This window comes from Solanum lycopersicum, chromosome 12 (genome assembly GCF_036512215.1).
Source record: "Solanum lycopersicum chromosome 12, SLM_r2.1".
NCBI classification, from domain to species: domain Eukaryota; kingdom Viridiplantae; phylum Streptophyta; class Magnoliopsida; order Solanales; family Solanaceae; genus Solanum; species Solanum lycopersicum.
In genome coordinates, this window is record NC_090811.1 from 4,128,358 (window position 1) to 4,414,149 (window position 285,792).

At 31.9% G+C, this 285,792-nt stretch overlaps 33 protein-coding genes, 7 long non-coding RNA genes and 2 other non-coding genes across 68 annotated transcripts; 18 read left to right on the forward strand and 24 right to left on the reverse strand.

Moving 5' to 3' along the window:
- Positions 1–8,296: 8,296 nt before the first annotated feature.
- On the reverse strand, positions 8,297–10,740 carry LOC101251756 (uncharacterized). The gene is made up of 2 exons (XM_010315554.4): positions 9,037–10,740; positions 8,297–8,710 (listed from the first exon to the last, which is right to left on the reverse strand). Exons 1-2 carry the CDS (start codon positions 10,064–10,066, stop codon positions 8,697–8,699), a joined length of 1,044 nt encoding a protein of 347 aa, XP_010313856.1. The 5' UTR covers positions 10,067–10,740; the 3' UTR covers positions 8,297–8,696.
- A 31,339-nt stretch (positions 10,741–42,079) lies between these two features.
- On the reverse strand, positions 42,080–44,054 carry LOC101252059 (seed biotin-containing protein SBP65-like). 2 transcript variants are annotated; one of them, XM_010315555.4, is made up of 4 exons: positions 43,819–44,054; positions 43,419–43,745; positions 42,585–43,304; positions 42,080–42,475 (listed from the first exon to the last, which is right to left on the reverse strand). In XM_010315555.4, exons 1-4 carry the CDS (start codon positions 43,997–43,999, stop codon positions 42,450–42,452), a joined length of 1,254 nt encoding a protein of 417 aa, XP_010313857.1. In that variant the 5' UTR covers positions 44,000–44,054; the 3' UTR covers positions 42,080–42,449. The 2 variants fall into 2 exon arrangements, with proteins under 2 accessions (XP_010313857.1, XP_004252091.1); XM_004252043.5 differs by having other exon boundaries at positions 42,574–43,304.
- Positions 44,055–44,406: 352 nt separating this feature from the next.
- On the reverse strand, positions 44,407–49,902 carry LOC101256948 (uncharacterized). Of its 15 annotated transcripts, none has more exons than XM_010315561.4 (8): positions 49,592–49,776; positions 48,546–48,614; positions 47,697–47,851; positions 46,502–46,748; positions 46,034–46,429; positions 45,781–45,948; positions 44,941–45,110; positions 44,407–44,783 (listed from the first exon to the last, which is right to left on the reverse strand). In XM_010315561.4, exons 3-8 carry the CDS (start codon positions 47,781–47,783, stop codon positions 44,586–44,588), a joined length of 1,266 nt encoding a protein of 421 aa, XP_010313863.1. In that variant the 5' UTR covers positions 47,784–47,851; positions 48,546–48,614; positions 49,592–49,776; the 3' UTR covers positions 44,407–44,585. The 15 variants fall into 15 exon arrangements, with proteins under 15 accessions (XP_010313863.1, XP_069148025.1, XP_069148020.1 ...); XM_069291924.1 differs by having other exon boundaries at positions 45,781–45,945; positions 49,592–49,763; XM_069291919.1 differs by having other exon boundaries at positions 47,697–47,894; positions 49,592–49,761.
- Positions 49,903–51,760: 1,858 nt separating this feature from the next.
- LOC101257242 (ketol-acid reductoisomerase, chloroplastic-like) lies at positions 51,761–57,746 on the forward strand. Its single transcript, XM_004251752.5, has 10 exons — positions 51,761–52,307; positions 53,400–53,492; positions 54,157–54,222; positions 54,335–54,475; positions 55,057–55,284; positions 55,381–55,498; positions 55,573–55,712; positions 55,819–55,986; positions 56,473–56,628; positions 57,143–57,746. The coding sequence occupies exons 1-10, from the start codon at positions 52,011–52,013 to the stop codon at positions 57,509–57,511; spliced, it is 1,776 nt and encodes a 591-aa protein (XP_004251800.1). The 5' UTR covers positions 51,761–52,010; the 3' UTR covers positions 57,512–57,746.
- A 365-nt stretch (positions 57,747–58,111) lies between these two features.
- Positions 58,112–60,806, forward strand: LOC101257540 (uncharacterized). 2 transcript variants are annotated; one of them, XM_010315567.4, is made up of 4 exons: positions 58,112–58,457; positions 59,515–59,556; positions 59,636–59,902; positions 60,219–60,806. In XM_010315567.4, the coding sequence occupies exons 1-4, from the start codon at positions 58,335–58,337 to the stop codon at positions 60,243–60,245; spliced, it is 459 nt and encodes a 152-aa protein (XP_010313869.1). In that variant the 5' UTR covers positions 58,112–58,334; the 3' UTR covers positions 60,246–60,806. The 2 variants fall into 2 exon arrangements, with proteins under 2 accessions (XP_010313869.1, XP_004251801.1); XM_004251753.5 differs by lacking the exon at positions 60,219–60,806 and having other exon boundaries at positions 59,636–60,143.
- Positions 60,292–63,338, reverse strand: tft8 (14-3-3 protein 8). 2 transcript variants are annotated; one of them, NM_001247338.2, is made up of 7 exons: positions 63,056–63,221; positions 62,224–62,530; positions 62,022–62,109; positions 61,549–61,658; positions 61,321–61,469; positions 60,596–60,651; positions 60,292–60,505 (listed from the first exon to the last, which is right to left on the reverse strand). In NM_001247338.2, the coding sequence occupies exons 1-7, from the start codon at positions 63,126–63,128 to the stop codon at positions 60,503–60,505; spliced, it is 786 nt and encodes a 261-aa protein (NP_001234267.1). In that variant the 5' UTR covers positions 63,129–63,221; the 3' UTR covers positions 60,292–60,502. The 2 variants fall into 2 exon arrangements, with proteins under 2 accessions (NP_001234267.1, XP_025884254.1); XM_026028469.2 differs by having other exon boundaries at positions 60,311–60,505; positions 60,596–60,648; positions 63,056–63,338.
- Positions 63,339–64,516: 1,178 nt separating this feature from the next.
- LOC101257837 (ATP synthase I-like protein) lies at positions 64,517–69,335 on the forward strand. Its single transcript, NM_001328625.1, has 9 exons — positions 64,517–64,852; positions 65,973–66,022; positions 66,106–66,181; positions 66,268–66,363; positions 66,503–66,583; positions 66,689–66,780; positions 67,315–67,410; positions 68,139–68,207; positions 69,008–69,335. The coding sequence occupies exons 1-9, from the start codon at positions 64,523–64,525 to the stop codon at positions 69,144–69,146; spliced, it is 1,029 nt and encodes a 342-aa protein (NP_001315554.1). The 5' UTR covers positions 64,517–64,522; the 3' UTR covers positions 69,147–69,335.
- A 523-nt stretch (positions 69,336–69,858) lies between these two features.
- TRNAT-AGU (transfer RNA threonine (anticodon AGU)) lies at positions 69,859–69,934 on the forward strand. The gene has a single exon. It is a non-coding gene; the product is annotated as a tRNA-Thr (tRNA).
- Positions 69,935–70,065: 131 nt separating this feature from the next.
- Positions 70,066–70,674, reverse strand: LOC112940462 (E3 ubiquitin ligase BIG BROTHER-related-like). Its single transcript, XM_026028675.1, has one exon. The coding sequence runs from the start codon at positions 70,672–70,674 to the stop codon at positions 70,066–70,068; it is 609 nt and encodes a 202-aa protein (XP_025884460.1).
- On the reverse strand, positions 70,539–75,134 carry LOC101055599 (trihelix transcription factor ENAP2). Of its 3 annotated transcripts, XR_738712.4 has the most exons (3): positions 74,035–75,134; positions 73,385–73,463; positions 71,477–71,707 (listed from the first exon to the last, which is right to left on the reverse strand). XR_738712.4 is itself a non-coding variant. In XM_004251755.5 (2 exons), exons 1-2 carry the CDS (start codon positions 74,978–74,980, stop codon positions 70,692–70,694), a joined length of 1,023 nt encoding a protein of 340 aa, XP_004251803.1. In that variant the 5' UTR covers positions 74,981–75,134; the 3' UTR covers positions 70,539–70,691. The 3 variants fall into 3 exon arrangements, 2 of the variants coding, with proteins under 2 accessions (XP_004251803.1, XP_004251804.1); XM_004251755.5 differs by lacking the exons at positions 71,477–71,707; positions 73,385–73,463 and adding an exon at positions 70,539–70,768; XM_004251756.5 differs by lacking the exon at positions 73,385–73,463 and having other exon boundaries at positions 71,378–71,707.
- An 11,338-nt stretch (positions 75,135–86,472) lies between these two features.
- LOC101258825 (F-box/LRR-repeat MAX2 homolog A-like) lies at positions 86,473–88,868 on the forward strand. The gene has a single exon (XM_004251758.4). It carries the CDS (start codon positions 86,473–86,475, stop codon positions 88,639–88,641), a length of 2,169 nt encoding a protein of 722 aa, XP_004251806.1. The 3' UTR covers positions 88,642–88,868.
- Positions 88,869–90,582: 1,714 nt separating this feature from the next.
- Positions 90,583–92,551, reverse strand: LOC101259122 (phospholipase A1-IIdelta). Its single transcript, XM_004251759.5, has 2 exons — positions 91,398–92,551; positions 90,583–91,064 (listed from the first exon to the last, which is right to left on the reverse strand). The coding sequence occupies exons 1-2, from the start codon at positions 92,320–92,322 to the stop codon at positions 90,757–90,759; spliced, it is 1,233 nt and encodes a 410-aa protein (XP_004251807.1). The 5' UTR covers positions 92,323–92,551; the 3' UTR covers positions 90,583–90,756.
- A 2,047-nt stretch (positions 92,552–94,598) lies between these two features.
- LOC101259407 (oleosin H1-like) lies at positions 94,599–95,878 on the forward strand. The gene is made up of 2 exons (XM_004251760.4): positions 94,599–95,072; positions 95,492–95,878. The coding sequence occupies exons 1-2, from the start codon at positions 94,778–94,780 to the stop codon at positions 95,713–95,715; spliced, it is 519 nt and encodes a 172-aa protein (XP_004251808.1). The 5' UTR covers positions 94,599–94,777; the 3' UTR covers positions 95,716–95,878.
- A 1,545-nt stretch (positions 95,879–97,423) lies between these two features.
- On the forward strand, positions 97,424–99,277 carry LOC101259713 (large ribosomal subunit protein uL5z). Its single transcript, XM_004251761.4, has 5 exons — positions 97,424–97,482; positions 97,586–97,693; positions 97,822–97,864; positions 98,413–98,608; positions 98,893–99,277. The coding sequence occupies exons 1-5, from the start codon at positions 97,480–97,482 to the stop codon at positions 99,086–99,088; spliced, it is 546 nt and encodes a 181-aa protein (XP_004251809.1). The 5' UTR covers positions 97,424–97,479; the 3' UTR covers positions 99,089–99,277.
- Positions 99,278–106,579: 7,302 nt separating this feature from the next.
- LOC101260017 (2-alkenal reductase (NADP(+)-dependent)-like) lies at positions 106,580–109,839 on the reverse strand. Its single transcript, XM_004251762.5, has 5 exons — positions 109,489–109,839; positions 108,110–108,290; positions 107,630–107,796; positions 107,433–107,515; positions 106,580–107,172 (listed from the first exon to the last, which is right to left on the reverse strand). Exons 1-5 carry the CDS (start codon positions 109,717–109,719, stop codon positions 106,794–106,796), a joined length of 1,041 nt encoding a protein of 346 aa, XP_004251810.1. The 5' UTR covers positions 109,720–109,839; the 3' UTR covers positions 106,580–106,793.
- A 1,249-nt stretch (positions 109,840–111,088) lies between these two features.
- LOC101260309 (2-alkenal reductase (NADP(+)-dependent)-like) lies at positions 111,089–117,364 on the reverse strand. Its single transcript, XM_004251763.5, has 7 exons — positions 117,315–117,364; positions 116,950–117,206; positions 114,706–116,844; positions 113,785–113,968; positions 112,676–112,842; positions 112,473–112,555; positions 111,089–111,587 (listed from the first exon to the last, which is right to left on the reverse strand). Exons 3-7 carry the CDS (start codon positions 114,934–114,936, stop codon positions 111,209–111,211), a joined length of 1,044 nt encoding a protein of 347 aa, XP_004251811.1. The 5' UTR covers positions 114,937–116,844; positions 116,950–117,206; positions 117,315–117,364; the 3' UTR covers positions 111,089–111,208.
- Positions 117,365–121,124: 3,760 nt separating this feature from the next.
- On the reverse strand, positions 121,125–124,431 carry LOC101260610 (stemmadenine O-acetyltransferase). The gene has a single exon (XM_004251764.5). The coding sequence runs from the start codon at positions 122,674–122,676 to the stop codon at positions 121,339–121,341; it is 1,338 nt and encodes a 445-aa protein (XP_004251812.1). The 5' UTR covers positions 122,677–124,431; the 3' UTR covers positions 121,125–121,338.
- Positions 124,432–128,091: 3,660 nt separating this feature from the next.
- LOC101252665 (probable sugar phosphate/phosphate translocator At1g06470) lies at positions 128,092–133,638 on the reverse strand. Its single transcript, XM_004252045.5, has 11 exons — positions 132,837–133,638; positions 132,238–132,407; positions 131,626–131,711; positions 131,253–131,302; positions 130,893–130,960; positions 130,413–130,513; positions 130,255–130,267; positions 129,879–130,063; positions 129,630–129,716; positions 129,343–129,437; positions 128,092–129,060 (listed from the first exon to the last, which is right to left on the reverse strand). The coding sequence occupies exons 1-11, from the start codon at positions 133,403–133,405 to the stop codon at positions 128,940–128,942; spliced, it is 1,545 nt and encodes a 514-aa protein (XP_004252093.1). The 5' UTR covers positions 133,406–133,638; the 3' UTR covers positions 128,092–128,939.
- A 1,644-nt stretch (positions 133,639–135,282) lies between these two features.
- LOC104644912 (putative F-box protein At1g32420) lies at positions 135,283–136,694 on the reverse strand. Its single transcript, XM_010315774.4, has one exon. The coding sequence runs from the start codon at positions 136,692–136,694 to the stop codon at positions 135,624–135,626; it is 1,071 nt and encodes a 356-aa protein (XP_010314076.1). The 3' UTR covers positions 135,283–135,623.
- Positions 136,695–136,726: 32 nt separating this feature from the next.
- Positions 136,727–144,545, reverse strand: LOC101260902 (citrate synthase, glyoxysomal). The gene is made up of 13 exons (XM_004251765.3): positions 143,661–144,545; positions 142,688–142,868; positions 142,216–142,301; positions 141,317–141,421; positions 140,071–140,133; positions 139,853–139,962; positions 139,497–139,616; positions 139,351–139,426; positions 139,145–139,218; positions 138,933–139,053; positions 137,493–137,590; positions 137,290–137,413; positions 136,727–137,126 (listed from the first exon to the last, which is right to left on the reverse strand). The coding sequence occupies exons 1-13, from the start codon at positions 143,913–143,915 to the stop codon at positions 136,995–136,997; spliced, it is 1,545 nt and encodes a 514-aa protein (XP_004251813.1). The 5' UTR covers positions 143,916–144,545; the 3' UTR covers positions 136,727–136,994.
- Positions 144,546–149,419: 4,874 nt separating this feature from the next.
- On the reverse strand, positions 149,420–151,164 carry LOC101261198 (protodermal factor 1). Its single transcript, XM_004251766.5, has 3 exons — positions 150,862–151,164; positions 149,958–150,714; positions 149,420–149,871 (listed from the first exon to the last, which is right to left on the reverse strand). The coding sequence occupies exons 1-3, from the start codon at positions 151,007–151,009 to the stop codon at positions 149,553–149,555; spliced, it is 1,224 nt and encodes a 407-aa protein (XP_004251814.1). The 5' UTR covers positions 151,010–151,164; the 3' UTR covers positions 149,420–149,552.
- Positions 151,165–159,799: 8,635 nt separating this feature from the next.
- On the reverse strand, positions 159,800–163,294 carry LOC101261489 (phosphatidylglycerophosphate phosphatase 1, chloroplastic/mitochondrial-like). Its single transcript, XM_004251767.5, has 5 exons — positions 162,424–163,294; positions 162,223–162,300; positions 161,444–161,517; positions 161,264–161,371; positions 159,800–160,024 (listed from the first exon to the last, which is right to left on the reverse strand). Exons 1-5 carry the CDS (start codon positions 162,986–162,988, stop codon positions 159,911–159,913), a joined length of 939 nt encoding a protein of 312 aa, XP_004251815.1. The 5' UTR covers positions 162,989–163,294; the 3' UTR covers positions 159,800–159,910.
- Positions 160,732–160,836, forward strand: LOC112939954 (U6 spliceosomal RNA). Its single transcript, XR_003244883.1, has one exon. It is a non-coding gene; the product is annotated as a U6 spliceosomal RNA (small nuclear RNA).
- Positions 163,295–165,466: 2,172 nt separating the features above from the next.
- Positions 165,467–166,727, reverse strand: LOC543916 (xyloglucan endotransglucosylase-hydrolase XTH9-like; the record flags this gene model as incomplete). The annotated part of the gene is given in 3 exon segments (NM_001247549.1): positions 165,467–166,000; positions 166,139–166,332; positions 166,427–166,727. Coding segments are annotated over 3 exon segments (873 nt in total).
- A 101-nt stretch (positions 166,728–166,828) lies between these two features.
- LOC112940963 (protein FAR1-RELATED SEQUENCE 5-like) lies at positions 166,829–170,811 on the forward strand. Its single transcript, XM_069292622.1, has 6 exons — positions 166,829–166,840; positions 168,135–168,276; positions 168,347–170,366; positions 170,447–170,513; positions 170,621–170,692; positions 170,767–170,811. Exons 1-6 carry the CDS (start codon positions 166,829–166,831, stop codon positions 170,809–170,811), a joined length of 2,358 nt encoding a protein of 785 aa, XP_069148723.1.
- Positions 170,812–174,976: 4,165 nt separating this feature from the next.
- Positions 174,977–176,251, forward strand: XTH9 (xyloglucan endotransglucosylase-hydrolase 9). The gene is made up of 3 exons (NM_001310059.1): positions 174,977–175,304; positions 175,399–175,592; positions 175,731–176,251. Exons 1-3 carry the CDS (start codon positions 175,029–175,031, stop codon positions 176,131–176,133), a joined length of 873 nt encoding a protein of 290 aa, NP_001296988.1. The 5' UTR covers positions 174,977–175,028; the 3' UTR covers positions 176,134–176,251.
- Positions 176,252–176,442: 191 nt separating this feature from the next.
- Positions 176,443–186,818, reverse strand: LOC101262081 (linoleate 13S-lipoxygenase 2-1, chloroplastic). Its single transcript, XM_004251768.5, has 10 exons — positions 186,361–186,818; positions 184,667–184,911; positions 182,435–182,678; positions 181,969–182,292; positions 181,472–181,557; positions 180,270–180,380; positions 179,527–179,831; positions 178,748–179,014; positions 177,554–177,894; positions 176,443–176,908 (listed from the first exon to the last, which is right to left on the reverse strand). The coding sequence occupies exons 1-10, from the start codon at positions 186,695–186,697 to the stop codon at positions 176,490–176,492; spliced, it is 2,679 nt and encodes an 892-aa protein (XP_004251816.1). The 5' UTR covers positions 186,698–186,818; the 3' UTR covers positions 176,443–176,489.
- An 8,149-nt stretch (positions 186,819–194,967) lies between these two features.
- Positions 194,968–209,806, forward strand: LOC101262385 (flowering time control protein FPA). Of its 2 annotated transcripts, none has more exons than XM_004251769.5 (4): positions 194,968–195,279; positions 195,964–196,272; positions 206,059–207,290; positions 208,314–209,806. In XM_004251769.5, exons 1-4 carry the CDS (start codon positions 195,274–195,276, stop codon positions 209,494–209,496), a joined length of 2,730 nt encoding a protein of 909 aa, XP_004251817.1. In that variant the 5' UTR covers positions 194,968–195,273; the 3' UTR covers positions 209,497–209,806. The 2 variants fall into 2 exon arrangements, with proteins under 2 accessions (XP_004251817.1, XP_069148459.1); XM_069292358.1 differs by having other exon boundaries at positions 208,440–209,806.
- Positions 209,807–212,156: 2,350 nt separating this feature from the next.
- LOC101253260 (vacuolar cation/proton exchanger 5-like) lies at positions 212,157–222,407 on the reverse strand. Of its 6 annotated transcripts, none has more exons than XM_069292360.1 (13): positions 222,192–222,407; positions 222,012–222,070; positions 220,261–220,524; positions 220,113–220,167; positions 219,718–219,746; positions 219,206–219,402; positions 218,865–219,077; positions 218,215–218,349; positions 217,621–217,737; positions 217,490–217,543; positions 216,764–216,880; positions 216,466–216,562; positions 212,157–212,674 (listed from the first exon to the last, which is right to left on the reverse strand). In XM_069292360.1, the coding sequence occupies exons 6-13, from the start codon at positions 219,347–219,349 to the stop codon at positions 212,646–212,648; spliced, it is 906 nt and encodes a 301-aa protein (XP_069148461.1). In that variant the 5' UTR covers positions 219,350–219,402; positions 219,718–219,746; positions 220,113–220,167; positions 220,261–220,524; positions 222,012–222,070; positions 222,192–222,407; the 3' UTR covers positions 212,157–212,645. The 6 variants fall into 6 exon arrangements, with proteins under 6 accessions (XP_069148461.1, XP_025884506.1, XP_025884507.1 ...); XM_026028721.2 differs by having other exon boundaries at positions 220,103–220,167; XM_026028722.2 differs by lacking the exon at positions 219,718–219,746 and having other exon boundaries at positions 220,103–220,167.
- Positions 213,632–215,438, forward strand: LOC101252960 (uncharacterized). 2 transcript variants are annotated; one of them, XM_069292361.1, is made up of 4 exons: positions 213,632–213,946; positions 214,317–214,666; positions 215,041–215,111; positions 215,214–215,438. In XM_069292361.1, the coding sequence occupies exons 2-4, from the start codon at positions 214,332–214,334 to the stop codon at positions 215,243–215,245; spliced, it is 438 nt and encodes a 145-aa protein (XP_069148462.1). In that variant the 5' UTR covers positions 213,632–213,946; positions 214,317–214,331; the 3' UTR covers positions 215,246–215,438. The 2 variants fall into 2 exon arrangements, with proteins under 2 accessions (XP_069148462.1, XP_010314042.3); XM_010315740.4 differs by lacking the exon at positions 213,632–213,946 and having other exon boundaries at positions 214,272–214,666.
- A 2,489-nt stretch (positions 222,408–224,896) lies between the features above and the next one.
- Positions 224,897–233,559, reverse strand: LOC138340553 (uncharacterized). The gene is made up of 2 exons (XR_011213121.1): positions 233,202–233,559; positions 224,897–225,133 (listed from the first exon to the last, which is right to left on the reverse strand). It is a non-coding gene; the product is annotated as an uncharacterized lncRNA (long non-coding RNA).
- LOC138340672 (uncharacterized) lies at positions 227,745–229,289 on the forward strand. The gene is made up of 2 exons (XM_069292597.1): positions 227,745–228,703; positions 229,018–229,289. Exons 1-2 carry the CDS (start codon positions 227,785–227,787, stop codon positions 229,050–229,052), a joined length of 954 nt encoding a protein of 317 aa, XP_069148698.1. The 5' UTR covers positions 227,745–227,784; the 3' UTR covers positions 229,053–229,289.
- Positions 233,560–235,285: 1,726 nt separating the features above from the next.
- LOC101262691 (uncharacterized) lies at positions 235,286–235,973 on the forward strand. Its single transcript, XR_183311.5, has 2 exons — positions 235,286–235,580; positions 235,695–235,973. It is a non-coding gene; the product is annotated as an uncharacterized lncRNA (long non-coding RNA).
- Positions 235,974–237,203: 1,230 nt separating this feature from the next.
- Positions 237,204–237,892, forward strand: LOC112940448 (uncharacterized). Its single transcript, XR_003244643.2, has 2 exons — positions 237,204–237,534; positions 237,735–237,892. It is a non-coding gene; the product is annotated as an uncharacterized lncRNA (long non-coding RNA).
- Positions 237,893–239,289: 1,397 nt separating this feature from the next.
- Positions 239,290–239,992, forward strand: LOC112940457 (uncharacterized). The gene is made up of 2 exons (XR_003244655.2): positions 239,290–239,498; positions 239,661–239,992. It is a non-coding gene; the product is annotated as an uncharacterized lncRNA (long non-coding RNA).
- A 3,734-nt stretch (positions 239,993–243,726) lies between these two features.
- Positions 243,727–244,332, forward strand: LOC101262994 (uncharacterized). Its single transcript, XR_183312.5, has 2 exons — positions 243,727–243,866; positions 244,118–244,332. It is a non-coding gene; the product is annotated as an uncharacterized lncRNA (long non-coding RNA).
- Positions 244,115–245,940, reverse strand: LOC112940495 (uncharacterized). The gene is made up of 2 exons (XR_003244793.2): positions 245,671–245,940; positions 244,115–245,577 (listed from the first exon to the last, which is right to left on the reverse strand). It is a non-coding gene; the product is annotated as an uncharacterized lncRNA (long non-coding RNA).
- Positions 245,941–248,863: 2,923 nt separating this feature from the next.
- LOC101253868 (glucose-1-phosphate adenylyltransferase small subunit, chloroplastic/amyloplastic-like) lies at positions 248,864–252,718 on the reverse strand. The gene is made up of 9 exons (XM_004252048.5): positions 252,153–252,718; positions 251,359–251,655; positions 250,727–250,996; positions 250,432–250,611; positions 249,939–250,042; positions 249,729–249,840; positions 249,510–249,608; positions 249,270–249,389; positions 248,864–249,117 (listed from the first exon to the last, which is right to left on the reverse strand). The coding sequence occupies exons 1-9, from the start codon at positions 252,411–252,413 to the stop codon at positions 249,001–249,003; spliced, it is 1,560 nt and encodes a 519-aa protein (XP_004252096.1). The 5' UTR covers positions 252,414–252,718; the 3' UTR covers positions 248,864–249,000.
- A 610-nt stretch (positions 252,719–253,328) lies between these two features.
- On the reverse strand, positions 253,329–256,766 carry LOC101263286 (ras-related protein RABB1c). The gene is made up of 6 exons (XM_004251770.5): positions 256,439–256,766; positions 255,308–255,447; positions 254,968–255,050; positions 254,089–254,293; positions 253,939–254,007; positions 253,329–253,746 (listed from the first exon to the last, which is right to left on the reverse strand). Exons 1-6 carry the CDS (start codon positions 256,482–256,484, stop codon positions 253,654–253,656), a joined length of 636 nt encoding a protein of 211 aa, XP_004251818.1. The 5' UTR covers positions 256,485–256,766; the 3' UTR covers positions 253,329–253,653.
- Positions 256,767–258,214: 1,448 nt separating this feature from the next.
- LOC101263581 (subtilisin-like protease SBT5.3) lies at positions 258,215–264,253 on the reverse strand. Its single transcript, XM_004251771.5, has 11 exons — positions 263,966–264,253; positions 263,735–263,844; positions 263,563–263,660; positions 262,827–262,991; positions 260,902–261,010; positions 260,173–260,713; positions 259,815–259,912; positions 259,489–259,734; positions 259,257–259,371; positions 258,954–259,167; positions 258,215–258,848 (listed from the first exon to the last, which is right to left on the reverse strand). The coding sequence occupies exons 1-11, from the start codon at positions 264,038–264,040 to the stop codon at positions 258,301–258,303; spliced, it is 2,319 nt and encodes a 772-aa protein (XP_004251819.1). The 5' UTR covers positions 264,041–264,253; the 3' UTR covers positions 258,215–258,300.
- Positions 264,254–267,610: 3,357 nt separating this feature from the next.
- On the forward strand, positions 267,611–271,388 carry LOC138340660 (uncharacterized). Its single transcript, XR_011213380.1, has 2 exons — positions 267,611–267,731; positions 271,053–271,388. It is a non-coding gene; the product is annotated as an uncharacterized lncRNA (long non-coding RNA).
- Positions 271,389–271,802: 414 nt separating this feature from the next.
- Positions 271,803–273,649, reverse strand: LOC101254173 (heavy metal-associated isoprenylated plant protein 41-like). The gene is made up of 3 exons (XM_004252049.4): positions 273,501–273,649; positions 273,097–273,181; positions 271,803–272,342 (listed from the first exon to the last, which is right to left on the reverse strand). Exons 1-3 carry the CDS (start codon positions 273,507–273,509, stop codon positions 272,065–272,067), a joined length of 372 nt encoding a protein of 123 aa, XP_004252097.2. The 5' UTR covers positions 273,510–273,649; the 3' UTR covers positions 271,803–272,064.
- Between the last annotated feature and the right edge of the window lie 12,143 nt (positions 273,650–285,792).

Below are 285,792 nucleotides of genomic sequence, written 5' to 3' on the forward strand. Positions count from 1 at the left end.
TACGTATTTTATCACTAAATAAGAGTTTACTATGTTCTTAGATATATGTATTTTTACTACCAAACATACAAAAATAGGAAGATAGGCTAGTGAAATTTGGGAGGGAGGCGAACGAAATTCGTAGTACCCTAGGTATAATATGTGAATTACACTAGATAGACACTAGAGACTTGCATGTGTATGTTCGTATCTGTAGTGATTCACATGTATCTGAGATACTAGATATATGGGAGAGTGGTGAGCAAGATTTGTCATGTATTTCAGATACACTATATCAAAATTGATCTTTTGCGGCCATTAATTAGCAATTGCCGCTAAATATATATTTTTAGCGACAAATAGCTAGCACTCTTTGTAAATATCCTCAAAGGTTTTAGTGACACTGGACATAATGACACTTAACTAATATTGGTAAATATTTTAGCTCTCTTTATTAACGTGTCTATTCATTACCGCTAAAAGTTATTTGTATTGTAATAATACATGCAAATCCACTTGAATACAATGTATCTGAAACAAATTACACCTAATTGAATTCAACGTCATATATTCGAGATAAATGTATCTGAACATATTTAAAAACATCCAAAATAATAATATACATAATATTACAAACTAGAATATATATCTACGCAATCAACTCCTAGACTAGAGCTAGATTTAACAAAGTTCCCTATAAATTTTCATTCGGTTGACAGGTCTCATGCAAATGACAACTTCTAACTAGAAATCTTTTTTTATAAAATAATTTACTAATTAATATAATTAACCAAGATTAGTCTGCAAATTTTAAAATAATTAACTTGTATCGTGCACTTACTATTCATGTGATTTACCTATATACAACCCTATATATCAACCTATTGTCCTTTTTATTCTAATTCTTTAATTATGGCCATCTTTTCGTGCTCTTGACTATAGCTACATTTTCTTCTTGCACCTTACAATAATTTACGTATATAAGTACTCTTTAATTCCCTTTTGTATTACTTTTCCAGCCAACAAAAATTAAACCATAGTACCTATTTTATTTTAATTTTTGTTATAACTACTCTCTTTCTGATTCGCGCTATATATAAAAAAAAAATATGCAAAAACCTAACGGATTAGCTGCATGCGCATCGTGCAAGCATCAAAGAAAGAAATGCACGGACAAGTGTGTACTAGCTCCTTATTTCCCCGCGGAGAAAATTCGCGAATTCAAAGCAGTACATAAGGTGTTTGGGGTTAGTAATATCACGAAAATTGTGAAAAATCTAAAAGAAGATGATCGAAGAAGGGCGATTGAATCACTTATATGGGAAGCGTTTTGTAGGCAAAGAGATCCAGTTTTAGGCCCATATGGAGAGTACAAAAGGGTTTATGAGGAACTAAAGTTGTATAAAAGTCAATATCAACAAATATTACAAGCAGGGAGTAATAATAACAATACTGATAGTAACGTTAACGGAATGATATATGATGCAACAACACAAGGGTTGATTAATGGATGGAATATAAATACTAAGAGGAATGATATTAATTATATAAATCATGATAATTCAACTGTGGAATCATGGTCATCTTATAATAATAAGATTATAAATCCTTTACATCATGTCCAAAATATTGAAAAATTAAGAACAGAAAATAGTAATGGCTCTATAGTTATTGTGCCTCAACAACAAGTCTATAATGATTTCAACCAGCAATATTTTCTAACAGGTAGAATATATCCCTAGCAACATATATATTTTTTTTCTAAAAAAAATTAGATAAACTTTATCGATTTATATATATCGTTAAAGATTTTATACTACCATTATAACTCATTTTTACATGCATATATAGGTATGTATAGCCACTCACTAAAATAATAATTAAAATATTAGTAATACTTTTTGCATATGATGATATACATAGAATATACATAATTAATATATACTTAGCAAGTATTGTAATTATTTTAATCGAGCAGACAAATATGTTAAAATATCTTTATTTTATGTCATGTTTGATTGGTCACGTCTATGTATAGTGCTTTTTAAGAAAAGATTTGTATAGCTTATAGTGTAAACATGTCATGATATTTATATACGATTATAATTAAGGGTAAGTCTGAATATTTATTTTTTATTTTTTTGGTATATATACAGGTCAATATAATCCAATTAATTCAAAGCCAAGGGAAAGCATGTTGTGGGAAGACAACTCTTGAAAATCCTCAAAGTTTTTTCCATTTATTTTGTTTTTGTTTTTTGTTTTTATAATGTTTTGTTGTTTTCTCTAGCCATTTGATTTGTGCATATATACAAAATATTATTGCACAATATCATATGTTCTACGGTCTCTTCAATGAGAAGTTAAATGTTATTTTGTGAAACATTTAAGCTCTGTTTCGAGGGTAGTTATATATTAATTTATGATAATATAGTATTATATTTTATTATATATTGTATTATTCATTTCATTTCATTTCATTTTTATTTATATGTCATTAATTTAGATTTTGCGTCTCTTAAGAAACTATGTAAGTTTATCATTATACTCTATTCACTGCATAAAAATTGAGCTTTAGCAATTGCTGCTAAATATGTATTTTTAGCGGCAATTAACACTCTTTGTATATGTCTATAAAGGCTTTAACGACATTGGGTCTAGACACTTAACTAATAAAGACTTTAACACTCTTTATTAATGTATCTATTTATTGCCGCTAGAAGTTATTTTTGTGGTAGTGATCTAGTATTCTCTTGAAGTCAATTTTTTAATAAATAAATATATTAATTTATTTATTTTGATTAATTAATTGACTAATTAACGTGAATTAATCATTCAATTTTTTTACAGGGTGCACTATTTGGATTAAATTGAAAAATCAAACAAAATCGAACCGAATTCTAATTTGGATTATTTTTTTGATTTGATTTTGGATTATTAATTTACTTTGATTATGTTTCTAATTATTGACATAATCGAAAACAAAAAAAATCAAATCGAAAAGAGAAAATCCAAACCAAACCAAATTTATTCTTGTTTGGATTAGGTTACACTTCTCCAAAACCAAAAATCAAAAAAATTAAACTGAAAAATCAAATGCACAAACATAAATTTTTCTATGTTGGTCAAATTCATACGTCCAAGGCTAACTACTCTCAATGATAAATAGGAAGGATGATATTTATGCATATAATCACACCAATTTGGCCGATACACAAATGAGACTTTTCATTGTTATCTAATTATAAGTTTAATGATACATTAAAATAAAATTTAAATAATATTCAAAATAAAATATTTAAACTAATAATACAATACAATAGTTTGACTAGTTTGACGACCATCCAAACAAGCCGTAGTTAGTATAGTTGTATATAAGGATGAAGGACGATAAACATGTGTATAAACTCATCTTTATGATTTATTAACTTATCATATCGTTTATGCAAACGAACTAAAGCCTATATATATATACATATCCAAAATAGTGGTAGTTTAATAGAATTATTTTTTTTTTTACTTTTTTAAGTTTATGAAACACAATTTTTGACTATACAAAAACACTTTTCTTTCTTATAAATTTGGCCAAACATCTTAATTTTCTAATTAACTTTTAAATTAATTCTTTTTTAATTATGCATTGACTTACAAATTAAAATCCTCATCAGGAGGAGTCTGATTTTATTCTGCCTAAATAATAAATCAAGCATTAAGTCATTTTCCCACCTAACAAATTTATTACAACGTTAAAAATAACAAGTTTCATGCAAGATGAAGTATTTTTTGTGGTACAACGTCAAAAGTGACAAGTTTAGAATATATAATAATAATTTCCAAAACTATTTTTTTATTGACTTAATAATTTTAGTGGGAATGTTAGTTATTAGTTTAGGAGATGAATTGATGGGTTATAAGAATAGGTGAGAATCCTTCACAATTTAGGCGGACAGATTAATCTCTAATGACTTGTTATATCATTAAAAATTTGACTTATTGTTAACTGTAGAAGGTATTTGTGATCTCTCGAATTAATTGTGATGATATTTTTTATTCTAAAATATAACAGAGAGTTAAATAATCTATTTCGTATAGTTTAAAAATATTTTTGATTCTTTTTCGTAAAAATAATCTTGTATAACTAAAGTAAAAATGACTTCTTCCTTATATCCGCGCATTGTGGACTATAATTAGGAATGAAAAATATCTTTTTTCCCTCAATTTTTGTGACTTTTTTTCTCATTTATGCTTTATATTGGAAAAATTCAGAAGACACAATTAACATATTTTTTTGGTAAGTAAACATTTTATTTACCAACGTGAATATTATTATGTAACTGTAAAAAAAAAAAAACATACTTGGACATTCTTGCTCAAAGTCTACTGCCTATCCTTTTATGGTGAGATCCTCTTTCATGTATTTTTTTAATGATGTGTCTAATCATGAATTTTTCATTTCGTGCTAATAGATAATCAAATATAAATATTTGTTGAGTAATTATTTTTATATAAATCAATATTTATGGGGGAAAAAAAAGAAAGAATCAATCCAAATTTATGTAATGTATAAAAGTTCTTCTTTTTTTTTTCTTACACAAAAAGATAATGGAACTAAGTTCATTATTTAGCTTATTAATCTCTTTGTAAATTCATAAATGACTTCTACGATGGATAATTTTATCAGTATATCTAATATTTGTTATATTTCATTCTTCTTTGTAGTTTCACTGCGCGCATTATTGCAATTTTTATAAATTTTTAATGAAAAACGTTTAGGCTCTTAGATTAGGAAAATTAAAACAAATCAGATTTTGAATTATTGAATTTTTCATAGTGACTAACGAGATTCTTAATGTCTACAATGCAGTTCATATTTTATTAAAAATGATATTCATCGTACCGTTAATTACTCTACTTGTTTGGTTAAATATTATTTCTGAATCCGTCACTGCGAGTATTGGAGTAAGGCAAGAAGCAGATGCGATAGTTGCACAAGATTAATGGGCGCAATCTCAGCAGCTTCAAATCATAGTTTAAAACCTTATTCTATAAAAATTAAAAAAGGAATTTACCTTGAATATATTCGAATTAAAAAATGGAAACCCAATATTGTTCTTCTTGGTGAGGGGATGGACAAGCTTTGGTGGTGGCATCAAGACATACGACATCGCGTAAATTTATATTATTTAATTACTTTGAATTCAAAATACATACATATATAATAAATTTTTTCACTATTAAGGTGTCAATGGGAACGCCTTAGACATCCAAAAGGATAGATTAAGTTTACTAATAAACCCCTAATTCGCCCATTTTATTTGGAGTACAACAATAGAGGAGCAGGTGCAGATACTACTAGACGGGTGAAGTGGGCAAATGTCACTAGGGATCCAAAGGCTGCATCAGAGTTCACGGTTAGGAACTTATATTCATAAGAGGTGGTAGCTGGATTCCTTCCATTGTTCCATATTATTTGGATCTAGTTAGCTAGTTCAATAAAAATAGTCCTTCACATTTCTTAGTGCAATAGTTGTATATTTAGTTCTAATATGATATGAATGAATTATGAAATAGAAAGTTTAATGATTGAGAGAAGAAAGAAGAGAGAAAGAGAAGAGTAATTTTAAGGTAGTTTCTGTTACTGATATTTCATCTATCTCAAAATGATTTACAGATACAACTATATATAGTAAAACTAACACCTAATTAATCTTGATAATTTGTTACACATTGTTACACAAGTACCACTTCAAGAAGTTAGTTACACAACTAACTTCTTGTAACCTATTTAATTAAGTAACTTCACTAGTATCTTTAACACTCCCCCTCAAGTTAGGTACCCTAAATATGTTTTTGAATACCTAACTTGAAACTCAAAACTTCATGTTGAACTCTAGGCAAACACTTGGTCAACACATCTGCTGGTTGCTCATTAGTACGAATGTAGTTAGTAGAAACCAATCCTTGCATAACCTTTTCTCTAATTAAATGGCAATCTATCTCAACGAGTTTTGTTCTTTCATGATAGACTGGGTTTGCAGCTATTTGTATAGCAGCCTTACTATCACTATAAATCTTACTTGGAAGTTTAACATCCACACCAAACTCTTTTATCAATCCAATTATCCATATTAGTTTTGCCACTGTGGATGCCATGCTCCTATATTCAGCCTCTGTTGAACTCTTAGAAACTGTTGTTTGCTTCTTAGATTTCCACATGATAGGAGAGTCACCAATCTTCACTATATATCCAGTTACAGACTTCCTAGAGTTAAGACATGCAATCCAGTCAACATCACAATAGGCTGATATATCCATGTTGTTATTGCTAGATAGTAGAACTCCTTGCCCTGGCTCTTTCTTTAGATATATAACTATCTGGACTGCTGCCTCCATATGAAACTGCTTAGGAGCTTGTAAAAATTGACTCAATGTTTGAACACAAAATGAGACATCAGGTCTGGTCATTGTAATATATAAAACTTTTCCTATTAGTTTCTGATAAATTCCTTGATCAGCCATAGGTTTCGCTTATTTTTGAGTACATGCTCATCATATTCCTTTCATGTTAATTTTACATTTGCATCCATAGGAGTCATAGCAGGTTTTGCAGCTCCTAAACCTGTTTCAGAAATCAGTTCTAGAGCATATTTTCTTTGATGCATAAGAATCCCCTTTTTTGACCTTGCAAACTCAATGCCAAAAAAATATTTTAGCTCTCCGAAGTCCTTTTTCTTGAATGCTTCCTGTAAATACCTTTTAGCCTCATTGATCAAACTTATACTTTCACCTGTGATAAGCATGTCATCTACATATATCAGAATGATTGTGATGCCTTTGGTGCTCCTTTTAATGAATACTGAATGATCATACTGACTCTGCATAAACTTAAACTTAAGAAGTGCCTCAGTTAACTTAGCATTCCATTGCCTAGGAGCTTGTTTAAGACCATACAAGGATTTTTTTTAACCTGCACACTCCCTTTGTTGTCTCCCCCTGACTTAGAAATCCTTGAGGCAACTCCATGTAAATCTCATCAAACAAGTCACCCTGTAAGAAGGCATTGAATACATCCATTTGATGTATATGCCACTGCTTTGCTGCTGCAATAGCTAGAGCAGACCTCACAGTCTTCATTTTGACTACTGGAGAAAGAGTTTATTGATTATTTATTCCTTCCCTTTGACTATAACCCTTGGCTACTAGCCTAGCCTTAAACCTTTCTACTTCACCAGTAAACTTGTATTTGATCTTGTAAATCCATTTACATCCAATAGGTTGTTTTCCTTCAAGCAGAGATACTACTTCCCAAGTTTTATTTTGTTGTAAAGCTCTAATTTCTTCTTTCATTGCTTCCACCCACCTAGGATCTTTGATGGCTTCATAGTAACTACTAGGCTTAGTATAAGCAGCAACAAAGCTTGATACTTAGGTGCCAAATGATCATAAGCAATATACTTGGATATTGTATAAAGAATTGTTTCATTCACACTTAGAGACACAAAGTCTTTTAACCATAAATGAGGATTTCTGTCTCTCTCTGGCCTTCTTTTTGCTTCTAACTGGTGTCACAGGAACTGCACTTTCTTCTGCTTGTGAACTTTAAACTAGACTTTGTGATGTTGTGCCTCCATTAAGAACACTTCTTTCAATGTCATCTCTATCACTATATCCAACTTCACATAGAACATACAGCTTGTTAGAAGACACATCAATATTTGTTTTGAAGGGAAAAACATCTTCCTTAAAAGCTACATCTCTACTAACCAACACCTTCTTTGTGTCTAAGTCATAGAAAACATACCCTTTTTGAGTCATTGAATACCCCATGTGAACTGTCATTTTTGATCTAGGATTTAAGTTATCCAACTCATATACTACTTTTGCATAACAGAGACATCCAATAACTCTTAAATATGCGAATATCAGGTTTCTTCCTATATAGTACCTCATATGAAGACTTGTTTTGTAACACTGAACTAGGCAACCTATTAATTATGTGTACAACAGCTAACACACATAAACCCCCATAGCTTAATAGCTATCTGAGCTTGGAACCTTAAGGCTCTTGTGACTTCTAGCAAGTGCCTATGCTTTCTCTCAACTACTCCATTTTGCTGAGGAGTATATGCACAACTTTTCTGATGAATTATACCAAAGTTGTTGAATAATTCTTTACATACTGAATTGACAAACTCAGTACCATTATCTGATCTGATAACCTTAACAAACCTACCAAACTGAGTTTTAACATACACAATAAACTGTTTAATAACTACACAAGCATCAAACTTCAATTTTAACAAATAAACCCAAGTCATCCTAGAAAAATCATCACCCATAGTGAGGAAAAATCTATTACCATCAAAAGTAGGCACTTTGTAAGCCCCCCATACATCCATATGTACAAGTTCAAAGCAAGCTGAAGTTTGAATACTACTTGTAGGAAAGGAATTTCTAACTTATTTTGCACATGGACAAACACTACAATTATGCAATGTCTTTGCTATATATTCAGCTTTGATTGACAGAACCTTATTTAAAGACTTTGTAGATGCATGCCAAGCCTCTTGTGCCATAGATCCACATCTTCAGACTTCTTGAGAGTATGACTTCCTTTCAGAGAACACAAAAAATCACTGCTAGAAGATTGTTGTAACTTGGACTTTCCAGATAACACATACAGTCCATTCTCCTCTCTACCAATCTCCCCCACCATTTCATTGGAGAAATCCTGAAATAGGCAAAAATCAGGGAAAAAACTTACTGAACGTCCTAACTCTTTTGTGAGTCTTGACACAGACAACAAATTGAACTTGAATTGAGGCAAATACAACACATTGGTTAAAGAAGTCCTTGTAGACACATTACTAGTTCCTGTATGAGTAACTTTTGCAATGTTTCCATTTGGTAAATATACTTCTCTAGACAACATAGTAGGTTTATTTAACAATCTTACATCAGCTACCATATGATTAGTGGCTCTAGTATCCACTATCCACTCATTAATATTGTTAACTACACAATCACTTGCCTGATTTACATTGTCTTGACTCATACCTGCTAAGCTTGCCGAGGAAACTAAATTTACAGCAACTCTGTTGTCCTCAACATTCTTCAAAAGATGCACAATCTGATTATATTGATCTTTGGTAAATGGATACAACCCCATCTCAGATGTTCCGTTTTGTGGAGAAGAATCCACTTTTTTTCCTTTGTAATCTGACATATTTTCTTCTGCTATACTCTTATTTGTGACACATTGTTCTGACCCTTGAAACTGATTATCAGTGATTGCATTATGAGCCCTTGCATTTGAATTATATCCATTACTATTCGTCTGCACTCCTTTTTTCCTAAACTTGTTATAATCTGATGGATATCCTACCAACTTGTAACACACTTCTTTGGTATGACCCTTCATTTTACAAAACTCACATTGTTCATTATAATTCCTCTTGTATCTATTAGTACCATTTCTTGTAAACATAGCCATGTCAATATTACTTCCACTTGCTGCATGATTTGGATTCAAGATTTCTGTGTTTGCAGCTATAGACCTTTGTCCTTCATCACTCATGATCATTCCATATGCATGATTAACAGATGGCATAGGACTCATTAGCAAGATTTGACTTCTTGCTTGATTATAGGAGTCATTTAAATCCATAAGAAACTGAAACAACTTTAACTTCTGAAGATGTACCACAAAATCTTTGGGTTTCTCACAGTTACAACCAGGATTTGGAATAAGATCTTCAAACTCTTCCCATAAGTTTTTCAATCTAGAAAAATATGCAGAAACTGTAGATGTACTTCGACTCAGTGTTTCAATCTCTTTATGTAAATTGTAAGTTTTTGAACCATCAATTTTGTTGAACCTTTCGAAAAGTTCCTCCCATACTTCTTGAGCATTAGAGGCATACATTGTGCCTCCTAATAATCCTTTTTCCACTAAATTCATCAACCATGACAGAACTACAACATTCGCTCTCTCCCAGTGATTTTCCATCCCATTTGGAAACACTTCTTTCTTGCACAATCCATCCACTAATCCAAATTTGTTCCTTTCAAGCAAAGCTACCCTCATTGACCTATACCAAATTGAGTAATTCTCTACTCCTGCTAATTGAAACGATATAATTTGGGTTCCACTTACATCAGACTAAGACAGAAACAATGGATGATTATAATCAATACCAATCTTTTGACTTGATTGACCAGATTGAGTAGAATTTAATGCTTCCCCTGTCATTGAAAGCCGTAAAGAAAATACTGCAACAAAAATTTAGAGAGATTGATTCTTCAATCTAGAATGATTATTGATACTATGAATCAGAATATCTAGTTACTACTCTTATACCATGATCTGATAGGAAAAATTATGAAATAGAAAGTTTAACGATGGAGAGAAGAAAGAAGAGAGAAAGAGAAGAAGTAATTTGAAGCTAGTTTGTGTTATTGATATTTCATCTATCTCAAAATGATTTACAGATACAACTATATATAGTAAAACTATACCTAACTAATCTTGATAATTTGTTACACAAATACCACTTCAAGAAGTTAGTTACACAACTAACTTTTTGTAACCTATTTAATTAATTAATTAATTTCTAGAAATTTCTCTTTGTTACTGATCTCAAAATACATTATTTTTTTTATTTCGTCTCGTACTTTTTTTTATCAATCATTTTTCTTCTTTTTAACTTTTCTTTTCTCTAGCGCATTTGAATTTCGAAAACAGTAATAAATTTCTAGAAATTTTTTTTATTGTTTTTTCTGCCATTTACATTATATATTGGATTTTCATTAAATCATGTTAGTGTAGGCCATTTTAATATGGAAAAATTACATAAATTAATACATTTTAAAAAATAATTACTGATTTTAGCTATACTTTTTGTTTATTACCATTTATAGCAATACTTTGTTAAATCTCTAATATGAATTAAAAGTGAATTATGTATGCAATATATATGAATTATAATTGTTTTTTGAAATATATCATGTTTGTTTGGTAAAAAATTGTCACATTGTATTATAAATGTATTAAAATGTGTGATAAATGTATTATTCATCATTAAAATTTGTATTATATGTGAATAATAAATTATTCTTTGTAATATGTATTAAACTTGTATTATAAATGAATTAAAAGTGATCAAGTGAGATAAAAATATTATTGCTATAAATGGTAAATATTTTTTTATTATAGTATATTTATGTAAGTTTCCCTTTTAATATTATAAAAAAAATGTTGCATTGCCACATTGACCATGGTTGCATTAGGATATATATTTTATTGGCTTTCATTTGTGGGGAGTAATGGGTGTTGACCGTTTATGGCACTAAGTGCTACTTTACTCCATTGGAGTTACTTTATTGGCAGCATTGGTAACATCCTTAGCAGTTGGTGGTTGTGAGCCTTTCATCCCATTTACTTCCTACTCTTTATTCCTCCATTATACCTTGTAACATATGTAATTCCTAGGGCCATTTATCTTCACTATTTACTACACCATTATCTTTCTATTCATTGCTAGGAAGACTTCTTGTTGTATAAATAGTGGTGGTCTTCATGTGGTTTGTACACACAAAACACAAGAGAAAACAAAGAGTGAAAGAGTTAGTCTAAAAGAGAGTTCTTATTAGTTGAAAGGAGACGTTCTTTTTTGTAGAGATTCGGACTCAACTCTTGTCCAGAGTTGTTGAGTTATACTTTGTGAAGGTTGTTGTATCATGGAGGGGACAAGTCAAAGAGGACTACTGCTGAACCGAAGAAAACATTCGCTGCAGTGGCCTTGAATCTCCTTAAAGAGAGTGAGATATCCGCGCCTCAGCCTGAAAAGATTTATTTCTTCATTTTATTTTCAATTGTAATCTTGCAATTTTATCATCTTGTAAGTTTTTTCACTAACATTTTAAGGAGATTCAAAGATGACTACAATTGAATAAACCGTGGATGTCAAGATGGGAGACCTCAACAAGACATTTCGGTTCAATGGTAATCATTTTAAGAGATGGGAGTAAAGTACTTTTCTACTTAAGTCTATTCAATGTTTCTTATGTATTAACCGAGAAGAATCCAAATAAAGAAAATATCACCTCTATGAATGATGATGAAACTATTTCTCATCTCCAGAAAGTGGAAAAGTACGATGGTGATTCCTATAAGTATCGGTATTATCTACTTAATTGTCTATCTGATAATTTTTATGATTATTATGATAGAACTTACTCTAGTGCAAAGAAAATTTGAAAGGCATTGCAGAGTAAGTATGATATTGAAGAGGCTGGAGCGAAAAAATATGCAACTAGTATTTTTTTTCATTTCCAAATGGTGGACAACGAATCAGTGGTAGATCAAGCTCAAGACTTTATCATGATTGTTGGAGATCTTAGATCCGAAGAGGTTAAAATTGGAGATAACCTTATTGTTTGTGACATAGTAGATAAACTTCCATCTTCTTGGAAGGAATCTCGACAAACTATACGCCACAAACAAAAGGAAACTTCTCTTGGAACCTTGATAGTAAAAATCCGCATGGAAGAAGAAAAAAGGGGCCAAGATGCACTTTTACAAACAGAAGAGAACAATATCACAACAAAGGTAAATTTAATTACTTCGATTAATGCTACTCCTGAAACTCATAAAAATACTTCTTTGAAGCCTAAGAATAAAAAATTCAAGAAAAATAATGGTAGACCTCACAAGAAAAATAATGGAGAAAATCACCAAGTTCAAGAAAAGCAATCATGCTTTGTTTGTGTTAAGAGTGGGCATATTGCTCGATTTTGCAGATTCTGAAAACGTGGTTCTAACCCTCAGGCAAACGTTATCGAAGAACTTTTTGTGGCGGTGATTATCGACATAAACATGGTTGAGAATGTTGATGGATGGTGGGCTGATTCTGGTGAAAAATTATCATGTCTGTTATGACAAAGAATGGTTCAAAAAATATACTCATTTTGAGGATCCATGCTTGGTGATGCTCACACTACTCAAGTGCTTGGAAAGGGAGATGTTGAATTGTGTTTTACTTCTGCAAGAGTATTAACTTTAAAAGATGTACTTTATACTCCTTCCATGAGAAAAATATGATGTCTAGTTTTCTTCTTAACAAAACAGGCTTTAAACAGATTATTGAATCTGATCAATATGTAATAGTGAAGAAGGGTACTTTTGTGAGTAAGGGGTATGCATGTGATGAGATGTTTAAGTTGAATATTGAGATGAATAAAACTTTTACTTCTGTTTATATGCTTTCCTGTACTAATTTTTGGCATGCTCGTTTGTGTCATATTAATGATCGTTATGTTGGAATCATGAGTAGTTTAGGATTAATACCAATGGTTAAAAAGAATTTTGAAAAGTGTGAGGCTTGTAGTAAAGCTAAGATAACTAAAAGGCCTCATTTTCAAGTTGAAAGAAAAACTAATTTGTTAGATTTAGTTCATACTGATATTTGTGAACTTGGTGGAATTCTAACTCGTGGAGGTAATAGATATTTTATCACTTTCATTGATGATATTTCTAAGTTTACATATGTTTACTTGATGAAAAATAAAAGTGATGCTTTTGAAAATTTCAAAACTTATCTCAATGGGGTTGAAAATCAGTTTGGAAGAAAAATAAAAAGAATTAGAAGTGATAGAGACCGTGAATATGAATGAAATGAGTTTAATTCTTTTGTTAGATCATTGGAATAATTCATGAAACTACTCCTCCTTACTCTCCTTCATCTAATGGAGTAGCAAAAAGGAAAAACAGAACTTTGGTTGAATTGACTAATGTCATGTTTATTGGGTCACATGCACCTTTGAATTTTTTGGGTGAAGCTATTTTAACTGCTTGTTATGTATTGAATCGTGTGCCTCAAAAAAAATCAAAACTAACACCTTTTGAATTGTGGAAGGTTACAAGCCAAGTTTTGAATATCTAAGAGTTTGGGGTTGTCTAGTCTTTGTGAGGCTAATGGATCCCAAGATTACAAAGTTGGGTAAGAAAGTTACCACTTGTGCTTTTCTTGGTTATGTTTCATATAGTACAACATATAGATTTTTTTTAATCTTGAAGATAATATTGTAATAGAATATGGTGATGCCATTTTTCATGAAAATAAATTTCCTTTTGATACTAAAAATAGTGGGGGTCAAAGGATTGAACAAAATATATTGTCACTACCTAGTTCTTCTACTTCAACTTTGAAAAATAAAAAAGTTGGTGATTTTGAGTTAAGAAAAAATAAGAGCTAGAGTAGAAAAAGATTTTAGTCCTGATTTTTATGTGTTTAATGTTGAAACTGACCATATAACTTTGAAAGAAACATTATCTTCACATGATTCTATTTTTTGAAAAGAAATGTAAATGATGAAATGAAATCTCTAATTTCTAATAAAACTTGAAAGTTAGTTGATTTGCCACCAGGTTGTAAAATAATTGGTTGCAAATGAGTCTTAAGGAAAAATTGAAACTGGATGGTTCTATTGATAAATACAAGGCTAAGCTATTTGCAAAAGGTTTTAAGCAACTAGAAGACCTAGAATTTTTTATACTTTTTCTCCGGTAACAAGAATTACATCCATTAGACTTTTAGTTGCTATGGCTGCAATTTTTGATTTGCAAATGGATATAAAAACTGTTTTTCTAAATGGAGACCTAAATGAAGAAATTTATATGGACCAATCCGAGTGTTTTGTTGAAGCAGACCAAGAAAGCAAAGTATGTAAACTTACTAAATCTGTATATGGCTTGATACAGGCACCAAAAGCAATGGCATGAAAAGTTTGATTCCTGCATGATTGAAAATGATTTTAAAACAAATGAGTGTGATAAGTGCATATATCATAAATCTTGGAATAATTCACATGTGATGATTTGTCTATATGTTGATGATTTGTTGATCTTTGGCTCTAACATGAATGTTATTGATGAAGCTAAAAATGTTTTTAGAAGCCATTTTGATATAAAAGATTTTGGTGAGACAAATTTAATTCTTGGAATAAAAATAACAAGATCTTGTGAGGGAATTTTCCTTGACCAGTCACATTATGTTGAGAAAATTTTGAAAAAATATAACTTTCATGATTGCAAGCATGTTGCTACTCCTTTTGATTTAAGTGTTCACTTATTTCCTGTTAAAAGTGAAAAGGATGTAATAAATCAAAAGTAATATGATAGTATAATCGGAAGTTTGAGATATGTGACTGATTGCACTAGGCCTAATATTGCATATGCAGTAGGAGTACTTGGAAGGTTTGCAAGCAAGCCAGGTAATGAACATTGGCATGCTATAACAAGAGTTATGAGATATTTAATTGGAACGAAAAATTGTGGTTTGTTCTATAAAAAATATCCTGTTATACTTGAAAGATTTTGTGATGCAGATTGGAACACTTTGTCAGGTGATTCATGTTTAACCACTGATTATGTCTTTACTTTAGGTGGTGGTGCTGTTTGTTGGAGATCAAAAAAGCAAACTATAATTGCTAACTCTACCATGGAGGCTGAACTAATTACTTTAGCTTCAGCTAGTGAGGAAGCGAATTGGTTAAGAGATTTATTGTTTCAAATTCCTTATTTTGAAAAATCAATTCCTCCTATTTAAATTCATTGTGATAACACTGTTGCAATTGGTAGAGTTCAAAAACATTATTACAACGACAAATCCAGACCTATAAGAAGGAAACACAGTAATGTAAGATTATATCTGACAAATGGTACCAATAATATTGATCATGTCAAATCTTGTGGTAATCTTGCAGATCCTCTTACTAAGGCCTTAATAAGAAAAAAGGTCTGGAGCACATCGAGGGGGATGTGATTGAACCATATAAATCCTTGAGTCATATATGAGAAAACCCAACCTGGGGACTAGAGATCCTATAACCAGGTTCAAAGGGAAAAACTAATCATATGATGACTTGTTGTGAAAAATGCACTATCTTTTTATTCTCTCCCTATGATGTGAGTGCATTGTTTCATGTAGTTTGTGACAGGTTGAGTTGATAAAACTATTAATGAATGTATGTAGCCCATATGGGTGGAGTGTTAAGCTTACAGGAGCACTCTTGACAGATTTCACATGTGTGATGTGTGGAATAGGTCGTTTCTTATGAGAATGAGGCTTATTCTCAAATGCACTCATGAAATCAGGATAGCACGTGGCCATAATGTGCTGGTTGTTAAAGCTCATGTCAACACCTTGATTATTATGTGTGAGCAGTGATATTTTATTTCCCTTAAGCAGTTATAGTTCAAGTTAGAGACCACTATGACTCTGGAATAAAAGTTATTATTTTACTAAGTAGAGATTCAATGCAGAGTACACTTTCATTTCGCATAATAGTCTTCCTTCAGCTGATGGACTCTCTTATCTAATATTAATATGAGTGGGGGATTGTTAGTGTAGGCCATTTTAATATTATAAAAAAATGTTTCATTGCCACATTGACCATGGTTGCATTAGGATATATATTTTATTGGCTTTCATTTGTGGGGAGTAATGGATGTTGACCGTTTATGGCACTAAGTGCTACTTTACTCCATTGGAGTTACTTTATTGGCAGCATTGGTAACATCCTTAGCCGTTGGTGGATGTGAGCCTTTCATTCCATTTACTTCGTACTCTTTATTCCTCCATTATACCTTGTAATATATGTAATTCCTAAGGCCATTTATTTTCACTATTTACTACATCATTATCTTCCTATTCATTGCTAGGAAGACTTCTTGTTGTATAAATAGTGGTGGTCTTCATTTGGTTTGTACACACAAAACACAAGAGAAAACAAAGAGTGGAACAGTTAGTCTAAAAGAGAGTTCTTATTAGTTGAAGGGAGACGTTCTTTTTTGTATAGCTTTGGACTGAACTCTTGTCCAGAATTGTTGAGTTATACTTTGTGAAGGTTGTTGTATCATGGAGGGGACAAGTCAAAGAGGACTACTGCTAGACCGATGAAAACATTTGTTGCTGTGGGTTTGAATCTCCTTAAAGAGAGCGAGATATATGTGCCTTAGCCTGAAGAGATTTATTTCTTCATTTTATTTTCAATTGTAATCTTGCAATTTTATTATCTTGTAAGTTTTTCACTAACAAATAATAATTTATTTTATTTAACTTGGGCTGCTCTATCAAGTACTGGTTAAGTTGGGATATACTATATATCCAATTCATCATCTTACTAGAAGAAAAAATAACAGTGTATAACTAAGAAATAAGATTAGTAGTCTTCATATGGCTTAAGTAACCGATGGTCTCTTTAAAATTGTATGTGTGATTCATTTAGATACTTCAACTAAAATTAGTAATTATTGCACACTTTTAGTTATTCAAATATTATTTATATTAGATATCTTTTTAAGATAGCCAAAAAAAATTTGAAGAGTGTGTTATACACCTACTGGCATGGCAACCTGACTAGTTAGAAAATAACACATGGCACTGGACCCTCAAAGTAATAGGAAAACTATTTTATTTTGTTTGAAATTATTTCAAACAAATTTTATATTTATTTTAAATAAATATGAAAATATCAATATATTCTACCCAACCCCCTCCAAGCCCTCTTTCATCTTCATCTTCTTTTCTAAACACATATTATTTAAAAATCATATAATTTAATTTCTTTTTAAATAACTTGAAGATTAATTAAAAAAACATATTTTCATGTGAGATACGTCATGGAGAAAGATTGGTATAAGAGTAAAGAAGAAAGGGAGTTGACCGGCGGTTACTCATTTTTAGATTGATGACAAAAAGAAATTTATAGCTCAAAAGTTAATTCTATTAAATGTTTGGATATCGTTTTGACGAAGTTTGTATATTTACATTTTAATTTGAATAGTAATATTTTTTCAAAATAGTGATAGACAAACATCGACTAACGTTTTTTCCTCTGATGCATAAAAATCATTTATCTTCTTTCTTTCTTTCGTTATATATTCAATTAGTTGATTCATATTTGAAAGAAAAAATATATAACAAAGAAATAAAAATAAAACAATGCTTGTTGGAGCTAAAATGGAGAAAACTTTGGAAATTAATTAAGATGAAGAAGATGGTTGGTGGGGTTGGGGTGATTTTTCTTTTTTTTTTCTTCCTTTTTTTTTTAAAAAAAAAGTGTCAATGGAAGATTAAAAAAAATTAAATTAGTTATAATGTCAAGTGTCAATAAAAAAAATGTATATTTTTTCTTCAGGCGCTCCAAAAGAGTGCAAAATATGATTTTTGTCATATTAGCATTTTGTATTAAATATATATATTAAAACAATTTAGATGTTCAATAGATACAAATTCTAAATAAAATGTCTAAATAAATTATTTGAACAACTTCAAAAGATTATCGATGACTTAAGCTTTTTTTTTACTACCAAGACATACTGATCATAATAAGTATATTACAAAATTGAACCAAGTTAAAAGGGTAAGTAGCCCTTTTAATTCATGATACCCTTGATGTGACATGCTTTAACAACGGATGAAGTGCCTATATATCCGTGGAGACTTTATTCCGCCCTGCATCGCTCTGCATTGACTAATTTATTATTTTCAATTTTACTTTGGCCCGTTTGGATAGGCTTAATAAAAGCAGTTTTAAAAAAGTACTTTTAAAAGTGCTGAAACTTATTTTTAAAATAAGCAGTTATGCGTTTGGATAAAAGTGCTGAAGTTAAAAAAAAAAGTTATTGATGTGTTTGGCAAATAAGTGCTGATAAACAGTTTTTTAAATCAAAATGTCTGAAATACCCTTAAAAGTTGTTAACATAATAAAAGTTAATTAATTTATATTTTACAGCCATAAATAATTATATTTTGCTATCATTCACATATTTCATTCTCATCACAAATTATTATAAGAGGAATATAAACTTATTATAGATTTCTAAGATATATAATTTGGATAGATTAAAGAACGATTTAAGATTTTATTTTAGTTTCATCCGCGACTATGGCCGGCATAAGCTCACCAATTAGAATGCGTGACTGACGCATCTTTTTTTTTTCAAATGATCTGGGCATTTTCCTTTGGGCTGGGAGGTAGATAATAATAATTGTCTATCATTCACATATTTCTTTATTATCACAAATTATTTATAAGAGGAATATAAATTTTTATTTAAGTTATATGTGCAATTTATTTTACATTTTATTAATATATAATTTGAATAGATCACTTGAAATATTTAAGATTTATTTTATTTTCATTCATTAGTAATAGTAATTGTCTATCATCCACACGTGAAAAGGAAAAAATAGAAGAAAGAGATGTTAGGGTTATGTGGGTAATTTGAAGATTGTATAAAAATATTAAGGGCAAAAAGATATAAATGTGGTCAACTTAAAACAGCTTATAAGCTAGGAAAAAAAAAGCACCCCTACCCCAGCTTTTAACTTTTGACTTAAAATAAGTTTTTTTTAAAACTTAAAATAAGTTATTTTGAGTATTGTCAAACAGATAAATAAGTCAAAAACCAGCTTTTAAGTCAGTTTGACCAGTTTTTAAGCTAAGCCAAACAGGCTCTTTGTCCCGTTTTATATTGACTTATCATGTTATAAATTTGCCCTCATAAATTTTTTATTTTTTTGGCAACTTTCACATATAGGAAATAAAAAATTCATATTTGTATGCTAAAACAAAGTTTGCATAATTGCGCTCCATAACAAACATAGAAACTGTATAATTCGCTATACATATACAGTTGAAACAAATTGTATAAAACGAAGTGTATAAAACAAGAAAGAGAAAGACACTTGGGCAGAGAACTGTATAAAAACAAAGTGTATAAAACGAATTGTATTATTATAAGTGTATAGAACGATTATATACAATTTCAATTTGTATAAAATGAGAAAGAGAGAAAGATAAAAGAGACTTGACAAGGAATATACAATTGAATCGAATTGTATAAAACGAGAAAGAGAGAAATTAGATACAATTTGAAAATTGTATAAAACGAGAAAGAGAGAAAGGCAAAAGAAAATGGGCAGGTGACTATCTTTATTGTATAATTATAAGTGTATAGGACGAAAATATTTGTATTTGCATGTGTATATACAATTTTCTCACGCTTTATACAAACAGAAACACAATTTATACATTTCGCTTATGTTTGTATAAGTAAGAAAGGCGAGGGTGGCGAGCGAGATTTGAGAGAGTGGCGAGCGAGATCTGGAAGAGGGGAGAGAGGGGAACAAAAATATATTTATTTATACAATTTTCTCTGCTTTATACAATTAGAAACAATTTTTATACACTTGTGTTTGTATAAAAAATGAGGAAGCGAGCGAGAGATTGGAGGAAGTGGCGAGCGAGATATTTGGGAGAGAGAGACGCTTGACAATTTTTTGCAAACGTTTTCTATGGAGCACACTTAAATCAAACCCTAGCTACTCCATTTATTTTAGGTTATTAGTTTGCTATTATATATAATTTTTCCTTTTTTTCACTTTGTTAATTAGTTTTAACATTTGACTATAATTCTTTTCGAATATTCAATATATAAATTTTAATTATGAATACAATAAAAATGTTATCATAAGTTGATGCTTAGATTCAAACTAGTAATAGGCGTCACTGCTAGGACAGATCTTAATATTTTAATATTTTTTTATTTTAATTTATGTGATATAGATAAAATTTAAAAAGTTGATTAAATTTTGATATGATTTTTTGATAGAGGTTCATTAAGTAAAATTATACACTAATTAAATTATAATAGAACAAAAAAATAATTTTTTTATTCTTTCTCGAAACACGTTGAACAATGCACATCTTCTTTAATTTATAACTAAAATGAATTTCATAATTTAGAAAAAAATATACATTAATTAAATTAAAGTAGAACATAAGAAATAATTTTTTTTAATTATTTTAAAAAACATGTTGAAGCAGGCAAAAGTTAAAAAATATAAATTGAAAAAACATCAACAGTGACACAGTAAAGTAAAAGCTTAGAGCTTACCATTAGGCTCTAGCATCAACAGTTGCATTTTAAACCCGCCCCGCCCCACTAAGAATTGGAAAAAATCTATTTTAACCCGCCTCACATCCATCCCATACATAATCATGTCACACGCTCTATCCCGCATAGGCTTAAATCTGCTATGCTCTACATTTATCCCGTCCCATTGTTATCCCTTAAAATAGTCATTTAACTAATGTTTATTTATGTTTTCTTTTACAAATTTATCCGCTTTTGTCAAGAAGTGGAGAAGTTGAGGCCAACAATAATATTGAATTGGAAAATTGTTATGTGGAATATGTATAGGGGTAGTAATTAGAAACTATGATAGATCATTCTTACTATACCTCCCAAATCCTACCTAAAACCCTTGTCAATTAGACTAGGGACAAATCTCTAACATTAGCCTTAGGTGTAACAAAGAAATATTCATTCATTCAATACAAAGTTAAGTAGAAAATTTGGTAATTTCTTTTTATTTAATTTATAAGTAACCCATCCCAAAGATGGAATACCATTGGTACCTTACATAACTTTTATAGTTATTTCCCTAAACGAAGGGGTTTACAAAGTTTTAAATTGATTTAAGAAACTTAAAGTCAATGAAGAAAAATGAGTAAAATCAGTTGTTTTTTGTTTCAGTGGAGACTTGTGAACAGGTGATTCAGTAAATGTCTCATCGCAGGTGTCAGCATCACTCAAGGTATCACTTGCGCTGCCTATCGCTTCAAAAAAGTTATTTGAATCCAAATAGACAAGTGAATTTGAATAATGAAAAACCGCCATATCATAGTTCTCCCAATAAATATCAAGACATTGCTTTAGAACAGGTTCTTTTGTTTGTTTCTGCAACACTTCAATTTGACTTAAAATGTTGCTTGCTTTAGCTTGAGCCAATAGAATCATAATTCGTGCCAAGCCCTTTTTATCAGCAGAAGCACTTTTCGGATCTGCTTTGAGAGATTTGACACATAAGTTATTGTCATTAGTCTTTTGACAAAGATCATCTATCAGATCTCCATATAAAATATGAGTCACAAAGCATAGACAAGTAAAAATAATCACTACTATTATTTTTATGAAATTCTTTTTTTTAGATTTTTTTCCCCAAGTTATGAGTTGTATATATAACATACAATTCAACTTTCATTTTCAAACATTGATGGAGGAGATTATGTTAGTATTTATTATTACAAGACTATGGTATTCATAATTTACTAAAGAAATTTAAATTCTTGGATTTACTTAAAGTAAAATTAAATTATTTTTCCATTAAATGACTTGTGAAATTATAGGTAAAACAATGTGGTATAGGAAGTAATGGAATTTATTGCCAAAGATGACATAAAATTTAATTTAGTTGAAAATTTTCTTTGACAAAAGTTGAATATATTTAAATCCGTAAGAAGGAAAATTTTCAAAAATATACAATAACTAATATAATTATTCGTACTTCACTGTCACGATCCAAATCGGGTAGCGACTGACACCCACACTTACCCTCCTATGTGAGAAAACCAACAAATCTAAACCTTAACATTTCAATATAATATCAACAGAAAATAATGCGAAAGACTTAAACTCATTAATAAAAATCAATTCAATAACTTCTAAAAACTCAACAACTATTATTATCCCCAAAATATGGAAGTCATCATCACAAGAACATCTACTTCAATTACTAAATCTAAGAGTATCTAAGAAGCTAAAATACATAAACAGTTAGTCCATGCCGGAACTTCAAGGCATCAAGACATGAAGAGGAGGATCCAGTCCAAGCTAGAAGCATTAGCTCACCCTGATATCCGGAGTAATGAAGATTGGCTAGAGTTGCGGTTGAGTTGAAGACGACGGTACGTTTGCTGCACTCCACAATTAATAAAGAAAACAAAACATAAAAGTAGGGGGTCAGTACAAACACAAGTACTGAGTAGGTATCATCGGCCAACTCCAAATAGAAAACAGTATATATCAAGTAATATCATAAATCAACTAATATCCTTAGCATGCAGCATTTACAATTACCATAACCCTTGGTCACAACACCAAGCACATCAATGAGGACTCACGCCTCCTCATCATACTCATTTGGGAATTAGATTCATTAGATTGAGTATATTAACATCTTTCAAGATTTCATTATCTTTATTTCTCTCATGTCGGTACGTGACACTCCGCACCTCATATTCTATCCTGGTGTCGGAACGTGACACTCCAATCCTCATTCTATCCTGGTGTCGGAACGTGACACCCGATCCATATTCTATCCTGGTACCGGAACTTGGCACCCGATCCATATACTATCCTGGTGTCGGAACGTGACACTCCGATCCTCATATACTATCCTGGTACCGGAACGTGGCACCCGATCCATATACTATCCTGGTGTCGGAACGTGACACTCCGATCCTCATATACTATCCTGGTACCGGAACGTGGCACCCGATCCATATACTATCCTTGTGTTGGAACGTGACACTCCGATCCTCATATACTATCCTGGTACCGGAACGTGGCACCCGATCCCCTAATCTCACTACTTTCGTTCATCAAGCCTTCTTTTATACCAAGGCATCATCATTAACAAAGTAGATTAGGGTTTCTTTTCAAGATTTAGGATTCAATAGCTTCATCATGCTTATTATATCACAATTACATAATCACATTCATGCAAGCATACAATTAAGCATATAGAAGGGTTTACAATACTACCAATACATATCATTCTCTATTAAGAGTTTACTACGAATAGCATAAAAACTATAACCTACCTCCACCGAAGATTAGTGATCAAGCAAGCAAATTCTCAAAGCTTTGTTCTTCTTCTCTCCCTGTTCGTTCGTTTTCTCCCTCTCTTGTCCTTTCAAATTTTCTTCTTCAAACCCTCTTTCTTTTACCCTAATTAGCATATAATTAAGAATAAAAGGTGGCAATAATAACCCACTAATTAACTTAAGGTTACCTCTTTTAACCCCCAAGTAATTAGACTTATTAACATTAACCCACTAACTTTATAATTAAAGCAGGAATAGTCAAAAACGTCCCTAATCTTTAAAGAAATCCGACCCCGCCTGGGATTATGCAGCTTGTGACAGGCCGTCGCGCCTGTGACGGGCCGTCGTGCCTGCGACGGTCCGTCCTGTTGCTCCGTCACAGAGTTCAGAGACTCAATTTCTCTGAAAAGTCTGTGACGGTCCATCACACCTGTGACGGTCCGTCCTGCCATTCCGTTACGAAGTTCAGAGAGTCGATTTCAGTGCCTATTTTTCAGAATTCTAAGTATTTTGGAACGAGACCCCCACGACGGTCCGTCGTGCCTATGACGGTTCGTCGTGCGTTCCGTCGTCTCAGCCTATTTTTCCAGAAATAAAATCTGTTGCTCAAAACGACTAAATAGGTCGTTACAATAGATACCAATTTACCCATCGTTCGTCCCCGAACGATCACAAGAAGAAAAACAAGGGCGAAAAGGACTACCTGAATTTGTAAACAGGTGTGGGTATCTGTCTTGCATGTCAGCCTCTTTCTCCCAAGTGGCTTCTTCAACGGGTCGATTCTTCCATTGAACTTTAATAGATGCAATCTCCCTTGACCTCAACTTGCGAACTTCTCTATCTAAAATAGCAACAGGCTCCTCCTCATAAGACAAATTTTCATCAAGCAGAACTGAATCCCAACGAATGTTCCATCCCCATGGTATCTTTTCAACATAGACACATAAAATACCGGATGCACTCCGGACAGCCCTGGAGGCAAGGCTAACTCATAAGCCACCTCCCTACTCGCTTAAGTACTTCAAAGGGACCAATATACCTTGGGCTTAATTTGCGCCTTTTACCAAAACGTATCACCCCTTTCATGGGTGAAACCTTCAGCAAGACTTGTTCACCCTCCATGAACTCCAAGTCTCTAACCTTTCGATCTGCATATTCCTTTTGCCTACATTGCGCCGCTAACAGCTTTTTTTGAATAGATTTCACTTTATCTAACGATTCTCTCAGAAGGTCAGTACCCCAAGGTCTAACCTCAAATGCATCAAACCACCCAATGGGAGACCTACATCTTCTCCCATATAGTGCCTCAAATGGGGCCATATCAATGCTTGAGTGATAGCTATTGTTGTAGGACAACTCTGCTAAGGGTAAGAAGTTATCCCAATGACCACCAAATTCTATCTCACACGCACGAAGCATATCCTCCAACACTTGAATCGTTCTCTCAGATTGACCATCGGTCTGAGGATGGAACACAGTACTAAGGTCCAACCTAGTACCCAATTCCGCATGCAATGTTTTCCAAAACTTAGCAGTGAATTGCGTACCTCTATCTGATATGATGGAGAGTGGAACCCCATGCAATCGCACCACTTCCGAGATGTAAAGTTTGGCTAACTTCTCTGCATTGTAAGTCACCTTGACCGGAATGAAGTGAGCAGACTTAGTTAACCTATCAACAATTACCCAAATGGAGTCATACTTACCCATTGTCTTGGGAAGACCAACCACGAAGTCCATTGCAATCCTTTCCCACTTCCATTCAGGAATGGGCATTCTCTGAAGTGTTCCTCCGGGCCTCTAGTGTTCATACTTTACTTGTTGACAGTTTGGACATTTGGCAATAAAATCAACAATATCACGCTTCATTCTACTCCACCAAAAGTGTTACTTTAGGTCACGGTACATCTTGGTTGCACCAGGATGTATAGAATACCTTGAACTATAAGCCTCTGTCAGAATAGTGTTGATCAAATCATCTACTCGGGGTACACATACCCTCCCCTTGATTCTCAAAACACCTTCCTCATCAATTTGTGCTTCCTTAGCCTCTCCTCGCAATACCTTATCTTGGATTCTGCTTAGTTTCTCATCATCAAACTGTTTTCCCTTAATCTTGTCAAGAAAAGAAGATCTTGCTTCCACACAAGCCAACAATCCTCCCTTCTCATTTACTTCTAATCTCATCAAGTCGTTAGCCAGAGTCTGAACCTCTCTAGCCAATGGACGTCTAGAAACTTGCAAGTGAGCTAGACTTCCCATGCTCCCTGCCTTTCTACTTAAGGCGTCTGCCACAACATTAGCCTTTCCCGGATGATACAAGATAGTGATATCGTAGTCCTTCAGTAGTTCCATCCATCTCCTCTGTCTCAAGTTCAAATCCTTCTGAGTAAAAACATATTGTAGGCTACGATGATCCGTGTATACTTCGCACTTAACCCCATATAGATAGTGTCTCCATTGCTTTAAGGCAAATACTACCGCAGCCAATTCCAAATCATGGGTCGGATAGTTACGTTCATGCACCTTTAATTGCCTCGAAGCGTAAGCAATTACATTCTTATCTTGCATTAGCACTGCACCAAAACCCGAATAAGATACATCACAATAGACAATGAAATTCTTACCTTCCACGGGCAAGGTGAGAATTGGTGCAGTAGTCAACAAAGTCTTGAGTTTCTGAAAGCTTTCCTCACACTCGTCCGACCATACAAATAGAACATTTTGCTTAGTCAAGTTTGTCAATTGGGAAGCAATGGAAGAGAATCCCTTGACAAATCGACGGTAATAGCTAGCTAAACCAACAAAGCTCCTTATTTCTGACACATTAGTAGGTCTTACCCAATTCTTCACTGTCTCAATCTTAGAAGGATCTACCATCACTCCATCCTTAGACACCACGTGCCCCAAGAAGGACACTGAATCTAGCCAAAAATCACACTTGGAGAATTTGACATAAAGCTTTTTCTCCCTCAACATTTCCAATACCATTCTCAAATGCTTCTCATGTTCTTTCTTGATCTTTGAGTATATCAGTATATCATCAATAAATACGATCACAAAGAGATCCAAATATGGCTTAAAAATTCCGTTCATCAAGCTCATGAAAGCAGCAGGGGCATTCGTAAGACCAAAAGACATCACTACAAATTCGTAATGCCCATACCTGGTCCGAAAAGCAGTCTTTGGCACATCGGTTGCTCGTATTTTCAATTGATGATAACCGGATCTCAAGTCAATCTTAGAGAAGACACAAGCACCTTGTAACTGATCGAACAAGTCATCAATGCGAGGAATGGGATACTTGTTCTTAATAGTTACCTTGTTCAACTGTCTGTAGTCTATGCACATCCGAAAACTCCCATTCTTCTTCTTCACAAATAACACCGGAGCACCCCAAGGAGATGCACTTGGTCTAATGAAGCCTTTGCTAAACAACTCTTGAAGTTAGGCCTTTAACTCTCTTAACTCCGCGGGAACCATTCTATAAGGGGGTATAGAAATGGGGCGAGTGCCCGGTTCAAGATCAATGCAGAAGTCAATATCCCTATCTGGTGGCATACCAGGAAGATCTGCAGGAAACACATCTAAAAACTCACGAACTATAGGAACTGACTCAATTGGAGGTACTTGGGTAGTATCATCCCTGAGATGTGCCAAGAAAGCCAAACACCCTTTACTAACCATTTTCTTAGCACGAAGAAAGGAGACGATACGAACCGGATTGGAAGTGTAGTCGCCCTTCCACACTAACGGATCTGTCCCAGGCTTGGCTAACGTCACAGTTTTAGCATTACAATCCAAGATCGCAAAATTCGGAGAAAGCCAAGTCATACCAAGAATTACATCAAAATCAACCATTTCTAAGATAACCAAGTCTACATAAGTATTGCTCCCCACAAAAGTCACCAGACCAGACCTATATACTTTTTCAACTATCACAGACTCACCCACCGGAGTAGAAACACGAATAGGCATGTCAAGCAATTCACAATGTAAATTAAGACCATTAGCAAATGAAGAAGATATATAAGAAAACGTGGATCCAAGATCAAACAATACAGAAGCCATGCAATCACAAACCGAAAGATTACCTGTGATGACAGCATCAAATGTCTCCGCTTTCGACCGCCCAGGGAAAGCGTAACAATGGGCCCCATTACTTGTCTGTCCGTTGCCCCTACCATGTTGTGCTGTAGTGGCACTAGTTTGCCCATCACCCCGGCCGTTTTGATGACCACCATTACCTCGGCCACCACGTTCTCCAGAATAGCGGCCTCTTCCATGACCACCTCTACCTCTAACCATTGGAGGTCTGTAACTCTGTTTTGGACAATACCTCTTAATGTGTCCAGTCTCCCCACATCTATAACATTCTCTGGATTCAAGCATAGGCCTCAGAGAAGTGTTGACCGGTCTGAGGTGGACCCCCAACTACAGTCTGTAGTGAAGACTGAATTGGTCGGACTGAGTAAACTCCTGAACCCTGTCCTCTAGAGTAATAACCATTAAACTCACCTCCCTTTCGAAACCTTTTTGATGTAGTTGCCATGGTGAAGTCATCTGGCTTCACTCCCTCTACCTCTATCACGAAGTCCACCACTTCTTGAAAGGATTTCACTGTAGCCGCTATCTGTAAGGCTGAAATTCGCAACTCTGATCTCAACCCCTTCACAAAACGGCGAATCCGCTCTTGTGGACTGAAACAAAGTTGGGTGGCATACTTGGATAATGCACGAAACTTAGCCTCATATGCCGTAACCGACATCCTACCTTGCTCTAGGCTCAAGAATTTATCTCTTTTCCTATCCCTCAAAGTCCGGGGGATATACTTTTCCATAAACAAGCTAGAGAATGATGCCCAATTCATAGGTGGTGCCTCTGCTGGTTGACACTCAACATGCGACCGCCACCACATTTTGGCGTTCCCTTGAAACTGATAAGTCACAAACTCAACACGAAACCGTTCTACTATACCCATCTTGTGTAGTAGCTCATGACAGTCAACCAGAAAATCGTAGGCATCCTCAGATTCAGCACCCTTGAAGACTGGAGGTTTCAATTTCAAGAACTTACTGAAAAGTCCATGCTGATCATTTGTCATTATAGGCCCTGTAGTCAAACGAGGAAATGTGTCTATTTCCAATGAGGCATCCATGCGGAGAGCCATAGTAGCTGCATGTTGTACCTCCGGAACCGGAGGTGTTGGTGCAGAAAATACTGGAGGTGTCTGGCCTTGATCAGATAACCCGCTAAGATAAGCAAGAACCTAATTGATCATCTCTGGGGTAGGTTGGGGTGGCAATTCCTCATTCTGCACCTGTTCATTCTCCCCATCCTCCCCTTCTCTTACTACTTCCTCAGTCGGTGGAGGAGTCACCGCCCTAGTACCAGATGGGCTAGGTGTTTGTCCTCTTCCTCTAGAGGACGTCCTCCCACGACCTCTTCCACGGCCTCTTGCCACTACTCCTCTTCGAGCTACAGCCCAATGGCTGGCTCAGATGCATCTTGTCTTGCTGATGTTGATGTTGGCGCGGTTGTTGCTCTAGTTCTAACCATCTGCGAAATAGAGTGAAGATGGTCAGGTACCAATTTGTATCACCTAGATACCAATTGGACCCAATTAATAGCACGAAAGAAAGAATGAAAGAATGGAATTTTCCTAAAGTCTTATAGACTCTCAAAGAAAAGTAAAGGCGTCCCCCTACCGTTCCTTAAGACTCTACTAGACTCGTTCTTGTGTGATGAGACCAACGAACCCCTGGCTCTGGTACCAAGTTTGTCATGACCCAAATCGGGTCGCGACTGGCACCCACAATTACCCTCCTATATGAGCGAACCAACCAATCTAAACCTTAACATTTCAATATAATATCAACAGAAAGTAATGCGGAAGACTTAAACTCATTAATAAAAATCAATCCAATAACTTCTAAAAACTCAACAACTATTATTATCCCCAAAATCTGGAAGTCATCATCACAAGAACATCTACTTCAATTACTAAATCTAAGAGTATCTAAGAAGCTAAAATACATAAACAGCTAGTCCATGCCGGAACTTCAAGGCATCAAGACATGAAGAGGAGGATCCAGTCCAAGCTAGAAGCATTAGCTCACCCTGATATCCGGAGTAATGAAGACTGGCTAGAGTTGCGGTTGAGTTGAAGACGACGGTACGTTTGCTGCACTCCACAATTAACAAAGAAAACAAAACATAAAAGTAGGGGGTCAGTACAAACACAAGTACTGAGTAGGTATCATCGGCCAACTCCAAATAGAAAACAGTATATATCAAGTAATATCATAAATCAACTAATATCCTTAGCATGCAGCATTTACAATTACCATAACCCTTGGTCACAACACCAAGCACATCAATGAGGACTCACGCCTCCTCATCATACTCATTTGGAAATTAGATTCATTAGATTGAGTATATTAACATCTTTCAAGATTTCATTATCTTTATTTCTCTCGTGTCGGTACGTGACACTCCGCTCCTCATATTCTATCCTGGTGTCGGAACGTGACACTCCGATCCTCATTCTATCCTGGTGTCGGAACGTGACACCCGATCCATATTCTATTCTGGTACCGGAACGTGGCACCCGATCCATATACTATCCTGGTGTCGGAACGTGACACTCCGATCCTCATATACTATCCTGGTACCGGAACATGGCACCCGATCCATATACTATCCTGGTGTCGGAACGTGACACTCCGATCCTCATATACTATCCTGGTACCGGAACGTGGCACCCGATCCCCTAATCTCACTACTTTCGTTCATCAAGCCTTCTTTTATACCAAGGCATCATCATTAACAAAGTAGATTAGGGTTTCTTTTCAAGATTTAGGATTCAATAGCTTCATCATGCTTATTATATCACAATTACATAATCACATTCATGCAAGCATACAATTAAGCATATAGAAGGGTTTACAATACTACCAATACATATCATTCGGTATTAAGAGTTTACTACGAATAGCATAAAAACCATAACCTACCTCCACCGAAGACTAGTGATCAAGCAAACAAATTCCCAAAGCTTTGTTCTTCTTCTCTCCCTGTTCGTTCGTTTTCTCCCTCTCTTGTCCTTTCAAATTTTCTTCTTCAAACTCTCTTTCTTTTACCCTAATTAGCATATAATTAAGAATAAAAGGTGGCAATAATAACCCACTAATTAACTTAAGGTTACCTCTTTTAACCCCCAAGTAATTAGACTTATCAACATTAACCCACTAACTTTTGAATCAAAGCAGGAATAGTCAAAAACGTCCCTTAAATCATTAAAGAAATCCGACCCCACCTGAGATTACGCAGCCTGTGACGGGCCGTCGCGCCTGTGACGGGCCGTCGCGCCTGCGACGGTCCGTCCTGCTACTCCGTCACAGAGTTCAGAGACTCAATTTCTCTGAAAAGTCTGTGACGGTCCGTCACACCTGTGACGGTCCGTCACACCTGTGACGGTCCGTCGTGCCATTCCGTTACGAAGTTCAGAGAGTCGATTTCAATGCCTATTTTTCAGAATTCTAAGTATTTTGGAACGAGAACCCCACGACGGTCCGTCGTGCCTATGACGGTTCGTCGTGGGTTCCATCGTCTCAGCCTGTTTTTCCAGAAATAAAATCTGTTGATCAAAACGACTAAACAGGTCGTTACATTCACGCAACTATAAAAGTTATTAATAATTTTTTAAAAATATTTTATAAATTTAGAAGATGAAGAATATATAATTCTCATATAAACGCATATAAGTTTTAATTTATGAATTGAATAAACTACTCATACACCTATTTTTTTGTTTTATATATAATTAAAGTTTCCCAACAATATCTCCATTTGATATTCAAGCTGCCAAAACAAGTAAATTCAATTAGCATGCACTCCAAAGACCAAAAAAATAAGATCAAACTCTCAAAAATATCCGGTCAAGTATAATTAGGTCAAATATTGTTTAATGACCTTATAAATTTATGTCATATGTATTATATAATAATTTATGGTTGAGATCCATTTAAATTATATATTCATTAATTATAATTTATAAATTTATAATTATAAAAACAACAAAGTTGTCAATTTTTTTATTATTTAAAACTATCAAATAAAGCAATTATGTGTATTTTCAAGGAAAAAAAATTAAGATTTACGGGATGCAAATTTTTTGACTTTTTACCTAACAAACTTGTTCAGGAGTAGCTTCACACATGCTTTCTCCAAATTTTGAAGTAATCTCCAAGAATAGCACAAATTTAAAAATATAACTGAGTTCTTAATTGGAGGTTTTTAAATAATTATAAAAATATATTTATTCAAAATTTTCAAAAATATCGAATTCTTTGAAATTACTATGATATAAAAAATTCAATACAAGTACGAGGTTTGGCAGGTAAAAAAATCGGAAAATCCACATACTTAATTGTTTTATTTGATAGTATTAAAAAAATTACACTTTGTTGTTTTTATTTTTAAGATGAATATATCTCAACCCTAAATTATTATATAATACACATGGCGTGAATTTATAAGGTCATTGAACATTACTTGACCTAATTATACTTGACTGGATATTTATTCAACTCTCTAATATACTTCCTCTGTTTTATATGCTTTAATAATGGAGGATATGCCTAAATATTTGTTGTTGATATATATGCATCGTATTATTAAAATAAAATATTAAATGTATTTGTTAGTGGTATAAGTTGTGGTAGAAAATGACTTTTGGTTCTTATAACTTATATGACCATTAGTTCTTGTAATTAATTTTCATGATCATTAGTTTAGATTCTTGTAACTTATGTAATATTTATCATAACTTATCTACCCACATTACTATCTATTGATTATAGAGAAAATTTCTTCACCTATAAATAGTAGTGTTTCTTTCTTTCTGAAGGGTACAAAAAAGATAAAATAGTATTATATTATATATATTGAGTTAGTGTAGTAAAAGAGATAGTTGAGACAAAAAAACATTTTAAATCTTCAACTATATTCACCATATATAAAAGAATTATTTTATATATATGTTAAAGGAAGATATTCTTTTATGGAGCTTTAGAATCTTCAACTATATTTGGAGTTACTTGAATCGTACAATCCAGAGGCAAAACATGTATTGGTAATTTTCTTTTTATTTATTTTATAAGTAACCCATCCCAAAGATGGAATACCATACTAGTTATTTCCCTAAAAGAACTGGTTAACAAACTTCTTAATTGATTTAAGAAACTTAAAGTCAAAAAAAGAAAAATGAATAAAATTAGTCGTTCTTTGTTTTAGTGGAGACTTGCGAACAGATAGTTCAGTAAATGTTTCACGTGTAAGCATCATCCAAGGTACTACCTGCACTGTCTGCCGCTTTAAAAAAATTATTTGAATCTAAATAGTCAAGTGAATCTGAATAGTGAGAAACTGCCAAATCATAGTTAACCTAACAAATGTCAAGACATTGCTATAGAATAGGTTCTTTTGTTTGCTTTTGCAACACTTCGATTTGTCTTAAAATGTTGCTTGCTTTAGCTTGAGCTAATAGAGTCATAATTCGTGACAAGCCTTTTTTATCAGCAGAAGCACTTTTAGAATCTGCTTTGAGAAATTTGACACATAAATTTATGTCATTAGTCTTTTGACAAAGATCATCTATCAGATCTCCATAAAAAATATGAGCCACAAATCATAGAGAGGTAAAGATAATCACTACTACTTATTGCCAAAGATGACATAAAAATTAATGTTTAGTTGAAAATTTTCTTTCACTGAGTTGAATACATTTAAATTCTTCAGAAGAAAGTCTTTTAGAAATAAAAAAAATAGCAAATTAGTCACAATCTCTAACTTAATTAATAAAAACATCCATATTTTAAAATAATTATTGAAAATATCAAAATGTCAATATTTTAGAAAGTGATTTGTATTCAAATTTTATTTCTCAAAACAGTTCAACTTTGAGTTTTTCATCCACTATTCACCTACACTTCTTCATATGTTTTAGTACCATTAAATTTAGGCTTAAGTCATGTGTGGCCTCTTAAAGTTGTTCGTATAATTTATTTAGACACTTTAACAAACATTCTTTCCTATTAGACACTCCAACCTTAACAAATAAATACCTATTGAACATTTTTCTGACACTTAATCAAAAGAGAAAGTGTGTGTAATACACATGCATATGATGTGGCAAAATAGCAAATCAAATAAAAACACGTGGCAATTTAGTTTAAAATAATTATAAAAATAAATTTTAAACATTAATAAGTCAAAATCTTTAAGAAAAGACTTTAAATTTTTCAAAAAATAAAACTAAAAAAAGGAAAGAAATTATACACACCCCCCCTCTTCACCCACCCCCCACTCCACCCCACACAAGTCTTTCCCTTTCTTTTCTTTCTATAACAGCTCCACCTTCCACCATTGTTAATTCTCCATTTAGAAAAAATAGATATTTAACATTTTTAGGTATAAATTTATTATTATTTTAATTTCTTTTATGTCTTCTTTTTTATTTTCATTTGAATTGATGGTGTTTTCTTAAAAGATTCATTCTTCCTTTGTTTATTTTGATTTCAAATTTGTTTTTTTTTTGTTTTTCTGTTACTACTTAGATTTTGGGAGGAAGAAGGGGTGTAGATCAAGGTGGTTTGTGGCGGGAGAGGTGAAGAGGGAGAGAGAAGATATTTTATTAATGATCTTCATTTTTTTCGGCAAAGAAGCTGTAGATGATTTCCATTTTTTTCGATAAATAAGGCATCTTCATTTTTATGTTTAAAAAAATGTGAATGGTGATCTCCATACGGAAGTTGACAATTATTAGAATATTAAAAGAAGAAGAAGAAGAAGAAGACGACGAAGAAAACAGGAAATTTGTAAAAGTAAATGTAAAATAAAAAATGACCACGGATTTGTAAAGCCAAGTGGTTTCAGATGGTGAAAGAGAAGAACATAAAAAAAATTGCACATGTTAAAAAAAATAATGAGAAAATTAAAAAGGAAAGATTGAAAAGGAAAAGGGAAAATATTAAAATATTAACTTCACGCGTTCACCTAGATGTGAATTACACTTTTTGCGCCACCTCAGCAAAAGTGTCTAAATGAATCAAATTCAAGTGAGTAGAGGTGTTTAATAGGTACTAGTCCTAGTTGGGGTATCTAAGTGAATTATGTGGACAACTTTAAGCGGCTGCAGATGACTTAGGCCTTAAATTTATTTTTCATCTTTCAATTTTCATTTTTTCTCTTTCATCACCTTTTCAGTTTTCACCATCCCTATCATTCACTTTTCTCTTCTTTTTTTTCTTTCATCAAAATTTCACTATTGAAAAAGAACTAATAATTCAAGTTCGTAACAATTTGTTCAAATCTATCAATTAATAAAAAAAAATCTCAATTGATAAAGGTATTTTTGAATTCATCATTAATGTTGTGAGATTTTGTTTTCAAAATCACACATTATGTTGAATTTTTGGATTGTATGTATTGAGGATTTTTCGTCTTTTTCTTTTTAAATTTTTATGTGAATTTGTTAACATACTTATCAAATATTTATATTTCAGATTTTTAGTATTTAAAATAATTTTTGTCGATCTTTTTTTATTATTTATTTTTATATTTCAAATTTAGTAGAATCTACATTAGAATTTAGGTATTGAGTTGTTTCGCAAAAGTATTTGGAAGTATTTCGAATGTTCTGTAGTTTGTAGTCAAATTTGTTTTTACAAAGTGATAATCTAAATACAAACCTGTATTTTGATTATTTAAAATTGTGAATGAATACGAAATCAAAGATAAACTAGTTAGTATAAACATATAATGAGCAGAATAAAATATAAAACTATTTGACTAATGCAATTAGGACAAATACAGAATCAAATCTAAATACAAACTTTATGGTATACATTAGGACGAATACATAATCAAATCTAAATACAAACTATTTGGTATACAAAGTGATATTGGAAATAAGCAAAATAAAATACATGTGCAAGATGAATTAATACATATACCATGTATACATGAGTATTGTATTTTGAATACTGCAAAATTTCTTAAAAGGAGATACATAAACTTCATGACCTTAGCATGATAGCCAAATAACTTTATAAAATTTCAGACATTTTTAAAGATAAGTTATAATTTCATAACGTCAAAATGATGCCTTAGTAGAATAAACTGCTTCAAATATGATAATGTATGGTAAATAAACGTGTTCAGAAACAAAAAAAATAGAAAATTGAATATTAATTTTTTAGAACAATGGTGATAGGCGTGTTTTTTAGAATATGGTAAAGAAGAAGAAAGAGATGAAAGTGGTTGTATTTTGAAAAATTGTCAATTAGTTCTTTGTTTTTAAATTTTTGTAATTGATAAGATTTTTAAGCAATTGTTTGTTTCTAATATTTCTCTCTCCCCTTAATTTCTCCTTTCTGTTTTTAACAATTGTTTTTTTTTTAAATTTTTTACTAAATGTTAAAAATATTGACAATGAGTCCTATTAAATATCAAAATATTGACATTTTGAAAATTTTTTCAAAAAAATATAAAATTATTCATACTTTGCGCAATTATAAAAATTATTAATAATCTTTTAAAAATATTTTATAAATATAGAAGATAAAGAATATATAGTTCTCATATATACTCATATAAATTTTAATTTTGTAAATTGAGTAAACTACCCATACTCCTGTTTTTTTGGTTTGTAAATTTAAATTCTTAGATCTACTCTAAATTTAAATTAATTTATTTTCCTTTAAATGACTAGTGAAATCTTAAAAAAAAAAAAGGAATTTATTACCAACGATATGTTGAGTTGAAATTACGACGTTTTTAGTTATTGGCCATTTTTAATAACAAAGTTTCTTTTTTCATGTGAACTATCTATTATGTGAGAAATTTAACTCAATACTATTTAGTTAATTCGCTCATCAATGTAAGTTAAACTGATATATAATTGATGAGAAATCTTATAAAAATATTTTCATAAAAATATTATTTTTATTTGATATGTTATGTATATAAGCTATAATCATAATAAAGGAATAAATTTTTAGATATTTAAAAGTTACGAAATTAAATTTAGTAAAAATATACAAAAAAATAAAATAAAATAAATCATTGTTGTAGGTTAAATTAAAAATTGATATAGAACACATAAATTTTGAATATAAATCTTTATTTAATCGCTAGGCACAACTGACTCTCTACGTAACGGACAAAACTTTTTTCGTCAATAACCACTTGTTAATGCAGCCCACATGAAACTCATGTTCACATTGAAGCTTCCCAATAATAACTCCATTTTGATATTCAAGCTGCCAAAACAAGTAAAACTCAATTAGCACAAAAAAATAATAGTATCGAACTTTCTTTATACTTTCTCCGTTTCATATTAATTAGCTTCCATTGAACACACCCTTAAATTGGTCTATTTTTTTATATAGGAACTAATCAACGTCTTATTAATTTTTATTTTTTAAAAAAAAATAAAATTATGAAATAATTTGCTTTTGTTACATACTATGCATATTGCACATGTTTCTGTCTCATGATTATCAGCAACATAATGCATTCTCTTCATTAGGTACATCGAAATTTTCTCTAATTCGAAACAATTATCATCATTAAGCAGTAATAATAATTTTGCTTCAAAATCCATACGTTAATTACGTTCGATACGTATCGTCGTGGTGTATTCGTATGATTATTTGGTTGAAGTAAAAACACAGCAGTTTGAAGTTATACAAGAATATGTAAATGTTTGAAACTACTTGGACATGAAATTCATTAGAATAAATAAATAAATTTTGTGAGTAAAAATAACTTTTAGCAATTTTGGGATCTTAAAAACAAAAATGTTTGAGCCTAAAGCAAGTAAATACTTGCTTGCTTTATGTTTAAGGTTACATTGGTTGGATGATTAAGATTTATAACAAAGTTTTTTGAATTAAGTTTGTTTTGATATAAAGACATAAAATAACACAAACGTAAAAGTTGCTTTCCTTGTGTCTCATACACAATCTTGTCAAGTTGATCGAGGAGACATTATAAAGGCTTTCTATATTTTTTAAATTTTGTGTTAAATTAAGTTATATTATCTAAATCTAAATCGAACGAAGGAAATAGAAAGGAAGATAATAGAGTTTGACTTTTTGTGGGATTTGGATGTTTCATTTCAACCAAAATTTGTCCCACATCGTGATGAACCAATTTTGCAGTATGGATTTTCTTTTATTAAAATTGAAACTTAATATTTCAAATAATTAACTCGTATTGTTGGGGGTGCATAGGCGATTCACTAATGATCGTATAGAGACCGGTGAATCGTGCCAACACCCACGAAACGAACACACTTTACTAAGGCGAGCGAGTTTGCCCTACTTTGGTGGACTCGCCCGCCAATTTTTGGAAGCCCACAAAATTTCTTGTGGGCTCACAAATCAATTCCTAAATCATAAAAATGAATAAATTCTAAGTGGCCCACATGTTTAGTTTTTTACTTGTCCTAAAGCATTGACATGACGAAAATTTTGGCTCAGTAATGTGGCTATAATTTGATTTTGGCGATCAGTTACTAATGACGTAATGTGGCTATAACTTGATTTTGGCTCTGTCACTAATGACGTAAGTGGCTATAACTTCAATATAATTTCATGAATTAAATTTTTAAGCACGTGATGTGACGTACCAATACAATCCCACAAATGGAACGTGAAAGAGTGGTATGTACATAACTTTATCCTACCTTATGAGAAGATAGATGCTAGTTTTCGATAGATTATTGACTCAGTTAAAATACATCGACATCAAGTATTGAAAAAAGTACATTAATGAAGTAATGAAGAGATAGATATTATTTTGATATATCATTGACTCAAATAAAATATATTAACATTAAGTATTGAAAAAAAAAATAGCGAATTAAGCTAAGCATACCAAAAATAAGGAGAAGAGAACAATGGCAACAACGAAAACATAGTAATAATTATTGTGCTTGGAAGGTCAAATGAAGATGGTGACCCTTCGATGCCTCGCAAGGGATTGTGTAACAAGTTGTTAATTAAGAAGGCCAAAAGCTTGACTAGACACTCACTAATTAATATTATAGTACACATTTGAATCTTAAAAAATCTAAGAATCTTTACATGTTCAAAAGTGTACTAGGTTGAATGTATAGATTTTAATTTCCTCCCAAGATCACAAAAATACGAATAGCTCATCAGAGACGGATTTAGAAGTTAAATTTTTAATACTAAACTTATTAATTTAATATTTATTAAAATTTTAATAAAATTTTAAGTACGTAAGAGCTTTTGCATAAACCCTATATATATATATATATATATATATATATCAGTACTATAAATATACTCTACGATCGAAAGTTATGAATTCAAATCACATGATATTAAAAGTTACATATCCGCTCATAAAGCTCATATGGGGTAACAATATTTGCTGTAAGTCATTATCTTAAGATATACATCTAAATTAATGTACTACGTAAGCAAATTAATTTATTTACTACGAAATAATGACATATGCTACTTGTGCACTTCCAATTTTGTATGAAAAACTATCTATAGCCTTATGTCCATAAATAGCTACACTCTCTTTAGTGTAAATCAAAGCATATATACAACTTATAGTCTATGAAAATGTCTCAAGGAAAATTGTACATTTGTGTAATTATGGTGCTCATAATTATGGTGCAACGTACAGAAGCTCGGATTTTAAGGCCAAAAAAAGTTATATTGTACGAACTCTTCAAAAATGTCACAAGGGGTGTGTTTTATCCTCTAGAAATAATGCATTTTCAGAAGATTCATTACGAATACAACAACACTTTTAAAGAGTCTGAACAACGTAAGAAAAAAGGGCTAAGTAAACCATTTCGAGTTCTTTTCGAGCGTATAAAAGTTGACAAGAGCCAAGAAAGAAAGTACAAGCTCATGAGGATTAGTCCCGGAGGACCGGACCCTAAACATCATTAATTCCAAGAACTTCTAGTTAATTAATTAATTAGTACTCTTAATCTTATTGTTATATCTTGGATTAGTAGTTGTAATGAAAAAATGTCATTTGAAATACACCTCACGAGTAGTATGAAAAATATCTACTTTCTCATCTTTATCTTATGTTATATTATTTTTTCTTACTCTCTTTCAAAATGGATGATGTTTATATTTTTTTGATATTTAGAGATGATGTAACTTCAAGCCTTTTTATTTCACCGTGCTTTTATAATAAAATAATATTATTTAAGATTATAAGTTTCAAAATGAAAATCTTAAAGTTTGTACTGATTAATCAAATACCATTATATAAATTGAAACAGTATGAGTACTAGTAGAATTCGAACCTCGATATAGCAGGTGTTTTTTCAGGCTTACGAAGGCACTCCATGCTTAATTATATCTTACTTAATTATAATTTTTTCTGACCTGCACCGGCACCAAATCATGTGGGTCCGCCTATGCGCATGAAGTTAGCATAAATATAAAGATTGAAAGATAAAATTAAGTCAAAATATAAGTAAGGTTTTTACATTATATATCGATAATACAATATTTTTTATCGAGAAAATGATACAATTTCAATCATCCCTCCATATCTAATGTTGCCATAGTATAACTTTTAACTGCCTCCATAATATTTCTTAAATCTTCATATTCACATTTTTTATTTTTATCAGCATAAAGAATATATTGAATTTCATTTGCTAAGTCTGAAACTTCATGATATTTTTTTTCTTTTTCACAATTTAGTGTAATTTCAAGCTTGTCGTATACATTTGATAATTCGTCCATACAATTATTATCTCCCGCACTTTTATGGATTATTTTTGTTGAAGAAAGTACCATTGCTCCAGTTATATAATCTTCTGTTGTAAAAGCCATAGAATATTGAGAATTATTGAAAAATAAAATAATTGTCAGAGAAAGAACAATGAAATTGGTGCTAGATAAAGAAGCCATTAATTATATATATATTTTTGGTAGTATTTTTTTCTCTTCCTTATGTGAAATATGTTATATTGTGTAATTTATATATATATATATATAGTTGATTGTGGTATATAATAAAGTGAAACGTTTATGGTTATATTAATTTATACAATTTAAGGCATTATTTATTTTGGTGCATGTACTAACAAATGAGGTGTATTTGTCCTTTTTGTTAACAAACTTAATTTAAATAAATAAATTAATGTTTTATTTTCAAAAACAGCATGTGTTTAAACAATTACTTAATCTATTTTTTCATTAATTCAAATCCAACTAAACTAAAAAAAAAGTAAAAAAAATCAATCTTAAATGAATCAGTAGCAACGAATTAATGAATGTTACAATAGACACTTGCACTAATAAGGCAAAAAATAAAATAGAAAGTCTACCTTAAACGAATCAGTAACAATGAACTAATGAAATGATGACTAATGTATAAATTCAAAATTTCATATATATTAACCCTATTTATATTGAATTTACGAAAAAAAAGAAAAATCATCATAAATTTATACTAGCAAAATACAAAGACAGAATTTTGAAAAAATATCAAAATATAGTCATAGAACTTTATGATAAGTATAAAACTCAACAAAACTATAGTCATTAACTATAGAACGCTATATCAAAACGCAACAAGACTATAGTTATAACTATAAAACGCTATATCAAAACTATATTTATAGACTATAGTTTCCTATTTTTAAAAGAACTTAAAATCTATAGGATTAATGTCAAGCTTTATTGAGGTAAGAGGTGTTAAAATGTCTCTTTTCCTATCAAAATTCACATACCGATTTGCAAGATTTTCCAATGTTAAAAAGAGAACTCTCAGTATAACATACTCCTTTGTTTAAAAAAAAATAAATTAAAATTAACCTAGTTTGACTTAAAACGAAATTTAAAAAAAATACTTTTTAATCTTATATTCTTAAAAATTTTGACCAAACTAAGCCATTACATAAAGTCATTCACCAAAATAATATTTTTTCTAAAATTTTTATAAAACTAGTATAAACGTATTCTACAGTAACGTTTTAAGATATATTTTATTTTTTAAAAGTTGATGACATCAGATTGATATACGTTACTCACAGTAACGTACTGAAAATAATATTTTAAAAGTAAAATGTTACTTACAGTAACGTATATCAACCCAATGCTGTTAGTTTTTAAAAAATAAAATATATCCTAAAACGTTATTGTAAAATACGTTTATACTAATTTTGTAAAAAATTTTAAAAAATGTATTACTTTGATAAATTGTTTTTTGTGTGAAAAGTTAAAAAAAGTGAAAGTTTAAACAGTGAAAGTTTACCCAAAAAAAAAGAAGAAAGGAACCGTTTTAAAATATGATCACTAAAAATGAAATATGATCATTCTCTAGGAGAGTATTTTGCATTTAGCAAACAACAAAATGCATACACAAATTTCTCTTAGTTTTCAAGATAATTCTTGTTTAGCAGGGGCACAAAAATACAAACATACATGTACCTGCTTTTCACAGTCACATTATTATGTAATATATGTAAACAAACTTCAGAATGGGAGGCACTTGTTTATTTACTCCCTTTCTCACTTCCCTGTTGATAACCAGTTTGAGATTGCTTATTCCCACCTCCAACAAACTGTGTTGTTGTCTTCCCTATTCCAACCAGACTGCCTCCCTCCTGCTGCTGCAACGCCTCGCTCTATCCGCCCTCCTTTTCTCTGCTAGAAACTCCGCCTCCGCTTTCTCGCTGTAATACATACATTTAACATAGAACTCAGTATAATGGTCATAAACATGAATCCACCTCAATGTACAAAACAAATGAGATAGTAACCTAATGTTTACCTTGGAATTACCTTCTATTTGTCTCTCAGTTTCTGACTTCTTCTTACCTGCATAATCAGCTGCACCTTCTTCCGCTGAAACTACGTAATCTTTAGCAGCAGCCAATTTGTCCCCTGCATACTCCGCCACGCTCTTTCCAGCACCAGCGACCGCGTCCCTTGCAGCCACTGCCTTCTCTCCTGCATACCCTGCAACACTAGAAACAACATCAGCCGTGGCTTTTGTAGCTGCGGCTGCTCCTTTTGCTGTATAATGTGCAGCACCAAAAGCTCCCGCTTCAGCCATATCCTTCGCGGTTTTAGCTGCTTCCCCTGCATACCCTACCGCGCTTTTTCCTGTTTCCACAGTGGCGTCTTTTGCATACACTGCTGCATCCCTGCTCTTTTCAGCAACGGTTTTAGCTGCTTCCCCTGCATACCCTACCGCGCTTTTTCCTGTTTCCACAGTAGCATCTTTTGCGTCAACGCCTTTCTGCTTAATGTATCCTGCTGCATTCTTGCTCTTTTCAGCAGCATAATCTTTCATCTCCCCTGCTTTTTGCAGGGTGCCGTCTTTAGCCTGCTGTGCTGATTGCATCGTAGTTTGTCCTGCCCTCGATAGGGTATCTACAGTTTCACCACAAACTTGCTGGCCTTTCTCGAGAATTGTGTCCTTTGCAACTCTAGACTTGTCCGCAACATACTCGGATCCAATCTGAGGGCCATGAATTACAGCATCTTTGGCTTGTGCACCTGCACTTGAAAGGTAGATTTCTACAAATTTTTCGCTTTTTTCACCTCATAAATAGTGTTTGGTCATACATTATAATCAAATTAGTATGTTCCCGCGTTGAAAATAAAACTGACCTTTTTCAATGGCAGTGTCTTTAGCAGCTGCAGCCTTATCAGCAACATACTGAGATCCACTTCTAACATCTTGTGCTGTTTGACTGTAAGTTGCAGCATCATGCCCGTGACTAGCCGATTCTTTCTCATTTGCATTATGTAACGCTGACGCCCCAAAATCCTTCGCCTTTTCGTCGGAATTTTCAGCTAGTACAGCAGCTGGTGCTAGTGCAGGTGCTTTCCTCTCTGATTTCTTCTTATTACCAGTTTCTTGAGGATGAATCCCTCCATGAACTCTTCCTTCTTCGCCTTCTTTCCTATGTGATTCAATTTTGAAACCTCCTAGTCCTAGACAAATTCAACACTCAATGAAGATATTTATTGAAAAATAATATAAGTTTTTTTAGTATAGTGTAAGTACCTTGATGTGAAGAATGTTTGTCACTTTCTGTGTCAGTATCCTTTTGCTGTTGCTGCATTCCACTAGAGAACTCCAGTCCTCCAACTTTAACAGCAGGCTGATGTTCAGCAGGAGCAGTAGTAACACTTTTTATATGAATAGCAGGATGAACATCTTCTCTTTTTGCTTTATCTGAATCCATTTTTATTTTTTTTTGTTTTGTTACTAACTAAACTATGCTCTAATTTTATTTCTTTTTCACTTCCCAGGATTCGATTTGAAAGAAATTATAAACCAAACTGGATGAAGCAGCAATATTTTATTTATTATCTTATGAAACGTGGCAAGGAAAACATAAGCCACACTGCATGAGTCAGCTGTACTGAATGCTAACGTGTCTTCATGCCTTGCAACTATGCATATATCTGTCAATCTCTCATCAAAAGAAGCAAATATCAGATAATTTTGACACTTTTGAGTATTTTTATAAACATAATAATCAAGATACACATAGTGACTTGGCTTGTTTGAGACTAACATAGTTATTATGGTATAAAGAAATTTTAAAGAAGAGATGAAACAGGCCTTCTATTTCACCATAGTTCCATATAAATAAAAGGTAACTGGCTTATTATAAAACAGCAGGTGCTTCTTCTTTCAATTTTAGTTTTATGTACAAAGCCATCTATTGATTGGCAAAAGCAACATTACAATTTTAATAGCATCATATCTTAGCTCAGACTCCACGGGTGGAATTACATTGGTTATGTTGTTGTAATGCGTCATATCTAGAGAAGTTCCCACTCAGATTCAGAATGATCATCAGCTGATGACAATTTTTTCGGGTTTGAGTTTTTGGAGAGAACCTGCATCTGCTTTTCTTCAGGCTGTAGGTTCGGCTGTTGATCTCCATATAATGCTCCAAGCTGCTCATACTCTGTTCTCGTCGACTTCTTTTTCATAGAAAACACTTGCCTGAGCTTCTTCTGATAAAACAACTGAACTGTCAACATCTAAAGGCACACATTCTTCGATGAAACAACCCCTCCCTCGTCCCCCCACGACTAAACTAATGATAAATATATTGATGAAAAGAAAAACATACGAAAATACAACGCGAGAGGAAGGAGAGGGAGATGGGACCTTGTATGATTTCCGTTTGACTGATCCTTGTGGAACATGAAGTTTCTCCGCTTCAACCAGGACACATGTTTCCTCTAACTTTGGTTCATCATAGCGCTCAACAATTTCCACATCGGACTCGATCAAGTCATACTTGTCAGGTGGAGGAGAACAAGATTTATCTGATCTTGCTGTAATAGAAGACGACAAACACAATGAAAAGATTAAGAGTCTTAAAAAAGATTGGCCGGAAAATCTGAACAGCAGGAGAAAGTTGCTCAGTTGCACAAGTATTCCTTCGTTTTATTAGTTTGGATGTTGAGAAAACACAAGGGCCCTTTGCTCTTCGATTATCACAATATTTTGCTTTAATACTGTACTTTCTTCTAGATGTTGTGCACTCACTGTTCTATATTTCATATTACATCTTTGTTGTTACTATTCTCGTTTCTGTATTTCATTTTCAAACTGTTTAGAAATGTTTATCTCTACAAGATAGGGTCAAAGGTCTATGACTACGCTTACAGTCTACCCCCAACTCCTCCCCACCATAGTTGTAGGATTACATGGGTATGTTGTTGAAAAATATTCCTAATCACAGATTTAAGTCGGTCAATTATACTAGTTCGGTTCAATTTAACAGTTCATCCAATAGAACTGTTAACTCAATCCATAGTTTGCGATATCTTTTACATAATATTGTCCAACACAGGCAGAATAATAACCCCATTTTATAAATCAGCAATTGATATGAAAGATACTCTCCAAGATAATATCAGAGTTGTGAGTCGATCAAAACAGAAGCAAAAAAAAAAAAAAGAGAAGGAGAAGATCTTTTTTACAGGTGGCTATTGCAAGTACCTTTGCAGGACTCTTTGATCTCCTCACCGGCAATATTATTGTCATCGGTATTACTGCTAATCTTTGCAATATTATTGACCTCCTTGCTGGCAATATTATTGTCACCAGTATTACTGCTAATCTTTAGTCCAGTATCACCAGCCAACTCCTTGCGTGTACCCCTATCTACTGCAAGAGGAGTTAACATAAAAGAAAAAAAGAGAGAAAAATTAAAGAGAATAAAAATAAGTGGAATACTGCTAGACATTTATACCATGAGAGTCTGATTGCAAGTCACCAACAGAGAAAGTGTTCCTGAGATCTGCTTGGTTCTGCCCAACACAGTCAACTGATAAGCTCGTGTCAGACGCTGCAATATTAATTGATATACCTGCTGCAGGCACCTCTGTTTTTATAATATGGTTGGAAACCTCCTTTCCTGTCTCGGTAGACTTAAGTCCTTTAACTGAGGCCAAGGGCGAAGTCATGGTCATGTGGTCGGATGCCACTTCAAAACCTCCCCTAACCTTAGAATCTGAGGACAATTTAATTGTATTCCCTGATACGAGACAGAGAGCGTCCGACTTCTTAGATGGTGGATGATTATCTCTAACAATTTCTTTCATCCCAACACTTTGACGTCTATAAACTCCTCCACTTTTGCTTTTCCCTGTCACATAATAAAATACTCTATTAGAAGCTATGACTGGAGTAAAAGATGATAGATGATCACTATCCTTACCCTTAATCACTTGAGTATCATCAATTAATTCCTTATTAATTACCCTAGGGTGGCCTCCTTTAAGTTGTGCTTTCAGCTTCTTGCTGATTTCAGTGTGCGCATAAGGATTAAGAGACAAGTCAGCAGCTGCAACTTTCACGGGATCTATGTTAAATTGAGGATGCAGATCTAGCACCACATCTGAATAGAACCTCTTGACACTTGCACCAACAGTCTGCACTTGATTCTCAACATATCTAGCGGTATCCTGTACCATGAGACCAGTTACAGTGGTTGCATACTTAATTGGCCAAAGTGGTGCAAGATGAATAAGAAGGTACTACATATTGAAGTTATGAACATTTTCAAAGAAGCAATTGATTAGAAACGATTAAGAAATTGATGAATAAACAACCATGAATGTCATATGTACTCCTTTGATATATTAACATGATATGCACACCATCCTTCCAAATGCAACATAATTACCTACTCAGGAGTTCGGATAGTGGCAAAAATAAATCTGATATGCACTGGAAAAATGAAATAAATGCATGATTTTGTTAAGAAGAGTGTAGTCTCCAAATAAAAGTCAGGACAGCAACAAGAGTACTACAAGAACTATTACTACTATGACTCAATTCCAAGCTAGTTGGGTTCAGCTATATGGATCCTCATTAACCAAGTCTTATTATTGATAAATATAGGAATTCAATGTTGCTACGCAGAACTCGATGTACAAAGCTATCACCTTTCTGCGAGATTAGAATATAGGTTTTTTGCCATTTAGTTGAAGTATCAAATATGTAAGCAAGGGCAATGAATGAGGGACAAGTTTGGATAATTTTTCTCTAGCCTTTCCTCCAAGTAAAATAATTGTCTTTCTCTAGTAACAAAGAGATGCGAGCACCTATCATTGGGTACCAAAAGTTACTGGTGATTTATTAGGTATCTCGGAGAAAAATAAGCCCCATGGCAGTCAATGTAGCGACAGCTGCAATTTATAGTCAGTGCTCAATCTCCTTTCTTTTGAGTTGATTGGATATGATCAAAGTTCAATTCATTCAAATGTTCCTAGTGCTCTAGGGTCAAACAACCAGTTGGTAAGAAATAGCCCTGCTGACTGCTGAGGGAAGCTCCACTATGACCTTGCTAATCAAACCCGAAAAAAGGGACTAACCAAGTCAACTAGTAAGAGACATGTGGTAAATTTTACCTGGTACATAGCATCTTCCATCTCCAAACACATCGCTTCAAATTTCTGGTATATATCTCCAACCCATGCTATACCTTTCAAATCCATCGCATAACACTTTGACAACTTTCCAAGGATTCAACGAATATAGTGCTGCAATATGATATAGCTTTCAACTGCAGAATTTATAAGATGCTTCCCTATTAGAACTTGTATGAGCTGCATAAATTACAAAATTCTGTTGAGCAGGATCATTCACCAACTACAATCAATCAAAACAATGCATGTCACCCTCTGTAAATCACCCCGCTAATGTATAATTAATGCCTCAACATAAACGAGATACAAATCAATATCATTACCCATAACAAAGTTTTCACCTTGCACTCATAGATGATAGAGCAAACTATCAGCAAAATTAATTCCCGGTGTGAGCTTGCTCACATTGGTGGTCCTAAGCCCAGATATAGGAGGAACTCTAAGATAGGTCAATAGCCACCGCAGAACTAATCAACTTTTGTTCAATCCTCAAAATATAGAATATTGAGCTTAAATGGACAACGAGGATCCATATAGCCAGCCCTAACTTGCTTGGGTAGTTGTTCTATTTCTAGCCAATTACATTTACCATCTACTTGAATTTTAACAGCACAAAAGAAATTCTTTCAAACCAAAACCTGAAACTAAATCAAATGCTTTAAATTAGCGTACAAATAGCACAAGCTTCATCTACTTGTAACATTTCTTTTATTTCTGTGGTGATGGAGATAGGATAAGCGTTCTTATAGTAGGATAATCCCAACTACTACCATCTTTATAGACATCGAACTAATCAAACAGAAGTACATAAATAAGGCTGAAATCTTCTACCTTTAACAAAAAGAAGTCATTTTTATATGCTCACCAGTTACCCCTCCCCAGTTTCCAACAGTCAGAATCCTTCAGCCATCATTTCACAAGTCCGTTAGAAAAATAGATTATTTAGACAATTGCATAGAAGACAAGGATGGAACTTTTTATATGAGATCATGATAGCAGAAAAGTGCATCCTAGGGGTTCCTTAATAGAGTACCTTTCTAATGACTTCGCCTTACAAAACTCAGAACTTCTTAAAAGACTTGGATAGGTATAACTTTTTTGTAACATCTATTTCATGTATTTTAGATGAATTTTTGGTCTACAAATGGACACGATGGAATATCAGAAGCTATAAAGATTCCAAAGCCCTTTTGGACAGCAAAAATCAAACAAAGGGTTTTAAGAGCTTCCTTATTACCCAAACTAAAACTCATACCAAATTTCCAACAAAAGCATTCCAAAACCATGAAATAATTCATCAAAGAAAGCAAGCTACTTTACCTTCATACTAAATCCCTATAATTTCACATACAGAAGATATCTCTATACATTCTATTAAAAAAATAAAGCACAAAATATTAAAAGTATAAAACCCAACACCCAAGGGTGTAGCCTAGTCAATGAATCCTTCAAGTCCCAGAAAAAACATACAAGGAGCTTTCTTACCATATTGTTTAGCCTTGGTGGGGTATTCAGTGAAATTAGTCTAGTTGAGGCACACACAAGCTAACCCAGACACCACGATTATCAAACAAAAAGTATAAAACCCACCACTAAAACTCTTATGTACACAATAAACACATGAATTATTCAAAAAACAAGTAAAAATCATCAGCATCATGATCAAGAAGCAAACCCCACAAAAGTAAACAGCAGCTATTTAGGGAAAAAAACTTATCTTTTGCCCTAGGTAAACGTTAGAAAATCATAACCACCATGATCAAGAAACAATACCCACAAAGGAAAATAACAATTATACCTCAATCATACTATAAAACTACCAATCAATTACAATATTCAATTTTTTTTACTACTAGAGTTAAAACAGAACAACTTACAGAACAAAAAAAGAATACCCAGAAGCAAAAATTGCAAGTCACGGGTAAATTTTTATCAGCAGAATTCCAAAATTACAACTTTTAATGCAAATAAAAAGCACAGCATAAAGTAAGATAAAGAGAAAAGTAAGAGTTTTGGTGAATTTTGTTTGAGTTGGAAAACGAAAAACGTAAAGAGAGAGTTCACCTGTTTTTTTTTGGGTATGTGGGTCTTCGACACGTGTCCAGAAAACTCTGCATTATTCATTCCTTCGTGTAATATATATTTGCAAGAAATGAAAGTAAAATATTTTCTATTTTAATGATGAAAGATTATAAAACAAGAAAAAAAACTAATCAAGTTTGAGATTAGATTTTGCTAATTAAGAAAAAAAAGTAATATCATTGTATGGCTATTTAATAAAATTGAAATTGGTCAATATTGAAATGGGTCAATATCACTAGTAATTTTTCCTTTATTGCATATATACTAACTAAATAGTTGAATTTTTTTTTATTAAAAGTGTAGTATGGATTTTCGAATCCTTTTACATATATTATATATTTGTTTATTTTTATTGATGTTTTACCATTTGTAAGAGATAAATTATATTATTTTTAAATTTATATCATGAATATGATTACACAGGAAATAATAAAAATTTTAATTTAAATTATGTTATTAAATATTTTTTAATATTTGTTTATTGTTCTTATATATTTAATTAATATGTAATTAAAAAAATTATAATACTATAATAATATTCGATGAATATTTAATCACTTCTCTGATATTCTTACAAAAAATTATATAAATATAAAATTGTAAGTCTTATTTTTTATAAATACTATGCTACTATTGACATTTCAAATTCTTTTTTTTAAAGTACTCTTAGCTAGCGTTTGGCCATAGATATTCAAATATTTTTGGCAAATATTATTTGGATGAAAATTTGGGTGAAATTTTGCCATGTGTTTGGCCATAGAATTTGAGAAACATATTTCATTTTTTTAAGAAATATGATTTATACCCATAAGTTTTTAAAACTATCAAACTAACCATAAATTTGTATTACATAGCACAATAGAAATCTCACGTAACAAGACTTATGACTTCCACAACAAATCAACAAGAATCATTACAGTAAATATTCGTATAGTGAGAAGGTCTTGGTACAATCATGATAATGAAAATACAACTAATATAAATTCGGGGGAAAAAGGAGAGGAAAACAAAAGAAAATAAATATTGCAATCACTGAAGAACATATGTTTTCTCATCTAAAAGAGTTCAACCTATTCTTTAATATAATCTTCCCACATTTTATGAACAATCTCTTCTCGATGAGCTTACATTTTCGAATCAGACGATCGAGAAGATGAAGCCCTGTTGTTACCCTGAGCCAGTAGTTCGTCACTTTCATCAACAACCATATCATCATTTTCATTGAATATTCCATCACTACTTTGGTGTTCACATAAAAAATTATGCAATACAGCGCAAGCAATTACTATTTTCACTTGCATGTCACATTCATAGTTGTTCATGCCTTGTCTTAGTATTCTTAATCTACTTTTCCATGCACCAAAAGTTCTTTCAATTACATTGCGCAGAGAAGTATGTTTATAGTTAAATAACTCTTTTCCATTCTTAGACTCTCTTTCACTTCCTCGGCAGTCCTGCAAATGATAGCGCATTCCAATGAATGGAGCTAAAAATCCTCTTGTGTTCCGTAGACCAGCATCAACAACGTAATATTTATGTACCAAAATAAAATAAATGTAATTCATGTTTTATTTAGTAGCTAGTTCATTAAGACTAACTGTAATAAAGGAATGTATGAAATCAAAAGAATGCATGTAGAAGGGAGCTAATTGAATTGGTTGGTGTCAATAAATATATTATTTTTGTAAAATAAAAAGTTAAGAGTAAAAATTGAATTTCTAAAACTTTCCAAATAATGAAATTTGGCCGAAATACTAGTTTTTTCTAGTATTTGGGAATTTGGAAAATTTACCAAAAAATAAAAAAGTATATGGACAAATAAAATTTGCCAAATTTTTTTCCAAGTTTTAGTTACAAAATTTATGGCCAAACGGGCCCATAGGAACAAATCTAATTGAAACAGGGTGAGGCTCGTAGTTCAAAATGGTATTGATATGTCTCGTTGCAATCATTCCGATTAATTTGTTTTGTAAATCATTATAATTTGTGATTAATTTTTATATTTAAAAAATATATAGTATGTTAAACAACTAAACGACCCCTAAAATGTGAGGGGCATTAAGAATCACAGTTTCATGTCGCCACTTCTCAATTCGGATATGCTGCATATCGTTACCCTAGCAATACTGATCCAAACATAAAAACGTGACCCTCATTTCCACTTTCTCTCTCTACACTTTTCACAGTCATCGGCGGCACCTCAACAGAGCAACAATGGCGACACCGGCGACTACTTCTTTCGCCATTTCCACCTCCTCTTCCTCGGCCGTTTCTTCCTCAAGCAAATCATTGAAGCGTGCTCTTTCCAGTAACTTAGGGTTCCTTTCTACTTCTTCTCTGTCGCTTAAGGCTCTCAGAGCTAAATCTTACTCCTACAATGTGTCTAGCTCCGGCGGACCACTTAGTGTTCGTATGGTTGCTGCTCCTGCTGCTGTGAAGGCACCGATGTCTCTCGATTTTGAAACGTCTGTTTTTAAGAAGGAGAAAGTTACCCTTTCTGGACACGACGAGGTGAATCTCTTCCCTTCTTACGTTTATTTCACTTATTAACTCGGTTTTAGAAAGAATGATGTAGTTAGAGTATGGTGACATCTAATTTTCGGTGTAAGATTAGATGTAATATTTATATACTTGAAAACTGGTTAAGTGTGACAGTTATTCTAGCTTCATATATACACTTATAATCATCATAGTTGACTAACATAAATTTACCAATTCATATTGATATGCAAAAAATTGCAATTTATAGTACTTATAGTATAGTTCTTGTCTAAAATATTAAATTAATGTTATTTAAATTAACTTTGAAAATTAGTCTGACTTTCGAAAAGTCCAACGGGACAAATAGAAGTAGACGGAGGGAGTACTTGATAACTATTAGTTATGCGAGTTTCCTATCAGTACTATCACCAACCGTAAATCTAAACACACCTCAACTATCAAATTATTGTTCCATTTTCTAAGCTCAAATATCAACATAGGCGAAGGGAAAAATGATAATTGAGGGGTTTTTTGATATATAGTTGGTGGGAAACTAGCATGCCTAATAATAGTTCAGGCATGAAATTTGGAAAATCGAAATACTTTAGGTGTGTTTTTGATACTTCGCTCTTTCTTTTTATATAACTTAAGAAAGAGTGTAATTTTTTTTCCATTTGATTTTGAGTAGCTGGATGTCTGTTTCTAAATGTAGATCACTTCTTATTGTTTTGTGGAATAATATGTAAGGAGGTTTGAACAAGTTGTCCTTTTTCCCCAAAAATCTTTAAGAATAAGGAATAATCTGTCCAAAAAGGAAATGTGTTTTTGGATAGTCAGAGTTGTTCATTAAAAAGATTTCTGAGTTTTTAGTGTGAAGTTACTTCTCAAAAAGATACTGTGGTTTTTTTCTCAAAAAAGAATCAGCAAAAATTTCAAACAAACACCTTTAAGCATTAGACATTTTAGAAAACTCAGTAGAAGTACCATAAAACACAATCTTTTGACGGAGAGAGTAATGGTATTGTCTTTCTTGTTGGTGTATCAATGGTGAAAATGTTTATTTCTATATGTGAAAGTTCTCGGCTTTGATGTGTAATGTATATTGTTGGAATTGTGGTGTAGTACATTGTGAAAGGAGGGAGAGATTTGTTCAAGTTGTTGCCGGATGCATTCAAGGGAATCAAGCAGATTGGAGTCATTGGCTGGGGTTCTCAGGTGAAGTTTCTTTGGTTTTGGTTTTGGTTTTATTCAGTTAATTCAATTTTGATATCTGTATAATGTTCCATTCTGAGAGTTATTGGAAAATGAAGTTAATGCAAAGAGGAAGTTTGTTGTGTAGCTCAATGAAGAGGGAATATTTCCATCTGAAACTTAGAGTTTAGTTAATCAAAATTTTGGAGAAGATATATCTTTTTTTGAAATTGAAAGGAGAAGAGAAGAAGGTATCTTTTTTAGATTCTATAACATAGAAGTCCTCTGTTTTACTATTTTTGCTGGAAAGCTACATCTTTTTGGATGTACCTGATGAAAGCAGCTTCAAACTACTCTTTTCGTTGACTTCTCTAAAACCATATATGTTCTCACCAAGTATTTTCTCTTCATACTAATTCTAGCATAGTTGCTGATGAAGTTTCTCTAGTGTAGTTTTCTCGAGAAGATATATCTTCCTCCATTCAAAGTTTGTTTTTTTCCCATACTCTACTTCTGTTAATAATTGGTTATGTTGTTATTTTTCATCATTAACACAGAAGGTATTATCAAAATATATCTTAATACTGTTTTAAAGTGATCTCATGCAAATATAGTAATAATCAACATTGAATTATTTTGGTTAAAAATTGCACAACTTTCTGTAAAAGTAACCCTTCTTTTTTGGTAGGGACCAGCTCAAGCCCAGAACTTGAGGGATTCTCTTGCAGAAGCAAATTCTGATATAGTCGTTAAGGTAATATTTCATTTCTTCTTTATTAGAGATTGAAGCTGAAGTTTATCTTGTTTGCATACAAGATTAAATTCTTAGTCTTGCAACTTATGAGGTATGAATTTTGGTCATGTAGATTGGTTTGAGAAAGGGTTCTCGCTCCTTTGCTGAGGCTCGTGCAGCTGGGTTTACTGAAGAAAATGGTACCTTGGGAGACTTGTATGAAACTATCTCCGGAAGCGATCTAGTGCTGCTTTTGATTTCTGATGCAGCTCAGGTAGGCACATTGTGTTAGCCTCATGTTCTTTTCACGAAAACTTGGTAATACATTTTAGTGAAGGCTGCCCTTGACCTCATAGTTCAATGTTTTTCCTGGAATGCTAGATATCTTGTTTCTTGCCTCTACTCTTCCCAAGAATGACAAACTTAGTTTTGCTTAGTCATAAGATATAGCTTTGTGCTTTCTGCTCCCACCAGTGGTGATTAGATGTGATTTTGTTTGTTTAATTTGTGACTATGGAAAGCACACTAGGTATATTTCCACTAAACTTTAGGGTTTCTCTGGTGAGGTTTTGAACATCCTAAATCCAACTCATTTTATTTTGGTTAGTGGAAACATAGATTATTACCAGAATCACGTCTTCGACATTATTCATTGGAGTATTTAACTTGGCAACATGTATGACCTGAAATTTTACAAAAATTTACCCAAGGATGAAATATCAAACCAAGCCACACACTCACATTATACCTGAAGAAAATGGTAATATTGATAGCTTGTCAGACAGTGTATTCCTTCACCGAGTGTGCAGGTAGTGCCCGTTGCTGCACCACTTGAATTTCCTGATGTATTTGCAGGCTGACAACTATGAAGAAGTGTTTTCTCACATGAAACCAAATAGCATACTTGGTCTTTCGCATGGATTCCTTCTCGGCCATTTGCAGTCATTGGACCTTGACTTTCCCAAGAACATCAGTGTGATTGCTGTATGTCCCAAGGGAATGGGCCCGTCTGTCCGGAGATTATATGTACAAGGAAAAGAAATCAATGGTGCTGGAATCAATGCAAGTTTTGCGGTTCACCAGGTCTCCTGCAGTCTTTTATAATTCATCCTCATCTATTTTCTTTCAAACTCTTTGTTTTTATGTTCTATGAGATGTGACACTATTCGCTACATACAGGATATAGATGGAAGAGCCACTGATGTTGCTCTTGGGTGGTCAGTTGCCCTTGGTTCCCCCTTTACATTTGCAACCACCCTGGAACAGGAATACAGAAGCGATATATTTGGCGAGCGAGGTTAGCGTGTTTCCAAAGTCTGTTTTTTCACTTACTAAATTAGTACGGTTGAGGTCCATTGGTCTTCTTATTAGGTATATTACTTGGTGCTGTCCATGGCATTGTCGAGTCTTTGTTCAGAAGGTACACGGAAAATGGAATGAGTGAAGAGCTTGCATACAAGAATACTGTTGAGTGCATAACCGGAAACATTTCGAGGACAATATCAACAAAGGTCAGAATTGAATTCCCAGTCTTCTGATTTGGTCTATTATTATGTTCAGCAAGATACTTTTATAACTTCTCAAATTGTTCTTGAAACTATTCTACATGTTTATTAGGGTATGTTAGCTCTATACAATTCATTGGATGCGGAAGGCAAGAAGGTGTTCGCGACTGCATATAGTGCTTCATATTACCCTTGCATGGAGATCTTGTATGAGTGCTATGAGGATGTTGCAACAGGTAGTGAGATCAGGAGTGTTGTCTTGGCAGGTCGCCGCTTTTCTGTGAGTTGATTCTTTATCATTAAGTTTCCTAACAATTGGTTTCTCTTTTCCTCTCTTTCTCTCTTGCACCCCCTTCATTGGAGGCACATTAATTTTTTACTTCCATGATGGAAACTAGATAATGCCGCCTGTATAATTTTGGCTTCTTCCCCAAAATGAAATCCATAATTTCCTTTTCTGTGTGATTTCTTTTTTGTTGACTTTGATGTCATTTTCTGGACTGGTCACCTCTGGACCTGGCCCATTGTTTTTTGTATATGCGGATTTTTTACCATTTATAAAATGGGTCCTAAGCCTAGTTTTAATTTTATTTTATTTAAAAAAAAAAAAGAGATTATATCGCCTATACTACTTAGCTTGTGGTGCTTTTCCCCTATAACTACTTTGATCACTTGAAGAAATTGTGTATCCCTTCTTCAGCATTATGGAAAAGTGTAATACCTATTATCAGATGAAGATATTAACCTTATTTTTTTGTACATACAGGAGAAAGAGGGGTTACCAGCTTTCCCAATGGGCAAAATAGACCAGACAAGGATGTGGAAAGTTGGTGAGCGTGTTCGTGCAACACGGCCATCTGGTGATCTGGGTCCTCTCTATCCTTTCACTGCTGGTGTCTATGTCGCATTGATGATGGCTCAGGTCTTTTTTTTATTCAATCTGTGTGGTTGGTTTTATTATAATGTTTGAATCGTAAAAGGAGGGCATGGCAGCGCGTATCTTGAGCTGCTGTCAACTTAGATCTCTTCAAAATCCTTCTCTTCTTATAAGCTCTTTCTCTTCCTAGCTACAAGCACTTTTTACCTATCTCCCCACTACTTGACAAGGTTTAGATCAGCTTGATGAACAACACCCCCTCCCCCCTCAGCTCTCTTTTGCTTATTTTCATTATTGTTTTTTCTTTAAAAGAAGTAAGCACGCAAAGAAGCCTAGAGGATTCAACATCTACGGTATACACGTCAAAGAATAATTTTAATCTCAGATATACAATGTAATTTTTAGCCGAATCCCCTTGTCCTGGTGATTTCTTTTTTGCTTCTGTACCTGAATTTGATGGTATTATGGATGCTCAAAACCTGTGGTGTTAGATTAGTAGTGTGAGAGCATCTAGATCTTGCTTGTTTATAACACTCTGTTCTTTGGTAAATGTTAACAGATTGAGGTTCTGAGGAAGAAAGGCCACTCTTACTCAGAGATCATAAACGAAAGTGTCATTGAGTCTGTTGATTCCCTGAATCCTTTCATGCATGCACGTGGAGTGTCTTTCATGGTTGACAATTGCTCTACAACAGCGCGTTTGGGATCTAGAAAGTGGGCTCCTCGATTTGATTACAATCTCACCCAGCAAGCACTGGTGGCAGTCGACAATAACCTGCCAATCAATATGGCCCTTATGACTGATTTCGTATGTGATCCTGTCCATGAAGCTATTGAAGTTTGTGCCCGATTGAGACCTACTGTCGACATTTCAGTTCCTGCAGATGCTGACTTTGTCCGTCCCGAGCTCAGACAAACTGTCAACTAAGGTTCTTTGTCTGTCATTTCTATTGAGAATGAGTATGGCATTAGGCAGTGCCATGTTTAGTCTGATCGAGCATTTTCAAAGGTAGAGATCGTTTCTGTATGCTGTGCTTTTTGGGGTGTAAGGAGATCTACTTATATTTCTGTTGGTAAAAAAAAAAACAACCTTTTTCTGTACTATGGAATTTTATGTACTTTTGCAGATTAACTGAATAAAAACTCAGTTTGGAGTCTCTTTAGCCATGGTATTAATATGTTTTCTCAATCAAAAGGTTTAAATTAACTGTATGAACAGTGTTGAGAACGTTAATTTAATTCAGAGCCTGTTTGGCCAACCAGTTGGGAGGTCAAAAACATTCTCTTCTTTATGGAAAAAGTTTTTAGTTTTAGAAAATTCAAAGTGTTTGAGATGACCTATATTGAAATTATGATTGAGTAAAGCCCCGCAGCAGCAACGGAATCGGAGATCAATAAAATATAATATAAAGTTTATTTCAAATTTAATTCTAAGATATTTCACATTATCTCATCAAACTTGAATTATTTTATCCCACCTTCTCAGCCAGAAGTTATATAACATATGTACTTAGAGTATTTTGTGAACATGTATTTTTTTCTGGAGTGTAATATTTTCTTTTTTTGCGTAATTTTCATTGAATTTTAACGTGTTTTTGCTTCCACTACAATGGCGGGAAATTGGATACTAAAATGCTTTTAACGTGTTTAACGTTCCTAGTCAGTATAAATATCCCCGATGAGCTCAATATTTCAAAATTTTCACCACTGAAAAACACAGTCGAGATCACTAAGAGAAACAGAGAGAGAAGATGCAAATGGTGGAAAGTAGACTCAGAATGAAAAAGAAATCACAGAAGATGACCGTAGAGAAGTACGTCGATTTCATTGACAGCAAAAAGCAATTCGATCTCACTATCCCTAATCTCAATGAGGTATCTCTGCTTCTCTCTGAATCTGCGAACTGTACATGTAGATATTAATCTACTGTAATTTGTTTAGTGTGGTTTCAGATCGTAATTCACGGATAATAACCATGGAGATCTGCTTGTTTTGGTGTATATCAGTACTTTTTGATGTTTATCCGTATTTTTTTCTTACTTGGAGGTGTTTTATAGGATGAAATCGGAGATCAATGATGTGACCGTTTTAAATTAGAGATTCTTATCATTTGTAATCATTTTGATGTTTTAATTGTATGCTTAGCTCGATTTTTACCAAATCAAGTTCATGAGATGTGTTCACAGCAGAATTGGAACAAAATTTCTGTTTTATATGCCGTGAGAATTATCCTTTCTCGATGTAATTAACTCGCAATTCGATTTCACTGTTGCTGATCTCAGTGAGGTATCTCTCCTTCTCTATGAGTGGCTGGAGATCTGCTGGTTTTGATTTATTTCAGTACTACTTCGATGATTATCCATATTTCTTACTCGGAGGTGTTTTTTCCGGTACGAATAGGAGATTAATGATGTGACTCTGTGAAATTAGAGATTGTTATTGTTAATGTTCATTTGGATGTTTGTATAGTCAATTTCCTGATATGTGTTGCTCGAATTTTTAACCATATCAAGTTGAAGAGATGAGTTCGGAACAGAATTGGAATTCAATCTCTGTTTCAGAGTAGCTACATGATTTGAATTTGTAACTTAAATCTAGTAACCTTAGAGAATAACCTCAATATAGTAACATGCAGCTCGATTTCACTAGTGCTTGTCTTAATGAGTTACCTCTCGTTCTCTCTGAAACTTTGATTATGTAGAGATTACTCCCCAGTATTCAATAATCATTATCGCATTGGTGTTTATCCGTATTGCTTACTCGGATAGTCGGATGTGTTTCTCCTAATTGTTTTTCCGGCTTGAAAACGAAGACTAATGATTCAACTGAGTGAAATTATTCAAAAGATGAGTTCGGAACAGAATAGGAATTCGATTATGTGTTATGTGCCGTGAGAATAATCCTCTCTTTATGTGTCAATGCTTTTTGCAGATCATCAGCATTCACGGATTCAAGAAAAGCAAGCGTCAAAAGGTCATATCAAATTCATACTACGCAATTTTTCAATCTTGTTGATCAAATATTGATTTCTTCAACCTCCTAAAATATACAGAAAGTCCTGGCCGATGCTGTGAACACAATGGAGTTAATAGACCTGCGACGCTCCACATTACAAGAGGAGATCTCATCAGAAGCTTTCGTTACTCTCGATGAAGCAATCAAAGACCTGACTAATCTCAATTGGCAAGAGTGTTGTGTCACCTCTCTGCAAACCATTTGTTTCTCTACTGGAGTCAATGGCTCAGATCACTGCCAGGCAAAGACTAATGCTACAGCTTCTTCAATCCCAAATATCCCACCACCAACGAAGAAACCAAAGGTTCGATCAGTTAACTCTTGTTACTTGGAATGAGAAAACAAAATTAAGAAGAATATGCATCTGGCTTTCTTCATGGTTTAGGATTACCAGTATTGAAAATGAAATAAGTCCAAATAGAACAAAATGGTAATAACTGAACTTGACTAGCTTGTTTTGATGCATAGTTTGATTGATAATCTGTCATGGTTGATCCAAATTGTAGTACAATCTATGCGCAAAAAATATTAATTTCGAGCCTGAAGTGAACCTTTTCCTTGATTATTTCATAGTAATGTTTAAAATTATGGTTTGATTGCATTCATGTTCTTTTCTTTAGGTGTGTAGTCGTCTGACATATACCTAGAGCAAGCAAACCAATCATTTCAATACTGAAAGACTAGCTATACGCTGAGAAAAGAACAATGGGGATGCAAATCAAATGATATGCATTCATCAATTAATGTGAAAACAATCTTCAGCAAGACGGATCCAATAAACAAGTATCTATTCATTTGTTGGTGTGCCTTACAATTATCTATTAGCACTTGACAAACAATCCACCAGATGTTTCACCGGCCTCTTTAATCAAATACGCATGGTACATTCTACTCGTTTGGATCATCACTGCAAGAGCACACCAAAAAGATGTGGTTTAGAATGAATAGGGAAGCTTTATTATACCAAAACAGAGACAAAGATGAATGAAGAACCCACCTCCGCATCCTCGCCTGCACCCACTTTGTTTGCAGCATCTCCCTTTGGAGCCTCTTCTATTAGGACCGGAAAAAAAAGATTCAACATGAATAATATGTAAAGTTGAAGTTTTCTCTTAATAGTGAAATAGGACAATATTACATTCAATACAGTTGAATTATTGTAGTGTCATGGAGGATGAGGATCTTTGTTATAGCCTTGTCAACTCAAACTATATGTGCTTCATATTAATCATAAAACCTTTCTAAAGGCAACAATTCCTAACTGCAAATGCACATTCAAATGAAGTGCGTGTGAAACTACCAGTGTCAATTAAGGTCGCCTCAATTACAAGTAGAGGAGCAGCCGTCGGAATTATTCTGATGCCTAAAGAATATAACCTTAGTAAACATCCAATGTCTAATAAAACACTGTATGAACAAGGAAAGAAGTCCTACAAAATATTAATATCTCCTAAGCCTGATTCCTTCCTTCTCCGATCAAACAAAAAGGGATGCCTAAAACTTATATTTTTGCTGCCTGGTGTTCTAATTCCCGAAAATAATAGAGTAACAGTACAGTGCATTCCACACTGAATGTCATCTAAAAGATTGCAGATGAACTAGTTCTTCTAAAGATCTCTCTCATCCAATTACGAGGAGAAAAGAGCAGGTAGAAAGTTAATGAACCAGCTATGAGGATTATGTAAGCACCAAAGCAACCTTGAGATCAAGACAGGCACATACCTCCATCCTCTGGAATGTCAGACGTCCACAAGGTGAGATTGTCCCTAAGAAGCTGCAGAATTAAGGTACCATCTTTGTAGTTGTCCTCATTGAGGCTATCCAGCTCAGATATTGCTTCATCAAAAACCTGCTTAGCCAATTGGCAAGCCCTGAAGAAAACAGAGTATAATCAACTGAGATTGAAGAATGTGTGTGGATAAACTACGATAAACACAAAACCGCACAAACCTTTCAGGAGAGTTCATTATCTCATAGTAGAAAACAGAGAAATTTAAAGCCAAACCCAACCGGATGGGATGGGTAATTGGTAATTCAGCTTCTGCAGTAGTTGTAGCCGTCTGTACACAGTTTAGAATGACCAGTAAGTGGAAGTAGATAGAAATACGATATGCATGTTAAGAAAACAAATACAAACACTATACTTAAAACGTGAAAGATACGGGAACGGGAGAAAGGGACAGGTAAAGAGGCTCTACATAATATTTAAAGTGTTATGAAGTTAAGATCTTGAAAATGCCACCAAATTCCATTTGGAAAAGCCCTTAATTCCAACAGCAATGTAAAGGCTGCTTAGCAGAACTATGCTAGCGTTCACTTTAGAAACAATCAAACATACGACTGACAATATGTATCAGTGTCTTCTTGTTTAGCAGAAAACGAGATGATTATTGTCTTCTTACAGGTTTATAGCAATTGCATACCTGATATGCTTTTAAAGACAGATCAGAAACTTCTTTCTTGTCATCACCTGTTTTGAACTCTGCAAGATATCGATAATAATCTCCTTTCCTGCACCCAAAGATAAAGCAAACTGACTAAAATGAACAACCGATGAAGTTCTTAATTTCCAGAAAAACAAACTCAATGTTTTCGACTCAAAACAAACAATACACCAAGCCTCACATTTTGTAGTAAAACACAGTTGATTCACCAGCAGTACATGACGGAATCAGATGCTCATCAATCACAGTCATGATATTATTGCAAATGTCGGTGAGCTCTGACTCTACTTTTTGGCGGTACCCCTGGATCCGCTTCACATTCTGCTCATTTCCTCTAGCATCTTCCTTCTGCTCGATGGAAGACAAGATCCTCCATGACGCTCTCCTAGATCCAACCACATTCTTATAACCAACAGATAACAAATTCCTCTCCTCCACTGTCAGTTCAACATCCAGATTCGCAACATTCTTCATTGCATCAACCATCTCTGTAACATACGAAAAACTTAAGCAAAGGTAATCAACAGTGAATCTGTTATGAACACCCAACAGCAACAAGAAACCCACTGTAATCCCACAAGTGGAGTCTAGTATTGGGGAGGGTAGAATGTACGTAAACCTTATCTTACCCCTATCTTAAGAAGGTAGAGACGTTGTTTCCAATAGACCGACTTCCTTCTAAACAAGAATAAAACTACTACTCTATTGCCCGATTTCATTCAAACCTTCTACGCTAATTATCAACCTCCAGACCATAAGGATCTATGGTAAGCAAAATCATTTCTGCTCAAAACAACTTTACCAGTTAAACTAAGGCACCTTAGCAACTAACTAAAACTTAAAATTTCGAAGCAATGAAGTTTGCTATTTTGATTATCAACTCTTTTGCTAAAATTATTCTAGTTAAGCAAGTAGACTAAAGATACATATACATTAAACTTAGATCTATGCATATAATAAGATTAAAAAAATCATCTATTTGATTTACATGAAGAAGAAAACAAAACCCTAACCATCGTAGCGTTCAGCTTGCTCAGCAAGCCTGGCGATGTATACCAAGCTTTCACGTTCTTTGGATGAAGCCATTTTCCGATCTTCTCTTTGAGTTGAAAAAAAAAAATGGAGATTTTTATCTTCTTTCTTCTTTTGTTTCACCCTTTTTTGATGTGTAGCAGCTACAAAATGTTCTTTTTACTTGAAAATGATTTTTCAGCAGTCGCACAACAAGAGTGAAAATATATCAAAAGAAGGGCTTGTAGATAGAGTAAAATGTGCTTTTCCTATCTTCAACTCTTTGTTTTCTATAATTTATTCCCAATTCTTTTATAGTCATTCATATTAATATTCACTCGGTTTAACAATATTTATCGATTATACTATTTTGAAATTTCTAATAATATTCGTTCATTTTATGAAATGAATGGATAATTTTATACTTAGTTCATAATTTTCTATCAATTTCTAATTCTGATCTTCCTTCCCAATCTGATATTATGGTGTCGACTGGAGCAGGCTACCATGAGACAAAAAATCTTCCTTATAAAGAGATTCGATTCGGAACTCTTATATGTCCAGATTCATCGTAGGGCCATCATATCTGTTTCCTTCTCCGAGCTCTGGTATGGAACAAATATACCAAAATAGAGATGGTATAATTTACTGGTCAATCGAAAAAAGTTTCTTTACTTTAACTAAATAAGAATAAGGTTATGTATATAATACTCTCTACGGACCTTACTTATAAGAGGACATTTATATGTTGTTGTTTATTGTCATATAAAAATTGAAACATGTGAACTCATGGTCTCTCTTGAAAGATTAGATTGATTGAAAATAAATTATTTACTTAATCGACTAAGGATTAATTTCCTCAAAATCTTTCACACTTGAGTCAATTAGTAGTAATTTTTCTGGCGACCTATGGAAATTTGTTTCATATAGCCTGACAAGATCTATAATAATTTTTGACATGACTAAAAATAATTTATTTTTGAAATAATGTACAAGTACGCTTTAACTTATGCTCGAAATTTCAAAGATATACTTATACAACTAAAATTCTTTTACTCGCTAATTTTATTTTATTAATAACTTTTTACCCCTTTTCGGCTTACGTGACACTATCTTGTGGATCCAACATTGGTTGACTTTTTTTTAAAGCTAGTGCCACGTAGATCGAAAAATGATAGAAAATTACTTATAAAATAAGTTCAGGAATAATAAGATCTTAATATAATATAAGTGTGTGTCTGAGATTTCGAATATAAATTGAGGGGTACTTGTGCATTTTCCTTTATTTTTTAAAAATATATATTTATTTATTTATTTATTGTAATATTTTGAATCATTGTTCTTAAATGGTCCATGTAAGCAGATTTTCCCCTTCCACTAATTTTTTCCAAACCAAAAAAAAAAAAAAACACACACACACATTTTGATCATTTAACACATATTTTCCCATCCTAAAAAAAAACAAAGAAATGGCTGTTCTAAATTGCTACTACCTCTCAGTGACTTCTACAGCCACACCAAAATCTCAAGAATCTGCAAGCAATTCATCCCCAACACAGAAACTACCAACCAAAGTGATTCTTCCCAAAAAAAAGCCTATGAAATGGTCTACTGGAGATGCACCAGGTGAATATGGAGGACCACCAACTACAACTAAGCTAAGGAAGTATTGGGGTGAGGATAAAGATCCTCTTACCTCTGATGATTTTATTTGGAATAAAGAATTTATGGGTCGTATGAAGAAGTATGTTCAGGACCCTCAAGAAAAGGATACTGTCTCTCGCTTTTCTCCTGCAAAGGTACAATCTTTATGTTACTTATATTGATCTTTTTTGCTTTTGTTGTTTCAATGTTTAGTATTTTCTTGAATTTTGTCATATTCCATGGTGTTTTGATAATATGAAAAATTTAGGAGCAAGGAGCTTATCAAGTTTTTTAAGGCAATTGAGCTGTCTTAACTTAGTTGTTGTATGCACTTAGGGTGTGTTCCGTAGGAAAGAAAATGTTTTCTATGGAAAAGATTTTGCAGGAAAATAAGTGAGTTTTTATACTTATTTTCTTGTTTTCAACGTGTAAACAATAAATATTGTCCTAAGATCATTTTTGTATGTAAGCTAGATAGATTTATGGGAGGTCGTACCGGGGTTGGAGTGTGGGGGTGAAGATGAGGTGTGTTGGAGGGTGAAAAGGACACAATCAATGTGGAATGCTACTTGTTGAATTTGTTTTCCCTACTTCTATTAGTGAAGTTATATTTAAGGAACTTGTTTTCCTAGATTAAATATTTTCCAAAAATTTTAACTAACCGAACAAGAGAAAATTGGAAAGCATTTCCTAGAAAATGGTTTCCTCCAAACGGAACAAACCTTAGTTAGGTCTGGTTTTCTTGGGGAGATTCTTTGTTTGGTTCAAGGTAAGTGTGCAATTTAGATGACCTGGTAGTTGTATTATATCCTTGATTAGTCTTGAAGGATGAATCATTTAGTATTGGAATAAAATAGGCCCGAATAGAATGTACTGGTTACTGAAAATTCAAACAATTGAGTATGAGTAGTTTGGAGTTCAGTGAATTTTATTTGGACTACATTAAGGATTCTCTGTTGTGCTGCCTGCAGTCAATTGTTTTGTCTTTTGAGGAATCTTTCCTTGATAGTCCCTAGCTTTCCACCAATGTTGGTCATCAAATGATTTTCTTCCCTTTCTTTTAGTTCTTTTTCTTTATTAAAATTAAATTGCATGAAACTACGATTTGTTTGTGTACTGTGTTAGTCTGAAGAAGCTCTATACTACTATAGAGGGTAAAATTCGGCATTTTGCTTAATACCATTTCTGTTAAAATGGTTGTTTGATTTGTTTGTGACTATGTCATTTTGATCTTTGTTTGATTTGTTTGTCACTATGTCATTTTGATCTTAACAGGAAGAGTCATCTGGATTTCTTAGCTTAAACAGAGTTATGAGTCTTGACAGGTGGGATTCATCTTTAACCTTTCTTTTGAATAGATATATATCAGTTCATTCTTCCTCTAATGTGATTGCATTGGAGGATGCAGTATGGAAATTGACCTAACCAAGAAGCTTATAACCCCTTCAAAACCTACGCTAGATGCTGAAGTCGAGGAAAATAAAGTAATACAATTTTCAGACACTTAGCTTTAGCTATTTGGCATTATTTTCTTTTTACAGACTTTGTTCAAGCTGAAATTAGTTTTCAGGCTAGTGTAAGTGCATCTCAAAAATGGAGACCAGCACCAACACGACGCGAGCAGGAGAAGTGGGTTAGGGCTGCAAAGGCTGCAACTGGAGGCAGTGTATGTTTCTAGAATTGCCTAAAGAATTCGTTTCTTGAAATTTGGTACTTCTTTTTTTTTTTTTTGCTCAAAATGTCTCCCTCCTGAGATATAAAAGTATGCTGCTTGACCTTATAATGCTGAGTTATCCATCCCTCAGGAAGTGTTACTCCGAGAAACAAGACGTTCACAAGAGGACCCAAATATTTTGGCTGCTCAGTCAGAGGAGCAGTATCTTAAGGTACATGTTTATTATTTTCTCCACATGAATCATACTCTTGACTGAGATCTGTTGACTTTGTACAAGTTCACACATCTAAAATACTTGTGTTTCTTTCCTCTGCAGTTGAAGGACAAATTACAGTTACTCACCCTTAGGATTGGTGGTGTTGGCATAGTTTCAGCCTATGTCTCTTATTCTCCTGAAATTGCAGCAAGGTAAATTAGTTATCTTTCTAGAAGTTCTAATTATTTTCAATCTCTTCTGGATGAATGTATGGTCTGATCAAGTGATGTTGTAGTTTAACGTAACCCCTTATCGATTAAACTAGCTTTCCTTTGATTAGTATATTGATCCGTGTTGTTTCTAATGTTAATAATATTTGTGAATGAAGCAACTCTTCACTTGCTTCTTTTATCCTTCAAAAGGTGATAGTGTTACTGAACAAATAGCCATTTTATACAATGAAATGACCAAATGATCTTCTAGTATACTTTGTATATCTTTTATCAAGTCGTGACTGTTTTATTTCTGTTTTGCTTATCGAATTTTTTCAAACTTGTTATAAGGATTGAACAGTCTTTTGGATTAAGTTGGTGGGTGATCTGCGCATCTTCCATGAAGCTATTAAAATTGATGTTGATAAGATATTATGTGTTTCTGTGACCATTGACGATGCTTGGCCACTTGGTTCTATCATGTGCATGCATATGTTTGGTGTTAATAAAATGTTACGTTTTCCATTTGTCCAGTTATGGTGCTGGGCTACTTGGATCGTTGATGTACATGCGTATGTTGGGGAACAGTGTGGATTCTCTAAGGACAGATGGACCCAAAGCGCTTATCAAGTATGCTTTTAATCTTTAGCTGATGGCTCTTTCTGTGCATGTTTATCTCCAATATTTTGATGACCTTTTACTGTCCACTATAAAGAAGTACCCCAGAGATGAGGGTTTTTTGAGTTAATACAAGTATAAGTAAGACAAAATGTGTACACTGCAATTTTGCCCCACATAGAAGAGTGAAGTTGAAATGGCATTAGACAGAGCTTGTTTTAGGTAATTAAAATTATAAATGAATTTGTAACACATGTAATTTGAATTGGATGTCTGAAATGGAGGAGTGTAACAAGAGGGCTATGCTATAGTAATTTATAAAATGATTACAAGACCAGTAATGAGTAATGTTATATCAGAGGTAATTTGGCATAAACATGTTCAAATGAAATAAATAGATGTTTACGATTCATATAGCCAACCGAACTATTTTGCGACTGAGGAAATGAGCAGATTCATCATTGTTAATTGTGGATTCTTAGACCTAAACCCTTGACAGTCATATCAAAGAAAGGGTTTAAATTAGAAGTGTACATGATCAGCTATACTATAGTTGTTTCAATGTGGATAATTTCTTGATTCCAGGATTTTAAGCTATTAAGCAACAACGGGTAGGTAAATAGAAATCTACAACATGAATCATTCTTGAATCCCTAACTGACATAGGAACCGTAGTCATATGCCATAAGGCACTAGTTTGATCTCTGATTAATTAACTTACGAGAAAGCTTTACTTGCAGGGGAGCGGTTGGGCAGCCAAGGCTACTGGTTCCTGTTGTTTTGGTCATGATCTATAACCGGTGGAATGGGTAAGGATCTTCCACTATCACTGTATTTCGTTAAAACATGTGCGGATAGAATAATTATCGCAAGGAAACTTCTCTTATAATGTTACTGCGCGGATGAAGAAATTGAAGATGGTTAGAAGGAGCTTCAGTTTCTCCTATTCACCATTTACTTTCAAGATTCAGTTACATCTTTTGGTCTACCAAAGTTAGAAGTTAACCACTTAAGACGAAGAACAAAAACGAAACTTAGCAAGCTGAGGAACATTATTGACACTTGAATTTCAATTTAATGTACTAAAACAACAACATACTCAGTGTAACCCAACAAGCAGGGTACGGGGAGGGTGGTGTGTGCACAACCATTCCCGTAGCTCTTCTGATTTGTGAAGGTAGAGGGTTGTTTCCAATCGACTCTCAGCTCAAGTAAAATGTATCAAAAAAACAAGTATGCATAGCAAATATAGTAGGGATGAGCCATACTGGAAAACAATGGAGAAGAGAACAATAGCGTCAAATAAAATTATGAATGTGTTTGTTTCTAGTTTGAGATGTCCCAAGGATACCAAAAATCGAAGTGAATTTCTGATTCAGTACCAAGTAATTAGTCACCTTCATTCATGAAGAGTTGAAATACCACAAGAACGGGTGTTATCAACCATTCTATAGTAGCTTGAATTCGTTAGTTACTAAATGAACCTAAGAATCATTTATAGACTCTATTCTTCGACTGTTCTGGAGCACACACTGATGCTTTTACAGTGGATAAAAGCTTTAGTTGTGGTTGTTTGCTTACAACTTGTATGGATTTGGTATGTTTTCAGTATCCTTTCGGTGGAGTATGGACTCATGCACCTCGAGTTGATACCCATGCTAGTGGGGTTCTTCACTTACAAGATTGCAACTTTTGCACAAGCAATTGAAGAGGCAGTGACAATTGTAGGGAAGAAGACAGAAACATAATTATAATAGGTATAGTTACAAAGTCTCATGTAGGATTGATGAGCTTTTGTATCTCAATATTTTGTTTACTAAAAGGTATATACATATTTACTACAACATTTTCTTGTTTTAGAACAAGGTGCATAGTAAAAGCAACAATGAAGTTTCATGTTGAGTTCATATCCTTTTAGACACAAAACTTATCAAGGAGTACAAGAAAATATCGTTTGTCCCTATTTTGAGTTTACTCTCACCTAGTAACTCATTTCGTCGAATTAGTCGAGGTGCGAATAAGCTGGTTTGGACTCCACAATCATTAAAAAAATTGATTTTCTTGCGTATTTTCTTGTGTTTAGTAAGTAAGAAGATAGTGCATTTAACAATAATTTGGGAAAATACTATGACATCGGACTTTAAATACTATAATTGAGAGTCCAGTCTTGGACCTTACAAGTAGTTCTTTCCCTGTCAATGGTGTGTACATACTATTGTTTACCTGAAAAAATATCCCAATTCAAAAAGAAAAGAAACCGTCATTAGTCACGTGGTGGAATTCTTAGTACTCCTTCAGAAATCTCGAGTTTGAGATTTCTTGTACACACTAATGCCCATACCATACACCTGTGACAGAAAATGTTTTATGTAAAGTTTATTCTTCCATTATTCTTCATCAAAATAAGTGTAGGACAATGAGAAACTTTAAATAATATATATATCTACATTCAGATATCAAGCTCTCGTAGCTCAGTTGGTTAGAGCACCCGTTTAGTAAGCGGGAGGTCTCTTGAGTTCGACTCTCAACGAGAGCAATCAATTCTTTCTATGTCCATTTATTTTTTTACGTTAATGGTACTATATCATAATTATGCATCTATGAATAGAAAGCAATTTAAGCAGGCCAAAAACTATAATAAAGAATGAAGTAAAAGACTAAAAATCATTACAGAATAATGTCAGACAGTGATGTGTTTGTGGGCAATACTGAAGCTCTACAAAAAGGACATGATTTTTTCCTGTGCAACCATTTGTTGATGCATTCAGCATGAAATTCATGGCCACATTGAAGTGTGCCAATGTTATCTTCATCTTTATATTCAAGTAAGCAGATAGCACATGCATCTTGTTCCTCATCATCTTCGTTGGTGTCTATGTCCATAACACAAGTAACATAACATGTACTTTTTCCAAAATACTCAGACATATCTTCTTCCTCAACCACCTCTTCTTCTTCTTCTTCAATTTCATCAGTATAGGTGTCATCAAGAATGGATTGAGGCACTTGAATATTGTATCGAATGTAGTTAGTATTCACTTGCATTCGAGCTGTTCTAGTCCTTCTTCCACTTGTTTGTTGATTGCCTTGATCAAGCACATGTATATCATACTCCATTCCTATTTCTAACTCATTCATGATTTCTTCTTCTTCCTCGTCTTCTTCCATACTATCTTCATCCAACAACTCTTCTTCTTCAATTTCATCAACAATTTCACCAATATCTGAATGTTCTAACTTAATATGAGACATGAAACTATAATCAACAGGAGGCATGAGGTGTTGTAGTCGATTCAAGAGAGCGGCGTCAGGTGGTAATGTACGACTACAACAACAAGGAACTTGATCATGTTGAGACATTGTTTCTTCCCTGTGTTTTGTATTAGATTACCAGAAAGTTTAGAATGGGATCTACTTGTTAATGTAAACCTATATATAGGAAAAATATATTTGATTGGGAAAGGAAAATATTTATGGTAACAATTTGATTGGAAAAAATATTTTCCTAAAATATTTATTTCCGTTCTTTTCTTGCTTCCCCCACAAGTCTCTATAAAAAAAATTATCACACGTTATTATTTTTAATAATTCCGATGTGTCCATCACAAAGTTTGATAAAAAAGAGAATTACAAAATCATATCAAAGTTTAGAATTTTTCTGTTGAACCAGTAACAAAAAAAAAAATTATTTCTACATATGTTTTAGGTCTAGAAGAAAAATCCCATTTAATTAATTTACTAACAAAACCCAATATGTCCTTCACAAAGTTTGATATAAAACTGAAAAATTCTTCCTCTAAAGGCAATGGTTTCAAAAACAAATGTAGAAAAATAGGGGAAATGCAGTCTAACCAAACCAAAAGTATCAATCAAAATCCTCCTCCAAGTTGATACTAAAAGCTACAAAACAGAAACTAACGTTGAAGAAGAAATGAGAACGCGTTTTAACTTTGGTGGGAGATGTATATAACCAAGAGAGTGGAAACAGGAACTTCATGATTCGATTCACACGAGATCAATCAAGAAAGAAAGAAAGAAAGAAAGCAAGCTTAAAGTCGGAATGTAACAAAGACTGGGATGAGGGTCTGGCTTAGGCAAATCACTTTACACAGAAATAAGTTACAAACTCTTTTTCAAGTCTCAAAGAAAAAGTACATTAAAAATCAAGCCTAAAACTAGTATCTACCGCTCATCTTCAATAAAACTAGTATACTCTTGGCAAGGTTTAACCAAAATATATGTATCACCTCCGAAAGATTCGTGGAAAAAATGCACTCTTCTACTCAACATTCCTTGTACAAGTAACCATCTGCTCATAAAAATAGCAACTCATGAACTTCTTATCAAAGGAATTTCAAGCTAACATCCAGAGAGTAGCAATTAGTACATGATAATGGCACATTACAGGCTTTATGTAATATTTAGAAGGTACGAAAAGGCAACAAAAATGAAAGGATTCTCTACTTCTCGAGAAACTTTCAAGTATTTAGGAGCTAGAGTGCACCAGCAGAGCTTCTCAATAACCTTCCCTTTACCAAAGTGGAGCAAAAGTTAAGAAACACTTTACCACTAACCCTATCGACTGCTAATTCCATAATTAGAGCTCAACAGTCATAATTTCCTCGACGGAAGTAAAGAAGGAGCAAATGGTAATTTAAAATAATAGAGTAATGAAGCTTTCTTCACACAACTGAACTATTATAGTTTCTATAAGCGTCATGGTCCACGGAGATGCACATTTATGACAGAGCAAATATATTTGTTTAATGCAACAAAAAGTTCTGCACATAGACACAAGCATTGCATCTTTACTGTTCTTATTAGCCATCCTGTGAAGCTTAAACTAAGTGTTATTCTAAGGATATAGATCATAGACCAATCGCAGATCTCTAGTGGCATCATAAGATTTTCTTGCAGTAACTAGATCAACAATTCTTCAGGAATGTAAATAGATAGTCTCAAGATCATAACAATGATGTTCCGGAATACATCAGTAAGTGACTATTTTCATTTTAAATTCAATCTGTTCAAGAGATGTCAACACAAAATGTTTCAGTAACAATATTCTTCAAAAAAGTCCAATGGCAATTTTAAGAGAGAGTAACAAAAATGCAACATGCATACTTCAACATGAATTGAATAGAACAAATTAAATTTAGTTCAATTTAAGTATAAAGTACTTCTTGGGAAAATACAACTTCGTTCGAACTTACTATCCCAGATAGATACTGGGGGGTTGTTTGGAGGATGCATTACGTAGCTAGTAAGTAGTAAGAGTTATGGGAATGAAAAAAAAACTTAACAGAAAACAATAATACTATGCTTGCCAAAAGAGAAGATAATCTCAAGAGTAGCCAACAGTTGGTCAAAGAATCTTCTAAGCCTCAGGATGAAAAGAAACTCAAGTGATAATTTGGTTTATGGATCATTTTATTTCATTATTGGCTAATAAGATAAGAATTTTACATAACGAATGATTAAAAAAGTGAGAGACGCATACTTGGTTCAAAAGGCTGTCATCTAAACAGTTTACTTAAATAACTAACTGATGTAGAATAAGACCTACTGCCTGAACTTGTATAAGCACTCAGAAGCTGATTCCCAACACATGATACACCCAACTATCCAAGAAAGATTTTGTTCAGCAGCTTTGAGATTGGCAAGTCGAAGTCAAACAATAAAGATGGTGTTGCACAACTGAGCCTATGTAAGCACGAGTAATTTCATAGAGCATGGGCTTTTGCCACACTAGTACTTACGTGGATTTGATGGAAGGAGAGGAGTTAGATAGCTTTTGATGAGTGTAAAGTCCGAATTTGAAGAGTAATAGCCTCTATTTCTAGTATATTGCAGTCTGCATAGAAGATCCGGTGTACTTTGTGGAGAACCACATTTGTTTTGAAAGACTCTCTACTTTCTCGAATACTTCTTGTATAAGGAAACTTCGCCATCAATTAATAATATATGTGATTGCAACATATGTTACCTTATATATATCTTCAGATCAGTTAACCTTCTTGATAACTAACTCATATCCGAAAATTTATGCATCAACTCCTAGACGGCTAGATCAGACCAACAAAACAAAGAGGGTTAATTTTTTTTACATTAACTCTATCAGTAAGAAGAGATTCCATAAATAACTCAGCAGAAATACAACACACCGCCAATTCACATCCAATGAGAAGCACCTATTCTCCATTCTTAGTCACTGAATGATCCTTATGATTGTCGACTTCATCAAGTGTTTCTTTGCACAAATACAGATCAAAGAAAAGGGACATTACATCACTAGTTCCTACAAGCAACTGACAACACCAGTCTCAATCCGTCTTTACTCAGGAAGAACCCCAGATTGAAGCAAAGGAGCAATCAAGAAACAAACCCAATGATATACAATCATTATGATCGATCGGGAACTACCCAAACATTAAATGTCAACTAACAACTTGAATAAGGAACATCTTCAATCTTCATATATCTTTGTATCTAACATTCAAATTGAAAGGTTCTTTTAAGATACATACATAAGTAGGTACATACATACATACACAACCGTCAATTGGATTGCTATCTAAAAATCAAACACAATGAAAGAAACAGCAAATTCTCCACTAGGAATACATAGTCACTCACCAGCTTGTGAACTGTTCTTCGCGCGTTTAAGCTTTTCAAGCTGAACTTGTGACTCCATAATAAGTTTCATTCTTTGAATCTCCAAATCCTTTGCAAACTGCATTCTTTGCTTCTCTAATTCCACCATTTGCCTCTGCTTAGCATCTTCAACTCGTTCGTATATCTCGGCAAACCTTCCTATTGCTTCAGCTAACCTGCTACAACCCTCTGCCAATGCCCCACTCTCCTTCCTCCTACTTGGAGCACTGGCAGTAAATGTCGCCGGACTTGAAGTTTCCGATTCCTCCTCTTCGTCTGAATCCTCGGAGGCAGCAGCAGCTGCAGCTGCAGCCATAGCAGAGAAATTTCTCCGGGAAACGACGTCCTCCATGACTGCCGCCGGCCTCTTTGACCGTGGACCAACCGGAACGGCGGAAGTTGGAGGAGGAAGCAACGGAGGTGTCTTCCGTCGAGGAGCGACCGTCACCGGCAACGGCGATGGTTTGAAATTATCGCCGATCAGGACGTCGAGGCTGTTGAAAAATGGCCACTGCGGGACATACCGACTGTGCGATTGAGAAACCCTAGCTTTCTCGATCTTGTACTTCTTCTTCAATGTATCAATGCGGTTTTTGCACTGTATATCGGTGCGAAATTGCTTCTTCGTGTTGCCGTGAAGTTTGTTAACGGCGTTAGCCACCTCCTGCCAGTGCTTCTGCCGGAGATTACCGCGCTTCAGCTCCACATAGAGAGAACCCCACGCTTCGATCAGAGTATGAGTCGCCGCCTCCGACCAACAGTCCTCGCGAGCCGGAAATGCAGCCGGACGAGTCGACGCCGGCGGGATCATCGGTGGCGGAGGAAGAGTTGCTAGTTCATTCTTTACAGAAGACGGTGGAGGCGATGGAGACGGCGACGGAGAATTGTTATTCGAGGATGGACTGGCGACGAGATCGTCGTCGGACATCGGAGAAGACGGTGAGGAGGCGGCGATGGCGTAATTGGATTGTTGAACGGTGGTGGAGGAATTAGGGTTAGAAGATGAATAGAGGGTGAGAAGTAATCAGTGTGATTAGGTCGACGGTACATCGACAAAAATGTGCCGACGAAGTTTCGGTTTGGGTGGGTGGGTGGGGAAGAGGGGGTACGGGGTGGGGAATGTTTGAATATTGGGCCGGTTAAGCCCAAACTCCCGTTTTGAGAATCAAAGATGTTTTTGGGCCTTTCAGCAACATTTGGACCGAGGCGAGCGAGATTTAGAAAAGAAATAATAAATATGCATTAACGAGTATAGTCTGACACATATCGTATTCCATTAATACATGTTGTATCACTTGTATTTATTTGTTCTTGTATTGATTCAACATGTAGCATTGCAAGTTGTATTTGATATATACATGTTGATATAGTTGTATCACTTTTGTGTTGTGTATCTTCATTCGCAAAACATAAATACAAAAATACAGATTGTATTATATACATACAGGCTGATACAAGTTGTATCACTTGTAATACTTTGTTCTTATTTTGTTTGTTGTGGTACAAAACTACATGACTATACAAATTGTTTTTAATACATAGGGTCTTATACGTTCTATATCTCTTGTATTATCCGCTCTTATATCGCTTGTATTTATTTGTGATACAAAAATACAAGCTAACATAGACTCGCACATACAGATTGATAAAAGATAATATGTCGATGCAATCATTAGAATGATACACGTTATTTTTTGATGTATTCGATCCTTGTATTACATAATACAATTAATATAATTGGATGACTTGTGTGCTTTTAATATAAATCGTGAAATACGAAATATGAAATACAAAGAGAGAAGAGGAAAAGAATTTATAGTTACCCGTAGTAGAAAGGTTTTGTTGTTGTTGTTGTGGCCCGGCACATGTCTAACTATGTGCGAAAGTGATCTATATCCAGGATTTTAAGACTTCAGGTATACCAAATGATATCTATAACTTTACGTTCACCAAATATCATACCTAAACTAACTTTAAAATAAAAATAATGAAGATGAGTTCCCCTATGATTCTCACAATATTCTAAAGTAGTAATTAAGCAATATCATAGTTCTTTATTTTAATTATCATCGATCTACATATTTATAAACTTTTATTATTCATCTATCAACAATGCTAATTAAGAAATTCGACTAGTCATTTTGCCTAAAACTTTTTAGCAAGCCTCCAACATCAAGTAGTTGACATGTTTAGATATATACAATCAAGCACTCCCATCTTAAAACTCATAAAACTAAACCCCACTAATAAATTTCAAAGTATTTTACAAGTACGCTCGATTTAGCACGAGTACCAAATATATACAAGTCAAATAAGGGTGGCTCTTTTGCTCAATAAATTCTAGAAGGATGTGTGAGTATAGACAGGTGGTAGTACTAGAATGGCACATCCAACTTGGACACAACTAATGTTAAGTGTCTTAATTTAATAGACATTATCCAATCAAAAAAAAAAAAAAACGTTATTTTCTAGGAAGAATGACAATTCTTATAAAGGGACCCAAAAACTATACCAACAAATCTAATCCACGAAGAAATACTTTAGGATAAGATTTGAAATGTCACAACTCGACATGGTAGGTTACGTGAACTTTATTACTCCTTACCGATTTCGAATTCAAGTTATAGATATGAAATTTTTTTTTGTGAAAGTCTCATTTTAAAATAGATTATAACGCGAAATTCGAATTCAATTGAGTTTTTAATATAAACTCGAAATACTGAATGACAAATAAAAAAAAAAAAGCTTAGCTTCATTACTCCCTCATAATTTAAAATAAGTGAGTTTTATAAAGCTTAACATAGTTACTGATCTTTTAAAATATTCATTCTTGTTTTGATAAGATTATTAATTACTTTCTATTTTTTTTAAAAACAATTTTTAAAAAAAAAGTTTTTAGTTCATGTTTTTAAATATTCTTTTAAGGAGCATGTTATATCCTTCCAATTCACTAAATAAAAGAGGAAGTGTTTTTATTGTTAACTCTTACATTTAGATTTAGCGGTAAAAGAAGAAGATTACAAGTAGAACAAACATGTAAATTGGATTAATTTATACGTAAAATTTTCTAATTTATAAACACTTCTAATGTTTAAAGTTTATCAAACACGTAAATAAGTTTTAAAATAGATAAATTATTTAAAGATTTTTCTTTAAGTTTGACGTATTTTTCCAAATACACTTTGAATTATCAATAGTCTTGGTTACTTTTTAAACTTGATTATTTAATAGTTTAGGATAAAAGCATGTCAAAACTAAAAGTCTTTAATAGAGATCGAAAAATAACATATTTAATTTAGAATAGTCTTTACATATTCTCGTTGAGAATAACTTATAAATTGATTTGATTGTCTTAGCCAGACACCTCTTTTTATCTAATTTCACCAAATGATTTTTTTTTCTCTGTCCTATTTACATACAATTCATTTTTTTAAAAAAAAAAAAAACATTTAGGATAAGATAAACTAATTTAAAAACTTTTCTTATTGCTTTTAAAAGAATGAAGAAAAAAGCAGCAGATTGAATAGTTGGTAACATCTCAAAATCTTGGTTTGCCTTATCAACTTATCCATTAAAAGAAGTGACACTTTCTTTTGGTATATCTTTTTTTAAAAAAACTTTCTATAAGTTATTTGATATTTGTGTTAAAATTTGATTAACGTGTTATGTAAAGTCTATTCAGGAGAAAGTATTCCTTATAGACAACTATTTTTGTATCAAAAATTTGAGAATCATTAAATTTTTAAAAATAATTAATATTTATCTTATTCATCACGTCGATAATACTGATATATATTATTTTCATAGAGGCTCTAGAGCTTTACTTTTTGTAGTGTTGGAATATGAATTCCAAGCACTCATAATTGTGAAGCACCACTATGCATGCTACTTTACTTCTTCTTTTGTGTGAATAAATTACACTAAACATTCATATAATTGAACATTTATAATTTATATATTAAGGGTGTTAAATGTATAGTTTTGAAAAATATTAAGTATAATCATAAGTAGTTCATAACTAACTATATTACAATACAATTATTCACTAAAAGAGAAATCAGAACCTATAATAAGCAAAACTTAAATATATGAAATTTAATATTATAAATACTTTTGTTGAAGTTTATTGCTTACACCTATAATTAAAAAGGAGAATTTAGTTATTAGTAATAATTCGAACTTTAGTAGAGTGTATTAGAAAATATAATATATGTATTAGGTGTGTATATTCACAGTATTTTATTTAGTATATTTTCATGTCATGTATACTCTATTGAGTATTAAGTTGTGTATTATCAATACCAAGAAATTTTAGGTATTAATAATACACAACATTTTAACACTTGCATTAGATTAAATAATTGCAAAACTACCTTTAAACCCTCTTCATTTTCTTTGTTGTCATAAGCTTTTGATTTTCTTTTTGGTGTCTTTTAATTTTTTGGTGTCTTAATAGATTTTATGACATTTTAAGTATTTCTTTTTTTAGAAAAAATAAAATAAATCTAAATTCAATATAAAAAATTTACTAGTGTAATGATGACTTTGATAAAAAAAAATTATTTTTCAACTTTTGATAAAAATATCTTGACGCAATAGTACAACTATTTAATATTATTTTTGAAAAAAAAAAGAAGAAGATTAATGATATTTAGCAAAAGAACTTTGTTGTAAAGAAAGTGTACAAATAAATAAAGTGTGAAGGACATATTTATAAAAATATATTTTTTAATAAAATTATGTCAGATTTGTAATTTCTAATATATCAAACCAAACAATATATAAGAAATAATGCTCGCATAATTGATAAAAATATTATTACTAATATAACTTATTTTACATTATTCTTATACACTCTGGCAAATTATATAGTTTTAGTTTTCTTCTTTAAGTTATCTTAGTTTACATTATTAAAAATATATTTTTTATATGCTGCAAGTGAATTCTTTTTCTTTTTTATATCGTGAACAAATAAAAATTAAATAACGTAAATATAATTTAAATGTGTATGGATATAGAGGTGCCACGTGGATCATTGTTTCTTGAGAGGACGTCGACCGTCCGCGGCGAATGGCATTCGTAATTCCACCAACTCAACCTATGTTGAATGAAAGCCCATTTTAATTTTCTATTTTGGCTTTTTTCTTCTCTTTTTTTTCAATATACAAAGTTCTTTACCTTTTAAAATAGTCCGCAATTTTTTTTAGAGAAAATTATATAAGATAGCAAACTAATAACCTAAATTAAATAGAATAGCTAGAGTTTGATTTAATTGTGCTCCATAGCAAATATTATCTAAAATTTGCCAGCGTCTCTCTCCCAGGAATCTCGCTCGCCACTCTCCATTCTCGCTCGCCTCTCTCGCTTTATACACAGAAGTGTATAATTCTGTTTCCGTTTTGTATAAAGCGAGAGAAAATTGTATATACACATGCAAAAATGTATATCTTTGTGTTATACACTTAATTATATAATTTACAAACATTTTACTTCAAAAATTGCAGAGAAAAAGGCCAACGAATTATACAATTGCGAATTATACAATTGCAGTGAATTACAATTTTCTCTAGCTTTATACAACAGAAGTGTATATATTGTGTTTCTGTTTTTGTATAAAGCGAGAAAAACATATATTTTTTTGCTATAAACTTATAAATTATGCAATATAGAATACATTTTAATTCGATTCAACTATATACAAAACAAATTATACAATTGCAGCGAAATAGGCCAGCGAATTATACAATTTAGGCCAGCGAATTATACACTCGTATATGTATAACGAATTATACAGTTTTTATGTTTGCTATGGAGTGCAATTATGCAAAGTTTGCTATATTATACAAATATGAATTTTTTGTTTGCTATATGTGAAAGTTGCCCTTTTTTTAATCGTTGATATTATAGATATTGAAATTTTATGGGTAATTGTATTTTTTGACAAATTCGGTGAAATTAAATTAGTCATTTATTTTTTTTCTCTCTCATAATATTTAAGTTCACAAATAGTTGAAAGAATGAGAATTTCGAGTCTGGCTTTGAAGTTTCAACAAGTATACACAATTCGATCGCAAGTCTGGAAGCACGGTGTATATAGAGATTGCAATTGTGTGAAACTCAAAACCATGTGTTCAATTTAAGATATAAGTGTCAAAAATACATCCAAACTGTACCTTTTTTTTTTAATTTCATAGCTAAACTATTGAAAATTTGAGTTTAATACCTAAACTATTACTTTTTAGTTTGAGAAACACACCTTTCTCTTTTATATTATTGTCGTCATGGTATGTTTAATATACTCTCTCTATTTTATTTTAAATAATTCCCACATCACACTTCACATGGACAAAATATTCAAACTTGACAAAAAATAATTAAATTAATAGTATTAGCTAAAATTAAAAATTAAAAAACTATTATAAAAAAATAATATTTTCTTTATAAAATAAAATTTAAAATATTTTCTTACCCCACACCAATTTTTAAATTTTTTTTTTATTTTGCTTAAATTTCCTTTATAAAAGTATTTCATTTTTTACTTCATCTCCTCTCCCTCATCAAATACTAATTTAGATATTATTTAATTTTCTTAAAAATATAATTCTACCAATCCCGCTTAACCCTCTGCTTTCAATTTTTTTTCCCAGTGTTTTGATATACATATCGAAAATATTTTTTACTTGCCGCCACAAGACTTTTTATATTTTTTAGTTGCTTATGTTATATTTGGCACACTAGTAGAATTTTTTAACTAAAAATATATGTATGTGCATATCTAAACCAAAATAAGAAAAACGTAAAAAAATAAAAATTAGGAGCAAAAAATCAAATAAGATGAGGTGGATTTTTTAAAATAAAATAATATCAATTTCTATCAGTGGAGGGGAGGAGGAGGGCGAGGGGAGGATGAAATATGAAATTTTTACAAATATTTTATAAATTATAATTTTTTAAAAAAAGATGGCGTTGTCGCGGGGAAGAGGATACATGGAGGAGGTTGTGGAATGAGATAAGAAAAATAATTTAATTTTTTATATGGATAATATTATTTAATTTTTATCTAGATAAAATATTTTATCTATATGAAATGTCACGTGTCAAAGTTTTTTTATATAAAAGAGAGAGTGCACTATAAACACTACTGAGGTGTGTTTCTCAAACTAAAAAGTGATAGTTTAGGTATGAAACTCACACTTTCAATAGTTTAGATATAAAACTCAAAAAAAAAGTGAATAGTTTAGGTGTGTTTTTGACACTTATCTCTCAATTTAAATCAAATTCTTGGAACTATTCAATACTAAATCTTAATTCACCCACATATATATAAAGGTTACTCTATTTTCTTGAAAAGACATTTCAAATATTTCACATATTCATGAAATATTCATAGTAAATCCAATTCAAATTATCCTAGTTTGAGAAATACACCACAATGACCTTTGGATCATGGATAAATCTTATGAGAGAAGAATCAAATGAGGAACAAATTTATACACACAATCCTGATGAATAAAATTATGTTTCATCATATTTTTTTCATCATATTTTAATTATAATTATAATTTATTTTTCGATTACTTTAAAATTGTTACGAATAGATTTAGCGTGTATGTGCAACTTGGTATGGTTGGACGAATGAGATATTTGTAACCATAATCAGATTTTGGTTTAAATTATAAAAATGAAAAGTTCCTGTTATACATGAAAACTTAGGAATTTTCTTTTCATGAATCCTATGCAATATAGAACTAGAGATAAAAATTGCTTATATTATATTATTCATGTACTCATTTTGGTGAAATTATATGATTTTTATATATATGTGTGTTAATTTATGTAATTTAAAGTTTCATTTTATTTTTGTGAAGATTAAAATGTTTGAAATTTAAATACATATTTAAATATTAAGATGTGTGTTAAATATAAAGATATGAAATCAAAAACATATTTAATAAAAAGTACTAAGATTTCAAGTTTAGAACCTTCAATTTACAACAATAAGAGATTGATCATGTGGGTCGAATTCATCGCACAAAGTTGACTTAGGCAAGGTATTGACAAGAATGAGATTTATACGCAGAACAACGATTATAAATTTTTTTATCATAAACTAAAAAACACCTAATAAAATATGATAAAATAAATTGATTGATGTGATAATTAGTATAAAATTTCACATCATTTTAACGAGTTCGGAGCCTAAAGAGTATAAAATGTTAAAAAAATTTAAAACGGTATATGAAATTTTATATTAACCAAAACGACAAAATCACTGGAATAGCAGCGATTTTCTCCATCGGAAAAATCAAAATCGCTGCTATAGGAGAGATTTGCAAAATGTGATTTTCTTTTTTTAAAAAAAAATTCTGCCTAGGCAGCGATTTTGTTGCTAATTTTTTTTTTAATTATTTTTTGAATGGCAACGATTTTAAATGCTTTTTTAGTAAAACGTTTCAGTTAGAACGATTTACTCTTTTTATAATTTTTTTCTTTTAAATTTAGTTAAATTTCCAATATCATTATCTTTTTTTAATTAAATTAAATCGCTGCACATGCAGCGATTTTACCCTTTTTTTAATGAAATTGCTGCATCCAATTTTATTTTTTTAAAAAAAAGTTTAATTAAATCGCTGCAATGCAGCGATTTCCATAATTTTTGTTCTTTTTTTAATTTTTATTTTTAAAATTGCTCATAAAAATAATCCTTCTAAATATTTTGTAGTAAAATTTTTGCAATTTTTTTTTCCTGATTTTCTCCAAAAAAATTTAATCTAATTACTTTTTTTAATGGTAGCAAATCCTGCCTACTTTAATTCTTTTAAATGGTGGTAAATCGCTGCTTTTGTAGCGATTTTACTTAAATTATTATATTTTTTTAAATATTACATCGCGTCTGCTATAGCAATTTTAGTTCTTTTTTTTAAAAATATTTTTAAATATTGCTTTTCACGTGGCGATATTTAAAAATATTAAAAAAAGAACTAAAATCGCTATAGTAGCAACGATTTAATTTTTTTTAAAAATATAATAATTTAAGTAAAATCGCTACAAAGACACCGATTTACTATCATTAAAAAGAATTAAAGTAGGCAGGATTTACTACCATTAAAGAAATTAAATAGATTAAAAAAATTGGAGAATATCAAAAAAAAATTACAAAAATTTTACCACACAAAAATAAGCAGGATTATTTTTATGAGCGATTTTACAAATAAAAATTAAAAAAATAAAAAAATTATGAAAATCGCTTCCAATGCAGCGATTCAATTAATTTATTTTTTAAAAAAAATAAAAAAATCACTGCTAGTGCAACGATTTTATTAAATTTTTAAAAAAGTGTAAAATCCCCATCATACCATCATCTATTATAATTCGATAGTGAACCGCCACTATATCAATCACTCCACTTAATTAGAGCAAGCAACATCATAAATATCATTAAAAGTTACTAACTACCATATTAAAATTCATATATAACATGTGTATGCAAAGAATAGTCACTGTCTTTATCTCAACATCGACAATTAGTTCATTAGTTGGCACCGCTCGTAATGATAAAATTTTTTATACGTTTCTTAAAAAATTATAAAAAAAAAAACAAACTGTTAGAGTAAAATAAATTCAATATAGAAATTAGAAAGCATAGGCACATGCCTAAAGGTTCAATCATACGTAATAAATTTAATATTTTAAAAGAAAAATAAGTATCCTCAATTTATCCCAAAATTTCAAGACATAGTTCTATATATTTATGTCTTATTACTCCTTGATTTTATTTTATAAATAATTCTTTATCCATTTTCGGCCTACGTTGCATTATCTTGTGGGTTCAGTGAGTGTTGATATTTTTTTTCAAGCTAGTATCACGTTGGCCGAAAAGAGGTAGAAAATTTCTTTAAAAAAAGTTCAGAGGGTAATAAGACCTTAGTATAGTATAAATCTGTCTCTGGAATTTTGGGCATAGGTTATAGAATACTTATGCATTTTCTCTATTTTAAAAGATATATTAAAAGGTGGTTATCAACGATAACAAAAATAATTTAAGAAATAAGAGATAATTTTTTATTTTTGAAATTAGACAAATAAAATGAATGTTTATAATTAATATTATCAATAAGTAAAAGTGGACGAGGAAATACTCGTAAAGAGGTTATTTGGCTAAAATAGAAGTGTTTGACCATAAATTCAAATATTTTTATTTTATTTTAAATTTATAAGATTAGAGTCGAACATATTAATATTTTCTAAATATAAAATATTTAAATAATATTTATATTTGTACTTATATAAGTTCTCCACTTCGTAATTCAAAATTGTTATATAAAGTTTTTGAATTTAATTGATATATATTAGTACTCCTTTAGTCTATCTATTAACTATATATTTATAAAGACTTTTTTATGATTCAAAATAAGTAGAATAATCTCTTTTTTTAAAATTAAATTTTTTCTTCATAAGTATTCCTTTTTATTAAATGAGGTGCGTAACTGTTTTATATTTTTTAAAAGAATAATTTAAATTTTTTTTTATAGAAACAATACGATATCATCATATCATTATAAATTTTATATTTTTGGATTTTTTTTATAGAAACAATACGATATCATCATATCATTATAAATTTTATATTTTTGATGTATAGCTAAAAAATGATACTCATTCATGAACCTTTTTCTAGAAAATAATTCACCACCACGAGTTCCAAGTCTGTCATATAAACTAAAAATAAGTCATGTTTTCCAAATTTTAATTTATAATATTCTAATTTAATGTAACAAATTTAATCAAACTAAGCTTTGGTAGAAAAAAATTACAAAATAAAAAATATATTTAATTAATATCATACAAATCAAAATACCTTTTTATCTAATATTTGATCATAGATTTTTAAATATTCTTGGCAAATATTATTTGACTGAAATTTCACCATGTGTTTGGTCATAACATTTGAGAAATATATTTCACTTTTTTAGAAAAATATGATTTATACCCATAAGTTTTAAAAATATCAAAACTAACCATAAGTTTGTATTATAAGTCAATTGGATCTTTGTTACAACGATAACAAATAGTATCCATGACACTAGAGCAATGTGATAATTTTGAGTGATTGCGACAATCATCATTTCATATATTGTGAAGTAGACAAAACACGTGACTTTGTTATCTTGAGCCGATTATTCATCAATTTCATCAATAATCATATTATCATTTCATATATACCGAATATTTCATCACTATTTTGGAATTAATGTAAAAATTATGTAATACAACATAAGCAACAACTATTGAGGGTGTTTTTATAAAAAAAAAATTTAAATAAACTTTCAATTTTTAAAAAAACTCAAATATTGAGATTTGATCTAAATTCTAGAAAAAACTAGTGTTTGAGAATTTGAGATATTTGCCAAAATTATTTACTAAATAATAACAATGTGTATAGATAAACACTATTTGCTACGTTTTTTCTCAAATATTATTTGGGAAATTACGACCAAACAGACCCTTAATTTACAAGTTGACATTTATTGCACATGACGCTCACGTGGATCCTTCTCTGTTCCGACACTTCGTGTCCCCACTCCCAGCAACTCAGTAGTTTGTTAGAATGGTTATTATCCGTTTAAATATAATAATATAATGTTTATATTGTTAAATAAAAATTATGTTTATTTTATTTTATATAATGATAAATTTAATTCGATTATATTATTACTCTTGAACCCATTGTTTGTTCTAGGTTTGTATATGAAATAAAAAAGAAGTATTGAAAATATTTTTAAATTTAGTATAAATTATTAATTTTATTTTTGAATTATTGATATTTTTAAAAATATTCACATATTTGATTAACTAAACATAAATATATTTTTGATTTTATAACATGAGTAAAATATACTCTTAAATTCTTTTTAAACTTAGAAATATTTTTAATATTTCTCTCACTTTTTATTAAGAGTTTGAAATCACGAAATATGTTATGTGATAGTTCGAGATGTATTTTACTTTCATTACTTAAGAAGATGATTATTTTAAAGATTGTCAATAGTTTAAAAGCATGAAATAAATAATTTACGTAGATTCGAGATATTTTCAATACACCAGACAAAGTAAGGTATGATCAAATGGTTCATCCCACTTCTCTTCAATGAAAAATTGCACTGTTTATATCATACATATTAACCTCCGTTTAATTCATTACTTTCTTCGTTCATGTTTGCTGTTTCACACTCGAAATTTGAAAAATGTCACGTAAATTGAGATACGAAGAGTCGGAATAGTAATATGTAACCAGCATCCAAACAGAGTGTAGACACAGCTCACTCACCCAGAAATTCTGCAATTTTGTCACTGAGAAAAACACCAAAATCGTCCATCTCTCATTCACTCATCAACAAGCTTTTTTCTTCTTCTTCTTCAATGGCTACTTTAGCTAGACCCACCATCATCAATGACCTTCCTGATGTGATCCTTTCTAACATTATCGCCGCCGTCTCCGACGTTCGCAGCCGGAACACCGCCGCACTTGTCTGCCGGAAATGGCTCGTCCTTGAACGAGCCACGAGAACTTCCCTCACTCTCCGTGGTAACATCCGTGACCTTTTCATGTTACCCACTTGCTTCCGATCTGTTACCCATCTCGACCTCTCACTCGTTTCTCCTTGGGGACATCCCCTCCTATCTCCACGCGCCACCGCCTCCAGCGACGATGCTGATTCCGTCCTCATCGCACACCTCCTCCGCCACGCTTTTCCTATAGTTACTTCGCTCATTGTCTACGCACGTAACCCACATACCCTCCAGTTTTTGCCAGTTCAGTGGCCTCAACTTAAGTATATTAAGCTTGTTCGTTGGCATCAGAGGCCTCAATTAGCTAGTGGGGATGAATTCAACTTGCTGTTTCAAGGATGCCCGCAATTGGGTTCGCTTGATTTATCTACTTTTTACTGTTGGACTGATGATATTCCTCCCGCTCTTGAATTGAATCCTCTTGTAGCTGGTAATCTAACAGTGTTCAATCTGATGAATGCTTCGTTTTCGGAAGGTTTTAAGACGGATGAGATAAGAGTAATAACGAAATGTTGTCCTAATTTGAAAGAGTTGAAAATTGCTTGTATGTTTGATCCTATGTACATTGGGTTTGTTGGGGATGAAGCTTTGGTTTGTATATCTATCAATTGCCCCAAATTAACAGTGCTTCATTTAGCGGATACGTCTACTTTGTCTAATTGCAGGGCTGATCCAGATGATGAGGGGTTTACGACTGACGATGCGAAATTTACTGTTTCAACTTTGATTGAGGTATTTTCGGGTCTTTCCTTACTTGAAGAGCTTGTATTAGATGTTTGTAATAATGTTAGAGATAGTGGTCCTGCTCTGGAAATACTGAACACAAAATGTCCCAAGTTGAGATCTTTGAAGTTGGGGCAATTTCATGGCGTTTCTATGCCAATCGGGTCGAAGTTGGATGGAGTTGCGCTTTGTCAGGGGCTTAAATCGTTGTCGATTAGAAATGTAGGTGATTTGGATGATATGGGGTTGATAGCAATTGGTAGAGGGTGTTCAAGATTAACAAAGTTTGAGATTCAAAGTTGTAAGAAGATCACGATGAGAGGAATGAGGACGCTAGCTTCTTTGCTTTGGAAAAGTCTGGTTGATGTCAGGATATCTTGCTGCAAGAATCTTGGAGCCTCTTCTTCGTTGAAAGCATTGGAACCAATACAAGAACGTATCCAGAGGCTTCATATTGATTGTGTGTGGGATAGTGTTGAAGAAATTGAAAATCTTAATGGTGTTGAATACGGATTTGATCTCAATAAGACCAATGGAGGCGAGGCATCAACTCATCCTAATGGATCTGGGGACACATTTGGATCCATGGATGATGATATCGTGTTTAACAGGAATAAACGATGCAAGTATGGTTATGATCTTAATAGTGTTTGCATGGAAGACAATGGCCATGGGAATGGTTTTGGTGGACGGACATGGGACCGGCTGCAATACCTCTCACTTTGGATTGGTGTCGGTGATCTTTTAACTCCTTTAGCAGCTGCAGGTCTTGAACATTGTCCTAACTTGGAGGAGATCAAGATTAGAGTGGAAGGAGATTGCAGGCTATGGTCAAAACCTTCAGAGAGGGCATTTGGATTGAGCACCCTTTTGCGGTACCATAAACTTGTGAAGATGCATTTGGATTGTGGAGATATCATAGGTTACGCACACACTGCCCCGTCGGGGCAGATGGATTTGAGCTTATGGGAACGGTTTTATCTCTTTGGTATTGGAACTTTGAATCTCAGGGAGCTTGATTACTGGCCACCACAAGATAGAGATGTTAATCAAAGGAGTCTATCCCTCCCAGCAGCTGGGCTGCTCCAAGAATGCATCACACTCAGAAAGTTGTTCATCCATGGAACGGCACATGAACATTTCATGATGTTCCTGCTTAGAATCCCAAACCTACGAGATGTACAGCTGAGAGAAGATTACTATCCGGCACCAGAGAATGACATGAGTACTGAAATGAGGTCAGACTCCTTGAGCCGCTTTGAAGCGGCTCTAAACAGACGACAAATTTGTGATTGATGCAAGGAACATATTACATTGTTCAATTTCCATTGTCTAAGGTTTTATTCCTGATTCATTCAAGGAACAGGTACTGTTATGCAACTTCCCTATATGCCCCTGTTGTCATAGATTATATTCCTGCAATAGTATTGTTGTCATATTTAATATCCAGATCTTCTGTATAGTTTTACACATCAGTTAAATTACGCATTTTGAATAAAAAATATGATCAACTTTGGGTGTAATTTGAGTGAAAATGGATGTCTGAACTCTACTTTTGATCCGCAAAGGATGAGCATTTTTGTATTATGCTTCTAATACTGTGTGTCTCTGAAATGAAAGAGATTTCACCAGTAGAGTGAGTGTTCAGTCTTGCTGTCGTGTGAACGTCTTTCATTCAGCTTGGTTCAGCAGTCTGCATAAAAAAAGATAACGACGGAACACAGGAGGTCTACATAGGCCTCTGGTATCAACATCTACAATTGATTTGCCAAAGGTCCTTCAGGTACGTCTTATCTTGATATCTCATCGAAAACGGTATGTACAAGCTAACTTGTAGCCATCCATTTCGGAGTTCCAACTGATGTAGAGTCTCACTCAAGTGCATCTATCATTATTCTCGAGACCCCAAAAAAATTACATATTTTGACAGTGCAATAGTTCTTATTCATGAGGAAGTAGAAGGATTATCATATTTTCCAAAAAAACAGAAGAATAGGAATTCTCAAAATTCATATCACACATGCCAAAATGACACAGTGAAGGCCTCCTACGGGCTACGCGTGTTTGAAATGTACTAAGCTTACTTGAGGTGTTTAAGTGAAAAGTTGTGCCAACATTAGTTATCTGTCGATGTTGATACCTTCTGCTTTCTTTTAAGGGCAACTTTCACATATAGCAAACAAAAAATTCATATTTGTATGTTATAGCAAAGTTTGCATAATTGCGCTCCATAGCAAACATAAAACTGTATAATTCGCTATACAGATATCATTGTATAATTCGCTGGCCTAAATTGTATAATTTGCTGGCCTAAATTGTATAATTCGCTGGCCTATTTCGCTGCAATTGTATAATTCGCTATCCTATTTCACTGCGATTGTATAATGCACAATTGTATAATTCGCTGCCTATTTCGCTGCAATATTTTTATAAAATTTGCTTTGCATGTAGTTGAATCGAATTAAAATGTATATATATTGCATAATTATAAGTGTATAGCAAGAAGATATATGTTTTTCTCTCGCTTTATACACAAACAGAAACACAATATATACACTTCTGTTGTATAAAGCTAGAGAAAATTGTATTTCACTGCAATTGTATAATTCACAATTGTATAATTCGTTGGTCTTTTTCTCTGCAATATTTGAAGTAAAATGTTTGTAAATTGTATAATTAAGTGTATAACACGAAGATATATATTTTTGCATGTGTATATACAATTTTCTCTCGCTTTATACAAAACAGAAACAAAATTATACATTTCTGTGTATAAAGCGAGAGAGGCGAGCGAGAATGGAGAGTGGCGAGTGAGATTTTTGGGAGAGAGACGCTGACAAATTTTAGCTAACGTTTGCTATGGAGCACAATTAAATTAAACCCTAGCTATTCCATTTATTTTAGGTTATTAGTTTGCTATTATATACAATTTTCCCTACTTTTAATTATTTCATCAAATAACAAGGAACATCTATGGTTGTCTCAATATGTTAGTGGTTGTACCTTTTTTTTTCCAATGACAAAAGACTTGCATTTCTTTTGTATTGTGTTCATATCCTAGTTAGTTTCACCCTCATCCAATGACATTTGTAACCAGCCTGCTCGGTTTTCGGGTTTTAGACTAGATTAATTTGAGAGTAATTTAGAGATGAAATCGATAGACATAGATTAAGGTGTAATGTTGACAAATCTATCCTAATATAAACATTAATGACTGTTCAAACCATGACCAATAGATCACATAAACCACAACTTTATTATTTTATCTCTACAAGAATCAATCTTGTAGTGCTTCCAACACTAGCACAATACTAGATTGGTGAAAATTAGACATTTACATTTGACAAGACCAAAGCAATATCAATAAACAAAAATAATTGCAAAGTGAACAAACTCTCCATTCCCATAAATTCAATACTCAGGGACTGGAAGGTCCTCATCTGAAGGCGGTGCCAAAATCCACTCTCCATTTTTATCAAAAACCATTCCTCTATTCTTCTCAATCCACCACGACCCTGGAATCAAGTAGTCATCTTTCAAAAATGACGATGACTTGTTCACCAAAGCTACACTCCTCTTCACTTTCAACTCAAACTTCTTATCTTCCCCGTTCCATCCCGCCACAACATGTAACATCCCCTGCAAGTTGTGCCAATCGCCCATGTCTTTTGAATCCTTTAAACTCGGAGACTTTCTGCTATCGATGACTAGCTCTATACCTGTTGAAGAATCATTAAAGTTGTAGGAAATCTTATTTATGTAGGATTTATTTTATTCATGTCTACATAAGATTGTAGTCAAATTTAACTAGTAATACTTTTATGATTCTAATTGAACAGACAGTATAAACATATGGACCTTAACCTATTCTCTTATAGCATAAAGTTAGTAGAGTGTTGATTTCTCATATGGTCACTCAACTACTATTATTTCCAAAAGTTGATTCAAATTTTTTCAACAAAGAAAGTGACTTTCTCATATAATAACTGTTAGTTGAGTGTGACGATATGAGAAATCTAGCTCAAAATTGTAATGATCTTTTCCTTCAATACCTGAATTCACATACCCAAACAGAGCACTTGGGTAAAGGGTAATGAGATCAATCTTGTTCTTAACATGTAAGATATTCAAGTTTGAGAATTTCTTGATTCTTTCATTGAATGCCTTATTCCCAACTTGTGGACTACCAAATACAATTGCAGATACTGGAATATCAACTGGCACACCATTTTCAACCACATCAAATGAAGCTAAAACAGCTAAGCTAGCACCAAGACTATGCCCTGTAAAAGTTATGCTCAAATTCTCATCTTTATACTCATTTCTTAACTTTTCAATCTTTGCTTGAAGTTGTTCTCTTGCACTTAGTCTCGTGAAAGACGACTTCGGGTTACTTGAGACGTAAATCTTAAGCCACCCATCCATTACTTTGATCTCATCCTCGTCCTCGTCCTCATCCTCATCGTTCTTGTTGTTAATGCCTTTTTGGAGAGATTTAGGATGAAGAAGAGAGTCAGCTGAATCAGGACGAGCACCTAAAACGTTGACCCATTCGTAATTCCTACTCGTGCCACGAAACACAACGTACACTTCCCTACGTCCTAGTTTACGACTGACTTCATCAGTCGTAACGGCTATATAGCCGATCCAATTAGACTCTCTGTCCCACGATTCGCGAGACAGAGAGTGGAGGAAAATGGCTTCCAGTGCACCTATTTTAGCAGTAGCATAGAGGAAGCAATATATTTTATAATCGGTAGAGGATTCTAACATGACTTTGTCGAAAAATGAACTTTTACCATAACGACTGGTGCCACAATACTTGGAATTTTGGTCATTGTTGAAAGCATCGTAAGTAGCTTGACAAAAGTCACCGCACCGGAGAATTAGACGCCGGAGAGGGAGATTTAGAGGTTGAAGGAGGCCATCCCAATCTTTGCTCCCTAAAAGTTCATGCCATGTTGCTTCTTTTTCCATTTTTGATGATAAACTAGTTAGTTGTTTGGTATAGAAGAAGAAGATAATGTAACAAGCAAGGATTTAAGAAGAAATTTGTTCTATTTTCCTCCACATGTTGTGAGATAAGAGTACATGTGAGTTTTGTTAGATGGCGGGACTGCTAGACGGAAACAGATTAAGATTTCAAGTTTATGAATTTTTATTAATAATTTAGAGATTATATAATAATAATAATAATTGAATTTGCGATCAATTTTTTTTAGTTATTTAGTAATTGTTGTGAACGTCGTAATATCTACTGAGCCATAATGCAAACGAAAACAAATTTCCCACATAATGTGTGCGTTTTGAAGGAAAAAAATGGATAAGTTGTGTGGATATGCTTACTAAATGTGAAACATGTGCCATACTATACATTAGGCTGTATATATTGAATATATACATATATTATATAAGAGTTGATGATCGATATATATATATATATAATTATACAAACAAGAGTTTGGTGATTAAAAGCACATTTAATACATTTCAATTTTTCATGTTTCATCCCTAGAACGATTCAGATGAGATCTTATCTGAATTATCATCAATTATTTTATTGAAATATCAAACAATCAATTTTTCTCTTAGGTTTATTGTGATGCACTTATATGTTTTTGACGTAATTTTTAAATTTAAGTAAGATATTTCATGTATTTTAATTTGTTTAATTCATTTTTAACTTGACACAATGTGCAAAATATATATTTAATCTTAATTTTAAATATATCATGTGATAAATTAAAATTAAAAAAATTATGAAAAAAGTCATTTTTCTAAATACGAACCAAAACAAATGTTTTCATGAAAGTAAAAGAGATAATCACAATGATCAAATTGCATCGGTTACTTTTTATTTTTCTTCTTTCCATTTTCCCAAGTTTAAGGCCTGTTTGGTCATAAATTTTTCAAATTATATTTAGGGAAAAATTTGGCAAATAGCATTTGTTCATACACTTTGTCATTTTTGACAAATATTTTTGGCAAATATCTAAAATTTTCAAATACTAATTTTTTTTCTAGTATTTGGGTCAAATCTCATTATTTAGGATTTTTTAAAAATTGAAATTTTACCTCAAAGTTTTATCATTTACAAAAACATCCTCTATAGTTGTTGCTTGCGTTGTATTACATAATTTTTTACGTTAACACCAAAGTAATGATGAAATATTCAGTGAATGTTAAATGATGATATGACTATTGATGATAATGATGAACAATCGGCTCAGGATAACAAAGTCATTTGCTTTGTATATTCTACAGAATGATGTTTGTTGCACTCACTTCAAATTATCACATTGCTCTAATGTCATGGACATTATTTATTATTGTTGTAACGAAGATTAAATTGACTTGTAATACAAACTTATGGTTAGTTTTGATAGTTTTTAAAATATATGTATATAAACCATATTTTTCTAAAAAAGTAAAATATATTTCCCAAATACTATGATCAAACAGATTGGCGGAATGCTCTCGAAACCAATTCACTTGAGTGAGACAGAGGAGAGTGGAATTTCGTGTGTAGGGGTGAAATCCCGAGATCTACGAAGGAACGCCAAAAGCGAAGGCAGCTCTCTGGTCCCTACCGACACTGAGGTGCGAAAGCATGTGGAGCGAACAGGATTAGATACCCTGGTAGTCCATGTCGTAAACGATGAATGTTCGCCCTTGGTCTATGCGGATCAGGGGCCCAGCTAACGGTGAAATTTCACTCAAATAATATTTGTTAAGAATGTTTGAAAATCTATGACAAACGCTAGCTTAACTTAGATTGGAGACACATGCCATAGTTTAAAATTAATAGTTGAGATTTAATTGATCAAAATAAAGTCCTAACCATATTTATTTATTTCTATACAATTTACCCCCAACCCTAAAAGAAAATAATTAATAAACTTAAAAATATTATAATATAAACATTACTTTTCATGAATATTACTTTCAAATAGTTAAATATAATATGATAATTTTAAAATATATGACAAAATCATAAAGATCAATGATAATTAAAGAAAGTAAAAATTCGATATATATTATGGAAAAATGGAAAAAAAGATTATAAATATATATATATATTTTGGAAAAAACTAATAAAACAAATGAGGTAGCAAATTAGCTTTTAAAATCTACCAAACTTTAAAGTGTCGCCAGCTAGCAACACTTTTGTATTTTTTAATAATCACTTTTCTCTCATCTTATTATATAAAAAAATATATATATATATTTATGTATACTTACAAGTTACAACTATAGTGCAACATGTTATTCATGCAAGCCTATTACTCTAACATTGTAACACGTACCCTTTTCTCCGCTCCTTTAAAACTAACGCCTCATCAATCGTCTCCATTACTACAATACTTTCTCTACACAACAAACACAAAAATTCTCTTAATTCTTATCATATCTTCATCTGTGTTATTTAACTATGGGTGATCGAGATCGTACTCAGTATCCCCATCAAGTTCAAGTTCATCCTTCAAGTCGTTATGAAGGTGGTATAAGTACACTTCTCCCTCAAAAGGGTCCTTCAACTAGCCAAGTTTTAGCTGTTGTTACGCTTGTTCCAGTCGGCGGTATTCTTCTTGGCCTTGCAGGACTTACTCTGCTCGGAACTATTATTGGACTTGCTGTTGCTACCCCTGTTTTTCTTCTATTTAGCCCTGTACTCGTACCTGCTGCTGTTACCGTTGCACTCGCAGTCACTGGTTTCTTAACTTCAGGTTTATTTATACTCTCTCTTTCCGAACTCTTACATCGGTGATTATCGTTGGTTAATGAAATGACTTTTGACGGTTTGATCAATCTTCTTCACTTCTGTTCAAAATCTTGAGCAAATTTTTTGGGTAATTTAACACGGTATAGTCTCATCCTATGTTAAAGATATAATTTAACATGGTATCAGAGTAGAGTCCGTCTCACCTGAGGCCTTGGGAAATGCTACCCACGGGAGGTGGGTGTTAAAAAATGACAAAAATTTCGATGGTTAATGAGAAAGAGTGGACTTTTTATAAGGATTGAACAATCCTTCTCTCTTCAAGCTCCAAGATGTGAATTAGGTCTAAAATCTAATTTTGATAGATATGTTTTGTTTTCAATTGATACGAGTATGACTCTGATTGGGTGTTGTTGTCTAATGTAGGTGCATTTGGATTGACGGGTTTATCATCGCTGTCATGGATTGTGAATTACTTCAAACAGGGAAGGACAACGATGGAGCAATTGGATTATACGAAAAGGCGAATTCAGGAGCGAGCAGCAGAAGCAGCGGCGCAAGTGGGACAGAAGACTAAGGAGACTGGACAAGCAATACAGAGCAAAGCACAAGAAACGAAAGAAAGTGCTAGGAGTGATGTTAGAGCTTAAGTAGTTTGGGGTTTCTATGTGGTGAAATATGCACTTGTATTTTATTTTTGCTTTTTGCAAGCGTTTTCTGTGTGCAGTGTTTGTTGTTAGTTTTCTTTTTTTGTAATGCGCTGTTGTTTTTTGTTATTTGTAATTTAATAATACTTAGCATTTTCTATGCTCATATTGTCCTTGGGAGTTCCTTACTTTATCAAGGTCTAAAGCATTACTCCTTTCTTTCCTTCGGTATTATTTGTTATAATTTTTATTTTTAGAAACATTTCTTAATTTCTAAAATTTTTGTTTTTCATTATTAATATATATATTGTAATTTATAATGTTTTTCTTTGAAAATATTGAATTAATGTAATTTAATTTACTTTTAAATATTAATTAAATCAATTTTTGATAAGAGTAAGATAGACACAACAATTTCCGTCATTTTGGGACGGACGGAGTATATGGAAGTAACAATATTAATGTTTATCTTACCATAAATTCAGGGTTACTGAGCCATGCGTACAATATCCACTTACTCTGTTTTTATCATTCTATTGTATGGACTAATTTTATTATTGTATCGTTATTATATCTATTAGTTTCTATCATTCTATTGTATGGACTAATTTTGTTATTGTATCGTTATTATATCTATTAGTTTTTATCATTCTATCATTCTATTGTATCGGTATTGTATCTTTACTATGTCTATGTCTACGATGTTTGTCTATGTTTTGATTGTATTCCATTGTTATGTGGCAAAGGAAATTCCGATTATATGGAAATGGTGTGTTTCCATTTTTAGTTTCTTTTTTTAAAATGTTTCAAAACATTAATTTATGTTTTACCTTATATTATTTTATAATTTTAATAAATTTATAAATTATATTTCAAAATATATTAATTTACACTTTACCTTGTATTATTGTATAATTCAATAAATTTATAAATTATAATATATTAACAAACACAGTCAAATCAAACAATTAAAATTTTATTGAGCAGCAAATAATAATACAGTTTACACAGAGTATTAAATTTTAAAAATATTCTGTGAATAAATTTAGTTATTTAGTATATTTTTTCTATAGTATAGAATTAAAATTGGAGTTCTGTCTGGCTTTTTTTTTTTTTTTTGCAAAAAATATATTTATATTTGAATGTACTTTTGAAAAATGTCGTTTGTACTTCCAAATTTATAAAAACTGGAAAAATCACCTAAAACAGACGACCAGATTTATTTTGAAAAATAAATAGATAATTTAAGATAATATCAGTTACTATACGGTATTACAAACTTCTTTCATTTTATTTGAAAATTTTGAAGTTAAAAAGACTTGAAAAATGAAATTAAAGTTGTGTTTTGGTAGGTTTTTCAAACTATTTCTTAAAAATTATGAAATATAATTTAAATAAGATCACTTTGAAATAAATAAATAAAATTATGATGAAAATGAAAGCAAAAATATACAATACATTTAAATTCCAAAGCCAATCGAAAATTTGTATACTCAAATTTTTAATCTTTCGAAAATAAATAAATATACTCATTTGTATTTAATCTTTGGTACCCATAAAAAGTAGAGGAAAATGTTCATGTAATAAAACAAAGAGTACAACACAAAATAGCATAAACTTAAAGCTCATTCCGAAAATACCCCTACGTTCAGAATTAAGCAACACAGCGCATACACAACACATATATATACAGTTAAATCAAATTAGGGTTTCTCTCACTCTTCTCTTCTTCCTCTCTCTGTGTGTGAACCCTAAACTCCTGCCGCCATGGTAGCTCTCTATGCCTTCCATTTTCGATGAATTTTGTTGCTTTTTTACATATGAATATTTGAAATCTAATGTAATCTCTGTGTATTTTTTTTTTTGTGATTAGGCTTCAGAGAAGAAATTGAGCAATCCAATGAGGGATATCAAAGTCCAGAAGCTCGTACTCAATATCTCCGTTGGTGAAAGTGGAGATCGTCTCACCAGAGCTGCAAAGGTGTGAATCCCTAATTTGCTGCAAAAGATGAATTAGTATTAGAATGAAATGAATCTGAGTAAGATTTGGATTAGTTTTAGAATTGAAGTGTAGATAGCTAATTGAATGTGTGATTTATTGTATTTTAGGTATTGGAGCAACTCAGTGGCCAAAGTCCTGTTTTCTCCAAAGGTATGCTTTTGAATTGCATTCTTTATTTATTTTGTATGTTATGACTGGTTTCAGTTCCTTATGCACATTTTATCGAACATGATTTTCGGTTCTTCGAGCTTTATTTGTGTCAAAGATTGAATATTTGCTTATATATGGAGTCTCACTATTGGTGTTTGAGCTGTTTGATTTTGGTGATTTGTTGAAGTTTGGATTTAATTTGTTTTTGTAGGAATATAGATAACGAGCTGAAGGTGTTACTCAACTAGGGAAAAAAGAGAGTTTCTAAGTAATGTGGATTTAGTACGAACTTATGAGTGCTCTTAATTTGTCAATTTTGTGTAACAATTTGAAATAATTGGAACTTGCTTAACTTGGTGCTACAAGTTATGCATATAATTCCTCATTTGTATTACATTGATATGGGGTACTTTGTACTTATGTTTAATGCAATTATTCATGAAATGTATGGTTTGGTGTTGTTTGTCTTTTAACTTGTTACACATTATCTTATTTTGCATTGGTTGCTGTTTCATGTTTTCATGTGCTTTCTTTATTCCCATTGACAGCTAGGTATACTGTCCGTTCCTTTGGAATCAGACGTAATGAAAAGATCGCCTGTTACGTCACTGTCAGAGGGGAAAAAGCTATGCAGCTCCTTGAGAGTGGATTGAAGGTCAAGGAGTATGAGTTGTTGAGAAGGAACTTCAGTGAAACTGGATGCTTTGGATTTGGTATTCAGGAGCACATTGATCTTGGAATCAAGTAAGCATGTTACTGAGATCTTGCTTTGATTCGTTATTCGGACTACTTCTTAATCCTACATATTTATCTTAGGAGGTGCTGCTAGCTTTTATTATGCCAAAACAATTACTCATGCGCGTTCACATATTTACCGGTTGATCATCTTCTAGAAGTGTAGTTGCTTCTTCCATGAGTTTACATGGAATAGATGTTACTATATGAGGTTATATCAGCTGGTCATGATAGTATCTTCGGATTGTTGTGCTCTTATAAATCATTTGACATACTATTCCTTTGTGTTAAAGGTATGATCCTTCAACTGGTATCTATGGTATGGATTTCTATGTTGTCCTGGAACGCCCAGGATACCGCGTTGCTAGACGTCGTAGGTGCAAGTCTCGGGTTGGGATCCAACACAGGGTCACAAAGGAGGACTCAATGAAGTGGTTTCAGGTCAAATATGAAGGTGTTATCCTTAACAAGTCCTCAAACATCCAGTAAGTCGAGAGCCGACTGCTGGATCAGTTTATCTGACAGCAAGTTTTTTGTTTATGCATTTTGTAGACCGAAGTCTAGTTACTTCTAGAATTGAATAGTTTTCAAGAGTTGCTGTTATTTGGCACAGTATGCTTGTTTTCATTTTTGGTTTATGAGACCAATTCAATCTTTAATATAATCCTTTTTGTGTTAGTTTGTTGTGCAATTCTATAAGAAGCAGAAAACATCAGTTTTTCTCAAGTCTGAACTAATCAAACTAATAAAAATATTATAGTTGTATTTTTTTCCCATTTATTTTATGGTATATATTGCTACATTGACTTTACTAAACATACTATATGAGATATTTTCTCTAGTCAAAGTGTATAATTGGCTACCCACCTCTTATCTTAGAGATTTGCTTAGTTAATTATCAAATTTGAATTGGACTAGTTGGAATATTGTGATTATCAACTAATAAAAAATTACTTTTCTAGTGCCCTGGTTGTTGAGGCAGCAAATAATTTACATTTTTATATACTCAAATGGTAATTTAATTTGCTTATAATAACGTCACCAAATCTTTTTCTTAGTGGTATTCCTTGTAAGTTGCTCGTTTATCCCTTTCACATTTTTGGATTATTGGGGGGTTGCTTCAATTATAATAATATGTGAGCTTCAAACCAAAATCTTGCAAAGTGCTTGTTGACCATCTATAAAAGTTTCAATATTTGAAGAGTAATAAATTAAGAGTGATGACTTGGACATAATCAGTTAAATTATATTAATGATATATACTCCAGTATCAATGTATTTATCTTAATTTTATACAGGACAGAAGTTGATATTTTACCGTCGTTCAATTGTTGATATGAATAATTCATTTATGTCCTAATATAATACATCAATTTCAAGAAATTCAAGAATCATCAAACCTTAATGATGTTTGTGTGTGTAAATAAAGTCTCGTATGAAAATAGAAAACAAAAAGAAACACTCCATGAGGTCTTTCGAAGAAATTGTATGAGTGAACGTAGTTCAAAGCTGGCAATATCATTAATCATACTATGTTAAGAGTATTGTTGAGCCACTTTGACCGAACAACTCGTATCAGGACTAAAACAAATAGTAGGCCAAAAGTAGTCGATTGAACAATGATGGGACAATATATGTAGTTCAAGAGGGAGATTTTATGAACAAAGTTCTACGTGAGAAATAGATTTAAAACAAATAATATTTCATCAGGTTAAGAGTATTTTTAAAATTTGAAATGTCCGAATAACAACGGTCATTCAACTTTGAACTTTGAGGTATTTTCACAAGTAATCATCAAGATACAAGACATCAGAAACACCTGAGGGTAAGTCCGATCAGTGAAGTAGGCAGAGAACCACAATTCATCATGTTCAAATTCCAACAAAGACATAAAATATAATACATAAACATGACTCTTAACTTGGTTTTAGCGAACAACCTCCTACTCTGAATATATACACAGGTAGACACTTAAAACTTATATAAAATTGAACAAGTAGACACAAGTGTCTTACATGACACAATATACGTAGAACGCCATGTAGGACACGAAATTGCCACGTAGGGTATTATGTAGGACGAATGTGTTCATTTTCTCAATTTTATACAAGTTTTAGTGTCTAATTGTGCACATCTAAAGTTTAAGATCATAGTTGCCGAATCGCATCAAATTAAGAGTCATATTTATGCATATGCCAAGACAAAAATACTAAGTGATTTCTTTCTACTTCTCCTAGCCTTGTTGGACAGAACTAACGATTGTTGATGAGAGGTGAATAATATCCTCAAGGTGCACGAAAGCTAACCACAGACACCACGGTTACTAAAAGAAAAAGAAAAATGCAAGACATGAGTAGTCTGTAGAATCTTTGCACAAGAAGAATTAAGCTATATTTTTACAGTTGCAACAAGCCCAATTAGGCCACAAAATGTGTACCAAACTACAAACAAACAAAGAAGCAAATGATGAAATCATAGAAAAGAAGCACAAACAATGTTTATGTTTTTTTTTTCATTTGAAAGTTGATGCAACAGTTTGAGCCCAAAATCTAAGATTATGTTTCATATTCATATCATTTTTCATAGCTGGAAATCTCCATTTCAACAATTTTTTACTCATTTTTCTTTTTTCAAGAATCTCCCATGCTTCAGAAAGATAAGGCCTTTTATGAACAATATCTTTTTTTTTAACATTTTCATCAACAATTCCCCATTTCTCCAATCCAGGAACAATTCTAACCAAACTTGAATTCTTATCTTCTTCACTAAACTCAAATCCTAAATCCATAAACCCCTTTAATTCCTCAAGTTCAAGCTCTGATGAGCTTCTTCGAATTCGCATAATTCCCTTGACTCCATTTCTAGCCTTTACTTTTACTTCTTGTGCAACTCTGTTATGTGTGATAATAACAGAAGTTGGAGAGTTCCCAAGTTGACTAAAACTCGGACTTGTATTCGATCCTTCAAAAATATTCTGCTTTTGAATGATCTGACATACATCTGACGATATTTTTAAAGAACAATCACTTTGTGATCGACCTAAGAGATTTGATGATTCTTGAATTTCATGAGGATTTTCTTGAAATAATTTCTTGAATTTATGTGTGTTGGAAAATAATATTTCTTGTTCAAACCAATAAGTATCAAAGAGCTTGAGGAGTAGTACTTCTTCAGCAGCCATATATTAATTGTGCATTAGAAAACAGAAATTTTGTTGTTTTTTTTTTCTAAGCAAATCTTGGAAGTTATATATATGGTATGGTATATATATAATATTTTTATTGAATATTGAGGATGTTATTGGAATATAATCATGTATTATTCGAATCTTATTATTAAAAAAAAAAAGGGTCCACATTAATTCTCCTCTAGAAGACTCTTAATATTTTCTTTTTATGTGCTAAGCACCATTGGCTCTTCAAATTATTGTTGTGTTAGTTGGAAAATCAAGTCAACTCCAATGGCCTAACATTTTTCTTTTTAAGTGTTACTGGTAAAAGATATATTTAAACTATCACTTTTTACGAGTTTTATATGTTAATTATCAATTTTTTCTTTACCTACCTGAATTTTTACTTCTTTTGTATAAAAATTTAAAACATACTTCAATGTTGGTCAAATGTTAGTTTCACTTGGTAATATGTATGTATAAGTCAACTCATCATTTTATTGGTGCCTTAATGTGGGGTTGAATGATAGATTATGCAGTCTGATTAGATAATATGCATTTGCTTAAACTAAATTATGTGAATCATTAATATCTTGGTCTTACTATTATAAGATTTATATAGTCTTGAAAAGAAGCTAGCATAATGTAGCATATTCCAAATTGAATAGTTTAAGGCATACAACTTGCACAGACGAACGTTCACTTCTCTAAATCATTAATTTTAGAGATAGCGATTAAAAATATATTTAAACTATTATTTTTTTTTAATGATTTTTATATTTTAATTATCAGTAGTTTTCTTTTTTTTATTTGAATCATCATTATATATACATTAAAAAACACCTAACTGAGTAGATGATGATAATTCAAGTAGAAAAAAGAAATAATTATTAGTTGAGCTAATGTGTTTGACATAGCTGATAATAGTTCTTAAAATGTGGAATTCATGAACATTATTGATAAACTTTTCAATTTTATTGGAACTTTTTTTTTTAAACAATAATCTTACCTCTTCATTTTTCTAATTTTGTAATTCTAAGGTTATATATTTTATAAGAATTTTACTAGTTGTGAAATATAAAACACGTTTAGATGTGAAATATAAAACACTTTTAGATAATTGATTGATGTTTGAAAAAAAATAAAATAGTGTTGAAGTTACGTACAAATAGGGTATTTGAAAAGTGAATTTGTATTTTGAATGAAAACACAATTCAAAAAACTTGAAAATTTCTAAGAAAATGTTAGACTAATTTGATAAACAAACTCGTTTGAGTATAAATTATGAACTTGAAATTTAAAAATTTGAGTTTCTGAAATTATATTTTGAAATTTGAAATTATATTTTGACATATACTTCACTTAAAAAAAACAATAAAAATTTTATAAGTGAAAAACTCAAAAATCCAAAAACTGTTTATGGATTAGTTTTTGGGAACTTTCAATATCTAGTGTCACATACTTTCTTATTTAATATCCAATATTATTTCAAATTTTGGAAATGTTCACTATAGCAAATATTTTTTTTCGCAGTAATAATATAATTGCTATTATATTATATAATCATCAATAAACACTCTATATAAATGTTATTAAGCATTTTAGTAACATCAAATATAATAATATTAATTAATTAACTCAATTACTGCTAAAATATTCTTTAGACATAAAAAGAAAATCTATTACAATTAAAGTATCTTGTAGTAAGGATGTATGGACAAACTTTGCTTTAGTTATTGATGATAAGTACATTTTTTTGTTAATTTGGTTGGTAGTGACACTAAATAATCAATTTTTAAAAATGAGATAGAGGTGAATACAATGGATTTGACAAATAAGTAGGACATGCATTTTTGGATATTTATGTGATTTTATTATCACTTGATGTGGATGTCATTAGGAAATTAATGTGTATTTTCCTAGCAAATTCATGTTCTTTTCCATCTTAATGTCAAATCAATCTTCTTTAATCACTTTTAAAAAATGTTAGGCAGAGAGGCAAAAGGAGAAGCTCAAATACAATTTCGATCCAATAAATTTATCAATTTGCACATATTGATTCTTAAATTTATCGTTTTAAAATTCAAAATTTTAATTTCACTTTCGGTGTTAGAATAAAAATTTTAGCTAAAGTGATTCAAAATATATTAAAAAAATAAATAAACACCATTTTTTTTAAACATTTAGTGTATATACATAATAAATAATTTTTCTACGAAAGAAATTTGAATGAACCCCTTGCGCTCCTAGCTCTGCTCTAATTAAATACGTTTATTTCACACACGTACTTTGCTTTAACAAATTCAATGGTTTCGGCAGTGTATACATACTCTCTTTTTTTCTTTTCAGTTTTTTGTTCAGTTATCGATATCTGTATTGAGATCGGACTAAATTCGAATTGCACAAGACTCATTTTGGAAGCAACAAAAACAATATGATTTTTTCCATTCTTAAATTTCCAATTCAAAACTTTTAATTAAGGTCGAAGAAACTTCAATCATTCTCCCGCAACCGAGTGTATACAGATTCTAATAAGACCAACAAAATCTTTAGGCTCTCTCATTTGCACGTTTCATGTTACTCCATATACATAGTATCTCAAAGCAATCTTTAATTCAAGGAATTTCTTTCTTGCACACAAACCAAAATGCATTAACTCAAACTCATAAAATTACCTTTTCAAATTCAGTTCAACTCGCTCATTTAACACCCTTATCTGTATGTTTGTCTTCGTCAACGGGAGACTCAAGAATGTTGGTTTCAATCTTTGGCCCAAATTGAAGCTCATGAAGTTGATCTCCTTAGAAGGAGTTCCAAATTTGTAGACTTTAGCCCAATCATAATTCATAAACCAATGTGAATGCCATGAATCCATATAGCCGGGTTGTGCACAATTAATTCTGGTAAAATTCGTAATACTGCAAACTAGCGTATGTCTAAGAAATTAGCTCCTAAGCTAATGAGATTTTATCAGTTATCCTTTGATATTTCTAATACTATGCACAACATTCTTTTCAATAATATGATTCTCTTTAGATGTCCAACATTCAATTCCATGAAATAATATAGCATTGTTCTCATAATATATAATTGATTTACCAAACTCAACTTTTTCATGTTTTAGATACAATATCACAAAACACATATGTCTCTTAGTACAAGTAAAAACTTAAGAGGAAATTGAAAAGAGTTCGAATCCATTCATTCACATGAAACCATAACAACTTATTTTCCAACATTGGGAGCGTTTTCGAGACCTTCAATTATGTCTTCCACATACACAATGTTACCGCCTTCCATACGAATTCGTTTGGCAATAATTAAGGTATTTTAAAGAATTTTTATGTCTATATATTAATTTTGAACTTCCTAATGTAAGATTAGAGGTTGACTTAAATGGTTGAGGTTCCAAGACCAAACATCAGGCACCACTCTTTATTTTTCCAAACCCCTTAATGAAAATCTTAGATTCGCCACTGGAGGCAGGGTTAAAATTTTTTGAGGAAGTATAAATAAGATTTTTATTAAGAGGGTGACAGTAACTAATTCATGTATTAATAATACATCCATAAATCTAGCCAGCTACCAAACGACTACTTAATGTTATAGAACTACTAACCTCTTCAAAGCTCCAACAAGTTGACCAACTGTAATCCCAGGCATTCCCACAAAATAATTGCGTAAAGCAGATCATCAATCCATTCCCCAACAAGCCAATGTGGACTCTAACACCGTAATATAACATCTAGGTCCAACTGGAACGTGCATGGATTGAGATGAACGTAACGTAGTTCAAATACCATAGAAAACAACATTAAGAAGCTAATAAGCAAACCATCAATCTATTCTCCAATCAATATTTGAAAATAATCGTTATATATATATATATACTAAGAAGGAAAAAAAAAGTAGGAAGACCGGATTTTTTTCTTCATCCATATCAAATAATTTGGAACATAGAGAATAAATATATATATTATGTACAAATCAGGTAAAATGTAATATAAATCATAATAAATGACAGTTTAAATATCAAAATATCATATAAGAGATTTCATTTGTATTACATAAATTAAGACAATTAGAGTGATAAATAATTTAAAAATTACGTAAGAAGTACTTACTATATGCAACAACAACTAACAACTTAAAATATCTAAACAAATTTAGCTGATCTCAAAATTCATCTTAGCTACATAAATTAAAACAAAAAATACGGTTAATTGTAAAAAAGGTAGGTAAAACTATAACTCATAATAGTAAACAAATTAAAATATATAAAAAATTGACTGACTTCAAATTTTATCAGTATCATATAAATTGATCATATATGGAACTCATACTAACATAAAGTTTATATTTAGTATATATAGATTCGATATCACCTATGAAATTGCTAAAATGTTATATTCCTGGATACCAACCGGTATAATTATTAAAAAATTGCTAGGTAGCACTGTAAATTCCATCAATATTAAACCTTCCTCAACTATATTCTTAGAATGATTGAATCACAATTACTTAATAAAATACATCTTATAATAAATAATTTCAAAATCACAACTTCAAAATTCAACTTCCGTTGACAGAGTTTAAACTTAAAAAAATGGTGGGAGACGGTGACTTGAGAAATGGAGAAGAACAAGAGAAAAATAAAAGAAAAATGGCTTAATGCAAGCCTTCGCGCCATTGATGAGCGTATCACAGTCGCTTTGTCATGTCAGCAAAAAGTGTCAAAATGACACATCAGAGCTTTACATGAGATATCAATCTAAAATGAACAAAGTCTAATTGAGATGTGTAAGTGATAGTTGACGCCAACTTTAGCTGATCATTGATGGGTTCAACCATTAAATATAACATTGGTCTCATCATAATTGCTTCACAAAACTCAGGTTTTCATGATTTAGATACAACATAGCAAAATATTCATGTAGATCTCAAACATTATTTTTTAACCATGTAACACATGTCTCCTACCACAACTAAGAACTTGATCAGGAAATGGAAAGGAGTCGAATCCATTCATTCACGTGAAACCATAACAAGTTGCTTTCCAACATTGCGACCATAGAAGAGACCAACTAGAGCCTTGGGAGCGTTTTCGAGACCTTCAGCTATGTCTTCCACATACACAACGTTACCGGCCTTTATCTGTGGAATGATCATTTCCAAGTACTTGGGGTAGAGATGATAGTGATCAGAAACAAGAAAACCCTCCATCCGGATTCGTTTTGTGATGAGGCAGAACAAGTTGTGAACTCCTTCCGTCTTCTCAAGGTTGTACTGTGAGATCATCCCACACACAGCAATCCGACCATGAAGTTTCATATTCATAAGAACTGCATCAAGCATCTTCCCTCCAACATTCTCAAAGTATATGTCAATTCCGTTAGGAAAGTACCTAGTAGAAATACAAATAAGGGTCATAACGTTACCTGACTCCGCCCCTGAGTTCATATAAACGCCTATGTTATAGTACTATTTGTCTATATATGCTCGTAACGTTACAAAAATGGTTCATAGTTGTCCTTCCCCCGCTAGTATACCATCCGTTTTAACCAAAATGGGATGTCAACTCTCCAAACAATAACACTATCCTAAACGGCTTCTCTACACGGGGCCTATTAGTATTTTGTAGTGAGAAGTTATAAGATTACTGACCTCTTCAAATCTGCAACTAAATCCTTCTCCTCTTTGTAGTTAAAAGCTTCATCAAAACCCAACTTGTTCTTCAACAGATCAACCTTTAATAAGAGAGACGGATTCAACAATGTTGATTACGATAAGCAATACAGCTTTTGCCACTATTTAGATTCAACAATGGAAATATAAACATCGCAAAGGTACTAGTACTTAACCTTTTCTTTGGTTCCAGCACTACCAACAACATAACAACCTAACGTCTTCGCAAATTGGCCAACAAGCTGACCAACTGCTCCAGAAGCAGCAGAAACATACACGGTTTCTCCCTTCTTCGGAGAGCAAATCTCATAAAAACCAACATAAGCTGTCATCCCAGGCATTCCTGCAAAACAATAATTGTCCGAGTCCATATAAGCAAATCACCCGTCCATTCTCCATTCAACCAATGTGGAACTCTAACATTCCAAAACAGGAACGTACGAGGTCCACATATCATGTAAAGTTACGAGACTTGTGTCTAACTCAACCCAAAAATTAGTCCAGATAAGCAAACCCCAACCAACGTGGGATGCTAACTCATTCTAACACATAATTCTTTGATGAAATAGAAAGCGACATCAATGGATTATAAAAATATAAGCAGACCATCAGTCCATTCCTCAAACAGTCGTTATATTGAGAAGAGAACAACTCACCAAGGATTCCTGTATAGTAAGAAAGAGGTACATTCTTGTCATGAATTTTAAACAGAGCACTCTGAGTAGCATTTACAATACTATACTCCTCCCATCCAATCATTCCCCAAACTAAATCACCTTCTTGAAAATTTGAATCACCAGACTTCAAAACTTTAGCCACTCCACATCCTGTGATAGGCTATAACATAACACAAAAGATAAGTACTTATGAGAAACATTATCATCATAGGAGAAATTGTTAATCCATTCATATCATGATAAATAAGGAATAAACATTCAGTTGGGAGAATGAAGTTCACTTTATCCTCAATGTTTCTAACATCTAAGAGTTCTTGAACAAGAAATGAAAAATGAAATAGGATACGCGGAGAAAACATTTTTCTCTCCCAGGGATCCCTCGTCCGAGATCTCTGGGGAAGAGGATCAAGTTGGCCCTTGCGAGAAGTTTGATGCACTATCTCCCTTCAACCCTTTTGAGTGAAATGCGGCTAAAGAAAAGGAAGGAAAATGGATGGATTGATCCCATCATCTCCACCCCGTAGGAACTATGAGGTTCACCTCAAGGATGGCTTTGACATCCGAGGGTCACAAACTGACCATAGAACCCTGTTCAATAAGTGGAACACTTTAGCTGTCTGCTCTCAGGTTAGGTAGTTAGGGTCGGAGAAGGGCAATGACTCATTCTTAAAACCAATGTCCTTAAGACCAAAGAGTCGGGCGGAAAGGGGGAGGGGGGAGGAAGCCCTCCGTTCCTGGTTCTCCTGTAGTTGGATCCTCCGGAACCACAAAAATCCTTAGTTAGAATTGGATTCCAACTCAGCACCTTTTGAGTGGGATTTTGAGAACTCAGATACAAAGGTATCAGACGGGCTATATCAAACTCGCATGCCCAGTAATTTTTTCATGTTCTATCGTAAAAGTTATCTTTAGAGTAGGAAAATAAGTTTCACAGCACTTCAATTATGTCCTCCCCACTCTCTAACACACTTTATCTACACCCTCATCCCCACTAGGAAACAATATATATCCCACCCACCTACCTATCTCAATATTTATCTAGATTATACATAAATATTTTTCACTTAAGCGTATTAAATATTAGAAAATAAATATGAAACTCATTATTTTCCTAAGAAAATATACTCATCATTACACCAAACACCCCTACATAATATTAAATAAAAAAACACCCTAGGTCTACACAATTACATGGAAAATTTGAACTCACTTGTAATTTGTTTCGAAAATAACAAGAAATGCTTGTATGTTAAATTTATAAAAAATCCACAATCATAACATGGTGAAAAATTCTAGATCGATAAATCCATAAATCATTATTTACAAGAGCGACTCAATAAAATAAGTGAACGACTTACGGAGCCAGGAGTGAAGGACTGAACATAGCTACCCTCAAGTTTACTCATACGTGAACGCATGTAAGGGTCACAAGACAAGTAAAGATTCTTCAAAACAACAACATTAGAACCTTCTGGAACATTCAATTTAATGTTGTTATTCTTAAATTCCAAATCAGATTCCTTAGGGTAACCTTCCACATAATGTTTTAGAATGATTTGTTTGTTGTTCATGATCATTTCTTCAGCCATTTCACACTTCAATTTATGTGAATCAAGAGTTGTTCATATGGATCCGGCTCCTCTTTATTTTTTTCCCCAAAACTTAATGACTAAGATTTAGTTAATTATTTTTTTTTCTTTTTTATGATTTAAATGATTAATACTATATCAAATGTTTAATTTTATAAATTATTATTAATCTCGTAATCTTAAATCTTTCCGATCTTTTATTTTTCCTATGTAGAATATCTACCCATCAAATTTTATAAAAGCTTTGGCTTTCTCTTTTTCATATAAACACCTCCTACAATTTTGTAATACACTATATTTACTCTAATGATTATTACTATTCACCGTGTAGTTTCTTCTTGTTTATTTATTTTATTAAAAATACTGTTATTTGCCTAAATAGGTTCAAGGGCAAATAATAAGAAATTTTTCAGTTTAGAGTTTAATTAATTATGAGCCTCTTTGAAATTATTGTTTGTGTCAGATTTCAGATCCCAAACACATGTATGTGACACATCTAAATATATGTAATTAAAATAGAAAAATTACGCGATTAAAAGTAAATTTATACTATTTAATTACTCATCATAATTATAGTTTGTTATAATTACCACGCGCGACTAACATTATACATTAATTACGTGGAATGACTTCGAACTTGTATAATTAGTCACGTTTGTATATGTATAATTCGTCAGAATATACAAATACATATGTATAATATACAATTTTTAAATATATATATATATAAAAATATATACACACAATTTACATCTCTCCCACTCTCTACCCTCTCTCCTGCTCTCCCAATCTCTCTTGCCATATATACAAATACATATGTATAATATACAATTATCTAATCGATATACATATACAATTCACCTTTCTCCCACTTTTTCCCCCCCCCCTCTCTCTCAGTCTCGCTCACCTCTCTCCTCTATATAACATGTAACTACGAATTATAATTATCAAACTATATCTACGGAGAGTAATTAGGTTATTTTAAGTGGCAATATATTTCTGATATACTGTACTTAAGCATAATTCATACGTATCTGGAAACACGAACTCTCTCACTCATATCTCTTGTCTTGTTCGCTTCTCTCTCTGTCATCCATCTCTCTCCTTATGGTTCTGTATTTCAGAATTTTTATTAAATATATCTAATATCTCAGATATATGTAATTAGTATAATTTGCATATATCTGGAATACACAATTACTCTTTTGGTTGTCTCTCGCCTTTTTCATCTCCCCTTCTCCTCTCTCACTACCTCTCTTCTTATGTATATGCATTTCAGAATGTATCTAGTAGCAAAAATACACGTAGCAGGTATATTTGCCTTGAAATTTAGTATTAAATTATCCATTAATAAGTAATTACTTCAAACTATAGATAAATCATAAAATTTATTAAACATATGACAAAAATGTCTATGTATTTAACCATGACACAATATCTTTCTTTTCAAGTAAAAACTTAAGAGAAATTGGTAAGGATCCAAATCCATTCATTCCTCTGAAATCATCACAACTTGCTTTCCAACATTGAGACCTGAGAAGAGACCAACTAGAGCACCAGGAGCACTTTCAAAACCTTCAGCTATGTCTTCCACATACACAATATTACCAGCCTTTATTTGTGGAATGATCATTTCCAAATATTTAGGATAAAGATGATAGTAATCAAAAACAAGAAATCCTTCCATACGAATTCGTTTCGCGATGAGGCAAAACAAGTTGTGCACTCCTTCAGTCTTGTCAAGGTTGTATTGTGAAATCATCCCACACACAGCAATACGACCATGAAGTTTCATATTCATAAGAACTGCATCAAGCATCTTACCTCCAACATTCTCAAAGTATATGTCAATTCCATCAGGAAAGTACCTAATAGATTAAATCAATACGAGAAAAAGGTCATATTGCTTTTCTGTTATATTATCAGTTCATATATATCTTTGTCGTTATAGTAACTATCTTTTCATATATGTCTTTAATGTTACAAAAGTGGTTCATATCTTCATTAATCATTAATCTCATTCACTTTAACCAAAATAAAATGTCAATCCACCACACACAATTCTTCTGAGGTGAAGAGACTATTTCTACTATATAAATGACAATTTCAGTATAAGGAGAAGATACGATAAATGTAATTTTTTTTATTAGTTGAATCAATGTATTTTGCATATAGTATGAATGTCTATGTCATTTTAGTCTTTTTACAAACGGTAATAGTTTATCCTAGTTGTTTTCAATCAAAAGTTAGGTTCATGTCCTTTTTACTTTAGTAACTTTTTGGATGTTATCAACATGGTAGGGATCAAGCCTAACCCCACGCCATTAAAGTGACCATTACTTCGTGTTTTCTTGTGGGATTTTATAGGCATAATACATAAATATACCTTTTAACTTGGCTTCAAATCAATATTTATGTCTTTCAATTTTGAATGTGCACAAGTAGACACTTAAATTTGTATAAAATTGAATAAATAGACACATATGACCTACATGTCATCTTTTGTCCTACGTGATGACTTACTGTATTGTGCCATGTAGGACTCATGTATGTATCTATTTAAAAGTTGGATAGTTAAAGTGTCTGTTTGTGCATTATGAAAGTAATTAGAGGTCAAAATTAAAATTTGAAGCTAAATTTAAAATTAAATATATGTATTATGCCTAATTTATAAGGGGTCAGGCCTAACCCCACACCATTAAAGTGAGAATTACTTAGTGTTTTCTTGTGGGAATTTATAAGATTACTCTCACCTTTTCAAAGTTGCATCTAAATCATGCTCCTCTTTATAGTTAAAAGCTTCATCAAAACCAAACTTGCTCTTCAACATATCAACCTTTTAATAATAATAATAATGAATAAATGAGATAGATAGATTATTTAACAATGATTAAGATAAATAAGATAACTTGTAACCCACTAACAAATTTCAAGAATGAAATGTTTTAGTACTTACCTTTTGTTTATTTCCAGCACTACCAACAACATAACAACCTAACATCTTTGCAAATTGTCCAACAAGTTGACCAACTGCTCCAGAAGCAGATGAAACAAACACACTTTCACCCTTCTTAGGACAACAAACCTCATAAAAACCAACATAAGCTGTAATCCCAGGCATCCCTACAAAATAATTTGAGTAAAATAAATATTTATTGTATTCTTTACCACCTATGCTATCACTTGCTTTGTAAAACTCATGTTAATGCTGAGTTGGTCAAATATTGTTCTCGATCAATAACAAGCATGTGTAGGATAACTCAACATCAAACTTCAAAGACATGTTTTGATACGAAGAGAGCGGTGATTGAGGTATGAAACTTACGAGAAGGTGATTGTTTAGGTAGGTTAAATTAAATAATGAATATATAGTTAAGGTATGAAACTCATAAAAATACGATGGTTTAGATCTGTTTTATACCATTAACTTTTTATTTTATTTGAATTTGAAATTGATTGAAAAGCAAAGATATGAACTCGTGTAAGTAGGAAACAAAAAAAATTATTTATTTTCGAGTTAACGATTAAAAACAGAGGCAAACTATTTTTGTTTTGGCGAGAAATTTATAACTCAACTATCTATTGGTCCATTTACCTACCTAAACTATCACTCTCTTTGTATTAAAACACATCCTAATGACAAGTTAGTCAAATATTAATCACACTCCACTACATGCACTTGTAGGCCAACTCAACATCAATATGCATTTTTAATATATAAAAAGAGTGATAGTTTAAACAAGTAAACTGAACAATGTATAGTAAAGATATAAAATCAGCAAAAAAATTTGATACTTGCTCTATTTCAGTTTATTTTTTCTAATTTTTTTAGTTCATTTAAAAAAAATGACTCTTTTTTAAATAACTTTTTAATTTCAATTTACCAGAAGGCATATTTAAAATCAAGATACCTTTAATAGATTCAATTTTATTTTTTTTCTTAAACTTCAAGTCAAATTACATCACTTAATTTGAAACGAAGGAGATAATTTAAATGTATTTCTAACGATTAAATATTTATATTTGGAGAGGGAAAGGATGTATATTGAGAAGTGAAAAACTCACCAAGAATTCCTGTATAATAGGAAAGAGGCACATCCTTGTCATGATCAATTTTAAAGAGAGTTGTCTCAGTAGTTGTTACAACACTATATTCCTCCCATCCACTCATTCCCCAAATTATGTCACCTTTTTGGTAGTTTGAATCACTAGACTCCACAACTTTAGACACTCCATATCCTGTGATAGGCTACAAATAAAAAATAAATAAGAAATTCACTTATTTTTTTGAAAAGTATACTAAACACAAATAATATTGAATTTTGAAACATTCAAGGTCTACACAGTAACAATCAAAGTATAGTTAAAGGAGAGAATTTTATGTGAAAAGAATATAAAAGCTTATTTGTTTTTGTTTTGTTAGGAGAAAGAAAAACCAATTTTTCACCATACTAAATTTATTTGAAAACCATAACCATTAAGAATGATTTGACCGACTAATAGTGATTTTTTACATAGTTATTAAATATATAAATTTTATTAAAAAAAATTTAAAATCCAAATCAAAATTAACAAGTTTGATTCTCAAAATTTGAACTTGATTTTGATAATTTTTTTTTGAAAATAATCTCTCTATCTTTATAAGATAAAAATAAAATCAATACTCACCATCCTCTCCGGATTCACGAGTTTGACTTTTTTTTAAGTAGCTTATTAGCAAAAACTTAAAAGTCATGAGTTGAGCATACTCATTTTTTTAGCTTAAAAAAGTGCTTAAATTTTTTGTCAAACACCTTAAAAAAAAAATTAAAAAGATGAAAAACCGAAAATCACTTAAAATAAGATAATTCAATTACACAGTTATAAAAATACACTAAATATATTTTCTGACTCTCGAAATTTGAATGTCAAACAAAAGTATATATCAACTAAATAGTCATATGTGTGATAGTAAATTGAATTATTATTTTTTTTTGAAATACTTACATAACCAGGAGTGAAGGATTGAATATAGCTACCCTCAAGTTTGCTCATGCGATTACGCATGTATGGGTCACAAGACAAGTAAAGATTCTTCAAAACAACAACATTAGAACCTTCTGGAACATTCAATTTAATGTTGTTATTCTTAAATTCCATATCAGATTCCTTAGGATAACCTTCCACATAATGTTTTAGAATGATTTGTTTGTTGTTCATGATCATTTCTTCAGCCATTTCTAATTTTAATGTGAATGAAGAGTTGTGGTCAAAATGGGTGTGTTTATATATATGTAGAGAGACAGTTTAGGGGTTTGATCTGATGTTACATGTAAAATGATATGGCACATCAATCCAAAAGTGGTGAATAGGATCATGGTATATGGCAAAATGATATATCCCAATTCAAGATCAATAAAAACATGTTATGTGTGTACAAGTGATGTGTTTCGCCAATTAAATATCAACATGTCTCTTAAATTCGAAAATAAAATTTTTCTTCATGATCACCACTTCTCCACCATTCACTTAAATGTGTTTCGCCAATCAAATATTGACATGTCTCTTTAATTCGATAATAAAATCTTTCTTCATGATCACTACTTCTCCACCATTCACTTAAATGTGTTTCGCCAGTCAAATATTGACATGTCTCTTTAATTCGATAATAAAATCTTTCTTCATGATCACTACTTCTCCACCATTCACTTAAATTTGTTTGAGCGAAGGAAGCCTATCTTTATCATTACTCCTACATTCAATAATTATAAATAGGGTTCTCATAATTAAGAATTCTAATAAAAAGCCAGAGAGAACTCGTGGATCAATGCCATAAATTTCTGTACAAGCTACAAGTTTAAGTAACAATTTAAGATCAAGGTCACCAAATTTAGGAACAAGCTCAAAAGCCCTTGAATTCAAGTGCAATTTAAGATCAAGATCATCGAATATTTTATTTTATTTTATGTGGCACTTTTTTCTCTTTACTTTATTACAATTTCTTTTATTATAATAAAAATAATATAATTTAAAAATCTCCTTTTATCGTTAATGAAATGACATGCAGCTATATAATCTCCAAGAATTATTTTAGATAACAAATTTTCAGAATCTTCCTTCTTTTTTTTAAAAAAATATATCAAATAAAATGAAACGAAAAAAGTATTTTTCCCACATTTATATTGCTTTCTCCATTTGCTTAGTGTCTCCTCACCGACTCTACCAACCAACTGCGACAATGTTTTACAAGCCTTTTAAACATGCTCCCTAATAATTGTAAGAGGAAAAGCTTAAGGGTTTCTTTAAAAAAAACTATATTAAGATAAAATATAGAATAATAATTATGACTATTAATTAGTTCTGAAATTATATATTTTATAATTGATAAAATATATTATTTTTTAACATAGTAATATAATTAATTATCTCATAAAATATCTAAATTTATGATATAAATTTTATTTTAAATATAATTAAAATATATCATATCTTATCTTACCGATCAAACGATCACTTCAAATAAACAAAAAATAGAATTAAAAAAAAAAAAGATGGATGCAAATATAGCTCATCATTCATTGTACGCTGCAGCGAGCACCACAGGAAGAAAATATCCCAACATAAATTAGAGCTTTCCACATACAGCAACACAATGCCTGAATCTGGAAATTCAATAGTTATAAATACTTTCGGAAATTTTTGGTACCACGTAAATTGAGATAAAGAAAAATGATGCGAAAAGTTTTATAAATTATAATGTTTAATGACATATATATTTTATAAATTTAATTGTCTTTCCGAATTCCGTCTATGCTATTGGGTTTGTTGGCACAGTTAGCTCATAAATATTTTGGTGATGTGACTGATGGACTTTTACTATTGAAAATTGATTACAAGATCCTCTATATGGAGTTGCGAGAACAATACGTGAAGCTTCATATTTTGGGCTATTAGGAGTTATTTCTCCGTCATATCACTCTAAAAATAGTGAGACTATATGTATTGCTCCACCAATTTCCTACAGAGGGAACCAACACGAAAATCGACATAATGAGGGAGAGGGTTTACCTGCTCCGGGGCTCCTTTAATTTGACCTTTTAAATGGACTATTTTGGTCGTCAGGGCGAACTGCTCCACAGCTAACGTCTTAATGGACATCCATAAAAAAATTTGGTAAAATAATCGTAATCCCGGATCACCAAAAAAGATAGTAAACAATAACAAACAAAAATTGACAAAATGGGGATTTACCTGCTCCAGGGCTCGTTTGACCTTGAAAATATACTGTTTTGGCCTTCAGGGCCAATTGGCTTCATAGTTAACGTCATAATGAACGTCCACAAAAAAATTTGACAAAAATAATGTTCAAATTCCAAATTACCAAAAAAGATGGTGAACTATAGTCCACAAAAATCGACAAAATGGGAGATTTCCTGCTCCAAGGCTTGTTTGACCTTGAAAATGGACCCTTTTGGTCGTTCTGGGCCAACTAGCTCCATATCTTAAGTCTTAACAGACGTCCACGAAAAATTTTGGAAAAAATAACGTCAGAATTCTAGATCAGCGAAAATGATGATAAACTATAGTACACGAAAATTGACAAAATGAGGATTTACCTGCTTTGGAGCTCATTTGACCTTGCAAATGGATCGTTTTGACTGTCAGGGACACCTGGATCCATAGTTAACGTCTTAACAGATGTCCATGAAAATTTTTGACTAAAATAACATCGAAATTTTGAATCACAAAAAAAAATGGTTCACTATACCACACAAAAATCAACAAAATAAGAGATTTACCTATTCCAAAACTCGTTTAACCTTGAAAATTATAAAATATCCTAATTTATAAGATAAATTTATTTCGCATAATTCAAAAATATAACATTTGAATTCTTATCGCATAACACATATAACTTTTTTAAAATAAATAAAATAAAAGATTAAAATAGAGCTTATTATAGTACGGTGCAGCCTGCACCACAAGAAGAAAATATCCCCAAAATTAGAGCTTTTCGCACACATGAAGCGTGCATGTGAATTCGGTAATTGTGATCGATAGGCTAAAAAATGAATTGGTATCACATAAATTAGGATAGAGAAAAATATTGTAAAAATATCATAAATTAATAATAAATATGTAATAATTTAAAATATTAATGAAAAAAATCATAGTATTTCCAAATTTTATTTATGCTATTGAGTCTATGATGACACGAACTTAAATGTCTAATACGAAAACAATAATATGAAGCATATCGAATTAGTACTAAGTTTCTCCGTTGTTTTCAGTATGTGTATCTTAGTTTCAACAAGGTATTAATAGGGAAAATTGCACAAGAACTCATTTAATCTATGCCAAAATTACAGAGACAATTATATTATACTAAGGTCCTATTATCTCCTAAACTTATTTTATAAGTAATTTTCTAACTCTTTTTGGCCTACGTGACACTGACTTGAAAAAAAATCAACCAACGTTGAGCCCACCAGAAAGTGTCACATAGGTCAAAAAAGGGTAGAATATTATTAATAAAACAAGTTCACGGAATAGTAAAACTTTAATATAGTATAAATGTGTCTCCGAGATTTCAGACATAGGTTGAAGAAATACTTGTACAAACACAATTTCTAAAACTTTGTAATGTTAAACTAAAAGTAATTTAGATATTTGTGCAGATGTAAATTATATCATTAATTAGTTCAACAAAAATTAAGTTAATTAAATAATTATGTATGTTACATTTGTTTTTTTATGCATACTTGAAATCAAATTACGAGGTTTCTATGTATTAATATTACTAGTATTTAATTATATTTTTACCAATTTAAAGTTCGATCAACAAAAATTGTAAATTTAAAAATTAACTTAATGATTGTACATATTTTTACGATGCTTTTTTTTTCGTTTACTTTATAAAATTATTAAAAAAATTGATAAAATTTAAATAATTTTCACAATTTATAGATTTATAATTAAAAAAATACAATTTAAATTTTTTTAAATGGCACGTCGAAACGAAATTTTCGACTTCAATTCTTTATATCAATTTTGTGTCACATTTCCAGCTTGGTCCACTAACATTATCATATAATAAACAAAAGAAATGGCCAATTTCTTTTTTCTTTTAACTTGGTCGAAAAAAGACATGATTTTCATAGACAAAAAAGTAGAAAATTTTGTGATCAGTCATTTTCAAATCCTACAATATCTCTAGAAAGCAATATTTAAAAAAATAGTTAAAAAAAAGGATTTCTAGCTGTATATTTATCAAGTGTAGTTTATTATTTTTTATTTTGTGTTTGAATAAAATCCTTTAAAAAGCTTCTTTCTAATAATATCCTTTAATAAATAATTATTACGTAATTCGCTCAAGATAGATAATACTCCGATAATATTATTTTCATGATCTTCTAACTAGCTAGGAGAAGAACAATGTTATTGTCATATTTATTATTTTCTCACTTGAATTACAAAATGTTACTTTTCAATTTATAAAAGAAGAATCATTTACTTCTAAAATCGAACAGACGATAAACAATAATATATTTGAGTAAACTATCTATATTTACACATAAAAATTGCAAGTTATAATTTTATGCATTTTTATAAATTGTTCAAATTACAAATAATTAGAAAATTATACACACAAAAACATTTGTTTTTAATTAGTAAATGTTGAATAACTCACATTTCAAATATTATATTGATTTCTATTGAAATTATTTACTACAAACAACTCTCTCTAGATAATTTGTTAGCTAATTTATTTAAAAGGATTTATTACAAATATAAAATAAAAAAAATGATTAAAATGATTTGAGAAATATTTTTGTCTTTACATAGACTTATCTCGTGGTATTAAATCATATATATTACTAATACCTCTAAAAAGAAGGTATTACTAATACATCTTCTAATACTATATAGGGTGTATAACTAATCCATGAATTAATTACGCATAGGCTTAAATTCTTACCAAATAGTACCATATATAATATATGGACAATTTCTCATAATACGCCCTACCAAACGATCACTTAGAATCATCAACCATTTATTTTATTTTTTACCAAGCAATCATTTTACTCCCTCCGTTTAAAAAAGAATGTCTCTATTTCCTTTTCAATTTTTTTAAAAAAGAATGACCCTTTTTCTTTTTTGGCAACACTTTCACTTTAATTTTTCACGTGACATGTTTAAGACCACAAGATTAAAGAGCATTTTGATACATTTGATATAATTTTAAATTAGAACCATAAGATTAAAAAATATTCTTTCTTTTCTTAAACCTCATTTCAAATTAAATTAGACCATCCTTTTTTAAACGGAGAGAAATTTAAATAAGAGTAGTTAACATTTTCAAGCACCAACACCTCACACTTCAAATAATAATAAAAAAATTAAATATATATAATCAAATAACACATAAAGAAAATAAAATGGAGATTATCACTATTTAAAAGTACAAATGTTGTAATTTGTACAAGCCTTAAGTGTGCTCCCTATTAATTGAAGAGGAATTTATCTCAAAGTATGAAATGAATTTTATCTCAATAATAACTCAAAAATATCATGTCTTATTCCACCTACCAAACAACATTTTTAATTATAAAGAAAAAGAAACAAAAAAGATGGAGACATATAGAGCTTTCTGCACACAGCCACACAAACTGCATGTGAAATTCAATAATTGTGAGTACTCTCAAAAATTTATCAGTACCACATATTTTAAGATTAAAAAGAATATGTAAAAAAATCATATATTAGAATAATTAGTAATTTAAAATACTTTTTTTAAAAAAATTTAGTTCTCCTTCCATTTGCGTTTATTGAGTGTGTGTAGGCACAAACTTATATATCCATTACAAAAGGAATATTGTCAAGCAAATCAAATTATTACTAGGTTACTCTTTTTAATTTAATTTTTAATGTCTTAATTACATAGAATATTGATTTAAGAAAGTAAATACGATTTCTAAAATATTGTGATGTTAAACTAAAAATATATATTATGTTTTAAAAATACATTATAATTTTATAATATTAAACATGTCATATATAATAATCTTTTGAAAAACATATATGCGACGCCTAGATCGAGCAAAATAAGCTTTATTTATTCTTAATACATATTTTCTTAACGCATCAAAATCTAATAAAATTCATAATATTATAATGTAGTACATTTTTGTAAGTTCCTTTTTTATGTCATCCATACATGTTGATTTGCTGAGCGAGTAGGGATAGCAATAAAGCAGTGCAGTACATGCAAAATTAAAGCTACTGAACAAGACCTCTAACACTATAAACCACAAAAATAATAATTAAAGAAAAAAAACTAAAACCTTTTACCTCATTTCAAACATTATATATACATATTTATACATGACTAAAAAAAAAATTAAACTTCAAATTGCCAAAGATAATCATAATAGCCAATTCTTTTTGAGCTCATTTCCAACACTTAATTATTGACATATTACATTATTTATTTCATTTAGTAAGTCTTTAAAAAACTACTGGTAGAGTCACATTCATATATATAAAAAGAACAAACCAAAAGGACAACACATGGTAGGTAGGTAAATTAAAACAAATGGAGTAAAATTTAAATGAAAACAGGTTGAAATTAAACCCCTAAAATTTTGCAAAATCGATGATATCTTGGTCACACACAAGTTTATCCATGTGTTTTTTCTCCAAATCCATTTGCACAACAATTCCAGTCTCACATTCAGTATCATATAACCACAAAACTTGATTATGTCTTGACCCAAAATGCATTAAACTAGGTTTTCCCCAACCAAAATCTGTTTTTTGTATGGGGAACCTAGATAAACTTGAGCTCGTAAAATTCATAACTTCATCGTCTCCTCCCCATTCTAATCCAGAGTAACTATCCTTGTATAAGTCGATAACCAAAGAAATTATTTCATCTGGAGTAGCTTTGACGCATTTATTGTTAATCACTTTAACAGACTCTTTTATGAGTTTTACGATCTGATGCAGCGACTCTATTTTCGTTTCATCATCGTGCTCAAATTTTATAGGAACTTCAATAATAAGATTCCCAAAGGAGTCTGTAATTTCAGGAAAATCTGCTACCTTACCGCGCAAGTTAAGTGGAAATGACATTACAGAACGTTTCAATTTTGCACTTTTCGTGGAACGGATAAGTGACCTCCATAAAAGTGCTGTAATCATCTCAACTCGAGAAGGTTTAAAACCTAAACTTTCACTTATGGAATCAAATTTCTCTCTGAGCCTCGATATTGCATCTTTCTCAAAAACAAACTTCCTCGCAATTAACTTAGAGTCTTTGCGTTTGCCTTCATCAACCGGAGGCTCAAGGAGGGTTGATAAATCGTGCTTGTAAGGGAAAAGAGCACCTACATTGAAATTCATGAAGCTGATTTCCTTAGAAGGAGTACCAAATTTGCACACTTTGGTCCATTCATAAAGGATTTTGAATGTGGTGCATCCGTCCATAACAGGATGTGCAATGCTAATAGCTAGGGCTAGACCACCACATTCAAATGTCGTGACTTGCACAACCATAAGTGGCGTGACGAACAAATTAGAGTCATCAACATCCATCGTACCTTGAGGCCAAAATGACAAGGCTAGATCAAGGTCTTTTTTTGTTTGTTGAAGTAAATCATCAAGGGTACAATTGACCTTTGCTTTGATATAAGTAACACCTTGATCAAGACAAAGAATTAATGATTCATCATCTTCAGCAAATCGACCAGCTAAAGGGTAAACATGTGATAAAATCCTCGATAAGGATTCTTCAAGCTCTTCATGTTTCGAGTTGTTCTTACAATGAGGATAGAAAAGAACAAGAGGCAAGTGTGCTACATCAGCAACTTGATCAAAGAAAGATAACTTGTGATATTTAAGGTGTTTTGGTGTTGGTAATGATGGTTTAATGAGGTTTTTGGACAAAATAGTCACTTGCATTGAATCTTTCATGGTTAAATGTACTCAAAACTTAGCTTGTCAATGAAATGAACAAGTAGCGTATATATATATATATATATATAAGTGAGGAATTGATAACAAGAAAATAAATTCACTAGTTGTGAGTACACCCTAAAATTTATGTACCACATAAAATTGAGATTTTTTTAAAAATAATTTATATATTACAATATTTAATAATTTTTTTTAAAAAAGGAACTATAATTGTCTTTTCATATGTGTTATTTGTATTTTGACAGACTTATGTATTTGTCAATAAGCCAATCAAAACATCGTTTTAGTTACTCTCACTATTTCAGTTCATGTGTTTTAGTTCGATAGAATATTATTTATTAAAAAAATAAATATAGCTTTTAAAAACTCATAATTTTAAATTAGAAATATGTAAAATGTATATTAAAACAAGAATGAAATGGACAAGCATACAAGAATGCATAGGAGCGAAAGTTTTATCTGTGTGCACCCAAAAAATAGCGATTGCGAGTTTCACTTGTCATAAATAATAAGTAGGAACTCGTGGAAAATGAAGTTGACATGTGAAAGGAGGTATTCTGGACTTGAAAAGTGTGTGTATATATATATATGTGTGTGTTTGTCTGTGCATTTTGCAATCCAATTTTATCATAATCTTTTTATACATTTTTATAATTTTTAGTACTCTTTACATAATTTATAAATATATAAATTAATTTTTAAAAAATTAAATATTTTATGCGCAAATTTTTAAAAGTATGCTATATAAATTGAGCAGATGGAATAAAATATTACTCCCACCTAATAAAGAACTAAAACTTTTAAAAGTTAAAAAATATAATACTATTTTTGGATAACTCTAAATTATTTTAAGAGAAAAGACATAAAAATACTACTTTCGAATTTTTAAAAAGATACCTTAACTTTGCGGAAATCCTATTACCCCTTTAAACAATTTTAAAGTGTTGTAAATACTCCATTTTTTTGACCATTCTCACTTACAAGAAAAAAAGTTCAATCACGCACCAATTATAATCCACCACATATTAATTTTTATTTTTATTTTTCTTATTTTATCAACTTCATTTTCTTTTTCTTTTTCTCTTTCTTTCTTCTTTCTTTATTCTCTTTCTTCTTCCTCTTCTTCATTACCCACTTCTCTTTGTTCATTCTCTTTCTTCTACTTCTTCTTCCTAACCTAATTCTCCAAGTACTGCCATTTTTGTCAATTCACTTTTCATTAGTCAACAAAGATTTAAACTTGATATTACTAGTTTGAATTTTTTTTGAGATGTTTCAATTTAATGAGTTATTTTCTATTAAAGCATCTATTATAAATAGTTTTTTGTAATTCTATTTGTCAATAATTTTTTTTTCAAATTCTAATTCATATTATTAAAGCATCATTGAGGAAAATGATGAGATAAATTTGTGTTAATGATATTTGATCCGCCATTAATTAAGTTTAACACATTTGAGGCAATTGTAACCCAATTTGAGAAAGATGATGAGGTAAATAATTAATAAAGAAAATGATTGAAATGTGGCACTTTTCAATTGATTTTTGACAGCAAAAGTGGACCTTCACGCGTGCGTCATGTGCGTGTTCACAAACATGGCGAGAAAATAAATCAAAATGGTCCTTTTACAAAGATATTCAATACTTTTGTGGGGTAATAAATATCCACAAAATTAAGATGTCTTTTTTAAAATTCAAAACAATTTTAGTGATGCTTTTATATCTTTTCTCTTATTTTAAACCATAATTTCAAAAAAAAATCTTTTATTTTTTAAAATATCATGTCAAGTGGGAATATTTCACAATAATATGGAGGAAATAATATATTTTTTCCCACATGATAAATGTTTTCTTCTTTTATCTTAGCTGTTCAATCACGGACTTTACATACCAACTACAGCTAGCAATGTTGACCCTAATAAATGAAGTGGAAAAAGACATAATTATTTTTTTAGATAATAGATTTTATAAGAAAAATTATTTGAATGAATATCTCTTAATCAAATAATTATTAATTTTAGCAATATTTTTTTTATCATTTATAGCGATACATAATAATATTATAACAAATATATGATGTGTATTAAAAGTAAATTATATATGTAATGTATATATTTATAATTGTTTTAAAATACATTATGCTTGTTCACTAAAAAATTGATTGAATATATTAAATATATGATAAATATATTATCTATTAAAAAACTTATTTACATGTATTACAAATATATTAAAAATAGGTGGGAAAAAATCTTATTACTATAAATATTAAATATTTTCTTAAAATAATATATTTTATTTTTATTGTAGTACAAATGCATAGAGCTTACTATTGTAAGTTGCAGCCTGCACCACAAGAAGATAATATTCCAAAAATTAGAGCTTTTTGCACACAAAGCCTGCATGTGGAAATTCGAGTACTCTCAAAAATTAATCGATATGACGTAAATTAGGAGAGAGAAAAAATATTATAAATTAATAATAATTTTATAAAGTATTCTTAAAAATAAAATCACTATTTTTCTAAATTTTATGTATGCTATCGAAAGGCATGTGTACGGATCTTTTATTACAAATATTGTTGCTATACGAGTAGAGGGTTAGGTGTACCAACCAATAATTTCATTAAATATGAATAAGGTAATATTATTTCATCAATCTCAATTTATATGATATTTTTTACTTTGTGAGAGTTAGGAAGTTTAAGTATGAGTGAAAATTCGTATAAGAAATCTCTTTTTCTCTTTTTTTTAATAAAATTTATATATTTATAAATTACATAAAAAGTATTATAAATCACAATAATTAATAATTAAAAATGTTTTTAAAAAATATATTAAAGATAGATTTGTTTGAATTATGAAATCGGCATAAAATAGGACGGAGGGAGTGATATATTTTTTAGTTAAACTAAAATTTGATCAATAAAAATTGTAGATTTTAATTATTTTTTTTATGATTTTATAGTATATTTTTTCTGCTTATTTTAGAAAATTGTATTAAAAAAATTGAGACAATTTAAATAATTATCATGATTTATAAATTTATAATAAAAAAATATGATTTTAAATTTTAATTTACGTGTATAACCAAACTTCCTAATTCATATAATTTTTTCTCACATTTCAAGCTAGGTTCAATAACATTCATCATGTAAACAAAAGAAAGAGACCAATTTCTCTCTCACTTCAACTTGGTCAAAAAAAGACATGGTTTTAATGGACAAAAAATAGAAAGATTTGTGATCATTCATTTTCAAATCCAACAATATCTCTACAAAAATAATCAAAATAAAAGAGTTCGGATAAAAATTTAGGTAAAAATTTATTTATAAATCGTTCTCTGTAATACATATTAAAATTATATAATAAATATATTAAAAATAATTAAGTGAAAAAAAACTTTATTACTATAAATAATAAATATTTTCTTGTTATAGTATATTTACGTAAGTTTCCTTTAATTCTAAAATTATTATAATTGTAATTAGGTATGTTACATTTGTTTTTTATGCATAGTTGAAATCAAATAAAGAACAAAAATAACATCAAATCAGTCGGAATACATGTTTTTCATGTGTACTGATTTTTTTATTAAAATATTCTTGCTATACGATGAAAAGGTTGTTAGGTGTACCAACCGTTAAATTATTAAATATCGCAAAGTACTAATATTATTATTTTATATTTTCAAAGTCAAAAACAGTTAAAGCGTAATTAGAAATTTCAGTATAAATTTTTTATTTTTTAAATAATATTCCTATATTTATAAACTACATAGAAATTGTTATTATAAGTTACAATAATTGATAATTTTAAAATATTTAAGAGATTCGTAAAAATACTTACCATCAATAATAGATTTATTTGAATCTCAAAATTTAAAAAGTATATAAAATAGAATAAAAGGAGTAATATTTAATTATATTTTTTATTAAACAAAAGAAGACCAATTCTCCTCTCTTTAAATTTTTGTCATAAAAAGACATGATTTTAACAGACAAAAAATAGAAAGATTTGTGATCAGTATATATATAGGCTAAATACATAAGCAGATTTCTAAACTTGTTAGGTTATTATTCTCAGGTACTTCAATTACGTTATTTTTATATTAAATCATTGAACTCCCATAATTTGTTCCGTTTAAACAAACACCATTGTCTGATGTGAAACCAAATTTGTGAGGGGTATTGATAGAGGATACATATGTTGTTCCACAATTCATTAGTTCAATTGATAGTGAAAATATTTGAGAATAATTGTCTTTTACTTAAGTCATTTGAACACATTAGAAAACAAATGAGACTAACACGGTTTGTCTTCATTCATTTAATCAAAATTATTACAATTCAAACACAATTGAAGACATTTACAATAGAAAAGCCGATCAAAATCAACCAACAGTGTTTTAAATGAACAAATTATGTGTGGTTCAATGATTAATAAAAAAATAACGTAGTTAAAGTACCTAAGAGAAAAAAACCAACAAGTTAAGAGATCTGTTTATTTATTTGGCCATATATATATATAGTCATAAAAGTGTAGTGGCACAAAACACATTATTATGCATTTAATGGGATACTATTAATTATATTTAATTTCGATAAGTTATATACATATATTAATTTTTAAAAATTCAAAATTAAGGTGATTAACAATGGATTAAACACAATCTAGCAATAATACAAATCACAATACAGTGACAGAGGGTAGAATAAAGTAAATACTAAATAATGTGATCTACTTGATAATTAGTGACATAACATATATAGATTACTCACAGGTGCAAAAAAATGGATTTAAAGTAGGCATAATACATATATTAGACCCTAAACTTGACTTCAAATTTTAACTTTCATAATGCACAAATAGACACTTTAACTATCTAACTTTTAAATAGATAAACACATGAGTCCTACATGACATAATACACGTAGGACAAAAAATAACATGTAGGATGACATGTCGAACACGTGTGTCTATTTGTTCAACTTAATACAAGTTTAAGTGTCTATTTGTGTACATCCAAAACTGAAGAGCATAAATATGATATGAAATTAAGTTAAATAACACATTTATGTATTTTGCCATTAAAATATATTAACCTAATCTTGCAAATATTCCTGTCATATGTCTTTAATTATATTACTATATTTTTAGTGGATTGGGTCTTTAATAATAATTATATATACATGCAAATCATGCATACACTAGTTTTTAGTGGATTGGGTCTTTAATAATAATTATATATACATGCAAATCATGCATACACTGGCAGAGATCTTGACGTCTTCATCCAGTTTGATTTTCTATTATATCATGTCTTTATATTTTTAAAAAAAACGATTGAAGTAACAATATTAACTTTGTTATACAATAGACTACAACTTCCATTCCATGTGATATTACTAAATATCATATTGAAATTTGATTTATTAATTATAAGAATTTTAAAAAGTTCGATAATTGATTTTTAATTATCAATTATTAAATTATAAATTTGAAATTTGAAAATATCGAACCGAATACCAAACGCACACCCCTATATAAAAAAGTATATCATTATTTTTTTAGGCCAAATACATAAGCAGATCTCTGAACTTGTTGGATTTTTTCCCCTCAGATACTTTAACTACGTCATTTTCCTATTAAATCATTGAAACCCCATAATTTATTCCGTTTAAATAAACACCGTTGTCTGATGTGAAACCAGAATTGTGAGAGGCATTGATAGAGGATACATATGTTATTCCATAACTCATTAGTCCAATTGATAGTGAAAATGTTCGAGAATAATTTTGTTTTACTTAAGTCATTTGAACACATTAGAAAACAAATGAGACTAACACGATTTGTCTTCATTCATTTAATCAAAATTATTATAAGTCGAACACAATTGAAGGCCTTTACAATAGAAAAACAGATCAAAATCAACCAACAGTATTTTAAAGGAACAAACTATGTGTGGTTCAATGATTAATAGAAAAATGAGGGGAAAAAATCCAACAAGTTTAAAGATCTGTTTATGTATTTGGCCGTTCTTTTAGCAGAGAGAAAGTAATATATTTCCCTTCTATAAGTAACATGTCTTAAAGTTCACCAGTGAAAAAAAAACTCATCTTCCTTCATCAACAAATCTTTTTCATGTATACGATTGACCTTCATTTGCTAGAAAATCTGCGTATTTTTTCGTCCCCTTCCTTCCGTTGCGAATACAAAAGGCGATGAGAGTGCATCGTCGTTAGAATGTCATATGAAAAACTTCAAGGACCATGGTCTTGATCTTCCATTTCTTCAAGTATAACATACTTGGTAGCTGCATTTCCTAATGCTGATCCACTTTCATCTTCACTTGTGCTACCTTTGTTATGTATTTTGTCATACCTGAGTAACGAAAATGAAGAATTACGACTTAAAAAAGGATCAACATATATAAACACCTCTAAAATTTATGTGTCATGGCAATGTCAGGTGTCCACGAGACCTCATGGGTACGAGTTGAGGTGTCTAGATGCGTACTCTTAAAGTTTAGGTGTCTACTAGCTCACTGAAGATCATAAACAGAATACACACACATTGTGTTCAGTAATCTAATTTTAATGTGAGTGCAGAACAAGACGTTACGAGATAACTTCTTGCTAGAACATGAAGGATTCAGTTACTTACTTGTACCAGTTGAACAAACTGACACCAAACATTATCGTCACGAGACCAAGCCCTTTCATCCAGGTAAAGTCGTCGTGAAAATAAAATACAGCAACCTGAACAGGGCAGCAAATTACACGATTACAAGCTATTTCACAAATTGTAGAAAACATGGACTCCAAATGCATAGAATTGAATTGACACAATACGTAAATAGACATTTTAACTTGGCCTCCGCTGGTAGTTGTACAACCCAACGTTCGTTATGACCATCTAAAGGTTGAACCTACAAGGTTTATACAACGTACCAAGATAGTGACTGCCTCCTTTACAACTCCCGCTATTGTCACTGTTACTGCACTTGTGATAGACACAAGAATATATTCCGTCAACACCTGCAGTAAACAAATGGCAAGCATGAAGAAGTTATCGAACTAAGCCTCTTAGAAGGCTTCATTTTCTCCGGAAAAAGAAGAGGAGAAAAACAAAACAACCACTATGAGATGGGAAATCAACAAATTGAACTGATACCAGTGCTTAGACACATATATACATACCATAAAGAAAGCCAAAGTTCCGCCAAAAAGCATCAACAAACAACTTCTAGCTATATGCCATGACGTATCAAAGTAATTGGTGTGTCTGAATTCGTGCCACGGATCAAACATAAGGGACAACACAGCAGTTGAAAGAGTCATTACTGGAGTAACATAGCTCATTAGTGTGAGTGGATTTTTTAAACCTGCAATAACCAAAGCATGTATTTCATTACACGATTTATTCACAAACTATGAACGGGAAATGCTTCATGCATAGAACAACCCCTTTTAAAAGAAGATCAGATTTGACATAATCTATGTAGTATTGCAGTCGCTGCTGCTTCGACTGCTAATTAAAATGACGATGATAATAAGAGTTGTTCAAAGTCCTTACCATAGGCTTCTTTCTTTATGCCAGTTTTATGTTCAGCACAACCAGGTGGATATGGGAAAACAAACAGAAAAATACACAAAGTAAGCAAACATACTGTTGAGAAAACAATGGAACGAGAAATCAATGATAACAATGCGACGAGTTTCACAAAATCCAACCTGCAGAAGAATCTGAGTCATAGTCCATCGAAATCCAGACATAACTGCAGCAAGCATAACAAAGACAAATCCCCAAAACTCAAATTCTGTCTCCTTTGCAACTGCATTATCAGAAAAATAAAGTCAAGACTTATCTATCAAACGGATGTAAATTAACAAACGACACAGTTATCCACAAGCTAACGTTCCATTTCTTTAACATAGTATCAGAGTCAGAACTCAGACCGATCTCTATTTGTTCAACTTCTATCTCATTTTCCATGGTTCTGTCAACTCGTTGTATTGAGAGTTAACGATGATCACAAGATTAGAAACGAGAAAATATTGTACGATGAAGTGAATCTTTCATCCGGTGGACAAGTGAAGGTTATGGATTTGATTTACGAATAACAGATGAAGATGAAAATTGTTTAACTTTTGCATATAAGAGAGCATAAAATAATGAAAAGAAAACCAAATGCTAAGAAGTATGGAACATACCTGTTAATAGTATCCCAACAGAAATGACCAAGATGATCCCCAGCAGCTTTACACTTGGAGACTCCAACCTTACACAAATAATTGAGGCCATATATTCAGCTTAGATATCAGCCCCGTCAAATGTATCGTATTCATCAACCATAGTTGTTTCAAAGACATTTTCAGGTTTCTAGTCCATAGCGAATCAACAATCACATTCTATTAAGTCCTCATATGGAAAAAAAAGTCGCATTTACAAATAATATTGTTGGATGTACATCAATTACAAAGGATTAAGTAGAAATACGAGTCCTGTGGCCCTGCTACCTCCATTTTAAAAAGCACAATATAACATAAGAGATCAGTGATTAAAAGTAGTACCTGAAAGCAAATGCGAAGAATAGGAGAAAGATGGGAGATGCAGATTTACACTGCAATGACATAAATTGCATTGTATCAGAATACGGAGGGAGAAGATAAAGTAAGAAATCTGTTATTCTAATCGATAGTAGACGATTATTTGAGTGGCCCTTGAAGGCTTTGACAATCACACTTACTTTAGTGGTAGAGAGTTGTGACTGCTAAAATTTCAAGGCACGTAAATGCAAATACTAGAGCCCTCGACAAATGTTAGGGTCGTGAGTTTAACAAGTACGCTTTCTCAAAGATCAATTTTTGAAGAAAAATTTGCAGTCTATCAGTAACGACACAAACTGTATGATCGAAAACATGTTAAGGAGAAAGAGTTACACACCATAGTGGCAAATGTGACTGAGATGAAAACAAGGGATGCATTGCTGAGGTTCACATCCATTGCTGTTGTAAGAGCTGTCGGTACAACTGTAGAAGGCGAAGGCCATCTTTAGTATTAGTTGTTAAGAAGTGAACATATCAATTAACAGGATAATATTGAAAGCCAGTATTCATAGACGACATTAAGATATCGTGGAAAAAGATTCCTGCATTACACTTATAATATGCCTTGAACTCATGAAGAACTAAAAAATTGAATTTCAAGCAGCTGTGCTAACTTGAACAAAAATTGAGATTCTTATAAGTAACACAGTAACAGGAACTGCCTCTACATAAAAGTTCATTTGAAACCATTGTCGATATATCAGTAATAATAAGTTAATAAGTGTAACATGTGGCTTAACTACATCACATGTTATAGCTAATTGAAGATGTAAACTCATAAGATGCACATACATTCAAGCTCTTTAATAAACCTTACTCTCGTCTTTGTACGTTAGAAGTGCATAAACACATATTTCGTGCTCCATAATATCATATGCCTTTCAAATGCTTATAGCTTTCTACTCAATAGTAACCAAAGAAAAAATGGAATTATAAGTCATAATGTTACCTTTCAACGAGTAGTCTCTCCAAGACATCATCACTGTAGGTTGAAATCGTTGATGCCAAAACCCGGTAATGACCTTGGACAAAACAGCTTGCATCGCAAAGTGCACAGTATTCATCAGTAAAGGCGCAGGGAACTTCCCTAGTTTATCTCCAAGAAGACTTTTATTGTACCTATTCCCCATGTCAACACATAAGAAGAGCAAAAACATCCTTTAAGCTTCGATAAACTGTTCAACAACAATTACATCTCAGTCTAAAACAAGCTGGGATCGTCTATATGTGACCAAGTTCCCCACTAAAATTCACCTCAGGACAACACTTTACGAAATAAACATAAACATAAAAGTTCTCAATATTTCCTACTGGCATAAGAATCTCTAATATATAGGACGAAATGACGCCTAGAAAAGCATAGGACGTGAAGTAAACGTATAAGCATAACTACAATATTTCTAAAGCTTCAATACAGAAAAACAACAACAATAACTACTACGTCTCAGTCCTCATTGGTCAAGTCCCCCATCTCAATTCATCTTAGGCCAACACATTAAGAACACATCAGTGATAAAAGGACAAAACGCGATGAAATTCACTACTTACAATGTCAAGAACAAGCTAACACAATACCATACAAGTATAAAGAAAAATGTCTTCAAAACATCGATATCAGCAACACCATTCTTTGAAACTAGCTGTGGTGAGTCATGGTAATCGGAGAAAGCTGAGCGATTATCATCATCATCATCATCATCATCATCATCACTACTATGATCACCACATTCAATATCATCATCGATAGATCCTCGATGACTTGATGAACCATTCTCCACGTCAAACGGAACATACCTATCTTCTCCACTACCAAAATCACCACCACCACCACCACCCCTCATCCTATGCTTAAAGTTACTACTACTACTAATACTATGTTGATTAGTGTCAGTACCAATAGACACATTGATTTCTTTTCCCTTTGAACATTCGAAATCGAAATCATCTCCATTATGTCTATTGACTAATTGAGATGAATGAAGAGCGCCATGTTCATCAAACCAACCAGAAAATGAAGGGTCTCTATGACAACTTGAAGATAAATTATCTTTGCTCAATAATTTGTCACTTTTACTACTTTCTTCAATGTTTTCTTTACTTAAATCACTTTCTACCATCTCATTTGTTTTAAAAACAGAGTCATAAAAAACAGGGGATTCTTGAAAATTTTGAAATTTGTAAAAAAATGTATAAAAGGGGTTGTGTTAAACAATTTTAGATGTGTAAAAATTGAAAGATTTTTTTAAAAAATTCTCTTTGGATTTGCAGAATCTGAAAAAAGAAAAGAAGTTTAATTGATCCAAGAAAAAAGGGAAAAGAAAAAGAGAAGATTAATAGGGATCAAACATGATGCATAAATGCAATTAAGCAAAAGATTAAGAATAATGATTAAAGATTAAGGATAAAAACATGAAAAGATGATCAGAATCAGAAAGTGAAAGATTATGATTTGATCCGTTAATTTCCGTTAGTAGATGAGAGGGGGTGGGGGTAAGGGTAGGGGTAGGGGTAGGGGGTGGGGGAAAGAGTAATTTCACCTTCTATTTTGTTTTATTAATAGTGATCTAGAAATAAAATAATTTGACATTATAATTTTTATAGTGAAAAACAATTTGAAGCTATGTTTGCCTATAAATATATATTGAAGTTATGTTTGAATTGATTTGAATAATTTCGAGTTTAAAAAAAAAGAAAGGTGAAAATAATTTTACAAAAGTTTAAGATCGAAGTTATTTTCTAAAATTCATAATTAATGGTCAAACACAGGGGCGGACCTATCCATATCTAAGGGATGTCAATTCACCGATAAATAATGTTATATTAATTTAATAAATACATACACAAGTATTGACACAAATTAAAATTTTAATTAAATAATTAAGGTGTTGTAAAAATTATTTCAAAGTATTAACCTTATGATTAAATTTTTTATTTTACTATTATATCCTGAGTCTGTTACTGATTAAACACCCGTATAATCTATGCTGGATATATGTAAGCATGTTATATGACGATAAATTTCTTTACTAGAAACATATATATGTTGCATGTTATATGATATTATTTATGTTCCAAGAGAATAAGATAGTTTGAGATTTATAAACTAATTGTGTAAAAAATATTTATACAATTAAGTAATTTTATTAGTTAATCATAAATAATTTTCTTGATTAGTATGAATTGATAATTTGACAAAAATAATAGTTATGGTGTTATTAGATGTTGAAATTAATTTTTAAGTGTAAAAATTTACTTATAGTGTCATTATATGTACAACTTAATTTCTATTTGAAAATTCATTGATTCTAATTTTTCTATTTTACAATAACACATCGTTTATAGCCATTTTGACATGTTTTTAAAATTATATATGCTAAAGTTATATTTATTTTATTCAAAAATCAACTCAATTAAATACTATATCATGTAAAATAAGATAAATTAATGAAAATAGCACTAATATTGAAAGGCACAAAATCAATCAAAAAAGTTGTTCGTAATCCAACAATTCAAAATAAAAATCAACGAATTTGATTTAAGACTTCTATTTATTTTTTTATATTAAGATTGATTTTTAAATAAAAATATTTAAATTATCGACCTTGATGGTAATGCACAAGAAAACCCTCTCAGGTCACACGTTTATTCAAATTTTTTTTTCCTATATAAAAAAAGACTAAAATATAGAAACTTCCTATTTTTTTTTTAAAAGGAAAACTCAATTATGGTAAAAAAGAATCACGCAAGTACTCAATATGATTTAGCAAAACTCTTTTTTGTAAGGATAAAACTTTCTACACCAATTTTTGGTGTGCGTAACAATTTATAATACTATTTCTTCATAAATGAACAAAATTACGTAAGCTGATATTTTTTCTTTCATAAATAAATAAAAATACGTAATCTAATACTATTTCTTCATTAAAATAAAAAAGAAATTAAAGTACATAAAATTAATGCGCTCTCTCTCCCTATTTACTTGTTCATATTTCTTCTTTTAGATGTCCCTATTTACTTGTCCATTTTGACAAATCAAGAAAAAAGATATAAATTTTTTTTCTTATTATACCCTCATTTAAACTTTTTGAAAATTTCTAAGTTTTAATTCATCTTTTTTGAAACCATATTTAATAAGCGTAAAATTGTATGTTAATTATTATTATCTTTTTTCTAGAATGGACAACTGAATAGGAACAGAGAGAGTACTTCTCTTCATAAATAAATAAAACCTGATAAAATCTATACAGTTCTTCCTATTTTAAACTAGACGAACTATTATGATCTGCCTCTTCTTTGATCCGAAACTCCCAGCAAATCCTTGAGTCATCGTAGAAATTATTTCAAAGGCCAAATACTCTCCACAAGACTTAGGTAAATTTGAGCCCCATCTCGAATATGTAAACTTTGTGCATAAATTCTATTTTTTGCAACTATTCTCCATTCTTTCTTTTCATCGTCATATAAGAACAATGGTGGATTCTTAGTCTCTGGAATTGACAATATATCTCCTTTTGGATTGGTGGTTGATAAAAAACTAAGAGATCGAGTTATATTTTTATATTCTAATGGTAACTCAATTATATGTTTCACCCATGGCTCAATTTCACTGGTATATAAAGCAATTTTCCCAAAATCAAAATATACATGACCTAAAATTGCAACTTGTCCCTTTGTTTCTACTAATATTGGAGTAAAATCACACCACCTTAATGGCCATTCTTTTGTAGGGAATGGAATCCTTCTAATAAATTTTTCATGTCTAACACTGAATGCAATTACGTCACGCACGCAATTATTTATGAAATAAATAACTCCATCGATGCAAACACTATTGTAAAACATAGGGCGAAAATTGATCCAACCATTAATTTCTCTCCACGATTTATCTATCCCAATGGTGAAAATCGAATACATCACCTTACCACTTTCAAAGATTATTTCTTCCTTGAATACTTTATGTGTTTTGGTGGTAGGATCAAAACCAATGCCGGCGTAAATCGTCCTGCTGTAATGTTGTTGACGAGGAAGAAAGATATGTTGTTTTATAAAAGGATTGCAAATAGCAATGTCTCCATGATTGTTCCATAGACAAACTAGGCCATTGGTTGATTGCATGCATTTAAGATTTCGAAAACATGATTGATCCAAGTATTCAAGGGGACAAGTAGATAGGAGGTCTTCATCAGTTTTTGATAATCTATAATATTCCATTCTTAGACGATTTATGAAGAATTCAGTCATGTAACTTTTTTGATGTGATTCAATGAATGAAGGATCTGACATAAGGGAGTTAAAGGATTTAGAAACGCACTTGAACTTCATTAGAGACTTAGCAGGAAGTTTTCTCAGAATTTCAACGATGAGTTCGTCTGGGATACATGCGAATATATAGTTGCACTCTTCCATGAATATTTGATTGTGATTTTGATGATAGTAAGTGAAAAATAACCTAAAGAATGATATATATAAGGACTAGTTTTAAGTTTAAAAGTTACTATAATTAGGTACACTCCGCATCATTGTAGGACTAGGACACACTAAAAGTTTACTAAGTTATTTTTAGAAACGGAGAAATAAAACTTCATCCGAATACATCTGCTTTTGAGTATGTGAGAATCTAGACAAGTTTAATCCTCATAGAGAAGAAAAAAAAATACCATCATTTATTTTTCTTATATTAAATATGAGTGAACCTTGAAGGAAGCCTCAGGCCCCTGAACCAGCCAATCGTCGTTTGGTGGCGTTGGAGACGGAGACGTGACCGAGCTTGTCTGCTTCGGAATGTGGTGATCGTTCTTTGAGAGGCATATAGTGACGCATCCATACACCAGTATACACCTGAAAGGCGGAAGTTTTTAAGACGATCGACTTAGCTCAGGGATATAAGTAGACTCCAGTAAAGTAACCAAAACATTTTTTGTCCCTAAAAATTCATTAGGTTCTATGTTCAGATGCAGACACAGTCGGGCACGAGCACAACCGAGATTGACAGTGATTTTACCTGTGCGGGTCTCATAATCTTGGTATCAGGATCATCAAGGGACTCATTCCAATGAGACAAGTAACCGGCCATCCGAGGAATTGCAAACAAGACAGGAAAGAATTCTGTTGGAAATCCCATTGCCCTAATTCATAAAAAAGTAATTATTCATTAGAGTTATCATTCTTGATAATGAAAAGATACATTTTAGTTTTTATGCTTACCTGTAAATTAAACCAGAGTAGAAATCAACGTTTGGATACAGCTTCCGTTTTACAAAGTACTCATCTGAGAGTGCAGCTTTTTCCAGAGCAACAGCAACCTGAACGTAGTATGAAAGAATGTGAGAATCATATTGGATCATTGAGCGGAAGTAGTCCATATCCCATCATTACATTCATGCGAGGAAATATAGTTGCATAGATATAACCAGCATGCCAGATACAGTAAATCTGGATGGTGGCATCGAATGCGCTATGACTGTGTTACCTACCACAATACTTGTAGCCTATCTCATCTTCTGTGAAGGCATTTCTCTCAATTATGACATAAATTTCATATTTCAGAGAAATGAGATTCTACCACCTCTTCCACATAGTAACTAGTGCTTACAGGCACACTCGATGCCATTGTAGGATAGAGATGTACTCAATACCCAATGTGCTTGAATCTCCGACATTAAAAAAATAAAGGAGATGGTCCAGTTAAATCAACAGTGGAGAACCCCAGAGAAATAATTTTAGCTACCTTAGAAGATCTGATTCTTGTTAATTTGAAAATTGCCGAAAAAGGAAGAACAAAGACTTCATATGGATGCATAAATAGTAGGGGAGGAAGCTTGATGGCTTTTTGAACAACAAAGAAAAAGTGATGCTGCTTTCAAATAACCGTGGAACCAAGAAGAAACGATTTTACTGGGCTTGTTTAAAGGTAAACATAGAAGAACGTACTGGGAGAAGGTGTATTACTGTTGTAATTGTGATTTAGCTTAAACAACTGATATTCAGTTTATCAGCTTTTTATGAAACTGAACTAAAACAACATCTGAGGGTATAACCTTATTGGATACCAAGCCCAACTATCAAGTATGCAGTGCACATATTGTATTTTAAGCATAAATGCAACAAACTGAGAGTAGTTAGCTTTCTTAAACTTGTTTCTTCTGGCCATACTGCTGAAATAATTGCGCGCTTATTTGCAAAACGAATTGACATTCTTTTCAAAATAGAAAAAACTTTTCCAATTTCCACAAAAAGCTTTTCAGTCAAACACCATTAGAGAAAATTCAGTTATTGCAGAACACTTCCGGAATTCCTTTCAACGTTTAAATCAAAAACTATTTTCTAGTGGTATCTGGTTGAGAGAAAAATCGACTTTTTTCCTAAACCTTTGCATAACCTAGAAAAGATTTTCCAGGAAAAAAAAAGTTTCAACTGTTCTTGAAACAAACTCCACTATATTAGTTTTAGCACCAATTTTAATGTTTTAGGTTCTTTCTGAAATTCAAGAAAATATGGAAGTCCATGAGGATAGCTTAAACATGCATGCTAAATATCCTGTTTCTTCTAGAATGCTGGACAAAATTATTTAAATGGAACGTGTCTTTTGGGAACACTAGATGGACCAAGGAAAATACAATCCTTTTAGCAGCAGAGACACCTTACCTCAATTAAAGGATCACGACCCACAATAGAAAATACTTCATCGGCCAGCGTCTTGATGACTTTTGCTCTGGGATCATAGTTTTTGTAGACACGGTGCCCAAAACCAGACATCTTTCGTTTCCTGAAGAATTAGAGGTACAAGGAACTCAAATGGTCAAAAATGAATTAGATAATCCTGGACTTTACAATAATAATTATCAGAAAATAAGCACCTGTTCTTGACACCCTCAAGGAACTCTGGAATATTTTCAACACTTCCAATCTCACTGAGCATTTTCAGCACAGCCTGTAAACCATGTACATCATTATCAAGCATAATATAACACCAGGCAATGTTATCTGAGAGACATAAACATAGAGAGCTCATAAAAGATGAAGCTCCTCTATATACTCATTACTTGCTATAGCAACATTTTACCTCATTGGCACCCCCATGGAGAGGGCCATACAAAGCTCCCACAGCTCCTGCTATTGCTGTGTATACATCAACCCCACTGCACACAACCATTGGTGTATAAGTCAAGTAAATCTTAGTGCTATTGTCTGTGCAACAAAGATGGCTACCTTGAAGCAAGATGACGTGCCGCAGCTGTAGAGCAATTCATCTCATGTTCTGCATGTAATATGAAAAGAATATCGAGCACACGAGCAAGTCGAGGATTGGGTTTGTAAGACCTATTACCTCTGCAAGTTTAAGTAAAAAAGCTTTTCATTTGCTGGGTATGAAGAATTGAAGCTGAATGTGATGCAAATGTAACAAGATTCAAAATAGTGCACAGAAATGTTGATTTTTATGATAAGCCACAGTATATACAACGATGCCACGGCTAATAAGAACCAGGATCGCTACCTCTATCCTTTTTAGGGATCACTCTGAACTTCACATACAAAATAAAGCAAAGTAGAGAAATAGAACATACAATGAATCTAGCATGTACAAGAAGTTCTCCGCATATGAGAGATTGTTGGATGGAAGGACAGGTGGCCTGCCAGCCATTCTTAAGTAAGCAGCTGTAGCAATTGTAGGTGCCTGCAAATACAACAAATAAATGCTTATTACCACTGGATACCATATAGTTCAAAACTCTTAGAAGGTTTTAGGAAATCAAAAGAAAAGTTTGAATAAAAGGAAAATAACCTTGCCAAGGATCCGAACTATTTGTTTATCTCTCACTTGTTTAGACTTGTATATATCCTGCCCCTGAGTGAACAAATATACAAATGATCAGAATCATGAAAAATATAATGTTATAATCCAAAAGCCTGATGGCGAATAACCATTAAAGTCGGTCAAACAAGGGGAGAACACTGAACAAGAGTTATCATTGCTCTACTTCGGAAGGCGAATCAATTTATTCTCTCTCGACCCTTAGCTGAGAATCTTGGCCACTTAATGAACCAAATAAAGAGTTCAGAAAGGGCCTTTAACAATTATTTTTTGACATGGACCAGTGAGAAGGACAAGAGGAGCAATTTATGTTGTACTCCAGGAAAGACTTCTTTAACTTATAAAAGAAGCTAAGCAGTGATCCAACGAGGGGAAGGGGGCCAGGAAAGATATATAACTGTTCAACTTTGTGTAAGAGATACTTGTCCTTCCCCATAGAGATTGCCCTTAAGATTTTCATCTGAACTATTTAACTTATCCAACTTGAGCTATGTGCGTACAAATAGTTTATTTTCCATTTGCAGAATGAAATAAGAAAAAAGAGTTAGGATAAGTTCCCAGATTCTAACAGCCATGAAGTGAGCAACACTAGTAGCTCTAACAGATACCACCCTCTTGCCAACTACAAAGGACCTTTAGGTAGGGACAACAGAGAGCAACCTAAACTACAGTATGGAATTTGAACAGATAAGAGGGTTTAGTTGAATGACTGCACCCATATCCCTCAAAAGAAAACTATGGACAAGAAATAAAACACACTTCTTCAGAAAATATATGAAAACAAATTTTTAATTTTTTAAACATTTCAAGGTGGCAATGATATTGTTTCATTGAAATCTTTATTCCACTTTCAGTGCATAATTAGAAGCTAACTTTCAGGTTATAATTCACATTATTTTCAGATCTCGGAGAGAAACCTAGACAAATCTACAGAATCATCACTGAAAACCAACAATGAACTCTCTAAAAATTTAGAAGCTAGTAGTCTTATCGGTGGTAAGACAATGATAAAGCAGTATCCCTTAATTGGAAAAGAGAAGCTACGTTTATTTCAGGGAATCAAAATGAGATGAGGGGGCATCTGAAGCAATGATATATAGGTAAAACATAGGAACTTTGACTACAGAAGATATATCTCTCAAACCGTTCCTCATGTGATGCATCATAGCAAAAAGAGAGAAGTACAGAAGATGGAAAAAATGAAAATGTTTCTTACTCTCAGAGCTGGATTTGCATCAGGATGAAAAACGGAAAGAGCACTCATTGCACTGACAAGAACCCCCATTGGATGAGCATCATGTGGCATTGACTGTATGATATCCTGCAACACAAAATTTCAATTGTTCAGAAATTAAAGCAGGAACTCAACACTCAACCACATAAACTACAAAAAAGGATTGAACAATTGTTTAAACGACTGCGTACAGCCTTAAAAGACCATAATTAGACAACTGGCATCACTATATACAAAGAAGCATCCTCCCCTTGCACTATCATTATCCTTCTACAAGTGAAGTGCGTTATCACTTAAAGCTAAGAGGATTAGTGCAGTTACTTGGAAAAATTTGTCTGGGTGATACTATGGAGTGTTCTTAAAGTTGTGTCCAAAATAATGGATTCTTGTTATCAGGGAACTTTCCTTATATTATGTGGGCTAAACTGTATTATACTCCTATATGAGGATCTTTCATGTATATTGTTTACAACCAATAATACAAACTTCTTTTCTCTTCTCTCTTTTTATATGGCATCAGCATCTCCTCCGTCTTGGTAAAGATTGCAGCAGTTACTACCTACAGGGAAAAGGCTTCCTTATTCTCATTAGTGTACTGTTCTGTCTTCTCAGAGACCAATTTGGCAATGTGGTGAGCAACCAAACATTTATGAAATGCCAATGGTGTTACAGAGGTTTCATAATATGCCAAGACCATAAACTTCTTGAGAGAGGAGAAAAAGTGCAGACAATGCCGAATAAGTAAAGAGACACCATAAGTTCAGCATTTAAGTAAAATTCAAAGCTTTTCATCTTTCCTAAATCATGGGAAGCATTAGCGGGTGACGAATCTGAATAAAAACTAACTGAAGCTTTCTTAAAAAACTAAAATATGAGCTCACCAAGAGTCCTTGTGGAACTGCTGAATGCTGTGAAACTGTGAACTCCCAGTCTGCTAACTGATTCTCAGATGGTAAATTACCATACACTGAAATTTCAATAAACACAAATGAAAAGTTTAACCAGCAAAGAAGTTAGATGTATGGAGCAACATAGTTTTCCATTTCATCTACTTGTTTTGGTTGGAGGGGTGGGGGGAGGGACATCAACTTTCTCAGCATTAATAAAAGAAAGGAGTTTTCAATTCTTTTACTGCCTTCCATTCCAATATGATCTTAATTATATTCAAATGTTACAGGTTTGAGTAAAAATCTATTGTGCTTATTTTTCATATAATATCAGAAAACACCTTTTGACAAATTTCCGAGATGGTATACTCCACATAGAAATCACTCTAGACACACACCATAAAGATGAATCTGCCAGCAAAGTAGAAATTTAAATATATACAAAATTATCATTAGAAACACTTACACAAAAGATATGCCACTTCCAAGAAGGAACTTCCCTCGGCCAGCTCTTCAATAGGGTAGCCTCGATATCTAAGGATCCCGGCATCACCATCAATATAACATATTGATGACCTAACAGGTGCCGTGTTGAGATAGCCTGGATCATAAAGCTTAAGACCCTTATCATTCTGTCCTGTTGTTATCTGCAAAACAATTATACCAAAAATTAACAAACATTTTCAGGAAAAGAACAAAGCAACAGACAAGCATAACAAATTACTCTCTCTGTTCCTTTTTAGTTGTCATAGTTTCCGCTTTGAGAGTCAACCAATATGAACTTTGACTAAAGATATATTTTTTCATATTATTGATATGGACAAGATTGCAATTTGTAGTACTTTTCATATATTTTTTGAATAAGTAAACTTTATTCTACATATTAATGTAATAAATTAGTCAAATTGACACTTGAAAAACGCAACATGACAACTAAAAAGGAATGGAGGGAGTAGCATAGATCATTAAACAACCACAAATAACATCCACTGAGTAACTGTGCCCGAATTTCGAAGATTACAACAAGAAAAACTCCCTTCTCTACCGCGCACCTCACTCGCAATTAGTCTACAGGATCCCCACTCCTAAAACAATTACATACTATTCTATTGTGCATATGCCTCTAGGCAGATATAGATACATCATAAAGCCATTCCCTCGCATTCTAACTATATATGTCATTAAAAATAATCTAAAAAACATTTATGTGTATCAAATTATACATGCACCGGTTTAAAATTCTAGATCTGTCTCAACCTACAGGTACACAATCACACTGCCAACGTAAAGCATAACCGAGTTTGAATTTTAAAAAAAAAACACGAAATATTTTACTTGAGCTAGCACAGTCAATAGTATTAGCTATAGAAATCATAAACGGAGATCAAAATTCAAATGGAAGAAAAGCACATCCGGAGATTCAGAATTTAATGATTTACCTTCTTCAAGTCGTTGGCTTTGATAGTGCCATCCTCAGAAACCTGAACCGGATACTTCTTACCGGTCCGTTCATCGATGATCGTCAACGCACCTTTTAGATTCCGCGGAGGTTCGACGCCGGAAACGGAAGATACACCGGAAGTTTCTAGAAGTTTAAAGGTTGTTAAATCGGAAACGTTGAGTGATGCTGCGAGATGAGCTGAAAGCACCGCTAATCTCCCTCGAGCAACTGATGAAGAATTTCCGTTCTCCATGAAAATGCTTTTTCTTAGAATTTTTAATTTTTTTTCTATGTTTGATTTTAGAAAATAGAAATGAATTTGATTTTGTGTTTCGTTGTTTATTTATATTTGTGTGAATTTATTGATCTTTGTTTTCTGCAAATTCAACATTGATTAGTAATTTGTGGTGAATTACTGGGAAAATGGTCCGATCTGACTTCTTCTCTTTTTTGCAAACGTGGCAGGGGTATTTAATTATGTTTATCCAAATATTTATTTTAATTTATACACAAAATAATCGAGTAAATAGAAATTTTAATCAATTTTTTTTATCATGTTTAAAAATTTTAAAATAACATTACACAGTTAGTTAAAAAATATTAAGAAACTCTCATCAAATTAACTTTGAATTCACGAGGATAGAAATACATTTAATTAAATTTAAGTGTTTTATTAATGTAGTTTAGCTTCTTTAATATCATATACAACGTGTTAATCTAACCAATTAATTCCTTAATCTGCTCATTATTTATAATTTTTTTTGTTTTGGGGAAAATTTTGGCACACGATTTAGTGAACCTTAATAGAATAGTATTAAAAATGTTTTTTTCATGCCTGGAGTATTATTTGTATATATGCTTCTTTTTATTAAAAAAAAAAAAAAGGAAATTTGCAGGCACTATTTTGTTGGAACATATTAGGTAATTTTTTTGTTTTTATGCAATAGTTTGTAAAGTACGTACGAAAGGTAACTTGCACGGAAGCTCGATTCAGAAGGCAAATTCCTTACTTTCACTTGCAAGAGATTTCGAACTTGAGACGTTTAGCATGAAATCATATTTATTCGTACATATAAAAATAAATAAATTGATATTTCAATCTAAAATGAATGAGATCTTTGAATGCTTATAGATTATTTTAAATACGAATTAAATAATAAAACGAGGGATAATTTGATAAGTAGTGACGTAACGCAGCGATTATCTTGGGATGCACAAATAATAAACGTTTCGTGGATACCATATCCTACTCTCTTATTGGGTGGGGAAAAAAATTAAATATTTATCGTCTTGTACTAATTCCTCTCACGTTTCCCAAGAGGTTGTTAACGACATTATCGCCGGATAAAAGAAGAGATATTTTTATTATTTTTTTTAGCTTTTGGGTGTGTTTGGTACGAAGGAAAATATTTTCCATGCAAAATGTTTTTCTAGAAAATGTTTTCCTGAAAAATAAGTAGATTTTGGACTTATTTTCTCATGTTTGGTTAGTAACTAGAAAATATTTTTCGGAAATAATTTTGTGTTTAATTTATGAATGAAATTTTTTTTGAGAGACATCTTTTATTTTTTTTAGAGTAAAAAATAATTTATGAAATTGAAAATATTTTTAAAAAATAAAATTATTATTCTTTTGGATGGTGGAGGTGGGGGTGGGGGTAGTGGATTGGGGCAGGGGGAGGGGGTATGAGTGAAAAAATAAAAATTTGAAGTTGATAGTATTTAAAAAAAACAAAATTAATTTTTTAGAAGGTTGGGAGTGGGTGAGGGGCTGGCCGGGGGATAGGAATTAAAAAATAAAAATTTGAAGTTGAAAATATTTTGAAAAGCAAAATTAATTTTTTGGGGAAGGGTGGGGTTGGGGGGCTGGCTGGTGGTGGGTGGGTAGGTGGGGTGATCAGGGATCAAATGAAAAATAAATTTTGAAATTGATTTTTTAAAAAAAAAATTAATGTATTTCCCCCAAAAAAAAGGTAATTTGAAATTGGAGGAGAGTTTTGGAAAATGTTTTCCTTAATTTTTTAAGGGAAGTCATTTTCCTTAATTTTGAGAAAAATGAGTTGATTTGGAAAACATTTTCCAAGATTTTGTCCCAATCAAACATGAGAAAATTGGAAAACATTTTCCAGAAAATATTTTCCTTCATACCAAACACGCTCTTTATTTTGACTCCTTTTTTGTTTCTTTTTTAGCTATTTCTAGTGGAACATTTTGAGGCCCAATTATCATTTTCTTTTTGGGATATTTGTACAGAACAACAAATTAATAATTTAAAATAAATGGAGTAGCTACTATTTGATTAAATTGTGTCTTATAGCAAACGTTTGTCAGTCGCTTCTTTCCATAAACTCTCGCTCACCACTCTCCTATTTTCGCTCGCTACTCTCCCTCTGCTCACCTCTCTAGCTTTATAGAACAGAAGTGTATAAATTGTGTTTTCTGTTTTGTATAAAGCGAGAGAAAATTATATATACACATACAAATACATATATCTTCGTGTTATATACTTAATTATACAATATACAAACATTTTACTTCGGTTCGATTGTATACAAAAATAATTTTTATACAGATATTGCAGCGAAATAGGCCAGCGAATTGCACAATTGAGGCGAAATACAATTTTCTCTCGTTTCATACAACATAAGTGCATAAATTGTGTTTCTGTTTTGTATAAAGCGAGAGAAAATTGTATATACACATGCAAAAACATATATCTTGTTTCTACATACTTATAATTAAACAATATACAAACATTTATTTCGATTCAATTGTATACAAATGCAAATTTTATATAAATATTGCAGTGAATAGGTCAGCGAATTATACAATTGCAGCGAAATAGACCAGTGAATTATACAGTTGCGGCGAAATAGGCCAGTGAATCATATAATTATATATGTATAGCGAAGTATATATTTATATGTTTGTTATGAAGTACGATTAAGCAAACTTTGATATAGCATACAAATATGATTTTTGTTTTGTTTCCTACATGTGAAAATTACCCTTTTTTTGGTTTCTTTTTATGCTATTTCTAGTGGACCTTTTGAGAACCAAGTATCCTTTTTTGTTTATTTTTGCTAAAAATTAAATGATATATATATATATATATATATATATATATATATATATATATATATATATATATATATAACTGTTATGAAGAATTAGTAATATATAGAACCCATAAATAAATAACATCTCATAGACCAAAAAAAAAAAGAACACAAATTAGCTCATATTAACAGACGACATAGTATTAGTTTTTTTTTTTTTTAATTTTTCTTGTGAAACTAACCACCACACACTATTCAATTTAATTAGCATAATTAGACATGTAAATCTATGTTATCCACTCCAGTGGATACATTATGTATCAAATCATTTATAATAGGTAAACAATTAACTAAATTATCTTTTATCACATGATTGAATTTTTATCATGTGGATAAACTATCATATATACAATGCATTCAAGTATACATATTTGTGTATTCATTCACTAAAAATGTAAATATTGAATCGAATATTTTTTTATTACTTAAATGATTCTTTTATTATTTAAATGAACAATCGTGTATACATGTGTATTCATTCACTAAAAAATTGTATAGATTGCAGTGTATAAATGAGGATTACACTTGAAAATTAAAATGTTCAGTATTATACAAGTCAAAAATATTTAAAGTTAGACGATTTATCACTTTCTATAATCTTTCTCCTTCTAGCAACCTCAACTGGAATAACACTTTTCTGAATTTTTTTTATCAGGTTCACCAACCGATTCATATTGTTTACCTTTAAAATTATCCTTACTATGAATCGGATACTGCGAAGAACTTGCATGACTAAAAGTTGAAGTTATTTGTGGAGATTCAACAAAATCAGAATCATAATCTCTTTTTTTAGGAATAGTTTTTGAAATTTTTTTCTTAACCATGACAATTGATACCTACAATTAATTACAATCTCCTTAATTTTCGCCCAAATATAAAAACTTTCAACTTGAAAAAAATTAAAAATCAAAAAAAAAGTTAACAACAATATAAAAAGCGAAAACGTACAAATCTTCTAGAGAAGATATAATATCAACTTTTAACACTTTCGTTTAAAAGGATTGAACAAGCATAATCTAAATGTTTACATTATCAATAAATATTCACCAATCAAAGAAAACGTGTATACGAGAAAAGAGGAGAAAAAAAGGAACAAAGTCCTACTTCCCTTTCAAATGCTACATGTTGTCACTAATTTTAAAAAATAATTAATTTAAAACTAAATTACTTCTCATATATTAACGTGGGCGGGCTAAAATATGCCAATTTTAATTTTTTAAAATCTTTTTTTTGTTATAAAAATAAAAAGAGGCTATATGTTGCTAATTAATTAAAAGAGAGTACATGTTGCGCCATTTACATCTTACGTTTTTCTTATTTTCAATGTCACTGTTTATTTCTAAAAATCTTTAATAAAGTCCATTAGTTCTTTAATATATTTGATCTGCATATTAATATATTCAAGCCAATATTTAATGTATCCGAGCTACATATTATGTATTCGGTTTATTTTATAATGTATCGGATTTTGTTTTTGATGTATCCAAGCTACATATTATGTATTCAGTTTATGTTATAATGTATCTGAGTTACTCTTTAATGTATCCGAGCTACATATTAATGTATTCAGTTTGTGTTACTTTTTAAGAAATTAATGTAATTACAAACTAAAGAGGGATAGATTGTAATGTCATATTGAAACAATGTGATTCCTAAAATTTATCCTCTTTTGATGTTATAACTAGTGGACCTTTTGAGGCCCAAGTAACCAATTTTCACCGTTTATTAATATTTGTTCAGTATATTAGAAAAGGTACATAATATGATTTTTCTTTCATGTGAGTTTTAAATATTATAACCCTTAATAAAATTTAGATTTCGGATATATGTATTATGTGCGTTTGGATACATATATTTCAAAAATATGAGGTTATAATTATGTGTAATTTATTGCAGATACATTGTATCCTAGTGAATTCTCATATATTTGACTCTCTAACTCGTCTTTCTCCTATCTTCCTTGCTTCTTTCTCTATGTATTTGTATTTTAGAATGTATTTGAAATAAATATGATATTCATATACATCTATCTAATGTGATTTACATGTATATGAGAGCAAAACTACATGTATCTAATGTACTATATATAATGAAGTTATTAATTAGTGAAACAATATGTAATTATTTCAAACTATAAAAAGAAATAGTACATATGGTAGGAATATTTGTGTAATGAAGTAGTTAATTTGTCCATTTCAATATACTCCTATTACTTTTAATATATCAAGAAATGATAATTAATTTTTTTCTTAATTTACTCCAATATTAATTAATTATTCTTTAAAAAAACTTTTATACATCAATCAATTAATATGAATATTATGAAAAATACCTGTATTACTCATTGGAGTATTTCTTAAAAAAATAGATAAAATTGGTCAAGTAAAAGTACGATGGGATATCCAGTACACAAAAATGTGAAAGTCGTTTTAATTGCGACTCTATGTTGTTTGTTATTATCCAAATCATTTACATAACATAGCAATTTTTAAAAAATTTTAATCTGTTATTGCCTGTTGGGGACATTAATAGTGTTCTCCTTTCATATTATATTTGATATTATAACATGGAACATAGAAGGTGGCATTCACACATAATAACCTACATAAACCTCTTACTATTGTAACATAGAAAAGCATAGAGAGGAAAAATAAGCATTACTAATATTCAATCCACACAAGATAAACATATACTATATATATGAAATCATGCATAGCGCGATAAACTGATGAAAAGTGACGATTTTGAAAAGGGATTAACGACTTGTGTGCTCAAGCTCTACCCTCGTTAGCTAACTTGAATAGTTGTGCCTGAGCTGCTGCTGACTTGTCTGAACTTAGTGCTGAAACAAAACTATCCCTCACTTGGTTGGTAGTGTAGGTGAAGCTTTTGCTAACCATGGAGTTCAATAATGAAGCTGTTCCTTCTCGATAGAGATCCCCGTAGGCATCGGTACGAGAGTTTGAAAGTGCTTGAAGCAAGTTCATGTTTGAACCAAATCCTGGAACACTAGCCACACCAAATGAATTTCCTACCGTTCCCAACCAGCCAAATAAACCCCATATAAGCGTCGGGTGAGTCCTCCAGTAACTGCAATTTATAACACGTATAATTAATATATGAATAACTTGTTTCTTTAGGATACTTTTATATAGGTTAATTTTTATTTCACTTACTTGCATGTAAAAGGTGGTGAGTTGGGGTCAATTGGGAAGACACCTGGAGCACTTGGAGTTCCAGGGTCAATGATAGGGGTAGGTGGTGTTTCAATGGTAGGTGTAGACGGGGTAGTAGGTGTAGGGGAAGGATAGTAACCACCACCGCCACCTGGAGTGCTTGGAGTTCCAGGATCAACGGTAGGAGTTGGTGGTGTTTCAATAGTAGGTGTAGACGGGGTACTAGGTGTAGGTGTAGGCGAAGGATAGTAACCACCACCACCCGGAGTGCTTGGAGTTCCAGGATCAACGGTTGGAGTTGGTGGTGTTTCAATAGTAGGCGTAGAGGGGGTAGATGGTGTACTAGGTGTAGGAGTAGGGGAAGGATAGTAACCACCACCCCCTGGAGTGCTTGGAGTTCCAGGGTCAACGGTAGGAGTTGGTGGTGTTTCAATTGTAGGCGTAGAGGGGGTAGATGGTGTACTAGGTGTAGGAGTAGGGGAAGGATAGTATCCACCACCCCCCGGAGTGCTTGGAGTACCGGGGTCAGGAGTTGGTGTACTAGGAGGGGTTCCACCTCCACCATGATGAGTTGGTGGAGGCGAAGAATAACTACCTCCTCCATGCCCTCCTGATGGAGGGGATGGGGTAGGGTTATGATGATGGTGATGTTTATGCCCTCCACTAGGGGCCGGGGTACCACAATTCCCACCAGGTGATTTTCCTCCATGACCACCTTCTCCTGAATCATGAGACGGAGGTGTATGTGAACCTGAACCTGTCAATCATAAAATATACTATGAATATCAAAATGCTATATTTTATATACACTAACAATAACGTGAACAAGTTTATAACTTGTTAAATTATAGCAAGTAAACGTCGTCATTTGCATGTTACAACAATTGTATGTATAAAATTTTACCTGAACTAGGAGGATTTCCGGTACTCGGATCAGGAGAGTAATATGTCTTTTGTTCTTCAAAAGAAGCTCTAGCCATAACAGGAGTGACCAAATTATGTATGAGCAATGCAGCCCACAAAATTAGAGATATTTGCTTGTAATTCCCCATTTTTGTTTGCTTCCAAATTAAAGAGACAACTACTAAGAGTGAAGTGACAAAAGAAAGGAGTTAGATGCATGTTATAAAGGGATAATGAACACACACACACACAGAGAAGTAAATATGAGCAGATGAAAGAGTATGTGGTTAGTTGTGTATACTGCAGGTGCATTTAAGGTCTCATTTAAATCTTATACTATAGTGCTGTAAGCCTGTAATTATATATGGAGAAAAGTCTGTACATAACTCTTTAAAGTTCAAAATATTTTCCATGCTTTGATCACTTGTGGAATTGATGAAAGTTAACTTAGCTAGAAACTACTCTTTGTATACGTTGCATGTTGTATTGAATGTTTATTAAATCCCTCCGTTTCAAAAAAATTGACATAGTTTGACTTGGAGCAGGGTTTAAGAAAACAAAGAAGACTTTTTAATCTTGTGGTTTAAAACTAAAGTTATGTCAAATGTACCAAAATGTCTTTTAATCTTGTGATCTTAAACATGCCACGTGAAAAGTTAAAGTTAAAGTGTTGCCAAAAAAAAGAAAAGAGACATTCTTTTTAAAACAAACTAAAAAAGAAATAGGGACATTCTTTTTTAAACTTAAACGGAGGAAGTATATATATTGGTGAAGTTTTTTTGCCCATGTTAGACATACTATTATGTGTGTGATCCTACACAATATGACATAATGTGAGAAAATTAAGGGTGCCCATGTTAGACACTCTACATATGTGTGTGACTAGTAAAACCTTGTAATGTGACACAATTTAGGGTTTAGTTAGTTTAAGTTGTTTAGATTTTTCATTTTTGGTGTTGCATTAGTTTCGACACAATATTAGTGTAGGTGTAAGATTTGTATCGAGTTGTCAAGCAATTTTGGATATTTTTATCCAAAATCAATAGAGAAATTCGGGGCAAATAAGAAAATTTATTATAAAAAATAAAAGCTAAGATGAAATTAAAAAAAAAATAGAGTAGTATATATATATAGGTAGAAAACTCTATGTCAGACCTATATCTCTTTTTGGAGAGCAATATTTTTTTTCTCATAATATCTTGTAAATGTTTCACTTAATATCACATAATTCAGACATATAATTAACTCTACTTTAAAAAATCACATATACATAAAGTTAAGTTCATTCTAACACTTACACTCTCTCACTGAATAACCCACAAAATTCAAATTCTAATCCTTTTTAAGTTATGATATGCAAATATAATGTAATCGAGCCTCATTTGTTCAAAAAAATGTCAATTATATATACTACTTATATATTTGTTCTATATATTTAATTTTTTGATGAAAATTTTAATTTCGATACTGTTGTTTGTCTATAAAATGGTGGAAATGGCCAAAGAAGGACACGATATTAGCATGCATGATCATCATATTATAGTATTATTACTTTGTTAATTATCTATTGCACATGATCACAAAGAGAGAATGGAGAATATGTTGAAAAAGGAAATATGGGTAGAATAAGGAACTTGTTCCCAAATAAAAGTTTGTTCTTACAAATTCAGTGCCACTTAATTCCACCCTTAATGTGCTTTTTTTATTGGGAAAATTAAGCTGTATAGATTTATCAAAATTGTTATAAATACATTAAATTAAGTGGATAGTCCATAAGGTTGGTACATGAACAATCATTCATATTCACTAGGTGACATGAACCTTTTTGGATAAGAATGTAACTATTTATTATGATACTTAATATGGTAATCTTTGGAGTGATTTCTCACTCTATAAATAGGGTTGTTCATTCACTATTGTAATATATACATATGAGACTTGAATACACTTGAATAAGAAGAAAATTTCCCTTCTTCTATCTATCTCTCTTGTCTTCTTCTCTTTATGATTATATTCTTATGAGTTTGATTTTATAACACGTTATCAGCACGAGTCTCTAGCCAATTAAGATTGAGTTTTACTTTTTCTTTAACTCATGTTTTGGTTGATCTCGTTATGAAGATCAAAGTATTATATGCATAAAATCAGGTATGTATTTTCTAAAATATTTTATGATTTAGAATAAAATAGTGTTCAGTCACTAACAATTATCAGGAACCGAAGACATATACTACTATTGGTTGAATATGACAGGCTATACAAAATTTCTTAAATAGAAGAAGGTGTAAAATTTTAATAGCATGAGTTTAAATATTATTTTGATTGTTTTGGAAGACTCAAAGGGTGAGTCATGTTGTACTTTGGTCTATTATACCGTTGGTTAAGGGTAAGACGATGAATTCAAGTTTCATCGCACCAAAAGGGTAAGACATCATGTTAAAGTCCGGATGCACCATAATGAAAAATATTTGAGGATAAGACGATAGATTCAAGTTCTATCGCACCAAAAGGGTAAGACATCAATTTGAGATTTGATGCACCGTGATTGGGTTCAAGTCCCATAGAATTATGGCGTAAAACGCCTTATATGGATAAGACATTGAGTTTGAGTCAATGCACCATAATGATGATATAATGATGACTAGGCTTTGATGAAAAGTCTTGAAATTCGTTCTATTGAATTTGCTTCATTCCTTGAAAAGAATGTGGTAGCAACATGTAATAACTCTGAAATCCGCCTGTTAACTTGCTCCATTCAATCATATGAATGTGGTAGCAGTGAATGTTAGTCTGAAAGATGACAAATGATTAATGATATGAATAAGGGCGTGGAGGGACATAATTATAATAGTCATCATTGTGGTAATGATAAAAGGAAGAACACTATAAGTTCTTCAAATAGTCCTTCAAAATGTGAAGGCAATTTAAATAAATATGTGAACTTAAAGTTCAAGGGATAATTCAGTTGCATAATGTTGCAAATCAGTTGCCAGAGGAATGCACTGACCCTATGATATAATTCAGCTGCGAATGCTTCAATGTGAAGTCCTTGAAGGACAGAGTCTATGATACGCCGAAAGCGTAATAGACCAATTGATTCCAAATATAAAATTCCTTAAAGAAGGAAGGAGCAAATGATCAATATGGTCATGATAATGAGGCAAGTGCTATAAAAGAGCACATTGACATAACACTTCATAAAATCTTGAAAAAGGTTCAGGTACCTGAAATAATGAAAAATGAAGAGATCTCGATAAGTTATGTCTTGTTGGAATCGATATCAAATAACCGTCGACGGTATCTTTGATATGAGGTAGCGTCAATGATATAAATTGTGACGATGATCTTGAATTCAAATCTGTCATATAGTGTGGACAGATAAATGGTTGGCCAAGTAAAATGCACAATTCAAGTATATTTTGTTTCACTTAGAAAAGTGACATTTTGGACTGGTAGTCCATAAATTAAGGTATAATGTCAGTGGGGTACAAATAAGTTATTATGCGATAGTATAACCGTAAGATATCAAATACGGTTTGTGCCTTGGGGCATAAAGGTTTATCGCAAAAATCCTGACATTATTGGAGATGTTTTTCTCCTTTGGTGGATGCAATGAGGTTTGTTTTGATCTGGCAACATATGAAAAACTTGAATGCATGTAATGAAAAATTGTAATGAAGGTTATATGAAAATCCTTGAAACAATCCAGGTGTCTGAAGCATATAAAGGTTTGAAAGAAACTTTTCCAATAAAGCTTCAAGAATCCTTATATGGATTGAAATAGTCAAGGAAGAAAAAGGGTACAAAAGAATGACCCTAATTGTCCTTGTATTTTTATGAAAAGGTCTTGGTAAGACAAAATTTTGTCTTGACCTACAGATTGTTAATTTGACAAATAAAATATTTGTCTAACAGACAACAGTGCACATACACTGAAAAATTTTGATGCAATTTTATGTGGATATATCGCATTCATTGAGTACCCCAATAATTATGAGATCACTTGACATAAATGATGATTCAGTTTGATCTCAAAAGAAGGATAAGAGTTTCTTGGTGATGAAACTCTATCTTGGTGCAATCAGGGCACTAGTGCATCTTACTAACAATATTTGACTAGATATTTATTTTGCAGTAAATTTACTGGCAAGATTCAGTTTCTCCCCGATAAAGGACATTGAAATGGTGTTGAGCACATGATTGAATATCCTCGAAGGACCATAGTTATGGGTTTATTCTATCCCGGGGAATCCAAGACAAAATTGATTGATTACGCAGATGCAGAATATTTATCTGATCCGCATAAAGTTCTATCTCAATCACGCTATGTGTTTGCATGTGGAGGCACAATAATATCCTGGGGATCAATGAAGCAAATGTTGCTCTGCAGAAATAAAAGTCCTTTATGAAGCAAGTCAAAAGCGCGTCTGGTTGAGATAAATGACACACCATATTCAAGAAATGTGTGGTTTTTCTTTAAAAAAAGAATATACCAACCACAATGTACAAAGATTGGAGACATCATCACAAGAAATCAAGTGATGTTTTAATCAGGGGGAGTACAATACGCGTTGCACTCTTTTTCCCTTGATCGAGGTTTTTTCCCACTGGATTTTCCTAGCAAGTTTTTTAATGAGGCAACAAATGGTGCGTATCAAAAGATATGTGTACTCTTTTTCCTTTACTAGAATTTTTTCCCACAGGGTTTTTCCTAGTAAGGTTTTAACGAGGCACATTATCTATGGACATCCAAGGGGGAGTGTTATAAATACATTGAATTAAGTGGATAGTCCATAAGGTTGGTACATGAACAACCATTCATATTCACTAGGTGACATGAACCTTTTTGGATAAGAATGTATCTATTTATTATGATACTTAATATGGTAACCTTTGGAGTGATTTCTCACTCTATAAATAGGGTTGTTCATTCACTATTGTAATATATACATATGAGACTTGAATACACTTGAATAAGAAGAAAATTTCCCTTCTTCTATCTATCTCTCTTGTCTTCTTCTCTTTATGATTATATTCTTATGAGTTTGATTTTATAACAAAAATATAATAGTAAGAGTCAATAAATGCATTTATTTTTTATATTTTATATTCTTTTTATTCATTACATTTGTCGATATTGATTTGATACATTTCTTATAGAATAATTTAAAAAAATGATGTTCTATTATATCACTCTTTAAATATAATAAGTTCAATGGACTATATTTGTAATAAAAGTGAATTAGCAACAAAATGACAAAATAATCTCTTAAATTTTTCAAATTGAACAATTATTAATAGTACATAATAAGCATAATGAAAAATAGAATTACCTTTAATACACAAAATCAAATATTGGATAAAAATAATAATACTCACTCCGTCCAGAAATATTTGTTATGTTGCGATTATCGAAAGTCAATTTGACTAATTTTCAAAGGTAAATTAGATCACATTAATTTAATATTTTAAACAAAAAAATTAGATGTTCTAAAACTATATGAGAAGTACTATAAACTGCAATTTTTTGCATATTAATATGATGAAAAAATTCATCTTAAAATGTTAGTCAAAAATTTTATAGTTTGACTCTAAAAATAGAAACTATGACAAAAAGTACCGAACAAAGGGAATACATTCTTATGATTTTTCTAATATTGCACTTAAGAGCTTAATTCTTTTTTTAATTATGATGAGTTTAAGGTTGTTAGGTTAATGATGTTTAAAGCTGTCCTTATACTGCTACCGACAGTCAATGTAGTACCATATTTCAATGTTAATGAATGCTCTACTCTGCAATTTTATATATATATATATATATATATATATATATATATATATATATATATATATATATATATATATATATATATTTGAGATATTTTTTATTTATTTACATTCGATAAAAAATTTATCACAATTTTAACAAATATTTATATATTTATTATATAGAAATAATTCAAGATTATAATATCTTAAGATAGAATTTCATTTCGGTTAACCAAAAAAAAAAAGCTAAATTTTAGTTATTTATATAAATTTTAAAGAAACATACCTAAAATTTCTTATAAAACAAATATAAAAGTATAGAAATATGATGGTGACACTTGGAAAATATGGCATAAACGGTATGTATTAAATTTTTATTTGCCATGAATTATGAGGCATAATAATGGCCCTGCCAGATTTCATTTTTTAATTTTCTGGTAAGCAATATTAATATTAAAATTTATAAATTTAAATTTATACTAAAAAAAAGGTTTTTTATTAAAAATTATTTTATATTTAAAATTTTTAATTAAGAAAAAAATAATTACGTGGTGTCCCTGCCAGATCTCAGCTTGGTGAAAAAGCACATTGTGTAGGAAATAAGACAATAAACTATTGTCCCTTTCTTGTGATATTTTATTTTTATTTTTTCGATTTAACAATAGTTAAATGACTTATAATAACTATAGCGACATAATAAAATTATTTATTTTGGTGAGTTGTATATGCACTTCAACTACAAATAAAAAAACTCATATCTGAGTTTATCATTATTTATATATTAAAATAAACACATTTTGAAATAGATTAAATTACTTATAAATTATTTTTCTCTATTTAAACTATCACCATCTACTAAATTAAATAAGTTTTAATACATAAATAGTGATAGACTCATAATTCAGATAGGAAAAGACACTGATAATTAAAACGTGAAACGCGAAGAAAAAGAACGATAATTCAAATATACTTTTTATTATATCTCCTCTATTTATAATTTCTTTAATGTGTATGTCCAAAAATGGATCTTAAGAGTTGCTTTCGAGTTTATTTGATAAAAAATTATACAATATATATAAAGTATTTTTTTATTAATATGCATTTATATCGATTTTAAATCTCCTGAACATATGAATAAAAAGACTAATTAACTTAGTAATTTAAGAGTTTTTAAATTTAAGTATTAAATATTATATTTTTATTTTCTAACTCCGTTAATGAAAACGTATTCATTATTAGACCTATCAAATCAAATATGAACAAATAAATATGCACGGATTAATAATAAATATAACTCTGTTCTGCTTGACTATTTGGCTTTCTGAATCAGCAGAAAAAAGTTTTGGCTTCCCTACTTCCATCACTGGTCCCTGCTAGTTGAAGTATATATATACCAGCTAGGTTTATTTTATTTATTTCATAAAAATTAAATCTTTTATATATTTAATATTTTCTTCAATTCACCATTAGTGATTCTTATTAATGTTTTGTTGCCTTTGGCTAGGAGCCTTTTATTTTGGTGTCCAACACTCTGAAAATAAAGTTTAATTTGGACGTGTTAAATATATAGCTAGCGCTTTTTAAATCAGAATTAAACTCACTCGTCAAAAACATAATTTAGTTATTATTCTTCTATCAACTTCATATATTGACTACTGCGGCGCAACTCGAAATAATTGAAATATATTGACTATTATTTTTCTGTCAATTTCTTATCCGGCAAAAATCATAATAATTAGGCTTCAATGTTAATATCAAATAACAAGAGGGAACTTTTTTTTTTTAAAAAAAAAAAACTTCGATATTGAATTGACTAAATATTGTTTTCTCTTGACAATATATATATGAAGACTAACTCAACATCATATATATATATTTTAGTATAAAAAGAATGATAGTTTTACGAGATAAATGAAATAATAAAGAGTTTGAAATACAATCTTTTTGGAAAGGTGATATTCTTTTTAAGCAATTACTTATATTGGGACATTTGAAAAGTTAGAAAAATATCATATGTGAACTGACCTTATTAAGTTTTTAATTCTGATATTCTAATTAATTTCATGTTTAATGATACGTCCTTATATAAATTGACATAACATATTCAAAAGAACATGGTGTTTAAAGAGCATATATATATATATATATATATATATATATATATATATATATATATATATATATATATATTTATTGAGGTACATTGTTCAAATTAAAATCTATTTAATATGATACGGAGGGGATATTATTAATATGAGTAAAATTTAAATGGTGACACAAAAAAATTCTGTTACTGTAAATAATTTAAAAAAAAAAGAAGAAGAGAGAGAGACCATAATTAATATAAGGAGGTCCCATATTCTATTGGCATAATTATTTATTAAAAAAAAACAAGAAGAGGTAGGTTTGTATTAATGATTTATATTGACCCTCCCATCATTATTGTGGAAAGCCTAACCTTTCTTCTTTCAACATATGTCAATTTGTTATTTGTGCCACCCATTTTGGTGAAAATTTTAATATTTCAATGACTTAGGTTATAAGTTGAGATGACCTTAGAAAAGAAGTACGATTGAGATGGTTTGGCTATGTTAAGAAAAGATATGTAGCAAGAGATGTGCGAGATGTTGGTTCTAGAGGATATGAGGAGAGGTAGAGGTAGGTCGATGAAGTGCATCAGGGGAGAAGTGAGACGTGATCTTAAATAGGAAGAGTGGAAAACACGTATTTACCAAATTAGTAAGTAGTGTAAGGTTGTCTTGCTTAGTGTGGTTGGTGTTTTGTCATTTATTTTATTGTTGTCCTTGCTCCCTAGTCCCTTCTGACAAATTTTGCTCCGATTTCTTGTTGCTTACTATTTTGTTGCTAAGGGTCTTTCGAAAACAATCTCTTTGTCTCATCCCGAATGATTCTCAACCCACTAACTCATTAACAGAGTCAGAACCAAAACTACTTTTAGCGGCAATAAATATTGACATTAATAAAGAGTGTTAAAGTCTTTATTGGTATTAGTTAAGTACCATTAGAACCAATATCGCTAAAAGCTTTAGAAATATATAAAATGCTAATTGCCGCTAAAAGTATATATATTTAGCTCTTAATTTGTTGCTAATGATCATTTTTGATGTAACGTGAATTCGGCTTATACCATATCTCCTAATATGCCTTGGTAAAACAACACAAGAACTTTTACTGTATAATAAATAGCTAGTGGTAGTAACAAAGATGGCTGTTTAACATATACTTTTCCATCTTCACCAAAAAAAAAATAATCCTGAAGACTATAGTAGTTCATCCTTTATACAATACTGGCAATCAGGAAGAAGCCAGTGACTAATTGGTTTTATCCCTTTACTAGACCATCTGTTCACAAGGGCCATTTCGAGTTTCCGAACCTGCAAGAACCAAAACGAAAGGAAGTGAGGCGGAGGCAGAAGTCCAGATACTAGTTTGGTCGAACTCAGTAGCTTTTGCTTAAACCATGTACTTGTATTAATAAATTAGTTAACTATGTACCGAAATTAAATTTAGAACCCAATTATTAGCACTTGGAGTCGTTATTCTGAAATTCAGAATTCATAAACTTAATATTTTGACTTTGTGCCAAGATGCCTTGTTAGTTTTTCCTTCATTCAGCAGTATTTTGCCTATATGCCCGACATAATTTTCCGACGAAAGGTGTTCATCTGACCACTCTTACCATGCTGTAGCTCCGCCCATGAACCCAGTGTAGTCCCCACAAGTGCGGTTTCGGGAGGTAGAGTGTACACCTTACCCTCTTTACCTTCGAGAAGGTGGAGAGACTGTTTTCGAAAGACCTTTTCCCCTATTCAGTATACATGCCAATTCTATTGAAGACAGGTAGTTTGATGCAAAGGGGTGATATAAAACAGTTTTAGGCATCAAAAAATGGCCTCTGATGACGAATTTGTAATTCAGCTGAGATTTCAAGTATAAGAGAATGGGACATTCTCTCTACAGTCAATACCAAGGATTTATATGACGTAAAGAAAAACCATCAGTAGACTATTAAACAGGAACTAGTAATGAATCTTATCGATGTCTGTCTTGGTCAGAGGACTAAAAGAGAACATGGCTAAGAAGCCCCTTCGGGGATAACCAATAAAATTGAAACTATACAGAGAAGAATTAGCATGGGCTTTGCACAAGGATGTTACACAGAGATTGAGAAATGGTCGAAATCTTAAAAGAACTTTAAGAAGCCTTATCGGCACTCATAGGTAGAGAATCAGCTTAAAAGTTTCAAGTTGCTTGTTCCATGTGAAAACAAGCTAAAGTTATTGCCATACTAAAGAAAATTTGACAATGCAGATAGCATATCTGCAACTTAATAAGGTCGGGAAATCATTAATCAAAAGAAGAGAAGGTCCAAAAATCAGTACAAACATAGGAGTTAGAGAAAAAGCTTACGTTTGGTAGTCGTCCAAGAGAACTTATAACACAAATAGTCAAAGCAGTTCGATACTCTATTTTCCGTTTTTTATACCCCTTAGTAAATTGAAATTTTATAAATCACATGATCTCAAAAGAGTAATGTAATCAATATTAATTCATTAGAATAAACAAAAAGTTTTATTAGGTTCATCCGAGAAGACAGGTTTGAGAAGCCTTACCTGCTTCACAATAAATGGTTCCTTTGAGAGACTTAATGGTGCTGTCAAAATAGTAAGAAAACCATTTCTGTTTCCATAAACTATGTCTGTAAGAGGCCGATCACCCACCTGCAAAAGACGCTAAATGAGAAAAGGATTGAGAAACCTTAAAAAAATAAAGGAAAGAAGAACCACTTCTACCATAATAAGTCTCGAGGATTTGCAACCGAATTGCCTTTCAATTTCTTCAGCTGTTCCAGCTGGCTTCTTCAACCCTATATTTAGTGTTAAAGAATCAGCATATACAAGTCGCAGTAACTCAATGCTATGTTGTTCGGATCTTCAAAAAATGTTGTCGCACCGATGTCGGATCCTTAAAAAAACTCTAGTTTTGGAGGATACAACATGCACCCCGTTCCATTTTGTGAAGAGTCTGAGCAACATAGAGTTTGGTTTAAGTGATAAAAGAGAATTACGATACAAAGGCTACCATAGTAAATAAGTAATTTTTAAAGTTATAGTCCCCATCAAAGTTTATATTACACATAGAGGCGGAGGTAGAATATTCACAATGGGTTTGGGCAAACTCGGTAGTTTTTTGCTTAGACCTGTATTTGCATGAGGAAATCTGTTAAGTATACTGCAAATCCAATAACGACGACAAGCTATAGGTGAAATGACAGTTCGAACCCCATAAACTCGCCTCTGATTACACACTTGTTTGATCCAATTCAGCTAATAATATTACCCTACACAACTTTCAAATCTTTCAAGAACTCAACTTCATGTAATTCCTCATACTTTAAACTTTGATGTGATGCTTTCGCTATCAAACTAACTTTATAATCAATACTTCAATGCTTACTTCAAATGCAAGTAAAATAACATGTAACGTCTTAAATATGTCCTAATCAAACACCGTCACACAAGAGTGGATGCAAGTGATGCAAATAGCATAGGCATAGACAGGAACAACTTACTATGCCTAATGACTTTAATTCCGATTGCACGTTCAAGAATCCGAGCTTTTCTACCATCAGGATCATATTCAGCTAGTCCTACAAATTCCCAAATCATCAAACACTCAGTTCTGCAGAAAAACAAAAAAAAAGAAACACCTTTAAACTTTAAAGTTACAAGAAAAAACACGATACCAAATACGAATTCCTAATGAAATTTACCCGCGGAGTTGCTAAAAACAGCAATGTTGTTGCCAAACAAAGCTTTACACTGTTCCATTGATGAAGCAAGAGGAGACCACAAGTTCAAAGAATAAGGAACTGTAATTGTATTGTCCTTATCGAAAACCACGCCTTCGAATCCCCTTCTCTTAAGCTCAGCCCAATCAATATACCTTATATCTTGCACAAACACATGTGGAATTGCCAAATGCTTGTCTTTACGAAAAATCCCAACAGAAAAAGAAACCCCCTCTACATTAATCCTCTGCCCCAATGCAGCTTTAATCCTTGCCCACCAACTGTTCGATCGAATGCCTGAATGAACAATCACTTCAACCCCCTGCTCTTTTACATCATTTCTGTAATGGGGTTTCTCTTTTTCAACAGAATAGTTCATTTCTTGCCAATATACATCTTTCTGTCTAGTTTGCTTCTCTTGTTCTTGGTGACAACTGTGTGTGTAAGTAACAAGTGTTTTCTTGAAATGAAGTGAATGTTTGAAGGGAAATTTGTTAGGAATGTAATGGAAGTAAGTGTTCCATGGTGTAATTGAAGTAGATTGCATGATCAAGAATCCACCAAAAAAAATTTATAGTTGTAGTTTGATTAAGGAAGTGTATGTATAATGTGTATCGATAAGGTAAAGTTTTTAATGGAATCTCCATGTTTGTACATCATTCTACATTTGTCACAAAAAACAGGGTGGGGTGACAAGAATGTTGTCTTTGGCTTGTAGCCACTCAAATTTGAGGGACAAAACTCTTTTAGTTGGAAATTTGATGAGGTTTTGAGAAATTTGGGCTTGAGTATATATTGTTGGCAAGAGGTGTGTAATCATTGGGCCTATATGAACTTAGGGAGGCTTCATTTCAATAATTACTCATCTTTCGATCGAGTTGCCTCTAGATACACTATATTTGTCTCTAGATATACTGTATCTAGCGTATGTGTTTCACCTCTCTCCCTCCCTCACCCCTCCTTTACTCTCTGTATGTGTGTTTCACACTTTCATGTATCTACGTATACAGTATCAAATATGCATTGATGTATCTAGTGTATATGTGCATAGTAACAGACCGGTTCTAATAGGGGACTATTATATCCGGTATATATGTGATGTATTTTACATAAATACATCTATTTCGTATCAATTTTGTGACGTATCTATGAATAGATACATACTTATAACTAGACGAAGTTATAGTTGTTCAAATATAGGTATTTATGCGTATGTAATTATGTCTTAACTACATACTTAGAAAAAGATGAAGACTAAGATATCATTATCTTGATTCATGTATTTGTATATATATATATATATATATATATATATATATATATATATATATATATATATATATATATATATATATATATATATATATTACTCAATTGCAATGTTTTAAAAGGCGAGGGCATGAGGCGAGACGTTTTAGACAGTACAAGGCAAGGGTAAGCTTTGAGACACGGCGTGTAAGTCCCACGGACTATGAGGCATAGTCTCATGTATATTCAATTTTATAATTTTATTACTAATACTGTAAGCAAAAGTAAACCTTTCAATGATTTGTTGTTTTGATTTGAAATAAGTATTAATAATCAATAATGAAGAAAAAAAGTATTATAATTACTATTTGAGAATTATTATTACACCAATAATAAAAATATGATTTAAAGCAAGAAAAAAAATTTAAAAATAAATTTAAAGCGCCCGAGCGTACGTTTTACGCTCAGGACTTGCTTTTTTAAGCTTGGGGCTTACACCTCAAAATTTAGGACTTACGCCGAAAATTTTATAAGGACTTATGCCTTATGGATCTACGTATTTAATTTACACCCAGAGCGTTCTTGGTACGCCCCGTCCCAAGATTTGCCCCAAAAACATTTTTGAAAACAATGCTCAATTGGATGAGATCATAGGCTGACTATTAAGGATCTTGTTCCGGAGGCTACTATTGGATGTATCGAGGGAGGAAACTCGTAGTTGTTATGTCAAATCCAACAAGAAATTTTTTTATTAGGTATTACACCTATAATACTCGTTAAATTTAATATTATAATATGGATAAAATACACCCCTAATTAAACAAAATAGTAACATATAACGATTGATTAAACTAGACTAATAGTACAAATTTATTTTACACCAATAGCATAGGAATCAAAATAGCTAGATTCACAAGAAATCTAGTAGTGTGCAATAATGTCTTTGACTAGATCTATGTCTGGTTAACTTATTAGTTATTGGTTGTAATATTAACATACATGTGAAATATCACATTATATTACTTGTTTATAATTCTGCCAATTGCATCTTAAAGTTGTGTGCTTCTTTGAGATAAGATCCTCTTTGTCATTCAATATCAGATCTAGCAAAGGAAAAAAGAACTATTAAATATAAGTTCTTGTCTCCCTAAAGAATTAAAATAACATAAATATAAATACATGTCTAATCTTGCAACATGAGTAAAATACACCCTTAAATTTTTATCAAGTTTGAGAATACTTGATATGTCATGAGACAGATCAGTATGTAATTAATCAAGTAAAGAGATATTTTTAAGGCTATTAATAATTCTAAAACGCAGTTAATAATTTGTGCCAAGTTTAAATGTGTTTACAATACTTCTCCGATCTTTAATGAATGATTTTTCACTATTACTATTCCAAGAGTAAAAACATTTTTTTAAAATTATAATTTTCTCAAATATTTTTTACTATAAATAAAATAACTAAATATTCATAGCACATTTGGAGGAAAGGTCAAATTTTTTGCCCTTGTAATGTGAAAAACTAAGTAATTTCCCCCACCTTTTGAATTTTGTTATAATATTACCTCCACTATTAGGAAAATCTCTCATTTTGCCTTGTCCTAACTGTAATTTTAAACTATAGGAAAAAGTTGAAACGTAAATTTAAATTTTTATTCTCGAAGAACTTGAATACGTAAAGTTCATTCACTTTACGCTGAAGTTTGATTAATGACAAAAACAAATACGAGTTTGAATTTGTGAACGACAATGATATGAATGAACCAAAAGTTGAACGAATGTCAAAGTTGTTAAGATAACAAAAGGGCAAACATGAAAATTTCAACCACAACAACAACAAAATAAGTAGCCAACAAAACTTTTATTGGTACAAAAGAATAAAGAATTCTACTCATTTGATTCATTAAAATCTTGAACTCTTGCATTCAGCAGAAAAGCCTTGAGGAAACCTCTTAGAATCAGCACAGTAATTGTAAACCATGTGTTTGGTCTGCACCCATCGTAGTCTATTCCGTCCCTTACCATCAAGTTCATGTGTCTGCCATGGCTTCGCGTTGTTTGTTGAACCGATAGACTTACATGTAGAGGCACCTGATGATACTGCACAACCATCAATGTTAATGTTTCTGTAATAAGCAGTGAATGGTGCAAGTGCCCAATCTGTTTTCACTCTGCCTCCTTGGGTTGCCCATTCATCTGCATTCCATAAACTGCAGTATACTTTCATTGCTTGACTCTTGGGAAATGGAATTCCCATGCTTTCATGGTTGTTGAACACTCTAATTGGACTGTTATCTACTAAGAACCTGAATATATATCGAAAAATTTAGTAACATCAAATGTAGTTCATCTTAAGAAAATATTTTAACATGTTGTTATCTTTTAGGTGATCTGATACTCAGAGTATATATATACATTTGTGAGGTGATTTTGTGTTAACTTACACTATGCGATGAGGATTCCAGACGATGGTGTAAGTGTGAAACGCGGCAGTTGGATCAAACCAAAGATGAAATTGTTGTTCTTTGTTTCCTTTTCCTTGTGTGTATACATTGGTATGGATAGTGTAAGGCTGGCCAGAGACATTGCCTAAGAACTCGAAATCGATCTCATCATGTCCTTCTCCTTGTGAAGATAACTAACAGAGGAAACAATCCATCATGAGCAATAGGATGGCATGTTATAATAAGAATAATGAAGTTCAAATTATAATAAGAGGCCTTAAGACTTACGAAGAAAGTTGTTACAGTGCCAGCAGAGTTTTTAGGGACGAGTTTAAGTTGCATATCGAATCTTCCAAAAAGGTACTCATTTTTGGATTGAAAGCCAGAGCCAGAAAGTTTATCAAGCGATAGGGCAAGGCCTCTACCGCCTTCTTGTATTTTACCGCGTCCTTCGCCCCAAGTTATGTCTACATCTCTATAGAAATTACCAGCTGAGGCTAGTAATTGGATACTCATTAGTATTGAAATAAGAAGAAGCAATGTTGATGAAAATTTAGAAGACATAATTTTCTAAGATGATGAAATTGTTAAAGAAATAATGTAAAATTTTGATGTTATTGGTTTGGTTAAATGAGCCTTTTTATAGGAGTAGGACATAGTAGGAAGGATCTATTTGTTATGAGAGGGAATATGGGGCAACTGGTGACAAAGGAATGTGAGCTGGAAACTTTAGTTTATTCACAATTATTGTGAACCATAATAATTACTTGCGCGTGGGGTCCTGGTTTTTTTCGATTATGTAATTTAACGGGTAGATATTTAGATTTGTATAATGTTGAACAAGTAGATATATACAGACTAAGCGGCTTAATACATGTTAGATGTCACATAAGACGTGAATTGCCACGTAAGATGCATGCATCTATTTGTTCAACATTTTATAAGTTTAAGTGTTTATAACTCAATACACGTTGGACGCTGTCATGACATACTCAAAATTGAAAGTCATATATAGCAGTTGATGTCAAGTTAAAATATATGTTTTAATCACTTCAACAAAAATGACCATCAGCGGCATTTAATTCTTAATTATCGCTTAATATGTATTTTTAACGGCAATTGTTACTCTTTATATATGTTCCTAAAGCTTTTAGCAACGTTGGTTCTAATGAACTTAACTAATGTCAGTAAAGGCTTTAGCATTTTTTATTAGTGTCAATATCTAATGCCGTTAAAAGTTATTTTTATTGTATTAAATAGATTATGTTGTTTTTAATTGTTACGTAAATCCACACATCAACAATTTATAGTAAAAATCTACTAGAAATATAGAGTGCCTACTAAAACTATTATTAAATAGAAGGATAAAGATAAAATATATTTATTAAATTTAAAATAAAGACAAAATAAGAGAGAAAAGAAATAGAGTTTAACTGCTATCCACCGACGGTGGACAAAAAAATTACACGGACATTTTATTTTTGGAAATATTTAATTTTTTTAATTAATATATTTTAATATTATTAATATTAAAATAAAAATAATAACATAGTGTTATATGGTAACTTGAATTATAAATTAATTGTACAAATTTAATTAGGATTCTTATTTGTCTTACCAAAAATAAAAAATACATAATTTCTTGTGTTTTCTTAGTTGTATTAACGTTCTTCTTTTTCTACATAAACCATTGAAGCAACCAACTATCCACCATTGAAGCAATTTGAAACAATTATCATGGTAGCGTTTTCCTCGTATATCTTTTTTTACATAACTTATTAAGTCTTTTTCGCAACATGAATAAACGTTTCAAAGAAATATTCTTGTTTTAATGTATGAAGAAATTTATGTTTTGTAGTGATGAAGATATTTAAAGAATACGTTTAAGAACTTTTTAGCAAATTGAAGAAGTTCAATACATTAGCCATGAAAAATATTTAAAATTTTAAAGCTAACTTACCCTATCAGTCTAATATCTAATAATTGTGTATTGCAGGAAACTTTTGAAATCTCTAATTTAGAAGAGCAAAATGCAGAAGGAATTGAAGATTCCTTGGAGGATATAGAAAGCAACATGAATGCAGTTGTATCTTTTGTTCCTCAACTAGGTGAGCAAGAATTAAGAGAGCCTTACATCGGTATGGAATTTCAATCACTTGATACTGGATTTAAATTTTATCTTGATTATGCTCATCGTAATGGTTTTAGTGTGCGCAAAAATCGAATTAGTAGATCAAGAAAAGATAAATCCATTATTGGTCAAGAGTTTGTTTGTTCAAAAGAAGGATTTCGTTCAAAAAAAATGTCTTGAGAGTAATAAGCAACGAGATGAGACTAGAGAGGGGTGCAAAGTGATGATATATATGTCAAAGAAAGAAGAAGAAAAGTGGGTTATAGCTAGGCTTGTCTTGAATCATAATCATGAACTTGCTTCTCCTAATAGTCAGAAATTCTTGCGATCAAAAAGAAAAAAATCAGAGGCTCAAAAAAATCTTATTGATCTCTTAAATAATTCTGGTATTCGTCCAAGTAAAATCGCATCAGTGTTAACTACTCAGGCGGGAGGCATAGAGAATCTCAATATAACTGGACGAGATATTCAGAATTATTTGAGCACTAAAAGGCAAAATTGTCTTGAGAAAGGAGATGCACAATTGATGTTGAAATACTTTCAAAAGCGACAATCTGATAGCCCAGGATTCTTTTATGCAATACAAATGGATGTGGAGGGTCATTTAGCTAATTGTTTTTGGGTAGATGCTAGGTCTAGGATAGCTTACAAGAATTTTGGAGATGTTGTCCTATTTGATCCTACATACTTGACAAATAAATATAAGATGCCTTTTGTTCCATTTACCGGAGTTAATAACCATCACCAATCCATTTTATTTGGATGTTCTCTTCTTTGGGATGAAACGGAAGAAACTTTTCAGTGGTTACTTCATACTTGGCAAGAGGCAATGTTTGGTATTTCCCCTCGTACAATAATCACAGATCAAGATGCTGCAATAACAAATGCAGTTGCAAAGGTGTTCCCGAATAGTGCACACCATTTTTGTATGTGGCACATTGAGAAGAAGATTCCTGAATATCTAAGTCATGTTTTTCATGCATTTGATGATTTTAAAAATAAGTTTAGTAAGTGTTTACATTGTACAACAACTCCTGAGGAATTTGAAATTGCTTGGATCGATATAATGAAAATGTACAATTTAGAAGAGCATATTTGGTTGCGTAAGATATACACCATTCGCGAGAAATGGATTCCAGCATATGTGCGAACTACTTTTTGTGCTGGAATGTCAACAACTCAAAGAAGTGAAAGTATGAATAAATACTTTAAAGATTTTCTTAACTCTAGTACGCCAATGAGTGTATTTGTGACGCAATATGATAAAGCTGTTGACGCTAGGTATAACAAAGTAAGGGAGAAGGATTATAAGACAAAGCATTCAAAGGCTATCTTGAAAACATTATATCCAATGGAGGATGAAGCAGCCAAAATATATACCAGAAAAATATTTCAAAAATTTCAAGAAGAGTTAATTCAATCTCAAAAATTTATTTCAGAAAAAATTGAGGTTCAGGATGGGATACATATTTATAAAGTGCATTTGTTTCAGAGAGAAACACCGACATATATTGTTAGGTTGAATCTTGAATTAAAGAATGCTACTTGTTCTTGTCATAAGTTTGAGTTCATGGGAATTTTGTGTAGACATGTGCTTATGATATTTATAAAGAAACAGATTCACTCGCTTCCACCATGTTATTTATTGGATCGATGGACAAGGTATGCAACTACAGAAAAAGCTAATGACATTTCAAGTGCAGGATCGCTTGCGTATAATCTGAAGTCTTCTACTATATGGTTTAATAACATTATGACACATTCTCTTGGGCTCTCTGAACGAGCTACTCGTTCAGAAAAGCATTATAAATTTACATATCAGAAATTGTTGCAACTAAGTAAAGAACTTGATGAACTTCCATATGAGGATAATGATAATGTTTGTGATGATCAAGTTAACGAGTCAAATAATGATTTGAACTCAAGTGAACAAAGAGAAAAATTTAGTTTGCTTGACCCTCCATGCGTGGCTACTAAAGGACGTCCTCGTTCTTTGAGAATGAAAAGCGGTTTAGAAAGTTCTCAGAAAGTTAAAAGAAGCTCTTCGCTGAAATCAAAAAGAGAAACCAAAATCAGAAAAAAAGGCAAAGGAGTAAGGTAATTTTATAGTTTGATCTTTAATTTAATGTGAATTCATTGAATAAATCACATATTTCAATTATTTGCTTAATTTTCAGTTCACACATTAATGTTGAAAAGGAATTCAATAGCAGGGAAACAATCATTAATGCAGATCCTACAATGGTAAGGTTTTATTTTGATAAATTATGTGAATTTTGACTAAGACTTATTCTTATGTATCATTCTCTTTTTAGCTAACAAATTTTTCTTTTATTTAATCATTTTTAAAGGAATTCTCAGCATATTCAGAACCTTTTGAAGGGCAAAGTGGTCGTGCTGATTCATATCCAACCTCATTTATGGTGGGTTTATTTTACTGCGCTTGTATGTATTTTATATATAGCATATATGCATTTGTAAACAATTACTGTTTCAGGATTTGATGAGAGCAACTTCGTATCCATATCAAAGAGGTTTCTAATCTACAAGGTGACTTGGAGTTTGTGGAATTTAAAACTATAAAGGATGTCTAGAGAGACAATTATTCAAAATTCATTTTGTTCTGTTTTCTTTCTTTGGCAGAATATAAATCCAGGGATATTTTTTGTTCAAGACTTTTTTTTCTTTTAAGTTTACATACAATAACTCAGAGTTTTAGCTTTAGTTTTTTTTGTTGATTGTGTTTTTATTCATAGTGAATTAGTTACTCTTTTATGCCTTCATATATGTTAGCAAGGATACTCCACTCTCTGATACATAGCAGCAGCAATAACAACGTATAGCAACAAAAAATTTTCACCGAAAGAATAAAATTTGTAACCAAGCATGCAATTGTGATTAAATCATGGGCCGTATTTAATAGTGTTTGATTTTGTTTGCTTACTCTTATAAGTTTGAATATGTTGATTTTGTTGCACTTTTTGTTTCTGGAATAGTTTCATATTAATATTTTGCTAGCATTGCTTCAATGGCAACAAGTACCGGTTCTTATAAAAAAAAAAATATGTTGGCAATGATTTTCTTTGAAGGATTGAAGTGCTTTCCAATAAGAAAACACAAGAAATTATGTATTTTTTATTTTTGGTAAGACAAATAAGAATCCTAATTAAATTTGTACAATTAATTTATAATTCAAGTTACCATATAACACTCTATTATTATTTTTATTTTAATATTAATAATATTAAAATATATTAATTAAAAAAATTAAATATTTCCAAAAATAATATGTCCGTGTAATTTTTTGTCCACCGTCAGTGGATAGTAGTTAAACTCAAAGAAATAATGATGCAACCACATTAAACTAATTATTACACAAAACGAAAGTTTTCGTTATTACATAACGATCAAATATTATAAATTTAAATAATAATAAAAAATAACCATTTTATTTATGAAAATAAGATCTAACTTTGATAACCACATCTGAACATGTCTTATGAAATATCAAATAGGATACAGCTATTGTGAAAAATAGAAGGGCATGTGATTGTGTGAATTTACTTGGTTTGCAGAGTAAATTATGGGCTTTATTTGTATTCTTTTACCACTAAAGTATAGTTTTTATTATCCTATTTTTTGTTTAATTATCCTATTTCTTGGATATTGGAAACAAATGGATCTGAATAGCATGGAACAGCTGTTATCTAATTTTCAATTTAAACAATTAACTAATATTAGAAACATAAAAGATCGTTTGGTAAAATATATAAAATGGTCTTATACAACGCGATTTAAATTAATCGGACCAATGGTTATATATATACCAATAAAAATAGAAAGAGATACACTATTAAATAGTGTAGGGATAAAAGATCCTCCATAAAGTTTGATATCGTAACAACAATTTCGATCAAAGTTAGAATATTTTTCAGACCCTTTTCCCATGATTATACATACTAATAGATCATTGATAAATATTTACCAACACTCGATATATATATATATATACCATACTAAAAATCTTAAAATATTTAGCTTCGCATATAATTTAAAAGGTATTAAATTCAATTCGATTACTAACTACTAAGATAAAATTATATGATTTAATGTAAACATTTACCTCTAGACTATGGAAGCATATCTCAACCCAATAATTAAGTGGCTATACAAAATAGCATATCTTTTTTTGTTGTACCAATAAAACATATCTTAATAACATATTAAGTTAATCAACATATCTTTATGTGACATATCTCAACTTAATATGACATAGGTCCAATTGTCCAAACACTTTGAAACATGAAAATAATTTGAGCATAAAATAATGCATATATTATTGAAATATAATTAATAGTTTTTTCAATAATTCTAGTTCTAGGATTCTAATTGTTGGGACCTTTGTAATTCTCAATTATCAAGATGGATGCATAGAGGTTTATGGAGGCTTCACTGGAAATCATGTGCCAGAAATAATCAATACATCATAGTTTTAATATTTTTTTCAACTAACAATGACTAATAATTCATAAAATATTTCAAGATTTGTCCAATTAATTTCTAATGGTATATATAGGACAATCTCAATTAATTTGAGATCAAGGCATAATTATTGCTGTTGTTTAATCAATAAGAAGTATGGCAATTAATATGAGTTGTGCTTGCATTTAATGGCGGAGGAGAAATTTCGACTAAGTGGTGTCAAAATATACAGAAGTAAAATCGCATAAAAGCTAAGTAGTGTCAGTATGTATGTTAAAAAAATATTTCAATCTAGCTACATAATGTAATTTCTTAACGATGGTGTCAAAATATACAGAAGTAAAATCGCATAAAAGCTAAGTAGTGTCAGTATGTACATTAAAAAAGTATTTCAATCTAGTTATATAATATAATTTTTTGACGAAGAATATCAATTCTCAAATATGTGTGGCTCCGCCACGGGTTACATTTGGATGATTGAGATATCTTCACTTTTAATTAAAAATCTTAAGTTCAACCTCTAGAATTGAAAAAAGATCATGTTAAAAGCTTCCCAAATTTAATTAAATTCTAATAAATATAACGAAATCTAGTGGAAAAATAATTTTTTTTAAAAAAACAAGAAATATGTCTTATATACTCGGGAAAGAGTTTTGTTGCTTAGTCCTCTGACATTTATATATAATTTTCTTGGACGAGATCAATTTTAACCTCATAGTAAAAGGATATGTTTGAAAATTGTGAATTATCAATGAAGCTTCTAAATAATACTCCAATCTAATCTTCAATTAAAGAATGCAATATAATTTATCGAAGTAATGCATATAATCCAGATCGTTATAGTAATTCATAAATTTTAAGTTGTGAATGTAATTGTAATTAGCTAGTGATATTAATCATTATAGATGCAACGAGGTGTGCGTAAGCTCTGGTGGAAGTCATGTGTCAAAAATAATTGACCACACATTCATAATTACAATTCAACTAACCTGACCAACTATTCAAAATTTGCCCAATTAACCTAAATTATTTGAATTTTAGGTATAACTTATTTAAAGGATAATGAACATTCATATATAATTGATTTCAACTTATTTGAAATTAAGAATGTAATTATATTTTTATCTTGTCAATAAAAATATGATCAACATGAGTTTAGCCTTTAATTGCTTATACAGTATTTGACTAAGCTTATAAGATAGTCAAAACTAATTTATCGAGTGTTAATTAGAAAGACAAATATATTTTATGAATAATTAAAATGGATCAATGTTCGTTTTGGATGAAATTATAATGTTTGGTCAAAATTATATTTTTTTGGCACATGACTCTGACATTGTTACATATTAAAAATTTGTTATGCTAATATATCCATGCATTATTTTTCATGTAGTTTTGGACCTATGTCGTATTAAGCACCGTCATGAATTATTTTGTACCAAATGTTTGGTATAATCATTTATTGCTGGTTGAGATGCTTCCATAAATGGTTTGCATGGTGAGTTCAACCTATTTATTTTAAGTCATGTAAAATAAAATTTCAAAAAATACTTATAAAATAATCTCACTTGAAATTTAGTTATATGTTTTTCTATTATTGTTATTGTTCGAATTAATTTTAACGTATATCAATCATTTCATTTAGTACTTGTTATTTTCTATCAGCATAAGTATCGAATATTTCTATCTAACAAAACTTAAGCAAATGAAAAACAAACCTTTTTTGAATCTGAACAAAAATCTTCATAATTCTCTTTACTTCATTAAATATTAGATCACCCTTTGAATTATCGGTTACAATTACAAATAAGTAATCGCACCAAGAATGCTGGTAACTATTCTCCGTTTTAGAGCTAGGTCTGAACAAATTTATTTTTCAGACTACGACATATCGAATCTCAATGATATACATATCATATAAATTGAAATTTTGCCTGACACCTCATCTTTAGAAGTCTGTCAGTTCTACTTGATCTGTTCTTATTAGCTCGCCCTTCCGTCAAGGGCATCACAAGTACATTTTCAACAAAAAAAAAAAAAAAAAAAAAAAGAACCCCACACGCATAGAATAATTCTTGTATGTATCCAATGAATTTAAATAAACTAAGGTTTTCCAGCTCATAGCTAGCCCTTTGCCCATATTTCTCTCATTAAAAAAAAGGATCCTTCCTATTATATTTTACTTCACATTGCACCTATAAAAAGACACATTTAACCAAACCAATAACATCAAAATTTTACATTATTTCTTTAACAATTTCATCATCTTAGAAGATCATGTCTTCTAAATTTTCATCAACATTGCTTCTTCTTATTTCAATACTAATGAGTATCCAATTACTAGCCTCAGCTGGTAATTTCTATAGAGATGTAGACATAACTTGGGGCGAAGGACGCGGTAAAATACAAGAAGGCGGTAGAGGCCTTGCCCTATCGCTTGATAAACTTTCTGGCTCTGGCTTTCAATCCAAAAATGAGTACCTTTTTGGAAGATTCGATATGCAACTTAAACTCGTCCCTAAAAACTCTGCTGGCACTGTAACAACTTTCTTCGTAAGTCTTAAGGCCTCTTATTATAATTTGAACTTCATTATTCTTATTATAACATGCCATCCTATTGCTCATGATGGATTGTTTCCTCTGTTAGTTATCTTCACAAGGAGAAGGACATGATGAGATCGATTTCGAGTTCTTAGGCAATGTCTCTGGCCAGCCTTACACTATCCATACCAATGTATACACACAAGGAAAAGGAAACAAAGAACAACAATTTCATCTTTGGTTTGATCCAACTGCCGCGTTTCACACTTACACCATCGTCTGGAATCCTCATCGCATAGTGTAAGTTAACACAAAATCACCTCACAAATGTATATATATACTCTGAGTATCAGATCACCTAAAAGATAACAACATGTTAAAATATTTTCTTAAGATGAACTACATTTGATGTTACTAAATTTTTCGATATATATTCAGGTTCTTAGTAGATAACAGTCCAATTAGAGTGTTCAACAACCATGAAAGCATGGGAATTCCATTTCCCAAGAGTCAAGCAATGAAAGTATACTGCAGTTTATGGAATGCAGATGAATGGGCAACCCAAGGAGGCAGAGTGAAAACAGATTGGGCACTTGCACCATTCACTGCTTATTACAGAAACATTAACATTGATGGTTGTGCAGTATCATCAGGTACCTCTTCATGTAAGTCCATCGGTTCAATAAACAACGCGAAGCCATGGCAAACACATGAACTTGATGGTAAGGGACGGAATAGACTACGATGGGTGCAGACCAAACACATGGTTTACAATTACTGTGCTGATTCTAAGAGGTTTCCACAAGGCTTTTCTGCTGAATGCAAGAGTTCAAGATTTTAATGAATCAAATAAGTAGAATTCTTTATTCTTTTGTAAGAGGTTTTTGTTGGCTACTTATTTTGTTGCTGAATTTGTATTATTTATCTATATGTAATGGAATGTGGTAAGGTTTACTTTCTTTTGTTAACTATGTTGTATGATAAAATATTGGTCTTTGATGTCTTATAATATGGAGTCACAAATACAAGTTATAAGTTAGTTTTTACAGAAACTTTTGCCTAGCAAACAGAATGACCTAGTTTGACTTGACACAGAGTTTAAACAGTTCGTATCAACAAAAAAATATATAGCAAAGGACCTATTAGTACATTTGGGTAGCATCATCTTTTATTTCATATTAAACTTTGTTACAACATTCAAATGGAAATACTATATGGTACACCTTTTCCAGTAACACCAGGTTCAGAAAATGGTTTTAATAATTCATAAGGCATAACACCAGCTCCATTCCTATTCATCAACTTACTATCAACATTTCTAGCATCAATAATCCCTTCAAGTTCCTTCAATTTCTCCGAAAATACTTCAAACGCCGCGTTAATTACAGGATCCTCAGCCCAATAAGGCTCAATTTTGTCACCAATATATTCTTCATCTGGAGCATGATTAGATAAAACATCCATAATTGCTGTTATTTTTGTTGCTTGAAGTTGTGAAGGTAAGCATTTTATCAATGCCTCCTCAGGTTTATTCAAGAAATTTTCCCATTCTTCATTTGTTGGATCTTCAGTTGGCATTTTTGTCCTAGCAATTGTTGGCCTATTTGGAAAGTAATCTACATATAAAATATAACACTTCGTTATCACTACAACAAAAACAGTTTTTAGCAGTACTATATATATACATTAACTAACAAAGAGTGCTAAAATCATTATCGGAATTAGTTAATTGACATTGGATCTAACATCGTTATAGATTTTGTGGACATTTACAAATAGTCATAATTGCATCTAAAAACATATTTAGCAGCAGTTTAGCTATTACCGTTAATCAATTGTCGCTAAAAATTATTTTTGATATAGTGTGTGTATATATATATATGTGTGTGTAGATAACCTACTATAACAAGTTACCATTGTACACAAATATTATAAAAAATCATTTATACGGTCTGTGTGTACAAGTTAAATTGTTTTGAAATGATTTAACTTTATTATATATACTAAAGGTCAGTCTAATGCAAGAAACAATCTCATCTGCACATCCGGGAGGGTCGTAGGGTGTAAATACCTAACCAACTAATCTTGGCACAAAGATCAATGATTGATTTCACAGTTCGAACATGTGACCTCTCTAGGTCTCATGAAGACAATTTTACTGTTGCTAGCTCCGAGACTTCCCTTTATTTCATTTATAATATATATATATATATACCAAGAACAATAAAAAATATTTTTTTTAAAAAGGGTAAGGTGTGTACCTGCATAAATGTATTGGCCAAAGTTAACTGCTGCATGGTGGCCAGAAGTTACCCAAATCATTGTAGTTATAATACCAATTAAGTCATTTGGGGTTTTTAACTCTGGCCACCATGGTTCATTTTTTTTGTCACCATGGCCAACATTTTTTATCTCTGACCACCAAGCTTGAATCTCTATATCAGATTCAATTAGATTTATTTGTGGATAATAATGGTTGACATAATTTGTTACCCATTGTTTAAGTGTGTCCCAAAGTATTAAACCATCATTTGCAAAAGGGTAATCTTCTATTGTTAGTTTTAATCCATATGGTTCATTTGGATCTTCCACAGCCAATCCCCTGTTATATATGGAACAAAATAACATGTTAGTGAAATGGGGTCGAAGCCACGAGCATAATGTCTGTCCTTTTCGTCAAAAAATTATACTATATATAATTATTATTTTTTATCTGTATAGATTTTTAATTTCCCTGATTGTATAGTACTTATCTACGTACGAAAACAACATGTCTATATTAAAGTAAATGAAACGGTCTAGCCCGCTACTGATATTGTCCACTTTTGACCTAGATCCGCACAATTTTATACATGTCACTAGGGGTAAGGTCTGCTTACTTATATACTCAATAGCTCTCTATAATTTACATTTTTGTGAAGTAGCCAATTAAGACTTGTTATAATGGTTTGCTTGTGAATATCTTATAATTGATTTGATTGTATAAATATTATTTACATTATTAGTGCATAAAATCTATTACTCAAAAATAAATCTTAAGAGAAAAGAATTAGTGACCAATTGACCATAAAAGATTGCAAATGACATGATAAATACCCCTCTATTTTTTATCAAAGATTTTGCATTTGACCCAGTAAATAAAGTTGCTTTTGTTTGGAAGCATTTTACGTTAAAAACAAGATTTTTCAACGCAAATTCAAATTAATTGGACCCCAAAGCAAGGTCAAACACCAGGTGGAAAATAAGACTAGTGATCGATCTCCAAATATTGTGATAGAGTGTTAAGCACGCACTTTAATCTTTAACCACATATCTTGAGTTAAAGTAGCCTATGTTTGAGAGCCCTTTACCCCTAAATCGGGAATTATGACGTGCATTTAAATTAGTCAAATCCTAAAATAGATATCAAACACCGATCGAAAAACAGAAAAATAGAAAGATTAATGAATTAGTACCTGCTAATAAGGTTTTGTGGGAGTGCCTCTTGGTCAAATCTCCATTCAAGATCATAGGCAACAGAACTAAATTCCATTGCATACTTGCCAAGGGAAAATGAAGTCTCAATAATTCCATTTGCATTGATAAGTGCTTCTCTAGCTAAGGAATTTATCTTCATTGTATGTCTAAAATGAGGATGCAATAATCTATATATTGGGTGCATTGCACTAAGTTGTCTATTTGTTGCTATAATATATGGCTCTGTAGCACAATGAGTCCTTAGCCTGCAAAATTTTGGAGAAAAATTAGGCATAATATCATCAAAATCAAAGAATATATGCAATGATTATACTACTCTTTAAGCAATAACGACAACATACTTAATGTGATTCCACATGTGCGGTTTAGAAAAAATAGAGCATTCACAAATTTTATTCCTATCTTACACGATTTCAGAGATGGTCAATTTTATTTTCATATTAGGTATCTTACGTTTTAAGAAGACTTATCTTAAATATCATTTTCTCTGACCTAATCATAGTTTAAAAAAGTTCTTTACGCTAACAAAAACTACATCAAAAATGATCTTTAGCGGCATTAATTAATGGCAATAGTTTAATTACCACTAAATATGTATTTTTAGCAGCAATTAGCACTCTTTGTATATGTCCCTAAAACCTTTAATGACACTGAATCTAATGACACTTAACCAATGCCGTTAAAGACTTTAACACTCTTTAATAATATGTGTATTTATCATCGCTAAAGAATATTTTTGTTCCAATGAAATACTTACCAATGACTGACTAGTTGGTGATAGCCAGAGTCATGAGCAAGAACATGTGTTTTAGCCAATTTCCATAGCCAAGCACCAGTGGCATTCCAAGTACTTGGGAAATATGCTTGCTTCCATTGAGGCTTATTATCTATTGGTGGCCTAGTTAGCTCAATAGCCAAAGGTCTCAATGTGCCTTCATGTGTCAAGAAGAATAAAGTCCTTGATCCATATAATATTGTCTTTTTGAGTTCATTCACTTTGTTCACATATGGCAATAATAAATCATGATAATCTAGGATGAACAACTTCTTTTGTTGAACTGCCTGCATTGATTATGTGTAACTAAAGAGTCAAAATTATTAGAAGGAAGACTTTATAGATCATGTATAATCCAAGGAATATGATATTACTTTATAGTCAAAATTTTAATATGTTTATTAACTATATAAATAGGACCAAAAATTCAAGACCACCCTTATAGATGTCATTCTTGCGAATCGATCACCCTATATAATCATGTATAGTACTGGCTTGTCTGTGGATCATTTGCACGGACAGGCCAGTACGTTGTACATGAAATATAGTCTATTTTAAGCTAATGGGGGGTATTATTTTGAAGAATGACCTCGAGAAAGGTCATTTGTGCAAATAAAATAATCCAATAGATCACATGTCTGACTAAATATATCGTATGTTCACAAATAAAACATAAATAATATATTTTTCTTCCAATTTCAAAAAGGCAAAGGATTTGTTTATACCTCTTCAACAGTCATAGATCCTCCAATTTCAAGTTCAATTAGTTCTTTTGTCATTGCTGATTCAGGGGGTCCATACACCTCAGGGCTTAGCTTGCTCTTTAGTGGCCATTCCTGTATTTTCATAAAGTATATATTTTAGCTCAAAATGCTTCAATTAATTATACATTTATATTTTAACCAAAATGTATGTATATATGTATGTCCTAATTTATAAAAGAGTAATTTCCACATATAGAAAACATAAAAATCATATTTGTATGTTATCACTATACTTTGCGTAATTGCACTCTATAACAAACATAAATATATGTATGTTTCGCTATACATATACAAAGAAAATAGTTGTATAATTTGTTATACATATACAAAGAAACCAGTCGTTTAATTCGTTATACATATACAAAAGAAAGCAATTGTATACAAATGACCAATTGTATAATTTGTGTATGTGTAAAATGAGAAAGTGAGAAAGACAAAAGAAAATTGGATAGGGGAATATTTGTATTGTATAATTATAAGTGTATACGACGAAGATATATGCATTTGCATGTGTATATATAATTTTCTCTCGCTTTATACAAACAGAAAAATAATTTATACATATCGTTTCTGTTTGTATAAGCGAGAGAGGCGAGGGTGACGAGCGAAATATGGGAGAGGGGAGAGAGGGGAACTAAAATATATGTATATATACAATTTTCTCTCGCTTTATATAAATACAAACACATTTTATAAATTTGTGTTTGTATAAAAGCGAGAGAGGCGAGCGACAGAAGGAGAGTGGCAAACGAGAGCTTGAGGGAGAGAAGCGACTGACAAACAGTTTGCTACAGGGCACAATTAAATCAACGTGTGGTTATAGCATTTGATTTGAATTACTAGTTTGTCATTATATACAATTTTCTCTTTATAAAAATGACCTAATTGACCCACCATTTTTCTAAAACAAGATATGAATCCGAAAATGGTCACCAAATATCTGATCGTATGTTTATTTCTTCATAGTTTAAATTTTATTTTTTTTGTGAAAATTCAGACTGTGATATAGGCACTAAATTCTATTGGTACTCATATTCACATTATGTTAGATATTTGTCCTGATTTTCTTATTATTATTCAATTTTTCTTTTCTTCAAAGGAATATATTAATTTAAAGTGAAAAATTAATTAAATTTTTTTAAAAAATCAAAGTAATAACATACCGTGACCAATCGTATACTAAATGGATTAAAACCAGATAAAGTTTGACGAGCAAATTCCACATCTCCTAACCAAGATAACTTGTCCCCTGCCACAACAATAAAAATAACTTTTAACGGCAATAAATAGATACATTAATAAAGAATGCTAAAGTTTTTATCAGCATTAGTTAAGTGACATTTGATTCAATGTCGCTAAAGCTTTTAGTGACACATATAAAGAGTCCTAATTACCGCTAAAATACATATTTAGCAACAACGCTAAAACTCATTTTTTAATGTAGTGTGCCATGAATATAAAAACATAATTTTACAAGAAACTTTACCAAATTAGTTGGAAGATATTGTTGGATTAATTTAATTACATTTTCCACTATTTTTTTTATTCAACCTAGTTTTTATTTTTTACAATTCCACTAAAATAATTCAAGCAGGCTATATTGTTCGGATTCTCCGAAAAAATCATGAAAATTGAAGTAACATAATTTTTATGTACTTACTTTGAAGCAATTGAGGGGTTTCAAATAGGGAGACATTTTTTTGCGTATCAGACATAACCTTAATGAGCATTGGTACAACTTTAAACATGCCATTTTTCTTATTGCCTTGTCTCGATACATCGACACCAACGTTGAATAATGAATCGATAGACGGGGTCTGTGAAAACTCGTGGTCCGAATCGGAAGTAACCGTCTCCAACGCCGGGACGACCGCCTGTAGGACTGAGAAAATAGGGTTGCCGGAGAATGTTAAGCTCTTCACTTCTGAAAATTCTTCATCTCTTGGTACGTATACAAAGTCACTCTTTAATTCAGACAATGGATCTGCATGCATGCATGCACAAAATTGAAAAAATAATTAAAAAATAATATATATATATATTATAAAATTCAATTCGAGTTTAACTTCTAAATACTATAGGCATATTTTATTTTATTTTTTTGCTTAATAAAATAAATAATGTACCTTTATTACTTCTTGATCGACCAGTTCTACACCTTCTAGGATAAGGTAATTGTTTTCCGCCAAGTACTGGTCTTTTATTATCACCATTATCATTATCAGTCGAATCTCCGATATCATTATAAACATCATAGTCATAAATCCTTTCATATTTTTTTCTTTCTCCAAAGCCATCACCTCTTAATGTCACAAGTTCTTTCTCTCTTAACCTTTTTATGCCATTTGGAGTTTGAGATGGTATATATGACTGCAAATCGCATAAAAGGAAATATTAATCGTTGAAAATATAATTAAATAAATAAAAATATAATTATAAGTGGTGGATTTATGGCTATACCTGATGAAGAGCTTCAAACTTACACATTAATCAATTCATCACTTTCAATATGATTCATAATCAACTAAAACAATTTACTACCGAGACGAGATTAATTTATTATAATACATTAAGGGGTCGTTTGGTAGGCCGTATTAGAAGAAATAATTCATGTATTAGGTAAGATATTATTTAGTACTATGTTTGGTAGAAATTTGGACCTATGTATAACCAATTCATGAATTAGTAATACCTCATACATGGTATTATAGGATGTATTACTAATACTTTTCATTGGTAGGTGTTAGTAATATATAGGATATAATAGTATGTGCGTGTGCGCGTGCATTATTTGTATTTTGAAGAATTTAAAACATCTATACATGTTAAAATTAAAACTTGCGATTTTAATGTGTCAATATAGATGGTTTATTCAATTTTACCGTTGTTGACCGTCTTTTTTATTTTAAAAGTAGATAGTTTATCTTTTTAAAATTGAAAAATGACATTTTGTGAGTGATCAATTTATTAAAATAACAATTATTTATCCTCAAATAATTCCAGTGAAAAAATAGCAAACATGATAGCAAAATTGTTTCTCTCATAGCTAGTATCCCTACAATACTAATTGCTACATTAATTACCAATCTTTACATTATTAATTTTTGTACCAAATGACCCCTAAAACATATATTCAATAAATTAATATGGAGATTTTAACCAAAGTAAGTCATTATATAAAGTCATTCACCAAAATAATATGTTTTTCTAAAATTTTACAAAACTAGTATAAACGTATTTCACAGTAAAGTTTTAGGATATATTTTATTTTTTAAAAGTTGATGGCGTTAGATTGATATACGTTACTCACAGAATGTTTTACTCCTAAAACGTTACTCAAAGTAACGTTTTAGGAGTAAAACGTTACTGAATTTCAGTAACGTTTTAAAAGTAAAACGTTACTTACAGTAACGTATATCAACCTAATGCTGTTAGTTTTTAAAAAATAAAATATACCCTAAAACGTTACCGTGAAATACGTTTACACTAGTTTGTAAAATTTTAGAAAAATGTATTACTTTGGTAAATTGTTTTATATAATGACTTAGTTTGGTTAAAAATTTTATGAATGCATGGCTTATAATTTATTCCATTGATATATGTCAAAAAAAAAAATTCTACTTTAGAATTGTCTAAGGGAGTGGGACTGCCTATTAATTATTACCACCCGCCCGTCTCACTATAAGACCTGGATATGGGCCACAAAGGCACACAAATACTTTATTGGAAAACATGATAAATATATCTTTGAACTATAATAAATGGTATATCGATATTTTTCGTCATATTTTTGAAATAGTGGTGTCCCAGTCATTCAAAAACTAAAACATATATATATGTGCTTTTTATACTAACTGACATACACGTGTCATAATCTTATTCGTTAATTCGATATTTATTAAATATCGAATCAACAGATAAGATTGTGTCACTCGTTCCTATTTAGTCTTCCGTTAGATCAGTAAAGGGCATAAATGTTTTAATTTTAATTTTAGAACGACAGGAACACCAATATCCCAAAAGTACGACGGAGGATATCTGCATACCATTTACATCACTCCGAGGTATATTTACCTTCTTCTTCTTCTTTTCCTATTTTAGTCGATAAAAGGCATATTGCTCTAACCAACATGTTGTTATAGGCCAAATTATATTGTATAAAAAATCTTTATATTGAAAGTGACTCAATGCATATAACTTGAATATATTCTTCCTTAGAAAACTATATTTACATTTATTATGAAATCAATTAGTTCTTATTTTGGACAAAGAAATCTTATCTAATAAAAAACTTTAATTATATTATAGCTCCAATTATTTAATTAGGTTAAAAAAAGCATAGGGGGATTTTTGCAAACCTTGTTGGTGAAGAAAATCCTTTTCTCAAATTTTGTATGGACCCAAGAGTTGCAAGTAATTGTAATTTTGCCATCAATTACTATATTCTTCACATACATTTCCTTGTGCTCATTTTCTACTAAAATTGCACCAACGTCCCCAAAGTCTTTAGGAAATACAAAATTTGCTTCATAATGTGTCTCACCATCCACATCTCGTCCACGATTAGCAAATATCCTTATACTTGGCTTCTCAATTCCAGTCACTTTGAAGAGAAAAAAAATATAGAAAGAACAAAATAATTAATAATAATATTAATACTTTCAAAAAATACTTTTAAATAAAATTGAAGAAATAAGAGGGAGAAATTAGCATAAAAGAGAAAAATACTTTGATGAATTATAAAGCAAGGTACTTGACTAGTGCATGCCGACAATAGTACAATTATGGTGCAATAATTATTTTTAAGACGCAACTCCCTCCGTTTAAAAAAGTATGATCTAGTTTGATTTAAAATAGAGTTTAAAAAAATAAATTAATTTTGTGGTTCTAAATTAAAGTTATGTCAAATGTATCAAAATATCCTTAAATCTTGTGGTCTTAAAACATTGTCACGTAGAAAGTTAAAGTTTTGCAAAAAAAAAAGAGATCGTTCTTTATTAAACAAACTAAAAAGGAAATAAAAACATTCTTTTTGAAACAGAGGAAGTATTTTTTTAAATTTCATATTCGATTAAAACAAGTTCACTTAAAACAAAATTAACCTAATAGTGTATAATTTATTTATCATTCAAACAACTCTTTGTGACAAAAGACTCTTTGTGACAAAAGAAATTCTTTTTAGATATATTATTATGTTTTAAATAAATTGATATATTTTTATGTTTTGAAATATTTAATTTTATGTTCATTAAAAATGGCCATGAACAACTTTTGTATCTTAAAAACAATTTTTTGGAATGATTTATTATTAACTATATGTTTGGGGTTTGAGCTCTGGGTATAAAGAAATTTTCGTTGAGAGTGTTATTCCCGAATAGATCATGTAGTGTGCAATTTAAATTTTAGTCAAAGCTTCAATATAAACTCCGGACACCAGATGAAAAAATAAATAAATATTGTATTCCTAATCTGAAGTATTGATGGATTACTTAAAAATAAATAAAAATTACGAGCAATACGAATGTGTAGCTTATTCTTAATCTTTATTGTGTTCTATATTTTCCCCTTAATATATAATATTATGACATTCTTAAAATTACATTTTCACAAAGTCTTTTTTTTTTTTAAAACACTAAAAACACTAATAAAGAGTGCTAAAGTCTTTATCAACATTAGTTAAATATCATTAGAACCAATATCGCTAAAATTTTTAGAAACAAATACAAAAAATGCTAATTACCGCTTCTTAATTGCCGCTATTGATGTAGTGATTACATAAATAGACACCTAAAGTGACCCCAATTTGACACCCAAAGTGACCCCAATTTGACTGGCAAGTAAGTCCTTCAACATGGTTAGTCAACTGACAACTAAATAATTCAACTAGCTCTCTCGATGTTAAAGTAATACGTAAATTTTTATATGATATTTTGTTATAAGTTGATGTATTCAACTGACATAGTAAAGACAAGTTTGAGGTGTCTATATATGCATACTCAAAATTAAAATGTCTGCTTGTCACAAGATCAAGCATGAGTAAATGAATACTTACTAGGATCAAGTTCAGCAGCAACAATCCACAATAAGAGTGATTTACCAAGCAAATCATCAAGTCCTCTTGATAAACCTAAATTAGTTCCTCCAACTGATTTTTGAACTTTCACCACTACTTTAACACCCATGGATTTTTTTGTAGAACCAAGGACAGCTTTAGTGCTCTTTGCAACATTATAATGAACTATAAAATTGTTGTTCTTCTTATTTTTCCTATGATTTTTACTTAAAATGTTGATAGGAAAAAAGTCTAAGATTTCTCTTGAAAAATCAAATGGCTTAGTACTCCATGGAATCAGAGATTTTGTAGATTGTTGAAGATGAGATTTCAACATTTTTTTCTCTCTTCTTTGTCTCAAGAAGATATATGGGTTGGTTTGTATTATGGTCTCTAAGGCATTATCTTTATATAGATGATGAAGTTTTGCTAAAAGAACTATGGTTGTTGTTGTTTTGGTTGTATTTGTCCTGTAAAACTCTAGAATGGATATTACAATAGGTTCAAATGGACGGGTAGGGGTTAAAATGAACGAATTAAAATAGCTTGAGTTAATAAATGAAAAAACCATTTTAATTACATGAATATTTGACTATATTTACTAATTTTTCTTATAGTTTAAAATAAATATATATTATCGCATTAATTAATAAATTGATACTAAATTTCTAGTCAAATACACCTAGATACATATATTTTTGTTACCAGATATAAAGCGAGATAGTAGGAAAGCGAGCGAAATAGAAAGGAGTCAAACAAGAGAGTCAGTATATCCTAGATATATATGAACACTACATGTATCTAAGGTATCATAATACATTTTGAAATATAGATGCATAGAGAGAAGAGCGTGACAAACAGAGAAATGAGTGAGATAGGAGAGAGACTCATTATGTCTCAGATACATATGAATGATGTATCTTTTTGTGAGTTCTTGAAAATATTATTCGTATCAGTTACATGTGGTAAAAATTAGGTGTAACTTGTTTCAGATACATATGAATCCACCTGGATACAATGTATATGAAACAAGTTATATCTAATTTTTACCATATGTAACTGACACAAATAATATTTTCAAGAACTCACAAAAAGATACATCATTAGGCTCTAAAATTAGTGAAATTTGTGATGTTTGGCCTTAATAAATAGATGGATCAAATCAAATAGGTGGAGTAAATAAGTAAATAAATAGATGTAAAAAATTACTAGAGTTGAAACAAAATCTATATGAATCGAAATGTAATAAATAATGTGTAATTAGTTCAAAATGTAATTCACGAAAAACTAGTTCAACTGAAATGGGCTAAATAATAAATTTATAACTCAGTTGTTGAACTCCTTGATTTTAATTTCCTTGTTTGACTTCTCATAATTTATTTTTTATACATAATAAAATTTATTTTTCATTATTATGATTATGCATACCATATTGTAATTTTTTTAAAAAAATTGACGATTTTTCTCCATGAATTAATTGAGGCTATATATCCACTCAATTATGTTGGTCAAGATGCACCGATTTTATAAATATGACTTGAACAAATTAGATGAATCCTATTTTCAAAGTAAAAAAACCGAAAATAAAAATTATTTATGATCTGTTAAAAAAATAAAATTTAGTCTTTTTTAAAAAAATTATGTGTAATTTTTTCAAAAATGATTACCTAACTAAGAATAATTTGATTGAAAGGAAAGTTTAGAGTTTAGAGTTTTATTCATGCTACCTGACATTTTTCTAAAAAATGATTATGTAATTAAAGATAATTTGATTGAAAAGAAAGTTATGAACCCAAACTCGAAATTATTTATGATATGTATGTTGGATAATGTTATTATTCATATTATTAAAAAGTAGAATTTGGATTACTTTTTCATTCTACGAGTAATTTTTTTTTTATGATTATATAACTAAAAATGATTTGATTGAAAAGAAAAATATGAGTGAAACCATCAAAATGGCCTCAACCCATGTGGTTGACACAATTCGTTATTTGGTATAGGATTTTTCAAGTCCATTTGAAGGTAAGGTTTATAAGTTCTGTCCATATAAGCCAGTGACCCTTGAAGCTTGATCGAGACTAGACAGGGTCTGTTCATGCGCTAAAACTTTTTATTTATATTAACGGTAACTTACAGTAATCTCACTTGTATATAATCTAATTACTTAAATCACGATATGTTGTAATATTATGAATTTTACCATATTTTAATACGTCCAGATACATGTATCGCGAAACACATGGACTCAAAGTTAGGTTAACTTGTTCTAGATACAAATGATCAAAGCAGATACTCTTGTATCTACGGTACTAGATAAATTTTGCGCTCTCGCCTCCCTCCCATCTTGTTTGTCACTCTCTAATCTCGCTTGCATATCTGGTATGCGAGGTACATGTTAATTACTCTATATTTTTTGTTAGTGTTATTGAAACAACACGATCTTTTGTTATATTTGAAAATCTTCTCAGTTTCTTAATATTATAGAATTATAAGTTTGGAAAAAAGAAAGGACTAGTCCACCCCACCCTCCACCCCTCGACCCTTCTAAGGTTAAATTGGAGTGAGCATTTTCGTGTTCTTCTAAATGAAGGAGTGATCCGCCCTAGCCCTTCAAATTTTTTGGCCTACAAGGTTTGGGCCTGGTCTGCTCTTTTTGATAGCTCTAGCTATGAGTCCGACTGAAATTATTTATCATCTATTGAATAAAGTTACTATTCTTTTTGTTAAAAAATAAAATTTAGAGTTTTCCAAAAAAAATATTTGGTAAGTAGTAACTAAGAATAATTTCCAAAAAATGATTAGTTAAATGGTAACTAAAAATAATTTGATTGAAAAGAAAGCAATGAATATTTAAACGTATCCTTTTTGGATATATCGCTATCCACTTTTGAATACATCCATAATCCCTAATTGGATACATTTCTATTCTTTTTCAAATACATTCATATTTCCCCTCAAATACAATCTTATCACTTCTTTGATACATCTCTTCCATCTAGGTCATTAAATACATCCATCTAGTAATGTATCCAAAAAAAGAAAAAATCAAAATTTTTATAGTTAAATTCTTTCAAAATAAAATAATTAGCCCCTAAATATATGAGATTGATATAAATTTCGTTAATCGTAAGGGGCACCCCATAAATTTATAATAGACAAACTTCGATTGATTGTGGAAGGACTTATCTTTGGGGGTCCTATGATAATTGCAAAGTGATGGTAACAGATTTTGTATTATTAGATGTTGAGAGTGATTCTTTTGTTTAATAAAAAAAAATGTGTTTGAAATTATGACATTGAAAACTCAACAAGTACCGTCAGTAATTGTCAATCACAACTTTTTTTTTTAAAGAATATCGAACAAGTAAAAGTGAATGAATTTTTAAAATAAATTTAATTATATTATTTAATTCGAAGAATAACTCTAAATCATTTGCTTTTCAAAGAATTGTATAAAAAAATTGTACCTAACACTTCTGCCTCATAAAATTCCATCTAAAACACTCGTTGGAAATAAAAGTACGTTGAATTCATATGATTTTTGGTTAAATAAACTGTATCCATTGAATAAAATATCATTTCAATCAAATGAGGATATTCTAATAAAATAATTACTTCAATAATGCACCTTTTTAAGGTAGATATTCCATGAAGTAAAGTGAAATGTTTTGTTCAATGGACTTGTTTTACACATGGCTACACATAATTATAAGTAGAAGCTAATCAATATGAGTTATGGTAATTGTTCTATTTTTAATCAGAAATTTCAGATTTAAGCAAGTATGATTGGGTGTTTGGACACTCATTAACTGAGTTAATAACTTTGGTGGTCATCAATTATTTTCACAGAAAGTCACTTAACTTTCATTTTCAACTCAAAAACTCAACTATAATTTCTTTACACAAAAAGTCACTCAACTTTCATTTTCAACACAAAAGTCACTCAACTTTCATTTTCAACACAAAAGTCACTCAACTATGACTTCTTTGCATATAAAGTCACTCAACCTATTTAATTATTTTTTCATTAAAATTTAGCAACATGAAACTTTAATTATTAACTAAAATTTTAAGAATCAAATATATATATCGATTTAAAGCATTTAATGACCCGACCATTTAATTTGATTCTAAAAATTTTGGTTAATAATTAAAATTTCATGTCACTTAATTTTAAGAAAAAACAATTAAATAGGTTGAGTGACTTTGTGTGCAAAGAAGTCATACTTGAGTGACTTTTGAGTTGAAAATGAAAGTTGAGTGACTTTCTGTGCAAAGAAATTATAGTTGAGTGACTTTTGAGTTGAAAATGAAAATTGAGTGATTTTCTATGAAAATAATTGATAGTTGAGTGACCATCAAAAGTATTAACTCCTCGTTAACTTTTGTTAGGGACATTTAACAAAGGATCATACATTTTAGGCATTTGATAAAATTAACATAGAGCAACACTCGATGAACAAATGATGTGATTGACCCATTGACTCTTTTAGCAGTGTTGTTGAATTAGTGCTCGAATCTCATTGTTGACATAGTCTTTTTTTATATTTTTTACTCTGCTACTTTCAGAGCACCCACAACCTTAAAAATTAAAATTATAAATCCGCCACTGAATTTAATCCTAAAGCACTACAATACGAATCATGCAGTACATTATCTAAATTAAGTCGAAGCTCTTAACACAGACTTCGAACATCGAATAAAATTAAAAAAAAAAGTAACAATTAATTTGATGAGGAGGAAAATCACGACTTGTCACAAATCGGTGTACGTCCCCAACTCGTACATGTGACACAATTTGATTATGAAGTTTTATCTTCGTTTGATAAGTGATGGTCTGATTAAATTTTTTATGATAAATCAAATATTTGAACATACATTTTTAAAATTTATAATTAAGTACTAATTAGGTGATATATCAAAGTTATCCTGAAAATGTTTAATGTGTGCTAATTATATTATGTCAAAAACTTGTTTCATCACGTCACTCGACTCTCGTAAAAATGTTTAAAATGTTTGCTAATCATGTTAGGTCAAAACTTGTATCATCATGTTACTCTGTCGATTCAAATTATTATGAAAATGCATAAAACGTTTGCAAATCATGGTAGGTTAAAAACTTGCTCACTCTACATTAGATTGATAAAATGGGACCTTGAGGTTATCACAATCGTATAATACACAAATACGATTCTTAACATGACATCAGTTATCAATTATGATATTTAACTTTTTATTTGCATAAGTAGACATTTAAATTTGTATAAAATTGAGCAAATGAATATATTCGTCTTACATGACAATTTTATCTCCTATATGGCATCCTACGTGTGTTATGTCATGTAGACATTTGTGTCTACTTGTTCAATTTTATACAAGTTTAAGTGTCTACTTATGCACAACTGCACATTCAAAGTTGAAAGACATAGTTATTCGTCGAAATAAAGTTAAATATCATGTTTATGCATTATGCCGTTTAAGAAGGTGTTTCGAGAAAATCTTTTTTTATTGTTTGAAAAAAATAAAAGAGACGAAGATTAAACATTAATTACACTAATTAATAATCATAAAGAAAATAAAAATTAGAGAGAAAAAAATATACTTTATGATCAATTATCGGATGAGGCTCCTCTCCATCTCCATTTCCCCAAGTTTTTACTGCGATAAAAGTCACGTGTCACAATTAAAATTAAGGTATCCTTCGGTTAGAAACTAGTAATCTCACAATTAATTACCTAAATTAAAGTTTTAACCATGATTTGAATAACAACTAATTTTTTTTATTTTCTTTAAAAATCATCAAATTCATATTTCTATTGATTACGAGCTCTTCTTCTTTTCTTTTTATTTTTTTAAAAATAATATTTTTTTTGTCCTCTCTTTTGGTCATGTAGGAGTTGAAAACCATTAGTAAACTAATGCTTAGGCCTAACGGAAACCGTTAGAAAACTAATCAAAATATAATGTTAAAATTTAAAACGAATGTTCACAAATTTTAAATATTTCAAAAAAGGAATGGGTGATAGTTTTTCTTTTCTGATAGAACAAAATAGAAAAAAGAGTTTTTTGTAACAAAAAAAGAAAAAATCATTTTATTAAAATTGAAAAAGAGAGAAATTTTAGATATATTTACGAATTGAGATAATTTTTAGCTAGAATTATGAGATTAACATTAATTAGAAAATAATATAAAGAAATTATTTGTAATTCTAATCATGCTTAGGACCTTCACTTAGGTAATTAAATCTCAATCTTTAATTTTAATTATGACACTGGACACATGACTTCCATCCAAGTAAAATGAAGAGTATAAATAATGGAGAAGAGCCACATCTTCAACACTAATTGAAAATTAATGCCATGTCGATTATGATTAAGGGAAAATTGTATATATAATAGTAAACTAGTAATCTAAAATAAATGGAGTACCTATTGTTTTTTAATTATGCTTCATAGCAAACGTTTGTAAAAAATTGCTAGGCACCTCTCTCCCAAATATCTCGCTCGCCACTCTCCTCCAATCTCTCGCTCGCTTCCTCACTTTTATACAAACACAAGTGTATAAAAATTGTTTCTAATTGTATAAAGCAGAGAAAATTGTATAAATACATATATTTTTGTTCCCCTATCTCCCTTCTTCCAGATCTCACTCGCCACTCTCCCAAATCTCGCTCGCCACCCTCGCCTTTCTCACTTATACAAACAGAAGCGAAATATATAAATTGCGTTTCTGTTTGTATAAAGCGTGAGAAAATTGTATATACACATGCAAGTACATATATTTTCGTCCTATACACTTATAATTATACAATAAAAATACTTCCCTGCCCAGTTTCTTTTGCCTTTCTCTCTTTCTCGTTTTATGCAATTTTCAAATTGTATCTAATTTCTCTCTTTCTTGTTTTAAACAATTCGATTCAATTGTATATTCCTTGTCAAGTTTCTTTTGTCTTTCTCTCTTTCTCATTTTATACAAATTCAAATTGTATATAATTGTTCTATACACTTATAATAATACAGTTCGTTTTATACACTTCATTTTTATACAATTCTCTGCCCAAGTGTCTTTCTCTTTCTTGTTTTATACACTTCGTTTTATACAATTTGCTTCAACTGTATATGTATAGCGAGTTATACAGTTTCTATGTTTGCTATGGAGCGCAATTATGCAAACTTTGTTATAGCATAAAAACATGAATTTTTTATTTGCTATATGTGAAAATTGCCCTATGATTAAAGGGAAGGAAAAAAAAAAGGCCTTAGTATTTAAGAAGAGAATAGTTTAATCTACAAATGGTTGGACAATCAGGGACGTAGCTATATATCCTTTGGATATCCTTCATCAAAAAATTATATCGTATATACAAATAAAATATCATATAAAATAATTAAATAACGTATTTTGGACACCTTTAACACAACAAAGTGTTGTAGCTTAGTGGTTTAAAGTGTCTTAAAAGAGTTGAACTTTTATGGGTTTGTGAGTTTAAATCTCCGCTAACAACAACTTTTAAGCCTTTTTACCCACAAGTTTTCATGTATATTACGTTTATTTTTCAAAAATTTTCATGTATATTACGTAGTTAAGGTTTTAAAATTTCTAGGGCACCTTTCATCTTTTTCCTCTTTTTTTTTTTTCATTTTTTTCACTTATTAACATACTTTTTTCAAAAAAAATTCTTATATATTACGTAGTTTAATTTTAAAAATTTCTAGTTCAAATTTTTTCATATATATATATATTTTTTTTTTCTTTCAAAATTTCATGTATATTATGTAGTTAAATTTATAATTTTTCTAGGGCGCCTTTCATTTTTTTCCTTTTTTTTTTCCAAAAAAATTCTTAATGCACTTATTCAGCCAAAAGAAAAAATGTATTCGTATATAATTTCTGAATATCCTTCGTAAATTTCTGACTACTATGCACAATAATAAAATTTTGATAATAGTGAGGTTCGAGAAACCCACAACTATAGCGTGAGAAATCATTAATTTCATGGCCCTTCCTTATCATAGACCACAAATTAAATTTGTTACAATGTGCACAAACTATTATACATATAAATTTATTTAATTTTTTAATACAAATATCTGTCCTATGAAAAAATTACTTTGTTCTTTTGAATCACCAAATCTCCATCTAAATTCGCCTCTGTATAATTTATTTAAAAAAATATGATATTCTTCCAATTCTATTATATTAGGATTGTCAAAATGAGCTCAAAAGTGATCCAGTCAAATCGTTTATAATTTTACAAGCTGAATTCAAGATAATATAAAATTGAATTAATCTCAATCTCAACTCATTCAACCAAATCCCAATTCATTTTTCATGGATCTTCAACTTGACTAGCTTAATCTCTGATTCAACCTATTTTTAATGACTTTTTATTTATGTTGCTGCATTGTATGTTCTATATTATATATATAATTAACATGCACATCCATCTTCTAGAGTTTATTTAATCTAAACCAAACACAAAAGAAGATTGAATATACTAATTGCAAAATTCTAAGAAAAAATAAATGGATTGCACTAAATAAAGGTAGAAAGGTATATAGAGGCTATAATAAGATCTTTATTCATTAGGAAATTCAAATTCTAAAATATTGTATTTTATCTTAAATACATTTTATATAATAAGATGAAAATTGTAGTTAAATAAGAAAACAATTTTATATTAATGTTTTTTCTTTTTTAGAAAATTAATAAAAAAGGATATTTACTATGTAATAATATAATTTTATATTGATTGCTCCAAAAGGGGGCCAATACATGACCCATCTATCTTGGTCCGATCCGCCGGTGGTTTATCTCATACTCAAACCCTAATCTGTTCATTTTGTGTTCTCTCTTACAAGAATTTCAAGCCCTAATTGCAATTCTCTGAAGTTACTTCCAATCGCTAGATGTCGGTAAGTTGATTTCTTTGCTGAGTTTTCTGTATATTTACTGGTGATGGCGCTTCACAGTTTTTTTTGCGATTCTGTGTGGTTTTTTTCTTTGTTTATCCGTCGAAATTGGGGGAAAGTTGATTTCTCACATAAAAATCTTGACTTTACATTCAATGGATTTGCTAATCTGATCAGTGGAACAATTTTGAGCTTTAAATGTCAATCTGTTAGAAGGATTTACTCTTTTGGAATTTGTGTGAAGGATTTACGCTTTTGCTAGTGAGGGGAGGGTGTTGAGGAGAGTGAGCATGCACCATATGCAGTCTTTCCCTTGTATTTGGTCTTTACTGTGTACTTCATAGAACCATCTAATTCCCAAGGAGCAACCTTTACTTGTCTCTCTAATGTCATTTTTCGATATACAGTATAAATGTCTCTGTTTGCTAAATGTTCAATCTGGATGTCTAATTGTTTATTTGTTTATCTTGTAATTGAACTTTCAATTTGATGTTAGTATAATTTCTTTTGTGCTGTCTGAGTATGTTTTACATGCTATTTACTACAGCAGGTAACCCTACAATCCCAGAGTAATAGGGTTTCGTAAGGTGAATATTGGGGTTTAGTTGGTTCAATTTGGGGACGTTTCATTCCTAGAGTAATTTTCATGCAATTTTGGTTGACAAATTCTATATGGTTCTTATGCAGACTAGCAGAGGAGGGAGAGACAGACATCGCAGGGACCATCCTCCCAGATCTGAAGAGAAGAGCCATCAGGGTCGTGAAAATCCTCCTTCTAGACATCTTTGGGTTGGGAATCTGTCTCATAGTCTTTCAGAAAGTACCTTGGCCAGTCACTTCTTACGTTTTGGGGACCTCGAACGTGTAGCATTTCAACCAGGTCGCAGTTATGCTTTCATTAATTTTAAAGATGTGGAAGGGGCCTTTGCTGCTATAAGACATCTCCAAGGTTATGTTGTTGCTGGAAATCCACTTAGGATTGAGTTTACAAAGGCGGTTAGTTTTGTCAACCTTTGCCTGCTTTTCCTTGTGACATTATCGTCTTCTCATAGAGAATTTTTGGCAGTACACATGAAAGTAGTATATTTTTCCCTAGAAAGTTTCTATGAGATGCATTCTCTTACTCTTAAACGTCTGCTGTTAATATCAATGCACTTATCCAAGTTTAATGTGGATCTTGATCTTCCATTTTTGCCATTCTCTCTGCTTTCACTCAGTATCGTTGAGGTCATAAGATTTATTAACTACCACTATATATTATAACAGATGGTTGTTTGTTCCAAAAAAAAATAAAAATAAAGAAAGAATCATAATGGTTGGCCTAAGCGGTCAAACATTTAATCATCTGAAACCTAAGGGAAATATTATCAAATCAAAAAAGAAAGAAATATGACGAAGACATGGAGAATCTAAAGACAGTTCCACAAAATTCAGCAGATTAAATTTCAAAATTATTGCAAATTGTAGGATGTGGCAGTGACTTAGCAAATGTGAAATTAGAACGTGTTTATATATTTCTCCCCAAGCGATCGTGTAGCCTCAGTTTGTGAGGGTAGTGTAGTGACGAGAAATATCACAAGCTTCATGAGAAGTCTTACTCCGCATCAAGTTTGCTCTTCAATCCACAAGTTATGTATGATCTGAGTAGAAGTTGCACCAACTCCTTCCATTTCGGTGTCTTTATTCTGTTGCTTTCAAAATCAATTATCAGGATGCGAACTCCTTTCTCGAGCAATATCTGTACTCAATCATTATAAAATGCCGCTAGAGTCATGGGTATATCGGGCTATGCATTCCTCTTGCACCTCTTAATTAATAACCATTGAGAGCATAGATGCAGGTGTCAGTCTGTCGGATGCTGTAAATAGCAGGCAGATACTCTCTTCAATCAATCTCCAGCTGCTTAGTGCTGCTATAGACGTGTACCATACAAGCTTTTTCAGTGACAGCATTTATCTGTTAAGTCCTTATCACAGATGGTTACTTCTGTTCTAGGATAACGTTAGGTAGCACCTCACAAACTTCATACTGGGGCAGCCACAGCACTATATAAACATTTGCCAATGTTGGAATGCACATGATTCTTTCACATTCATATGCATTGAAGAGACAATTTGTTCCCAAGGCAGAGCACTATTCTTGAAATGTTATTGAGATAGTGTGCTTGTTCCAATTTTGAAATCATTACTTATCAGTTTTCACGACAAAGCAAAAAGATGGTATCGATGAAGGGGTGTTCTTCTCGGTTCCCTTTTTATCCTCAGTTGCTTTTGCAAAGGCAACAATATATGCAGCTTGTGGTATATGGTGAGATTAAAACCATCAAAGTTAGATCCTCTTATAGCCGGAGTACCTATTGCTAAGACCTTTCTATATGGCACGTAGTTGGTGTTGAAGGACCATCATGTAGGGCTGTTACTTCTCAAGAGATGAGAATCTAACCATCTATATTTTACTGCTATCTTCAGTAAAAATTACATCAGCACAGTGTGGTACATTTTTTGTTAAGGTTATTAATATCAGACTTATCAGACATCACCAATTTTTTTCTGAAATTGCCTGGTTACTTGGTTGTTGTGATCAGTTCAAACAACTTTTATCATGGCAATACCATTAAATAAATTCCTATGAGTTATATCTCACATCGCACGGAAGTCCTTCACAAGCAAGATCTCAGGTGAGGTGCATTCGAAATCCACAAAAGTGGAAGTACACCTGATTTTATCCATAGAGTTCGGGTTGTTGCCTTTTTTGAATAAATGAACCAAATTAAGATGAGATGTGGAGGATATTTTTTTTAGAGTTCAGTCCACAAAGTAAATCCCAATCTCCTAAATTGTTATGGTGTTGAGGATTAACATTGCAACACTCCTAATGATAATGATTCTCATTCTCAACCATATATTTGGACTAAATAAGCATCTAATGAGATGATTTAATGTAGCAACTCCTCCGTAGTGCTGATTTATAACATCTGTAATATAACCATTTCAAAAAAAAAAAGAAGAGAAAATTAATGTAGTAAAAAGACCATCCACAACTGTGAATGATGTGTCCAAATTGAAGTTTATGGTCCATGACATTCTACAAAAACATCCCTCACTTGAACTGATAGTTCTCAGCTGAAGCACAATTTACCAATATAAAAAAATAGCTCTCAGCTGAAGCACCCTCTAGATAAGAAAGACTTCTCGGTTTTCGTTCAGGATTCATTCTATCATGCAACAAATTCACACACTAGATCTGAATTACTGGTGGTCATTGATGTAAAATAAGCAGCAGTTCTCACACGTTCCCTACTTGAATGCATTGAATTTGTGACACAGTTATCTATTTGGTGTACTGTGATCTGTTTCTTTAGAGAGTACCTGTCTTGAGGCTAACACCCTTCGCTTCTGAAATAAAATTATAGAAGTTAGATTGATGAGTTGGATAATTGGGCTATGTTTAGAAGAATAATTTTTCAAGTCAGAAAATTGTACAACTGCCAACATTATCTAGATGCAAATACCAGCCAGTAAATGGCTGAAATATAACTTTTTGTCAGTATTATCAGTGCTTATAACCAAGTTGCTCCTAATTCTGTTGGCTTCTTCTAGAAAGGCGATCCATTTATATGTATTTTTCAAGTGAAGCGTTCTCTTATTTGCGTACCAGAAAATGCTTTCAGCTTGCTCCCTTCATATCCCTCAACTTAATAAAAATCTTACCCCTTAATGTAGCAGCATGCAAAAATTATATCCTTAAACATAAGCTTGTTTCTCCCATATTTTAACCAGCTTTCTTGAAATATTTACAAACTTTGTTTGGATGCTCGGATTCTACTTTGCTTTTATGGCACCCTGAATCTTATCCATTTTATGTGAAGTTAGCTTCAGGGCATGCCAACTTTATGTCCATAGTCTTGCAAACTTGTCTGTTCTACCTCAAATTAGCATCTCAATCTAGGAACGAGTAAATGGATCTGCTATCAGCTGGAGTATTGTATTCCACCTTTGTATTTAGGCTGTCTAACTCTCACAATGCAGTGGGGCCAGCTTTGGCAGATGATTCCAGCTGATTCCCACGAGATTGGGGTCTTGAGGCATTAGTGATCTCAAAATAATGCTTATAAATTTGCAAAACTTGATAACATGAATATTTTGTTAACTTCTTTGAGGCGTTAGTGATCCCACCTTGCACTGCCTATTGAATCCCATATAGATTCAGAACATAAACCAAAATTTGCAGGACAGCTGATGACTAATCACAAAATCTGCTAGGCATATTTACAATGTCAAGAAATGATCCACAATTTCCGAGTTCTCATTACATAAGCAACACCAATTACTAAGTTCTTTTTTTTTTTTTGAGAAAGATATTGTTAGATCGGCTGATAAATTTAAGCCTCTAATTTTTTGTTGCAATTTTCCTTTATCAAGCAAGTTCGATGTGCATCTATCCTTTCCATCCAAAACATGCTACCTTGCTAGAGCTTTTTGTTTCCAGATTATCTTACATAGCCATTTGTACTTCGTTTTTTTGGCAAACTAAGGTAATTTTGTTAATAACCACAATCGTGTAAAAATTTCTCATAAAATACACCTTCCATGTCCATTTGGTAGTATGTCTAGAAGAGTTCCTTGTCATTACTAAATGGTACGTGGCAAAAAAATTCATTTAGAGAAAATATTATTGAATTTTTTTTGTCTACATTACACTGAGCCTATTTATAGACATTGCGCTACCATCCTTTTCCACAGGAATACTTTCTACAAATCCTATTCCTATTTATATTCTAACGTTCCCCTCAAGTTGGTGTATACAAGTCATATGTATTAAGCATGTTACAAATGTAACTCAATATAGGAACTACTGAGAGACTTGGTAAAAACCAACTGCAAATCACTCTATTTCACAAATTTTCTAACAATATTACTGAGAGTATCTTTTCTTCGACAAGTGACAGTCAATCTTAATGTGCTTTAGTTTTCTCATAAATATTCAATTTGATGTGATAAAAAGCCACGTGATTATCACACAAGTTCGATCCATCCAATTTATTCGAATTTTAGTTCTCTAAGCAACTGTTTAATCCAAACTAGCTCACAAGTTGCTATAACTAGGCTGTGTATCGGTCGGTTTGGGTTTTGAAGTTTATTGATCTGACTTATTGGTTATCGATTTGTAGAGATGCTACCATTATAGAACTATTAAATATTGACTTATCGTTAATTCGTTATAGGTTTTTGATCATTATCATTTTAGTTATCGGTTAACCATTCAGATTTGACTGTAAAAATATATTGAAAATCACTTTAGAAACGAAGGTGACAAACCAAATGAACCATGCACATGAGTTCACAAGTTACATCTTGCTCAAAAGCAAACACTTTTACATTAGAATAACCAAGTGTTTGAGGCAACTAGAAATAAAAGTAGGAAATCGAACTCTAAGTCAAGCAGTTAATATGCAAAATGGTATAAATATAATTATTTAATTTACTATCCGGTTATCGGTTAATCCGTTAAGAAAAACCCTCAAACTATTTAAGAACTGATAACCCGATAACAAAAAAAATCAAAACCATTATCAAAACTGTTAAACCAATTATCCAATACTGATAAATCAATAACTTTTTTTGGATTCGGTTTATCAGTTTCGGTTTGATTTTGATTTGCCCTAGCTGCAACTATTGCTTGATAGTCAACTTTTGCACTAGATTGAGCAACGACACTATTTCTTATTCGTCTAAAACACCAAATTACCTTTTACTCGAACACAATATTCACTTGTAGAATACCCTTTGGGGTGGCTCAGTGGTTTGAGCTTGGGACTTCCATGTAGGAGGTCTCAAGTTCGAAACCCCTTGCCAGGGAAAGCAAGGGGTTTGGGTTCTGGGTCGAGCTCGTTGCACCAGACTTGTCTAGTGCGGGTTACCTCTCTTATGTGGTTTGCGAGCTATTGCATAGAAACATGATTTTACCGTATTCGCACTCAAAGGGTAGCGGCTGCCGGTTTCCGTTATCATAAAATAAAATAAATTGTAGTTCTAGAACATCTATGAGGAGGTGATTTTGCCCAATCAGCATTTGTATACCCAACAGTCTACTTATGGCAACCCATTGGCTATCATAGAGAGAATCCATAATTTGACTCTTAAGAAAAGTAATGACAGGTCTAGTCACGGTGTGATAATATAATTCAACTTACGAACCAACTACCTATACCTTCTGGGGTCACTAAGTGGATCCCCCCGTCTTGGCAGGAGTTTAGCATTCAAATATGTCAATGGCTCTACATCCATTGTTCCTGTCTTCCTAGAATGTCCAAAGCATACTTCTATTGTGAAATAATAATACCTTATTTGGACTGAGCAACTTCAAAACCTAGAAAATGTATTAGAATACTGAGGTCTTTAGTTTAGAAATGTTGAAAGAGACGTCGCTTTAAATTAGTGATATCATCTTGATCATTACTGATGACAATGTTATCGTCAACATAAAGCACTAACTAAGTACATAGATTTGGAGCAGATGCTAATAAAACACAGAATGATCAACTTCAATATGCGTCGTACCAAACTCCTGAATATACTATGTTGAACTTCCCAAACTTAGAGAATGTTTTAGACTATAGAGTGGCTGTTGCAATTGACATAACGGGCTACTACGACTTCCCCTTAGCAACAAAACTAAGTGGTTGCTACTTTTTTTTTTAATGAAGTAAACATATGTTACTTAAGAACGTTAGGTTTATGCTATCAGCAAAAGTGAACTAGAGAGTTAGCTCCCGTACAAGATCTTAACTCCTATGCTTAGAATCAAAGATCTAACAAAATCTAGAAAAGTATAAACATTATTTAGAGGAGACAAAATATTTCCGCTAAACAAGTTAACTAGGCAACTAGCTTTTAAGAGTGATTCAAAGCTGAGACACCATCAAAAGATTTGTGATTTCTTTTATCCCACACACTAACAAATTACTATTGTAATCATTCTCCCAATCCTCTTGATGCCGTTATCAACTTTCCAAAAGATCTAGCTAGAATAAGCTTCCTTGATGGATGTGGGAAGACCTAATGTAGACTAAAAAAAGAAGAAGAAAGGAAACAGTCCCAGATATCTGTTACAACTGGAGAATGCATAAGAACATGATTGGCATTTTTTGAAGCTTGATGACACATATAACATCTGATGACTAGGATTAACTTTCTTAGATTGATAATCTTGTGTAATAAAAACACCAGTTAGCGCAAGCTTTATGAAACATGTTAATTTTAGTGGGAGTGTGATTTTCCCAACATGCTTCCATGGTGTTTTGTCCAACAATCCATTCTGTGAGCACATGAGGTAGTGGTTGCCTTTGATTGCATAATGCCCTTGCTTGGAGTTTCCCCGAACCATTTTGTCTGAATGTAGCTCTTCACTCATGGAATCTGCTAGGGTGGCTAGTAGACTGAATAGATCATTAAGTTGCAGTCATGCAAGTTTTTCCTGAATAAGGAGCTCTAATCATTGTTGTCTCTGCATTGATAAACAAAACATTCTTTGTTGTTGGCAATTTGAGTCCAAGATGTAAACAAGGTGGTTGCTACATATAAATTTCCTTATCAAGTTCACCAGGGAGAAAAACATTCTTGATGTCCAATTGATAAAGAGGCTAATGATGGTGGGAGGTGACATGTATTCCATTGTATCATTGTAATATAAACCCAATATATCGGAATATACCTTTGAAAACAAGGCGAGCCTAAAGCCGATCAACTTGTTGACATCATAAACCAACGACGACCAACAATAAATTTACTTGAAAGAAGATGAACAAACTCCTAAGTACTATTCGCATGTAAAATAGATATCTTGTCAATTGTAGCTTGTCGCTATTGTGGATGAGAAAGTACTTCACGTGTAGATTTAGGGATGGAAATAGAGGACGATTTTGATACAACAACATGATGGGGTAATGACAGTCGATGATAACTTTCAAAGGTATTGTGGGGTTAGTATTATGAGTGGACTACCTTTTCTTGAGTGTGCTCAATTCATTAGGAGAAAACAAGTTTATAGTATGTACAGGGTCCAACACAAGACGCGAATCATCTAGGCCTAATGCTAGATGCGGATGCCGATGATAAGTCACGAGCGGTGGCACTGTGGATCAAGATGTAGAAACAACGTGATTCCTCAAAAAATCGGTATCATTGAGTGCTCAAATATATCAAAATGACCTGAAGAAGATGTAAAGTAAGATTGAGACTCAATTAATATGACATTGGATGACATAAAGTCTAGACAAATATCAGGTGAGTAGTAACAATACTCGTGTTGTTTTTTTGGTGTAAAGAAGAGGGTATAGAAGTAGTAGAACAGTTGGTAGATTTCCTAGGATCAATTTAATTATGGTTTTAGCTTGTAACTTTTTGGAGGTAGCCAACATACCCTTAATGCCGAGGAATACAACTTTAACTTTATAAAAAAAATAATACTCCTTTTGAACTCTTGAATAACCAAAAAAGACACATTTGAGAGCGGGCTAATTTATCTTTTGATGCATTAAGTTTTGAGCAAAATATGTGCTCTCAAAGACACGAGGGGGAAGAGAGTATAGAGGTGAGAGGTGAGACAATATTGAATATGGAGTCTGATTTTTAATTACAGATGAGGTCATTCGATTCCAAAATCCAAAGGGAGGACTACTCTATTCTTTCAACTTAAGTTTCAATCAAAACACGATATGAATTTCTAAGGCCTCATTTGGTTGCACTTAATGGAAGGTTGTATCTGAATGGTTCAGACCTTACGTCATTAAGGGGTTATCGTTTGTCATCTGGTTAGAGTTATACATGTATTAGTAATGTAGAGATTACTTATCAGTGAATCTATATATTATTTTATGCAGGTATTAGTTATGTAGGGATTATTTATACATGTATTAGATATTCCACCTTCTATCCTACATGAAATAGGACATGGGTTTCTAAATTTTCAACCAAACATCGTATTAATTTTGTACATGAATAACTTATTTTCTATCTACCTACCAAATATCATACAAATAAGAAAATTAATATATGATTAACTTGTTTCTTATTCAGCAACCAAATGACCCTAAGTGCATTTGTTTACATTAAGATTTTTACACTTATTTGGTCTGAATAGGTCGCAACAGTAAGATCTTAAACAAGGTTGTAATATTTTTAAGAGGTATTTTTGTGTGGATAATTTTTACCATCACTTTGTCCATAACCATCGGCCACCACCTCCTTTTCCATCACAGCCACATCGCCAAAACACAAGCCGCCACCACCAACCACCTCACAACCACCAGAGGCAGCGACTACTGCTACTCGTTGTCACATCTACAATCTACCATTATAATTTATCATTGCCATCAACACCACCGTCACTGCCATTGGGTACCTTCTCCGCCAGTATCAACCACTACCACCATTGCGGACTGCAGTCAATCCAAATCCTCTGAGAAGAAATTACCTAGTGTCTTGATCTTTGACTCCTTTTTTCATTGTTGGATTTTGACATAACTATTGCTTCACACAGCAAGGGAGAAAAAGTGGTTTTCATAGTTGTTTTTCCCGCTCCCTTTGGCCTTCTCCGACAGATCGTTTCAGTTTAGTGCAGGTGGTTGTTATCAATAAAATGCTTAGCTGAGTAGTTTCTTCTGAGGTATTTATCCAAGTTGCACTATTGATTTACTCCAGGGAAGATTAAGTAGGTATTTAAGTTTAAGGTATTCAAAGTATATGCTTTTGAAGTAGTGTTTGTGCCTTCAATATGTCTACAGAGGATGCGTTGCTGTCCCGTAACTTGAAATATTTCTAGCGCTTCCTTTCATGATAATCTAGGGCTAAAATATAAGATAAATGTTGTTGGGTTTTGTCTTCTTCGAAATGCATGAACACTTCTGTGGCTTGTGTGTAAGCAATAAACTTGTGCTTTAGCAATTTTCCAGTAAGTTGATTAGTCGAGTATCAGAGAGGTAGTTGAAAGCTGCATGTGAGTGAATCTCACAAGTAAAATTGTGTGTGTATTCATATCATATCTTTTGTAAGAATTGGTTATATTGTCTGTGGAAAATTGCGAAGTTACTTCACTTCTGCATCAACAATATCTTGCATTTGTTCTACCAGAAGAATGTTTGGCTTATGTTATGATAGATCTTAATTCACTGGTTAGAACTTTTCTTTTTGTCTTTGTACTTTAAAAGAGATGGTCCATTAATTGCAGCGCATTCGTTTTTAGAGTCATAATATTTTTACGCTATTCCTAAAGGACTTCATTTCTGCACTTGTAAAGTATATGATCCTGGAAGTTAGGCTGCTCCCAACTTTGTTTAAATGGTAGTTAGACTATTCTACATAGATGATTGCATTTGTCCTATCCTATACATGTGTATGTTTTTTTTTGTATGTGTCTGCTTCAACATCTTACGTCCAGATTCTTGCTGCAGTAGTCAGAGTACCTTCATGAAGATAATGTAGTGTTACAGCATTGGAGAGTGTACACTAGTAACTAGATTAGAAAAAGAAAGCCCTTCTTCAAGAACAACTACCAGTTTCAATTTTGAGGGTTTTGATTGATACTTAATGTAGGTCACAGGTTTCTTCTTTTTGGTGTTTTACTTCTTAGCGTTGATACAGCAATTTCCCATATGTGTTGTTACTTTCTGGTGAAAGTTAATCTACATGCTAGCAAATTCACCTCTTTTTTTTCTTTTCTAATCTAAAAATCTATCAAAAAAAATAGCGACAGTTCTGCTCTAACTATGGTTTTATATCCCAGGAAAAATCATCACCAGCACCACCACGGGATGAAGAGTATTTTCCACGTCGAGATGACCGTCCCATGATAAGAAGATCTCCACTTTCACAAAGGGATTTGAGGACTCGCCACTCTACTTCTGACCTTCCACCATATCCAGACAAATCAAGGTTAGATGATAAGGGTGGAGAACCCAGTGAGGTTTTGTGGATTGGGTTTCCTGCACAACTGAAAGTAGATGAATTCATATTACGAAAAGCCTTTTCCCCATTTGGACAGATAGATAGGATTACTGCATTTCCTGGTAGAACTTATGCCTTTGTTCAATACAAGAATGTGACGGCAGCTTGCAGGGCAAAGGAAACATTACAAGGAAATTTATTTGACAATCCTCGAGTACATATTTGTTTTGCTCGGGCGGAAGCTGGAACCTCTAACAAGGAAAGGAGCCCAACGAATGATTCACCATCCTCACATTTGAGATCATATGGGCACATTGGTTCTTCTGAGAACCTTCGACATGATAGGGACTTTGGTAATGCTCCTCGAGATCATGGCATGAGGTCTCCAAGGTTCAACTCAGATATGGATCCTGGTGATTCTCGTCATGTTGGTTTTGGCAGAAAGGGTAATGCATGGGTTGGTGAAGATGATAGAAGGAGATTTCCTGTTCTGGATTCTGAATTGGGACATGGGGACAGTGCTTACAATCACCGTAGTCCTCCAAGGAAAAGAGTTGTAGACATCCGTGAGCGTGAGTTTTCTCCTCAGCGGTTCCCTAGACAAGATCCGTTCTATGATGATTCATGGGACTTGCCTGAGGATCCTTTTGTCTTCCGTGAAGCTAAGAAACTGAAGACCAGCTCCTATTTTCCTGAAAATGAGCTTCCAGAATATCCTTTCAATGATATGGAACCAGCAAGACAGAGGGGGTACCCTGAATTTCCCCAAGCTGAGGTCCTTGATAAAAACTTTGATTCTGGATCTCTTGTTCATAGACAGATTCCTGAGCGGATGATGAACTCCAATGTACCTTTTCCGGAGGAGAACGACAGGTGGAATTCACGATTTGACGGGTTTAAGGTGGGCTCTGGTCAATTGGCTTCAAAAGCTGAGCAGAAAAGGTTGACTCCTGAACCACATGCCTCATCCAAGAGTAGTGAGTGGAAATGGGAAGGTACTATTGCTAAGGGAGGAACTGCCGTCTGTCGGGCTCGATGCTTTCCCGTGGGCAAACCTTTAGAGATGATCTTGTAAGTAATTACATGTTTTATGCAAAGTTAATTGTTCTATAGACGTTAATTTATGATCTAATGTGCACAAGAAGTTGAAACTAAAAACTGGAAGGCTACTTCAGTTAGAAATGAAAGCTTTTTTGAACTGCAGCTTTGGACATTTGAGTTGAAGCCCTTCCTATCACAGAAATATCTCAATCCAATATACTCTGCTATAACTGATGAAATCATACTAGTTCATGGAGCTCATATTGTACTAATAGTTGTAGTTTTCTGTAGGTGCTTTTGAGTTAACTTAAACACTTTCTCTAGGTGCTTTTGAATTAACTTTAACATGTTTGGATTACACTGGGTATGTTGTTATACATTTGGATTAGTAAGCTCAACATTCAGGTCTCTATCACTTTAGAGCAGCTTTATACAAGACTTGTATTGTTAACCAGTGAAAGTTTAGCTGATTGATGCTTTAATAACAAATATTTAGGCTTTGCTCAAGTTAAATAAAATCATTATGCCTCTATCTGATTGAAATTGAATTGTAAAAAAACTCTGATAAAGTGTATTCGTTGGAGACATTAGTGTTTACATCCCTGTTACGTAGAAGTGAATGTTCTTGATTAGTACATTTCTTATCTTAGGATCCTGAGATGGAAAATGAATAGTATTTAACTGATATTTGATATTCAGCTTTACTCAATTTAAGGAGATCCAGAGATTGAATTTTGCTCCTTCTTGCCCGTTCGAGGACAATCATCATTTCTGTTGTGTGGAGTGGGAATTTTTTTTCATGATATCAAGTACATGGGAAGGATCTCGAACGATACTTACGTTGCAAGACTTGTTTTAACTCTCTTCATCTTAGGCATTATGAATGTCTTGTCTTCTCATACATTTGTTCACAGGGTTTTTGGGATTTAAGTTTTACAGTCTTTAAGTGAAAACTGAGCTATTGTCTTGGGTTGAGAACTTTTCATCCCACATGTTGCGAATAGAACTCGAATTCTTTTCCTTCTTTAAATTTGCAATGGTTCAATTCCGCAGACCTGTATACTTGGACTGCACTGCAAGGACTAGTTTAGACATGCTTGCAAAGCATTACTATCAAGCAGCTGGTTCTTGGGTTGTCTTCTTTGTTCCAGCTACTGATGCTGACATAGCATTTTACAGCGAATTCATGAATTATCTTGGTGAGAAGCAGCGAGCTGCTGTGGCTAAATTGGATGATAGGACCACTATGTTTCTTGTACCTCCTTCTGACTTCTCTGAGAAAGTCCTTAAAGTACCAGGAAAACTGAGCATCTCTGGTGTTGTTTTAAGATTAGATCCTCCTGCTCCCGGTTTTGGGTCTCATTCTGAGAAGAATGAAACTGGTATCACCGGTTTCCAGGGCATGACATCATTTGCCCAGCCGATATCGCCTTCTGGGCCTAATGCTGCACTGACATCTTACGCAGCCACTCAGAGACCAGGAATCAGCAATACATCGTTCCCTGGGATAGATACAGGACCTCCAGCTGCTTCATTTTCAGGCTCTCTTCATCCAGCTGGTAACTTTTCTGAGTCATTTAGTGGAGACAGGCATAATTACATGGTCAATCAGCAGTACCCTGCCATGGGACAGAACTGGTCTTCCCATGATATGCAAAACCAAAATCCTAGTGTCAAGAATATCATCTCACAATCATCCAGTGGCAGAAATGATCCTACCATCGGTCAGGGATATAACCCGGCCATGCCTGGTACAGGGCAGGAAAGTTCTAGCATCTATAGGGGTGAAGTTCCAAATTTCCATTCAAATGGTAATAATAGACCTCCCCCGGAGGCAAAGACACCACCTGCACCTTTTCAATCAGAACAACTTGCATTGTTAACCTCATCACTTCTTGGGCAGCAGAGACAATCGGGGGTTGCATCAACAGGACAAGATTCTAGACAAACAGGCACTGCTTACCTGCCTGACAACTCATACAGGCCACAGCAGAATCTTTCATTCCCAAACAATCAGCCTGTTGATCATTCATCATCTCAGTTTGGTCAAGTACAGCAACAACAGCAAGCAATGGCGAGTTTGCCAGGCCCACCTCCAAGAGAGCTTCAGCATGGCACGAACGTGGGCCAACTGCAAAATGCAGCTGATGAAGAAACAGACCCACAGAAACGCTTGCAGGCAACATTGCAGTTGGCAGCAGCACTACTCCATCAAATTCAACAGGGTAAATCATGAACAAATATATACCAAAGAAGGTCAATAAGTACTGTATTTATTTGAATGCATTTATATATTGCAAGACGTGTCTTCGTCGTGCTGTACTTTCAATCTTGACCTAGTGCTAAGAAACCTACTGCAGCATTCTGTTCCTCCAAATCTCACTCTTTAAACCTTTTTAAGTTGTGCTTGTTGTTCTTGTCATTCAATAGGTTTCCACAAATGGTTTGATATGTAGTTCTAGACTAATTCAAATGGATAGCTCTCCATGGAGTTGTGATTTTGAGTGCAAAAAACTGTGGCTTCTCTATAGTCATTTTTTATAGAATGTAAGTGTGTGTCCTTAACTATATAGTTATGATTTGGTAACCTAGAAAGTCTCCTAAGGATATGACAATGATTTTGATTAGTCTCCTATAAAATAAACATGGTTAAAGCTATAAAAATAGGAGCTTGAATATTAGTAAATAATTGTAGGAGCTATATTGTCATGGGAAAAAACTCACTTCTATATTTATTCTGAACCATATTAAAATTAGGGAAAAGAGTCTGATTTACCCCTGAACTTTATGATTTGGAGCTGATATACCCTCCGTTTTAAAAATGGTCCATATATGCCCCTGCCGTTATAGAAATGGTTCATATATACCCTTTTACTTAACAGACCAATATTTAATAAATTAAAAATTCATTTCTTTATGCTTTAATATGAGAAAATGCCACGTGGCTCTTAAAATACCCATCCAATTAATTTTTACCGACCCGACCCAATTGAAAACAAAAAAACCTGACCCACTCCCTAACCCATTTCAATCTATGGTCTCCACTCTCCCGTTCAACAAGAAAAAAAAATCAAAACTGATTCATCTCTGCATCAAGACAAAATACAGCTCCCCAACCTTCTTTTTCCTCTTTTTGAAGTGATAAACATAACCTCACTCATTTATAAATCTCCTCACCAATTTTATCATTTTCCACTTTTATGAGCATCGTATAATTCGTCATTCACAAGAATATAAATAAGCCATAGCTCAACAAAACTGATATGTTTTTGATTATTTTTCTTGTTGAACGGGAGAGTGGAGACCATAGATTGAAATGGGTAAGGGAGTGGGTCGGGTTTTCTTGTTTTCAATTGGGTCGGGTCGGTAAAAATTAATTGGATGGGTATTTTAAGAGCCACGTGACATTTTCTCATATTAAAGCATAAAGAAATGAATTTTTAATTTATTAAATATTGGTCTGTTAAGTAAAAGGGTATATATGAACCATTTCTATAACGGCAGGGGCGTATATGGACCATTTTTTAAACAGAGGGTATATTTGCTCCAAATCATAAAGTTCAGGGGTAAATCAGACCCTTTTCCCTTAAAATTATGATTTAGTGATATTGAGGTTAATGTTTATATTGATTTGATGTGTCATATACTTGTAAAGCTAATTCAAATATCAGGTGAGAGTAAATTTTTTCCTCGATAGAAACTATAATCCATTTTTGGCACCTATTTTTTAATGCTCTTTGTTAAGAATCAAAATCAAAATTAAATGGACTTTGATCTAGGATTATATATCGGTCAATTTGGTTTTGAAGTTTATTGATTTGGTTTATTGGTTATCTAATTTTAGAGATGCCGAATCGTTGAAAAATAATTAAGATATTGACTTAATCGGTTATTGGTTTATTTGTTTTTTATCGTTATCAATTCGGTTGTCGGTTTAACTATTAAGATTTGACAAAAAAATAATAATTAAAAATCACTTAGAAACAAGGTGACATACCAAATGAACCACATGAATTCACAAGTTACATTTTGCTCAAAAGCAAATACTTTTACATTGTAGAATAACCAAGTGTTTTAACACAACCAAAAAAAAAGAAGGTAGGGAACCAAACTTGTAGGACTTCACATACAAAATGTACAAATATAATTATTTAATTTACTATCAGATTATCGATTAATTCGTTAAGAAAAAATCTCAAACCGTCAGGAACCGATAACCTGATAACCAAAAGAATCAAAACTATTAAACAGTAACCCAATATTGATAAACCAATAACTTTTTTCAATTCGAATTATCGATTTCGGTTTGATTTTGGACAACCCTACTTTGATCAAAATGTTCATACAACTTGGCATAAAATATACTTTTTACTTTGGCCTCACCTGATAAGTAAACACTTAAACTTGTAAGAAATGCAACAAAATGACACACATTCTACATGACGTAGTACACAGAGGATCCCACATTGAACTCCAGTAGGATGTGTTTATCTACTTGTTCAATTCTATATAAATTTAGATGTGTACTTGTCTACACCAAAAATAAAAGGACATAAAAAACACGTTTATGTGTTATCCCGATAAAATACATCAAACTTCTCTATTCTTGTAATATTACCTTTTAAAGTCATTTGAGTGTAAGGACACAACTTCCACAAAAAAAGAAGTTACTATAAGTCCCATGTTCACACATAGCAATTATCTTTCCTCTTTTCCAACGGTAAAATTGTCTCAATGTGACAGATTCGTGAAAACACCTACTAATACTTGCATTGAATAGCCTATTTACATTATATATAGCATTTTTTTCAATATCTTGTATATGTGATACATAATATTTCCAATCAACAAATGATATCCTTCACCATGCAAATATTTTGTTTCAGAGATCATAAATCACTTTGGGATGACAAAAATAATGCATCCTGCTTTAATAATGTTAGAAAAATGAACCTTACATTCTGCTTACAATCTAATTTGATAATACTTACATCCTGCCATTTCTAAGGCAAAAAGAAAACATAACAATCATCATCCTTGATACTATATATAGAGCCTAATAACTCACGTAGGCATATCAAAACTGCGAAAGCAAGAAGCTAGCTGCTCGATTAATTGGATAGAGAAAACCAATGTTGCTCAAGACTCTTCAAAAAATGTCATTAGGTATGTGTCGGATTTCCCAAAATAGTATATTTTTGAAGAATCTGACACGGGTGTGGCATCAAAATGAAGAGTCTTGCGCAACTTAGGAGAAAACTAAACCTTGAGCTATAACAAGATAGATGGATCTTTATCAAAATCATTGTTCAGTATTGTCAAAGGGGACTCTTCTTCTCAAGCAAGTCTTTGTTAGGCCTTCAGCTTTAGCACCAAAGCACTCATTTATCCTATATGTTTTTGTGGCTTGTCCTCTGCAAAGTCAGATACAACACATTGGATTATAATGAAAACCGAATCAAATGAGGTATTCGATAAAAAACTCAAACATTATTTCACAACATGAAGTCTTTGCAACAACCAACATGATCGAACAAATCCACTTCTTTAAGGTCCAGCGAAATCCATCTCATGATCTAAACATGGTATAAGAGCCAGGTCCATCCCCTTTGGACTCCCTGTCCATGCTCAAGTCGGGCCTGGGTGTGAAGGGGGTGTCAGAGTGGGTAAAAGTCCCACATTAGTTGGCAAATGGACCGATGGTCTCCCCTCCTGAGCTAGCTTTTGGGGTTGAGTTAGGGTCAGGAGCCATATCTTTACAATATCATACTCAATCAAAGCAACAATTCCAAAAACGCAATGCAATCATAAATGCGCGTTCAATGTATTCTACTATTAGATTTATCATTATTTTGGAAAGGTCAGATTCCATGTAAAATTAATTATGTAGTTTCAATTCCATGGCATATCTCCTAGGGTCCAGACAACCAGAACTAATTCTTAATTAATCATGTCTTTTATCTTTCAAATTAGTGGCCCTTTCTGTTAAACATCTCTGTTGATAAAAAGTCAATTTTTTTTTAAAAAAAAAATCACTGTTTTAGTCTCTTAGGATTCTATTCCCTAAATTTTCTCTACTTTTTTTCCAATCCAGAAAGAAAGTTCAAATTATTGAAGAATATTTAGGAAAAGAGAGATGTTAGCATCATTTGAACCATACCTCTATACTCAATAAAACAGTGCTTCAAATGCATGAAGTTAACTGTTGACAAATTTAGGAAACCGTAACTCTAGACTCGAGAAGTTATGAAAGTCATAGGCGAATCCAGGATTTAAACTCTATGAGTTGAAGTTCTTAGCATTGAACTCATTGTGTTTCTAAAATTATTGGTTCATATATATTATTTTATATAGTTTTGATGGAATTTTAACCATAAATTTAAACTATGCATCGTAAGTACTGTATTCATATGAACCTGATACGACAAGGTTGTATGTGTCTCTTAGGAAGGTAGAAGGTTCATCCAAATCTTTTTTCGAACATTTGTGCTATCTTGAGGATCCCATTTAAGTAAACTGTCTAAAGCTCAAAACAGATCAAAAGGAACTTTTTTGGGACCCAATGATGAGTTTTCCCCCCCATATAAACCTCCCCGGAGGCCCGGACCATTCACCAAAATTACAAGCTCCAACAAAGTTTACGTCTAGTCGAGAGTTCAGTTCTTCAAATCCTTCACTCTTTTTAGGTGAGGAATTCATCATGTTTTTCATTATCTAATAATGGAACTAAATTTCCTCGCGTTCCAGCTTCTACACAAAAAAGTTACTGTCTTTAATGCAAGTTTTTCAAAAACTTACACCTTCAATACACGATTTACGTGCAAAGAAATTTCTTTAAAAATGAAATGTCTGTTCATGAGTAAGAAAAAATGTAATTCTTAAAGACGAAGCCTCAAAGATGTGTGTCTGATAGGATTTAATGGTTGTTGAACATGCCTCTAACAATGGCCTTTTGCATGCCTTTTATAATGGCCTATTACATGCCTCTTACAATGGCCTATTTGGCTTCTCATATATTAAAATTTTCTCTCATAATCTTTTTATGTTCATTTCCAGATTTACGGACAGAAAATGAGCATGGAAGGAGATTGGATGTGTGCTGCATGCCAACACTTAAATTTCAAGAAACGGGATGCCTGCCAACGATGTAGCTGTCCTAAATATGCAACAACAACCGATGTTTACATGTATGGACTAAACAAAACAGAAGTCCTAGCTGGAGACTGGTATTGCAGTGCCATGAACTGCGGTACACACAACTACGCAAGCAGAACAAGCTGTTATAGATGTGGTGCCTTAAAAAATAATTATTATGGCATCGGGACGGGAATGACAGCATCAACAGGTTATGGATATGATGCAAGTGCTTGTCCTGGTTGGAAGAGTGGTGATTGGATTTGCAGCAGGTTAGTTCACATCAACTCTAACAACAATCTATGAGTAAAATAACTTTTGTCGGCTACATGAATCCTCATAAATTCAGGGGGCGGAGCTACAAGCACGTCTTGGATTTTGCAGAAACTAATAGCTTTGATCCAAACCCCGTGTTTGTGTCTAAAGTATCACTTAATATGTATAAATAATTTGTCTAGAATCCAATAATCTATCTTTTTTAGAATTCAATACACATAAACTCAAAATCATAACTCCGTCTGTGGCTCCTGAGCTCATCCCATTCCTACATTGTATAAAGAGATCGAAAATACGAAGAAGAAAAAAAGCATTAAAAGTTCTCAAGAATTACTGCTGGCTAACATAAGTTCCTTCTTATATCTGCCAGATTAGGATGTGGTATGCACAACTATGCCAGTAGAGCAGAATGTTATAAATGCAAGATGCCTAGGGATTTTGGTGAGCCATCTCCCATGTGATTCTGGTACTGCATAGTCGACGTTTTACTTTCTGAAACCATTTTTCATCTACTAATATTCTGTTCATTTCTCTGCTTTTCAGGAGATGAACTGAGAGAAAATGAATTATATTGAGGGACAAGACGACATTATGTTTTTATTGAAGATTTACTTGGAACTCATAACCATCTGTTTATTTTTTTCCTTCCGCATTCCGTTTATTTTCTATTTTCTTGTTTCTTTAGATCAGTTTCTCAAGGAAGGGTTAATTTCTAAGTTTGTAACTGTGCAAGTTCTAATGAATGAAAATCCCTTCAGATTTTGCATTCCTTATGTTTTCAAGTTTCAACAACTGCTTCTGTCAGGGCAGTCCGATGAGTATTATGTAAACTTAATTCACGCTATGTTGCCTGACTCTTTAAAAATGCTGATGAGTGCATGTTGGATCCTAAAAAAATAGTGTACATTTGGAGGATCCAACATGGGTGCGGCAACATTTTTGGAGAATCTGAGCAACATAGAATTCAGGTCTATGTACCAAAATTCATAAAAAGAAAAAATAGGAGAAACTATAGAAGGATCAGATTAAGATTCCCTTCGGGGTGGTCCAGTGGTTTGGGCTTGGGACTTCCATGTTGGAGGTCTCAAGTTCGAAACCCCTTGCCAGCGAAAGCAAAGGGTTTGCCTTCTGGGTCAAGCTCGTCGCACCGGACTTGCCTAGTTTGGGTTACCTCTCCTATGTGGTTTACGAGCTATTGAATAGGAGCCCCCTTACCCTATTCGCACCTAAAGGGTAACGGCTGCGGGTTTTCCTTGTCATAAAAGAAAAGATTCATAGAACCTTTGAGTGGTTCCATTATGAGGGAATCAAATTAGTTCCTTTAAGCATCAACTCTCAATTACACGTATTGTCTTTCCAATTCTACTATGATCCCTGGTTAGTGTTCAACTTGCTGTAGAACCAACTATGTTGCTCGGACTCTTCAATGATGTCAATAGGAGCATGTCGATCCTCGAAAAGTAGTGCATTTTTGAAGGATCTGACACTTGTGCGGCGACATATTTGGATAGTTATATAGAGGTCGCGGAAGAGGTTTATAATGTACATGGATACTTTTAAGGTTTTTCTCATCATAAGTCAAAAACGGAAGCCACACATGACGAAAAATATGTTCTAACAAGATTTCACATGGTCGAGTATTTATTTAATTGAACAACTGAAGAGATGTTCAATTAATCTGATTACTTAATGCTAGTAAGTAGAAACAGATAATTACCAATGCTAGTAATCATAAATACAACAAATATCACAAGCTACCATATAATAATTGTATGAAGCGAGGGAGGAAACTTACGTATAGACTCCGGATCTATATGTACAAAGAAGCTTGCTGCAACTATCAGATAGCAGAAAAGGAGCATCAGCCCTTTAAAGTAATTAGACGTTCCGTCCTGTAGAAAAAAAGATATTGTTTAGTTGCAAGGATGCAGAATATGACATGTATGTTCCGCCAATAGCATTCATGTACACTGCATGATGAAGCAAAACAGAAGGAAATGAAAAGGATGAAGAGGTGAAAAGGAGAAAAAAATCTTCAAATCTGGAAAGAACTCTTATATACCATTATTTTAAGAGGATAAATTATGGCATACCTGCAGCATGAAAGCTACTACAAGGACAGTCATAAAAAGTGTAGCTGTTTCAAACATTTGGAAGTCCAAATTCATCGGTGAGCCTATTATCCATCCGACTACAACACAGAATGGGATCTGCAGCAAGAGAACAGTCGAAATCGGGTATAAGCTACTAAGCAGAAAAAAGACAGCAGTCAAATTAGAACGCAGGTAATATCTTCCTTTCTTCATTTACTTGCACTTGACAGGATACTAAAGGAGATAAACATGGAAACGAAAAGTTACTTTTTGTATTTCTTGAAATGCATAGTACATAAACTACTTTGAGAGCGCACATCGAGACACCTCAACTTGGTATCAAATGAACACTAAACACTTCAACTAGACCCCACTGTGTTTCATGGACACCCTGCGTTGACATGGCACATAAATTTTGGAGATGTCTAGATGATCATATTTGTAAGTTGGAGTGTTCATCCGATACAGTGGAGACAAGTTGAGGTGTCTAGATGTGCATTGTGAAAATTAGAGTGCTTTACTTGTCAATGGAGGCCAAGTTTGAGTGCATGTTTATGTATTGTGCCTTCTTGAAATAAGAAATGAGCAAGTGAAGTGTCTTATGTAACTATGAAAGCAGCTAGGGGGATACATGCATATATCTCGATTAAATAGAACAAAAGTAATAATTTAAGTCCTTATTGACGTAATTCAGGATACAGAATCTCTGATATGTTAATTACCTACCCCAAACATGGCTATCTGCGTTGATGAACCTATTGCAACTCCCAAAGATATATCCTGCACAGATGCTAAGTAAATGAGGGATGGTGATTGCAATACGTTAGCTTTGTAAGGAAGAAAGGTGAAGAATGTACAAGCTTGTCTTTGCAGGCAAACATGACAGCTCCGGCATGCTCCGCAGCGTTTCCAACAATGGGAAGCACTACCACACTAATAAATGCTACAGGAATATTCATTGCAACGGATGCTCCCTGAAAACATTGTCATATATGTTTATTGTTTGAGGGACTCAACGAACACAGAAAAAAAAAATAACACATTTCTTAGTGTGTTCAAATACTTTCTTGTTGTTTAACGCAGAGAGGACTAAAAGTAGAGTAGAATCTCTGTACACCTATATCTCTGGACTCTTCAAAAATGCCGACGTGTGGGTGTTGGATCCTCCAAAAGTAGTGCAAATTCAGAGGATCCGACACAGGTTAGGCAGCATTTTTGGAGAGTCCGAGAAACATAGTTGTAAATAGTTTTCTTTTTTTCCTTTTTGACATATTCTATATAAAAGGACCTTTCTTGCCGAGTTAAGAAAAAGTAAAACCTGGATAAATTCAATCATATAAATCTCATAACAGTAAATTTTGAAAGAACAAGAAGATTCTCGATTTTTCGATAAGCTAGATGCTTCTGCAGAAAGAACACGAAGTTGCAAAACCGCAAAAGGATGCACTTACTTCTACGGTATTAACAAGGTACTCTGATAGGACAGCTATCCATAGTGTCATAACAGAAAGCCATAAAATTGACCACCATTTCGATATCTCCGGAGTTTCTTCATCATCTGCACTTCCATCAATATGATCCTCTTCCTGAAATTGTACTAAACTCAGAGAAGAACAAATTCACGAAGGAAGATTGGACGTAAACGTATAGCTCATTGCAGCCTTTAAGGACTAAAAAAGGAGGAAAGTAACATAGATAGGATTTTTTGTTTTCTCGAATCCCATTAGATATTCTCAAGACAACATTGTTTGCCTAAACATAGCAAGATTTCAAGGTGGAAAGAACGAGAATAAAGATCAAATATGTTACGAGCTTTTGGAAGCTTAAAAACAGAAGACTAGATAGATTATAGTCCACTAAGCAACAGAATAAGCAAGTTGGAGTATTTCGACTATAAGACAAGATGCGACCTTCAGAAAGAATTAGGCTAATGCATATTCCGACCTTCAGAAATCTTGGCTGCAACTATCACCATTTTTCCAGTTTTTCATTTTAAACTTTCACTTCAGTATTCCAAGTTGAACTTTGTATAAGCATACAGTTACGTGTATAGGTTAACACCAATTATACAAAGCTGTGCTGGAAAATGAAGAACCACAACCTCGGCCATCGGCATGTAAAGATTCTTTTGGTTGGTCAGCTGAAAAAGTAGATACGCGCCATACGCTATAAGCATAATGCAGCTGCTAAATCTGGAAAGTGCCAACTCTGATTTCCCGAAATGCACTTCAGTGTGTGTAACGTGGAGGACAGCGGGGAACAACAAGCACATAACTGCCATTAAAAGCAACCCCGAATTCATCCCTGCAGTTCCCTAACAAAGAAAATTTGAAAATAAAAATCTAATTATCCGAGTGTTATCCCTCGGCCATGATACAGCTTAAACAAAATTATTACTGGTATACATAAAACACATATATATGGAGAGTGATGAAAATATACCTTGTCGAAAAGCTGCTCCTTATTAGAATGAACAATTCCACCGCCAAAAAATGCACATCCAAGCACTAGTAAAGTATTGGACAGAATTGAGCCTAATAGTGACTGCTGCACTACACGAATCATTCCACTTTTCAATGCATACATTGATATTATCAACTCTGTAGCGTTTCCAAAAGTCGCATTTAGAAGTCCTCCGACTGTAAAAGTTTTTAACTGCAGATTAATCGAGATGATATTGGCTAAATAGAGTGCCATTAGAGGGAAAAGGGAAACCGGCTGATAGAGTTACGTTCTCTATCTCGCTTTGATTAATATGTGACGAAAATACTATATAGTATGAGATGACATAAACATTTACATGTCTTCTACCATTAGGGTGCAGACGAAAATCAGCATATTTTGTCACACATATAAATTGGTATCCCAAAAAGAAGATTTAAAGACCAAAAGAAAGAACATACAGAAAGTTAATGCCTTTATATATCATATACTCGACTAAAAGACAAGACTACCTGTAGGTCCAGTAAAAAAAGCCAGCTGCCTATACAAGGAATGAAACCGAAACGTATTAGTCACATTTTTGAAAATGTACAACAGTATAAATAGACCAAGTATGTTTATGCTCCAAATACGACGTGTAATGTTAAAAATTATTAAACGGAGAAGAAGATCAGGAAGTTATTGTCTTTCCATGTTATGCAAACATCCAAGGACGGAGATAAAGAAGTGTGATCTTGATAGCTCAAAAGAACTTCCATTTCACGGTTAAGAACTATGCATGATGTATGAACATGTTAAGAAATGCTGACATGTCTTTGCGGGTATACGCTCAATTCCTCTTTGATTGTTATGATTTACTCATGCAACGCATTGTAGACATTGGTTGTAGAGAATTACTTGGCCCAACCTAAACGCTCTGCAAGGGGAATGATGCCTAACAAGCTAAGTATGAATGTCCATCCCTGAAATATTCAACAACAAGAAAACAATGTCAGTGTGCAAGCTCGTATAAAGAGCAGAATTTTTTTTTGTCCGAAAATAGTTTAACAACTCACATGTTGATCAGTTAACTCATCCACAAGTATCGCTAAAGGGCCACAAGGTACAAGTATGTTTAACTTGTTGGAGAAAAAAAAAATCTTAATGTTCCTTCGTATCCTTTACAATATACTTTTATGACTGTCATCATCTGCCTCGAGATCATAAGAAGATCTTTGAGGAACGGTGCCCAAAGAAGATGCCTTTCTATCAAAATGCTCTAATCTGACAAGATTCTCATCCTCGAGTTGAAGTACTGCTCTTTCATCTGATGATCCCATCTGAAAGGTCACTTCGTTAGATGTGATGAAGAAGGACAAATCATGTTCTATTAAAGATATTTCCGTTCACTCCGAGACAATCATACATATACAAAACAATAAAGTTTTTGATCATGTAAAGAGTTAAGTTAATAGACACGAACACAAAGCAACTCGATTAATCTCCAAAGGATGCAAATTTGATATAGTGAATGAGTGGCCGAGGATACAGGGAAAAAACTGATAGGATTTGATATTATTCTTTATGAGAGTAAGCAGGTGCGGAGCTACCCTTGTCTAAGTGGAGTCAATTGATACACTTTCTCCGAAAAGTTACATAGTCTAAATAGGTCAATTTTAAATTGTATGTATATATACAATATGTTGAATCAAGTCTAGATAGTAATGCCATTAAAGGGTAAGGAAAAACACGAAGTAAATTAACTGATAAGGAAAAAAAGCATTGATTCTTCATACACTCAATTCTAACCATCAACGATGTATTTGCTTCTCATTATCTTAAGTGCATTTCTTTCCTTCTTGCATAATCATTAAGGACATGTTAGACGAAGCTAGCATGGGAATTATTGCGGGTTTGACAAAACCTAGTAACTTTGATCTAAATAGAAATACACTGAATATATACATACAATGAACTTCAGAACTCCTACACTTCAAATCCTAAATCCGCATCTGATACCATATTTCCTTCATGCTACTTTAGGCATCCTGTATTCAAAACCCATTAGACTACTAATCCGTAGATTAGTGGCACCATATATGCTCAATTAACGTGAAGTGCTCCCCATCAAGAGGGTCCTCCATGCATAACGGTTCAAATCCGAGGCTTCCAGTAAAGGTAGAGCGAAGCAACGATTTTCAATAAGGGGGTTCAAAATGTGTAGAAATAGATAGCCAAAGGAGGTTCGACATCATATGCATATAAACTTATTTTAATCATGTATAATAATATAATTTTCTGTTGAACCCCCTTCATACAAGGTAGCTCCGACCCTGGGTAAAGGGTAAGAGAGATCTCAACCATCTCACAAGGTAGTGATGCCATAAGTTGGTGCATTAGAAGGCAAGACATTGGGGATTCTGAATCTGACCACACTTTCCTCAGGTCGAACTGCTATTGATCCTAAATCAACGAGAAAAAGGTTGTACTCATACTTACATTAACTTAATCTACTTAATCTCGGATTCCATTCCATAACGCATTCATTTGAACTCATACTTGTTTTAATCTAATCTACTTGGATTCTGAATTCGATTCCATCAAAACACTCATTCCCTTCATGTAAAAGTTCAAGAATCTCTAACACTAGTTGTTCTTTTTACCTAAACTTGCGGCTTCCATTATACGACAATACACACTAAAAAAACCATATCTCTCTCATACGAACTCGAAATGTAACGATTCCTTTTGTAGTGATTCTGAAAACACGATACGGATCTAATGGTTCAATATTAATCTATTGAGAGTAAGTAAGAAAGAAACTCACTTCAAGATGGGCCTTTGCCCCTTGAAAATTTGATTGATCATCCACTAATTGTTCTTTCTCTGCAAAAAAAAAACAAAAAAAAAAAACAAAGAGAAGTTCCATTAACAACAATAAACCAAAAAAAAAAAAACTTAAAACAGGAATACACATTTCTAACAAATTAAAAAACAAAAAATGCACCTAATGAAGAGATTTTTTTTATTTTCAGTGCATTGACATTACAAATCTTCAAATTTCTTTAAAAAATTTCCTTTTTCTTTCATTAATTTGGGATTTTCATTAAATTTTTTTTGTAGGTAACTTTTTTCTTTTTTGGTTCCAAAATTTCCTCTTTTTGTTGTTAGTTAGTAGTACTTTGTTAGTTGGCACAGTTTGTGGTTTGAAAGGGCAGTTGGTATAGCGGAAATAGTTGATTATTCATGGATCACCAAAGACAAAAGCAAATTTATAATTATGAATTTCAAAATATTTTTAAGAATATTAATAAACTTACACTAAGAATTAAAAACCTCAAACTTTTTGAACAGTAACACCTTCACATGAAATGAGACGAAGTGGACATAATACATAAATGTGTCTTTTAACTTAACATCATTTTATATTTATGCCCTTCAAATGGTACGCACAAGTAGGCATTAGACTTGTATAAACTTCAACAAATAGACACATGAGTCCTACACGGAACAATCCACGTATGACACCACATAGGACGAAAAATGACATGTAGGACATGTGTATCTATTTGTTCAACTTTATACAAGTTTAAATGTTTACTTATGCACATCCAAAGTTGAAGGGTATAAATGTAATTTAAAGTCAAGTTAAAGAACATATTTATGTATTATGTCAAATATCAATTATTGAAATATCTTGTAAAGTTATGCTACTCAATGTGTCAGATCTATGATTTAATATGAAAACATACAAATAAGCCAAAGCATCTAAAGATAATTTTCAAAGGACCTCCGCAATGAGTTGAGAAAGTATTATGTACAGTTCATCATTTTTTCAGACATATTTTGACATTAACGAGACAATTTTTAAGAATTACGCAATTTTTTTTTAATTTTTCATGTGTGTGAATCTGACACCTCGGAGCACCTAATTTTTTTTTCTTCTGAGAAAACTTTACGGGACCTTCATAATGAGTTCAGGAAGCATTATATACCGTCCAACTTTTTTTTCTCCAGGCTTATTTTCACATTTACAAAAAACCTTTTAGGAATTACGCGTTTTTCTTTTTTTTTTGTGCATAGTGCCCATGGATTTGGCACCTCTGCACATCCAAATTTTGTTTTGAAAAAAACTTTATGAGAACCTGTGTAATGAATTGAGGAAACATTACGTACAGCCCCACCATTTTTAAGACGTATTTTCACATTTAAGAGCCAACTTTTAGGAATTACACGATTTTCTTGGTTTTTCGTGTGCATTAACCCATGAATTTGGCGCCTCAGAGCACCTAATATTTTTTTCTGAATTTTTTTTATAAGGACCTCCGTATTGAGATAGGAAAACATTACGTACGATTCCACCATTTTTAGGCATATTTTTGCATTTAGAGTCAACCTTTAATAATTACACGACTTTCATAATTTTTCGTGTATAGTAGCCCATGTTACTGGCGCCTCGGAGTATTTATGAGGACATGTGTAATGAGTTGGAGAAGCTTACGGAGGTTCCCACTATTTTAATCTTATTTTCACATTTAAGAGCCAACTTTTAGGAATTACATGACTTTCCTGGATTTTGTGACTTGTGTGCATCAACCCATGAATTTGGCGCCTCGAAGCACCGAATATTATTTTCTGAAAAAACTTTGTGAGGACCTTTGAAATGAGCTGGGGAATAATTACATACTGTCTGACTGCTTTTTCAGACATATATATTTTTGCACTTACGAGCCAACTTTTAGGAATTGCGCGACTTTCTTGTGTTTTTTGTGTATATAAGTCCATGAATCTGGGGTCTCAGAGCACCTAATATTTTTCTAAAGAAAACTTTATAAATATTTCCATAATGAGTTGAGGAAGTATTACGTGCAATCCTACTGTTTTCAGGCATATTTTGCATTTACTAGCCAATTTTTAGAAATTACGTGAAGTTCTTGATTTTTTTGTGTATTAGCCGATGAATATGGAGCCTCGGAGCACCTAAATTTTTTTAATTTTATAATGACCTCTGTAATGAATTGGAAAAGCATTACGTAGTACCACCATTTTTTCAGCATACTTTCACATTTACTTGTCAACTTTTAAGAATTACGTAATTTTCTTGATCTTTTTTGTATATTAACCCATGGATCTGATATCTCGAAGCATCCAAATATTTTTCTAAATTTTTTTTATAAAGACTTTCATATTTGTCTATACATAATTTTTTTAAATCCTACTATGTACATAGTAATTTTTAACGAAGGGCGTCAATTTGATATCACTTTGAACAAGGATGACTTCATCACTAACGAGAGATGTAATTAAGATTTCTCCACTTAACCATAAATTTTTTCACATTGTTAAGACAAATCTTAATAGAAGGTAAAAACAACTAAAACTTTTGCTTCTCAAACAAATCATTGAAAACTATGGTTGTGGAAATTGAATGTAAAATTAATATTGACCCAACCTAATTAAATGTTGGAAATTTATATATTATCTATCATGACTGGGGTCTAGATCTTAGCCGAAACCGGTGTCGTTGACCTCTCAGATGTCGCAAACAAGCCTGCTTACGTCGTCATTACATTCGTTAGGTTAATTTTAGCGGAAAATTTGAAACTTTTTATTTTGTTTAAAGTGTACATAGACTTCAGAGTTATAACATGCATACACGTATAAAGTTCATTGCTCATGTGTATCAACCATCTAATAAAGAATCATTCAATCTTGAAATAAATAGTCTTATAGCATAAGTAAATTGCCAAAATTGCACCATTACATAAGTGTGAACAAAATAGGAAAGATATACTAGTGGAACATGCTCCACTAGCCTAAACCTATTACTAAACTAGAAACATAGCAGCAAGCGTCCTCGAATGCATGGGGACGTACCACGTCGAGATATAAAGCTCTGATGTCCGAATAGCTGTAATGAATGTCTTCAACACCCTCCTGAACCTGCACCTAAAATAGTATAATATATGAGATTAGTACACACTTGTACTAAGCATGGGTGTATGCAAGTACACACCAAGGACATACATGATTAAGAAGATCTCTCTTCTAACGATATGAGTTATGGAAAACCAAGTCAGTTGGACTTGCCAAATTAGATTAGGAAAGTCATGCTATGAGAGTAATATGCATCATCATTCTTTTCATATCACACATAATACATAACATATTTCATATAGCACGTACATATATTACATATCATTCGTTCATATGCCGTGAGACCTTGAAATCACGGACTTAACATTAGGACTTCCCAAAATGAGGGCTCAACATATGGGACTTCAACTAGGGAGCCTTCTTTAGCAAACACAGAGTCTGCTTCATTTATTCATACGTACTTCACTTTTATTCGTTCGTAGGCTGGTGTGAATACTAGCTATACCTAGGATATTGTTTAAGACTCTCATCGGGTTCACTGTGCAATGACCAAGAATGGCCTAGTGTCATTACTTGAGTCTAATTCACCTCTTGATTATCCTATCTAAACACCTTTGGTATAATTCATTTCATTTTCTTTCATACTTTGAGGAACTTCAACTTTAACCGACATAGATCATGTGAGCATCATGAAATCCGGTGTCTTCCCCACACCGAAAAGAGGTGGAGTCACTGGCCAAGGTGAAACCAAAACATCCCTAGCTCGCTTAGGTGAAAAACCACTAGCTAGTTCCTTTGTTGGCAGCATAGTTCAAAGACTTAAAGATTTAGGGAGACTCATACCCACCTTGGTAGACAGTCTCATCTCATGAGAATTACGTGAACCTCCGTCCTTCCCGAAAGAAGGCATCAACACTCATAGCTAGCCTATCGGTGCTCCGTCTAAAGTTCCTATTTACATTCAACTCATACATCATCGAAGCTTGCTTCTAGCATGAGTTAGTCATAACTCATTAGATGATTTATCATCTCTTCTTTTGCATTAAGTGTGAATTGTCCTTACACTTACATATAGAGTGTGATTGAGACTTGTCTCTTAATATTCAATACTCTCTTAGGTGAGTACTTTTGGTGACCTTATATTGGCGTAGGTACAACTTGTCTCACTTGCACTAGCCTCATATTGTGGTGTCACCATGTTCTTTCTTAACATCTTTTCATTTCATCTTTACTCACCTTTCATTATTTGTTTATCGTATAACATACATATTCTCTCTTAGAATTTACATTGAGGGACATTGATTCTAGGCGTAGATATAACTTGTCTCACTTGTACTATCCTATCCTCATGTAGCCACTCTTTCTTTGTTTATTCATCGTTTAGCATAAATATAATCTCTTAGAAATTTCATTTAGTGACATTGATTTTTAGGCATAGATGCATCTTGTCTAACTTGCACTAGCCTATAGTCATGTTGTCACTATTTTCATTAGCATCATAGTATAACATAATTACTCACATTATTACGTGAATGTTCATTTCGTCATATGCCAATGCACTTGGCCTTTTAGTGTGTTTTACATTCTTACTTAACCCCCCTGGAGTCACATCAATTTACCACATACATCTTAGGTTCACTTACTTTTAAACGTACGTTGGACTTATGAATCCATACGTACAAGCCATGAGGCTTCATTCATAATTCGTCTAAGTGACTCATACTTACCCAAGATTATGTGGTACAAGACTTATGCATCTTGTAAGTATGTCACAGTCTCGAGTTCGATTCCTATAGGCAGCATTTATTAAATATTTATTCACGTAAGACTTATGTATCAATACGGAATTGGGCAAGGGAATTCGATTTCAAATCCCTTGAGCAACACTTAGTCTCATTTTAAATTTTTGGTTTATATTGTTGTAATATAGAAAGGCTAAGCAATTTAGAAATAATAAAAGGGTAAAACAGTCTTTTACATAATGGTAGTTATAACAAACCTATCCCTTTGTTAGTCAGATAAGTTTGTTATTAGTTAGTTAGTGAAAAAGAGTTATATAAATAAGCTCATTCTTTGTACATGTTCATACACAATTTTCAGAAAAATATACAATACTTTCTTCTCCTTCTTCTTCTTAGCTGCGTTTCGTCTTCTTCTTCTTCTTATGAAGTGTTTCCTTCATTAACGAATATGGTATCAGAGCCACTGCTTCTCAGTAAACATTGATGAAGCTGGAGAATCCATATAATCAAAGAATCTTGTTGATTCATAAGATTCACAGACGTTTGTTGCTGGAAAATCCATAGAATCAAAGAATCAGCTACTGGTTCATAGATTCACAAGAGTTTTGTTGAAAAGGTTTTGAGTTTCAGTAATTGTTTCAATTTCAAGTCCAAGAGTTGACTGTTGTATTTCAGATGGCAGTTGAGGATGAGAATGCAGATACGACTCAAAGCAGATCACATGTTAGTTCTGGGCAGAGTCAAGGTATCGATTATAATCATCCTTTGTTTCTTAATCCTACTGATGTTAGTGGTATGAGTATTATCTCATTTCAGTTAACTGGTGTTGAGAATTATACTTTGTGGAGTCGATCTATGAAAATAGCTCTACTGGGAAGGAATAAAATAGGCTTAATTGATGGAACTGCTAGAAAGGAAGAGTTTGGTAAAGAAATGTGGGGGCAATGGGAAAGAGTGAATGCTATTGTCCTATCTTGGTTAATGAATGCTGTATCCAAGAGTTTACTAAGTGGAATTGCATTTGCTTCTAGTGCTTTTGATGTTTGGACTGATTTAAAGGAAAGGTTTGATAGAGTAGATGGCTCTAGAACATATAGTTTGCACAAAGATATTACTACATTGCAACAGGGTACAGTTTTTGTTTCCATATATTATACAAGACTGAAAAGTTTGTGGGATGAGTTTGAGGTGTTGGTGCCATCTCCTTGTTGTAATTGTGAAATATCCAAAGGTTTTGTTGCTCATATGAATAGGCAGAAGTTATATCAATTTCTAATGGGATTAAATGAATCCTATCATCAATCAAGAAGCCAAATCTTGATGATGGATCCACTACCATTAATCAACTATGCCTATGCTATGATAGTTGGTGATGAGAATCAAAAGGCTGTAGTTAATGGTGTTAATGATATCTATGCAGCATTGGAATCATCAGTTGCTTTGTATTCTAGGGCAAGTAGTAGTTCAAGTGTAAGTCAGAAAATTAAAAGGAATACTCTGTTGATATGTGATTTTTGCAAGTGTAAGGGTCACAACAAAGAGTTCTGCTACAAGATTGTAGGTTATCCTCCTGATTTTAAATCCAAAAGAAAGGTTCAAGGACCTTCTTCTGCATATGGTACTACTGGAAACATCAACTATAATCACACACCATTAACACATGCAAATCTTACCTATGGAATGAACACCACTGTTCCTCCACCAGGATGGGAAAATATATCTGAGCAGCATCAATCTTCATCAGGAACTACAAGTGTTAATAGAACAGTAAGTGTTGCAGAGAAAGAGGTTCAACAGTTGCTTCAAGGTTGTACATTTATAAAGGATCAATATGATCACATTCTAAAAATGGTTCAACAAAAGTCTGAGCCTGCTGTGTGTAATACTGCAAACACTACAGGTAAAACATTTTTTGTTTCTGAACACAGTAACATGTGGATTATAGATACTGGTGCAACAAACCATATGGTGTCCAGCTTGAATATGTTGAATAAAAATACTGTGCATGAACTTGAAGTCTCTAAGCCTGTATATGTGCCTAATGGTACTACTACTCAAGTGTCTCACCTTGGTTCTTGTAGTTTGTCACCAAGAAGTGTTATATCAAATGTGCTTCACATACCTGAGTTCAAGTATAACTTGTTATCAGTTAGTCAGATTACTAAGGAACTAGGTTGTTCTGTTACCTTCTTTCCTCATTTTTGTGTCTTCCAGGAACTCTACAGTGGGAAGGTGAAAGAAGTTGGTAAGGAGGAAGGAGGCTTGTACTTACTAATAAAGCACTTAACCACTCAGTGTACTGGTCAAGAAAAAGAAGTTGAGACTGCATTTGCTGCTCATGATGTCAAGGAAGCAGACATGGTGTTATGGCATAAAAGATTAGGTCATGTATCATCAAAAGTTTTGTCTAGAATGTTTTCAGTGAATAAGCAAAGTGCTTGTAGAATTTCTAAGTGTCTTGTATGTCCATATGCTAAACAAACAAGGAATGTATTTCCTTAAAGTAGTATTAAAACTACTGCTTGTTTTGAGCTACTTCATGTTGATCATTGGGGTCCTTATAACACAACTATTATTGATGGCAAGAAATATTTTCTTACAATTGTGGATGATTTCTCAAGGGTAACTTGGTTGTTTTTGCTCTCACATAAGTCTGCTGTGTGTAGCTCTATTCAAACATTTCTGAAATTTGTTCAAACTCAGTTTGGGAAAAGAGTTAAGATTTTAAGGACTGATAATGGTACTGAGTTTGTAAACTCAGGTTGTCACAAGTTATTTGCAGAGTTGGGAATCCTACATCAAAGATCATGTCCATATACTCCTCAGCAAAATGGAGTTGCTGAGAGGAAGCATAGACACTTACTTGAAATTACCAGAGCCTTAAGAATTCAAGCTCACATTCCTATTAGATATTGGGGTCATTGCCTCTTAGCTGCTGCATATATTATTAATAGGTTACCAAGCAGTGTACTAAAGTTTGATACTCCTTATGAAAGGTTGTATGGTAGTAAACCATCTGTGTCTCATGTCAAAACTCTAGGATGTTTATGTTTTGCTAAACTTCTTACAGAACATGATAAGTTGATGCCTAGATCAAGACCAACAGTTCTCATGGGTTATTCAGGAATACAAAAGGGATATATACTTCTTGATCTCACTGATAAATCATTTTTCACAAGTAGAGATGTGGTGTTTAGAGAAGACTTATTTCCTTTTGCAAAAATGGATCATTTAATACAAGAAAAAGTGTTTGTGAATCCTATGCAAGTATCAAATATGCTAAGTGATGATTTACAGTGTACAAGTTCTAAGGTTTCCAGATGTTCTCCTACTAATGTGTCTCATGAGACTCCTACTATGTCTTCTTTTAATGAGGTAGATCATTCAGAGTCTCCAACTGTTGATAATGAGGTAAGTCAAGTGACTGCAACTCTTACTAATGTTAGGAGGTCTGTCAGACAGAAGCTTAAACCAACTTGGATGAAAGACTTTGTGTCTTTGACTGTTAAAAAAGATGTCATATATTCTTTAGGAAATTACATGAGCTATGCTCATCTTTCACCTACACATCAAAGTTATATTGCAGCTACTTCTGTTGTTAAGGAACCTGATTCCTATCTAGAAGCAATTCATGATGAGAGGTGGATAGAAGCCATGCAGAATGAAATTCAAGCACTTGAAAGTAATCATATATGGGAGCTAACTGATTTACCTAAAGGGTAAAAGGCTATTGGATGTAGATGGATTTATAAAGTCAAATATAACTCATCAGGGGAGATAGAGAGATTCAAAGCAAGGCTAGTGGCCAAAGGTTATTCTCAACAAGAAGGAATAGATTACAAGGAAACTTTCTCACCTGTGGTTAAAATGGTGACAGTCACAACTGTGGTCTCTCTTGCAGCAGCTAGGCATTGGCATATCCACCAAATGGATGTATTCAATGCTTTTCTTCAAGGTGATTTACATGATGAAATTTATATGCAGCTACCTCAGGGATTTGTCAGTCAAGGGGAGAAAGTATGTAGACTAACAAAGTCCCTATATGGTTTGAAACAAGCTCCAAGCCAGTGGAATCAAAAGTTGACTGAAGCTCTTAGCAATCTCAAGTTCAAACAAAGCCAACATGATTATTCCTTGTTTATCAATCAGTCAGAACAGGGAACTATATTAGTGTTGGTGTATGTGGATGATATGCTAATTACTGGCAACAGTCTGAAACTAATAGAAGACACAAAGAAGGCTTTACAACAAGTATTCAAGATGAAAGATTTAGGAGAATTAAAATACTTTCTAGGCATTGAATTTACCAGATCAGCAGCTGGTATATTAATGCATCAAAGAAAGTATACTCTGGAACTGATAGCTGAGGTTGGATTGACTGTAGCTAGGCCTGCAGGAACACCTATTGATATCAATGTCAAACTAACTTCTAAACTATATGATGAGCATGTGAACAAGGAACAAGAAGAATCAGATGATCCTTTGGTTGATCAGACAGCATATCAAAAAATAATAGGCAAGTTGTTGTATTTAAATATGACAAGACCAGATATATATTTTAGTACACAGACATTAAGTCAATTTTTACAGCAACCAAAAAGGTCTCATCTTGATGCTGCATTAAGGGTGATCAGATATTTGAAGAAACAACCTGGTCAAGGATTGTTATTAGCAAGTGAATCAGATGGACAAGTTACTGCATTTTGTGATGCAGATTGGGCATCTTGTCCACTCACTAGGAAGTCTGTGACAGGGTATATGATTAAGATTGGACAATCCTTAATATCATGGAAGGCAAAGAAGCAAACAACAGTGTCAAGAAGCTCAGCTGAAGCTGAGCATAGAAGTCTGGCTTCAACTATCTCAGAATTGGTGTGGTTGCTGGGATTGTTGAAAGAAGTAGGCACTAAGATTCAAATACCAGTTCATATATATAGTGATAGTAAGGCTGCTATTCAGATAGCTGCTAATCCAGTTTATCATGAAAGGACCAAGCACATTGAAATCGATTGTCATTTCATAAGAGAAAAACTACAAAAGGGGTTGATTAAAGTTGAATATATTTCTACCAAGGAACAACCAGCTGATGTATTGACAAAAGGGTTATCTAGACTTCAACATGAACACTTGTTATCCAAGCTAGGGGTTTTGAATATCTTTTCACCTCCTAGCTTGAAGGGGAGTGTTGTAATATAGAAAGGCTATGCAATTTAGAAATAATAAAAGGGTAAAACAGTTTTTTACATAATGGTAGTTATAACAAACCTATCCCTTTGTTAGTTAGATAAGTTTGTTATTAGTTAGTTAGTGAAAAAGAGCTATATAAATAAGCTCATTCATTGTACATGTTCATACACAATTTTCAGAAAAATATACAATACTTTCTTCTCCTTCTTCTTCTTAGCTGCGTTTCTTCTTCTTCTTCTTCTTCTTATGAAGCGTTTCCTTCATTAACGAACATATATTTTTCATCTTGGAGACTTGAGGTCGAATCCCAACACCTACACTTCTTTTTCCTTTCTTTTTCTTTCCTCTCTTTTTCGATTGAGACCAAGAGGATGTGGGATCGATCTCCCACAACCTCATTTTATTTTTTCTTTAATTTTTCTCCGAACTTCCTCACCTATTCGAGAGGTTGTGGGTTCAATTCCCACACCCCTTATTTAATTTCTTTCATTTTTCTCCTATCTCCCTAACCTATCGAAGAGGTTGTGGGTTCGATCCCCACATTCCTTCACTTGAGACTTACCCCATTTCGAATCCCCCGTACCTAATTTTTATTATTGAATTTTTAATAGTTTGCATATGGTGAGGTATTGGGTTTAATCCCAATGACCTCATACTTTTTTTTAAAAAAAAAAACTCAATTTTTTCAGTAACTTGGCCGAACCAAATTTCCAGCAAATCTGAAAATTTGATCACACTTTCCAGTCCATTTCCTCAACATTTATACATTAGATTTTTGGACAATTCATTAGCCATATTGTACGTTTATTTTGTGCATTTTCGTGGTTACATTTGATCAAGATTTTCACTCAATTCAGCAACATTACACCACTTATGAACATCACGATTTACTTCTAGTAATTGCATACAAAACACAAGAATTAACATGCATATTACACACTTCAACCCATGACCAAAGCCACGACATACACAATGCATACACACACGTTTAACACATAGTTTTGAAAAGCATGCTTAGAATAATTGAACATAATCATCACGAAATCACATCACATCTCTAAATTCTACTAGCAAAACATACCCAACCTACAAATTCGTTGGGAGCTAGTGACAGGGACATGTAAAGGGGAACATTCCTAGTTTTCGGATTAGAATTCGACTGAATCTTAGGGGTCTCTAGGGAAAGGGACCAAGAGGAAGAAAATCCATACATTTTTTTCGTCGTTTAACACCTTTCAAATCGATCCAATGGCAGCCAACTCCACGACACCAAAGCCTCACCATCAAACTTTAAGCACAACCCGTCAAGAACAATGTATTTGCTTTTCGTTTTTAGTTTAGCTTCTTTTTTTTGAGTTTTTGTGTGCAAGTTCTTCAAGTGATGAACTTTGATTTTTTTGTTTTTTTTGCTGATAAATAACGTGAGAAGAGAGTGGAGAAAGTCGTGAGAATGAGAATGGAGAGAGATGAGAGAAAGTGTAGGAGTTTTAGTTGAAGACTTAGTCAAACTAGGACTCCTTGTTATTTATTAATTAAAAATCTATTTTTTAAGGTTTAGGTGAAATTACTCATCACGCCCTTACTTAAATCAGATAATTAATATTAATTAATTCAATTTAACATTGCTTTCACCAAGGATTGAACCCGGATGAAGCCTAACTCGCGAAAATGGGTCAATCCCACCCGAATTGTCCACCATTTTCATTAATTAATTACTTAATTAAATATTTAGGGTAATTACAATACTATTCTTAGCCTGAAAAAGACCATTTTACCCTTAGATCCTCCAAACTTAAGATTACCCCTTTCAAGTCCGGTTAAGACTCATCCGGGTGAATCTTAATATTCAGGTGTCCTACATGGCTGGACCCAACCTTGCCTAACTCAACTAACTCACTAAGTTGGTTGGCTTGGCTGATGCATAGGTTTAGAGGTCTGGTTCCACGCGCATCAATTCGTGTGAACGCGGTCTATTCTAGGCATTCTAGGTACGTTAAAGCATTACTTAGCAAAGTCATTTTCAGGTTGTTACACTATCCCCATTCATTTTTTATTGTTTATGTCGCATTTTTCGAAAGTTAATTTGATTAATTTTTAAAGTTAAATTAGATTACATTAATTAGATATTTTAAACAAAAAAAATAGATATTCACAAGTTATACAAAAAGTACTATAAATTGCAACTTTTTACATATTAATATTATGAAAAAGTACATTTTAGTAAAATGCTTATCAAAATTCTTATCGTTTGACTCTAAAAAAAACTATGACAATTAAAAATGAATTTTAGAACTATGACAATTAAAAGCGAACAGAGGAAGTAATTAATCTGTAGAAGGCAAGCAATATCTTGATTATATGTTTTCATGCCTGTTCTTTGAAAGAGTTCTATTACTTCAAATAATTTTGTTAAATTAATTAACAGTATATTATTTAGTTTACTGAGACAATGGAATATGTCAACGTACATGCAAAAGAACTAATCAAAACCGCGTAGCTTTTATTTTTCTCAAACAAACAAAAATCAAACTTATGCATGTTGTAGGGACTTCAAAATTCAAAAAGTCTAGGGTACACTAAAGTTAGTAGGGTCTAAATTTTTTTTAAAAAAAAAATTAACAAAATGACTTAAAAAGAAATTGTGGAAATGATCTATTATGATTATTTACAAATAAAATAGAATTTTTTTTTGATATTTTAAAAAAATATTTATGTTAAAAAAATGAAGAATATTTCATAAAAAATACATAAACTAAAAATAAGTTTATAAAAGACTACAAAAATACCAAATCATTTCGAAAAAGTGAGGTCTCTTGCGTATTTACAATTCAAATTTTAAAAAAATATAATACATAAATGTGTTTTTTAACTTGGTTTTATTTCACATTTATGCACTTCAATTTTGGGTATGCACGTAAACGTTTTAACTTGTATAAAGTTGAAGAAATAGATACATAAGTCCTACGTGACATAGTACACATCAAACATCACGTAGGATGAAATTGTCATGTAGGATGTCACGTAGAACGTGTGTGTTTATTTAACTTTATACAAATTTAAATATCTACTTATGCGCAACTCAAATTCAAAAATCTTAATATAAACTGAGTTTAAATTAAAGAACATATTTATGTATTTTTTTTGAGATATAGCATAAAAATAAACATCCTTTTTTCCAACCAATGACATCATGATCAATTGGTAAAAGTTATGGGAGGCAAGTGAACTACAACACAAAATGATGTTGATATTTTAATTTAATACATATATATATGTGTGTGTGTGTGTGTTGTGTGTGATGTGACCATAAACATTATTATATATAACAAGCACATCTAGCTACTTCTATACATGATTATATTGACAATTTGTAATCAAGAAATGAACAAGGTTTCTATTCCTTATACTTTCTATATTGTTCTTATAAATTTTCTTATTATATCATGGTGTCTACAAAGTGAAGCCAGGGTGTTTTTGGACATGGAGAACTTATCTTCAACTACATTCAAAGGTGTTATACGAGGTCGCAGTAATCGTGAAACTCCGATTATTATCAACCCTTCACCAACAACAAATACTCGTGATCATGTGTATGCATCTAATTTTTGATAAGAAATACTTATTCATCGTTCTAAAATTATTTTTTTGGTTACTCTTTTATCATAGATCTATCTAACATATTTACATTTTTATTGTTTACGCAGTGACTATACTCCACCACCGTTGATAAGTTAATAAGGGAGCTTGTGAAGAACCAATAATTGAATGCTTAATTTGTTGGATATTTTACTATGATTGGGCCAGGTGGCGCGCAGAGGTTATAGATTATTGAGTAATTTTTTTTACTGTGTATTTACCTTTGTTTCTCGTTTTCGATAGTTGAATTGCTCTATTTTTAATTAGTTAGAGATTTCGATTACGAAATCAAGGAAATTATGCTAGAAAGAAATTATGGTGAGAATGAATTATAATTCTTTATATTATGCATTGATTTTTGTATTGATTCAAGTAGAAAATCATATCACTATTTATAAGCAATTCAAAGGAATAAAGTAAGAAGTATATGAAAGTAAATTTCTTATATGATTGACTAAACGAGAAATTAGTATATGATATATATATTTCTTAAAAATAACGTATAAAAGCAAACCATTGGCACCTTATCTTGTTGTACATTGATTTAGATTTTTTAAATATTAAATTAAATTATTTATGTAAAAAGTTTAAATTTATAATTCAAATCAAACTAATAAAATCTAGATTTTTTCAGATTTTTCAACATTGTATTTTTTCAGATTGGTGTGTTTTTCAAATACCAAACGAAATAATTTATGTCGAACTTTTAAATCAAACCAAACTAATAAACCTAATATTTTTTTTCCAGGTTTTTGGATTATCCCGGCAAAGTATTCATATAAATATATAATTAACTTGTGTTTTATATATTTCTTTCAGTCCAATCAAAATACAATTATCTAAGGTGTTTCTTAAGAAAATAACACAAAACATGAGATGAGTATTAAATCATACTAAAATAAGTCTAAGAAGTATTAATTCCATAATTAAACATTAAAGTAAAATTAAAATTAGATTATATATTTTAAATGTCTAAATCAGTAAGCTAAAAAATAAATATTCAATATTATTGTCATTCTTAGCGTTACATTAATTTATTTTGTTAGCATTACTATAAATTTGATTTCGGATTAAGCTTTATAAGAGTTACTAATATGTATGGACTATAACCTTTATTAGAACATTCAAAATTATAAGTTTGAAAAAACTTGAAAAAATACGTTAAGACTTATGAAAATGTATAAGTAATATTTAGAAATTACATCAAAGTAAATATTTTTATGTATAATTTTTTTCAAAAGAAATTATATAAATAATGTCAGTTAGGTTGGTCTCAGGTCCACACCAATCCAAATATAATCGTATTTTTATTAATTATCAAATCAAGTCAAAGCAAATTATTAGTTAATTTTTTTTCACCTGACTCAATTTACAATTTGATTCGATTTTATACACAGGTCATAATTTTCTTCCTAGTTCAAACAAACAGTCTCTTAAAATAATATTATTTTCTTTACGCCGATAATTCATAATTTATGAATATCAACTATGGTTGTCTTATTTGACTATACATTTTCCATTAAAAAAATTAAGTGTTTTGACTCAAAATATATAGATTTGGTAAAGTCCAACAACGCGTAATGAAAATGGCCAAATGGATACTTTAACAAAAATGTATATAAATTACAACTCCAAAATATCAAATCTCAAACAAACCCAATTTTCTCAATTTTAACACAAACATTAATTTTGTGTGACATATAAGGTGTAAGGAAAAAAAATGAAGAAAATTTGTACTAGTATATTTAATTTTCTTGTAATATTTCTTACTTTATCATTGTGTATGCAAAGCGAATCGAGGATATTAAACTTGTCCGATTTCATAGAGACGAGTCAGGTGCGAGGCCGCAGCATCAGGCAGACACTCAAACCCAATCCTTCTCCAATGCCAAATACTAATACTCATCAGTACGCATAGATATTTTTTTTGAATATCTAAATTTTAATTTTTTAAAAAAGTTACGTTGATCTAATTCATTTAACTAGCTTTAAATATTAGTTAAATATATTGTCAAGAATTGAAAAATAATAAATAAATTAAAACGAAGAATGTACTTTTTTTAATGAAAAATTCTAACATTAAATTATTATTTTTGTGTTTAATGCAGATTTATAAGTCCACCTCCAATGATCGTGAAATAAGGAAGAAGGCTGATCCTGGATTTGATGATTTTGTAGTTTAATTCCTTTTTTAAAAAAATATATTATTTTTAAATAATTTTTATCGATGATAATTAATGAAAATTCTATCCATTGTTTTCTTTAATATTATAGCAATTTAAAAAATATATATATACATGAAGGTAACATATTTGTGCCCTTTGAAGCTATATAAAAATTCACCCCTACGATTTATGTATTTCCTAAATTATGCAAACATAAAGAAATATTTAACAAAGCAGACCAACACTTTTTCTTCAATAGTCGTTTACATCAAATCGAAACACATCCACATAAAATAATCACACTAACTTAACACAATATTACAAGTTCTCATCGCATCAACATGGTACATCACTAATTTCGAGTCCAATGCACCATAATGATAATATGATGAATTTAATTCTGTTGAATTATTATGCCTAACAAGTTCATTAACAATAATTGTAATATGATCATTAAAGTGATATCGTGAATGAGACTGCTCTTTTCTTAATAAGAAGTCTCGAATTTGAGCCTTAAGTATGAAAAAGAAATTGGTACGGGGCTCTTCCCTCCACATGAGATGCTACGCGGTGCGAATCTGAAATAATCTAACTTCAAATATAATTTTTAAACAACATATATTTGAGTTAATTCATAATTCTGAATTATTTTTAAGAAAATATATCACGGTATAAGTAGTGTATGTGCATTTTTGGTGATATATATATATATATAGACATCACGACTCGAAAACTCGATTCATGATATCACATACCTTAACTCATGAGTAGGTAAGTCGATGTATATGCCAGAACAGCGAGTAACATGCATAGTTAATAATTAACGAGAAACTTTTTAGCATTAACACAAGATACACAACGAAAAAGAGAAGAACAATAATATCTACGAAGCCAGAGGTACAAAATTCGAACTCACGACCTAGTGGACATTAGTACAAAGTTACTATACAAGTCTTAGAATTGGACCAAAAATATAGACTTTTCTCGAAAATAAAATGATATCCAAAAACTATATACAAAAAAGAGATAAATTGAACTAGGACACCATCAGCTCAACCTCAATCTCCGAAAATCTCCACAACCAGGCCCAAATCAACACTGATGACTACCACTAGGATTTACATCAAGAAAACAGATATAGATTGTAATAAATAATCAGTAGACATCATAGACCGGTATGAAAAGCGAGAAAGTAACACCAACTAAAAGGTCATACTTCTCTTCTTGCTACAAACAATAGTGCCTTGCACCTTATTAATTTTGATGATTAATAGTTTGAAACTTTAAATGCAATGTTTTTTTTTTTTTCAATTGTACATACCTACCATATGTTTGTCTAAATACCTAATTTTTTCATTACAAAAGAATATGATAGTAGTGCACAATTTGTTTGTCTTTTTTATCCTCCATTCACACTAATGGTTTGACTCAAAACTTATGACAACAACGCGTAACTTAAAAAGTATGATTATTATAAAGTAATATATTAACAATTCCCAAATTATAAGTCTTCTTCCTTTCAACTACAAGTCTACAATCCATATATCTCAAAAATACATTCCACTCAAAATATAATGAAGAAAATTACTACTAGTACACTCAATTTTCTAGTAATATTTCTTATTTTATCATGATGCGTGAGAAACGAATCGAGGAGCTTAAACTTCTCATCTGTTAATTTCGAAACAAATATGAATTTAAACAAAGGTCGTAGTAATAGACAAATCCCGGTTAATTTATATCCTTTACCTATACCAAATTCTAGTCATCGACAATACGAAATTTGTTATTATAATTATTTTTCATACTTATCGACTTAATATAATAGATGATTTCTAACAGTAGATTAATTTTCTTGTTGATTTACAGAGCCGTTGGTACCCCCGCCACCACAGCCCATGATAACGGAATAAGGAAAAACCGGGGCAGTTTTGTAAAAGGTGCGGTATTGAATCAGAGCCTTTAGTTGGAATTTAAAATTTATGAACTTTTGATTTTATTTTAAGAATATGAACTTATTGAATTCTAAAAAAATTAATTTATGTATAAATATAAAGTTTGAGTAACATTAATGAGTTCTTTCGAACTCACTTTCCTTGTATTGGATGGTATAAGTGTACAAATTCTTATATGTACTTAAAATTTCTATGTAATTTTAGGGACGGATTTATAATTTGAAATGAAGAAAAATCTTGTAAAAATCTTTTCTGTGCTTTTTTTTTTTTGTATTTTTTATTATGTACATTTAAAATGTTCTTATAAAAAATACATAAAGCTAAAAAGTAAAATGTCAAAAATACACATATTTCTTTTTAGTTTCACATTTAAATTACTTGAAAGTTTATAAACGTACTTAAAATGTCATTCATGAATTTGAGAAACACACATAAGTAATATGTGATAGTATGTATTATATTGTTTCTCTGAAAAATAAACACGTGAAAAATAATTTCATCGTGGCAAAAAGTGGTACCACATCACTAACACGTGTAATAATTTCAGCTGAAAATATGACCCAAATTAAGTTAAGGTTTTATAAAGGTTTCACAAAAAAAAACGTCCAAAATCGTATCATTAAAATATTTATGGGCTAATACATATGAGAAACTGATAAATTGACTAATTTCTTTAAATTGGCCCCAAAATGTCCAAAATGGACTCTAAAAATTATGAGACTAGATGTGTTGCTCCTCATACTCCCTGCAGAGGGTCCGTAAAAATTTCAGAAAAAAATCGTTTAGAAGTCATATCAGCATAACACACATAAAAATTGAGAAAATAGTCCAATTCCTATAATTGGCTCTTAAATATCCAAAATGGACTCTAAAAGTTATGAGACTTACATACTACTCACCCAACTCCTATAATAGAGTAATTCTTTAAGGTTTCCCAAACAAATCATTCAAAGTCAAATTATCAAAATTTTCATGGGGTAACACACACAAAAATAAGAAAATCCCCTAATTATTATAAATTTGTTCTTAAATGTCTAAAATAAACTCTAAAAATTGTGAGACTGTACATACTGGTCTCTCAACTCTTTACGGAGGGTTTTGTGAAGGTTCTTTCAAAAATTGTCCACAAGACATATCATTAAAATATTCATAAGCTAACACACACGAAATATTAAAAAAATCAGCTAATTTCTATAAGTTGGCCCTAATTGCCCAAAAAGGACTATAGAAATTATGTGATTGTTTGCACAACTCCCCCAACTCCCTATGGGGGGTTCATTCACGGTATCACAAAAAAATTGTTCGAAAGTCATTTCATGAATATAGGATAGCATACAAAAAATTAAAAAAACTATCTAAATTCCTATTAATTTGCTGCTCCTATAAATGTCCAAAATAGACTCTAAAAACTATCTAAATTCCTATTTTGTGTGTTTTTCCACAAAAAATGTCTTCTTCTTTCTTCTTTTTTTCAAATTAAATGCATATCTAAATATAATTTCAACTTTTAAATATTTTTTTCTTCAAGTTATAACATAATTTCTCTGTCCCTATTTATTTGTCCATATTTCATTTTTTAGTTGTCCCTATTTACTTGTCCATTTTGACAAATCAAGAAAGGACAAAAAAAGTTTTCCTATTATACCCTCTTTTAAACTTCTTGGAAATTTCCAAGTTTTAATCCATCACTTTTGAAACCATAATTAATAAGGATAATATTATAATTTCACTATACTAATTATTGTTATCTTAATATGTGTGTCATTTCTAAAGTGGACAACTAAATAGGGACAGAAAAAATATGTTTTATCAGAATAAAATCTTGAAATTAATTATCTCGAAATTGATGTAATGTTATTTTTATGTCACATTAAGAGTAGAATAACATTAATCTTGAAATAGCTAATAACAAAATAATTAATTTCGAAATAATTTATTTCCAATCAAACAAGCACTTAAAAATCTCAACATCCTTTTTAATATCTATTCTAACGGGTTAAATATCTTTTATGAAAATTAATAATAGAGATAAGTGTCAAAAACACACATAAACTATTCACTCTTTTTTAGTTTCATACCTAAACTATAGAAAGTGTGAGTTTCATATATAACTATCACTTTTTAATTTCAGAAACACACCTCAGTTGTCTGTGTAGTGCACTCTCTCTTTTATATGAAAAAACTTTGACACATGACATTCCACATAGATAAAATATTTTATCTAGATAAAAATTAAATAATAAAAAATTAATATTAATTAAAAATTAAAGATTACTATCCATTTAAAAAATTTATTTATTTTTCTTATCTCACTCCACCACCACCTCCACGTACCCCCCTCCCCCGCGACAACCCCATCCTTTTTTTTAATAAAAAAAGTCATTTATAAAATATTTTAAAATTTTCATATTTCATCCCCCCCCCCCGATAGAAATTGATATATTTTATTTAAAAAATCTACCTCATCCTATTTAATTTTTCACTCCTAATTTATATTTTTTTACGTTTTTCTTATTTTGTGTTTGATACGCACGTACATATATTTTTAGAAAAAAATTCTACTAGTGTACCGAATATAACATAAACAACTAACAAAATATAAAAAGTCTTGTGGTGCAAGTAAAAAATATTTTCGATATGTATATCTAAACACTGGGAAAAAAATTGAAAGCGAAGGGTTAAGTGGGATGGGTAGAGTTCTATTTTTAAGAAAATAAAATAATATCTAAATTAGTATTTGATTGGAGGGGGGGGGGGGGGGGGGAGATGAAGTAAAAAATGAAATACTTTTATAAAAGAAATTTAAACAAAATAAAAAACTTTAAAAAATGGTGTGGGATAAGAAAAATATTTTATATTTTATTTTATATAGAAAATATTATTTTTTTATAATAGTTTTTTAATTTTTAATTTTAACTATACTAATAATTTTTTTTATTTTTTGTCAAGGTTGAATATTTTGTCCATACAGAGTGTGATGTGAAAATTCTTTAAAATAAAAGAGAGTGTGTATTACACATACCATATGAGAGTGGTATAAAAGAGAGAGGTGTGTTTCTCAAAATAAAAAGTAATAATTTAGGTATGAAACTTAAACTTTCAATAGTTTAGATATGAAATTAAAAAAAAATATATAGTTTAGATGTGTTTTTTGACACTTATCTCAGAATAATATAGTGATTAAATACAATAAAACCAAGATAGAGAGTAAGTTATTGTATTGTCAAATCATCTTTATTCGTTATAAAAGGTAATTGTTTAATTTTCAAAATTATAAACCATATATTTTAAAGATGTTTGGTTGTAAATGCATTTAGGAGATCAGACAATATATTTTTATTTTCACAACGTATGTAACTCAATTTTTTTTAAAATGAAAACTAAAAATAACACTATGTAGCATAAGTTAGTAGACTTTTCAAATGAAAAAAAAAAAGTAACTAAACTAGGTCAAATTTTCAGACTCAATTTAGGATAGAATATTATGTATTCCATTAGTCACAATCGTGGGTTCCTTAACAAAGAAAAAGAAGGGGAAACGAAGAAAAGAAAAAGCAGAAAAGATTGACTTTTAGGGTGTATTCAAAGGAAAAATAACTCAATCGATTTTTAAAAATGAGAAAAATGATTTCTAATTTTTCGTATCAAAGTCAAAGGCTTTGACATTACACTAGGTAGGGTGGTTATTTAAATCTCTTTCTTGCTTTGGTGGATCGAGTTATCTGTTAGTTATTGCTGATGGGAGGTAACATGAGATATGTGAAAGCTGGCTTGAGTGTTACGATTATAAAAAAAATACTTTGACAAAAAATGGGACGAAAGAAGTATACGCCATGTGGCATAAGCAAGTATGAGTCCACTTCTATCTATGTAACTGATTATTATATTCATTAATTTGACGCAAACCCCTAATGTGAATAAGCTTGCTATAAAGAGAACTCATTTGGAGGCCAAGTTTATATAGTTTTTGTAAGGAAGAGGAGGAAATTAAGCATGTCTATCAACAAAGGCACAACATGTGTTTTGTTAGTGATGGTTTTCTTTGTGTTGTCCATGAATTCTTGGTGTGAATATGGTGAAGCAACAAGAATATTATTAGCCTTCTCTACAAGTACTCAAGGTGTTATATCTCTTCCCCCTTCTTTTTTTTAAATCATTACTCTTGATCTCTCTCCGTTTGAAACTAAACTTCAAATCCTAAATCTGTCAGTGATCTCGTACCATAAATTCTTCACATGAAACTAAACTTCAAATTCTGAATCTTTCAGTGATCTCGTACCATAATTTCTTCACGTGAGTATTAAACTATAGTATGTATATCATATATATGTTTTTTAATACCATTTTGATGTGTTGAAATTATAATGGCAGCAACACAAAGGATGGATTACCAGAGCAGCAGCCACCGCCGGAGCACCAGGGCATCGCCCCGTGGGGGCTATCCTTCCCCGGCAGCAAATGTGAATGACCATGTACATCACTAGTGATGAATCTCTATTTTGTTGTGGACTTAAAATATACTTTGTTTGATTTTATTTGTGTTTATGAAATTTCAAATATGAAGCAATGAAAGTAAGCGTTAACTAGGCTTGTCTTTCCCATGATTAGTGATCTCGAGTTCAAATTATGATAATAGAAAAATTCCTGAGTGGGAACGCCCTCCGTCTTGTTATATGGATAACCATAGAGGGAACGTATATTACGAACATGAACAGAGAAAATAAAAGGATGTAGTACTTCATATTTTTCTGGAGCTAACATAATTATATTCAACTTTCAAGAACACAAAGCAATTTTCTTGGTTCATTGACTTGTTACCAAGAAACTCAAAAGGTCAGGTTGAACGAGTGCAGAAATCCTTTTTAACTCATGGTTGTTTGGCAAAATAAATAAAAATTTAGATGATGGTATCACTTGAATTATTGTTCCCTTGATAACAGTAGCAATTCCGCTCTTAATAAAATATCCGTTTGAATCCCTTGCTACGTCTTGAATATTGTCAATGTTAATAATCTGACGATACAAAAATTTCGTGCCAGAGACTCGATCTCAAGCTCATGTGTATTGTCAAAAATAAGAAGGAAAAAAATACACTGACAAGAGAAGTCAGGACATTTACGACTATATGTTGCCTAGAAGTTAGAAAACTTTTGGTAGCCAACCTTCACATTGTGCGTATATGAGCATTCTTGTCGATAATAGCTCTTTTTATGTGACAATTCTTGTCGATATCAATTGGAACACTACCCTTTGAATACAGAAACATTTTGTCATCATTTTGGATGTGAATGCATTAATTCCAATAAAATGATGCTTCAGGAAAATTTATGTCAATAATATTAGTGCTATAACCATAGCACAATAACAGACTATCGTAATTAAATGCAGAAACTATTAGTTGGTAGTAGCTATAATTTGATACTGACTTTTCCGTAATGCCCAAATTGGCACGGTATAAAGCTTCAATTGTATCAATATCCTCCAGTAGTAATCAAATAAATTAGCTTCCACCTGAACTCCGACTAGTAATACCTCTACTAGTAATAATACTAAGCAAAAAACATATTCAGTACAAAAAAAGTTTAAACAAGAAGCTAGCCAAGACCTGTAATCAATGTTGCCCACAAAGTTTAAAAATGACGACGAATGCATGTCAGATACTCCAAAAGTAATACATTTTGGAGTGTGACATGAAAATTGTAAATGTTAATAATTGAACAATCTACCTACTCGCATTCCAACGGAAGTTTCACCGAAATAACTTCACAACCAAAGTCTTAAAGGTTCTCTTGAGCTATGTCGTTGTCCAGACCTAAAATAGTAGTATCCACCTGAAATGCAACAAACACAGATTAAATTTTTTGGGAACGAGTTGTCTATACCATCAATTATGAGAAGTATGCAAAAGGACTATAACATATTACCTGAGTTGCTTTCGATTGCTTCTATATTGGTTCTCTGCAAATTCAGATCATATATAATTCTTCATCAATCTTCGTTAGACCAAACGAAGAAAGATCTTTTATTAAATTTGCAGATAAATCAATATAAAAGCAACCAAAGCAATGCAGGTAACATGCTATATATATACACTTTTCATCCATCAAAAGTGTAGCAACGCCAACGATAATATCAGCCTTAGCTTCTTTATGGGATAGAATGAACTTCTCATAATCCATTCGGTACAAATGAGGCCTTTGAGCAATACTAAGACAACAATACTCAAAGATCTTATATTTATTTATATTCGTTAGTTATTTTTCAAGTTTACAAAAGCATAGTTATTTGTTGTAAAACACTATCTTGGATTTTGTTATCAAAAATGTATTGACAAACATAAATTGCTACTAAAATATTAGCTAAATCTCTGAAATATTAGGAAAATTTCTTGACAAATTAAAGGTATAACAAAGTTCCGAGTGTTGTTTGAAATGAGAATGGAAGGGGAAAAAAAATATGTATATACTGCTACTGAAGTGGGTTTATTGAAGATAATCTTTAAGAAATATATATAGTTGAATCTAGATAGAATACTCTACAAATTCATGGTAATGTGTAAGGAGATGGTACTTATACTAAAGCTCATCTAATACACAAATTTGTATAGCATAATATTCACTATAGCAATATTAAGTTGGGAGGATTGAATAGTCGGTGTATAATTTATGTATAATCAGTATATAATTTATGTATCACTATAATAAAAATAATTTTTAGCCGCAATAAATATTAACATTAATAAAGAGTGCTAAAGTCTTTACCGGCATTAGTTAATTGTCTTTAGAAACAATGTCGCTAAAGGATTTAGGGAGATGTACAAAAAGTGCTAATTACCGCTCAAAATTCATATTTAACTGTAATTAACTCTTAATTGCCGCTAATAATATTTTTTATGTAATTGATAATTAAGCTGTATATATTCAGCTTTTTGAATATATTATAATACATATAATTTATGTATAAGTAAGTTATATTCGGCTTTGTGAGTGTATCATAATGTATAATAGTATATATTTTCTATCACTTTTTACTATTTTTTATGCATTAAAAATACAACTATTTTTGTTGTATACTAATTTAGTTATAGAGCAATTTCACATATAGCAAATACAAAATTTATATTTATATGCTATAGTAAAGTTTGCATAATTGCGCTCCATAGCAAACACAAATATGTATAATTCACTGTACATATACAAAGAAACCAGTTGTATCATTCGCTATACATATGCAAAAGAAAGTAGTTGTATACAAATCAATTGTGTAATTTGTGTATGTATAAAACGAGAAAGAGAGAAAGACAAAAAAAATCAGGCAGGGAAATATTTGTATTGTATAACTATAAGTGTATAGGACGAATATATATGTATTTGCAAGTGTATAAACAATTTTCTCTCGCTTTATACAAATAGAAACAATTTATACATGCCGTTTCTGTTTGTATAAGCGATAGAGGCAAGGGTGGTGAGTGAGATCTGAGAGCGTGATGAACGAGATCTGGGAGAGGGGAACGAAAATATATGTACATATACAATTTTTCCTCGTTTTATATGAATAGAAACACATTTTATACACTTGTGTTTGTATAAAAGAGAGGGAGCGAGCGAGTGATGGAGTGAGAGAAGGAGAGTGGCGAGCGAGAGTTTGAGGGAGAGAGATGATTGACAAACAGTTTGCTACAGGGCACAATTAAATCAAATTGTGATTATAGCATTTAATTTGATTTATTAGTTGGTAATTATATATAATTTTCCCTTTACTTTATCGTATAGATTCGAATCTATCGTCCTTATATTCTTTCGCCTACGAGTTGTCTGATATTGAATATTCGTGCAAGCAAAAAAACATAAAATGGATATTACATTAATGGGGTGGACTAAAATAGGACGTCCCATAATTTTTTTTGAAAATGGCTCAAATATGTTATCTATTTTTGAGAAAAAACTCATTATGTCATCTGCTAAAAGTTTAATTTAACTATGTCATTTTTGCTTTAAAAAAGGCTCATCTATGTCATTATTTGTTAATTGAAAATACTTCCGATTTAGCAAAATCATTTCTTACACATGGTCAATTAATTAAATCATTTTAAAAGGAAAAAGACGCAAATATATCCAAACTTTGAGAAAAATCTTATTTATGTAATGCGTTAAAAGTTTGCTCATTTATGTCATTTAAGTTAACAAACGATGACATGGATGAGCTTATTCTTAAATGAAAATGACAGAAATGAACCAAACTTTTAACTAATTACATGCATTGATGACTTTTTTTTTCAAAGTTAAATAACATATTTAAGTCATTTTTAAAAACCAATATTTAGTTTTTTCTTTTGATTTCTCTTAACAGTATCCATGTTAAATTCCGCCAAATATTAAATTATGAATTAATAATGATTTCGTAGATAATTAATACAAGATTTATTCATTTTCAACTAAAACAAAAAAATCTATGCTTGAGCTGATTCCATCCATGTAGACTTGCTATAAAAACAAAGAATCAAAAATATTCTTGAACTTGAAAAAATATTTGTTTTTTCTTATATTATTAATTTAATATAAACATATGATATGAATAAATTTTGTGTCAAAACTTGCTATAAAAATGTAATCAAGTTTATATATTTTTGGGGGGAAAGAGGAGAAAATTAAGCATGTCTATCTACAAAGGCACTACTAGATGTGCTATATATGTTAGCTATGTTTTTCTTTGTGTTGTCCATGAATTAATTCTTGTTGTGAAGCACCAAGAATATTCTTTGTGTTACATCTCTTCCTTTTTTTATCATTACTCTTTTATCTCTCTTCTTATGAAACTAAACTTTAAATTCGGAATTCATACTAAAATTTCTTTCACATGAGTATTAAAATATATTATGTGTATATGTTTATGGCTGCGAATGTGAATGACCATGTGATGAATCTCTATTTTGTTGTGGACTTAAAAGAATAGACTTTATGAGATTTCAAATATGAAGCAATGAAAGTAAACTTTAACTAGGTCATGGATTAGAGATCTCGAGTTCAACTTCTGATAATTGAAAAATCTCTCCTCCCGTCTTACTATTATGTATATGGATAATGATAGAGGGAAACGCATAATATACTAACACGAACGAACAGAATAATTCATATTTTTTTAGTAAACATTCAAATTATATTCCAGGTTCATTGACGATCACTCAGAAGTTCCTTTTAACTCATTGTTGTTTGGCAGGATAAATTAAAAAATAAAGGAAACTAAGTTTCACCATCTTAGATGATGGTACCATTGGGAATTACTGCATCCCTAATAACGGTAACAATTCCGCTCTTAATAAAGTATCCGTCTGACTCCCTCGCTGCTTCTTGAATATTGTCAATATTGATGATCTGACGACACAAAATTTCCATGTTAGAGACTACCTCACAGCTAATTTATGTGATGACAAGAGAAGTCAGCAGAAGTTAGAAGAATGAGATTTTCATCAAACATATATAATAAAAATTGAGTGGTAATAAGAATAATTGATCAAGTAACCAACCTTCACATTGTCTCCTATACGAGCATTCTTATCAATAATAGCTTTTTTTATGTGACAGTTCTTGCCGATGCCAATTGGAACACTACCCTTTGCATACAGAAGCAATTTGTCATCATTTGTCTGGAACAACAAAGGAAGCAAACCGAGTTTAACGACAAATCAAAACAAATAGTATATGATATCTGGCGTATATACAAAGTAAGTCTAATAGTCATATAGTTTGTAAATTTCAACTATTACTTCATAATAATCTGCTCCCATTAAAAGAGTGTCTTCGATAATTGTTCCTTCTGAAATGCATGATCTGAGTCCAATCACAGAATGATGAATTTTACAGTTCTGTACACAATAAAGTAACTTCATGAGAACCTAATGTGACAAATATGTACTGATTAACCAATTCCAAAAATATGAAAATTAGAAGACAATGTTGGTGAGAAACAGTTAGTAATTAATTACCTTGGTGACACAACCTTCACCAATGACGCTATCTGTTATATCAGCATCAAGCATCTTTGAAGGAGGCAAATATCGAGGTTGGGTGTAGATTGGAGCTGAACGGTCATAGAAACTTAAGAGAATATTGAAGATAACAATATTAGTGTATACTATTAGAGTTGAACAATAAACAATCGTAAATAAGTGGAGAGAAGTATCAGTTCACATTACCTAAAATCTGGCACTGGCTTTTTTGTAATGCCCAAATTAGCATTGTAGAAAGCTTCAATGGTACCAATATCCTCCCAGTAGCCATCAAATAAATAAGCTTGCACCTGAACTTAGACTATTAATACATCTATATCTAGAAGTAAAACTAAGCAAAAATCATATTCAACAGAAAAAAGTTAAAACTAGAAGATAGTCACAAGTAAAACTAAGCAAAAATTATATTCAGCAGAAAAAAGTAAAAACTTGAAGATAGTCACACTAAGGCCTATAACTTATGTTGCTCAGACTCTTCAAAAATATCGATAGATGCCATACGAGATACTCCAAAAATAGTACATTTTGGAAAGTTCGACATGGGTATGACAACAATCATAACCAATAGAATAGTGTGGAAGTAAAGTTTCATACCATTCTCATGAAACAAAAAGTATATTTCTTCTAGTTTTGTGATTTTAGAACTATAAATGGTAAATAGATGAATAATTTTACATACTCGCATTCCAATGGAAGTTGCACCAGGAATAACTTCACTACCAAAGTCATTAGCTGCAGGAAAGCTTTGCCGAAGTAGGTTTATCATCACATCTTTGCTAATAACATATATACCCATACTTGCAATATAAGGGTTCTCTTTAGCTCGTTCATCATCCAGGCCTAAAATAGTAGTATCCACCTAAATTCACCAAATACAAATTACATTCTTCCAAGAAACGAGATATCTGTCTTTGTTCATATATACAATGTGTGTTTGTTGAAAAATATGCAAAAAGGACTATTGTAGCATGTACCTTCATTTCTTTCAATTGCTCTCCGTCTGGTTTTTCAGCAAACTCAATGATGCGTCCTTCTTCATCAATCTTCATTAGACCAAATGAAGATGCACGCTTTTCATCCATCGGAAGTGCAGCAACAGTAATATCAGCACCTGCTTCTCTATGTGCTTGAATGAACTTTTCATAATCCATTCTGTACAGATGATCTCCCGCTAGTATTAGGAATTCCAAAACATTATGCTCCTCAAACAACCATAAATATTGCCTGACTGCATCAGCAGTGCCCTGAAAGACAAGTAGTTGCATAAAACTAGTAAAACGGCTATACCAAAACGCATGTCAGAAGTAAATCAGAGGAGTCGAGCACAAATTGTAACGTTACAGTGGCTTCAAACATGCTATATACTTGTCGGATTGTCTCTAGGTTATAATTTTATTTTATTTTAAAAAAAAAGACAAAGCATCCCGCATAGTAGGGTCTAGGGACAGGCCGCACTCCAAAGGGTGTGCCAACCTACCCCAATGCAAGCATTAGTGGTTACTTACACAACTCAAACCAAGAGACAACTTTGCCGGCTCATTTTCAAATCATATAACTACAAATTTAATGTTGTTTAAAGGTGTACATTAAGAAGAATATTAGGTACCTGGAACCAATCAGGGTTCTCTGGACTTTGTTGAGCAGCGAGAACTTCCACAAAACCTTCATTTTTGTGACTACCCATGTTACTTGCGTAAGCTCGTGAAAGATGGCGATTTAGAGATGCAGAGTTGAATTGTGTGAGAACGTAGATCTTGGATATGGTACTGTTTATACAATTGCTCACAGGAATATCAATCAGACGATAATTTGCTCCAAGCGGAACAGCTGGTTTTGCTCTCTTTTTGGTTAGTGGATACAAACGCGTCCCAGCTCCACCTCCAAGAATAATACCCAAAACACTCTAAAACAAATTGCATTAACAACATAGTTAGTTAGTTAAGCATGATCAACCACAAAACTTTCGTTAAGAAACAATTATGTGTTATAAATCTAAATGAAATGATTTATATTTACACAAATGTGTCAGGTTTATTTTAGACCACAAATTTCAAAAAAAAATCTTTCTTAAATATTATGTCTAACAAACATTGTCACATAATTGGACGAAACACTGCATATCTACCTAAATATGGGTGAAATATGAATGAAATAATTTATACTCATACAAATATGTTAGATTTATTTTAGATCACAAATTTCAGAACTTTTTTCTTTTCGAAATATTATGTCTAACATTGTTAGATAACTTGGGAGGGAGAGATTGAAATACAAACTATATGATAATTTATATAATCAAAATTTTCAAAATACATTGAATGCGATTCAAATTTAAGTATAAAATTTATAAAACTTATGACAAAACATGGAAAAGAAAAAAGTGTTTAATTTTGCACTAACTTGGCTAGCATCTGGATCAAGACATGTCTGTGAATTCGACGAGTCAGAAACAGCTTTAGGGGACACCATAATAGCAGCCCTTTTATGATAAGCCTTCTTATTGGAACTGAATCGTCTAGAACAAAATGACAATGGTGACATCAATTTATCTCCGGATAATTGTGACGATGCAAAAGAGAGACTTTGAAAGGACATTGCAGGATCAACATTCTCGATTATAGGTTGGCGAAAAGGTTTCAAAGTTCCCATGGACGCTGCCATTGTAGTACCACTGCCCTTGCCTATTCTTCCAGCTTCTCACTGTGTGCTATTTTCAATGAAATTTGAGAAAAGTTTTACTCAAAAACAAGTCAATATAATATAATTATTAACCTAAAAATAAAACTTAAAAATATTTTTTAAAATAAATAAAAAACTTGATCTGATTTGGTCTCTTATTTGAACAATTCAAACCAAACTCTAGGTATTGAGACCTTTTATTTATGATAATAAATATTAATTTATTATATATAATTAAATATTATTTTCAAGTCATTTTATCATACAATTTTACCATTTATTGTACAGTGATACATAAATATAAAATTTTGTTTTCCCATATTATCAAATTTTTATTCCAATATGTCAAATTATAATTAATTTAACTTATTTGCAAAAAACTTACTATAACCTCTAAAAAAATCACTACTCTATTATATATAAATTTAATTTTACAAGTTGATAAAATATGTTAGCCAATTATTGCAATACAATATCTTGGATATTAGTCTAAAAAATCTTATTGATAGACGATGGGATTAAGGTAATTAGATTCAAAATTTTAAAATATCAAATAAAGTTTTAATGTTATTAAAGTAAAATGTTTAAAATTTGAAAAGCAAAATTTAATACATTCCTAATACATGGGCAAAGTAGTAGCTTGAAAATCTTCCAGCAAGAACGAGACAGCGTGACATACACAACAACAACCAAAAGAAAAAGCTTTATAGTTCATTTTGGCAAATATAAAACTTCTCAATAACTCCAATTTTTATGGACCTTACAAAAATTTATACAAATTATATTTAAATATATTTCTAACTAGAATTATTATATTTCTTTGTTAAGAGAGATGCAAACTTTAATAAGTAGGAAGGTAACAAAATACTGAGAAATCTGAAACGGGAAAAAGTTGAAACGAATATTTCTATCTATAAAATCACTCAACTATCAATATTTTCTTTTATAACAACAATGTGGTCAATCCTAGACGATTTTTTTTCTTCCAATCCTATTGTTATTGACATTTTTATTCCCACTTAAAACCATAGTACTTCTGCACAGATATATATACAAAACAACATTTCAATAAGTAAAGTTGTTTATATTTGCCCAGATATATATATTAACATAAGCACAAACAAATTGGTTACACCAATGAAGGTAAACATGCTAGAAGAGCATAAATAAATAAATAATAACCACTGGTTATGATCAAATTTAAAGAATAAAGCTTCCATTTTCAACTGCAACAAGCTCCTCCTTGAGAAGCAGCTCCATCTCGTCCGCCTGATGGCCCGGGAATTCCTCCATACCCAACTTTTATTCCATACGACTGTAACGAGTAATAAGACAAGTTATACGGTGAGGGAACAGATACACCATTGATGAAGCCAGTCGTATTCACTAGACAATATGACTGGTGAATAGTTTGGTCATCAGCAAACAGAGACCATATATGAAGATTTGGAGTCCACAACGAAACAAATTAAGTAGAATATACATAAATAGTCAGGATAAGGTATACCTCGTTTGATACATCAAACACTCCATCCTGTATTTTCTTATAGATCGTGGAAGCTGTTTTTATAAAAGCCTGAAGATGTACAATGAGTTACTTTGAGACGTTCATTGTATAATATAAAAGCTCTAACTAACATGTTAAATGATTTCTTACCTCTTCGACATTCTGAGCTGTTTTAGCAGAGGCTTCCATAAATATCAACCCATTTTCCTTGGCAAACTGCTCGCCTTCCTCTGTGCTTACAGCTCTTCTGTGAGCAAGATCACACTTATTTCCAATCAGCATTATACTCATGTTTGCATTTGCGTGCTGCCTTGCATCTTCCAGCCAACTAGCAAGGTGATTAAATGTTTCCCTCCTATAATTTCCGGAGGAAAGAAAATCATCAGTTCTTCACTAACATAACGATCCAGGGAAATGAGGTTAAGAGTAGTGACCACAGAAATTGTAGATCCCTATAATATTTGTTATTTATCCATTATGAAAGCAAAGAGGCAGCAACAAAAATATGTAAGACCTTCTTTCCATTTGAAATTCAGTTTGGGGGTCAGAAACCGTCAATTCACCACAAGGCACAAGCACAAAGATACAGTCAATATAATAGTCCACATCCGAATTCATGGAGCCCTTATCAAATTAAATTCGGAAGACCATATATTTGTTCATTTATGTCAAGAGAGATTTATGAACCAAAATAACAGAGCGCTCACTAGCATTAAAGAAACTTCTTTAGTTCCTCTCTAAAAGTAAAAGACAAATTGCATTAGATGACATTTTACAAGAGCAGAATGTAATGTTCTACAATTAATTAAACTGAAGATCACAATGTATACTACAGATGCAGCCAAAAGTCTGATATATAGATAATTATGTTGGGGTGATTGAGTTTGTGTAAGGAATATTTCAAGAACTTTGATCCAAGTAAAAAGCTAAGACAAGAAATATGTCTTGTGTACGAAAGAGAGGAAATTTGTGCTTACTATCTTCGATTTAATGCATAAAGAGTGTCAAAAACATAATGCCGGATGATACCTGGTAATATCGTAAACAAGTAGTGCCCCGGCAGCACCTCTGTAGTATGACCTCGTGATAGATCTGAATGATTCTTGGCCAGCCTGAAAAGGGAGATCATTCATTATAATCATGCTGCCAGCCCTTTAATGACAGCACAAGCAAATAATAACGAGAACAGCATGTAAATTATTCTGCTGCCTAGAAAAGAATGTAAGGCATTTACAAAGATTATCACATGTTTAGACTAATGATCCAAATGAAAAAAAATGATCAGCAATGTTTAGACTAATGATCGCATCTTTTTTAGAAATTTGGCATATATCAAAGCGGAAAAAGAAAGAAAAGATGTGAAACAAACCGTGTCCCAGATCTGTAGTTTTATTGGTTTGTTGTCTATTGTGATCATTCTAGCCCCAAATTCAACCCCAATGGTCAAGTCATGGACCGGTTGAAATCGTTTGTCCGTAAATTGCAGGAGAAGACAGGATTTTCCGACTCCTGCGCAACAAACATGTTAGAGATGATGTTTTATATAAGGCTTCAGCAATGTATACATCAACATTGGAAATATTCCATCCGAAGCCAATGAACTATACAAAAATGATAGGGCAAAGTGCACTCGTATGAGGAATTACTCAGCAAAGTTGGTATTGCATATACAAGGAACAACCAAGAGTTTAGCACCTCATCACCACTCATAAGGATTTCGAAGTTCTGAATGCCCCTAAACCAATAAGAGGATCGATTCCTATAATGATAATATTCGTGAGGCACGTGAGTAGCAATCTCAATTCTCACCACAAGTCATACACAATTCATCTATTAAATCATATGCTTATTATTACGAGCAGTCAGAGTTTTAATCAACAATCTCTTCACCATACACAAAAAAAGACATATCTCAGAAATATTTCCAACTACTGTTTTATCATTATCAAATTACTTACTTTATAGATTTTTTAAAGGGCTTCTCTTCAAAAAAAAAAAAATACATCGATTTTACAAGTCAAAAGAGCAGCATTAATATAGTTGTACCAAACAGACTTCAAATCCAAATGAATTGGATGATACAGACATTCTCTAACTGCTGAAACTCCAATTATTTACTAAAAGCATAACGAACCGTATTTTATGACCTAAATCATCAAATTTAGCCTAACAAAATCTTCTCATCAGAAAAAAAATTCAATCATCAAACTCCATGGATATATCACCGAACCATCATTAAATTATCAAATAGAACAGAAATAACACAAAATTCAAAAAAAAAAATTGAAATGCCGCAATTCTCATAATAGCATAAATTCAATCATACGCATAATCATTACAACAACCTCCATTCAGATAGAACCTTCCCGATCATTCCAGATCCATAAAAACCAAAACGAAAACATTATAAAAAGGTGCAAAAAGGAAATCATTAGATAAGAAAAAAAGATATTTACAAATATAAATTAACAACAAAATCAATCAAAATTGAAAAAATGACCTGTATCTCCGATGATTATATACTTGAAAAGATAAGCATACGACATGATTGATATGAGATCTGACGAGCTGGAGAATTTGATTGCTTGAATTTATACGATTTTTTCTGGTAATTTGATAGAATGTTTGAGAAGAAGATGAAGAGGAGAGAGAGAGGGATTGGCTCTGTAAATATTCAAAAACCTCTCTTTTTCTTTTCTCTAGACATCACCGGAATGATAAAAAGAACAAGGTTAAAAAAAAAGGTCAAAAGTGTCTTTTCACAATTATGAAATTACTATTAGATACAAACAAACACGAGAGGTACGAATCACGCTAAATACATACATAAGTGATATGAGATAACTTATAATATACATATAGATAAGGGAGAGAATCTTATACTAAAGACATAATACATAAACATGACTTTTAACTTGAAATCAGTTGATAACTATGATCTTAACTTTAAAAGTGCAAAAGTAGGTATGTAAACTTGTATACATTGAACAAATTGACACATTAATCTACATGGCACCCTACATGAAAATTTTGTGTCCTGCGTGAAAACCTATCGGTATCATGTCATGTAGGATATGTGTGTCTACTTGCTCATTTTTATACAAATTTAAGCCTTACTTGTGCACATCTAAAGTTAAGGGTCATAGTTGTCAACCGACATCAAGTTAAGGATCATATTTATGTATACCAATACTAAATTATACGTAAGTTTGACCTCATGAATCGAGGTAAGGCTCAAAATAGTCCCTCACTTTTGGGTTAAAGCTCAAAGTGATCCTTGAGTTTTCACATGGAGCACTAATAGTCCATTATGTTTGCAATACTGGTGCACTTTTGATCCTCTTGTAAAATTTTGCCTATTTTTTAGCATTAATTTTTTCCAGAATTTTATATAAGGAATGTTCAATCATCTTTATATATATATATATATATAATAGAAAATAATAACTCTATCTAAAAGAAGGTATAAGAAAAACACATTGTTCTGTTCACTAGAAGTACTACTGCGGCTAAACTAAAAACATCTTAATGTATGACTTTACAGAAAAGAAAAAATTGTACTGTTGCACATGAAATTATCATGATAAACCTCTCGACTTTACCTGCAATACAATTTCTACTAAACAAAACAAAGTATTTTTCTTTTCACATTCTTTCATATGGAGTTGTTATTTCTACTAAATATATAAAATGACAATTGAACATTTCATTCATACGTTATGGATAAAATTAGTGCTAAAAGAATAGGTAAAAATTTTGGAGGAGGACCAAAAGTGCACCAATATTGCAAACATGAGAGACTATTAGTACTCCATGTAAAAATTCAAGAATCACTTTGAGCCTTAATCCAAAAAAATGGACTATCTTGATCCTTTCCTCTCATGAATCATATATATGAAATACATCTATATCTAGACGCGCTAAATACATGTATCTTGAGACCGAAATCTGACGAGATGGTAATTTCGAAAACTCAACGAAAAGATATAATGATTTTTCTCTCTGATTAAATTTGATCCCATATATATCTTTATTGTTAGTGGCGTAACTCAAAATTTGCCTCTTAATTATAGAAAATATAATAAACTTGTCGTGCTAAGCTTTCGTCATTTTAAAATAAGAGTAACTTTAGATAATTTTAGTAACGTTGGGATTCAAAAGCATATTTGACCTTAATTATTAAAAGAACAAATATCTATTTCATTTCACGTAGTTTACAGGTATAGAACTTTATTTCATTCCCCGGCTCATTGGATCATTCACCAAAACATTCTCATGATATATAAAGCTTTGATGATTTCTAGTATTATTTAAATAATTTTGAGAGCAATGAATAGTACTACACATTATACAAAAAGAATGTTATCTAACATTTTTAGTAACTTTCACTACAATGGGACTTCTAACATAGTGCTTGTTATCAGACCATATTAAATGGCCAAATACATAATCTTTTGGAGCTTTTTGTCCATTAACTTTCAGAGTGATCTTGAAACTTTTCTCCTCTCCAATCTTTCTAAACTCCAATGTGTTTGGCTCAACAACAACAGTAATTCCAATCGGGGAACGAATATGAGCTTTGTAAGTGCCCGGGGTTCCTACATTCTTCAATGTTCTAGTCACAACGATCGAGCCCTTGAGCTTGGGCACTGTGATTGAAGGTAAGTTCAAATTGCTGAAACTAATAGGGTCAGGACATTTGAAGTGGCCTTGTGTGAAGAAACTGATTTGAGTTTCGTTGTACCCTTGAGCACAGAGGAAGTTCATGTAATCATCGATTGTTAAGTCATAAACCAAGCCAGGGTCCATGGCGCGGTTTGGCCATATGTGTCCTGATCCATAAGCAAACGGTGATACCTTGAGGTGAGTTGAATTTGTCATTGGATTAATCGTGTTGTCTCGTGTTCTTGCTGCACCAGAAGATAAGTAAACAAGGTATCATAATCATATACTCCGGATTTGATCAAAGACTTCAAGAAATGTATAGACTGATTGAAAAGGTTGTTAAGTCCTACCGGATGTCATAATGGCGGATTTGATGGCTGCAGGACTCCAAGTTGGATGGAGGGACTTCAAAAGGCCAACAACACCAGCCACATGAGGACATGACATTGAAGTTCCTGTCATTGTATTAAATTTAACCCGACGATTATCTAATTCTGAATCTGCAGGGCCTTGAACTCCAGTATACGCAGCTAGTATGCTCACTCCTGGGGCAGTAATATCAGGCTGCAAAGAAAATATCGTATAAATACTTGTAAAAATGAAATCATTTTGGTTAATAGACTAGAATTTACAATATCGAAATGGTAAAAGACCTTAAGAATCTCTGGTGTCACTCTATTAGGTCCAATGGACGAAAAGGATGCCATAACTGGCGCTGGTTTCGTTCCCAATTCAGTTGTTGGCCGAGTAATGTAAGCTGTAGCTTTCCTGCTCAAACCAACAACGACGTTTAACAAGAAATTTAAACATAATAAGATGTATGCTGACTCATTACATTTGTTGTACTATGACATGCATAACACTCTCATTGACTGTTTGTTATACCTTGTTGAACTAACGTAAGACGAGACTTGAAGTCCATCAGAGTAACTGATAAACGTAGCAGGGCAGAGGTAAGGTTCAGCATACATTTCATCTCCAAAGAACGCGCTGTTGAGTATAACGATACCAACTGCACCTACTGAAGTGGCTTGAATGCACTTGCTAAACGCTGCACTACCCCCTCTATGACAAACCAAAATAGTCCCCTTCGCCTTCTTAGGATCCAACGTTCCCTCTATACAAAAATTACTGCAGAAGCACATAAAAAAGGTTTAGCAAAGTTAGATTAGTTCGTACATTAAGAAGTAGGGAAGATAGGTAATACTCACGCTTCTTCAGCTGTTGCATTGGCAACTTTAGCAGATGCACCAGTAATAATTGGGAACGATTTACCTTTGGGCAGAGCTTTACTTGAAAGGCTTACTCCCTATAAAATAAAAAAATCCGAAAACTAATGAGAATTGACGCCTACACAAGGAGTTATAGAGAGGGGTAACTTTACAAAGAATGTACAGTTACAATGATGGACGTTGTTGTTGAAGGTAAAATATTGTTATAGAGAAGTAACACGTATAACATAAAAAGTCGATGGTTATGATGAAATGTTGTTATATAAGGTGATTGTTATAGAGAGGTCTGATTGTATTGTTTTGCAGACAAAAAGAGAAGTGGACAAGAGAAACATACTCTGTAACGTTTATTGTTTCCTAAGACGATATAGCTGGAGAACTCACGATCAATGGTACTTGCCCCGACAGTAATGAGCCAAGGTGCAGTGTTTGCTATTGTACCAGGATAGGCACCCGAATTCCCACCTGAGGTAACCACAACAATGCCACGCTTCATAGCATGAAACGAACCGATAGCAATACTGTCTTGGGCATATGGTACAGGCAATCCTCCCATTGATAAGGAAAGCACGTCAACGCCATCATGAATTGCCATATCAAATGCAGCCAAGACATCTGCATCAGTACACGAATCGGATGGAATAATAGGAGGCCAACAAGCCTTATAAGACGCAACTCGTGCTCTTGGTGACCCTCCCTTAGCTGTTCCATTGCCATATCCGAAAATGTTAGCTCCCTCGACAAAATTACCTCCAGCTGTGGACAACGTGTGTGATCCATGCCCTAACGTGTCTCGTGGCGTGTAGAATTTGGAGGTTACTAGAGCTCCTGCCTCAGCAGCAAATCCTTTGATGAAGTATCTTGCTCCAATTAACTTCCTTCAATATTTAAAGTCAAACTCCATAGGTCAAAAGTCATCTTGATGTTACACTAACATAAACATGTTACATGTATATATCATACTTCATTCGTTCCACTTTCCTTTTCGCAACGTTCAAAGAATTTAAATTCATTGAAGTACTCAAACTAACTTTTGAACATTACTTAAATATTAAAGAGAAAATACCTATTGCAACGAAATGTGGGATCAGAGCCAGTTTGGCAAGTTCCTTTCCACCTTGATGGAATTGGTCCCATTCCTTCATCACTAAAGCTTTCTGATTCTGGCCAAACACCTGCCTCCAATCACACGAATAAGAACGAATTTCTCGGGATAATAAGCATTCTTCACTTTTAAGTCTGAGATTGTGAGTTAAGTTATTAAGGGAGCGAAAAGATAGAGAGGACAGAGAAGTTTTAAAAAATACATACCTAAATATCTTTGACCTGGTAAATGCACTAACTTTGAGTATGTATTATTGATTGTGCGAGACGTAGTATCAATGAAAGGGATGATCATCAATTGAGATTACCGTTTCAAATTTCATATTTTCTTATCGTCATCGTTAGCTAAAATTATGTCATGTCTAATTATATCTCTTCAATACTTATTCAGTTTACCTCTATCTTTCCTCGTATCACCTACATCTAATCTCTCACACCTACTTACTAGTGCATTTACACATCGACTTTTTATATGCCTAAATCATTCGATCTCCTTTTTCTCATCTTATCTACCACAAAGGTCACTCTCTTAATAATCCAATTCTCCATATTATTTGATCAATTGGTTAAAGCTATGTGAAATTAGGGCCATGATTGATGGGATTGGCCAACTTGGGAGAATAATGAGATCTTTGATACATAAAATATTTAAATATATAGTTTTTTAAATTTATCTATATAGTTAATTGTCAAGTAGACACACATTAAGCTTCCAATAAAGTAATCATTAAATATTACAATTTGTGTAATTTAAAAAAGAAAAAAGAATCTTTACTATAAAGTCAATGAACCACGTGCAATTTATTACTATCCTCTTCATTTTATTTACTATAATAAATTGCAAAAAATATTTGTACAAATGTGCTTAAGAAGCAAAAAATATGGATTAGATTTAATTCCAAAGAATTTAAGAAAATGAATTAAAATACACTGAAATATTGCAAGAGAATTCAACTAAAATACACTAAATACTCATTTGGATTGGCTTAAAAAAAATTAAAACGTGCTCTTGAAAGTGCTGTAATTTATTTTTAAAATAAGTAATTATGTGTTTGGATAAAAGTGTTGCACTTGGAAAAAAAGTTATTGATATGTTTGACAAATAAGTGGTGGCAAACACTTTTCTTTTTAATCAAAATGTCTTAAATACCCTTAAAGATGTTAACATAATAAAAAGTTGATTAATTTATGATTTTTATCCTTAAAAAATATTAAAACAAAATTTATTTATCTTTTACATTCATAAGTACTAATATTTTCTATCATTCATATATTTCTTTGTCATCACAAGTTAATAATAATAATAATTATTCTTATAATAATAATAATATAATAATAATGATAATATAATAATAATAATAACAATAATAATAACAACAACAACAATAATAACAATAACAATAATAATGATAATAATAAAAGAATTAATGGCAAAAAGGTAATATACTTGGTCAACATAAAATGACTTTTAAATTAAAAAAAAAAGCATCCCTCACCTAACTTTTAGCTTTTGCTTAAAATAAGTTACTTTTTACTTAAAATAAGTCGTTTTGATAATTATCAAACACACAAATAAATCAAAAACTAATTTTTAAATCAGTTTGACTAGCTTTTAAGCTCATCCAAACAGGCTCTAATTCTCTATAATTTATTAAGCTAATTGAGGCATATATTTGATACAATCAAATTACTCTATAACAATCATCTTCTATAACAATATTTCACTATAATTATCATGTTTTTGTTCAAATTAATTTTCATAGTATATTATAATATTATATATTTTCTATAACAGAATATCTCAATAACAATTTAAAAAAATATAATACTTTTCTTTTTATTAAATTTTATACGATGTGAAGTCAGATTAATCAAAAAAAAACATACCAGAATCAATATTGCCAATAATAATGTCTTCTCCAAATCTTGCCTTCTTCCATAAAGAGTTTTTAGGGATTTTCCCCTCATGTTCCAACCCCAAGAAGTTCCATGATCTTGTTGTGTGTAGTTCTTTTCCCTTGTTCAAGAATATTGATATCACCTTTGGATGCTCTGCAAAAAAAAAATCATATAAATGAATTTAAAGTTGTTGATTATTACGTAAAATATTTTTATTAATTAATGATATTTAAATCTCATTAGTAAAGAGGATTCAAAATATTACACATTGATTAATTAAAGAAAAATATACTATAAAAAAAGAATCTTAATAAGGATTTATTGATTAAACTCATTCACTTAAATATTTGTTTTTCGCTAGAATTACATAAACGCATAAAAAAAATGTATCTGTATAATTTGTATCAGAATAAGAAATATATTTTGCTAAAGAAGTTTAAGAAGATATTCATATTTGTCCTTTATATACCATATAATATTTGAATAAAAGATGTTCAACTCAATAGCAGATCGCGAATATTATATATATATTAGAATTGTTTCATTTGAATGTTAAATTTATCTCTTATTCAACTAACCACCCATCTATATAGTAAGATTACATTTATTCTTATCTCACTAACTTTAAAGTATTCTGGATTCACCTCGAACACGGTAAATAATGTATACCAAAGTAAAAAAGGAAACAATTAAAAATACAGTAAATGGAAAAAAAATGACTTACTAGATAATTCTTCAGCTTCTTCATCTTCAAGAATTGCAGCAAAGCCATTGATGTGTCTTGTATAAGAATAAAAAATTGCCTCCTTAGCCTTTTCAATACTGTTAATATCACACAAAAAAAGATTAAGAAAAAAAATGATTTTTTTTTAATTTCATTTAATCAAATTAATTACCTTCTTAAATGTAATCCAAGAAATTCATGATGAAAATTAATAACTCTATCAAAATCAATTGATGTTGCTTCTTTTCCATGTGAATGTTCACCCAAGTACACAACATATGACTATATAAACACCAAAAAATAGTTTCATTAATTCGAAATTTCGATGAAAATTTTCATCGAAAAAAGATAATAAAAAAAATGTAGTACAATTTATAAAGAGAATCAAAAGAGAAATAATTACCTTTTTTATGGCAAATGTTGGTGTAAGCAATAGAGTAAAAAAAATAGAAAGAAGAAAATATATTGATTTTTTCATATTTTCTTCAAAAAAATAAAAATCAGAGATCTCCTCTTCTGCTAAATAGAGTTTATATAATATAAGGAATCTTATTGGTTGAGTTATTGACCATATATAGACTGAATTATTTTTAAAAAAATTTGTAGATCTTATCTTTATTTAGAAGATGCATTGACTTTACAAATAATTTTTTTAAAAAAAATTGTACATATTGTATTTTAAATTATTTGTGGGTGGATGAATTGAATTATTGCATGTTATATGAATGTAATGATGTATTGACTTGATTTAAATCTAGAGTTTTTAAAAATGATTAACCAATTTATTATTGGTCATTTTACGATTTTTTTTGGTTTAGATCTTTTGAAATTCCCCTATAAATATATTTTTAAAAAATTTAAAATATAAAATATGACTAAATTCCTTTTTTTCATGGACCACTAAGAGGAACTATCAAATAAAAAGTAGTAATAATGGCCCCTGACTATTTTATAAATGGAAAAGTGCGTGATTAAATAAATTTATACTATAGAATGACTCCTGATTAATTTAATGACTATTTTGTCGTCTTAAACAATCATGTGAAAATTTTAAGTTAAAATATTATATAAAAAAAGTTACTTTTTTTAAATTCACTAAAAATAATGAAATATTTTTTAAAAAATTTTATTCATGAAATTATATTAAATATATTATTATTATTATTATTATGTTAATTTCGTTGAAAAGGACAAAGCAAAATATTAAAGTAGCAAATAATTCCATCCATGTGCTATGCACTATTCAAAAGTAGTTTTGGGTTGGAGAGAAATAGAAATATTCACTTTAGACGATGAAACAAAGAAATTTAAAAAAGTAAAAAGTGGATAACACTTTTGGTTCCTCTATTATTGGTATATATATCCTTATGTTTAATATAAGAGTTATCATAGTAGTGACTGAAATATTAGAATAATGAACATTATCAAAATTTAGATTAATTCTTGAATAGTTTAATCTACTTTAAAATTTTGAAAATAATAAAGGCGAGCCATACAAAATTAAAATCATATGAGATATTTTTAATAAATGAATATAATATATTTCTAAAAGTTCGAAAAGTAAGTGATAATATTTTAGTGAGATCTTCTAAAAGCTAATGGTAAAATAATTGAGTCTAGTGTAGTTCTCATCTCGCGTATAGTTCGTAGGCTATGGAGATTTACCTAATATATATAAAGTACTCATCATGGAGTGCAAACTCGAAGGATAAAGGTTATGACATATATTATAGCCGCTCCAGGTTATTAGGTGGTTCTAAAAGAAAGAGTTAAGCTCAAGTTTATGATTCATTACTGTTGTATTTGTTTAAACTCAAGCAATTGTTTGTTGAAAATTTATTTCAAATATAAATCTTTTAGTATTAAGAGATGCTCTTGTTATTCTCAATAAGACGACACCAATCAAAATGGTGATAAAGTGATAAATATTATCTTAATATTAATCAAAGGTTATAAAGATTCCTTTTTTTAATATGAAGTCGCAATTATTTCATAAGAAAATGTCTTACTCCTAATAAATGATAATTTCTAACACAAAATTGATCTTTTAGACAGTCAACCAATTAATATGGTGAAATTTTCGAACTTTATTACATTACATTAATATAGAAATGCAGCTGCTAGTTTTAAGGAGCCCGTTGACATAATTTGCCTAAACTTGTGACATGAATTACGCATTGGTTGTTGGTTGTTAGGGAAAAAAAATAAATTAAAAATGGGCAACTTCAAATAAAAAATTTATATTTGTATGTTATAGCAAAGTTTGCATAATTGCATTCCATAGCAAACATAAAACTGTATAATTCGCTATACATATACAATTGTATAATTCGCTGGCCTATTTCACTGCAATTGTACAATTCGTTATCCTATTTCACTGCGATTGTATAATGCACAATTGTATAATTCTTTGCCTATTTCGCTGTAATATTTTTATAAAATCTGCTTAGCATACAGTTGAATCGAATTAAAATGTATGTATATTGCATAATTATAAGTGTATAGGAAGAAGATATATGTTTTTCTCTCGCTTTATACAAAAACAGAAACACAATATATACATTCGTGTTGTATAAAGCTAGAGAAAATTGTATTTCACTGCTATTGTATAATTCGCAATTGTGTAATTCGTTGGCCTTTTTCTCTGCATGTGTATATACAATTTTCTCTCATTTTATACAAAACAGAAACACGAAGATATATATTTTTGCATGTGTATATACAATTTTCTCTCATTTTATACAAAACAGAAATAGAATTATACACTTCTGTGTATAAAGCGAGAGAGGCGAGCGAGAATGGAGAGTGGCGAGCGAGATTTCTGGGAGAGAGACGCTGGCAAATTTTAGCTAACGTTTGCTATGGAGCACAATTAAATCAAACTCTAGCTATTCCATTTATTTTAGGTTATTAGTTTGCTAATATATATATATATATATCCTTCATAGAGGAAATTTTTATTTTTACGTATAGGCAAAAAAAGGCAAGAAAACCTCTTAACTTTGATATTTAAAATAAATATACTCCTTGTTAAGAAATAATTTATATATATATATATATATATATATATATATATATATATATATATTATTTTCATCTAACAAATAATATATTTTTACAATCTTCATTAACAAACTGAATTAAGAAAAAAAGAATTCCTAAACTTTATGTTTTAATTTTAAAATGTCATGTTACCTTAAAAAATTACATCACTAGTTAACCTCATTTATTTTGTTAAGATTAATAGATCTGTATTTGAATACACATCTGAATATTAAGATTTGCGTTAAGATCTGATTTTTGATCTGAATACACATCTAAATATTAAGACGTATTCTCTAAATAATTAATTTGTTTGTTTTTAATATCTGAATATAAAAGTGAAATTAAACATTGTATTAATAAAATATTGTAAAATTTTCATTTCAACAAAATATACGATTGTAGATTAAAGTTTTTTTTACAAATTTAATAATCATGATTTGAAATACTATTTTTCATTCAAAATCTTGATAACCAATAATACATTAAAAATATTATTGCAACCAGTATTCTCGACGCGCGTCAATACAAGAAAATTACTAATATAAAAAAAATTTGAAACGATTTATGAAAACTTATAGGAAAAAATTGGTGTTTGATTGAGAAAAAAGAGAAAGAAAGTTTTTAGTCATGAAGGCACGCTCAAAGCTGACCTATGAGGTTTTTTAAAAAATAAAATAAATGAACTTAATGAGTTTAATATGTATGATTCAGACCTACAAAAAAAGGTACTGGCTGAATATGAATGATTAAGATTCAGACCCACACAAATGAGGCCTAAATAGTAATGTATTTAAGAGTGAATATTGATAGTTCTAACAAGATTTTCTAATTTCAATATCTAGCATTAGACTTTTAACAATACTTAACAAATAAATAAATGAAATGAAAATTATAAAAAATGAATTTCTTTAAATACAATAACTGAATTAATTGACCAAATATCATTTCCATAAATATAGGCTTTTGAAACTATCAAATTCCTTAATTTACTCTCAGTCAGTTGATTATCCTCATTACTCTTATTTATACTTCTTAGAGATTTTTTCAAAAAAAATAATAATTATGAAAAGTAATAATGTGTATTCAATCTTATTTCAACTATGGAGATAGATGAAATTCTACATGTAAGTTTTTTATGTTTCTGAAATAGATTTAATTTTGCTTACTATAAAAAGAAACAGTGTGTATTAATAATTTTGTTTCTGAATTTTGTATGTTATATATTTGTAAGTTTATCTTGTAATTCTGAATTTTTTTTTGTTGAGATCTTTTTTTTTTTTTTGGATCAAGATTTTTTGCTTTTGTATTTCTCAAATTTGTAATATGACATCAAAGCTCTGTTTTGAAAGTAGATAGATATGTTGATTTTAAATTAGAGTTTCTTTTATAAAATTGATTTTGACACTTTATGGCTATTAAAAGCCGAACTTTAGGAAGAGATATTAATTACTTTTTTCTAGTTAATTAATACAAATTAAATAGGAGAATTTTCACATATAGTCACTCAAAAATAGCACTCAACAATAGTCTAATTATTCTCAATAGCTATAGTTTGATTATTACAATTTGTAGCTACATGTTATAGAAAGGAGAGAGGCGAGTGAGATTAGGAGAGAGAGATGAGAGAGGAGAGAGAAAGGGCAAAGAGTGGAAGAGAGGTGAATTGTAAATGTATATTGGTTAGATAATTGTATATTATACATATGTATTTGTATATATGGCAAGAGAAATTGAGAGAAGGAGGAAAAAGGCGAGCAATATTGGGAGAGTGAGGAGAGAGGCAAGCGATATTGGGAGAAAGGAAAGCGAGAGAGGGCAGAGAGTGGATAGAGGTGAACTGTCTATGTATATAAGTTAGATAATTCTATATTATACATATGCACTTGTATATATTGACAAGCGAGATTGGGAGAGAGAAGTTAGCGAGATTAGGAGAGGTAGGAGAGTCACTACAAGTAAACTGTGAATTATATGGAGATTTCCCTGGAAATTAGCATGAAAATTTGTAGGAAAATTCATTCTTGCAAATTTTCATACTAATCCCCTATTTTTTTTTTGTAGTGAGGCAAGCGAGAGATGTAAAAAAGTGGGAGAGAGGTGATTTGTATATGTATATCGATGAGATAATTGTATATTATACATATGTATTTATATATTTTGGCAAATTATACATATACAAACGTGACTAATTTTACAAACTCGAAGTCAGCCACATAATTCATAATGTTAGTCGCGAGGGGTAGTTCTAGTAAACTATAGATATGATATGTAATTAAATAGTATAAGTTTGCTTAATCGCGTAATTTTTTCAATTAAATAACAATAATATATTCAGTGTAATTCTACAAATGAGGCATATAGAAAGGATAGGATGTATATATCCTTATGAAGTATGCAAATAGTGTAGATTTTCAATGAAAAAATATATATTATCATTTAAAATAATAAAACGTGACTTATATGATTTGATAAGTTAGATTTAACGATAATGAAATACTAATGTGTATGGCGACTTACATGGAGAGGAGTATATGTCTTTGTACTAAACTATCCATTCCTTTAGTGATATTTTTCACTTTGAATAGTTGGTAAAGTCTACTTATTTATATAGTATTAGGGTGTCACATATTCGTTCACTATGGACTCAGCGTCCTCGCTGAGGTTCGCCCCTACCATATGTGATTTTCTTAAACTTAGCATTGAGGTTTGTCCTGCCTTATCATGATTAATTTGTCTAAATTCATTGAAATGTAGATTCCATTGACAAAGTTGGCATATGTGTGGCTCTAGTAGGCCTAGGTGCGCACGCCTTTTAAAGGCATCACTAGTTAGTATTATCTCCTTACTTATATAATCGAGATCTCTTTTAGTCGATATAAAACTTCTTATCTTAAGTTGAAGTATATGTCGGAGCAAATCGTATTGCCACCAAATGTTAAAAGACCACTAGGAAGACTAAGTAGGAAAAGGAAAATCCAATTATGGTTTAAAATAACACTCAGAGCTAATACAACAAATATTAGATTAATTTAATATCCTGTTGAAATTTATAATCATGAATCATTAAAAGATTTTCTTTAATACATTGAGATTTTTGAAAAATGAAACAATTTTAATTATTTAATAATCAAATTTGCATATAATATCTAAATAATCATACATATATATATTTAGATTTAAACGTCTAAATTTTAATACAAATATTAATTAATATTTATATGTATATTTAAATGAAACCTAATTCTACTTACTATCATTATCTTCAAAATGATATATATTAATGATTTATGACCATGAAATGATCCGTCAAATGCCCCCAATCAAGGCTAGATTTGTCCCATTCAATGGCTTTAGCCTTGTCAAAAATCATGCTAATTACTAATTTGTAGTACCAAAGTAAGTTTGTAACCCAAATATATTCAAATTGAACTAGGCAAATGGTCAATTTTTCTCAAAAACGATGCGAAATGAAATAAATTTGTCTTTTATAAATAATGGAGGGTAAATTTGTCTTTTCGTATAAGTTAAATAGCTTAAATTTACATTTATTTTCAAATAAGCAGAATTTTAGCACTTGATAATATCATGTATTCCGTAGTTAAGAAATATTATTTTTAAAACAAAAGGGTAAATTCGTTATATAGTTCATGAGAAAATTGACATACTTTAGGGACAATTATTTAGTCATTACTTATTAAACTAATATACTTATTTTTTTTCCTAAAAGTTAATCATGATGGGAGTGAATTGTTTTTTTATATGAGTAGTAAATATGAATATTTCACATCAAAAGCAAAAGTCCAAAACTCCTAAAAATACACAAACCAACACACAATTTGTTTGGTTTTATCACCAGATAATATAATCATTAAATAATATCGACCCCCCTCATGTGCATTTTGTAGGCATATCTGCCGTCTGCTGCCCAAAGTGGCTTGTCTACTACCCTTGTGCTTGGATTTTGTGTTGTCTTGCCTTTTTTCTAGGCCTTTAAATATTTCGTTAAACCCTTCTTAGAAAACATTCATCGAGTTTCTTCTGAATATATTTATTCTTTTGATCACTTTTCATGAGATATGTGGAGTCTAGCGATAACGAGTGAAGTAAAAGGAAGAACTACGAAATAAGGTATAGGTGAGAGTCACTTCATTTCGCGACTATTATGTACTCTACTCGATTACTACTTTAGTCTGTACTATTTGTCGTTTTGGAAGTTAAATTTGTTCCTAAGTATTTGATTTTTTCAAAAAACTTTATTGACTCTTCAAAATCACCCATACTTCTCCAAATAGAGCGATAAAGTCAAATATTATTATAAATAAGACATAATATGAATCAAATGTAATATTGCTTAATTTGTTTCTCTTCTAGTAGTAACACTTATGTTGATTTAGGATGCATGAGTTAACTTGTTAACGTTACATTTTCTTTGTGAAAATTTGCAGGAATATTTATATATCTCTATATATATATCCAAGTCCAAGAAATGAAATTGTTCTGCCTGGCTCCCTGGATGCCAACTAAGAACAGTATTGTCAAAAAAATTGACACTCTTCCTAGTTGGTACCAGAGGAGACAGGCAGATCCATCAATACCAATTGGCAACACAAAAAGAAAAAAAAATAGGTTTGCTTAAATCTCCCTTTTCTTTTGCATGTAAGTAATTGGTTTGCTAAGTTTTACTAGTAATTATCGTAACGTAACGATTTAAGTTATATATGTTAACTCTATGAAAGCAATCTGCCTGACTATATATAGTAAATAGTTACTTTACATTTTAAGTTATTGTGTCAGACTTGGTATAAAGAGTTACACGTTATTGTAAGTTATTTTATTTATTTATATGGTAACTTGGATAAGTTCAAACTCATCAACTTCATATTCAAACTCATAAATATTGTCTCCTGTATTCATATTAACAAATTAGAAATAATAAAAGATGAAAAGAAAAAGAAAAGAACTATCAAAGTTCACAGAATTTACTATGTGTTCTTAAGAAATTTCATCCCCTCAATCCCGAGGTTGCAGATTACTTCCTCCCAAGATAAAACGGATTAACCATTAAAGAAGTAGTGATACCTCAAATCTCAATAATTTCAGTGAACTCAAAAAGACAGCAACGAGATCAGATAAACATACACGATCGATCAATTTTGTTTTGTAAGAAATATATGCAGAAGAGCGGAATAACTTAATACAGAAAAATGAGAGGAAGTCTTTATATTTATAGCCAACAAAGGGTATAAGTCACAACTATTTGGAAAAAAAGACAATATTTCAGAAAGGCCCCTTTAGAAAAGGCACAACTTCAAACGGTCACACCCCTAAAGAAAAGACACAACCTTTCATAAAAATCACAACCCTTCAGGAGAGTCACAACCCTTCACTTCCTATTTACGCCTTTAAAACCCAACAATATATTACTTTATGAATTGTGACGATAAATCAACACTGCTTTCATAAAATTGAGCAACCACCTTGATATGATTGTGTAACTTCGTAAAATGGATATTGAGGTACAACATGATTTGGCCATTGCATCATTGGAACTAATTCTGTTTTTGGATCATTATTTTTATTACCATCTTTCTTGTCAATAAGGCCAACACTTAACAACTCTGCTCCTTTCTTCAATTTCTTCCTCAGCAATTTGGTTAGCACAGCTGCATCAATTTGCTCCCCCTCCACTTCTAATTGGTTATTTTCTCCCCCTTTCATAGCTGCTGAATTCACACCTAGAGGGACATAGAAAAATCAATAGGAGTTTTGAAAGATTTAGCGAACAGAGGCGGACTCAGGATTTTAAGCATGATAGGTGCATCACTATCTTTAGTACATTAATTGAAGTAATTTGAGGGTCTAAAGAAGTGGCGAAGCCAAGATTTTTCAATAAGGGAGTTCACAATCTGAAAAGATAAACAAACGAAGTAGCGGAAAGGGGTTCATTATTTACTATATATACTAAAAAAATTATTTTAACCATGTATATTATAACATAATTTTCTGCCGAATGGGATTTAGATGAACCCCCTAATTATAAAGTGGCTACGATTCAATATCCAAATCCAACAGATATATATTTGAGGTGTACTTTTAAAATATACGAAAACATGAATGTTTTTTTCTCTTTCAAGAGATTCTTTCTCGGAATCGTGCCTTGAGGGGGGATGCTGCCAATCCTACCGAGGACTTTATGGATTTCTTTTCCGAGAAGCGAGAGGTACTGGACAAAAACCCCGAATGGAAGGAAATCCTACGGGTTGGATTGCTCGTGTGTCCAGGGGACAAATCCTATTTGAAATGGATGGTGTGAGTTTATCAAATGCTCGGCAAGCCGCTACATACACATATACAAAGTTTTTTTTATTTGAGGTTAACCTAATAGGGTAGGTTTGACCTCATCGTTTTTTAAATTGTATCAAATAAAATGAAACGAAGGACCGATTGTATGCACCTAGCTAATAAATTTATGACATGTATTGTACATACCTGGCTGAGAAACGGCAATTTTGAAAGCCTTGGACCTTGATTTTTTATCATGACCATTTAGGGATAACCTAATAACAACCTTTTGCTGCCCAAATTTTATAATACCATGCATTAGTAAATGAACCAATATAGTTTGTTTTTTTAAAAAAAATAAAATAGAGGAAATATTTACTTTGTTACTAAGTTCGCCATGAATAGTTTTTATATATTTTATGAATTTTTCCATATAAATATAAGATTTACGGAAAAAAAATATTAGGTAGATACCATTTTTCTTAGCTTAACAATACCATGATTAAAAAAAAAAATCATATATTGCCACTTTGCTAGCTAGATACTTTTTTTCAATTAAAACTAGACTCAAATTAGTAAAAAATAAAAACACATTTAAAATATATAATTACCTTATTCATTCTCTAGGTTTAAAAAAGGGAATATAAATATTGATTTGAGGATGAGATAATGTTATTTCCTGGAAATAAAGATGTTTTTTTATTTTTGTAATGTTTGAAATGCTTGAGAAATTGCCTTGAGGAAAATAGTTTATATTTTCAAGGTATTTATAGGGTGGAAATAGAAATATATTCATTTGCAAATCGTAAAAAACACGCATTAAAGATTAGGACAATTGAATGATTAAAATTATCAATATGGTATGACTTATGAAGATGACAATATAATAAGTCATTAACGGTGGACTTTGGAACGGAAGAAAATATATTCTAAAAAATGTTTTTCATGGAAATAGTAAAATAAGTTTCTTAAGAATGATAAAAAGATTTTATGATATAAAGTGGACTTTGGACGCATGAAATTTACACTGCAAAAGTTAGTTAAATGGAGATGGTTGTTCAAGCCATATATCAGAAGTCTAAAGATCTTGTTCTGGTCTGATGTGAAATCATCCACGCTAAATATGTGTTTAGTTCATATTAAGGAATAGATTTCAGACCTAACTTACATCCTAAAAACTTAATCCAGAAGAAAAAAGATTGTTCAAGCAATATAACGAGTTCAAGGATCTCGTCCCGGTTCAATGTGAGATCATCCTCACTTCCTTAATGAATATGAAAAATAAGTTATTTAAGTGATATTTCGTGTTCATTGTCTCCTCCCCTATCATCACCCTTTGACCACCTCTCCCACCCCACGTAGTGTTACCTATATTATACATAAATATTTTTGAGATAATATAATATTTTACTTGCTTATAAAAGATGTCAAATACATAAGAAATTAAACAAAAAAATATTTTTTATCATACCGAACATGCTTTAATAAGTATATCTTCATGAATTCACCAAGAGTCGTTGCATTACATATAATGCATGTGGACGTAATCAAGAAGGTGAGATGGAAAACAAAATAACGTCTTCAAAGGACCAAATTAATGACTTCACTTTTTTTTTCTTTCTATTTAAAAAATTTATAAAGTTTTGTCTTCAAAATTTCATTAATTAGAGCCATGTGAAGTTTTTTTTTTATATAGTGAAAATAATTACTAATACTTGAATTAGGTGAAACTATCAATAACCCTCTACATCACACCTCTTGAATATGCTAATGTGAAATGTTTTATGTAATAAATTATTTTTTAGAATCATGTCAATTAGTGATCATGTCAAAACTCTGTTAATGTAACAGTTTACAAATATATAAAAATCGTTTTAAGAAATTTAGAAGATTCTATGCACAAATATTCTATCAAACTTAAACTGTTTGATTTTCGAAAAATAAAAAATGTCACATAAATTAAAATAGAGGAGGACGGAAGTATAATTTTCCAATTGTTTTTCTTTTTTAAAAAAGAAAAAATTTCAATCAAGGACAAGAAATCTAGTTACCTAGTAATTAAGTTGTCTCTATTCTTCCACTATTTCCATTCACTCATTCTAATTCTAAGTCAAGTCAACTCTTGTTTTCTTCTATAATAAAATATACTTTTCCCACATCTAATAAATGTATACTCATCTATTGCTCCCAACATATACTTTTCTCTAGCTAAATTTTAGTGAATTTACAAACTATTAATTTATTATCTAAATATTAAATGAACAAGCTAGATTGAATTTGAACTATTAAAATGAAATATTAAATTAGTTGATCAATTCACTAAGCTAACACGAGTTGTAATTCAATACGTTCAATATTTATTACATTTCAAATTATTTATTCTTTGTTCTTATAACTTGCTTAAGAACTTATATGATAATGTTACATAACAACCAAAAAAAATATATTTTCGAATGTAATTGGTTAAATTAATATATAAAAAGTCAACAACATATTAAATTTGAATTGATTGAATAATTATATTTTATAAACTACTTTTAAGAGATGAGACTTGTTATATTTTTCTTTTAAACCATTAATTCTTGGAAAAATTATAACCAACAATAAAAAATTCAAAGCACATGTCGAAGTTCTTCAATATGAAATGTTGATGTCTATATAAGGTCTCAGTCCTCATTTTTGTTTTTCTAGTGGAATATTATGCTATCTAATTTCACCATGTAGAAAAAAAAACATATATATAATAATTTTATATTTTTTTCTTTACTAAAATCCAAAAGTTATTTTTATTAAGGAGTATTAAGTTAATTTAAAAAAGGCAAAGTTGGATATTGACGTGACTCGACCAGTTTACCACCTTGTTAGGCAAAGCTAATAGAGTTTGAATCAATGATTAACTTTGAAATTACATATAAATTTGTACAATTATTTCTTTTTTCTCGTCAAATTACCTATTTCAGATATCTAAAATTTAAATATTTTATAAAATCTACGCTTAACTTAAAGTAAAAATTAGGCAAATCACATAATATAAGAAAAAAATTATTTTTTATTCCTACTTTTTCATTAATTATTAAAAATCTCTTTTTAGTGTTTTTCGGATACATAATATTGTAGACAGATACTTTAATTAATAACAGCTGATACTTAAATTATTAAGTTGTTGTTATCAGCTTAAGCATTAAATAAGGGATTAAAAATAAAAATTAATTAATTCCCACAAATCACGCGTACGTTTCTTCCTTCAACCAATCCGTCATAAACCTCTAACTGAATTATAATTTTTAAATTTCAAATTGTGAAATCTTCTCCCGTTCTACGAAAAAACATAAAAGTTTGATTCAAACAATTTTGAAACGCAATTTTGTGAATATTCGAAATGAATATTTTGATCTTGTTAAAGCATTTTGGATCATGGAAAAGTGATGTTAGATACGAGTGATATAGAAGTGATGTGATAGTGGTTGGAGAAAATATTTCATTCGTAAATATTTTTTCAACAATTGCAGCTGAATTGGGTATTGATGAATTGAAAAAAAAAACATCGAGATCAGATACATTGTTGAAGGTAATTTGTCTACATTATGTATTCGGAATGATATGGGGGTGAAATTGTGCATAGGAATAAAGAAACATGAGGTAGGATTCAGTATGTATTCACTATGCATTGATACATCGGATAAAAGTGATGAAAAGATACAAAATTTTGATGAAATAGCCGGTGAAATTGTGTGTTTTGAAGGTGAAAAAAGGGACGCAAACCTGTACTTTCTTCCCGAAAGATTCTTGATGCTTGCTTTTAGAAGTACTTTTCTGCTTCATGTCTAATAATTGTCAAATTAGATACTTTATGAAATACTTTTAGGTTACTATTTTATGATATGATAAATGAAAATGTTACGTTTTCAGTTCTGGTTACATTTTTTGATTTTTAATTTTTGATAAAGTTAGTTTGGTATACATTATTGTGTGTTTGATACTTAATTGTTTGTAAATTTTGTATTTGATAGAATAATAGTATCAATAATTGTGATGTGTGACAAAGTTAAAAGAGACGACATGTAAAAAAGGTATCATTTGAAGCAACGATATATCATATACATAATATCTTTTTTCAAAATTTTGTATCTACTAATAATAAAGTATCGAATATTCTGAAATTGAAAAAAATGATGTTGATACTCAATAAAATAATAAGCTTTAATATGATACATAAAAATGTAAAATTGTACTTGATACATAATTCTAACTATTATAAATCAGTCAAATTGATACTTAATAGAAACAATAAGCTTTAATATGATACATAAAAATGTAAAATTATACTTGATACATAATTCTAACTACATATTATAAATCAGTCAAATTAATACTTAATAGAAACAATAAGCCAACTGATGAAACATTATGTTGTTTACGTTGAAAGGTAAATAAGTAATTTTGAAAGATTTAATGGTTCCATTACTAGATAAGAAATTTGTCTTGCCATCACAATACAAAAGAATGTTTCGACGGTCACGAAAAAAAAAAAAACTCAAGTGATAAGCCAACTACGAACAGAAATCGTTGTGGATGTTATAGACATGAAAGTCAAAGTACGCGATCTTATACTTTCTTACCCAAAAAAAAGTGATGCATTTTTTTAGAAAAATACTTCTAATATAGTGAAGTGTTACTGTTAAATATTAATAAATAGAAATTTGCTGAAAAATAATTTAACTACACTGTTAAACTATTAAAAATGTTATGACTTCAGTTGTGATTACATTTTTTTATTCTTAATTTTTGATAAAGTTAATTTGGTATACATTATTGTGTGTTTAATACTTAATTGTTTGTAAATTTTGTATTAGATAGAATAATAGTATCAATAATTACGCTGTGTGACAAAGTTAAAAGAGACGACATGTAAAAAAGGTATCATTTGAAGCAACGATATATCATATACATAATATCTTTTTTCAAAATTTTGTATCTACTAATAATAAAGTATCGGATATTCTGAAATTGAAAAAAATGATGTTGATACTCAATAAAATAATAAGCTTTAATATGATACATAAAAATGTAAAATTGTACTTGATACATAATTCTAACTATTATAAATCAGTCAAATTGATACTTAATAAAAACAATAAGCTTTAATATGATACATAAAAATGTAAAATTATACTTGATACATAATTCTAACTACATATTATAAATTAGTCAAATTAATATTTAATAGAAACAATAAGCCAACTGATGAAACATTATGTTGTTTACGTTGAAAGGTAAATAAGTAATTTTGAAAGATTTAATGGTTCCATTACTAGATAAGAAATTTGTCTTGCCATCACAATACAAAAGAATGTTTCGAAGGTCACGAAAAAAAAAAACTCAAGTGATAAGCCAACTACGAACAGAAATCGTTGTGGATGTTATAGACATGAAAGTCATAGTACGCGATCTTATACTTCCTTACCCAAAAAAAAGTGATACATTTTTTTTAGAAAAATACATTCAACTTCTAATATAGTGAAGTGTTACTGTTAAATATTAATAAATAGAAATTTGCTGAAAAATAATTTAACTACACTGTTAAACTATATAAATTTTATAAATTTGATAAAATATTTATATAATATATATATTTTTATTTTAATAATAATGTATATGATACATCATGATTTTGAACGACCATATTTACTGTAACTTTATGTTAAGTATCACTTATAAAAGGAAAAATAAAATAGTATATTTGATACATTAATTTATGTAATTGGTACATGTTGAAATATACATTGTTGTGGTTAGATATGAAGTGATCATTAACTCAATAAACAACCTCTTGAATGATAAATGTCACGACCCAAATCGGGTCGCGACTGGCACCCACACTTACCCTCCTATGTGAGCGAACCAACCAATCTAAACCTTAACATTTAAAGATGATATCAACAGAAAGTAATGCAGACGACTTAAACTCATTAACAAAATCAATAACTTCTAAAAACTCAACAACTATTATTATCCCCAAAATCTGGAAGATCACAAGAACATCTATCCTCAAATTACTAATCTAAGAGTATCTAAGAAGCTAAAATACATCAAAAAGCTAGTCCATGCCGGAACTTCAAGGCATCGAGACATGAAGAGGAAGATCCAGTCCAAGCTAGAAGCATTAGCTCACCCTGAAATCCGGTGTAATGAAGACTGGCTAGAGTTGCGGTTGAGTTGAAGACGACGGCACGTTTGCTGCACTCCACAAATAACAAGGAAAGAAACATACAAGTAGGGGTCAGTACAAAACACGGGTACTGAGTAGATATCATCGGCCAACTCAAAATAGAAAACAATATGCATCAAATAATATCATAAATCAACTACAATACTCAATCTGTAGCAACATGTACAAGAATCTTTGATAAAAAACGTCAAGTACACTCATGAGGACTCAAGCCTCCATATCATACTCATTTGGGAATCAGGTTCATTAGATTGAGTATATTAGCATCTTTCAAGATTCATCACCTTCATTCTTGTGTCGGTACGTGACACTCCGCTCCCCTACTACTATGTGTCGGAACGTGACACTCCGATCCCCTAATTCTACGTGTCGGTTTGTGACACCCGATCCCCTAATTCTACGTGTCGGTTCGTGACACCCGATCCCATAATTCTACGTGTCGGTTCGTGACACCCGATCCCCTAATTCTACGTGTCGGTTCGTGACACTCGATCCCCTAATTCTACGTGTCGGTTCGTGACACCCAATCCCCAAGTTCTACGTGTCGGTTCGTGACATTCGATCCCCTAGTTCTACGTGTCGGTTCGTGACACCCGATCCACTAATCTTATTCTATTAATTCATCAAGCCTTCTTTTATACCAAGGCATCATCAATCTCATTACTTCAGTTCATCAAGCCTTCTTTTATACCAAGGCATCATCAATCTCATTACTTTAGTTCATCAAGCCTTCTTTTATACCAAGGCATCATCAATCTCATTACTTTAGTTCATCAAGCCTTCTTTTATACCAAGGCATCATTATTAACAAGGGGTTTTCAAGATTTGGGATTCAATAGCTTCATCATGCTTATTTCATCACAATTATATAATCACATTCATGCAAGCATACAATTAAGCATATAGAAGACTTTACAATACAACCCAACACATATCATTCGCTATTAAGAGTTAACTACGAATAGTATAAAATCATAATCTACCTCCACCGAAGATTAGTGATCAAGCAAGCAAATTCCCCAAAGCTTCGTTTTTCCTCTCTCTCTCTCTCTCGATCGTTCCTTTCCCTCTCTTTCTGTTCTTTTCTTTTTCTTATTAAAACCCTCTTTCTTTTACCCTAATTAGCATATAATTAAGTATAAAATATGGTGAATTAACCCATTAACTAATTCAAGGTTATCTCTTTTAACCCTCAAGTAGTTAAATTATTAACATTAACCCACTAAATTTATAATTATAGCAGGAATAGTCCAAAACGTCCCTTAAAACATTTAGAGAAATCCAACCTCGCCTGGGTTTACGCAGCCTGTGACGGGCCGTTGTGCCTGCGACGGTCCGTCCTGCTGCTCGTCACAGAGTTCAGAGACTCAATTCTCTGAAGAGTCTGTGACGGGCCGTCACGCCTGTGACGGTCCGTCCTGCTATTCCGTTACGAAGTTCAGAGAGTCGATTTCAGTACCCATTTTTCAGAATTTTTAAGTGTTTTGAAACGAGACCCCTCGACGGTCCGTCGTGCCCATGACGGTCCGTCGTGGGTTCCGTCGTCTCAGACTGTTTTTCTAGAAATAAAATCTGCTGCTCAAAACGACTAAACAGGTCGTTACAATAGATACCAATTTACCCATCGTTCGTCCCCGAACGATCACAAGAAGGAAAACAAGGGCGAAAAGGAGTACCTGAATCTGTAAACAGGTGTGGGTATCTTTCTCGCATATCAGCCTCTTTCTCCCAAGTGGCTTCTTCGACTGGTCGATTCTTCCATTGAATTTTGATGGATGCAATCTCCCTTGATCTCAGCTTGCGAACTTCTCTATCCAAAATGGCAACAGGCTCCTCCTCATAAGACAAATTTTCATCAAGTAGAACTGAATCCCAACGAATAATGTAGTTTCCATCCCCATGGTATCTTTTCAACATAGACGCATGAAACACCGTATGTACTCCGAACAGCCCTGGAGGCAAGGCTAACTCATAAGCCACCTCCCCTATGCGCTTCAGAACCTCGAAGGGACCAATATACCTTGGGCTTAGTTTACCCCTTTTTCCAAACCGCATCACCCCTTTCATAGGCGAAACTTTCAGCAAGACTTGTTCACCCTCCATGAACTCCAAGTCTCTAACCTTTCGATCTGCATATTCCTTTTGCCTACTTTGCGCCGCTAACAGCTTTTCTTGAATAGATTTCACTTTATCCAACGATTCTCTCAGAAGGTCAGTACCCCAAGGCCTAACCTCAAATGCATCAAACCACCCAATGGGAGACCTACATCTTTTCCTATATAGTGCCTTAAATGGGGCCATATCAATGTTTAAGTGATAGCTATTGTTGTAGGAAAACTCTGCTAAGGACAAGAAGCTATCCCAATGACCACCAAATTCTATCACACATGCACGAAGCATATCCTCCAACACTTGAATCGTTCGCTCAGACTGACCATCGGTCTGAGGATGGAAGCACTACTAAGGTCCAACCTAGTACCCAATTCCGCATGCATTGTTTTTCAAAACTTAGAAATAAACTGCGTACCTCTATCTGATATGATGGAGAGTGGAACCCCATGCAACCGAACAATTTCTGAGACATAGATTTTGGCTAACTTCTCTGCATTGTAAGTCACCTTGACCGGAATGAAATGAGCAGACTTAGTTAACCTATCAACAATCACCCAAATAGAGTCATACTTCCCAATGTCTTTGGAAGACCAACCACGAAATTCATTGCAATCCTTTCCCACTTCCATTCAGGAATGGGCATTCTCTGAAGTGTTCCTCCGGGCCTCTGGTGTTCATACTTTACTTGCTGACAGTTTGGACATTTGGCAATAAAATCAACAATATCCCGCTTCATTCTACTCCACCAAAAGTGTTGCTTTAGGTCACGATACATCTTGGTTGCACCAGGATGTATAGAATACCTTGAACTATGAGCCTCTATCAGAATAGTGTTGATCAAATCATCGACACGGGGTATACATACCCTTCCCTTGATTCTCAAAACACCTTCCTCATCGATTTGAGCTTCCTTAGCCTCTCCTCGCAATACTTTATCCCGAATTCGTCTTAGCTTCTCATCATCAAACTGTTTCCCCTTGATCTTGTCAAGAAAAGAAGATCTCGCCTCCACACTGGCCAACAATCCTCCCTTCTCATTTACTTCTAACCTCATCAAGTCGTTAGCCAGAGTCTGAACCTCTCTAGCCAATGGACGTCTAGAAACTTGTAAGTGAGCCAGACTTCCCATGCTCCCTGCCTTTCTACTTAAGGCGTCTGCCACAACATTAGCCTTTCCCGGATGATACAAGATAGTGATATCGTAGTCCTTCAGTAGTTCCATCCATCTCCTCTGTCTCAAATTCAAATCTTTTTGAGTAAAGACATACTGTAGGCTACGATGATCCGTGTATACTTCACACTTAACCCCATATAGATAGTGTCTCCATTGCTTTAATGTAAATACTACCGCAGCCAACTCCAAATCATGGGTAGGATAGTTACGTTCATGCACCTTTAATTGCCTTGAAGCATAAGCAATTACATTCTCCTCTTGCATTAGCACTGCACCCAAACCCGAATAGGATGCATCACAATAGACAATGAAATTCTTACCTTCCACTGGCAGGGTAAGGATTGGTGCAGTAGTCAACAAGGTCTTGAGTTTCTGAAAGCTTTCCTCACATTCGTCCGACCATACAAATGGAACATTCTGTTTAGTCAAGTTCGTCAATTGGGAAGCAATGGAAGAGAATCCCTTGACAAATCGGCGGTAATAGCTAGCTAAACCAACAAAGCTCCTTATTTCTGACACATTAGTAGGTTTTACCCAATTCTTCACTGTCTCAATCTTAGAAGGATCTACCATCACCCCATCCTTCGAAACCACATGCCCCAAGAAAGACACTGAATCTAGCCAAAACTCACACTTGGAGAATTTGGCATAGAGCTTCTTCTCCCTTAACATTTCCAGTACCATTCTCAAATGCTCTTCATGTTCCTTCTTGCTCTTTGAGTATACCAATATATCATCAATGAATACGATCACAAAGAGATCCAGATATGGCTTAAAAATCCCGTTCATCAAGCTCATGAAAGCAGCAGGGGCATTCGTAAGACGATAAGACATTACTACAAATTCGTAATGCCCATACCTAGTTCGAAAAGCAGTCTTTGGCACATCCGTTGCCCGTATCTTCAATTGATGATAACCGGATCTCAAGTCAATCTTAGAGAAGACACAAGCACCTTGTAACTGATCGAACAAGTCATCAATGCGAGGAATGGGATACTTGTTCTTAATAGTTACCTTGTTCAACTGTCGGTAGTCTATGCACATCCGAAAACTTCTATCTTTCTTCTTCACAAACAAAACCGGAGCTCCCCAAGGGGATGCACTTGGTCTAATGAAGCTTTTGCTTAACAACTCTTGAAGTTGGGCTTTTAACTCTCTTAACTCCGCGGGGGCCATTCTATAAGGGGGTATAGAAATGGGACGAGTACCCGGTTCAAGATCAATGCAGAAGTCAATATCCCTATCTGGTGGCATACCAGGAAGATCTGCAGGGAACACATCCAGAAACTCACGGACTACCGAAACCGACTCAATTGGAGGTACTTGGGTAGTATCATCTCGGAGGTGTGCCAAGAACGCTAAACAACCCTTACTAACCATTTTCTTAGCACGAAGAAAGGAGATGATACGCACCGGATTGGAAGTGTAGTCACCTTCCCACACTAACGGATCTGTCCTAGGCTTGGCTAACGTCACAGTTTTAGCATTACAATCCAAGATCGCAAAATTCGGAGAAAGCCAAGTCATACCCAGAATTACATCAAAATCAACCATTTCTAAGATAACCAAGTCTACATAAGTATTGCTCCCCACAAAAGTTACCAAACAAGACCTATATACTTTTTCAACTATCACAGACTCACCCACCAGAGTAGACACACGAATAGGTATGTCAAGCAATTCACAATGTAAATTAAGACCATTAGCAAATGCGGAAGATACATATGAAAATGTAGAGCCAGGGTCAAATAATACAGAAGCCATACGATCACAAACCAAAAGATTACCTGTGATAACATCTGATGTCTCCGCTTCCTACCGCCCAGGGAAAGCGTAACAATGGGCCCTATCACCTGTCTGTCCGTTGCCCCTACCATGTTGTGATGTAATGGCTCCAGTTTGCCCATCACCCCGGCCGTTTTGGTGACCACCATTACCTCGACCACCGCGTCCTCCAGAATGACGGCCTCTTCTATAACCACCTCTACCTCTAACATTTGGAGGTCTGTAACTCTGTTTCGGATAATTTCTCCTAATGTGCCCAGTCTCCCCACATCCATAACACTCTCTGGATTCAAGCATAGGTCTTTCAGAGAAGTGTTGACCGGTCTGAGGTGGTCCTCCAACTACAGTCTGTAGTGAAGACTGAATTGGTCGGACTGAGTAACCTCCTGAACCCTGTCCTCTAGAGTAAGAACCATTAAACTCACCTCCCTTTCGAAACCTTTTTGATGTAGTTGCCATGGTGAAGTCATCTGGCTTCACTCCCTCTACCTCTATCACGAAGTCTACCACTTTTTGAAAAGATTTCGCTGTAGCCGCTACCTGTAAGGCTGAAATCCGCAACTCTGATCTCAACCCCTTCACAAAACGGCAAATCCGCTCTTGTGGACTGAAACATAGTTGGGTGGCATACCGGGATAATGCACGGAACTTAGCCTACGCAGTGACCGACATCCTACCTTGCTCTAGGCTCAAAAACTCATCTCTTTTCCTATCCCTCAAAGTCCGGGGGATATACTTCTCCATAAACAAGCTAGAGAATGATGCCCAAGTCATAGGTGGTGCCTCCGTTGGTTGACACTCAACGTGTGACCGCCACCACATTTTGGCGTTCCCTTGAAACTGATAAGTCACAAACTCAACACCAAACCGTTTGCCCGGCAATCTTCATATCAATAATTATCTAAGAAAGGGCAATATTCTTTATACCCGTCTTGTGTAGTAGCTTATGACAGTCAACTAGAAAATCGTAGGCATCCTCAGATTCAGCACCCTTGAAGACTGGAGGTTTCAATTTCAAGAACTTACTGAAAAGTTCATGTTGATCATTTGTCATTATAGGCCCTGTAGTCAGACGAGGAAACGTGCCTATTTCCAATGGAACATCCATGCGGGGAGCCATAGTAGCCGCATGTTGTACCTCCGGAGCCTGAGGTGCTGGTGCAGAAAATACTGGAGGTGTCTGGCCTTGATTAGATAACCCGCTAAGATAAGCAAGAACCTGATTGATCATTTCTGGGGTAGGTTGGGGTGACAATTCCTCATTCTGCACTTGTTCATTCTCCCCATCCTCCCCTTCTCTTACTACTTCCTCAGTCGGTGGAGGAGTCACCGCCCTAGTATCAGATGGGCCAGGCGTTCGTCCTCTTCCCCTAGAGGACGTCCTCCCACGACCTCTACCACGGCCTCTTGCCGCTACTCTTCCTCGAGCTACAGCCCCAGTGGCTGGCTCAGACGCTTCTTGTCTTGTCGATGTTGGTGTTGGCGCAGTCGTTACTCTAGTTCTAACCATCTGCGAAATAGAGTGAAGATGGTCAGATACCAATTTGTATCACCTAGATACCAATTGGACCCAAGTAATAGCACGAAAGAAAGAAAGAAAGAA

Coding starts and splice junctions, on each gene's coding strand:
- LOC101260309 (XM_004251763.5), bottom strand. CDS start 114,936: ATGGCTGAAGAAATGATCATGAACAACAAACAAATCATTCTAAAACAT. Junction 112,556..112,675: donor GTGCTGGAAATAAACAAAAG/GTAAGTACTAAA, acceptor TATTATTAAAAG/GTTGATATGTTGAAGAGCAA. Junction 111,588..112,472: donor TTAGATGCAACTTTGAAAAG/GTGAGAGTAATC, acceptor TTAATCTATTAG/GTACTTTCCTGATGGAATTG.
- LOC101055599 (XM_004251755.5), bottom strand. CDS start 74,980: ATGTCCGACGACGATCTCGTCGCCAGTCCATCCTCGAATAACAATTCT. Junction 70,769..74,034: donor GAAGAACAGTTCACAAGCTG/GTGAGTGACTAT, acceptor TACAAAACACAG/GGAAGAAACAATGTCTCAAC.
- LOC101261198 (XM_004251766.5), bottom strand. CDS start 151,009: ATGGGGAATTACAAGCAAATATCTCTAATTTTGTGGGCTGCATTGCTC. Junction 150,715..150,861: donor CGGAAATCCTCCTAGTTCAG/GTAAAATTTTAT, acceptor TATGATTGACAG/GTTCAGGTTCACATACACCT. Junction 149,872..149,957: donor TCACCACCTTTTACATGCAA/GTAAGTGAAATA, acceptor TATAAATTGCAG/TTACTGGAGGACTCACCCGA.
- LOC101257837 (NM_001328625.1), top strand. CDS start 64,523: ATGGCTGTTCTAAATTGCTACTACCTCTCAGTGACTTCTACAGCCACA. Junction 66,023..66,105: donor AGAGTTATGAGTCTTGACAG/GTGGGATTCATC, acceptor TGGAGGATGCAG/TATGGAAATTGACCTAACCA. Junction 66,781..67,314: donor TCTCCTGAAATTGCAGCAAG/GTAAATTAGTTA, acceptor CCATTTGTCCAG/TTATGGTGCTGGGCTACTTG.
- LOC101262081 (XM_004251768.5), bottom strand. CDS start 186,697: ATGTTGAAATCTCATCTTCAACAATCTACAAAATCTCTGATTCCATGG. Junction 184,912..186,360: donor TGCTGCTGAACTTGATCCTA/GTAAGTATTCAT, acceptor TTCTCTTCAAAG/TGACTGGAATTGAGAAGCCA. Junction 182,293..182,434: donor TCGATCAAGAAGTAATAAAG/GTACATTATTTA, acceptor GCATGCATGCAG/ATCCATTGTCTGAATTAAAG.
- LOC101259713 (XM_004251761.4), top strand. Junction 97,865..98,412: donor AAGTCCTGTTTTCTCCAAAG/GTATGCTTTTGA, acceptor TCCCATTGACAG/CTAGGTATACTGTCCGTTCC. Junction 98,609..98,892: donor CACATTGATCTTGGAATCAA/GTAAGCATGTTA, acceptor TTTGTGTTAAAG/GTATGATCCTTCAACTGGTA.
- LOC101257242 (XM_004251752.5), top strand. CDS start 52,011: ATGGCGACACCGGCGACTACTTCTTTCGCCATTTCCACCTCCTCTTCC. Junction 52,308..53,399: donor CCCTTTCTGGACACGACGAG/GTGAATCTCTTC, acceptor ATTGTGGTGTAG/TACATTGTGAAAGGAGGGAG. Junction 55,499..55,572: donor CGATATATTTGGCGAGCGAG/GTTAGCGTGTTT, acceptor TCTTCTTATTAG/GTATATTACTTGGTGCTGTC.
- LOC101253260 (XM_069292359.1), bottom strand. CDS start 219,460: ATGGCACTCTATTTAGCCAATATCATCTCGATTAATCTGCAGTTAAAA. Junction 217,544..217,620: donor TTGCCTGCAAAGACAAGCTT/GTACATTCTTCA, acceptor GCATCTGTGCAG/GATATATCTTTGGGAGTTGC. Junction 216,563..216,763: donor TAGTAGCTTTCATGCTGCAG/GTATGCCATAAT, acceptor TTTTTTCTACAG/GACGGAACGTCTAATTACTT.
- LOC104644912 (XM_010315774.4), bottom strand. CDS start 136,694: ATGGAAGAGTGCAACTATATATTCGCATGTATCCCAGACGAACTCATC.
- LOC101252665 (XM_004252045.5), bottom strand. CDS start 133,405: ATGGTAGAAAGTGATTTAAGTAAAGAAAACATTGAAGAAAGTAGTAAA. Junction 131,303..131,625: donor CAGTCACATTTGCCACTATG/GTGTGTAACTCT, acceptor ATGTCATTGCAG/TGTAAATCTGCATCTCCCAT. Junction 129,438..129,629: donor AGGAGGCAGTCACTATCTTG/GTACGTTGTATA, acceptor TGCCCTGTTCAG/GTTGCTGTATTTTATTTTCA.
- LOC101258825 (XM_004251758.4), top strand. CDS start 86,473: ATGGCTACTTTAGCTAGACCCACCATCATCAATGACCTTCCTGATGTG.
- LOC101262385 (XM_004251769.5), top strand. Junction 196,273..206,058: donor GGATTGAGTTTACAAAGGCG/GTTAGTTTTGTC, acceptor TTTATATCCCAG/GAAAAATCATCACCAGCACC. Junction 207,291..208,313: donor AAACCTTTAGAGATGATCTT/GTAAGTAATTAC, acceptor TCAATTCCGCAG/ACCTGTATACTTGGACTGCA.
- LOC101253868 (XM_004252048.5), bottom strand. CDS start 252,413: ATGGCAGCGTCCATGGGAACTTTGAAACCTTTTCGCCAACCTATAATC. Junction 249,390..249,509: donor TGGGAGCAGATTATTATGAA/GTAATAGTTGAA, acceptor TTGTTGTTCCAG/ACAAATGATGACAAATTGCT. Junction 249,118..249,269: donor GTATAGGAGACAATGTGAAG/GTTGGTTACTTG, acceptor TTGTGTCGTCAG/ATCATCAATATTGACAATAT.
- LOC101263581 (XM_004251771.5), bottom strand. CDS start 264,040: ATGAAAAAATCAATATATTTTCTTCTTTCTATTTTTTTTACTCTATTG. Junction 263,845..263,965: donor CAACATTTGCCATAAAAAAG/GTAATTATTTCT, acceptor GTGTTTATATAG/TCATATGTTGTGTACTTGGG. Junction 259,372..259,488: donor TCTTACGTTAGTTCAACAAG/GTATAACAAACA, acceptor TGGTTTGAGCAG/GAAAGCTACAGCTTACATTA.
- XTH9 (NM_001310059.1), top strand. CDS start 175,029: ATGTCTTCTAAATTTTCATCAACATTGCTTCTTCTTATTTCAATACTA. Junction 175,305..175,398: donor GCACTGTAACAACTTTCTTC/GTAAGTCTTAAG, acceptor TTCCTCTGTTAG/TTATCTTCACAAGGAGAAGG. Junction 175,593..175,730: donor TGGAATCCTCATCGCATAGT/GTAAGTTAACAC, acceptor ATATATATTCAG/GTTCTTAGTAGATAACAGTC.
- LOC101261489 (XM_004251767.5), bottom strand. CDS start 162,988: ATGCAATCTACTTCAATTACACCATGGAACACTTACTTCCATTACATT. Junction 162,301..162,423: donor TGTTTTTAGCAACTCCGCGG/GTAAATTTCATT, acceptor GGGAATTTGTAG/GACTAGCTGAATATGATCCT. Junction 161,372..161,443: donor AATCCTCGAGACTTATTATG/GTAGAAGTGGTT, acceptor CGTCTTTTGCAG/GTGGGTGATCGGCCTCTTAC.
- LOC138340672 (XM_069292597.1), top strand. CDS start 227,785: ATGAATGCTGTATCCAAGAGTTTACTAAGTGGAATTGCATTTGCTTCT. Junction 228,704..229,017: donor TAATACTGCAAACACTACAG/GTAAAACATTTT, acceptor TGTGTCTTCCAG/GAACTCTACAGTGGGAAGGT.
- LOC101259407 (XM_004251760.4), top strand. CDS start 94,778: ATGGGTGATCGAGATCGTACTCAGTATCCCCATCAAGTTCAAGTTCAT. Junction 95,073..95,491: donor CACTGGTTTCTTAACTTCAG/GTTTATTTATAC, acceptor TGTCTAATGTAG/GTGCATTTGGATTGACGGGT.
- LOC101257540 (XM_004251753.5), top strand. CDS start 58,335: ATGCAAATGGTGGAAAGTAGACTCAGAATGAAAAAGAAATCACAGAAG. Junction 58,458..59,514: donor CTATCCCTAATCTCAATGAG/GTATCTCTGCTT, acceptor TGCTTTTTGCAG/ATCATCAGCATTCACGGATT. Junction 59,557..59,635: donor AGAAAAGCAAGCGTCAAAAG/GTCATATCAAAT, acceptor TAAAATATACAG/AAAGTCCTGGCCGATGCTGT.
- LOC101252960 (XM_069292361.1), top strand. CDS start 214,332: ATGAGCATGGAAGGAGATTGGATGTGTGCTGCATGCCAACACTTAAAT. Junction 214,667..215,040: donor GGTGATTGGATTTGCAGCAG/GTTAGTTCACAT, acceptor TATATCTGCCAG/ATTAGGATGTGGTATGCACA. Junction 215,112..215,213: donor CAAGATGCCTAGGGATTTTG/GTGAGCCATCTC, acceptor TCTGCTTTTCAG/GAGATGAACTGAGAGAAAAT.
- LOC101263286 (XM_004251770.5), bottom strand. CDS start 256,484: ATGTCGTATGCTTATCTTTTCAAGTATATAATCATCGGAGATACAG. Junction 255,051..255,307: donor AACTACAGATCTGGGACACG/GTTTGTTTCACA, acceptor CTCCCTTTTCAG/GCTGGCCAAGAATCATTCAG. Junction 254,008..254,088: donor CAGCTCAGAATGTCGAAGAG/GTAAGAAATCAT, acceptor GTACATCTTCAG/GCTTTTATAAAAACAGCTTC.
- LOC101254173 (XM_004252049.4), bottom strand. Junction 272,343..273,096: donor AATTGCCGTTTCTCAGCCAG/GTATGTACAATA, acceptor ATGTCCCTCTAG/GTGTGAATTCAGCAGCTATG.
- LOC101260017 (XM_004251762.5), bottom strand. CDS start 109,719: ATGGCTGAAGAAATGATCATGAACAACAAACAAATCATTCTAAAACAT. Junction 108,291..109,488: donor AGTCCTTCACTCCTGGCTCC/GTAAGTCGTTCA, acceptor GTTATGTTATAG/CCTATCACAGGATGTGGAGT. Junction 107,516..107,629: donor GTGCTGGAACCAAAGAAAAG/GTTAAGTACTAG, acceptor CTCTTATTAAAG/GTTGATCTGTTGAAGAACAA.
- LOC112940963 (XM_069292622.1), top strand. Junction 168,277..168,346: donor ATTAAGAGAGCCTTACATCG/GTATGGAATTTC, acceptor TAATGGTTTTAG/TGTGCGCAAAAATCGAATTA. Junction 170,514..170,620: donor TTAATGCAGATCCTACAATG/GTAAGGTTTTAT, acceptor TCATTTTTAAAG/GAATTCTCAGCATATTCAGA.
- LOC112940462 (XM_026028675.1), bottom strand. CDS start 70,674: ATGCCTCCTGTTGATTATAGTTTCATGTCTCATATTAAGTTAGAACAT.
- LOC101260902 (XM_004251765.3), bottom strand. CDS start 143,915: ATGGAGAACGGAAATTCTTCATCAGTTGCTCGAGGGAGATTAGCGGTG. Junction 140,134..141,316: donor ATGCAAATCCAGCTCTGAGA/GTAAGAAACATT, acceptor TTGTTCACTCAG/GGGCAGGATATATACAAGTC. Junction 139,219..139,350: donor TCCATGGGGGTGCCAATGAG/GTAAAATGTTGC, acceptor CATGGTTTACAG/GCTGTGCTGAAAATGCTCAG.
- LOC101260610 (XM_004251764.5), bottom strand. CDS start 122,676: ATGAAAGATTCAATGCAAGTGACTATTTTGTCCAAAAACCTCATTAAA.
- LOC101259122 (XM_004251759.5), bottom strand. CDS start 92,322: ATGGAAAAAGAAGCAACATGGCATGAACTTTTAGGGAGCAAAGATTGG. Junction 91,065..91,397: donor GTTTGGGTATGTGAATTCAG/GTATTGAAGGAA, acceptor ATTCTTCAACAG/GTATAGAGCTAGTCATCGAT.
- LOC101252059 (XM_004252043.5), bottom strand. CDS start 43,999: ATGGATTCAGATAAAGCAAAAAGAGAAGATGTTCATCCTGCTATTCAT. Junction 43,746..43,818: donor CAAACATTCTTCACATCAAG/GTACTTACACTA, acceptor GAATTTGTCTAG/GACTAGGAGGTTTCAAAATT. Junction 43,305..43,418: donor AGACACTGCCATTGAAAAAG/GTCAGTTTTATT, acceptor TTTCAAGTGCAG/GTGCACAAGCCAAAGATGCT.
- LOC101256948 (XM_010315564.4), bottom strand. CDS start 47,783: ATGGATTTGAAAGGTATAGCATGGGTTGGAGATATATACCAGAAATTT. Junction 46,430..46,501: donor TGATACTCAAGTGATTAAGG/GTAAGGATAGTG, acceptor ATTATGTGACAG/GGAAAAGCAAAAGTGGAGGA. Junction 45,949..46,033: donor CTTGCAATCAGACTCTCATG/GTATAAATGTCT, acceptor CTCCTCTTGCAG/TAGATAGGGGTACACGCAAG.
- LOC101251756 (XM_010315554.4), bottom strand. CDS start 10,066: ATGAGGGTAGCTTTGCTTGAAAGGAACAAATTTGGATTAGTGGATGGA.
- tft8 (NM_001247338.2), bottom strand. CDS start 63,128: ATGGCTTCATCCAAAGAACGTGAAAGCTTGGTATACATCGCCAGGCTT. Junction 62,110..62,223: donor ACTGTGTTTTACTACAAAAT/GTGAGGCTTGGT, acceptor CTTTGGGTGCAG/GAAAGGAGATTATTATCGAT. Junction 61,659..62,021: donor TGTCTTTAAAAGCATATCAG/GTATGCAATTGC, acceptor AACTGTGTACAG/ACGGCTACAACTACTGCAGA.